This window comes from Solenopsis invicta, chromosome 5, assembly GCF_016802725.1.
Source record: "Solenopsis invicta isolate M01_SB chromosome 5, UNIL_Sinv_3.0, whole genome shotgun sequence".
Lineage (NCBI taxonomy): Eukaryota > Metazoa > Arthropoda > Insecta > Hymenoptera > Formicidae > Solenopsis > Solenopsis invicta.
Genome location: NC_052668.1, coordinates 27,540,689 through 27,829,046, shown reverse-complemented (window position 1 = coordinate 27,829,046; position 288,358 = coordinate 27,540,689). Strand labels below are relative to the sequence as shown.

Genomic DNA, 288,358 nt, shown 5'->3' with positions numbered 1-288,358 from the left:
TTTATTTAATAATTAGAGAATGAAAATATAATAGGATAATTAGTAATTGTGTTGAAAAAAGGCATTAAAATTAATCTGAGTCACGAGGAATCACAATAAACACATGTGTAGTAGCCGCATGAGATGTTTGTACATCTCAGATGAATTGGCCGAGTACATGTGTTGCATTTGATTGAATTATTTCAATTTAACACCTTCGGAATGGTATCTATACAAATAATACAAAAATTGTCTTCAGATGAGGTTGAAGAGGTATTAAGCACCAAAGTTGACTATTGAGGTTAGGATACCTGTCATATCGACGAGATATAGCGACTTGAGCTGCGCTGTGGTCACGCACGTGAGCATGCTCGTGACCTTTAGCTTTAATTGCGTGTCCCACTTTACCCCACAAAAAATCTCCCTCTTCACTCCAAATCCAATGTTTTGAAATTATGACGCGTATTATCGAAAATATGTTAGTTTCGTATAAAAACTCTTTGCAATCATAAAACTAAACAACAAACGAGAACTTTGCATATATTTACCTTCTTCAAATTGTGAGAAAGACTATTGAAAATAAAAACTTTGTAAATGTCGGAAAAAAACTTTTTTTAAAAAAAAATTATAGTTGTTATGACAGAGCAGCAAAATGTGCGTGTACGTTTACGAAAGACTAATCTAAAATGGTTTGGTTTTACGTACAATAAATGACTATTGGTTGCTTTGAAATTTCACTACGAATATTCTATAGTAGAATTGTCCCACTTCACCCCATGTCCCACTTCACCCCACATTCTCCTATGTATTGATACTCAAGAAAAAGCACGAAAATATAATTTCTTCAGGAAAATAAAAATTTATTTAATTGATGTACAATGTATTAATAGATATAAAGTGCAAAATAATGTAAATATTTAAATTAGAGCAATATAAAATTCTAATATTTTAATAATATCGTAATACATCCATCCACTTACAAAAAAATAATTTTACTTTCGTAATATTTTAAATTTGATCACTATCTTCTATTGTTTATATCTGCACGTTCTAAGCTTGATTAACTACTTTATTAATTAAGTATTAAATGCGATTAAAATCGATTAAATGTTAAAATAGATTTTACTTTAATAAATTAAATGCATTTAATTTGATAATATCGTGCTAAACTTATAAATGGCACGTAATTTAATGGTGCACAATAAGTAGAACGTTCTTCGTTGTTCATGAAACATCAGGGAAAATTCACGACGCGTGTGCTTCTCAGAGTGTTTCGTTTCTAGATAAGATTTACTATACTTTCTATAAAATATTTTGTATAACGAGGATTTTTAATATGTAATCAGCAGACATATTCTCGTTTGCAAAATAATAAGAGTCGACTAGCAAGATAATAAAAGGCAACAATGGAGCAGAAGGTCCCTGTGCAAGTGAAAGATAACTCACCGTCAATAGAGCGCATTTTACGTCCAATAACGTACACCTCCTGGCTCCTGGGTGTGGGTGTAGCACATCCGCAAAATTGTTCTAAAGCTGTAACAATAATCATACGTATAATTCACATAACTGTGTTGTCCTATGTTACGATACGCTACACAAAATATATCTTCGAAGATTTTTATTTATTTAATCAGAGCAGAATCGTTTATTTCGTACACTTACTATTTCTAAACTGTATGATGCGTTACATATCAACCATTTATTATATTTATTTTGGAATCAGGCAATACGACAAGTGGCCAGAATTGATGGATAGATTGAAAGATCTTGATCAGAAGATCAGGAAAGAAATATCCATGAATGACCAGTCTATAGAAATTGTCGAAGCGCTGGCAGTTTTTATGACGTTCACTTTGTGCTTTCTGTGGCCAACTGTTCAAATGTATAAATGTATCTTCTCATATCCAGTAAACAAAGATATTAATATAATATACATGCTGTTTTACTACATGGTAGCGCAGTCGTTGATCAACAGCTTCGTCTTCGACGTTGTCGTCTATGTGCTATATCGCAGATTTCAAACATTAAATAAATTGATTGGTCAGTTGGATAAGCTATCCGATGTGCAATGGATCGCGTTCAAGATTAGACGCATCAGAGAATTGCATGCCGGTGAGTTTTTGCGAATATTATATAACCTGATTATGTAGATTTTATATAGCTCGAAATGTAATTTAATACAATCTATGAAGAATTTGCGATGATATTACAATCAAATTGTAAAATCTGTTGTGCAGATATTTGTGATCTTGCCAGCATGGTAAACGATGTTCACAGTCTTCATCTCCTCTTCTGCTCCGGGAATTGCTTCACCGAGGCTATAATATCACTATACCTTCTTTTATCTATCATAAACTACAACAACTTTTTATTGCTGGCACCTCTTTTCTTTTACATTATATATTCCATGCAATTTTTCCTGATTTGTTGGATTTGCACACTCGCGTGTGAAGAATCCAATAGCACCGGAAGAATCATACACAAAATTATATTGAACTGCAATTCTGTGAGTCTTGATAAGCACGAAGCGAGTATCGATCAATCGAAACTAAAAGTGCAATTTGCATTGGAAGATTCGAATAGTGAGCAAAATCTTTATTGTAGCAGCAGTCACAATCTGTATGTCGTAGAAAATTTTTTGCGCAGAAATCTGGACGGAGAGTGTGTCACAAAAGAGGTCAATGATTTTTCGATTCAACTGCACCAGAATCGAGTAGCATTTTCGGCGTGCGATTTCTTCGAAATTAACAATGCTTTGTACGGTTGGGTGAGTATATAATTTAATTAGTTTATTACATTTTCCGTAGAAAAGAAGCTTCTTTCAAATTGCAATGTAAATAATATGAGTTATCAGAACAATTAAATAAAATTAACATGTTTTTCAGTTTGTTGGGATGATCATCACTTATTTAATTATAATCCTACGATTATATCAACTACCACTTTTTAATAATAATGAAACTGGAAGGGGTCCTCGTGGTTGAAGATCCGTCTGCGGTACACAGACACCAAACCATTGTGCTTCAATTTATCCACTTTTAAAAAATACTAAAAATGTAATTGAAGCGTTTGAAAATGTGTTGAAATCCAATTATCATATAGACAGCATTATTGTAAAAACGAGGTGGCGATACATGGCGTGCAACTAATTGCGGCTAAATTAGGTTCGCGTAGCGGCTCGTTCCCGATACAATATAAATTACTGATTTACATTAATTTAATTAGTAATTAAAACTTTATGAAAACATCAATTCGCGGAGAATACTGTACATATAGATGTACGCGTCTCGTGTTTTCAATCTCGTAGCAGTTACACAGCGCAGTCGATTATCCCAATCACTAGCCTGATGTAAAAGATGTAATTCTTACAGTAATAATTTCTAATAACAAGAGAAAAAATATTCTTGACGCACTTAATGTAGTTGCAATTTTATACAGTATTGGGATTTTAACTATGGCCGTCTAAATAAGGATATTCCACTGTTCATACTACACACTTATATTTGAGAGTGTAGTATAAACATAGACGTGAAATATCCTTATTGAGGCAGTTAAAATCCCAATAAAAGTAACGCAATATTAATTGGAAGTATACAATTCCTTTTCTCCCGTATCGAATCAAATAAGATTGATTTAATGTCTTGAGACTACAGTAATTTATATAAAATTTATTGTATATATTCTAACATTTAGAATAAAAATTTGCTGGAAGTTATAACGTACACGATGATTAACCGCAGGGGCACCGATATCGGACAAGCGTTCGTAAGAAAGATTCTCACCGCGTTGTTCGTTATTTATGGGACTTGTATTTTGATCTAGTTTGTTCTGGTTTTTGCGTTCCATTGTATCTCTGCATTAATAAAGGTTTTTTTGCAACGTTTTAAGCAACGAGAGAAAGAGAGAGAGAGAGAGAGAGAGAGAGAGAGAGAGAAAGAGAGAGGAGTGAATTCCTTCATTACGAGTGCGCCAGTGCCGCGAGCGCAACAATATATTATAAAAAAAATGAAACATAAAGTTAAAGCATATTATTTATATAAACACATATAATTAAAACATATTCTTTATATAAATATATATAATTAAAGCATGTTATTCATATGATATATAATAATACGTAATAAAATTATACTTATACCTATATCATTTTTACTGATTTTCATAAATGCAGTATAACATCTGATAACTTTTCTGTTATTCGTTTATATAAAAATACAACTAGAAAATATTAATATGATACAATAATTAAATAAAGTATGATCAAAATAGTTATTATTTAATTTTAATTTATTACCCCAAAAAATTAATCTAAAATAAATATTCAATAAACATTTTTTTCAAATTATTAAAGAAATAATTAATATAAAATAAATACTAAATTAACGTTAAATTAATGATAAAAATAAATATTTCTTTAAAACATTTTAAATAATTGAATGTAAAAAAATATAATTGTAATTATATTTTTTGAGGCAGTTAAAATCCCAATAAAAGTAACGCAATATTAATTGGAAGTATACAATTCCTTTTCTCCCGTATCGAATCAAATAAGATTGATTTAATGTCTTGAGACTACAGTAATTTATATAAAATTTATTGTATATATTCTAACATTTAGAATAAAAAACACTTTAAAAATGTAATTAATATAAAAAGAGTATTATTTTTATAATGAAGCTATATTGTTCCATATTTTAAATTAATATTTAGAAATGTTTTCTACTCTGGCCATCAGTTTTTTATTTTGGACTAAACAAAAAATTAGAAAAATTTACAAAGCTTTACAAACTTTACAAACTTAAATAGGCCATACAAGATACTATTTTATACTAAAATTATTTCAAACTGATTGACCGTGTAGTTTCTAACAAAATAAAAGTTTAAATTAGAGCTTTATGTTTGATATCTTATGACAGATGGCTCGAATGATTACGAGTTCTACTTAGTTTTTAATTAATACCTTCGCATGTTAAGCAGTGTCACATTTTAGCTTTTCATTTTGAAATTTTGCAAACGAGAGTCGCGTGAAGCAGTAATAAAAAAAATGTCCAACTTACCCAACATATTTTACTTGCTGTTTTTAAGCAATTACTTATTGATAAATTAAACAAATAACGCTAGTATGTTATATAGGCTGTCAACGTGACTTGTTTGCAACAAGTTGACTGCTCAGTTTATATATTTTATTGTAAACAGTGAGGTCAAAATTTTATAGAATTTTTACGATTGTACTTCTCATGATCTAATATTTTGTAGGAAAGTTGCTTTTTATAACTATCAAGTGATTGCTATTATCTCCGTAGTTCATATTATTGTATCTCAATATTTATAATTTACAAAGCGCTATATTTCTTTTTTATTTTCTGCTTATAATCAAAGAAAGAAAGCTTTGTAAGGTAGAACTAATATGACCTAGATCAATAATGAGTATACATACATTGATTGTAATGCAGTTTCAATATTTTTATTACTTCAGAACATGAATTTTGGTACATTTACTAAACTCTGATTCATAAGCAATGGTTTTAACAAAGGAAAAGGTAACAAAGGAAAAGATAAATCGATTGTTTACTAATAAATTGCTGACAAAAATAGTTCTTTGTATGAACAGGGGAGGTTACTACTTAATGAAATTGTGGGATAGTGTCTCCGAAATCATTATGAAATATTTACAAAAACCTCATGTAATCATTTTGCAATCAGATTTAATCATAAAATCAGATGAAATCACTAGAAATTATAATGAAATTACAAGAAATCATATGTAATCAGCAGGAGTCATTTTGGATTTCTGTCGTTTCTAAAAAAAAGGTTCAAAATGTTCATAATCTTTTTTTTAGAGAAAAGTCTTTTATCAACGATAATTCTAATAAAGTTTTAACAAAGTACTAACGTTAATAACATTTTAATTTTATAGAAAATATTTAATAATTTATATTTCAAAGTTATAGTATATATTAGGAAAGAAGAGAAAATTTTAAATTATTTTAATAATTTAAAGAAATATTTATTTAAATAAATTGAATAAAGTAATAATATTAGTAAAATGTTAGTAAATTATTAAATTTTTTAATATGAATAGATTTTATAGTACTGAAGTCAGCAGTCATTAAGAATGTCATATGTTAATAAACTTATATAAGTGTAATAATTTCATCACTTTATTATTCATTATTCTAACACTTTTTTGAAAAAGAAGAAACCATAATTAGTCCACGTTGAGTGCACATGTACTCAGTATGGCTTAAATAAAAATTTCTTAAAATTCTTCACTGAAAAATCTTCACAAAAATATGCAAGCGTCGAGCGTCGAGCGTTGAGCGTCGAACTGCGCAAAAAATATTGAACAGCTTCTTGCAGCTCTATTTACATTGAACTTATTTTTTGTTAATGTATTAACATACGTGTTGATCCCGGAAAAAAATGCTCATACAGAATAATATATGATTTTATATGATTATGAATAATCATGCCTGGATTACGAAATGGTCATGCAAGATTATGTATAATTAGGCATAGTTGTATATAATTATCAGTACAAAATTACCTTTTCAAAAAAAAGGTTAAAAAGGTGCTGACGTGTGAGTGTTAAATCTTTATTTTCTTTTTTTACAAAACTTATGTGGTACTATCATTGTATCCTCAATGAAAATATTTCCCATTTTAGCCCTTGTGGTATTCTTTTTAATTTCTATACGAAACCTAAGTGGTTCTATTTCTGTATTCTCATTAAAAAATCTTTTTATTCCTAACCCAAGTGGTATTTACTTAAAAATAAATATTTTAAATTTAATCCAACTTAAATGTATTTTTCCCAAAAAAATATATGAAATCTTTAAATTGCGCCAATTATAAAGAGAATATATTGCTCTTTGAAATAACTGCTGTATTACTTTCAACAAAATAAAATGCAAATGATAGTATCTTTACTTTTTAAATTAAACCCAAGTAAATGTACCTTTAATTTCTTTTTAAATAAAAATCAAGTGATACTATCTGTGTATTTCTATTGAAAAATTTTTCTATTCTAACGTAAGTGGATGTAATTAATTTAAAAAAGTTCCAATGAAATATATAACATTTTATCTTAAAAAATTAAAAAGGAAACAGAAATAAGAAAGTTTTAAGCCTGATCTACAATATGCTTTTTGCTTCCTATTTCTTGCTTTTTGCCTCTTGCTTTCTTGTCTCTTCGCGCACTGTTTTACCGACAATCGTGTTTTTTGTCACGTGTTTCTTGTCTTTTCTGAAGTTCGTCAAATTTTATCTCGGACAACAAAGACAAAGAAACATGTTGGTTAGGTTAAATACGACCACGGTATCGTGGTGAATCGAACATAGTCTGATAAAAAATATGTCTGATAAAAAAAATAAAGCTGAGGTACAAGTAAACGAAGCTTTTGGCAAATTGTTTGCTAATTTTGTGCAGAAAAATCCTTGCCTTTTGTGCATGACGATGTCTCTCGGCTTCGTGTGACAAAAATACACAAAACAAGGAAACAAAAAGCAGAAAGCACAAAACAAAAAGCAAAAAGTACAAGACAAAACGCAAAGAGCACATTGTAGATCAGGCTTTATTAAATAAAAAATTTTTAAACTACAAAAACTTAGCGCTCACTGTGTCAAAAAAATGTACTGGACAAGATTCGCTTGGCGACAATAATAATGACGTTTCTTAAATGTAAAACGTCTAGATTTGGACTTTGCGTTGCGATATCTCCGCACGTAGAGCACGGAGAGAAAAAATAAAAAGTCTTTTATTATACAATTCAACCCCAAGCTATCGCTTGAGACTACTTAGAACTTGATCGGTTCAGTCGTTATTAAGATATGATAATCTCGTATGTTTGGAGCTCGCTGATTTGCGTAAAAGGTTGGTCGCTGCGCAGCACTTTGGCGCGCAGTGCGACTGCGCCTCTTGATGTATCAACTGGTACGAGATGGTACATGATTGTACATGTAGTCATACATTGTCACATAAAATCATTTATGGTTTTGTATGAATGGGAAAATCTCTGTCTTGTTATCATATATAGTCATGCGTGAATGATTGCGTATGGAGGCATAGTCATATAAACATCATATATGATTTCGCATGACTGGAAAACCTCTGACTAGTTGTAATGTATGATCATGCACGATTATATATGATTGCACATGAAGATATGCATGGTGATATGAAATCATGTATAATTTTGTATGAATGAAAAAACTTTGTTTCGTTGCTATATATAATCATACGTGGTTATGTATGATTTCATATGCATGGTCATATAATCATGTAAATTATAAACAGACAAAATAGATCCATGAATAAAGAAATTTTGATCTACATCCTAATTACGAGCAAACAATATTTTTTAAACGTTTTTTTAATAAAAATATTTTCACATTTAATTTAATTATTCTATTATGTTCACATTTTTCTAGTTGCATTCTTATTTAAACAAATAACAGAAAAGTTATTCTAGATGTTATTCTACATTCGTAAAAATAGTAAAAAACTATAATTTTATATAAGTTTATATTAGTATATTATATAAGTTAAATCATATGCTTTAATTATACATGTTCCATTTTTTCGATAACACATTTTGATCTGATCAATTAGTTATATACACGTATCAGCACAAAGTGTTTACAGATCATCACGAGAGATCAATTCCAGCAGTCGCAGAGGTTAAAAGTCGTGAGTTGGATGGGTCGCCGCTTGACAATTTCCAAAAAAAAATTCCTGAGAAAGCAATTTTTTTTTTATTGCAAAAAATGTTTTTTAAAATGTTACAAAATTGTTTGCTCACGTAGATTCCATTTGGATAATCCACATACTTGTTTTCATCAAGTATACAATTATATATAATCATATCCAATCATGTATAATTATGCATGAACAGATGTGATTATTCAGAGGCAAAATCCATACATGATGATGCTTAATTGCATGTGGACCGTTCATGTATGATTATGCATGATCTTACATGTTCATAGATGACCATTTTTTCCTGAGGATACTCAAGAAAAAAAAAACAAAAAGATAGTGATTTCTTTAAAAGGAGAAAATCTATTTAATTAATATACAATATATTAATAAATATACAATATAAAATAATGTAAATACTTAAATTACAGCAAAATAAAAATTCCAATATTTTAATAATATCGTAATACAATAAATCTGTCCACTTACAGAAAAATAACTTTACTTTTATAATTTCTTTTAATTTGATCACTATCTTTTATGGTTTATATCTGAACGTTCTAAGCTTGATTAACTACTTTACTAATTAAGTATTAAAATGCGATTAAAATTAATTAAGTATTAAAATACGTTTTATTTTAATAAATTAAATGCATTTAATTTGCTAATATCGTGCTAAACTTATAAATGGCACGTAATTTAATGTTGTACAAATAGAATGTTTATCGTTTTGCACGAAGCATCAATAAAATTTTACGACGTGGAAGCTTCTCAGAGTGTTTCGCTGCTAGACAAGATTTACTATTTTTTCTATAAAATATTCTGTATCACAAGGATCTTTAATATGTAATCAGCAGCCATACTTTTGTTTGCAAAATAATAAAAATCGATTAGCAAGATAATAAAAGGCAAAAATAGAGGAGAAGGTTCATGTACAAGTGAAAGACAACTCGCCATCAATAGAGCGTATTTTACGTCCAATAACGTACACGCACTGATAGAAATGGTGTCCCACGCTCGGGTTGTCGCACACACGCGAAGCCGCGCACGTACATACGTGCTTCGTGACAGCGCGGCAGAGGTGAAGTGCGAGCAGAAAGTAATGGCGGGGGGGGGCATTTCAATAGCGCATCTTCCTCGCTCGACGCTGCGTCAAGAGAGAAGACACGAATAAACGTGCTACCATGGAGAAACTCAGTGTCCCCTGCTATGCGCCTATACGAGCAGTATACGGGATACCACGGTTAGTCGCGCGCTGTAATTTTTAATTGCATAAAGAAATTTACGATTTGTTTAAAAAATAATGTAAATAGAATTACAATTTTTAATAATAAATTAAAATTATATCGGCAATACAGCTTTAATTCATGAGACTGTTACTTTATGTTGAAACATAATGTTAATTAATTAATGAAAATTGTAAATCTTTTTAAACAATTACTTATTAAAATAATCTGTATTAGAAAATAATTTTAATTTGATTAATTTGCAAAACACGTACGCGCGTGGTTTCACGTGCATGCGGCAGCCGAGCGTTAGCGCGGAGGGACATCATTTATGCCGGTGCGTGTACACCGCACAAATGCATATTGGATGTACACAAAGTGGCTCTGACAAAATAGCCTGAACCAGTTGGTGTAATCGGCGTAGACGCACTGCACACCCTTGCACCAGCTCTATATAGGTGGCACACCGGTGCACCCCAGCTTAGAAACCACACTGTGCTAGAGATTCTCTAGGCTGCTTTCAAAAATTCTACTTGTCGGGTAGAGTAATTTTAAATGACCAATCAGGATGAAGAAATTTTAAGAAAATTCAAGATTTTTTTATCCTGATTGGTCACTCAAAACTACTCGACAAGTAGAATTTTCGAACACAGTCCTAATAAGAATTGCGATACTTTTGGGGGCCACTTTTGATTGATCCGAACGTCTATTAAGCTAGCACACCAACATGAGCCCAATCACATAAAACTTACAGAGGATTTAGTACTCTTTATGTTATGCTAATTTATTGCTCTATTTACGATTTTAGTGTTCCATCCGTTTAGCTAGAAATCATTTTTCTGCTAACTTTCAAGAAAGTTAGGATGTTCATTAAAAAAAAGAATTAAAAATAAAATACTTACGTTGTAATTTAGTGTTAATTATGTGCTTTCAGTATACATATCACGAAATTTTTGTGCTCATCCTTTTTGACCAAAAAACCGCCCCCGATGTGAAAACGCACAAGAGCAAAGTGCCAGTTAAAGTATGTATAGCGAATTGATTGTAAACTTAAAATATACTTTTATTTATGCGCTCTCGGAATATGCACATCGAGATTTTTGTGCTCAACCTCTATGATACGAAAACCGTCCCCTACAACCAATTCGCTATTCATACTTTAATTGGCATTTTATGTATAAATTGTATTCTATTCAATGCGAAGAGTAAAATGTGTGTGGTTCCAACTTCAAAAATAGACAAAAATTATTATAGTACAAGATAGAAAATGATTTGATATAGAGGTCTCACCTCTGATATCAATGAATTTAGGCTTAATCGACGCGTTCTTACACGAAACGAAAGAATCTGACAGAAACAAGCGTCGCTCTATCATGCGAAGTGAGATATTAAATCGTTAAAATTGATGATTATTCAAGTTAAAAAACTTGTCATACCGATTGAATTGCGACGCGAACGTGATCCGTGAGATCACAAACTAAAAATGTCTGCTTTAAAAACACACTTTCTGATTAAAAATAAATTCTCTGATTTAAAATTGATTAGATAATTAGTTTAATTCCCTAATAAGCCGATGAGAATGTGATATTATAATGATATTTTACAAAACTTTTTACATTTTATAAACTTGTTTTTTATTTTCCGTAGTTGAAATCACATACATTTTATTTCTTACATTCAATACAATTTATATGTAAAATTTCAAATTGATTGGGGAGGCAAAGGTGCATTCGGAAAAATACCTAATTGTTCAACTTAAGGAAAAGGATACACATAAAATTGATCAAATATAAATCTATTTTTTCTGAATTGTAAGGTAAAAATAATGACTTAAAAAAGTTGCTATTTGGTTAAAAATAAATACTATTAGGAGTATAAATAAGTTTCCGCCGTTTTTTATCAAAAATTGGGCATTTATTGTGAAAGAACGGTACCTAATGTTTTATTCAAAGTATTGTCCATCGCTAGCCATTACTTTTTCCCATTTTTCTGGCAGCATACGGATACCGCGTCGGAAGAATGATTCATCTTTTGAAGCTATCCACAAATCGACCCAATTTTTTGTATCTTTATATGATGTGAAATGTTGCTCAGACAGGCCATGCGCCATCGATCGAAACAGGTAGTAATCAGAAGGAGCAATGTCTGGTGTCTGGAGCAATGTCTACGGCGGGTGGGATAAAACTTCCCAATTGAGTGTTTCCAGATAGGTTTGACCGGCGCCGCAACATGTGGACGAGCATTATCATGCAGAAGAATAACTTTGTCGTGTCTGGAGTAGTAGTGGGCACGTTTTTCCTTAAGTACTCGGCTCAATCTCATCAATTGTGTTCGGTAGAGAGCCCCAGTAATGATTTCATTCGGTTTGAGCAACTCATAATACATGACACCAAGCTGATCCCACCAAATACACAACATGAGCTTTTTTCCATGAATGTTCGGCTTGGCTGTCGATGTTGAAGCATGGCCAGGTGGTCCCCATGATTTCTTCTTTTTTGGGTTATCGTAGTGGATCCATTTTTCATCACCAGTGACTATACGATGCAAAAAACCCTTTCGTTTATGCCTGGCAAGCAGCATTTCACATGTGAAAAATCGGCGTTCAACATTTCTCGGCTTCAGTTCATATGGAACCCAGTTTCCTTGTTTTTGAATCATTCCCAATGATTTTAAGCGATATGAAATTGCTGGTTGAGTCACTCCTAATGTAAGTGCAAATGCTTCTTGCGTTTGGCACGAATCTTCATCTAATAATGTTTCCAATTCCGCGTCTTCGTACACTTTCGGCCTTCCGCTACGTTCTTTGTCTTCAACGTCAAATTCACCGTTCTTAAACTTGTGAAACCACTCACGGCAACTTCTCTCACTTAAGGCAGCCTCACCATATGCTTCTACAAGCAATCGATGCGCCTCGGCTGCGGATTTCTTCAAATTAAAGAAGTAAATCAAAAGCTCCCGCAAATGACGCTTATTCGGCTCAAAACTCGACATTTTTGCACGAAAAAAGATATATGATGCTGATACAAAATCGCTAATATTTTAAGGTTATGTTGTTGCCAGATGTCCAACCTTACGATATAACGTTTTACAACAGACAATTTCAATCATAACATACTAGTGGCGCCATTTTTTGTGAAACGGCGGAAACTTATTTATACTCCTAATAAAATATTTATAACAAACTGATATTTATCAGTTAGTATAAGATTTACATTATCAATATAATAATAAATAAAAAAAAATTGTTTAAACATAAACAAAAAGTACCATTTTTGGTTAAGGCGATTTTATTAACTGATAATAATAATTTTGTAAGTCATAACAATTAATTTCTATTATTAATGATTAATCATATTAATTAAAGTATTAATTTTGCAAATAATAATATATTTTTAAAATAAATCTATGATATTGCAAAGTCGTTCAATATTGATAATTTGGTGGCGTCACTCAATTAGACATACACATGTTATAATCAACTGATAACAATTATCATCTTGATGTACATATTATGATTCTTATGCTCCCAGATAGTTAAATATGTCAAAAGTAAATTTTGCAATCAGTAGATTTTCTCGTTGCCTTAAGAGAAAATTACTGAAATTTAATGATTACAAAACCAAATAATTGATATTTCCTTATTTCAAGATATCTTTTAATTGACTTTACAATCCTAAATTTTTTTATACAACTCTGCTTAAAAACTGTAAGGAACCGGATAAGAAATAATAGAAATTTAATAGAAATCTTATATAATTTTATTTGAACCTATAGGTTTCTATTAAATTTTTATACGTTTCTATATTTCTTATTCGACTTTTTAAGCAGGGAATTAAAGCACTTACAAAAATAAAGAGAACAATGAACAATTTCATGTTAATAACAAAAAATACTTTAAACTGTAAAATATAGTGTTCCAAAAATCTCAGATTTCTTAAATACCTTAAAAAATACATATTTTTTAAAAAATATTTTATATAAAAGTTATTTTACTAATAGTGTGTTTAAAAAATTCGAGTAGCATAAAATTATCCTTTGTTCCCTTCATTTTGTACATCTTTTAATTGCGTAAAGGTACTCTGTAAAAGCAATTCAAAAACGTCTTATAACAAAAAAATGTCAGTAATTTACTTTAGAAAATCCCTCGTATCATCGTTTAAATAAAACTTTACTTCTGTTTTATTATCGCTGTTATAAAGAAAATGATGATATTATCAGTGCTGTACTTAAAGTTAAAATTATCTAGATAAAGATAAGATAAATTAAATATAAATGTATTTTAAATAAGATAAAAACGATTTAATCTTATTTTATCTAGGTAAAAATAAAATTATATATGGTTTTAGCTAAATAATTTTTAGATAATACTGCTATGACGCAAAACAATTTAAGATATGAAAATAATATGTTCATATTTTTATTCCTAAATCTTTCTTAAAAATAAAATAAAAACAAAAATTATTTCTTAAAAATAAATGTTCTTCAAATAATTTAACAAAAAATATTTTTTCTTGGATTTAATGCGTAAATAAAAATTAAAGTTAAAAAATAGAAGTCATATATATTTCATATTATACAGGGTGTAACAAAATTATCGCACCTGAAGTATACCATGGGATAAAGGACATGAATCTAAGTCAAAAAGTCTTAAATCATTTTTTGATCTGAGCTTTCTGTTACATGTCATACAATGTTAAAGTTAACTTATCACCGCCCGTCTATATAAGAAAAGCAGGGACGGATAATAGACGGGCGCGCGGACAGAGCGGAGCTGACAAATTACGCAGCGAAAGAACAACGAAACGGCTGCACACACACACACGCACACACACGCACACGCGCGCGCGTACGCATGCACGCACGCACGCACGCACGCACGCACGCACGCACGCACGCACGCACGCACGCACGCACGCACGCACACACACACACACACACACACACACACACACACTCTCTCTCTCTCTCTCTCTCTCTCTCTCTTTCTCTTTCTCTTTCTTCACTTTGCGTTTAAAAAAATCTTAAACATCCTAAAATGCACTAAAATAAACGTTTCGGCGTTTTTGTAATAATTTATCAATTTAGTGCGAATTAATTAATTGTTTATTTCATTATAGTTACAATACATGTTCGAAATGTGCTTCTTCTACTTCGATACATATTCTTGCTCTTTTTCGTACACATTTAACACTACATTGTCTAAATTATTTTCCATTGGGACTGGTAAACTTGGCAGATTGTTTTTTAAAAAATTAAGATATTTTTGAGAATTTAACCGTTTTGGTAGTATAACAGGCGAAAATAGACGAGCTACAATATTTATGCACAATGGCATACATGCCCATTCTGCACGTAAGATATTTTTTTTGTTATAAAAATGTTTATTACTAATAAAATTTAAAATCTATTGAAATTAGTTGAAGATCGCTTTCTCAGTTACGACACTACCGTACACCTTCAAAGATTAATTTTTATATTATAAAAATTTTACTAACAATAGTTATTATTACAATAGGAAAAAAATTTTCGCGATTCAAGTAAATATGTTATTAGAACTATTCAAGCGAATTATTTACTTCACGCAAGTAAATATTACTTCAAAAAAGTAAGTAATACTTCAAAGAAATAATATTTTCTACAAGTAAGATTTATTTATGTAAAGTAAATAATTTGCTTAAATTATTCTAATAACATATTTGCTTAAACCACAAAAATTTTTTTCACAGTGTACATACATAGAATAACTTGCTTTTATACAATAATTTCGCGTTAATTAGATTAATTAAAATTAATATTAAAAACATATTGTTTGTTTGAAACAAACTTTACATTCAAATGTAATTATGTATATTCAAACTAAACTACTTGTAATATCAACTTCAATAAATCTTATTTAAAAGCAGTTCGCCGTTATCTCGATGAAACTTTCACCCAATGGTTCGGAAGAGGTTTAATAACTCCATGGCCTACTCGATCTCCATGCAATTTTTTTTCTTTGGGGAGCAATAAAAAAAAACATTTATGCGCACCAATATCGAGACAGCTGACGAGATGACGGAATTAGTATTCCGCACTATTGAAAGAATTGACAATGATCAAGTTCGAAGAGCTACGCAAAATGTACGAAAAAGAGCAAGAATGTGTATCGAAGTAGAAGGAGCACACTTCGAACATGTATTGTAACTGTAATGAAATAAACAATTAATTAATTCACTAAATTGATAAATTATTACAAAAACGCCGAAACGTTTATTTTAATTACGCATTTTAGAATGTTTAAGATTTTTTTAAACAAGGTGGAGAGAGAGAGAGAGAGAGAGAGAGAGAGAGTGTGTGTGTGTGTGTGTGTGTGTGTGTGTGTGTGTGTGTGTGTGTGTGTGTACAGCCATTTCGCTGCTCATCATTGTTCTCCCGTCGCATAATTTGTCAGTTTCGTTCCGTCCGCGCGCCCGTCTATTGTCCGTCCCTGCTTTTCTTGTATAGACGGGCGGTGATACGTTAACTTTAACATCGTATGACATCTAACAGAAAGCTCAGATCAAAAAATGACTCAGGACTTTTTAACTTGGATTCATGTCCTCTATCTCATGGTATACTTCAAGTGCGATAGTTTTGTTACACCTTGTATAATGATTATCAAAATTCTTTGTAAAATTTTTAAGTTACCGTTTTAGGACAACATTTATATTGCATTACTGATTTGCATAAATTAGACTGTTCTGATGCCAATACGCTTCCAATATTAAAAATTTACAGTTCACGTTACGTATACTATACATTTTGAGTATTGACAGTGAATTTTAGAACGTAATTCTATTTTTTTTTTGTTATCTTATCGTTTTTCAGTTTTTATTCTCCTGTTAAGATAAATGGTAATTTAAAAATTGAAGCTAAGAACAATACTTTATTCTTGTTCATATTGTCTTTGATAATTTGAAAAAAATAACACTTCTTTTATTTTAAATAAAGATAAAGCTAATATACATTATAGTAAACTATAATAGATAAAGATAAGATGAAGCTATTTCGTTATTATCTGGATAATTTTATAGATAACAATAATTATTGCGTATTAATATAAAAGTCGAAGACAATTACCCGAATGATACTTTCATCGTGAAACTTTTTAAGGCTTCTGAGTACTCGCCACGGCCATATTAAAGTGACGTCAGAAGCGAGAAATTGCGTGAAATGACACGTAATATTGTCAAATATGCCATTTGTAAATAAAACCAATTTCGATAAAACAGACTAAGCAGATGGCTTTAAAACACTTCTAAATATCGGTCATGACTATCTTTTTTTCGCCTAGTAGTCAGTAAATAGTCGTAAAACGAACGTAAGTGACGCTTATTCAGACAGAAAAACACACGGATAACTACTGAAAGTAGTGAAAAATGTACTTTTATGTATAAAATTCAAAGAAACTTTACTTGCGGTCCATTTTTACGAATTTAATAAATACGAGACAAGTCATATTTTCACAATGAAACACATAATAACAAAATGACATGCACGATAACGTCTGATCGTCAATCTGTCACATTTCACGTGTATTAGTTCTAATTTTGTCCGCGACGGAATGTCGCTACCGTCAACGCGGAGTTCTCGGCTGAGGAGTCAGGAGCCTTAAACCTTTGCGCTCTAGTTAGAGAAACGCAATAGTATCAGACAAAGATCTCCGAACACAACCGTTCTCAAATTGCATGTGAACGTGATTGTTTTCAAAAGGAAACATTTATTACTTCCTGTTCACATTTATAGTGTAATTTTAGAATCACACGTATAAATATTTAACAGTGTAATTTATACAACGTCATTAAAAATCAAAATCTTAAAAAAAAATTATAATTATTGTAGAAAAACTAGAATTATTTTATTCTGAAAGTTATCGCTTTACAAAATATTAGCAAAATATTAATGTGTTATAAACATAGCTCACAAAAATTTAAATAGCATTAAGCTAAAGGTGTGTACATCAATCAGATATTTTTAATTCTAAATCGAACCAAATCGAATTAAATTAAATTAAATTAAATCATTGACTTTTAATTAACAAAGTAATTGGTCTGAATAATTAGGTTGATTAATATTTAGATAACAAAAGATTTCTATTTTGTAAAAAAAAATAGTAATGGTTATGTAATATAAAATCATTTTTTAAATATAATTTATAATTGTGATTGTCAATATACATGCGGTTCTTATATGAACTTTTTAGATTCAAAATTTTGCATTTTCGAATAATTCAGATTCGAATCATCTAATCTGATTAGATTTGTATTTGAATAGTTCGCATACCTTCACATTAAACAGTTTTACTATATTATTTTTGTATATATCTATATTACAGTTATTACATTGGAAAAATTAATTTGCTACTCATCATGAATGTAATGCTAAACTCGAACCGATCAATATGAAGAGTCGATCGTGTGTCATTTCAGATCAAATTTACTGAGAAATCGATTGTTATCGATCGAATAGTTTTTGCTGCTCAAGCCGTTAAGAGCACTTTAAACGATCTGTAATCCGTGACAGAAATACGTTATATAATTTTACGAAGAGAAGTTAAAAAAATATTTAATCTTGATGAAATTTTTCTCGCCTTACACATAAAAAAAATTGTTTTTCTTGCATGTCACAGCATTATTTATTATAATTGAGTACGTTAATATTTTTTTAAACTAAATTAAATTAAAGTTAATGGCTTATAAAATTAATTTATGTTAAAATAGTTGCAAGAACGAGAAACTAACTCAGTAAAGAGTTGGGTTAAAAAAAGTTAATCAGTTAAAGAACTTTATGTGTTTTAAAATCAACTTGTTGACAATGAATTTATTTAAAATTAGCCAAGTTAAATTAAATGTTATTAAATTCTTAATTTTATTATTTAAACATTTTAACTATAATTATTAACTAACTCTGAATTTAATATACTAGATTCATAAATGTATCGAAGATTTTCTCTGCAATTTGTGGATTAATAGCTGTAGAAACTTTAATCGATTATCATAAAATACATTTTATGATATTTAATAAATTAAAAACATTCTTTAAAAAATGTACTTTACCAATCATTAAACGAATAATATCCGAAGAAACTAATTTATTTCGCTACATGATACATGAAGAAATATTGCCTAAGGTTACAATTTGATATAAACGCAAGGGGCCGGGAGCTTTAATACGACGCAAAACTACGCGAGGCGCCGACAAGCGAGTTTCGCGTTACCTGCGATATTAGATAGCGAAATCGTAAACGCAGTATCGGGTTACCACTACAAAAATTGCTTAAGTTTTCGTTTTTTTTTTTACTGCATCATTATAGATCTGCGGAAACAAGCATCTCTTTCCAATTTCAAGGAAATGCAGCTTCAAACAAGCAATCGAGTATGTTAGTGCATTCCCGCGCGTAATTAATTTCAATGACCAAATAATTTCCACATTTACCAATCATTATTCCTACTTTGTTTCCTGCTCATGTTAAAGAACTTGTATGTGCATGTTTCAAGTGACTAATCTTAAAATGATTCACAAGAAAAATTTTAATGCTTTTAGAATATTACTTGCTTTTAGAATATTACTTGTATAGCTAATTATTTTTAAAAATAATTTTATGTTATATATATATAATTAGTTTTAATTATTTAATAGATTAGGCCACGTCCATGGGCGTACGTAAGGAAGTTATATATATATAATTAGTTTTAATTATTTAATAGATTAGGCCACGTCCATGGGCGTACGTAAGGAAGAGAAGGAGGGGCTGACAGGAAGGAGAGGGGAGGGTGCTTTCTCTTCCAAATTTTGCAAGAAGAAACAATTAAATTATGAAAATTATTTTTATTGTGGAAAATTGATGACTTATAAAAAATGAAAATGCTTATTAGACAATGCGTTGTTTATTTTCTAGAAGGAATAAAAAATAAAAATGGAACTTAAAAAGTTGGAACTGTTCGAAATGTTAGAAAGATGTTAAAAGGATCCGAAACTTGCCCTCCTCCTCTCTCTTCTAACTGAAATCCTGGATATACTCATGACATGTCTGAACATGACACGACAGAGTAAAGTTGACACTTTTGAATAAAAATACGATATAACAAGTCAATGTTTAAAAAATGATTATAGAGGGTGCGATTATGGAATTTGACGAGATATCCCGGCGAGAAATGAGGAGTAGGGGGAGGGGGGGGGGCTCTTAAAGCGTTCTAGCCAGACGAGGAGGTTGCTATAAGCGTTCTCGCCTCAAGGAGGGGCGAAAGGGACGAAGAGGGTATTGCCGGCCGAGGGAGTGGGAGAACCGGAGAACTCGCGACGCGGCTATCGCGCAACGTCATTCTTGTTCGAGTCTCTTCGCCGATCGCGGCCACGCCGGCGCGCCGTATTTCTCGGGATTCCAATTTGAACAGAAATTTCCTCGTAAATTGCACTAAAAATTTTGTTACGGACGCTCAACTCATATTTGCCATACCCTCGGCGAACGACAGGGAGCAGGGGTGGATCGTGCGCGCGCGTTTTTTCCAAAGATTTGGGCTCTTTTAGGGATTCCCTGGTATCACCGAACAACGCCGATTTCTTCCTCTCCTCTCCTTTGTATTCGCGAACCAACTGTCCCCACCCTCTGTGTTAACCGGCTGCTCCCACCGCAGGGCGACTTCCACGCAGCGCGTATACCGATCTCGCGGCACCCACGGAGGGAAGTTGAAAAGAGGACGAAAGATCAGTGCGACACCGCGCTCGTCCGAGAGGCGAGCCCTTGTATTATCGCGTATTATAGCACCCGGCGTAATCGCGCAACGTAGACGCGCCGCGATACAATTTCCACACTCGTGTGAACACATACACGTGCGTGATCAACTCGCACGCGGAAATACGCCGATAGCGCCGGACCGTCGTCCCCCGATTGGTTAGCGGGCTTGACGACGAATTTTCAAGCGGATCCACGATATTTCTGCCAGCTCATCTCGACGCCGGACGCCGCGGACGGAGCGGAAGGAATCGTATATACATAAGCATATACAGCTATACACGCATATTTATATACGTCTGTTTACATACTCGGAGCTAGATCTTCTGAGACCGGAATCGACTCGGCGCGCGCCTATTCAAATTCAAAAATGTCACACAACACGAAAGGCCTTGGTATACCGGTGCACGGCGGCAGAATTCAGGTAAGTGCTCGATGATAAATTATCGTTACTTATCGTGGCCCTAATACTTGGTTATCACCAAGTTTGTAATTTATTTTCTGTCAAAAATTTTATCCGAGACATGTGAAAGAATGATTTACGGAATAACGCCGCGATATCGACTAATTCCCCTGGTGGACAAAAATTTACTCTCGAAGATACCGCATATCGCGCGACGCGCTGAATTTATTGATTTTATAAGCGAAGATAGCGCAAAAAAGGCTATCTTTTTAGAGACGCTATATTTTCAGAAGTTTATTTATTGCTGAAGAAGAATTCACATGTCAAGATTGAGAACGTCATAAATTATTTTAAATATTCCGTACAAAAACGTTTGCAAAAAGTTTATGAGACAGAAATTGCATCTAAATAGAATATAATTTTTACAATGTCAATAAATAATATTTCTTAAATGTTTTTAGATATTTTAATTAATGGTTCATTTTTTGCACTTATACATAGCGGAAAACTTTCTATTTATTTTAAAACTGGTCTTTTGTTAAAATTTTTCTTGCAAATTTTTTAACCGATCATTAACTTAATATGATGTGATTATGGTATTTAAATGTTTTGTGTTAAAACGATATTTAACATTTGTTAAAATAACACACTTTATGGGTAAACGAATAATTAATGCAAAAATAATATAATTTTGAAACGTTAATTTTCTAAGGTAAATGAATAAAATGTGCTTGTTATATTACAAATGTTAATTTTACTGAAGAAATATGTTTCTAAATTGTATCAAAGTGTTACACTTTTTGCGTTCATCTTTTTAATATTATAGTATTGGTTTCTAACATATTTATCCTGTGTTAAATTAGCATAAAAATTTTAGTGGACCATTTGGGATGTGTAATAGATATTAAAATTAACACAAATTTTCCAACTGTATCCGATTCTTCTTGCGTCGAATCTTGGATCAGTTCTGTTAAATCACCGTTAAATTACGCGCCGCTCACAGATTTTAAATTTTATAACTGCTAACTACAAGAAACGGTACAAAAAGCGCTTAGTTATTTTGCGGTATTGACATGTACGCATTTTCTTATCGCACGTATGCAATCGCCACATGGCGGGTTTGCGCGTACATAGTCCCTGAAATGTCACCGACGCCTGCGATATCGATATTAAGTATATTCAACCTACTTCTATGCCTACACACTTTCGTACATTTTTTTTGTACTTAAAATAAACGTGCGTAATCAAAGAAAAAAATAGAGAAAAAGAATGTACAGTTACGACACCTATGAATTATTCAAAATATAATGAAAGAAAGAGTTTATCTTACTCAACATTTGGTAATAGTTACCAAACGTTGAATAAAGTAGCGCCAATTAAATATTCAGTTTATATAATAAAAAAATTTTATACTTTCTTAAAAAAAACATTTAAAAAAATACAAATATTGACAAACACTGGTATCGTTATATAATTTTAATTGATTAATAAGCTTAAATAATACCAATTAAATATTCGGTTAATAATTTTACTTTTCTAAATATTTAATTTCTAATTACCGAATATAATAATGTACCAACCGTTTGGTAATACATATTAAATATTTATAAGGAATTATTTTTTAAATAATACCTTGAAACTATTATTTTTTAAATATTTAGTAAGTATTTTTATTTGAAAAATTATTTTTTTGTTATAATAATTAAATCGTTAATTGTTATTCTACAATTGAGTAATTATCCAACTCTTTTCAGTATATTGTTACATCAGCGTTTAAATCGACTGTTATGTAGAATTGATAAAAACGAATCACGCTGGAAAATTTGATTCGGGTAATGCACTTCATTACGGATACGTGCAATTCAGGACGTCACGAACGATTACGCACATTCTGCATATGTAAACGGCAATTGTGTAATTAGGTGAACGCGAATCATCAGGGGTCTGACGGCATTGTTCCCTTCGATTGTTTCCCACATGTTTTTCTTCAATTCAATCGCATCCTATTAGATTTTATAAGAATTAATTTTAACGCTTTACGATTTATTGGAATTAACAAATGTGGCGATTATTTTTTAAATATTAATTTAATCCGAGAATATAAAATGATAAAACATTAAGTGTACCACATTTATAAACAAGTCCTAATTAATTATGATATATTTAGCCGCACGTCAGACGATTCTTCGTTTCTTTATTTTAAAATCAAAATTGCTTCAAGATGATTGCAACACTAATGGAATTTTAAGGCGGTTCTAATGTTCTCATATATCACCTTATCATCGTAAACTTCGTAATGCAAACTCCACGTTACGCAATACAGGTAAATCGATGACTTCGTTAACATCAAGAGATAAGAAGATATTCTCGAGAAACACGTAACGCAACATTGATCTTCACTTCGCGATAAGGATTAATTGCAAATATCTCGATATTTCAGATAGTCATCCTCCCAACTGAGTCATCGTGAAATAAAATGCATCATTAAAATTGCTATTCTGCGAGAAATCATTATCGCGGTCGTTCTCCTTGAATTAACGTTACATACGCTCAAAATGCGTATGCGGCAATACGATGCGTCACTCATTTTATTACCGTGAATCTTTTGGAACTAAAAAGCGCGTCTTGTCATTAATTTACTTATCTATCCGTTTCAACGAGGCTTTTAGATTTTTTAATTTGAATTGTGATCCATTACTGTTTATTTTTGGTTATACTGCGTCGAGTTACGTTTTATTATCGCAATGTGATAAGTGCACCGGATATTCTCATCGTCCTGAGGAAAGAAAAGAACTAGCACAATTTATGAGAAATCGTGCGATAACACGTAATATATTCTGGGAATCGTCGCCAGCAAACTCGTCTGTGCAAACATGTGTATAACCTTTACATTGGGACAAAATAATTTTATCACGTAGTAAAATCTTTTTAAAAAGATATATATGTACAGATATATAAAAAATGAATCTTAGTTAAAATTGAAGAAGGACAACAACGGTCGTGTCAGATCTTAGTGTTCAAATATCTCACATGTGACTTTATAAGCATTTTCTAGTTCTTCGAATTATGGGCCGTTACTTTCGAATTTGAAGCGCGACTTTTAAATTAAATCAGAATAATACTATTACAGTATTAAATTGATAAGCAATTTAATAATATTGATGCCAGAGTTGAGTAGTAACTAATTAAAAGTTAAATAATAAAGTTAAAAAATTAATAACTTTTAACTTAACTCAGTTAATCACAAATCATTTAATTTTTAATTTTAATTATTTATTTTTAGAACATACAAACTGTAGTTTATTTACTTTTTGCCAAGTTAAAAATTTATCTATGTAAAAAAACACATTATAAAGAAAAAAATATATTCCCACATAAAGAACAAGATTTCTTTACTTCGTGCAAACATTATTTACAAATAATTAATTAAATTTGTTTAACGATTCACATCATAACTGTAATTTAATCTAAAGTAATCTAATTTTAAAAACTTGTGAATTTCTAGTTTAACATAAATAATGCTTTTCAAAATTAAAGCTTTCGATGTAACTTAAATTTAATCTTAACTTTTATTATAAATTTAATCAGAACAATGTTACAATATTAAAATGATAATCAGTTGAATTAATATTGACGCAAATAAACATCTACAAGATCCCGTCCGACGCTCCATTCCGATCACCTGTAAAAAATCTGTTGCGAAAAAAGATTTCTTTGCCTGTTTTTCAAGTATGCGAAAGTCTTGGCGTAAAAACGTATTTTCGGTCGACCTTCGCATCTCGCACGTGGCTATTTAAAATTTCAATAATGTTTGGCTTTCCATAATTACGTGCCGGCACACGTAGACCTTCTGCGCGAACGTCACTTACATATTTTTAAGACGATTTTGACATAACAAAAGTGAAACTTTCCTTTTTAATTTTATTTTGGACTGTGTTAGTTGTCAGTCTAAAATAAAGATGACAAGGTGCACGCAGATGGTACAGTGCTTCTCATTTTGCTCATTGTAATTTAGAATAAATGAACGCTGCTTTTTATCGTCTGATCGGAAGTCTAGTTTCTACCGTGACCCCGATCGATTGACGACGAAGGTGGTTTTCCTCGAGACTCACTGGCCGTGCGTTGACTTTGTATCGGCGATCGATAGTACGCGGTGAACAAACCGTCTGCACAACTGCCGTCACGCGGGTTAAATTTAACTGGAGAGCGGAGTTCTAATTCTTGTTCTTACGCGCGCGGATAATAAACGGGATTTATGCGTTTCTGGGAATTTTCTTAAATTTCTTTCGCATTTCCCTTACAGAAATTCAATGCTGTCAGTATGTTTCTGTAAGGAATCTATAGGATTTCTGTAAGATTTTTATGCCGTGTGATTGGAGATTATCACATATTTGTTTTTTAATGTGATAATTTACATACATTTGTGCCGTTGATTCTGTATTACGAATAAGCAGTTACCAGTGAAAGATTGGATCGAGAAAATCCGCTACTTCTTATGAAAGATTTCTCCATGGTAACAGAATTTAAAAATGTCGTAAAAATCGACATTTGCACAAGCCTTTTTACGATCTTCTGGATCCTTTATTCCGATTGGCTCTTCATTCACTGTTTCGAAGCCGAAGATCGTTGAAATGGGTCATCTTTCTTTCGTAATCGAAACTAGTTGTTTAAAAACTGTTCACTCCCTCTCCCCCCTCCCAAATTTGTTTAGCTTGCGCGGTCAATCGCTTCGTGACATGTCTGGCGACAATGGCAAGTGGCACGGCGGCAGCGGCACGCAACGTCATGGAAATTTCCTGAACTGACACCTTTCCTCTTCCTATCTTTTTCTGTTTCTCTCTTTTTCTTCTCTGTCTTTTTTTCATGTCGCGTTTCCCCTTCTTCCTTCCGTTCTCTCCCTACTATTCTTTGCCATTCCCTCTTTCTAGTCCCGTTCTTCGCTTCTGCCACTATTCCAACGAATCTGATACGCCCCACGTTCCTGAACCGACCGCTTGACGATCTCGATGATTTTGGCCGGCGCTGCGTTCGGTCTGACGCCGTCTCTCTCGCTTTTTCCACAAAAGGCGATTACAAGATGTCATGAACGCAGACGCCGTTAATTGCCGTCACCGCAAAGAGATGTGCCGGTTCTGAGTGTGCATCAAGGCGTGACCTTGACTACAGCAGGCTCACATCTCCTTGATCCGCATTGAGTATAGCTTTTTCTTCCTCATTAAAACTTAATGGAACGCTCCAGTTAACTCGACTTTGCGTATTTAAACTTCCGCTCGCGGAACATATAATCGTAGTTTGTAGAAAAAAAAGTAGTATATCAGATCAATAATCGTCTCAGATCAGAGAAAAAAAAAACAATATGAAACATTAGTACCAAGTTAAAACTGATATATTCTCTCCAACAACCATTGGTTCACATATACGCAAGGAATTATATTCTTGCTTACATATGAAATAATGAGAATCTACATATAAATTTATCTTCTTCAAAAAATTTGATAATCTTGAATTTCAGTAGAATATTATATTTTTATTTTAATATTATAATAATCTTCTCTAAAGGGAATCATACGACTATTTTGATATTAATATTACAATAATAATACTTAAATCTCATTATCTTGAATATAATCTAACAGTAAACGTTTTCTAGAAATTGAAAGAAAAAATATTTGATTAAAAATTGTCTCTTCCTTCATTTTCGTAAATATTTCAATGAAGAAATTTGTTAACTTGACCGCAAGTAAATAAACTATTAGGACTCATCGTGTAAATAATTCTTTTGGGTTAAGTAAAATTTTTCCGTTCTTTTCTTTCTCTCTTAATACACGCATTTATAATTTATTCAGATCAGCGAGCTCCGCCAAGTGCAAATTATATAACTGTATAACACACTATACCGAGAATTCCAAGTAGGTATGATTCATGTGCCGGTACACGAATACGAATTCATCTATTTCGCGTTCGCAATTAAGTTTCTTGCGTGCACGTGTCGTAAGCATCGAGCTGCGAGAAGGACGAGCAAAACCGGCGTTCAGTTGCTGAAGCTCGCGGGAGTTCAGTGGTCTGCGAGGAATAGAAGTCACGCGAGTCGTCTCGAGACACTATATCGGGTGTCCCGGTGAAACTGGACGTCCTTCCGAAACGAGATGTAGCAGCGATAGCGATCAGCAGCGAATTATTGGTAGAGGAGAACTCGCCTGTCCGTGAAGGGCGACGCGAACTAGGCGCAGCCTTTTCGCTGGTTGTTATATAAGGACCAGACCAGTCGAGATTAGTTATTCAAACGAGGCAGAAATCTAAATATCGGACGACGGCAAAAAAAAGACGAAAATACTATTAACTTGTCGCGAATCGTCCCGAGTAAAATCATGTTTAAATCATGATGGCAGCGTTTATTATTCTTCCGCCGCTTTATTGTCTTGAGTGACAAGGCATAATTGCACGAATTTGATTCGTCCGGATCACGATTTGGCCGAACCACGCAATCAGATTAAGAAGGTCAATGCTGTTACCATCCAGTTCAATGTACATGCATGGTGCACGTGTGCGCTACGTGACAGCTGTAGAACAGCTTGTTCCTTAACCCTGCGTTGGTATGGTGGGGTATGATACACCCCGTGCATGCAAGTCAATTAATTTTAATGTTCAGTAGCTGTAGGTTAGGTTAGGTCTAGCATCATTCTATCGTGTAGCATTGTTATTTCAATAATTTTTTAAATATCATCTTACATAAACGTAGAAATATGCAGCAAAGGTATGTCATACCCCACCACACCAGGCACGTAAGTTTAAGGCACCACGCCAACGCAGGGTTTGGGTTAAATCTTTTTTATTAATAAAAACGTTTCCCTCGCTGTTGTTACTCATTTGAAGCTTTTCTAAAAGATTTATGCATATAAAGTTCCTGTGGTGAATAAAACTCGTACAGTTGTTTATGTTTTTTTTTTATTTTATTAAATAAAGTTTTTAAAAAAATTGAGTTCTAAAAACTCCAAGGCCGGCAATTCTTAGTCCGTTCTTATATTCTAGATCGTCTTAAGTATCATCTTAACTTCCGTGGTTCAATAATTTTTTCGCTACTTTCCCAGTCCAATTGGGTCACTGGTACCTGATAGTGTCTTTTTAGGCTCTAAAAGATCTGAAATAATTCTGGTACACTCTTCCAACATTTCAGAATACGATTTCACATTTGTTTGAAATCTGAGTCTTCATATCCCCGGTTGAATATCCTATGAAGAGTCATCGAGATGTCTTTAACCAATCAGAGAGCCGTGATAACATCTTAAAGACTGTTCTTGAAATGATCTTGAAAGACTTTTAAGAACGGACTATGAATAGCGATCTAATAGAATTAAAAATAACAATAAATTAAAATCTTATTCAGCCCAAGCACTTTATACACGTACCATCTGCTTTTAAATACAAATAAAGATATATTTTAATAAAAAATAAAATTTATTGTAATTTTATTTAGCGTATTGGATCTAAAGTTTTTTAGAAAATAATTATGGAGTGTAAGTCCATATTCTTCTCTCGTGTACCAATTTGAGAGGCACTGCCGTGTAATACATGCGCACATAATTCAGGGGCAATAGCAGGAACGAGAGTACGAGACTCCCACGCGGGTGCAGCCGTGCGTAACACACCGTTTGTCGGGATGAGGATGTGACGTTGCTGTCAGATTTGTCAATTCATTATTTCGCCGCCGCCGCCGCCGCCGCCGCCGCAGACGGTTAGTTGATTCGCATTAGAGCGTACATATATACATATCTATATGTATAGATGACACGCGGCGCGACGGGTTGGGAGAACAGCAATCATTCAGACTGGGTCTCGCAATTCGCCGTTATTGTGGCATTGAAGTCACATGCTTTGTGCCGAAAGAAACGCAAAAGCCGCGACCTTTAATATGTCGCAAGTTCAATAGAGAGCCCATTGCGCTGATTTACGATTCGGGACTCACTCGTTAAACAAGTCTATATTTGGACACGGCCATTTTTATTGACATTTGAACCGATTAAACCTTTTTCAATGGTAGCGGCGATCGAAATATCTATCGGAATCATACTGGCACGTTCCATCGCGGTCTAGACTTTGATCATTGAACGCGAAAGTCCATTATACTTATTAATTTCAATTTCGTGTGATGCGCGCAAACTTCTACACAGAAGAAACATTATCAAGTACTAGTATCAAATTTAAACTAATATATTTTATTTAACAATCATTATTTTATATATAAGCAAAAATTAAATTACATTCTCATCTAATGATCTTGCATATATATAATTCAATCTTCTTTAAAGTCATTGATAATCTTCAATTTTAGCAAAATATTTAATTTTTATTTCAATATTTTAACAATCATTTAAAGAACATAATTTGATTGTTTCAATAATATTATTAAAAAATTCTAATTCTTTTGTATGTGTGGTTTGAGAATATTATTTTCAGCTGATATTTTTTTCTCTTTGACTCATAAAACGTATTACTGACTAATGAGAACACACAATTTTTTTAAATAAAATTATACAAAATTTCTCCGTGTAAACAAATTGTATCATTTAACCGCTATATAATTTCAATGTTTAACATTTCGAAAAGATATTCTCAAAACAAGAATGTTCTTTTTTTCTATGTACTTATTACTGATTAAGAAGGGCAGACATCTTTTAATATAAAACTTTAGGTAAATAAATAATTTGATGATAACTTACATATATATAATTATTAATGTTAACAGTAGTACATTTACATTAAAAATAAATTATAAATTTATTTACACACACACAATAGAATTGAATAAATAACACTTAATTAAGTCTATTTTTACTCTGACATTTATTTGAACTTTTGCCAACTCAACAACTAATCACTTAATTTCTGTGGCTTTTAACATTTTTTGTTTTGAAGATTGGTGATTTACATCACGAAGCCATTAAGTTGTATATATATCTTTGTTAATATGTCACTGATACAACAATTTACTTAATTCACAAGAGAAGATTTTAAGGATTATCTGTATTTTAATTTTTTTTATTGTTTCTTCTTCTGATTGATTCATGCAAATTTAGATTGATCACAATATTTTGAGGACATTTCAGTTCAAATCAGTAACCAATTAATAAATAATAAGTTACTCCAATACATAAATTGTAAATCAAAATAGATAATAAAGTAAATAACAATTTTTATAAAAATAAATCAAATCAGTGCTCTTAAAGTTAAGAATAAATCTCAGCGCGCAATCTCAAGGATTTTTTGGGTTCCATCAAGAGGGGTTTTATTACGAAGGCGAACATCTCTTCTTGTACAAGCGGTAACATGCGGGATAAGCGAACGATATTTCTTATATCTTTTTCTTTAAGAATTAATTGTTCATAATATTGTTTGAAGATTATCGGCATTTACGGTCGAAACGTTTAATTGTTTATGTTGGCACAACAAACTAGCATTGCTCTTTTAACTTTTGACAAATGTCGTTTAATAATTTTTTTTCCTAAAATATAATATACAATAAGACAAAAACAGATTTATTTTTCTTGCCTTAAAAGATCTGAAAAGTTTACGATCTTTGCAATAATTTAATCTAAATAAATAAATTCCGATAAATAAATTTAACACTGTTAACTTTTCTCGTGCACTCTGTCAAGATGATTGAGCTGCATTTCTATATAAACGACGCAAAAGCTCTCTATCTCGTATCATTTATTATGTACACGTCAAACAATACCCGGAACAGTAATAAGTCGACCGACGGCAATTTACACGGTTGCTCAATATCAATATATATTTAACGACTGTCACGAATTTAGCTGCGTTATCTCGCGCCGGTGTTTGCTCGTGGAATTGTGTATGTATATTTTGCCGCTAATGACACAACGACCGTGCGCGATTAGCCTTCAAGGCCTCGGCCGCTTGGCTCCCCCATTTCGATATCGCTTTTATCCCTTCTTTCCACCGCTGATTAGGCTACCCTACGTCCGCGATTATATTTCCGAGGTTTCCGCTTATCGCGTGATTATGGATACGGCTATATTTCATTCATTCATTAACAGAGTGTCACGTGCGTTTCAGAGCCGTATGAATATATTGCCAGCTAGACGCGCGAAATAAAAGCTGAGAATTGGCTTCTAACTTTTGATGATGAAAATACTCAGTCTCGCATGACAAAATAATTGGCGCACTTTTATAATATTAATTTTTGTTTTGTGAAAAATTGTCTATGCTTTCGATTTTTTTAAGTAAACAATTTTTTTCCAAAATTTTTCTTGGTGCATTTAACAAAAGATTAAAAATAGAAATTTGTATGTAAATAGATATTAAAACTCTCGAAATTGTTAAAATTTGAAAATAAAAGGATTAATGAAAGTGTACTATTTATTGCGCATTGAGTGTCGCGCGTACATTTCCATTAGTCCTTTTATTTTTAAATTCAGTACGTAATTTTGTAGCATTGGAAAAAATTAAATATATAATATATATATATTGATCAAACCAAATATATTCTAATATATTGATTAAATTAAAGCTATCATATTGCCATTTTCATGATTGTTAACATTTTCGAGTTTTATAAAATTTTATAAAAGCGGTAAATCTATAGCTGTTTGATCCAAGACTCTTACTAAGAACTTGAGAGAAGGAACGACCGCAAGAGAGCACGGTGGGATAAAGTTTCTGCGCGGCGCAGAAATCTCTCCCTCTTTCACAAGAAGAATTCTACGCGTCGTTTCGTTTTCGCCTCGACAAGGCGCCGCGAGGCAAAAATAGACGCCGAATTCGTACACGAGGTCGATCCACACGAAGGTGTGTGTAATTGGAAAGAACGGATGGAACCAGGCCTCTCTCCTTCGTCGTTTGCGTGTGTGGTGGGTGCGTTAGCGTCGAGACGATCGGGTTTATAGGTGTTTACCGTGACCGGAATACTGGCGGGATATTACGCGTAGGCGCCGTTACGGATACGCGCCTCGATGCCTCGCAGCGACAATTCCCAAGTACCCAAAATAAGCACTGAGACGTGTGGGTTACGCGACACGGATAGCCGATGGACTTTCGACAGCACAAATGTGCGCGCTTTCGGATATATAATTTGATCATTTATATCTTCTTGATATTAATAATACTGTTTCGATACTTAATAATTATTTTTGTGGTCAGGCTGATGATGACTAACAAGTAAAGTCGAAACGTTTCTAATTTAAATTTTATTAATTTATACGTTTGACGTCCTTAACCCGTTGAGGTCACACTTCCAAATAATAATATAACGGTCACATGGAATTCATTGGATTCTCTGCACAAAATCAATCACCATTTGCCAGTTTTTTTATATTTTGTTGCAAAAATTTTACTGGATATACCTTGAGGTCTATTTTTTATCAATTAATAATTTTTTTTAATTACGATTTAACATAATGAAAAAATTCGAATAAAAAAACTGGAAAATTTGTTTTTTTACAAAAATATTCATAAGTTTTAATTTTTGAGAAAATTCAACAAAAATTTAGGAGTGCATTCTCAAGATAGTATACTTTTAGATAAAAATTAGTTTCATAGATGTTGTCCGATTTTGAATGGTCTGTGTATCCTTAAAGTTAGCGTGAGGTCTTTTGGATCACTCTTAGTGACCTCAACGGATTGAATATAGCACGTCTATGACCTTTCTTGGTTAATTAATTAACCTACAATAATATTATCAATAATATATCCACTACCGTTTAAATTTGCAAAAGAAATTTACGCAAAAGATTTTATTCTTGCTTTTCAAAATTTGTTTCTAGCAGATTTTATATAAAAAGACGTCATGAATGTATGGACTATAAGATTTTTATTTCTTTAATTATCTAATTTATTAGTAAATCACATTTTTATCAATATTAATATAGCGCAATAGTTAGTTCCCGAAAATACGGGGAGATGGCGCTTTAGGGAGGTATATGCCAGTGTTAACTTTTTTTTATCATTTCTGTGGTTCAAAGAAGTATTTTGTAAGTTTATAAAGAAATTGTTTTATACTTACTAATATTTATTTATATATGGAAAATAATACTAAAATAAATATATTTATTTAATTTAAATTTTTAAATTTATATAATATAAAAAAAATTTTTTTGGTCATTAACTAAAATCTGGAACACCTTGTATATTGATTTAAATGTGACGAATGTATTTGTTTATGTAATGGTTTGGTAGTTAACTCAGAGGCGTAAAAAGAATTCGTAAAGAATTGAGAGTATTTTTACTCAATCAACAATTTGCTCAAATTGATAGATTGCGTCTGTTGTATTACTGACGTTTTACGTACATTTTTAGATTCTACACAGTAAATTTTCAGCTGCATTCTAAATGATACTAGATTCGCGCTGTTTGCACGTGCGTTTGCTATATCGACACCTGTTCAAATCATCATATCGATCCTAACGTGAAACGACGAGAATTGCATATCATGCGAAAATATATCTTTCAGGAGCACATGAGCATTGGCAACTAAAAAATATTTCAATTTTATGAGACATGGAAGATTACCGGCGATTTAGATTTGGAATTTGATTATAAACCGAGAGACAACATTAAAAGAAAAATGTTTAATTTTAAGCAAGGATAGTAACTAGTTAAAAAAGTTAAAATTTAAATAAGTTACATAATTTAAATAATAAAGTTAAGAATTTAATAAATGTAACTAAATTTAGTTAATTTTAGATGAATTAACTTTAAGTTTTATTAGTTATTTTTAACACATAAACATTATCTTACTAACCTTTTTCTTAAGTTATAAAACTTTATCTATGTAAAAAAAATAATTATTATGAAAGAAAAAATGCATTGTGCCACGTAACAAATGATATGCTTCTAGCCTATGGACCAGATCTAGTAGGTCACGACGTCCAAGTTTTACTTGTAGAAAAATGAAAAGAAAACTGAATGATTAGCGCATAATGCAATTTTTTTTAACCGTTATGTATTATTTTTTATCGGAGTGTTTTCTCAAAAAACAAATGTGAAAAAATCTTTTTCTGTAGAAAGATTCATGATAACCTCAAATTTTACATTTGATCTACCTAAGAAATCTAATTGTATTTCCTTGCCATAAAATAAATATTTTTTTGGATAATTGATATAAACTTATATAATTTACAAATAAAATATTAAAATTATTCAATAATCCGTCTTGTAATTGTTTTGTCATTTAAAATAACTTTAAAACTCCTGAATAATCGGCTGAGAACTTCACGTTGACGGTGGCGACACAATATCGCGGAAGGAACTACAACTAATAGGCGTGAAAAATGACATATTCACGATGAAACTTTATATTGCGTGCCATTTTGCTATTATGTGCTTTATTGTGAAAATAAGACATCTTATTTTTTACCAAGTTCGTAAAAATAGGCTGTAAGTAAAGTTATCTTTGAGAATTTCATACATAAAAGAATATTTCTTTCAACAGCTGTCCGCGTATTTTCTTGTTTTAACAGTTTTAACAGGTTTCAGTTCACGTGCTTTTTACGACTATTTACGGACTGTCGGAGGGAGAGTTTAAACCATTTTTATAAGAGTTTAAAAACGATCTCATTATATTTTTTTATCCAAATTTTCTTTATTTACAAATGGCATACAAGAAACTGTAGCTCAACTATGTGTTTCTTGTCTGAATAGACTTCACTTTACGTCCCTTATACAATTATTTACTGACTTTCAAAAGAGAAAAGGATAATTTAGTCACATTTTTATAAGTATTGGAAAGCAATCTCATTACTTTTTTTATCTTAATTTTTTTTATTTACTAATGCTACGCAATAAATTTCAATATATCATTTTTGTCGCTTATGATGGACACGATTTCAATATAACCGCAACGACTACTCGGAAACCCTTTAAAAAAATTATGATATTTTAATTTAATATAAATATATAAAACGCTTTTGAAAATTAATTTTATTATTAAATTTTAATTTAATTTAAGTTTATTTAATGTTAAAGAAACTTTTAACCATAATTAACTTTATGTGTTATTAATTTTAAACTGATTTAATTTAAAAAATGTTAATTTATCTCTCTCTGATTTTTAGATATTATTTTATTTCTATCTAATATTTTTTTTATTTTTTGTTTTTTAAATATTTAAAATATATAAAAATACATTAAAATATTGAAATTTTTAACTGTTTTAAATAGTTTAAAATGAAAACATTAAAAATTGAAATATTTTTAAGTAGTTAAAAGACGGAGACAAAAATAAAAAATTTGAATATCTCCAAAGCATTTTCTAAATGCTTCATTTTTGAGTAAACAGATTTACGTGCAATTATCTTACAGTTATATAAAAAAAAACAAATATTTTTGTTTTGAGAATATTTTTATTTTTAAGCTATTAAATATTGAAATGAGATTATACAGCACATGAAATAATTTTCTCATGAAGAATTTTATAGAGTAATTTCATAAAAAGTGTGTTTTCAAACTTCAATAATTATTTTCATGATTTGAGATGAAAAGATATCAAATACGTCTTAGATATAAAAAAAGCTATCAAAGACGAAGGAACGTCTTAAAATCAAGAATTAAAGATTTTTAATATAATTATCATTATCAAAACGATCACATTGGGCTTTTTAAATAACTATTATAATATTGATAGTAAAAATATAATATTTTGTGTATGGGCTAAAATTTAAAATTATTAAATTTTTTTAAAGAAAATTAAATTATGTATAAGCAAGATTATTATAGCTTCGTTTATATGAAACAGCGATAATCTTGCTTATATATAATTTACTCTTGCTTATATAAGCATACAATTATATGCTTATATAAACAAGTAATACAGTGGCGCTTGAAAATAATTTATAGGAAACATTTCAGTTGGCAACATTAGCAAATGGTAAGCGATTTAGATTATAAAATTCTTCAAATGTTCGAAGTATGTCAAGTTTATGTTGTTATGAAAGGCTATTAAAATATTTGATTTTTAACTTACTAATGAGTTTCTCCTACTTGAAAAAGGAATCTTTAAATCTACAAAACATTTTAAAGCGCTATTGTATATTCGTGTTTATATGAGCAAGAATATCATTTTTTATTTAAACATATAATTATATGCTTTTATAATTATGCACTTACATAAACAAGAAATATATTTTAAAAAATTTGACTCAATCAGTGCAATCGCAATTCGTATCATAAGACTGTTAAAAAATGAGCAATGTTATATAATTATGTAAATGATTATAATTAATTAATTAGAACTATATTTAGTACTATAGGATTGACATGAGATGAACGTTTCGGGCTCACTTGCTTTTCTTCAGTATCTTAAAATTTTCAAAAAAACAATTTATGTGATAAAATGTCTTCCTATTAGTAAAACAGAAGTCAAACATATACAGAAGGCTTGTCTATTAAAATGGAAAAAAACCAAGTTTGACAATGATCAAGTTATTTACAAACAAACGTATTAAGACTCAATATCTCTTCAAATTGATTTTTCTACGTCCTCGTCCAGTTATTTGCAGTGTTGAAATGTATTCATATTTGTACAAGCAAGAACAATCTCTTTCTTATATGTGAATCAATGATTGTCAATTGAATATATTAGTTTTAACTTGATTTACTATTTTTTCCGCGCACATATATTTAGAAGCTGTATAAATGCGATGAAGCATAAAGTTTTCTGTCTTCGCTTATATTCTCGTCATGTTTGGCATGCATTGGATATGCGCTGCGAATTTTCCGTTTTTCCGCGCAACGACGAAGATGCGTCGTCGCGTACCCTCTAATTCGCGAGCTAAACCGCGGAGGCGGCAGACGATTCGGGGCTCCCCCCGGTCTGTCACGCGCCGTTCAAACAGAATCCTGTTAAAACCTGGTTAGCGTGGTCAGATGGCCGGCAGAGACGCACGGCTCACGTGAGCCCGCGATCGCGCGTCGGTTTGCTCTTCCTATTTTCGTAGTCGTCCGGTATATAAAGAGCACCGCGTGTCCTCGCGGCGGACGTCGCCGAGAGATTTGGCAGCGGTAACCGCGCTTTTCTGCGCCGCGCGCGGCGCCGTACATAGAGCGGGTCCCGGATAGCGGACGCTCTATCCCCCGCTTGCGGATAGAGCGTCTAGAACAACGCGCACAGGGAGGACGCGCAGAGCTTGGTCCATCCCGTCAGACATTCCGTGGGACATTCGGTCGTCGCGACGCCCGTTTTGCACACGCGTCGGCGCGCCGATCATCGCGTTCCGCTCCGCTCCTCGGACACCGCGCCGCGCCGCGCCGCGAGCGGAGAAGCGTCTCAAGATAGACTCATCCTCGTCAGTCGCCTCGTCTCGCGCAACCAACGTGTATGTGAACGTAGACCCGAATGTGGATGACGTGATGCTCTCGCGATTACTCGCGGAGGAACGTTCGCTCAAGAGGAAGGAAGTAATCCCTCTTTCAAAGTGGTACCGCACGAGCGCTCCGACGTTTCCGCTCCTCGCGGTCTGATTCTGTTCCTCTGTCGCGTGGCCCGCGTTATTCGGACCGGACATTTCGATCTATTAGGGCTAATGGCCGGGTGATTGACGCGAATTCCAAATAATGCCGTTGGATAACATGTGGTGCGAATGACGTTCGTTCTTCTGCGAGGTCCCGGCGGTGTTCATCAGGATTAATACGTTCCAAGGACATTACGCTGAAAAAAAAGGCGAAAACGAACATGGGGAACGCCGACAGCTCCCACGACGTGGAAATGAGCTCGCTGTCGGTGGCGACGACGAACGATCGCCCCCATATTATGGTGAATACAAATTATGCGAATTATGTTGCTTAATCAAACAGGTAATTTATTAAACGAGGAATAAAAGTATATCACATGTAGGCGCAAAGGAAATCCAAGAATGCATCAGTAATCGACCGAATGGACATAAATTTTCACGTGACTTACTACACTGAGAAAAAAACAAAGTGTTTAAAATGTTAAATAAGTTTTATTTTTGTCTCTATTTTTTTAAATACATTAACACGCTAATATACATTCCTACGAATGTAGATTTTACTTTATTTTTATCTATTTCTAAGAATTGGAAAAAGATAAAGAGCAAGTTAAACGGAGATTAAAGTTAATTTACGTTGGTAGAAATGTACGTAAAACATTTAAAACCGTTAAAGATTTTAGTATTGTTATAAACGTTACATAAATAGCGTTTAATTTTAAAGCACTAAAAGATTTAAAGCTGTTGAAGATGTCGGTTTTAAACGTTTCAGTATTTTAAATCTCACCGTTTATAACTAAAACTTCTTTTAACTACGTAAAAAAGGAAAAGAAATTACATAAAGTGAAACATTTCAATATTTTAAAATTAAACATTTCTTTTTGAGTGTAATTTACCACTGAAACTATTAAACCAACTTTTTACCATAATTTTATAACTTTTCTTTTTAATTTTCGTGTTACGAGTTAATTTCCTCGCAATGTATTGCAACGCGCGTCAAGAATCATTCCGATGATTTATGTATTGCGCTTAAATAACTTAAAATTACAGATAAACTACATGTAAATGTTTTTTCAGATAATATAAAGATGATTTAATTCTAATTTATCTAGGTAAAAGATAACATTACGTACAGTCTTGTGGATAATTTTTAAGTAACATTGCTGTTGAACAAAACAAAACAATTTCCAAATCTTTATTTCTTAAAAATAAGTGTTCTTCAAGCAACCTGACAAAAAATATTTCTTCTTGAATTTGAGTCAACACGCAAATAAAAATTCAAAATTAAGAAATAGAAATACGTGACTCACATATGAATCTATGGCGCAAGTTTTAATATAGATCTGTGCAATGTCGGTTGCGTTCGGATATAGTATTATAATACAGTATTAAAAATGTATAGTTCACGTTACGTACACTATAGATTTTCAGTACTGGCAGTGAATTTCGGAACGCAATCTTGTTATCATTAAAAGAATTCTCCTGTTGCGAGAGAAACGCTAACTTGGAGACTGAGACTAAGGACAATTCTCGTCATTCTCGTTATTATTCACATTACCTCAGATTTGAAAAAAAAATAACACATTTTTTATTTAAAATAAAGTTGAAGATAATATACATTGTAATAATCTAGGTAAAGTTATTTCTTTATCTTAATGATTATCCAGAAAATTATATTATATAGATAGATAGATAGCAACAAACACTCTTTACCGAATAGTTGCCACTAACATCTCTAGTCGACAACTTGAATGGATCGTAAAGCCCGCAAAAGCCTTGCGGTAAAATGCGCCAATGAACGGAGCGCGTGATTGATACATCGAACACACGCATAATCTGAGCGGTGAGGTCAAAACTGACCTGTCCCAATCTACCGCTCCCCTCCAAAGGGGACAATTACGAACGGGTCATCGTCGTCCCGGTGCATTCGAAAGTATTCATCGCGTTCGCCGATAACGCGCTCTTATTTCGACCCACTTGATTAATTCGCGCGCACGCACACGCAGCTTATCGCGCCTCACGCGCCGACGTTGTAATTCGTTTAATCTAACTCGACCCTCCCGTACTGTTACAGAGAACGCCAATGCGTCCGATGATAGCGGAATACGAGCCGAAGAAGCAGGGTGTGAAAACAGAACTCTCAGACGTGGTGCTTGTCAAGTAAGTTCTCAAAATTCCGCTAAAGAAATCAACACGAACGAACGGCTCGACCGATCGTTGAGCGCGTTCACTATCTGCTACCACGACCAATCATCACCATTGCTTTCTTGCCAAACCCAAATGCTCAAGCAAACGTGAGTGAGAACAAACCCGAGGATCATATACTGTGCATTTACGTTCTTTCCGTTAATCTGTGTACTCTACCCATTTTTCTTGTGCTATACTTTATATTACTATGGTTATATATTTCAATTGATACCTACTTATTCCTCCCCTGTTTTGGTTTTTTTTTTTGCTACGTTTTTATCGTTAAACTATTCTAATTGTTAGTACTACACACTAATCGTGCATACCGCCTGATCGCTGACGTAGAATTCGTAGCGTAGCTGGCACCAGGGATGCTTGACGGCCGCCTGCTGAATCTTGGACGACTGCGAAGTTGCTCGTTTGTGTTGCGTACGGATATGTACCTGCTTACTGTGTCATGTTCTTTCACGTCTTGTGCGAACGAGAAAATTATTTAATTGAGAACGTACGATGCCTCGTTAATCTTCAAGATGTAATGTCGGTTTGTGGCGCCAAGCAATTTCCAAAAATATCTTCTTTTCATATATGAATAGACATCTCTTGTTCTTGCGATTACATTATTAACATTTCTCGGTGTTAAATACTTCTTTTAAATCTTGCTTCATTTTCATTCTTTCAAAAGATTAAGGATGTATTACGTCTATTTTTACAAATGTGCAGTGTTGTGCTTAGATAATTGAAAATTATCTAGGTAAAGATAAGGTTTAATTACATGTAAATGTATCTTAGATAAAATAATAATGATTTAATTTTAATTTTGATGAAAGATAAAATTATGTGGTTATAGTTTTATCTATGATTTTTTATTAATATCGAACTTGAATAAAATAATTTAGAATATATAAACAATATATTCAAATTTCTATTTTTGAATCTTTATATTTCTTAAAAACTTGATATTTAATGTGACAAAAAACATTTTTTTTGGATTTGAATCAATACGCAAAAGAAAATTAAAGTTAAAAAATAAAAGAAACGTATAACTTACATTATGTAATAACTAACGAAATTCCTTGTAGAAGTTTACAAATTTATAATTGTAAGACAATTTTCATACTGCATTATTATTGATCTGAAAATCTTGACTGCGTTTTGATACATATTGCCAGGATGTTAAATTCATAGTTTATGTTACACGTACACTATAGATTTTCAATACTGACAGTGAATTTCGGCAAATGCAATCTTGGTATAATTTTGAAAAATTTTGTTAAAATAAATGGCAATTTAACGCTAAGAATACTTCTCATACAAAAGTTGTGTTTGTAACATTATGTTTCCATTGAACAAAACATTTTTATAGTTTATTTCATTTATTATATTCATTTATTTGATTTGTCGCTTTTTGTTTTTATAATACTAACATTTATAAAATAATGACAAGACTCTCAACTTTTTTTATAATGAGTACTTTAACTATTTAAGATAATTCATGAAAATTTTCATTACGATTCTAGGCTTAGTTGTAAATAAATAAACAAGTTTTGTTTATTTGAGACAGCTATTTAAGAACAACTAATTTTAGAACAACTTTGCATAACAATGATTGTACATAAATCATCTTGGACACTTAAAGTATTTATAAATTCAATTTTTTTATCATACTTCCATTAAAGTATATTTCTTCTTCTTATTAAAATAGCTTTTAATCTAGGTAGAAAACCGCTAAATCTTTTTTTGTACTGTTTTTAAGTGCAATACAAAAACCATCTGTAACTTTTTCAAAACTTCTTTATTATTCTGAAAATAGGTGTAATATATTCTCATAATCAAAATGTAAATCGTAATTTGTCGCTGTTAATTAATCAGCAACGAGAATAAATAATTTCATGGTTTGCTAAACCGATGTTATTTGCAACGAGGAAAAAGTGATGCTTTGAAGATCAAAACTAACGCCGAATTTACGATCTGCGAATCGTTTCATCACTGTCATCTTAATAATATAAAAAAAATTACTCTCTCATCTCATGAATAAGCAAGCGAGGTTGAACATTAGCAATATGTCTATAATAAGATCTTATCTCGACTTGGCAGATAAACAACGAACAATTAATCAAAAGGTTTCTCTCTCGTTGTTACGCACAAGGTTATAATATGCAAATAAAATGTGGTTACGATATAAAAAAACTTTATACATAAGCATTGCTTCTATTTTATCTAATTTATCGAATTACACTATCACAATTATAATTAAATTAATTTGATATTAGTTTAGAATTTGAATATATAAATATTCAATGCAAGGTTATTAAATATTGTTCTATTTACATTTCCTCACGTGCAGTAAGTTTTATATCCACAAATGTGGGACGATGGTCGTCGATAGCTTAACAGCTAAGTGATCTATCTTTTGCTTTTCCGCGTAAAGTGTGGTAATCGATAAAATAAGAAGAGCGGCGATAAAATCGCGGAAGTTGATGCAGACGGTTCACTTCCTTCGTCGACCGATTTAACGGCGCGGCCGCTACGAAATCTTTGGATCCTTTGCGCTCGAGACGAGATTCCTCTCTGCTGCCGTTTTACCCGTCACTCATCGAACCCGTTTACGCAATAACGTAACTTTTCACACGTGCGAATTCTCGCAACCTTGAAGTAGTTTATGCGAATTGCGCGCTCGGTTGAGCTTTGACACCTTCGCGGTCTTATGCATTTATGTATTATCCCGGATTTCCCGGCATTATTCTCGGTATCGCGACTCGTACCGTTCTAATTTCACTAAACGCAATATCCGTAACAGTCAATTGCTCCCCAAGGCCGACTGATTTCTAATTCCATTTAATTCCCGCACTCTCCTCGGGGTCACTTTTCAGCCATTTATGGCTTTCAAGCGCACGCTTGCAACGCGTGCAACTAACGTAATATAAGAATGCGTTACGCAGAATGATGATGAAATTATACTTCTTATAAGATGTGGCTAGAATAAAGCAGGGTTGGGCAGTAACGATTTAAAAATATAATTAATAAAGTTGATCATTTCAATGTAATTTTAAGTAAGTTAATATTTTTAACTAGTTATTTTTAAAACACATGAAAGTTAATTTATTAACTTTTTTTAGGTTAAAATTTTATATGTAAAGAAAAAAATGCATTTTCATATAGAAAACAATATTTCTTTGTTTATTTCATATAATTACTTAATTTACAAATAAAATATTAATTTATTTGATAATCCATAATTATGAGTTTTGTTATTTATAATAATCTAATTTTAAAAAGTTTTATGATATTATAATTTAATGTAAATGATACTTTTTAAAACTAATTATTAATTTAACTCTTAACTACAAACGTACTCCACACAATTTCGCAAAATTGTAGTTTAAAATTATAATTATTTCTTAAATTACTTCTTTAAAATTTAAATGACAAAGGGAAAAAAAGTACAATTTTTCTAATGTAACAAATTCAACTGTTTTATTTTTTTTTCATTTTTCCACATAGAATTCACAGAGTTAGATTTCATTTCTCTCATCAGACATCCTGCAAAAAATATTTTTTATATTTAATTATATACAAAACACGTCCATATATAAATATAATGTATATAAATATATATAATTATATATAGTTACATACAAAAATTTTTTCTCGAGTTATACGTGTCCATATAAAATTATACATAATTATATATAAACATATATATATTTTAATATTTAATATTTAATACATATTTGGTACATAATTATATATAACTATATATAATTATATATGAAAAAAATTTATCCGGAACTTTTAACTAGTGTGGTTAAGGATTAAATTAATTTAATCGTAACAACTTTTTAACTGATTTTTTTGTTCATGCAACTTTTAATGTAACTAAATTAATTTTATAAGCCATTAACTTTAACTTAAATTAATTTTAAAAAATATTAACTCTTACCCAACCCTGAAAATAAATAATTAAATTCTCGAGTTAAATCGCAACAAAGATCTCTCCAATTTCTCCGATAATTTCGACAGTCACGAAAATTATGACATTGAATAAAATATTAAATTGTCATGTGATATTATCTTAAGCGAGCGGTATATTCGCGTAAGGAATTGTCCAATAAGAAGAAATCCCATTACACCGAATTAACCAGATCAATTTGCATTGCATTATCGCGCGTATTCGTATTTCGTAATTTGCATCGATTAACACCGGCTTTGCTTGCGAAGAAACGGCAACAGAAGGAGTATCGTTAACAGTTCTCTTCCGTCGCTGATCGAGAATGCTTCGTGTAGAGGTCATGCGGTATGCAAAGCAGAATATGTTCCCAGAGGATAAAGGATTTGTCTTTACTGTATAATATGTGCATTTATATGATTCCAGACTAGCGTATAAACTCCGGGCATAGATTCGGGCTCTATGAAAGTGCTCTGCGAATAACGAAAGAGAACAAAAAAAAAAGATACGATCGTTGAGAAAAAAATAAGAAAATGCGGATCGACGCTTTTTTGATACTTTAGCTCGATCAAAACTTGCACGAAATGACGACGCGACGCGACGTCGACGCGATGCCGACTTGGACGCGACACGAAAATATCATCGGACGGTTGCAAAATCCGTGGCCGAGAGCCGAGACGTATTGGCATATCGGATTCGGTGATAGATCTATATCGACGTGTGTAAAAGCGAAAAAACGAAATAAAAAAAAGAAAAAAATAAACAAAACAAAAAAAATGCTCGGCCACGTGCGAAAGGCTCGGCAAGCAAAAAGGAGGCTTGTTAGTCGTCGTACTGCGTCGTGGCGCTGGGCGTCGCGGTGATGCAGTGCGGTGGTTGCGGCTGCCCCTCTGTATGTATTACGCCTGTAACGCGACGCGTTGAATCCCCACGGTCACGTTGTAACGCGTGACGACCGGGACACATACAGACTCTAATCCCGGGGCGTTTTCTCGACAGAAAGTTTCGCACGACTACGGGAGAGAAACTACCGCACCTAAAAGACGGGTACCTATAATACCTAGACACCTATACAGTCTTGTATTTTTTTTTTAACAATCCTAACATACATGAAAGTGCGCTACCCCCTTCTTCTCTCTTTCTACCTTATACACACGTGACACACACGCACATGTAGAAAGAATTTGCTTTTAAAACCATGGTAATCGCTGGACAACATGGAAGAATTTTGCTATAATTTTGTAATATTTATAGTTCAAAAAGACGAATTTTTTATATACACATATGTATATATATATATATATATATATATATATATATATATATATACACATACAGAGTGATTATTAATGAATGTCTCTACTTTTTACCATAAGTGCATGAATTACCGACGGATACGTATTTTTAACATATTATTATATTAGAAATTACAAATGCGTGCTCCTATGATAAAAAGTGGGGACATTCATTAATAATCATCCTGTATGTATATATATATATATATATTTTTTTATATTTTTTTTTATATATACATGGATATATTTTATACATAATTATATATAATTACGTATAAATATATATGAAACTTATATGCTAATTATATAGAATTATATTTAACAAATTTTTCCGGAGAGTAATCCGTATTGTTTTGAATTATTTGTATTTCAAAAGATTTAAAAGATATAAAAGAGAACAATGTTTATTTTTTGAAGCGCAAGTTTTGTTTCGCGTGCCATCCCTGTTTTATCAAGAGGCGCGGTCGCGTCTCGCGCCAAGTGAACGCGCAGCAAAGAGAGATATAATTACAGCATTTAATTATTTTTTTTATATGAAAGTTTTTTAATAAAAAATTCTTGGTAATTTGTTTCTATGGTAATATTTTTTTAAAAATATTTTATGAAACAAAAATTATGCATTATGAGAAGACTAAAAAAATGATGATACTAAATACTTCAGGAATTATTCAATTAAAATGGAATATTTTCTTATACATAAAATTCATGAAAGATCTTGATTTTGCATTTTAAAAATAACGTTACGTGATATTTCAACATATTGTCAGACAATGTCGGTTTACTTTATTCTAACTTAATTCTAAATTTATAATAATAATGTATTAATGCAGTTTGTATTTTCAATATAAACGACGATTTCATAATGACCTGTGATAAAGCTTGCCTAGTAAATCTAAGAAAAGGCTGTCTAGAAGTCCGAATAATATTTGCTGCATGCGTGCACTTATTACGTTATACATCTGTTTGCGCATTAGCAAGCGTTTGGCAAACTCAGATCAATATCTGTTTTACGTGTCTTATTTTCTCGGGATTTGAAACTCCGTTTCTGTGTGGAAAAGAAAAAAAAATACGAATAGATTATCGGCGAGACGACAGATTTAAATAACGATATTCACTTTTAAAATTTTACGTTGCTCCGGGGTGACGCGTTGAAGAACTTGAGTAACCAGCCACGTACATTTTCCATCTTCTATATCAGTACTGTCTTTACCCAAAACTTCGAAATTCCCAAAATTACCTAAATAATCATCTTGAAAGAAGGTAACTGTTTACAATAATATCTAACTTATTAATATATAACAAGAATCATATATGAACATAGCTATCAAGAGTAAATTTAAAAATTGTTTTAATTAAAAAAAGCGATTGTGTTTTATTATGAAATTTTATATTTATTAAAAATAATATAATATTGTAGAATGAAGACTTTGAAAAATAGACTACATAGGCTTATTGAGATATCGGTACACATAAAAGGTTCCATATTAGCAAAATTCTATGTTATTGTTTAACTTTGCTTAGCTCGAAATGTGTATAGACAAAAAAAGTTATATCACAAAAAATACTCGAATCTATAAATATTCATGTGATAATATGCTCATGTTTAAAAACAATGAGGAAGTACATGTGAAGAATTAAGATTATTAAACAAATGATCCCATAAGTAATTATTAGAATTCAAAGATAATACGAGTGGTCAATATACCCATAATATTAGTTTTCCCGCTACGCATAACGGCCCACTTTAGCAAAATTCCATGTTATTGTTTAACTTTGCATGAGTCGAAATGTGTACAACCGAAGAAAAAGTAAAATTTTTAAATAATAAGAAAGACACTCGAGTGTACATACATTCGTAAGATAATACGCTTAAGTTTAAAAAGAATGAGGAAATGTGTATAATTAAATGTTAAAATGTACCTTGAAACAATTTTTAAATGCTCGAAAGTAAAAATGTCTTATAACAAATGCTGCTTTGTATATTGGCATATTAGCGCTACTATGTAATGGTAGGCTACAATGATTCCACAAGTAATTACTAGAGTTCGTCATCTAATAACGCAGTACGAATGGCCATAATACTTACGGCTTATGTAATATCCACCTTAATAAGACAACATTTAAAAGTAAAAGTAGCAACCTTTTCCATATACTGATAATTAAACTAGCTGTCCAATTAATTTTGAGATAATTTTTTGATAAAAATATAACGATGTTGCATTTTAATTTTTCCCAAATTATAATGTAGAAATATTATACATTTGTCATGGGGAAATTTTTAAATAACAGGTAATATTGCTTTTGAAATAATTGAAAAATATTTTTGAAATTTGAATTTTTCTAATTTTTAACAGATTATTTAATATTATTCAGAAATTTTGTTCCAATAACACTGCAGCGTTATAGCGTATTATTATAAAATTTTCATGAATTTATAACGCCATTATTGTGCATTAGTTGCACAATAATGGCTGTCAGGGCACAAATCTTCTCTTCTAGTAAAATTCTTTTGCGTTCGTTTGGTCCCACGATTACCATTACTTTAAGGGTAAGTTCTAAGAGAAAGTTCTCTTTGTGCATACACAGTACCTCGCGATACACATGCGCATACATATATCATACATACAGAGCAAATTACTCGTACATCGTACGAATACTCGCGTTTTCGATCGACTGTAGGTCGAAGAAAGAAAATTCCCTGCGACTTGTGGGACGCCATTTACGAAAACGAGGATGTGTCTGCATGTTTCAAATAACCGTCAATTATTAATGTGCCGACGCGTCGTGCCTCCTCTCAGAATCCGTTCTATCTGTCATTCCACTTTTCAGGGTGTAATCGTGTGTTTGCAGTCGAGCGTGATGCAGAGAACGTGGGGAAAAGAGAACGGGTAACGCGAGCCGTCGTTTACACGTGTGGCCACGCGGAATGCGCGAATTCAGCGCATTCGGCGCTATTATCGTCGCGAAATTTCAACAACAAAACGATATTCTGCGATTCTTCGCTTTAAAATTCCGACCGCGATCTGAGTCATCTGATTCGGATTCACTGAAATTGTGCTAAATAAAAAAAAAAAGAAAAAATAAAGAAACAGTCGCGTGTAAATAATTTCGCTTTAGATTACGATCGGCGATTGCGGTTCGACAATGAGTCAGTGCTATTCGTTTCACACGCGTTTACGCTGGCGACAAAACGACGCGGGCTCGCGCTGCGCGCTTCCTTTCTCACGTGTATTTCAGAAAGGGCTGGCGGACGCGAGTAGACGCGCCGAGAGAATAGATATGATAATGTTGACCGACACGGTAATGAAATAAAGTATTGTGAACGAAGCACATGCCGTTTATGACGCGTTTTCTTGTTCTTGAAATATTCATATTTTCCCGATAACTCTCGATATAGTAACAAACATGTTTTTTCAATTCTTCGAATGCAAATCGACTCGTAAGAACGGATCTGAAAATACAGATTTCAATGGATTCGTAAAATTCTGGGTAACCAATTCGCAACCACTCAGCGTGTGTTTCATAAACGCGTAAACCGCTAAAACTTGCGATTATCGTTACTTACGTCCACGATCTTCTCTCGGTGCAAACGGACGGAGAGTCAGACGCAGAAGGAGAAGCAGCCGTTGAAAAATTCAACGAACAGTTTAAGTATTCGTAAAACGTTTACATTATTCAGGCATACGTGCGACGTGAGGTTTGTCCAATCTAGGAGATGAAATTCTAGATAGTTTCTGCTCTGCAATTTGCGCAATCACTTAATAACAGGCTTTTATTCCTTATCTTCACGCCTGCGGAAACTTGAAAAAATACAAAAGTATAACTCGTCTTCTCTAATCGTATCTAAAAGGTGAGTATTAATTTGAAAGTAAAATTTCAAAATTTACATAAGGATGAGACTAATATATTCTTTTCAACAATCACTGTTTCGCATATAAGAAAGAAATAATATATTTTTACCTGACAATTCTGCTTGTGTGTAATTTCATTTCTTATTTAAAGAATTTGATAATTTTAATTTCTCAGCAATTAATATACTTTTACTTTAATATTATGATAGCCATTTAAGGAGTACAATATGATTGTTTTGATAATAATGATATTAAAAAGTTCTAATTCTTAGTTTAAAAATGTTACTTTCAATTCAGCATTATTTTTCTTCTCAACTAATTAAAGTTATAAATTGAATAATGGTAATATATTTTTTTTTATGAACCTAAAAACAACATTTTTTCATGTAAGCAAATTACATCTACTTTAGTGTTATATCTCATGTCAATATTTTAACATTTTGAAAATAAAGATAATCTTAAAACAATTGAATGTTTTCTTTTGTGTATGCAAGTAATTATATTTTTGCTTATATGAAACAATAACTTAATCTTGCTTAGGTATATGTTAATTTTCTTTAAAGAATTTAATAATCTTCAAATAATATTTCAAAGAACATATTTTTATTTTGACATTATAAAAGTTGTCTAGAAAGCAAAGTATGATTGTTTTGATAATAATGTTTAAAAATTTGAACATTTTATTGGTTTAATTATTATTTTTCCTTTCAAATCACAAAAATTATTATCGAATCAGAATATATTGTTCTTAAAAAATACAATAAAACTATACAAAACCTCTTTATGTTAAATCATGTTTGAAATTTGTGACTTTTACAGATTTTTCTTATGAAGGTGTTGAAGGTGACCAGCAGAAGAGTTCACACATTTGTTTTATATGTTTAATGACGGTTTTTTTTAAAGTTTAATGAAAGTCTTGATATTTTAATTTTTGTATTTATAACCGCGCCATACCTTCATCAGCTTTATCCATTTAACGTTTTTATAATAATAATAATAATATTAAAAATTTCTAATTCTTAGTTTGAAGATATCATTACTTTCTTATCCGATATTTTTTCCTCTTGATTCATGAAGGTTATTATTCTAGAATAATAAGAATATATTTATCTTAATAAAAGCATTATTCATGTGAGCAATTTATTTATGTTTGCATAATCTCTTCAATATTTGAGATTTCGAAAATAAAGATATTTTCAAATAAAAATGTTCTCTTTTACTGTGCATAATTGGAAAAAACTCTTCTCTTTAAAAGCCAATATAAAAACGATGAGTGGAAGGAACGTCCCTCCATGCTAGCGCTCGGATAGCTTTCGGAAATTTTCGTGTTCTTAGATTGGACATATTTCGCCGTTTCGATACTTCCTTCGATGCGTCTTTTTTCCCGGCTTTGCGCATTAATATCGCATTCTGCGCGCGATGTATCGAATGTTCGGCTTGATCGAAGACGCTTAATTTTTCCTTTTTATGTAGGGGCTCGTAATAATGAGGTAATACGAAACTCCCATTAACTCGCGGATGAAATCACCGTCGTTAGAGATTGCCAAAATCCTTGCCGCGGCAGCGGATGCCCCGAATGCATGCTCCTCGCATGCGTCTCGCGTCCTGTCTGCGCCTCCACTCTCCGTCTCCCTCGGCATGCGAACGCGCGAGAAAGAGAATCCTCCTACCAACGGCACACTCTCTCATTATGCTCCCCCCTCGCATTAAGTCGTGATGGAAATCGCGGGCACGGGGAAAACGTCGTACCGTGTAGAACAGAACCAGGTCCTACGTAACACTTAATCCCACGCGCAAGATAAATATATATGTACAAATATAAATGTACGTGTGGACGTCGCAGAACTTCCCCCTCCTCCGCCGTTCTTCTTTCATCTGCGCGCTCTTCGAGATGTCAACCTGTCGACGGGAGCTCATTGAGATATATCTTTTTGTTTTCTCGACTCTCTATAATTATCGCGATTAGAGATGTCTCGAGTTTCTGACCGAACCGGTCGAACTCGTAGATGAAAGAAGCAGCGACGTTCGTCCTTGCGGGAACACCCTGTATATATATACAAATATATAAAATTTACGTCCCATTCACGGAAATCGTTTTCGCCAACGATTACATCGCGGTATGCTAACGCTGCCGGTTTTGCAGATACAAGTGCGAGAAAAATGACGTGCCCATTACGGTCACGAACGGCTCGACCTTGCCGCTCGTGGAACGACCGACCGACGAGGAGGCCGCCCTTTACGACCCGTTCGAGCACCGCAAGCTCGCCCATCCCACCTCGGACCTCGACACGCTCATACATTTGCTCAAGGGGAGTCTGGGTACGGGCATACTCGCGATGCCGATGGCCTTCCGCAACGCCGGTCTCGCCTTCGGCCTCTTCGCCACTTTCTTCATCGGCGCAGTCTGCACCTACTGCGTCCACATCTTGGTCAAGTCCGCCCATCTCCTCTGCAGGCGGTTGCAGACACCTAGTCTGGGTTTCGCTGATGTGGCCGAGGCGGCCTTCCTGGTGGGGCCCGAACCCGTTCAGAAATACGCCAGACTCGCCAAGTGAGTTCGCGGGAGACGTTACGTCTACCTTTTATCATCAGCATCATTTAAGAATATTAAGTCCAACAGAAGATTTCTTTCTTAACTTTCTTTTAATTTTTATTATACATATGAAAACTCGATATATAAAGAATAGGTAAATATAATGTAAACATTTGGGAAACACATCACTTATTTGACATACACTGAGAAAAAAATTTGGTTAATAAACTAAAATATTTACTCCGATATGATCAACTAAATATTGGATTAATTCAACAGTTTTTTTAATTACACAAAGAAAGTATAGTTCATATTAACGATTTAAATTTTTAATCAGGACTCAATTAAACTAACTCAATATTTAGTTGCACATATGGAACAAAATATTTTAATTTTTCAACAAATTTTCTTTCTTAATGCAAGAAAGGTACCATAATTTGTCATTGTAATTTTTTTAACAAACGTAATGTAGATTGATTTCATATTTTAAGAAAGACAATGTTTAAGTTAATGTCGACTAATTATAACAAAACTATAACAAACTTTCTTGTGAATTGACCAATTTGTCAAAATAAGATAAACTTAAAAAGACTCACACCTCAAAAAAATGCAATTAATCTCTAAATAAAAAAAAGTGTTGCAATCTTTATGTGCTATTTGTAGTAATTTAAAGAAAGACAGATATTGAAAACAATTTTAATGTTAAATTCCAATTACTTATAATGGAATTTGTTAAGTAGAATAAAATGATGTATGTATGAAATAACACTAACTTTTTACGAATGAATTATTATTTCTCGTATACCACATTTCGCAAAAAGTTGAAAATTGGGTGTAATAAAAAAGATCTAGTAACTATCATACAATACTTAATCTTCCGCAGACATCGTTGAATTGCAATTTTAATCAGATTCCCTTGTTAAGGAACCCTTATGTTTTTTTAAAGGGTTTTCAGATACCAAAAAATCTGGCATGGCTATACTTTTCCAACATTTAAGAGGAGAGTAATTTCAAAAAGTAATTTTTACCTTTTTCTATCTTTTTTCTATAAAATTACATTTTTTTCTTTTCCTCGTAAATATTGACCTTGGATATTTAAAGCTATAATGATTTTTTATATGCATATAAAACTGTTATAAAGTTTTTACTCCAACGATAAATTTTACCGATTTTGCCTCAAATTCTGATACGTAATAAAAGTAAAAAAAACGTTGAATTATATAATTGTATAAGTGTATAATCGTATTTTCTCTCTTTCTCTCTCTCTCTCTTTCTCCTTTTCAATGTTGGAAGAGTATATCCATGCCAGATTTTTTGATGTCTAGAAAATATTTTATTTTAGTATTTTATTTTAGATATGGTTACTTAAGACAAATATAATTTGAAGGAGAAAATGTGTTTATTAATAACTAAGACTGTGTTTTAATATTGACTGCCAGTACTGAAAAATTATGAGTAGTTAACGTTACATACTATATAGATTTTTAGTACTGACAGTGAATATTGGAACACGGCCTAAATATCTTGCAGTCGCTTGTGTAAAGTACACACAATTTTCTCAACAGAGTGCTCTCTCATCTTAAATACAAGTCTGTTTTGAATTGCTATATCTACTATGAATGATGTCAAGAAGTGATTCATCCTAGAAGTAGTAATATTTTAAGATACACATACATATATAAATAAATGCACACACACATAATAAAGAGAATTTGGAAGGTTTCATCAAATACTATGGGAGTGACGAATCATTATAAGGTCCTTATCTTGGTCATAACACATACAACACAAACACACACACACACACACACACACACACACACACACACGTGCGAGATATAAATCCTACTGCGTAATTTTTTTGTTATACACCAAAGTAATATTAGCAGCAGGATACTAGGTTTTAGAGAAGTCCTAAAAATACACTATTCACTTCAAATCATAACTCATTGGAAAAAATCATAGCGTAATGATTAAAATAAAATATTTTAAAGAGAAAATATTAAATTTTACGATTTAAGTACAGTTTAAAGAAAAAAATTTTATTTTTTTTTATACACGCCATCAAATTTGGTGTTTATTCTTCAACTCGGCAAAGTTTATTTTAAATTAGCACCATTTGTTTTTACGAAAATTTTTACACAGAAATATGTCTTGAAAAATTTGAAAGACAAGACTTTAATTTTAAAACACTTTTTCAAACTTCGTTCTGCGATCTTTTTTTATAAATACAACTGATTTTGAATTCGATCTTTTTTATCACTGAATTTAAGTAATCTTTTAAATTTATTGAGAATAATGTACATGCAGTTATGTATCGCAGTTAAGGTATATAATTCATTTACTTTTATCTCGAAGCCGAATTTTACGAGTTTATCTGCAAAAGGTATCATTTCTTTATCATTTCATTATATTTCAGAATATAGTTGATATCTTTTATTCTATTTTATGTAGTTTTCTAATTACTAGATGAAATAAAATGGAACATTGATCTCTATTGGTGATGTCGTATACTGCTTTGCTATATTGTAATATTTGTAGTATGCAGATATTGCAGTAGTAATGTATATTTCAAATATGTAACACTGCAATATAATACAAATATTACATTGTGACATTACGTTGCGTTGTAGTATTTTAGTAATATAACTGTAATATTACATTACAATATATTGTAACGTAATATTTCTGTAAAATATCCGTAATATTTTATTGTAATTTGAATAATATTACTATAATATTATTGACATAATACGTACTATATGGCTGATTATTTAAACATTGTATGACTTTATTTCAGCAAAGATAGAATTTACAAGGTGATTATTAATGAACGTCCCCATTTTTTACAATAGAAGCATGATTTACCAACAAATACGTATTTCTAACATATTATTATATTAGAAATTATAAATGCGTGTTCCTATGATAAAAAGTGGGGACATTCATTAATAATCACCCTGTATATTAAAGACAGATGATAAATTAATTTCTTATGAATAGAAACAAATGTTTACATTATTTGTTTTTCTTAACTTCTAGATGAGGATTGACTTATACTGGCTTTTGATATATTAATGTTTCTATAATTGTTCCTATAAAATATTTTTACAGCAAATGCTGTAAAATAGTTATTCTAAAAATATACATATAATAATTTAAGCTCAAAGAGGAAACAAAATACTTTATACTCTTCCAGATTGGAAATTGATAAATTGGTATTGGAGTGACGTTATCTTTTCAATAGATCAATGCAATGACACTAGCTGCGTTCGCGGAAAACGCTATCAGCACTATTGCGTCATTTTATCTTTATTTTACATTTAATGACCGATAAAAATACAATAACGGAATAATCCTAATAGCGCCCGCTCCGAACGTAGCTATTTTAGTCAACAAAATTCTAAAAGTTTAAAACTGTAAAAGTCATCTAAAGACATGCCGATCTTAGAACATATAATATGTTATATAATACAAGGTGTTTATTAATGGTTGTCCCCACGTTTTACCATAGGAGCACGCATTTGTTATTTCTAATATAATAATATGTTAGAAATATATATCCGTCGGTAAATCATGCTCTTATGGTAAAAAGTAGGTACAACCATTAATGAACACCCTGTATATTTTAAGATGCCGATTCTCGGGAGGTCAAAAAGATGTTTCTTAGATGATTACATTATTTGGTTACAATTACGTTCATTCGTAACGTTGCTCTTCCTATTTTTTGCATTATCTTACTCTTATTATGTTACCCTTTAGTTTAATCATTTAATATCGTTTCAGGGCGACAATTAATTCGTTCTTGGTGATCGATTTGATCGGTTGCTGCTGCGTGTACATTGTTTTCATCTCGACTAATCTTAAGGAGGTCGTGGACTATTACACGCAAACGGACAAGGATCTGCGAATGTACATGGCCGCGTTGCTGCCACTGCTCATCATCTTTTCCCTTGTGAGGAATCTCAAATTTCTCGCGCCATTCTCGATGGTGGCGAACGTGTTGATCGCCACCGGCATGGCTATCACTTTCTATTATATTTTCAACGACCTGCCCACCATCAGCGACGTACCGAATTTCTCCAGCTGGTCACAACTACCCCTTTTTTTCGGTACCGCCATCTTTGCTCTCGAGGGTATTGGTGTTGTAAGTATGCATATTCTTTATAAGTCTATACAACAAATTTTAAGTAATATTGGACGCGGATATAATATTGAAACTTGTCCTCTATAATTTATAACAAAACTCGTTATCAACCAATATAATATTATCAATTGTACAAAATTTTTATCTGGAGCTAAAGTAAAGTTTGATTTCGAATCTTGATTATGTGATTACTCGCAGTGCGATCACCGCGAAGATAGGTGTTACGACACTGCGCATCAGAAATAACTTTGCATTCAGTTGCTACACACGTCCGGACACTTAACGGTCATGTTCGATTGTTCCAAGTAACGACACGCGTAAATCAAATGGCACGCCCCGGACTGTGCGTCATGGAATGTTTCGGACATTCGTGACGCATCAACCTGATAACAAAAAGTCATGTTAACATTCCATAACTTGCGTAGCAGTGGCTATAAAAAACTTTTTACGCGGGACAAATTGATTACGATTATTAAAATTCATTAAAAAATTCATTGAATATGAAATATTCTCAGGAAATAGATTTATAGTCTTAAAATAAGAAATTAATTATTAATTTTTCATATAACCTGAAAAAAATTTGAAATGTTTAAAGCTATTTAAATTATATTTCTTCGTCTAAATTTAAAAGAAATTAAAATGTGTTTTATTTTCGTGACTCAGCTTCTATAAAACAAAACCTATTCATGAATTTTACGTGCATTTTTATGTATTTACGTTCTTTCACACGTGTATTTTTTGCTTTTAATTTTACATATATTTTAGAATTTCTCTTAAGACGATGCTGGAATCGTCTGTGTACGTGAATATTTAAGAGAAATATTGATTTGAAAATTTCATGTGTAAATTGCGGAATTAGTTTAACGAGTAACAGAATAGTAATTGTGTAACGTGGTAGTTGATAGATCTCACATTAGATGGCGTTGAAGTCGAAGACAAGAACAGATAATGTATTCCTGAGTGCGCCTGACACAGAGCACTAACCTACTCGCCTGGTCTTAACGCTATTCCCCTTTCACTCTGCGTGCGACCGCGAGTTGCCCGACTCTCCATCGAAGAAAAATCTGCAATACCAACGTCGGCTGAGTTCGACCGTCGCTCCAACTTTACTGATACACTTTACTGACAATTATAATGCGTATATCTTGCGTGCGCTATATTTTAAAATCTTTTAATTATTAGTTTTTTAGATGAATGTGTAATTATTGGTTTCAATGTTCCATAAATATTTTATATCTTCTAAAATTTCAGGAATTAATTTTTTCCGTTTGCGCAAAGGTCAATCATCTATAATTTGCTTTTAGGTAATGCCGTTGGAAAACAACATGAAAACACCGTCGCATTTTATCGGTTGCCCGGGTGTCCTCAACACTGGCATGTTCTGCGTCGTTTTGCTGTACAGTACCGTTGGTTTCTTCGGCTACTGGAGGTACGGCGAGAACACGAAGGCTTCTATCACGCTCAATCCTCCGCAAGATCAGGTGCTGGCACAATCCGCCAAGATAATGATTGCTATCGCGATCTTTCTCACCTACGGACTTCAGTTCTACGTGCCCATGGAGATTATTTGGAAGAACCTCAAGCAGTATTTCGGCTCCCGTCGACTACTCGGCGAGTATCTCTTGCGTATCCTATTGGTGATCTTCACCGTCTGCATAGCCATCGCGATCCCGAATTTGGGTCCATTCATCTCCCTCGTCGGGGCTGTGTGCCTGTCCACACTGGGTCTCATGTTCCCGTCGGCAATCGAGCTAGTGACTGTCTGGGAACAGGAGAACGGCCTCGGCAAATGGAACTGGCGACTGTGGAAGAATATCGCTATCATCGCCTTCGGTGTGTTGGGCTTCCTCACTGGCACGTATGTCAGTATCCAAGAAATCCTGGAAGCCCATTGAGGCGCCAGGTTCGGCGCGAGGAGCGGCCGTCGAAGCGGCCGCTCGTGAGTATCGCTCGCCATCCGACGCTTATCGGACGGCGAGTACCACGTATGACAGCGTGGACGTCTTTCGCGCAGATGACGCGACGCTGTCAGCAGCAGACAGGCCACCGGGTCCGGGACGAGGTTTCCCCGGAATCCCTATTCCCGCGTCCTTCCTGTCGGTAGCACAACTGTGACAATAATGACGATGACGACGACGATGACAACGAATGACGATAATAACGAAGACATCCGCAGAGTCTTCGCGTGATCGAACTTTCATTTAACATTTTTCTTAACAGTAGTCAAATTAGTATTACGCGCGTCGTGCACGAGGTTGACGAGGCGCGAAGTGTACGGTCGATCGGGAAATTCTAGAAATGAATGACTTTATATCGCACGCTAATCAATAACTTTTCATTATTTTCCCGCAAAAATCACGTAAGATTATTTATTTAGCAAGATTAACCATTATATTAAATTAACGCAAAAGTTACTACGTTCATTAAGTGAGATTGAAAATAAACGTTTTTTAGTATTTGAGACAAAAGTAATTTTGTCAATTAAGTAAGATAATCATATATTTGCTTTACAGTATACTTTTCTAATTCGGAAATATATTTTCCAAGAAACCTTGTTTTTGTTTTTTTTTTAAAAGCAGAATTTTATTTAAAACAGAATTTATGAAAAGAAGATGACAAGTCTTTAGCGCTAATTTGATGTTTCAATGATAGGAGCAGGATCTTTGCAGTCTTTGACAAACTTTTTTTTTAGGTTTCATCTTATATGTATATAGCGGAATAAGTCGGAATATTTATTGCGACACTGGTCTCTAGACGTTCCAATCTGAGCACTAACGTCGAACGGATAGTGCTTACATTATTCTTTTGCTCCGTTTTTTCTGATTATTATTATTTTTTTTAATTATTTAATCGCGCCGCATCGGCCGTACGCGCATAGTTTTTTTGCGGAGTTTACAACTGCAGGACGGTTTTCTAGAATAGCGTATGCGATTTCCTGTGATCGTACGCATATCTTGCATACTTTATATATGTATATTGTGTATATAAAATACACAAACCGTCGTGTTTTGTGAATGACGAATGGGAACCGTACGCCTCTCAGTTATTACGTGCTTATTCGCTCGATCGGATTATCGCTGTAAGTCGGTGGTTTCAATATGGTTACGCGGACCGCACAACAGACACAAGTTTTTGTCACCTATAAGGCTTCGTCCGTGAATAAGGAATTCCTCGGTAGGACAATATTTATTAAACTACAAGGTCTTACATAAAAATTATGTAATGTACAATTAAGGTAATGTTCTATTTACAAAAATAGAAATATTGATTTTTCCTAAAATATTGATAACTGTTTGCTCAATCAATTTCGAAATCGTATTTCATCAGTCACAATCTTTAGTCATGAAAGGACTAGAGAGAAAGATTTTGTCAAGATCATAATAGCAAATTGTGTTAATGATTTATTTGCAATTAAGTTTGGAAGGAATTGTTTGATAATTGAGAAAAATTTCGGCTGTATTAAACATTTAAAAACATTATTAATCCATGCTTACGAAAGTGCACTTAATATATACATATATAATAAAGTATTACATATACCCTGAGTTTGCACTTCAAATTTGTTTAATTTTTAACAAATATTATTCATAAATTGTAAAGCTGCTGCGTATTATAGAGCAATTATTGCAAAATTTTTATCAATTTAAGATGCCATTATTGTGACAATATTTGCACAATGTTTGCCTATCGAGGAAGTTGCGTTTATGCAATAAAGATTTTTATTTGATTAATGTACGTGTGTATGTGTGTTTGTGTGTGTGGTTACATGCTTCCCGCATATAACCGATGCGCTGAGTCAGCGCAAAATCGTCTCCCTGTTCTTTGAAATTTTACAAAGTTGATTATGCATCTTGATCCGTCATATGAGTCTACTTGCGGTCCGCACAAACTCGTGTCCGAGACCTCTGTTATAAGAAAACGATCTGTAAGATACTGTATATCGGATGAACGCCGATTGAGCATCTGGTCGGTTCTGTTTAAAATATCGGTATATTTTTAATTTTAGCAGGATTCAGTCAGATGCAAAACATTATTTGTAGAAGATAAAAAAATTTATATTTATCATCTATATAGCTTTGAGTGTTCAATTTGTCTTTTAGTATGTCATCATTGAATTTGCCAAGAAGAGTTACGTAAATTTAAAAAAAAAAGAGAAAAAATATTTAACTTTAAAGTCAATTTTCTTCCAAATGAGATTTTTTACAAAAATTTTTATTTTATATATTTGATTTATTTATTGAAAAATTATTATCTTCTTTATCAGGGTGTTTATTAATGGTTGTCCCCTTGTTTTACCATAGGAATACGCATTTGTTATTTCTAATATAATATGTTAGAAATACATATCCGTCGGTAAATTAAGCTCCTATGGTAAAAAGTGGGTCAAACCATTAATGAACACCATGTATATATATATGTATGTGGATACATGTAATTAATGTCTAAAACAATAGATTCACTTGGTAATATTAGTTATTGGTATTTGTATACTAACTTCTGAAATTATGACGGAAAAATCGATTCCTTTAGACCATGATGAGCAATCGGCGTGATTTCGCCGCAAACCACTGGTCTGTTCCTAGTGCATGATGCACGATGATGTACAAAGAAGATTAATCCATTAAAAGTAATAGGCAGAAAAGTGCGTAGGTGTAGTAATGTCGTGATGCACGCTTGCTAGTCTGTAAGTAAGATCGCGAGGCACCGTCGCGCGCTATTTCGTCAGCATGCGCGATAACGATGCTTGAATTGGTTATAATAGTGTCGAAAATGTCCGGGGAGCGACCCGGCACGATTAATCGTTAGCACATTAACTGAAGGGGAAGTAGAGCCGGAAGTAGAAGAATATTCAGGTGTTCATCGATCTCATCTATCGGCAGGAAGTGGTATAATAAAATTTATCAGAATCTTGTGTCACAAACAAAAGGCAATTAGAAAATCGAAATTTTATCAGCGGAAACAAAGCTGGAAGATACAGCGTAAAAATGTATTTTTAACGTTTTTTTTTAATTAACTTGTGCGTTTTACACATTCGATGATTAGCAATAACCTTGATATATCTTTAGCGAACATACATTTTTGTAAGATATGCAAACGACAAGACTGCAAATAATGTTTTTAGAAAAAGATTTACGTATATCACTTTTCATATTGGCCTACTTCAAAGTCAATCATTTTTTTAAAAGCAGTATTAAAGTTAGATTAAAACTGTATATTTAGATCTGAGCGGCATCGTCACTATCTTCAACTCTTTATAGTGACTTTAGCATAATGTATATACAATATTTTTTTCATATGAACTTTCAAAAAAGGAAAATATTCAAAACTGTTGAATAAATAAATTCTATAAATGTTTCCGTAATTCAGAAAATAAAGATTTAACGTGATAAATAATTTTTAAGTGTGATAGAAAATTATTCGAAGTAAATGAGGAAACTGTTTAATAGCTGGATAAATAAAAACTTCAGTTAAAACATATAGTGAAAAGGATTTTAATTAAATGAAAGTTTAATATAAATTTGAAATCTGATTTATATTTGAAATTATTTTAATTTTGGACAACACACTTTAAATCAATTGGAGTTAATGAATTTACGATTTGTGGCTAAAATACAAAAGCTATTTTTAAAAATTATGAATATATTGGATGAACTGAAATGTTAAGTGATTGGTATTTCTCTTTTAATTGTAACAATAATAATTAAAAATAATTTTCTCTATAAAGAGTACATGGAGACGATAGTCAAGATATCCTCTTCGAAACCCGATCTACGTCCTCTAATCGAGTTTTATTTTCTAAAAAAGAAACATGTTTTATAATAGTATACATATTAGACGAATCCTATTAAACACACGTAATTCATATTATTTTTTGATAAATGCGTCATCGTTTTTCAGAGTAGAAGGAACCGTATTTTCACGACCGTGAAAGAAAGAGAATAAAGTAGAACATCAATTTTATTAAACTTTGGATTACATTAGATCCTTTACAGTATACAATGGAATAACAAGCCCAAGATGAAATTAAGAAGACAATAAAAAGCTCCGTATTGTAGAAAAATAAAGAAAGAGAATAATATGAGTAATGTGCAGAGAGAAAGAGAGAATGAAAGAATGAAAAAGAAATACCAGATTTGGGCCATGGGTCCTATTTCCGGGTTCCTATCAGTAGAATGAAAATGGGCGCGCAATACGTAAGCCGTATCATTTTTGATAGGGTCGTATTATTTTCGTAATGATGCGCTCATTTTGATATTTTTTAGGATTTTATATGAGAACGTAGAAACGGAATGTAATTTTGTAAAGGCAAAAATTAGCGCACGGCGATTATTGTCAGTTTTATTTTATTTTATTTTATTTTTTTTTTTGTTTTTAGAAGAAAGAGGAATAGTATGTTAGAAACAGTATATGCTTATATTTGTTATTATACTTATTGTATATACATATTTACAGACTTTTTTCTCAATTAACAATGTAAATTTATAATGTGTAGAATTGTTTGTTAAATAAATCGACAAAGTAGATTTCTACCGAAATAATATTTCTTTTGTTTTTCGTTTGCACGAAACCCAATATTTTTACATTTCATTTATATTCATTTACACTTACATTTTAGATCTGCGATCACGTGCTATACGCACGCAATAATCACCGTGCATTCTTTTGTATGCACAAGCGTCTTGTGCATATTGTTAATTTATCTATCATTGTATTAGATTTTACAATATTTAATGTACGTATGTATAAAACGATGTTTTATACAATGACTATGTCTTTTTTAAATTGTTCAAAAAATTGAATAATAAAGAATTAAAATTTATATAAACTTGGTTTCTGTTTTTTGAATTACATAGCTCCATGTGCACATGTAATAATAAAACGCATATATAATAATGCAACGAGTGCAATGCATTTATACAATATTGCATAATAAGCGAATTCCGGAAAATCTTACTTGCTTATTTTGCTATTTAAAGTTCAAGATGTCTTCGATCTAACTGTCACGTAATAATGCAATAATGCAGAATTTATGCATGACGAAAACCTACTTGTGTAATATTTCCGCGGAAGAAAACGACAAAACGGCTTTAAAATTAATTTGCTCATTAATCGATAAACGTACGTGTAATTATGCAAATAAGTACATTCTGTAATAAAATAGAAAGATGTTTGCAATGTCGCAGGGACAAAACATTAAAACATTGAAATTACGTTTACAACTTACGTTATGTAATATCTCTGTGACATCTTTGACAGATTACAGCAACGTCTAAACGTCTACTTTGGTCCGCAAGAAACATTTTTGAAATGTCATAGAAATCTGTGAAAGGTTTCGGTGAGGTTGCTGCAAAATGTCTTTTTTGGTTTCATTTGCATTGCTGCAAAAATGACAAAAAAATATATATGTACATACCCGTATAGCACAGGAAATTGCAGCAACATTGCAGCAATGTTGCAATATTTCGGAAACATTGCAATATCATAATTTTTTAATAAAGTAGTGGCAATAAAGAGCTAAAGCAGAATATTTGCGTATAATAATATATTAATTTAACTCATCCATAATTATTCATCTGCATTTAGCAAACTAAGGTCGGGCGACGTTATTAAATTTTCCGCTGAATCTCTACATTCCCTAATAGTACAACCGTCCATATATCGACTGTAAGTTGACTCATCCAAGTCAGGCTTTCAAAGTTGACTGTAAACTTTGCATAGACGTCTACAGACATCTTTCAAATGTTGACTCGACGTCTAGAAAAAAGCATGTGGTCTCGTGGTGCTGTGTGCATCATAGTATTGTTAAAAAACATAAATATTTATATCAATAGACGAAATATATGAAGAAACCTCGATCTACAGCCCAATGAACAAACAATATTTTTTAGTTATTTTTTTAATAAAAATTTTTTCATATTCAATTTAATTATTGTATTATATTGATATATATTTTTTAATTGCATCTTATTTAAACAAATAACAGAAAAGTTATTTTAGATGCTATTCTGCATTTGCAAAATTAGTAAAAAATATTATAATTTTATATTTGTTTATATAAATATTGTGCTTTAATTATACATATTTCATTTTTTCAATAACGTATATCGACCTGATCTACCAGGTCATCATGAGGGATCAATTCGCAGCGATCACGGAGGTCAAGCAACGTTCACCGGAGTCGCGACTTGGATGGGTGACCGCTTGGAAATTTTCGAAAAAATATTCCCAAGAATTTTTTTTGCGAAAAACGTTTTTTAAAATGTTACACAAATATTGTTCATTGGAATTATGTGATGTAATAATATTTATGTGAATATTTTGGAAAAATGAGATGTTTCAATGCAATATTCAATTTCAAAAAGCGGACATTTTAATATTGTTGCAATATTCCAGCAATGTTGCAGCAATGTTTTGCAATCAAAATGCAATATTACAATGTTTCAATGAAATCATTCTGCAATGTTCCTGCAATTTTTGTATGCTGTATGGGTACGTGCGGTAATAAATATTGGCTACATTCAGCAAACAAAGCAGATCAGTGAGTCCTCGGTAATTTTTATAGATCTCAGTGATTGGTTTCTCCATTTAAATACAATGAAACACTATAAAGGTAAGAACCAATCACGTTAGGACGATGCTGGAGTCGTCAGTTTTACCGACAAACTCGACTAACTCGAACACGTACGATTTACGAAACATCAACAGATTGATACTTGTGTGTAAATTGCAACTGTGTAAACCTTTATACTGTATTTACAATAAACTTGTTTTATTTAATGTTCTGATAACAATTATAATCTTTACGAAGTTTTTCATCAATCAATGATCCTTTGTATAAGTACATCCGTCTTGATAATGTATCTACTAAAATAAATTATAATAAATTTTATTTGCTTTTCTTTATTTGTATTCAATGTATGAAGGAAGAGTACAATAAAATGAGGAATATGAGGATTTTATGAGGATATACAAGATAATACACACCATTATTTATTTAACTTTTTATTTTTATTTATTCTTTTAGTTAAACCAATTGTTCCATAAGGATACAAATTTTCACATCTTCAGTAATTGCTTCAAAATATAACATTTTCATAATTTAAAAACATTTTTACCTTTTCTTTCTAAACGGTATATTTTCGGAAACATTTAACTGTTTCTGAACTTTTGACATGCACCATATGATATCATATTTGTAGTATTATGTGTTTATATGAAAATTACAATACTTTTTTAGGCATTGTATCACGGTATATAAACATTCGCATTAATAGGAGACAAGGCATTTCTACTATCAAAGACAATGCGTAAGCGCAAAAATAACTGATTACAATGTATCCCACTGCTAAAACAATCTGGGCATAAAGATTAAATAAAGTTAATACATTTTTCTAATAATATTGAAGTTTTTATATTCGCATACTTACAGTCGGCAGAAGTTCAAAATGAATTGATGTTTCATTGTATAAACTAATCGATCGTATGATGAGAGGATGTAAAAGATATACGCAATACGTGAGTCTGCTAAAAGGGATCCAGCCTTTGAACGATAGTAATTTATTGACAATGCCTATAACAAAGACAACCACACGATAATAAGAATGAGAGATTTTTATACTATGACAAAAAATATAAAATATAATACATTACAATGTTTCTGAAATATCCTATATACATAAGCACACATATACGAGGTGTGTTCAAAAAGTATCGCGAATTTTGAATTTTCGCGGGTTACGTATATTCGAATTTCGATCTTTTTGTGGCGTTATGTTGGTACTCATGTCTCTCACTTATGCCGACAAGCTCGGCCATTTTGAATGTTCACTTAATTGTTGACAGCTGCTTTGCTTGCACGTGTTTTGTATCGTCTTCGATTTTTACCTATTCAAAAAAATGGATCAAAGAACCTGTATCAAATTTTGTGTGAAAAACGAAATTAAGTGCGCGGATGCATTCCGAATGTTGACTGTGGCATACGGAGAAGCTACCTTGGACCGAAGCAACGTTTATCGGTGGTACAAAATGTTCTCAGAAGGCCGAGAAGATGTGAACGACGAAGAGCGTTCCGGACGCCCGAGCACTTCAACAACAGACGAAAAAATTAATGAAGTGGAGAAAATGGTATTGGCCAATCGTCGAATCACCGTTAGAGAAGTTGCTGAGGACCTAAACATATCGATTGGCTCGTGCCATTCGATTTTTATCAATGATTTGGGCAGTGCCGGCGCAAGAAGAATTGACGCCCTAGGCGAATGAATAATATGTGTCCCCCCCCCCCTCTCAGAGCACGCAATACACATTTTAAATATAATTGTTATGTATATGGTAAATTCATAACAGAAGCGCGAAAGTATGAGCGCCACGCGTATGTTCATACTACGTGGCGCTGTGGTAAAGAGACACGACGTGCGCGCGTATGCGTGCGGATCGGAGCACTCTCCGTCTGAGGAATTGGAGCAGGAAGCACGCGGTCGAGATTTAGACTGTGTCCCCCCCGCGCTTGTAGAACGAGTATCGCCCCTAAAATACATCTCTGTACATCCTCACTACTAGGCATAATCTTTATATACCGATTCGGGTAATAATAATGTAACAATAATTAAGGAATAATTAAACACACGTACATGTACATACATATATGCAAAACACAAAAATATTAAATATACTTGACATAAAAACTAGCCAAACTTCTTTGCGTTTTACAAGATTTCTAAATTTCTTTCATGATTTGTATCACTGCGATAAATAAATCCTGTTAAATTTTATCTTAGAAATCTTAGGATATTACATAATTAATATATATAAAATCAACTTTTTAGACGTCACTGTTATCAATAACGACAATGTATTAATGTTCGATTGGTATTATATGGTATCATGTGACGCTTTCGAACCGGAACAATCACAAATGCCGCCCGCCCAAGTTTTTCCGCCCTAGGCGATCGCCTAGTTTGCCTATATTGTTGCGCCGTCCCTGGATTTGGGCATGAGACGGGTCGCCGCGAAATTCGTACCAAACGCCCCTGCTCACACATCGTTGCTTGTGCGCGACTTTTTGGCCAAAAACAACACACTAATGATGCCGCAGCCACCGTATTCCCCAGATCTGGCCCCCTGTGACTTTTTCTTGTTCCCTAAACTGAAGAGGCCCATGAAAGGACGACGTTACGCTACGCTTGACGAGATAAAGACGGCATCGAAGGAGGAGCTGAACAAGATAAAAAAAAATGATTTTTTGAAGTGCTTCGAAGATTGGAAAAACCGTTGGCACAAGTGTATAATATCTCATGGGGATTACTTTGAAGGGGACAAAATAGATATTCATGAATAAATAAATAATTTTTGAAAAAACACAAAATTCGCGATACTTTTTGAACACACCTCGTATGCACACATTCATATACATATATCTAGTAGCAGAAGATATCATATCTGTATTGTGAATATTGTAAAGCAGGAGTGCCCAACCAGTCGATCGCGACTTATCGGTCGATTGCAACATTTTTTTGGTAGATCTTTTTTTTCTGCTTTAATTAAGTACGTCTATTTAAAATCATTATTTTAGTTGATCGCAATCAAGTAAATTTAAAAAATTATAGCACTGCAAGAATTGTTAGAATAGTCAACGCAATGTCAAAGATCTCTTTAATATTTGCATTATTTTTTACTTTTTTAAAATTTTATTATACGTTCATACTTTGATTTTTATTTTATTTGAATTCTATTATAAAATTTATCATTTTTATATTAATCTTTTTTTTATTAATTTGTTTATAGTTTTAACACCTATCCCTATTAATATGTTTAATAAACGGTTAAATTATATATATATATATATATATATATATATATATGTGTGTGTACAATTTTGTATAATAAAAAGCTTAGGGGAACGCTCATATTGTGATTAGGCACATAATATAATAATAGACGGTCAGATTAACGAGCCAAATTAAATAAACAATTTAATTCAAGATTTTAATTTTTACAATAATATAGTAAACAATTATGTAGGAATGTTTCGGCTCTACTTAGCCTTCATCTACTTAGCCTTCATCGAATGTAATATTTACAAGTGCAGAAGAAGGTAACATCACTGTAGCAATGGACAGATTAGGTTATATCAACAATATGGAACAAATCCTCAATGACAAAGAAACATATTTGGTAGTCAAAAATAATCCCATAAAAAAAGTAGAAAAAGATCTAAATACTATAATAAAAAGGTGGTATGACAAAGATTATATATCAAAACAATCATATTTCTCTCTTCATCCAAGTGATTCCACAATTCCAAAAGCTTATGGCCTTTCTAAGGTACATAAGGAGAATTATCCCCTTAGAATCATTGTCTCCTCGGTAAACACGGCTCTTTATCCGATTGCAAAATTCTTACATAAGATCATTAACAACAGCTTAGCTCTTGATACTAGACAAGTTTATAACAGTTTCGATATTGCAAAGTCTCTGTCCGGAGTGAAAATTAGTAAAGAATATATCTCATTATCTTTAGATGCGACGTTTCTGTTTACAAATATTTCTTTAGATTTGACAATGGACAGTATTCGCAGGAGATGGTCGTTAATAGAGAACAATACAAAGATCCCACATGATGAATTTGTATCTGCTTTGAAATTTATACTGTCTTCCACGTTTTTCACCTTAAATAACGTTTTGTACAAACAGACTTTTGGTACACCAATGGGATCACCCTTATTATTCATTATAGCGAATATTGTGTTGCACAATTTAGAGGAAAAGGCTTTAAATTCAATAAATTTAAAAATACCATTTTACTACCGTTATGTTGACGACATTGTTATGGCAGCACCTGCGAATTTAATCAATTTTATTCTTAAGACGTTTAACAGTTTTCATAATAGACTACAATTCACCATTGAATTAGAACAGGACCGTAGTCTAAATTTGTTGGACCTTTTATTAAAAATAGTTAACAATACAATCATTATCGATTGGTTTCATAAAAAAACTTTTTCTGGTCGTTACTTATCATTTTTTTCTCATCACCCAATATGCCACAAAATTGGAACAGTTTATGGTATAGTGAATAGAGCGCTATTGTTATTTCACCCTACTTTCCAACAAATAAATTTGAAATTAATTATCGAACTACTTTTAAAAAATGGATATTCTCTGGAATTTATTTTCAAATATATCGGAATAAGAATAAAAAATTTATTAAATACAAAACTTGCACCCATCACTATCAGAGACAAAAATGATCAAGACCAAACAAAAAAAGATGAGAACACAAAGAAATTCCTTGTCGTCCCTTATATTCAAAATATTTCTGAAAGAACAGCATCTTTGTTAGATAAAAACACATTTACAATTGGCTACAGATGCATAAACAAAATTAACAATTTTATCAAAGTGCACAAAGACAAAATGGAGAGTGACTGCAGTTACAATGTCGTTTACAAGATTTTTTACAATAATTGCGATGCCACATATGTAGGGCAGACGAAGAGACAGTTGAGAACTAGAACAAAAGAGCATATTAATAATATTAAACTCAACCCTTCAAAACACTCATTGTCAGTTATAACAAACTATAGAATATTTTTTGACCACTCCTTCAATTGGAAGGAGATAAAAATTCTTGACACTGAAGAAAATTACCATAAAAGAATAATTTTGGAAATGATACATATGAAACAACAAACAAACGGACTAAACTCACAGAATAAAACAGAACTTTATGATTCTTATTTTTGTTTACTTGACTCGTTCAAAGACAACACAGATATACGTTACTGACTTTTGCTCAACGGTTCTGCCTCACTTGTGCTCCGTCTGTCTCGGCGATAATAAGATCGTCGACGATAGCGAACGTTCATATAATTATTGCCCGAATACCTTTTCAAGTAAGTTTTTTAATTTATCCACGGCAAAAATTTGTTATAATTCATGTAAAACAATAACTCTATCGTTAATATACAGATAACAAACGTGACTAATACTACGCTTGTCAAATAAACTTACATATGAAGCCGCGAGTGATTTTGTGAAATTCATCATATAAGAAAAATTTTGCTGCTTGGGTTATGACTCTTTTCATTAAAAGAAGGGACGGATCAACAACACTTGCACACACACACGCACACACGCAAATTTGCATCCGATGCACGAAGTTGCCCGTTTGCCATCAAAAAAATCACAGACGGTATGCGACACATGGGGACAATTTCACATAGTTTAGGGAAAATTTCTTATTTTTAGATATATAAAACAAAGGAAAAAAATTTTTTTTTTTAATATTAAACATTTTAATTGTATTTTAATTTAAAATGAATTTTATAGGATGATGAAGGCTAAGTACAGCCAGAACGTTCCTACATAATTGTTTACTGAATTAGTGTAAAAATTAAAAACTTAAATTAAATTGTTTATTTAATTTGGTTTGTTAATCTGATCGTCTATTATTATATTATATAATTTTGTACTTTTTCTCTTACACCTTACACATACATAGGTAGATTGCAAAGTTGCTCTATTAAAAAAAAGCAGCTCATAGATGTAAAGAGGTTGGGCACCCCTGTTCTAGGATATTTGTACGATAATATGTGTTGTAAGAATACATGTATATGCAGGGTGGGTCAAAAGTCTGGATAATTGAATATTTCGTTAAGAATTAGCATTTCTGAGAAATATATTTCATACAAAAATTGCAGGATATTAAATAGCATATTACAATATCAAATAATTATTTACTTTAGGCGACCCAGCTTCAATCATGTTGACCTTGATATATGTTAAACAGGCAAAGATACTGAACAACTTTTCCTTATAAATTAATTGGCGCTCTCGTATAGTTTTCGAGATATACTTAGAAAAAGAAGAAACAGTTTTTTTTAATTATTTCAAAACATTTATTTTACAAAAAAGGGTTAAACAAAAAATGAAGCTTAATAAGCTCTACAAAAAAGGTCATATACATATTTTATCTAATTTCAATACTTTAGTCGTCATAATAGAAAAACTGTTTTAAAATGAGTTCCTTTCATTTTCATTAATAATTCATTTTCTTTAATAACCACACATATACTCACACATTTAATGAGGAATTTGTTTTGCGTGGAAAGTTGAAAACTCATATGCCACAGAGAACGCGTTGGCGGGGGAGGGGGTCCGTCCGTACCCCACCCCGTATTTTTCCTAACCTAACCTAACCTAATCCTATTTTTGTTGTAATTTGGCCAAGGATATTCAATTGACCACGTTGCGATATTAGATTTGAAATTATGGCTAAATTGTAACTAAAATAGAGTTAGGTTCGGTTAAAAAAAATACGAGGTGGGGGTGTAGGGGGAGGAACGGAGACCCTCCCTTGCCCACGCGTTCTCTGTACGACATATGAAAATTTGAATTTTTCCAATTTTTTTTTAAATGGTTTTTTGATTATAACAACTGAAGTTATAATCAAAAAACTATTTTAAAAATCTCTGAAAAATTCAAATTTTGGAGTTAGTAAAATGTGTATAGAACCTTATTTGTAGAGTTTTTTATAAGCTTCATTTTTTGTTTAATATATTTTTTTCTAAAATGAATATTTTCTGAAATAATTAAGAAAAACTGTTTTTTTTCTCTAAGTATATCTCGAAATCTGTAGGAGAGCGCTAATTAATTTATACGGAAAAGTTGTTCAGTATCCTTGCCTCTATAACATATGTCAAGATCAACATGATTGGAACTGGGTCCCCTATAGTAAATAATTACCCAATATCAATGTGATCTCGAATAGTAATAGTAGTATATGGGCAGCTATGGGGCATCAATGGAATCGTCATTATGGAATCAGCAAAACAGGAATAAGCATGAATTTTGTTTTGTAGTTTTAGAAAATAAACTTTCTAAGATTTCTTTTAAATTAAATTTTGGAAACTACAAAAAGAGACTGATTTATGACAAAAACAATATGAAGTTTTTGTCGTTATGGAATCAACAAAACAGGAATGAACACAAGTTTCGTTTTCTAGTTTCTAAGAAAATAGTCCTTCAAATAATTTCTTTGTTTAATTTTGCTTGGATATTTCAAAAAAGTTTCTAATGCCCCGCACTACCTACGTATACTGAATACCTATTAGAACTTATTCAAACAATTCACATCCGGCTTTTTCAGGTAAACAGTACATTTAGAGTGAATTTCTAAAATGTTGGTACTGTGAAGAAAATATGATTTTGTATTCTAGAAAAGGGATCATTAATTTTGAATTTGTTTCTAGAAAAATAGTGGTATTATCTTTTGATGGACTACAGTCGGAAACAAATTTTTTGTATGTTGACTAGAAGGAAAGAGCGAGGATATAATGATTATACGAATAAATTTAAGACTAAAGAATATGGAGTCGAAGACAAAATAAATTTTAACTTTTAGACTCTTTTGAAAATTTCAAAAATCAGGTTGAGAGAAGGCGGAGTTATTGAGATAAGTTTTCCCTACCACATTTTTAAAAACAATAGAAACTACAAGGTATAAGTTAAGTTACACGAAAGCTAAGCGTTAGTTCGGCTTTCGTACTCTCCCGTTGCAAGTCGAAAGTTTTTCGTTTACTACGACAAGCGCAGGTGCGAGCGAACGTTACTGTGAGTGATTCTGCATAGGGTCAAGAAATTTCACATTGCGAAAATGTTGCGCGATGACATCGCCAAATTTTTTCTCGTCGCGTGTAATATGAACAAAACAATAGTGAAGGCTTATTATTTTGAGAAATTAACGGACGATAACGCATCGAACTATGCATTGTTCGACGAGTTCGCGAGCAAATGCTCCAGCACATTACTGTGTGCAATGCACAGGGTGGGACAATGCAACGGTAACGTGACGCTGGAGAATATAATTTGGCGTCACGTTGAAATGCGATGTCAGAACAATGCATTTTACGAAAATGATGCGGGGGGTCTCATAGCTAACTTCCTGCGACAACATGAAAATCGAGTGCAAAGAGAAGGTAAGTTAATGTAAATCGAGTAAAAAATCTAGTTAATGTAAACTTATTAATGCGAGTGCTTTTTAGACATTATTTAATATTTTTATTTTGCAGTTGTTAGACCCGTAGTTCGTGTTGAACCGATACGGCGTCGTCGCGTGGTGCGGACTTTCGGGCGAACCAACGTCATACGTGATGAGACGGCGACGCGCACAAGAGAAGCTCAAAGTCGCCGTAGTCACACGTAAGTAACTTTGCATTCACTAATAGCACAAAACGCAAACTGTCTCTTGTTGAAAATTGAATATTAGAAATTTTATCAAATTTTAAATATAAAAATTTTTTAGGGAGACCGCGAATTGAAGTCGTGGATTTGGACATGGATGTGCCAGCACTGCGCAATCAACGGAAGATCCCCGTTATCAAATTAACAGGTAAATATCATGAATTTTAGAATATGTTATAAAATTAGTGTAATAATGATAATGATAATGATAATGACAATGACAATGACAATGACAATGACAATGACAATGACAATGACAATGACAATGACAATGATAAATATAACGATAACGATAACGATAACGATAACGATAACGATAACGATAACGATAAGGATAACGATAACGATAACGATAACGATAACGATAAGGATAACGATAACGATAACGATAATGATAATAATAATGATAATAATTGTTATTATTATATTTCAGATGACGACGAAATCGTTCATATAATTTTGTCAAATTATTAATTCATAATCTAGTACATTTTTATATGTAATAAGAAACAATTGTGTATTGTTATATTCAATTATATGTATTTTCTAAGTAAGAATGTACGTAAAATTAATGTAACAATAAATACTTTTGCAACTTTCAAATCTATGTTAAGGTTGTATAAAAATTATTTTGAATATTTTAAAATGGGAATCACTTTTTCCACTGCTCACTTAAGCTCGTGCAGATTCGTAATACCAGCGGATTCAAGTGATTAGCATCAAAACATATCATCGCAATTGTTGATTCACGAAATAATACCGTCAAACAGTTTGATTTAAAATTTTTTAAGAAAGTGTGTAATTTAATTATATTAATATACTGTTTTGATTTAATATTATATTACATTTATCTACATTGAAATGTACAAATTATTTTACCTGCTCAATTTTCTAACCTTGGGCCTGAATGTGCCATATTTATGTATACGGTAATGTGGTAAAGCATTATGCTCTTCCTATTATGCTATACATTTGTTCGAGAAAATTAATTTTACCGTTATTTATTGTTTACCGTTTGCTATTTTTTAAGAGGATTAGACAGTTAAAAATAAAGCTTCTCTTTATGAGAAAATCTGTAACGACCCGTCTTTTTCCGCGCATGGGGCGGCGCGAGCGCGGCGGACTAGGACGTGGATTGGGGTCGCCAAGAGAACTAGACTTTTCGGTTTGGATGGTATAAAAGTAGCGAGTTTATTTCGCGTAAGATAGTTGTACAGTGGAGTAGCGGAGTGGCTTAGCCACGACGCGCGGACGGACGGATGGCGGTGACGCTCGGACAGACGCAACAGAACTTAAAGAATACGCGCGGACGGACAGACGAAAAACGGAGCGCGCGGACGGACGAACGGTATTTACAAACGTGTTGGACGCGGTATCGGATACGGAGCTATGTACACGGCTCGGTTCGTAGAATTCCTGCGCCGAGGTTTCCGGGAACTCGGAATCGTTTGTTGACGCACGCAGACCGTGGCCTTGCCGAAGGCCGCGGCCACGGCCGTAGATGACGCGCGCGCGGTGCGGCTGTACGCGGATCGCGATTCCCGACGCGAAGCGGTTAATACCGCGATGTTCGGCGGTGGTGATCGATTCACGCCAAGAGCTCTTGGTAGAGGCGCGGAACTCCACACCCCAGGTCGTGAGTCGATACCCAAGCGGGCACGGCGGATCGGGAATTGCCGACTACCAGGATCACCTGGTGGAGCCCAAGGTGGACTTGAGCCCGTTAACCGGCGGTTTCAGGAAGGCGGACGGCTCTTGTCAAGACTTCTTGACGGAAGCTAAGGCGCTTAACTCCCTGTGAGCACTAGGAGGACTTCTTCTACGGACAGGAGAGCGGACGGAGAAGAAGACCGCTCGACTCTCGGAGCGGCGGCGCTTATATACCCGAATCTCGTGGGCAGGGACGGTGCGGGGGTACGGAACGGTACGGAGTCGGTGGGGGTCTCCCCGCCGCTCGAGATCGGTCCGGCGGTCGCCACTCCGGTCGAGCGCGTGCGCGCGGAGATCTGCCACGGAGATCTCACGTGCGGATGCGTCAACGCGCGCTACGCCGGTGTTTGCGTGTCTTATTGGCTATGCGTTTTTGCTGTCCGGCGGTTGTTCGGCCGGACAGCCCGGAACGGTGAACGGTCCGAGGGGGAAGCGGAAAGGCGGTTTGTTACAAATCTATTGCAAAGAAATAAAAGCACATCCAAATTTATCCTTCTAAACAATGTTCATTGCTAGCATGTAGATAGAAAAAAAAGGTAGAGGAGAAAAGTGTATTATGGCTATTGTCGACAATATGGCTACTCCTATTATTTCCGTTATTAGGTGATGTATTCGAACAATTACTTATGCAGTTATTCGTTTAGTAACTCACCGGTTTTTAGTGATGCTAATATGCCAATGCATAATGACTGACAATTGTTATAAAGCATTTTTACTTTTGAGCACTTTTAAACTTTTTCAAGGTATACTTTTAACCTTTAATTAAATACACTTCATCATTATTCTTAAACGTGAGTGTATTATTACACGAAGGTACATACACTCTAGTGTTTTTTTGTTATTTAATTTTTTATTTGGCCATATACATTTTGAGTTATACAAAGTTAAAACAATAACATGGAATTTTGTTAGTATGATTTTTTAAGCAAAATTTTTATATCGAAATATTTCTTTGATCAATCGATTGTCATTCTAAAGAGCGGTGTTTAGAAACATTAAAGATATCATTTTATGTTTGTTTAATGTTAAACAGGGATAAAATAATATTTTTAATAAAATTTCTAATGGTAATTCCCAAGCTTCTGAACGCAGGAAAATTCTAAATCAGGAAAAATCTAAACAATGGAAAATTAAAAATATATAATTTTGTAACAAGGTACTGTGTTTCTTTTAAACTAAACTAATTTTTTAAAATTATTTTTATGGATATTACAACCACTTGTTTTCTTCCATCGATTATGCAGTGTATGAGATTTTTATAAATCACGTTCTAAATAATAAATATTTCATTACTTTAAGTCTAGAATCTGTCAAACAACACTGACGAATGTAATCGTTCAAGTTTCAATAGAAAATATTAATTCTAAACAAAGTTATTCAATAAAATAAAAATGGATGCCCTTTTTCCCTCTATTAAATTTGATTAAGACGGTTATTATACATGTGTGTAATAACAAGTTAATATGCATAATAACCGCTAGTTTTGGTAAATATGATTAATGAAAGCAAAAACGTTCAAATTAATCAAAGAAACCGGTCATGTATGCATAATGTCTACGGACAAGTGAACAATATAATTAGTGGATTAAAAGACTGAAAATATAAAAGAAAAAATAAGGTAGAATGTTTATTATAATCTCCACCTATTACTTAGTACAACTTACCATACATTTAAATACTTCTGTATTTATTTGATTATTTTACTTTTATGCCATTATCTAAGGAACTTTACAACGACAAAAATTATTTTATTTATTTATAACATTTGCATAAAGTATTTTGCTGTAAACATCATTTAACTGAAATCTTTTGCCTTACTAAATTAATGAGTCTACCATAAATACTAAAAATGAATACGTTATAAGATTAGTAAAGACCTCTAGGCAAGGTACTGTTGTGAAATAACATTTCATAAAATTATTGGTAAAATCTTTCGCCTTACTAAATTGACTAGTATAAAACAGATTAAATTGAAACAGGCAACAGATGTCTGCTTTACAACAAAAATAATTTTTACTAGCATCATATATGTTTCTTTTTTAGTATGTAGACTCATAAATTAGTAAGGCGAAAGATTCTAACGTTATTATATTTTAAATATAGTGTATTTTACATAAAATTTATGAGTCTGTCATATACTAAGAAGGTTAGTAAAAATTAATTCTGTTGTAAAGCAGACATCTGTTGCCTGCTAAGACTTCTGACTCCTCAGCCGAGAACTCCGCATTGACGGTAGTGACATTTCGTCGCGGACAAAATTAAAACTAATACACGTGAAACGTGACAGATTGATAATGAAATGTTGTCGTGCATGTCATTTTGTTATTATGTGTTTTATTGTGAAAATATGACTTGTCTCGTATTTACCAAATTCATAAAAATGGACCGCAAGTAAAGTTTCTTTGAATTTTATACATAAAAGTACATTTTTCACTTCTTTCAATAGCTATCTGTGTGTTTTCCTGTCTGAATAGGTGTCACTTTACGTGTTTTTTACGACTATTTACTGACTGCAAGACGAAAAAAGGATAGTTGTGACCGATATTTAGAAGTGTTTTAAAGCCATCTGCTTAGTCTGTTTTATCGAAATTGGTTTTATTTACAAATGGCATGTTTGATAAAATTACGTATGATTTCACGCAATTTCTCGCTTCTGACGTCACGACTTCAATATGGCCGCGGCAAGTACTTAGGAGCCTTAAGTTAATTTGTTTTATACTCATCATTTCAGTAAAGCAAAAGATTTTAGCAATAATTTTATAAAATGTTATTTCACAACGCTACTTTGCGTACTACTTGAGCTCATAGTATCAATATTACATTTTAACGATAAAATGTAACGTTGAAATTAAAAGTGAAGTAAAGAAGCTAAGTAGCACGTTACAAGTCAACACTATGTAACACTGTGTCATAGTGTTTGACTATTCCGTTGTTGGAAAACAACCTCAGACTATCGAGAAAATAAAATAAAATGATTGATTAAAATAACCGTTTAATTTTGGGAATTGTTTATAATATGCATTGGTATATTAACATCACTAAAAAACGGTAAATTTGATTAATTTCTTCTATTAATCATGTAGATAAGTAATCTCGAGGCATTATGTTTTTTAGTTTATGGCGTTGGCGTTGACAAATAGAGTTGTAGGTAGAAAAATTTGTAAAAGCTTAGTTACTTTCGGAACGCACACCTCCCGGTTAGTCAGTTAGTCGCCTTTTGTCAACCGTCAGTCACACATGTAATCTTTTGTTAAATACACTACTTTTCATCACAATCAGTTTCCCAATAGTTTTAACCTATTGCAATACCGCTGCAATATCCAACAAATCATATTAACCAAACAAATTGAGAATTATTCATGTTAACCGCTACGTATAATAACCAATTAATTAAATTAACAGTAACATATATATACGCATTTTTTTTTAAATTCTTTTTCTTTGTTTTACCCTGATTACAAATAGATGGAGGTTAAGATTTGAACAAATTCAAGGATATATAGAACATGTGTTATTTTTGGCCAAACTTCTGATACAGTACATAAAAATTTGAGTTCTTTCTAAACAAAATTTTTAAATCTCGTTTTTTTGCAATAAAAATTATTTTTAAATAAAAAATCACTATTCTTTGGCTGTCATTTTAATAATTTTGTTGGGATTTCTGTTTTCTTTAAGTTCAGCCAGAAACTACGAATCTGACGAACAACATTCCATAAAAAAATCTCACTTTTCTCACTTTTAAAATTCTGTTACAAAAGTTAGAAAACATTTCTTCAAATTCTTATGTGGTCATCCTTTGCCACACCATTTTTTAAATAGATATATATATATATATATATATATATATATATTTAATACCAATCTTTCTTTTATCTACAAATCTGGGTATGTTTTCCTTTCTTCGCAATTGACTCATAATAAAGAGCTTTATTTTTATGTAATTTGATTGTCTAAGCCTCTTGAACTATACAAATATCGTCTGAACTATTTTTTGTTATGATGCATACTTTCGAAAACAACAGCTTGTCACATTTTCCCTGAGTCACTCTGTATGTTTGTGCATGTATCTGTTTGTATGCATATTTGTATATACATATTAAACATGTAATATTTCGATAACATTTATATAATAATAAATAAACATACCTCCGTGTTTGGTTGAGCACGCTATTACAATCCATGCTATATTAATGCCCGAAAGAGTTTTATGCAAAGCCATATAAATAGCAATGATTGAAACGGATACATATCGCTTGTTGTAAATCATAAATAATATGAAAACGTTACAAACGTTAGCAAAACAAAAGAAGCACCAACACAGAATTATAATTTTCTGAAACATATATTAAATTGTTATATAGTGTTCTTATTTATGCATTATTATATTAGGTATTAATTAATTTATAAAAAAATAATAATTAACTAGTAGTTTATGTATACAATAATTACTTTAATGTTTATTTTTTTAATATGTTATATAAAAAATATACTTAACCTTCTTCCAGAATAAATTATTATTTAATTTTGTTAAAATATATCCTGTAATTATACCAATAATATACGAATTTATTCTCATCCATGTTGGAAAATATAAAACGTTTGTGAATCGATACAGTTCATGAATTCTACAACAATAAAAAGTTTTTGTGAGTAACTCCTCTCACTAAACAAAAATACTTTAGTAACTTACGCTGGAACATATGCATAAACATATGAAGTATAACCCGTAAAAATAATGGAACTTAATAAAAGTGCACCCAATATCATAACAGCGGCGTAGAAGTACCTGAAATTCGCAATATACACTTATTTAAATATATACATACATATGTAAGAAATACATGTAGTAATACATGTATGTTAAAGAAAACCAGAACTTATAATGTACGAATTAAATAAAATTTAGAGAAAAGTATGTCACCTTGAAAGTATGAAAACTTGTCTTAAAAAAGAAATACTTTGTAATTTTTTCTTTGTCCCTTTCACTTTTAAAGTTATGCATAAATGGAACGCAGTGCCAACTTGCCTCTTAAGCCCTAACCTCTTTTACACTATACTTGATTACTTACATAGTTGATAAAATTAATAGCATTGTAGCTATTATATAACATTGCATATCAATAGCTAGATACCAGCTCCAGTTCATACACTGTAAAAAAAATTTTAAATAAATGTATTATATTCAAACGTATTATTGTAACTGTATTATTTTAATTTAAAATGATTTTCAAATGTGTTCGTACTATTGCTTCGCGACCAAAAAGATTATTTATGTACAAAAGATTTCTCCACCAGTACTTTGCACAAGTTTCGTGCGGTCTCTCGTACATATAAATTTGCGATGTCTTGTCAAACCAATTCGAGATTAAGTACAGACTTCCCATCACCATCATATAAGTTGGTGTCAGCCTTAATAAAATTTCAATGGTTGATTAGTAAAAAAAATGCAATTAATTGTTCACATATTGCAAATAAAACATTAATTTTTAAGCTTTACTTATCATAAACATATGATTTTATTTCACTGATTACTGCAATAATTTTATTACGTTTATTATTATTTTCTTATTGTCCACCAAATAAATATAATGAAAGACAAACCGAAGAAATCTTCTTGTTATATAGTTAAAAAGTTCAGTTAATTTTTCTCTGTATTGAATTGGTTTGATCAGTATTTTGTTTGTTTTATTTTTTAAATACAAATAAGTTAAGACACATCCACTTGAAAAAAGAAAGTTATCGATTGTTACAGCTCCAATCATTGGATCAAATAAATAACCACCATAATTCTCACTTATTCTCCACATCCATACTTTATTATCTGTGAACAAAAAGAAATTTTTGTTATATGCAAAATATGAAAAACGATACATGAAAAAGTATTCATTTTGTAGATATATTTTTTAATTTTACTCGCCGATAGAATCTAGTGCAAAAGCTATAGTGTGTATTGCAATTACGATCAACGTGTTTAAAACTTTTATGCCGTGAATGACTGCTATTGCGTCAACATCTAATTTCGTACTAAATATTTTCTTCGTATTTGTGTAAGCGGAAAAACATATTAATACTTTGCTAATTACACTCTTCCAATGCGAAGACTTTAGTTTTGTTTCCATTTCTTTGGATACACCTTTGATACCTAAATGATAATTTGAAACCTTTAGTATACACAAATGTAAAAGTGAAAAAATATAGAAATAATGTTAAACAAAACAAAATTATATATGCGTACGAAGAAGTTGTATAGTGCGGTGCAATGATTCGAAAAGCCTAGTAGATGGCTGACTTATCGACGCCACAGTCTAACATTATATATGCGTCGGTAAGTCAGCCATCTACTAGGCTCTTCAAATTATTGCACCAAACTGTACATAAGATGTAGCAAAAACATTATTCTGTGAATTATTAATTATTTAAAATAATAATTGTGCAAAACGTAATGATTATAGATAACTAATTAAATAAATAAAAATTTAATATTTAGTTTAATAAAAAATTAAAAATTTAATTCAAGAACGTCAATCTATATTTAAAAGATAAAATGTGTAGTCAAAATTGTTAGTAACTTTTAAAGTAAAAACATGAGCGCATTTTTATATAACACGCATACTTACTGTCATCAATTATATTCATTTCATTTTCTTTAAAATATTTTTGATAGATGAATATGTCATATATCGTTCCAATTGTTGTCATGAAACAAAATCCTAAACATATGCTGTAAATAGAATATTTTTTTTTATTTTAAATAGAATATTCTTTTATTTATTTGTATTATAGACATATTAATCTTTAAGCAAACGCGTGACCAAACTGATCCAGACACACTAATAAGTTATTGTTTCTCTATTTCGCTTTTGTTTACAACATTACCGCTCTTAATATCTTTTTTCTACACTTTAGTCTTGGCTTCAGCCAAGTAGCATTAATAATGTTCGAATATCTTATCTACAAACAGCAATTCTTTTATCCATCGGATCAATTTGACCCTCGAACGACCACACACGTAACTTTCTGTGCAAGTTTAGAATATTGCATAAAAGTTTATTTTTAGTTTTCAGTTTTTTGTAATAAAATGCTTTAAAAAATTAATAAATAATGAAATAAACATGTACTTATAAAATATAAATACTACAATATTATGTTACATGCCGAATTATTATTGGTTTTTAATTATATTTAAGCAATACTCATAATATATTGTGTTTATATCTTAACTTGAAGTGTAATAATAATCAAAATTTATTTGATCATTTTACGTGTATTTATTAGCTTGGAAGCTTTAAATTTATTTGTCAAAACGTTAAAGAAATATTTTTAAACATATAAATTTGTTTAAATTACAAATATTTGTAAATTATTATTTCATGTAAACTTGTGTAAAATATGTATTAATTTATAATTACTTATAAATAAAAGTAAATAGTTTTGTTTGTATATAATATAGGGGAGAGTGGAGTAAGTCAAACCTATTTGCAGTTTTTGTTTTTTATAAAACATAAATCAAGTTCGATCGTAAAACTAAAGGTGTCGTTCAAAAAATAATTTCCTTCATTTTTGCTTTGGATCACTTTGATGTATTTCTCATCTGTGTTGAACTATAATGAAAAATGTAAAAATATTTTTTCCAGTCCGATTTGATACTGGTTCCAAGTCAAACCATCCCTTGATCCAAATTGGATATTTTTATTTTTACCAGTTTTTAGATAAAATTTTAATTGATTTTCGTGTATTGTTTTCTTAATATTGAGTAAAAACGAGCAATTTGATAGTCAAATATAAAAATGTTATTAAAAAAAAGAAAATTATAGTTACAGTTTATATGTATAATTAAACGTTTCTTGGTATCGTTATTATATAATTAAAGTTAAAATTAATAAAATTCAATTATTTCAAGTTTGATGGCTCATAATATTTTACTAATTTTTAGGACTATATTTGACCGGCCGATTATCGGTGCTACGATCAGGTTGTAATTCCGATGTAAAAGTCCGACAGTTTTTTCGAATTTTGGAAAAAATTTTACAATAAATCGCAAAAGTGATCACAAAATGCTCGATATTTTTAAATTCTATAGTTTTCAATTATCTTAAATCAATTATCTTTCAAAATTTTAACACCTTTTAAATAACAATTTACAGGATTTTCTTGTTTTAAAAAATTTTTTTAAGTAGTGGCTGAAAATACATATTTGCGTTTATTCTATAAATGTCACATTGTAAATGGCACTCAAATCTGCTTAATTTGATCGTTATTCATTTTAATTAAAAAGATCCTATTTGGTAAACGGATTTAGCCCACTCTGCCCTATAAATAAATTAAAATGTAGGTAATCAAATTGACTGGACCAGTTACGTTATAAAAATCACGCGTCCGCTTAAGAGTTAAATAATTGGTGCAAATTAAGCCATTATGTTAGACGTTTTTTTCCGGATACTTCTCGATCAGCTAAATCTTATAAATATCTTTAATAGGTTTTTAAAATAAACCTGATTGATAAATCAAGATTTTACTGTAGCCAGCAATAATTACGGATATTTAAAAAATGATGTTAAAATACGTTTCACTTAAACTTGCAATATCTATACATCTTGTTAAATGCGGATCTTGAAATAATGCAATATCTAGTAGGATATCTTGACAAGATTTCACAGTTTTTTTGTGTCGGATAATGTTATTATTGTGTCCGTATTGTGAAATAATAGTCATTTTTTTCCCCAAGACTTACCAGATAAAAAGTAACGTACCACCGGATAACCAGTTATCATCGCCTTTTAGATCTTTAACTCGAATCAGATAAATATTCGTGAAATAAAGATCATTCGTTAAGACTCTGTCATGTAATATTCTGTCCAAAATAAAACTTAGATCATTTGTAGAGCACGATGCTGGCAAACAGAGTCCTAGCATTATTACATCCTAAAATAAAACAATATCTGAAGGCATCATTTTATTTTGTTTATTAGATAACTATTTGATAAGCTTACCTCTTCATATAAATGTACGCGATATTGAAATGAACTATTGTGCCTAAAATAAGCAACAAAATAATTAATTTCAAAAGGTGGAATTTCTTGTTGCGGGTCACGATACTGCGTGTTATTTAATATTTCCCCTGATGTCATAGGAAGATTTATGTTCATCGTATCGAGACATTGACTACGACTGCCTAGCCAATAATTATTTCCGTAAAGAAAACCTGATTTAAATCCGCCACTGGAATCTAAAACTAATAAAAGCAAAAATTAGATTGTTATTTACTTAAAACAAATAAATATCAGGTAATTATTAGATTTATTATTAGATAGTTTGTTAATTTTCTGATTAATTATGTAAAAGAATCCCAAAGAGCATAGCCTAGCGGCATAACTTTAAATTGTGCAAATTTTTTGCTTAGATAACATTATGAAACGGAAAATTTGCTTTCTTGCTTTCGTTTACTAAGCAAGCAAAAATTTTTTAAAGTGTATAAAACTATTACGCAAATGAAACATTATCTTCTTATAAATATTATGTATTTATTTTATCAAATATTTTAGAAATCATATTTATATTTACTATATTAATCAGATTGCAAATAAATAAATAAATAAGAACTCAGAATTAAAACGCTAATTATATAGTATATAATTTTTATTATAACTTCTAATACTTATAAATCTTTGAATATAATAAATTAAAAATATTATTTCTGAAATACTTCAAATTTTTCTTATCCCAAATTACTGTTGTGCAAATTAATTTAAATTGAAGTATTAATATCAGTATGATTACAATTAAGAATTTTACTTACTTTTTAAACTCCACAATATCCGTTTATTAATAGCATCTCGGAAGTTCTGTAATTCTGTTCCACAGGTTGAATTAAGAATATCGGATTTCGAAGCAATGGCATAAGCGGACAACGTTTGAATATAAGTACCATTAAATTCCTGAGTATGTACAGACACACAAAATAACGCAACTAAGCTTGTACAAATGTACCAAGTAAATTGATGTTGGCGATACAACATTATAGGGCTTTTGCCTGTAGTAGTCCTCTTATTTCTTTTTTTTTGTTATTAAAATCGGATAAATACCTGTACAATAATAAAATCAATTTTCAGAAGAACGGGGTTATTATTGGGTTATAATAAAGATTATTGAAGTAAGCGTAAACGTTGTGTTAAGGCTCCTGACTCCTCAGCCGAGAACTCCGCGTTGACGGTAGCGACATTAGGTCGCGGACAAAACTAGAACTAATACACGTGAAACGTGACAGATTGACGATGAGATGTTGTCGTGCATGTCATTTTGTTGTTATGTGTTTTATTGTGAAAATATGACTTGTCTCGTATTTACCAAATCCGTAAAAGTGAACCGCGAGTAAAGTTTCTTTGAATTTTACATATAAAAGTACATTTTTCATTTCTTTCAATAGCTATCCGTGTGTTTTCCTGTCTAAATAGGCGTCACTTTACGTGTTTTTTACGACTATTTACTGATTGTTAGGCAAAAAAAGGATAGTCCTTACCGTGATTTACAAGTATTTTAAAACCATCTGATTAGTCTGTTTTATCCAAATTGGCTTTATTTACAAATAGCATAATTGACAAAATTACATGACCGTGTGTTTTCCTGTTTCAATAGCTTCACTTTACATGCTTTTTACGACTATTTACTGACTGAGGCGAAAAAAGTCGTGACCGATATTTAGAAGTGTTTTAAAGCCATCTGCTTAGTCAGTTTTATCGAAATTGGTTTTATTTATAAATGGCATGTTTGACAATATTACGTGTCATTTCACGCAATTTCTTGCTTCTGATGTCACGACCGTAGTATGACCGCGGCGAGTACTCAGGAGCCTTAATACAAAAAAGTAAATGTTTATTAAATTCACATTTTACAAAAAAAAGATACAATTTTAATAAGTAGGATATATATGAGAGTTCTAACTCATTGGCAATAAGGTAGGTCGGGTGTGTGGGAGGCAGCGGTGGTGATGAATGCTAGCGGGTGGCAGCGGCTGCGGGTGATGAATGGCAGCGGCGGACTCGCGTTAAGACCTGCACGTACCCTCTCTCCGCAATTATGAAATTTAGCCGCATTATCACTCACAAGTAGATTCCTATATAAAGAGAGAAGCGACATCGAACCCCCATCACAACCTTCAGTATCCAATTGATTGTGAGTCTTCCACCGCCATTTTGGGACCGCTCTAACGTCATCAAACACCATTCGTATCATTCTGCAAACAGCTGTGATCACAATATGGCTGCTCGCTTAGCCAATCAAGTATCAATCAGATTACCAATCAGAGCTTCGGACATCAATCTCTTTTTATATAGAACTCTACTCACAAGTATTCCAACGTATATTTCCTCCCCCTTCCCTCTGGCGGTAACGAGGGTGACACGAAAGATATAAACATGGTCCATGTTCTTTCCCGATGTATATATAAACAAAATACGCAACGCGCCGAGTCTCACTCCATGTTCCTTCCGATTATTTATGTAAACAGGATACATACCGTCGAATCACACGTGATGTCATACCCTTTCGCATACTCTCCGCGCCTACAAGCCCCCCCCCCCGCACACCCGACCTCCCTTAATCCCCCTGAGTTAGAACTCTCATACATACCCTACTTTAATAATAAATTAAAAATATAAATAAATCGTTTTACTGCGAACATTATTTAAAAATAACTTCAAATTTGGTAAATATACGGTTTTTACTCTACATTAAATTATTACGTAAATTTTCTTTACTGTGCTCTTATCTCCATATAGAATGAAAAGAATTTGTAATAATAAATAATTTCAGTAATTATCAATAATACGACATTTAGGCTTTGAATGTAAAACTTATTGGTTATTTTTATAAAAATATTTTACCTCTTTTATACTTCATACGTTTTTAGTCCGTTTTTAGCCGGTTCTATCATTTACATGTTTATTTCTAACACTCTCAAGCAATCTATTGCAAAGAAAATACAATGATTAGGTATATGTAAGTATATATATGAGTATTTTTTAGTAGAATAATTGTTTTCAATATTTATGTTTTAGTTGATGAGTGACAACCATTATCACATTCCTCTTTTACCCACGAAAAGTGGGTAGTCGGATACTCGCGGATTTCGCCTAACTTAACTATGTTTTAATAGTTACTCTTCATGGATGAATGGTATGATGTAATATTGAAGTATTCACGAGAAAGCATCGAAAGTTTCTAGTGTGCTGATTTTTTTGTTTTTTGTCCTTCAATTACATAATAATTATAATCTTTACTAAATCGTGCTATTTTAAAATATACAATGTAAATTTTTATTAGTGCAAAACAAATATCTTGTACTCATAGTTGAATATACGTTTTTACTTGTCAAATTTACACAGACTTTACTAGCATGTTTTTAACACTCAAAAATACTCAGACAAAATGATTTTTAAATTTAATTGATTTTGTTAAATTCAAAGAAAGGAAGATCTTAAAAGTAGTCGATTTTTCGTTCTGATGCAACGTCTAAATTAATTATTAGAAAAGATCCTCTAAAAGCAAAAAACAATAATTATTTGTACACCAGAGAAAGTTATGGGGTTTAAGAGGATGCTATAGTGACCGAAGAACTTCCTCGACGTCGGCATTGCAGATTATTTTTCGAGGGAGACCAGGCTATCGCTCTTTGTCCAACGCATAGATCTGTCTTTGTTTTTCGATTATTTCGCCATCTGCGAAAAGACCTATTAACTACAGCCACTGCTCTTCTTGCCATCGTTTACGTACGCTAAGCGAAATTTGGACACGTACAGCTGTTCACCTATTAAACTTTTTTGTTAGGTTGTTGACTGAAACGATACACAGTCAGTGTTGTTTGTTAGAGTTTTCTGAAGTCCGCCCTGGTCTCATTTTATACATACGAGCTACAGAACGTCAGTAAATAACAAAAATTAATCTTGGTTGACAGATCCACGAGTCGAAAATAAATGAATTTTTAACTTTTTGATCGATTTTCTCATAAAATTTACCAGAGCAGACTTTGTTTTGGTGCGTACTTTTATTTTGCAAAAGGATTTTGTGATCTGTAAAGCCAATTCAAAAATTAATGAACACTGTAATGGTTGGTAATTTCCGTCAGTATAGCATCCTCTTAATCGGGATTTATTATTGATTGCTGAAGCAGTCATATGAGTGTTTTCTACTCTTTATACTATTAACATAAAATGAATTGTTTACTTATGTACTAAAAAAATGTGAGCAATAAATGTAGAATATATTATTTTTTTGAGTTGTTTAACATATATCCGAAAATTTTCGGATCCCTTAAATATTTGAAGTATCTCAATAAGTATTTTTCAGGTTATGAAGTTTTGAAGTATACAGTAGGCTTTGGCATTACCCAAGGTGTACCGTACGGAAATTGTCTAATCGGTTCTCTTTTGTGTGTATGTGTGTGCGTACGTGCGTGCGCGCGCGCGCGTGTTGTGTGCGAGTGTGTGCGTGCATGCGTGTGTGTATGTGTGCGTCTATATGTGCGCACGCGTGCGTGAGTGTGCAATATTAGATTGTTAATTTGGACATATAATTTTTTTTGTGTTTTAATACATTTGCGGAAATTGTTTAAGTTTTGGTAGGTAATTCAAATATTAAATGATTTATTAAAAAAAATATTTAAATATAATATTTAATTATAATATTTAAATTTCAACATTTTAGAAATTCCAGGAATATACAGGAATACAAGAGTACTTCTGAAAAGGATGTTGTTTCTTGATTTTATCCGTAGATGATGTAGGTTAGACTTATTTACAAAATTATTGACAGGTCTATAGAAAATTTTCTTTAATCTTTGTTTAATAGTAGATAAAATTAATTTAAAAGTGTATTCATTATTAAGTAATATTAATAACGTGTTGACGTTTTCCTGGTGAAATGAAGGATGTAAGAGTTTAAATAACTTTCACATCCTTCGTGTGAAAGTTTTAGTATTACCTTTATACAGAGCCGTAGCTAGAACAAATTTTGTGACGGTGCTTGGAGAAAAAGTAGAAGGGGCTTGCAATTTAATCAAAATAACATTTTAGGACATTAATTTAAAACTTTTTTAAAAAACTGAAAAATAAAATATTTTAATATAAAAATTACAAAAACAAAATATTAACGTATTATATCTATGTATAAACAAAAAAAAGTTTTTTAGTGCATTTATGCATACAAATAAAATAATAAACTTTTAACATTAAAAATTACCAATGATGCCAGAAACTGCCCGGTATGCAATAGCATGGGAGGAGGTAACACAAACAAGCAAGAACCGTGCCCATATTTGTATGTGCACATTTACGCGATTCGCGCTGTCCTCTCCATATGCTACTGCATGCTATCGGATTTAATTTAAGGCATCACTCTAGATCTAGCGGATAAGACGAATTGTATATTTCATACACCAATCGTGTGCGATTGTGTAAAGATACATTTGTCGTTATTTGTTCTGTTTAGAGGATGCCAAAAAAATGTTAGAGGGTTCCAGCACTCCCCTGGCTACGGCCATGCCTTTATATCACTAGGAAATCTTTGAACACATTTTTACCCTTCTAACCGTGTTCGGGTTTTTTTTCGATCTGAACATTTTTGGGAAATTCTCGTGATATTAGAGTATTGTTACAATCTTGCATATTGTAATAATTATTCTATTTACTAAAATGTGTCAAAATATTACAAAAATTCAGAAAAATTTCAAAACTTAAATATAATTAATCTTTTGTTAATAATACTCTTATGTCACGAGAATTTTTTAAAGTATTCGGATCGAAAAAGATCCAAACACAGTTAGAAAATTAATATCCTGTAGATTTAATAATGGATATTCCCTTAAGCTAATTTTTTTTTCTAACTAATCTCTACTATTAATAAAAAATTTAAAAAAATTTTCCGTAGACTCGTAAATACATAATTTGGTAATAATCCTATAAATAACGCCAACAAAAAAATCAAGAGAAAAATTACCTTTTCATAATCCCGTTTCATAATTCCTAAAGTTTCTGAGAAGTTTCAATATCTTTTCAACGAATTATTTAATATCAGAATTGCCTGCAAAAGTTTTAACAAGCTCAACAAAAGATCCCGCACAATGGAAAACTTATGGAAAATGGCCTCTAGTTAAATTGACTGCAATTGTAAATATATACTTGGCTTTGAAGAAGCATGGTACAATCATTTCACACGTCTCTGGACGGAAAAGTACTAGATTTAGAGAGTTATGCTCGTTGAGACTTTTGTTCAGAATCTCGAGGACAACAACACTTCAGTTACAGTCAATTTAACCTGGGGCCATTTTCCATAAAGATTGTGCGAGGTCCTTTATTAAAATACAAAAGCTCTCGTAGGCAAATTTTCTGAATATTGTACAATAAGAGTATCCCAAAATGACGAATATTTTGAATAATTGCGCCAAGATGATACATTACATATGATTATATGTGAAAAACTTTTTCTCGGATAATCTTTTAAATTATTTGTATTCAAACAAAATACTGTTACTTTAGCTTAAGCAATATTGTTTCTGTGAAACAAATGTAAACCAAATAGAAATAAATGTAATCTTTTTCTCTGTGCATAAGTACACGTTATTTCTACTCGGATATATTCATATGCAATTTACTTTAACCATTTGTTTTTTAAGAAAATTTGCGATTTAAAAATAAAATTATATTATATTTATTATGTTGAATGAAGTTTTTACTAGATAGAATTAGTCGTTTTTGCTAAAAATGGTGAAGTATTTTTGTAAGAGAGTGCAAGAAAAGGGCAGAAAAATAATAGAAACGGCTAAAAACGTGTCCATGTGAGATATAAGAGCAATGAAACATTTTTGTATAATACATAGTGTAATATTAGTGCACTCAATATTGTAGAGCAAGAGTTTTTACAAAAATTACCCTTTTTTTATTTATAATTAACCATTTCATTCGTGTAACGCATTTTCTTATTGAATAAATACAAACCTCTTTTGTTGATATAAAAGAAATGCCTTTTTTCCTACTTTTTTAGGTAAAACTAAAAAAGTATTGTCACCGATAATTGAAAATATTTATATATTAAATTAAAAAAGATGTTTCTTTGAATTATTCGTGTTGTCTTCATCGATCAATTTCGTCGTACACGTTATTTCTACGTTCACGTTATTATAATATTTCGAGTATTTTGTTAAGAATATTTTGTTATATTGTTGCTATTATAAAGTATTGTTTGTTTACGGTATAAAATTAAATTGTATTATAAATTTGCGCAATGAAATATTTCCATCGACACGTCAATCTTTAACTCGTAATTACGACACCGAGACTAAGAAACGTTTCGACACGATTATTTAAAGTGTTTAAAACTGACTGACTTTGTAAGTATCTGGAGAAACGAGAGTCCCTCCCGCCGTTAGATAGTCTTTCTACGGGAAAAGCAGAATCAATTCACAAAGAAACCGTATCGGAATTGTATCTCGTTGATTTTAATGGGCTTTAAATATGTTATAGAATACTAAAATAATATTTGACCTTACTACACTAAGAAAAATGTCTGGTAACGTTTGGTTGAATAGTGATCAAATAAGTTTTATAGTTATAATTACTATAAATACATAGTTGTTTTTGACCAAATAATTTGTAGCCTTAACCAAATAACTATTTTCATACAACAAATTACAAAAAGTTTTGTTAAATGTAACTAAGTTTTTGGTACCAGTAACTATAAAATTCAATTAATCACTGTTCAATCAACGTTAGTTGATCTTATCAAAGATTTCTTTCAGTGTATCAGCGTATGTCAAAATTTAGAAATTAAAATACATCTTCAAAAATGAGATTTTTGTTTATTTTTACCAAATATCTTTAAAACTATAAGGTATGTAAAAAAATGTTTTGTATATAAGATTTTTGATACTTTATTGAAAAAAAAGGTAATGTGGTACTCATTTTTATTTTATTGAATAACTTTTTGCTCATAATCAATATTTTATATTGAAACTGGAACAATTATATTCAACAAAGTGTTGTTTAACAAATTCTAGACTCAAAGTAATGAAATATTTATTAGGACGTAATTTGAAAAAAAATGTAATGCACTGCATAATCGGTGGAAGAAAAAGTGGTGGTACTATGGCTAGCCCAAAAATAATTTTCTAAAAGTCAGACTAGTTTAAAAAACACAGTATTGAGTTATAAAATTATGTATTTTTAATTTTCCATTGTTTATAATTTTACTGATTAAAAATTTTCCAGCGTTTAAAGACTTTGGAGACATGAGAAATATTAAATTTATCTCCGTTTGACTTTATACTACAAATATAAAATAATATCGGTAATATTTTTGAACATCTCCCTTTAAAATAACAATCGACTTATCGAAGAAACATTTTGATATAAAAATAGTTCAAGTCTATGCTAAAATCATATGAAGAGAGTATAATATTGTTACCCCCACTATATGATTATCACAGGTTTATCTCTGACAGTATTCTTAGGCTGAAGTCTCATTGACTGATATTTTCCGCGTAACGCGTATCGCGTAATTAATCAGAAGCGTTCCGCGTTTTTTGTTGCACCTGTTTAAAAAGTTGATTGGCTACGCAATACGCGTTACGCGGAAAATATTAGTTCACGGGACTTCAGCCTTACTCACTCCAAAGCACTCCAATACGTTTACCGCAAACACGTTGGAGCGCGTTGGAGTGAATATAATAAGAATATGTAGGAGCGTGCGACGCGAGTAAACCTATCGTTTATTACAATGGATAATAGTGTCTGATTTATCGGCTTGATTTAAAAGTTTTCATGGAAATTTTTTAATTAAATTTATTATAAATTACTTTTAATTAAAATTTTGTGTTAAAATCTGTTTAATCTCAAATATTTTGAATATTTATAACATATTCAAATAATTATTATAAATATTTTGTAAATCTTTTACAAATATTGTGTGCTATCTGGATATGCCAACTTCAGTTTACGCTTCACCGAAGTCCAATGCTTCTTTTAGGCCTCTTTTTCCTACTTTCTCCTTTTAACCTGTCAAACCTCTTTTTCTTTCTTCCTAGTTGTTAAAATAAATCGCGATGTAACTCGGTCAATTATAATGATATAATGTTGCTGTTTACTGACCGCATGTATATTTTTAATTTAAAAATTCAAATAACGCCTATATTTGTAAAAACGGATCAACTTGCAGAGGCTCTCCATCATCCCCGCCAATTAAAATCGGCGGCCTTCTTCTTTTTTTTATTAAATGTTTTTCCTTTTTTTGTCATTTTCTACAATTAATATAATTAATTTCATGCGTTAAAAAAAAATATAATACAACATAAAATATAAAAAAAATTATAAAATGTATTGTGTTACGATCAAATTGCTTATATAATACATAATTTTACTTGTGTAATTATCTTAGTTGCTCTTATCATTGACCACTATATTTTTTTGTTTACATGTGCACAGTTTAATTAACTACTTCATTAAGTGAACTTAGTTTACTGCAACCGCGTTACGCTTATAAAGAGCATGCAATCTACTGTTCCACAAGTAAAATGTTCTTCATTCTGTGTGAAACACAAAAGAAAATGCACGACGTGCGTACTCGTCAAAGTGTTTTGCTTCCAGAAGTAATTTACAGTTTTTTTCTATAAAATATAATATATCACTAGAATATATGGCATATAATCAGCAGCTATACTATGCAAAACGTGGCATTTAACGATAAAATCAATAGAAAGCAAAAGAAAAGGTTCACGTACAAATAAAAGACAACTCGCCATCGATAGAAGCCATCGAAAATAAAAGAAGAGATCCACGTACAAGTGAAAGCCAATTCTTCGTCGATAGAGCGCATCTTACGCATCTAATATCGTACACATCCTGGCTCCTGGGCTGGACGTCGGTGTTGCACATCCACGAAAGTGTCCCAAGATTATAACGATAATCATACGTACAATTTATATGACTGTATGTTTTATTACCATGATATACAACGCAATAGATTTCTATTCTCACTTTGAATCATTCGACATGTACGATTACATGTGGTTCCTACATAGCATGATGACTTACGTATCAGCCTATTATAACATTTATCACGGGATCAGGCAGTACAACAAGTGGCTGGAGCTGATGGACAGATTGAAGAAACTCGATTAGAAGATCAAGAAGGAAATATCCATGAATGACCAGTCTGTAAAAATTGTCGAAGCGTTAGCAGTTTTTGCGGCCATTTTTTATTTGAGCATTCCCACTGTGTGTTATAACATTCGATATATTATACCAATAGATTTGCTCCTTTTTTTAACGTTTGTTGATGTAATATTAGTTCAGTCGTTGTTTAATAGTTTTGTCTTCGACGTTGTTGTCTATGTATTATATTGCAGATTTCAAACGATAAATAAATTGATCGGTCAGTTGAATAAGTTACCTGATGCACTTACATTCAAGATTAGACGCATCAGAGAATTGCATAACGGTAATTTCTTAAAAATGTTATCTTTGATATAATCTAATAATATAGGTATATGCCTTGAAAAATAATTTAATGTGATATATAAAAAGATCGCAATGATATCATTGCTACACTGAAAAAAATTTCAATCGGATATCGATTGGATTATCCCGTTAAAAAGTAACAAACGGACATTTTCGATTATTTAGATCGGAATATCCGGAAATAAACGGATAATCTGTCGGATAGTCACTTCCCATATAGCACAAAATCTAAAATCGAGACGTAAGACGACTTTAAGACATCTAAAAAGATGTCTTTAAGACACCTTTTCAAAAGTAGCCTTAAAAATATCTTTTAAACATCTTAAAGACGTCTTATGACCCGATTTTAGACTTTGTGCTGTATTTTTAAACAGATTTATCTGTTCATTTATGCACATTCCGATCTAAATAATCGGAAATATCCATTTGTTATTTTTTAACAGGATAATCCGATCGTTATTCTCCAGACATTTTTCTCGGTGCAGTGTAATATCATAGTTAAATTTTAAATCCTGTTCTACAGATATTTATGATCTCGTCAGTAAAGTAAATGATATTTACAGTCTTCATCTTCTCTTCTGCTCGGCGATTTCCTTCACCATGGCTATGGCTTCACTATTCTAATTGTACTTTTTCGGCACACAGGCGATTGACATGTTTACATTAATACAGACTTTCGTTTGCATTGTGTTCGTCGCGCAATTCTATTTGATTTGTTGGATTTGTACGCTCGCGCGTGAAGAATCCAATAAGACTGGGAGAATCACATACGAAATTATATTGAAATGCTAACCTATGAATCTTGATAAGCACGAGACGAGTTATATATCGAGTTTAGAAGTGCGATCTGCACCAGAAGATTTGAACGGCGAACAAAGTTTCAATCGGTGTAGCAGTCACAATTTGAATTACGTCGACATGGAAAATTTTTTGCTTAGATATTTGGATCGAGAGTGTGTCATAAAAGAGATCAACGATTTCTCGATTCAACTGCAGCAATATCGAGTAGTATTTACGGCCTCCATTTTCTTCGAAATAAATAACGTTTTGCTTAGAGGTGTAAGTACATTATTTACTTATCTTATTACTATTTTTGTGGAAATAGCTTGTTTTGAATTACAGTTTTAATAATAATTTTGAGAACAATTAAGTTGAGTAAACTTGTTTTTCAGTTTGTCGGGTTGTTCATCACTTATTTAATAATCGTCAGTCAATTTAATCAACAATCTGATGAAGATTTTTGCAAACTACGAAAGGATATTATAGACATGAAAAAGGGAATTTTTAGAGTGTTATTAAAAGAAAACCAAACAGACTCGAAGAATTAACAAGTAAAAATTCTGTTACGTTAAAACTTTAGAGATAAATTTTTGCGATATTAAGGAGAGCCATTTTAAAACGATTTGGAAATCAGATAGGTGGCGTATCGTACTATTTTAAATGTCATGAGATTTGCACAAATTTCATTGTTTGATCTATATAAAGTAAAATTGAAAGCACCATGGTTATTTTATTCTAGTCTTAAGATTTGTTCCGCTTAAGAATAAAATATTTTTCTCCCAACAATAATGGGGTTTCTACTTTCTTATAAATAACCTAGTTAAGCAAGACTCTAAGCCTTAAAAAATATTGAAGTTTCTCTACATTTTTACTTTAAATATATTGACAATATCGTGATTATAATTTTGACTAAACTGAATGATTTCACTCTAATAATGTTTAACCTTTTCCATTTTCTAGAATATATAGAAATAGGGATTGGCAAGATAAACTTTTTGTAGATCATCGTTATTAAAAATAACAGTTCTTACGTTTTTGACTGTTGTCTACATTTTTAAGCAAATTTCTTACTTTTTTTTGCTACATCTCTTATCACAAGAAAGAGGGACAATGATTGGGATGGTTGACAGTGCCGTCAGCTCCAAAATTCCATAAAAAGAATATTGAGTTTGTTACTGATATTCTTTTAACATATAACTACTCTGCTATACTCTGCTTATTTTTGAGACAGGAAATACTTGCCTTAAAAAAATTTTTAATTTATCGTAAACATACATTTAAACGAATAAATAGCAATATGAGAACATCTATTCACGTATGAAAAGTATAATTTTAATAATTTCAAAATAATGAATACTGCATTTCCGCTTAAAAGCGATTCTTAATGCTCAATAATATTTTTTAGTTAAATTTATAAACATTCACACGATTTCTCTAAATTGCACGCCTTATATTTGTCAGAACTTTTGAAAAAAATTTATTTAATTTCAATTTTGTTCTTCGGGATTTAAATATGAAATTCCATAACTAAAAAAATTTCAGATGTAGATTACTGCATATCCATCACGCTAAAGTGGCAACCTCTCTAGCAGAATCTGGATCTCCGTAGCATTTTTCTCCACTACGAACGCCATGCGTCGCGAGAAGCAAGGTCGTACGCGATAGTATACCGATTGCGAAGTAGGAAGCACACATTCTTGTATAATTGTATAATTGCATACACACATGAATAAAGAAATTGATTGGTCTACTTCCTTCCCTACTACCCCCATGTTCTACCACTCGGAGTGAGGGAAGATGCATTGTGAGGTCCGGACTCTGGCCAGTAGTTATACTTTGTATAATGCGTCGATTAGTTGCATAATAAGAAGCAAAAATGGAAGAAGAGATTAATGTACAAATAAAAGACAACTTGCCACCGATAGAAGCAAAAATAAAGGGAGAGATCCATGTACAAGTGAAAGATAACTCGCCGTCGATAGAGCGCATCTTACGTCCAATATCATACACTTCATGGTTTCTAGACGTCGGTGTTGTACATCCGCAAAAGTGTCCCAAAGCTATAACGATAATCATACGTATAATTCATATGACTGCGTGTTCCATTTGCATAATATACGCGAAACAACAGATATCTTCCATTACATTCATCACTTACAAGGAAACGTTCGGAAGTGTCCGCCTCAGATTTTAACGAGCTTTTATTATGTTGTAGTACAGATAAAAATAAGGGACACGTATTTTTTTATATGTATCCATTTGCACTTTTAGGGGGTAAAACACCTCTTTGAAGAAAATCGGGTTTTTTCTTTTGAAGCGTATATCGTCGAAACTATAAGAGATAGAGAAAAATGTTTTAAATGAAAGTTTAATGGCTCCAAGAGTACTTTATAACAACAAAAAAATTATTTTTTTAATTTTTTTTTTATTTTCTCCCACTACTTACCTACTTTTTTTAAAATTTTTATGTTTCTTTATAAGCAAAATAAAGCTTATTTTATTACAAATTCAACGGTATATGATAAAGTTATGATGTCATATTCCCATTTTCCAAAAATAATTAAAAACCTTTTTATACGCATGATAAACGCACTTGTCCATGCGCTCGATATTACACAAGAAAAAAAGACGAATTTTTTTAATATGGCGTTGATTAAGCAAAAGAGCATCGAAAACAAATCAATACAATACAATAAATGTTGAAATAAGAGTTTTATAATAATAGTAATAATAAAATAATAGTGACTTTTTTAAAGCATTCAAATTTTTTTGATAATATGTCACAGTATGTACGGAATATTTTGAACAATAAAAAACAAATTATGAATAAATTATTATATATTCATAACTTGTTTAATTGCAAAGGAAAGAAGTCATTCCTGTCAACAATGTACGTAGACAAAACAATGCATTAGCACTAAATTCCCGCATAGATTAATAAATAGTAGGACGTTACGACACGTTTTCATGAATAATCTCAGTCAATGAAATACATTGACCATTGTAATTAGTTGTTCTACAATCAAAATTGAACGTTAATTACAATGGTCAATGTATTTCAATAACCATTTAAAGATGCGCGCGCGCGTGTGTGTGTGTGTGTGTGTGTGTGTGTGCGCGCGCGCACACACACACACCCATACATTAATCATATTCAGTCCTCAGGTTCTAGCTTGCAAAAGCGAAGCTCAAATGAATAATGCAATGCGAATATAACCAACACATTCAAGTGTTACGTAAATGTGTAATTTTTTCGAATTGCATTATCGAGGAAAATATTTTCACGACTAAACATTTGAGTATGTAAGTAGGATCTGTAATGTGACATGCCAATGGTCTCAAAACGTGAAAGATTAAATTCCAAAATATAAATAATTTAAAGTAACGTAAACTTCTGTTGCATTATATAATTAAGGGGAATACTTTTTGCGTATCATTTATTATATTATTAAATTGTGCAAGATGATACCGTGTTCAAAATGTGGTACGCTTCATCGACCTAACGTTCCAGTAAGTTCTTTTATTATTTACATGAATAACATTAATTATTTGTACTTTTTATTATTATTGTTTTTATTTTGTTATCTACTATAGTGGCCTCCATCAAAATGTGTCAAATGTGTATGTATCCCGCCGATACGTGTTGTAGAACCGTTCAATTTGCCTAGTTCTTTTGATCCTTTGAGGGAAAAAGATCATGCAGCTATTGAAGCTTTCAATCGGCGCAGAAAGAGAAGCGTTATTACTAATGGTACGGGAGAGGGAAAGACAGATACAATTAGTTCGTTGTTAAAATCGTTAATAATTTATTGTTATAATTTTACATAATTTTGAATTTTGACTTTGCACTACCGTTAGAATATGTAACTATTTTTTGTTAATGATAAGATATTTATTATAGCGACTGATGAAGGCCTAGTAAGGTAAACACTAGTTCCGCGTTATTGTGTACATGCTTGCTTCTACTTGTACACAATAAAAATATATGTGATTTAGAATAACTTGATTATTATTGTTCGTCCTTACCTCAGTTTTATGTTAGAGTTTTATACGAGCAAAACAAAATATAATAAAAATTTTTTCTTGTGAAAAGGAAGGTGTCCTTTATGGCGCTACAGTAGAGCTGATTAAAGATAAAAATGTCAAAGGACGAGGAAAATAAGAAGAAAGGAAAAAAAGATTTAACATTTACACAAATTTATTCTATTAAATTAAAATAAACATTATATTAAATCTCTTTATTAGTTATAAGATGTAGTTTATTAGTTATAAGATGAATTTTGTAATAATACATTAATGTAATAAAATTACATAAATAAAGGTGAATTTTGTAACAATACATTAATGTATTAAAATTACATGAATAAGGATACATGTTTATACAATTTAGGGTTTAAAATTATAACAAAGGCGATGACCGTGAAAAAAGTGTTTCAAACACAGACTCTTTCTACACCACGCGCAAGTTATTACAGCAATCTCTCCGCAAATATCACATGTTGCTTTTGAATGTGTTTTGAAACAAAAATCTACTGGTGTCTCAAATTCATCTGGCCTTATTTCTATACATCCACTTTTATATCATGCGTATTTAAACAAATTCCTAAATATTGGCGATGAAAATTGGAAATGTCTACGTTTGTAAAGGTAGATTGCTCACAACCATTCCTGTTATGTATCTTTATGCTTTCTTAGTATTGTGATGTTATTTCATCAAGGAAGCGTGCTCTCTTCTCTCTAATTGTAATAAAAATAATTATATTGAACAACAGGCGTACAAAGGAATGTTAACAGCTGATGGTATTTCACCGAGAGCCTACGGTTTACCAAAGATTCACAAGCAGGATAACCCTCTCAGAATATACCCAGCAAACACCATGTTACATGTAACGTAAATATTAGTTGTAATTTCCTACTCAACAATGTAACTGTTATATAACACACTCGTTATATAACAGTTACATTGATAAGTGGGAAATTACAACTAACATTTACGTTACATGTAACGTTGTGTTTGGTGAGTAGTAATATCTTTAATTTATAGTTCTTTACATTTGTTAGCTTATTTTTTACACCAAATTATTTACAATAGCAAACCAGGAGCCGCTAGTTTCATAAAAAAAAAGCTACCGTTTGATCAACAAACTTAATGGTTTCAACTTGGAATCGAATCACGTATTATCGTCACTGGACGTCGTGTCTCTCTTCACCAATATTCCAAAAGACTTAGCGGTGGAAGGCGTCACGGCGAGATGGGATTTGATTTCAAAAAGGACTTTATCCCCCTTTATTCTCCTCAAGGCATTAAATTTGATATTAGAATCTACTTTTTTTTTTAATTGTTTGGTTTATAAACAGATCTTTGATTTACCGATGGGATTCCCGTTGTCTCCTATTTCAGCTGATTTGATCATGCAAAATTTGGAGTGTACTGCGATAAAAAACCCTTCCGTTCTATCTACCGTTTTATTATAGATACGTAGATGATATAATATTAGCGGCTCTCGAAAACTCATTATCTTGTATTTTTGATACTTTCAATTCTGTGCACTGTACATGATTGTTTACAATTCACAATGAAGATGGACAGAGAGGCTAAAATTAGTTTTCTTGATGTGTTATTAATAAAATGTAATAACGTGATTATTTTTGATCAGTATCGTAAACCCACCTTTTTGGGAAAATATCTCAATTTCTTTTTGCATGATCCGGTGAGTTATAAAAGGGATATTATTTTTTGGTATGGTGGATAGAATAATTTCATTATCACACCCGCAGTTTCATAAAAAAAATTTTACTCTTTTGATTAACATTTTATTTGATAATAATTATCCATTAAATTTTATTTTTTCCATGATTTATTTTAGTTTAAAATAACTTTTTTTTTATAAAAATAACACCGACGCGACGCGATGACGGAGCGAATAAGGTCGTGACATGATACTTCACGATTCCTTACATCAATTCGGTATCTGAGAAATTTTTGTTGTCCCCTAAGTGACTGTAATGTAGTTTACAATTCCCTATAAATTTAACAAATTTATTAATACGGAAAAAGATCATATTGATTAACTATCATGTAACGATGTAGTTTACAAAATCAATTGTAGGAACTGTGAATTTTCTTACGTGGGACACATAAAACGTCAATTAAAAACGAGTGTCACTGAACATAAAGCGGATATTAGAAAGTCTAATATCTCTCTTCTTCTGTTATTATGAAACATCGCATCGCAAAAAATCATGAGTTTGATTGGGAGAACGTAAAAATTTTACATGAAGAACTGTCTTTTGTAAAAAGATCTATGGCTGCGTTCAGCAGAAGAAGCAACTTTACAACTGTTATAAAATTCTTGGATGCAATTGGTTCTTGCTCTTAGTTCCTGCCAGATCTGAATGCACAAACCAATCATATTAAAGAATTTTATAACAATTATAAAGCTGCTTTCTCTGCTGAACGCAGCTTATATCTGAGATGTTACAAAAACAACAAAAAGGACTCAACAAACAAACTCAGATAGCAATCAATTCCTGGGGGGCACATAAAGAGAAATATTTATATACTACTACAAATTTTCCTTTGGTTTCAATCGCGTTGCTATAACGAAGATGCTAATCCCTTTGTGCAGGGCAACCTAAAGGCAACAGGAAGGAAACTGTGGTAAAAGTGCACATTAGGGGAGGGATCAATGGGAAGGTATTGAGTGACATATAAAAGGTTTTAAGTAATGCTCACTTTTTATTAAAAAAATATTACAGAAAGAAAAAACAGTTTTTCTTGCTTATTTTAGAAAATATTCATTTTACAAAAATATGTGTCAAACAAAAAATGAAGCTAGTAATAAACTCTATAAAAAAGGTCATACACATATTTTATTTATTTTCAATACTTTAGTCGTTATTGTAGAAAAACTGTTTTGCGTCGAAAATCCATACAGAGAACGCGTGGGCGGAGGAGGGGCTCCTCCGGGTTAGGTTAAGAAAAATACGGGGAGGGGTTGAAGGGGAGAGGCGGAGCCCCTCCCCCGCCTAAGCATCTACTTTTCACGCAAAACTACTAAAAATTAAAAAAAATTATTTTAAAACACTTTTTCTTTCTACTATAACGACTAAAGTATTGAAGTTAGATAAAAAATGTATATAACATTTTTTATAAAGTTTATTGCGAGCTTCATTTTTTGTTTGGCACATTTTTTTGTAAAATGAATATTTTCTGAAATAATTAAGAAAAACTTCTTTTTTGTAATATATTTTAATAGGAAAAAAAGAGCATTACTTAAAACCTTTTGTAAGTCACTTAGTACCTTCCCCTTGATAACATATGTCAAGGTCAAGGTCGTTAGAGGCTGCTCCCCTAATGTGTACTTTTACCAAAACTGTTTCCCAGGCCATTGAAGAGCAACAGCGTACAAAACTTATTAATAAAAAATTTCCAATAACTTGTTATAAAGTCGCATACGCAGCATGCATTGCTGGCAATATTTTAAGCAGAATCGGAAGCCGTTTTCCTAAAAAAAGATGACAACTTAGCAACGCATTTTCATCAAATTGATAGCAACATGCGGGAAACTTCCTATCTGGGAAGTGATACCGAACTTTTTCCTGACGCGTATCTTCCTATTCTTGAACGTATTTTCCCTCTGTAACGTCCTATCTCTTCCTCTTTCCATTCTTATCGCCCTGGCGATTCTCTCTCATTCGTTCGTTATTATTCTATTCTAAACACTCTGTGATGTGACATTCGTACTTTTGTCTAAGATAAAATTTTCGGAACTCATAGGTATGTTCAACAGTTTTATCTTTTCACAATTCCTTTTTAAGCTATTTATTTCTTTTTTTAGAATTTTATAACTTTGACTTGTACAGCATTCAAATAACGAAGACTGTTTATCAAAAGTTGAAACATTTGCTTTATATATTTTGGTTAATAGTTTTTGTTTTAGCGCACAACATCCAGCACGGCTCTTAAGCACGTCCTACCTGCTTTGAATTATATAATTTTACTTGTTTAATTACCTTAATTGGTTCTTATTATTGATTATTATATTTCCTTGATTCAAGTGGACAGTTTAATTTAACTACTTTTAATAATTAATTTAATTAATGAATCGTTAAAATGATATTTTATTGTTGTAAATTAAGTGCATTTACGCACGCAAGCTAACGTTGCACAAATAAAACGTTCTTCATTCTGTGTTCTTCAAGCACCAGAGAAAATTCACTACTTACGCGTTTGTCAAAGTGTTTTATTTCCAGAAAAAAAATTTACTACTTCTACAAAATATTTTATGTCACAAGGACCTTATAATACATAATCAGCAGCCATATTTTGCAAAACGTGTCAATTAGCAAGAAAATAAGAAGCGAAAATGGAAGGAGAGATCCATGTACAAGTGAAAGACAATTCTCCGTCGATAGAGCGCATCTTACGTCCAATATCGTATACCTCGTGGCTCTTGGGCGTCGGCATTGCACATCCACGAAAGTGTCCCAAGGCTACAACGATACTCATACGTATAATTTATATGACTGTATGTTTCATTAGCATGACATACAGCATGACATACGACGCAATAGATTTTTATTCTTGCTTTCAAAAATTTGACATGTACGGTTACATGCGGTGCGTAAAAGGAGCGATGATTTACGTATCAGCCTATTATTACATTTATCACGGAATCAGACAGTACAACAAGTGGCCGGAGCTGATGGACAGATTGAAAGAAATAGATCGGAAGATCAAGAAGGAAATATCCATAAATGACAAGTCTATGAAAATTGTCGTGGCGCTAGCAGTTTTTGCGACCATTTTCTATATGAGCATTCCCGTTGTGTATTATATCATTGAATATCGTAAATTGATAGATTTCCTGTTCTTCTTAACGTTTCATGATGTGATATTAGTTCAATTGTTGTTTAATAATTTTGTCTTCGTCATTGTCGTCTATGTGTTATATTGCAGATTTAAAACGATAAATAAATTATTAAGCCAATTGGATAAGTTATCCGATGCATTCAAGATTAGACACATAAGGAAATTGCATAACGGTAAGTTTGTGAGAATATCTATTATTGTATAAACTGATAATATTGACATATGACTTGAAAAATAATTTAATATGATGTATAAAAAGGTTGCAATAATATCATAGTTAAATTTTAAATTCTGTTTTACAGATATTTATGATCTCGTCAGCAAAGTGAACGATATTTACAGTCTTCATCTCCTCTTCTACACGGCGAATTCTTTCACCATGGCTGTAGCTTCACTATTCCAATTTTACTACTTTTTCAACAGAGAGATGACCGATTACCTGGATTTAATGCTACAGAATTTCCTTTGCATTGTGTTCGTCACGCAATTCTATTTGATTTGTTGGACATGCACACTCGTGCATAAAGAATACAATAGAACCGAGAGAATCGTATACGAAATGATTTTGAAATGCAAATCTGCGAATCTTGATAAGCACGAGGCAAGTAATCTATCGAGTCTAGAAGTGCAACCTCCACTCGAAGATGTGGACGACGAGCAAAGTTTCAATCAAAGCATCAGTCACAATCCGAGTTTTGTCGATGTGGAAAATTCTTTGCGTAGAAATCTGAATCGAGAGCTCGTCATAGAAGAGATCAGTGTTTTCTCGCTTCATCTGCAGCAGTATCGAGTAGCATTTACGGCCTGCAATCTCTTCGAAATAAATAATGCCTTGTTCAAACGTGTAAGTGTATTATTTATTTATCTTATTACTATTTTCGTGGATCTATCTCCTTTCAAATTACAGTTTCAATAATGGTTATGAGAATAATTAAATTATATAAACTTGTTTTTCAGTTAGTCGAGTTGTTCATCACTTATCTAATAATCCTCAGTGAAACTAACCAACAATCTGATGAAGATTTTCGCGAACAATTTGATGAAGATCTTTGCGAACTACGAAAGGATATTATGGAAATAAAAAAGGAAATTGGAATGTTTTTGAATGAAAACCAAACAGACTCGCAGAATTAACAGGTAAAGATTCTGTTACGTTAAAACCTTAGAAATCAGTTTTCGGGATATTAGGAAGAGGTACGGCAGGACGATTCGGAAACCAGGCTAGTAGGTCAACTCTTCGTTGCGTACAGTATTAGTCTAATTGTAAATCTTATAAGATTTGTACAAATTTCCATTGTCTAATCTATATAAAAAAATTAATGAGACAGCACCAAGCTTATTTTAGTCTACTCAAGAATTTTTTTATTTAGGAATCAAATAATCTTCTCTCACTAATAATGAAATGACTTCTTTCACGTATAAATAACCTAGTTAGGTAAAACATAAAGCATTATAAATTATTGAAATTTCTTTACCTTGTTATTTTAGATACGTTGACAAGATTGATGTGGCAATTCCGATTAAATTGATTGATATGAAGTAAATTGATTCTAATGAAGTTTAACTTTTTCAACCCTAGAATGCAATTTACGATAGAAATACAGGTTGACAAGATAGACTTTTTAAATATTACCATCAATTATCAAAAATAACATTTTTTTAAATTTTTGTTTGTTATAAGCAGTTAAAAACTTACATGTTTACTCAGATATCTTAATTTTCTATTATCTCATCTCTGTCACAAGAAAAAGGTCACAGTAAAATGGATGGTTGACAGAGTATTATTACCATCAACTTCGAAATTTTGTAAAAAGATTATAAGAACATTGCGTTTATTATTGATATTCTTTTAACTAATGACTACTTTGCCAAATTTATTTTTGAGATCATAAATACTCGCCTGAAAAAATCGTTAATTTATAAGCACACACTTAAATGAATAAATAGCAGTATGAGTAATACTAAAGAAGGGTTGCCTTGGTTTTTGTTATCATACATTCCCATAATTTCTAACAAATTTAAGACCATTAAAAATAATTTGAATGTGAAGTAGACCTTTTCTTAATAAGTTAAGCAAAGTTATTAAAACAAAGTTATTAAAATTATTAGAAGGACGGTCTCCTAAGAAAGTTGAAGGAAAATGTGGTTTACAAAATTACATGTAAAAATAACAATATCATATGTAGATTACAAACCTGTTGGAAATTAAAAACGAGAATTACCAAACATGCAACCGTATTAATTGCAATACCGCTAATCATTCTGTAATTATTCAACACAGAATAAAAAATGTAATGAGACAGCATCCAAGTTATATTATTCTAGTCTTAAGAGTTTTTTCTATTTAAAAATAAAATATTCTTTTTTTAAGATTAATGGGATCTCCTATAAATAACCTAGTTAAGCAAGACTCCGAGCCTTAAAAAATATTGGAGTTTCTCTACCTTTTTACTTTAAAGGGATTCTAAAGTCGTCTTTTTTTACCGACCGAACATTAATTTTCGGGCATGCCGTTCTTCTAATTGCATTTACAGATTTAAAAATCCTTTTCCACAATTAAAGTATAGACAGTAATGTACAATGGACGCTATATAAGGATAATGAAAACGAAAAAAATTGGAAAATTATTCTCAATTTTTTTTGTTTTCCTTATCCTTATATAGCGTCCATTATACATTACTGTCTATACTTTAATTGTGGTAAAGAATTTTTAAAACTGTAAATGCAATTAGAAGAACGGCTTGCCCGAAAATTAACGTTCGGTCGGTAAAAAAGGACGACTTTAGCATTACCTTAAACACGTTGACAATATCGTGATAGTAATTTTGACTAAATTGATTGATTTCACTCTAATAATGTTTAACCCTTTCCACTCTAGGATGCAATTTATGATCGAAATAAGGGTTGACAATGTAAACTTTTGGATAACATCGTTATTAAAAATAACAGTTCTTAAGTTTTTGACCGTTGCCTACATTTTAGGCAAACGCTTTACTTTTTTTCTGCATATCTCTTATCATAAAGAAAAGAGACAATTATGGAAATGGTTGAAAAAGTATTTCTAACAGCTCTGAAACTCTATAAAAAGAATATTGAGTTTATTATTGATATTCTTTCAACAAATAACTGCTCTGCTAAACTTATTTCTGAGACGTAAATACTTGCTTAAAAAAAAAAAAAGTCCTTAATTCAATATAAACACCCACTTAAACAAATAAATAGTAATATGAGGACATATATCCACTAACGAAACATATATATCTTAATTTTACTTCTATAATTGTTTTAATTGCTTTTATTATTGATACCACTATATTTCTTTGTTTGCACGTGCACAGCTTAATTAACTAATTCATTTTATGCACTTAATTTACTGAAATCGCGATTACGCTTATAAAGGGCACGCAGTCTAATGTTGCACAAGTAAAACGTTCTTCATTCTGTGTCAAACATCAAAGAAAGTTCATGTCGTGCGTGCTCGTCAAAGTGTTTTGCTTCTAAACTTATTACGTTTCTTTAAGATATTCTGTATCATAAGGATTTATAATGTGTAATTTGCAGCCATAATTTGCAAAATGCATCGATTAGCAACATAATACGCAAAAATGATGGAGGAGATGCATGTACAAGTGAAAGACAACTCGCCGTCGATAAAGCGCGTTTTACGTCCAATATTGTTTGCGAACCAAGCGAACGAATCGAGCCGAGTCTCGTGCGACACTCATATTTGCCAACAGAGACCGATATCTCTTTCATTGCATAATACGTTCGTGTAACGAGTCTGAAACCTTTTTGTAATTCATCTGGAGATAATAAACATTTTTACTTAAACGTAATCAGTGTATTGAATGATAGTTCGTATATGTCAAAACATGGGCAATACGTTGTGTGCAATATTGTCGTGTGTGCAATGCACTGTGTATGTACAATAGTACCCTCACGAAGTTGTAGGAAATCGTTTTGTAGACAAATGGGATGCTCTCCCCCACAAAATAATATCTCGTCGTTCTCTCCCCCACAAAATGACAAATGCTATATCCTTCTGATTTTATATTATATTGTATATCGTATCATTTTATTACTACTTCCTCTATATAATAGTGTATAAAGCATATCAGTAAAAAGTTTTGCACGAATTTGATCAAATTGCCATCTGTTACGCAATAATGCTATCGCACGAAAGTTTATTGTATTTGATATTTTCGCTATTTTTGAAGTGTTTCGATCACGTTGTGATTGATCGCCATGCAGCCACTCACGGTGCTAGAGTAGTAAAAAATTCTAAACATTGGCCGTTGAGTGGCTGTGGCATTTTTGTAAAATATTCTATATTTTTAGTATCAAAACTTATGATGCATCACACTTTATTCCACGGATAAGTGTAGTGTAGTAATGATTATAACACTTCGTGTTTTTCAAATTAAAACGTAACTATTTTTGTGCTGCTGTCATGTAACATAAAGTATCATAGGCTCTTTTGTCTTAAAAATTATTAAAAAAGAACATCTAATTTATTTTATGTAAAAAAAACAGTAAAAGTAGGCTCTTTCGTAAATTATTCTACATGTATTATTGAAAAAAGCAATATAAATAGAAAAGAGGGTAATATAGCACCCATTTTTATTTTATTGAATAATTTTGTTTATAATTAATATTTTCTATTGAAACTTGAACAGTTACATTTGTCAAAGTGTTGTTTGACAGATTCTAGGTTTAAAGTAATGAGATATTTATTACTTAGGACGTGATTTATAAAAATCTAATGTACTGCATAATCAGTGGAAGAAAAAAAGTGGTTGTAATATGACTATCTAAGAAAACAATTAAAAAAATTAGTTTAGTTTAAAAGAAGCACAGTACCTTGTTACAAAATTATATATTTTTAATTTTCCATTGTTTAGAATTTTCCTGATTTAGAATTTTCCTGCATTCAGAAGCTTTAGAAATATCATTAAAAATTTATTATAAATATGATTTTATCACTGTTTAACATTAAACAACAAGCATAAAATAATGTCTCTAATGTTTCTAAACACTACTCTTTAGAATGACAATCGATTTATTGAAGAGACATTTCGATATAAAAATTTTGCTTAGAAAACCGTATTAACAAAATTCCATGTCATTGTTTTAACTTCATATAACTTGAAATGTATACGGCCGAATAAAATGTTAAATAACAAAAAAACACTCGAGTGCATGTACCTTCGTGTAATAATATACTCAAGTTTAAGAATAATGAGGAGGTATGAGTAATTAAAGGTTAAAGTGTACCTTGACAAAGTTTAGAAGTGATAAAAAGTAAAAATGCCTTATAAAAATTGTCAGTCATTATGTATTGGCATATTAGCATCACTAAAAAACGGCAGGCTACTAAATGAATAACTCCATAAGCAACTATTAGAATGCTAATAACGGAAATAATAAGGGTAGCCATATTGTCGACAGTAGCCATAATACTCTTTTCTCCTTTACTAATATGGGCTTCTTATCACCATGCTGGATACATTGTTATTAATTATTCAAATATCATATTTACGTAATTGACACATATAATTAGTTACGACGTTTTAAGACTGTAGAATCAATGAATAACGGCCGTTAACCTTTTCCGTATTGCTTAAAATATGAAAAGTTATTAAATTAAATATTGATTTCATTCCTTACGTAAGAAATGAATAAAAATTATCTGATTTCGTAGGTTCATCTGAAAATAAATATTAAAAAGAAACAAAGAACTTGTTCAAAATTATTAATTTTTTAATGTTATAATTATTACATAATTACATAAAATTAGTAATAGTAACAGAATCGTATCAGCATCTTAAGACATCACTTACAACTACTAGCTAACGACTAGGTACAAGTGAGTGAGGAGCGCGCGCTCCGACCTGAGCGCCGCAAAGCCAAGAACGCTTATTTGTTAACTTTAACGTGCTCTCTTGCAAAAACTACTTGTCGCACGCAATTTTGCTAAAGGAAAAAGTTGCTTCTTTTATTGTAAAGTATCACGTCTTGTACTCCGAATGCGTGAATTTTGGGACACCCTATATTTATATTTCCGTTGCTAACATTATTTAAATTACAAACAAAGACATCGATCTTTCAAATGTGGACTTTCTTAGTGTTATAAACAATACGCAAATATAAATTATTTTTAATCTTATTAATGAATTATTGGAAATATTGTTTTCTTATTGGAATTATATTGTTTGATTTCTAATTTTTCTATATTATAACACATTTGCAATGTTTTGTGTTTTTCGATATCAATTTTTATGATAACTCTTAAAACCAAAAAAATATATGTGTTGTAGCGTAAAATATATGTTATTAACATGCGGTTGTGTTTTCAAGTTATAATTTTTTAAAAATTTGAAAAATTGGACGACAATTACCTCAGCAAATCGAGTCCTTATTTGCAGTTTGGCATTTTTATTTATTTTTTTTATACGTGTTTTATACCTTTTTTCCGTAAAAACTTTTTAATACAATGATATAATAAATATATTTTACAACATTATAATAGATATATGTAATAATATATATTTATAAACCTTCTAAAATTAAAATAATCTTATAACATTATAAACCTTCCAAATCTGCTACAATCCAACATCAAAATCTGTTTGCAAATAATTTTGTATCATAATTTTTTATTTATTGATTTTTCGTGTGGAGCAATGGTTCTGATGATACATGTCGTAAAAGCACGAAAAACATAAAAATTTGTGACATTTTGCACATCGAATAAATGATATCATATTTATAGCTCTCTTCAAACGTTTTCAAAAACGTAATTGAATATGCACGATATGAGTTAAAATTAATTCCAAAAAAGCACGTTTTTTTAAATGTGAACCAAAGGTTTTCCGCAAGAAATCAGAAACAACAAATGTGTATGCGATATGATATTATTTATTCAATGTGCAAATTATCGCAAATTTTTATGACTACCAAGCTTTTATAACGTGTATTATCCGAGCTATTACAAAAAAATCTATAAATAAAGAAATATCAAATTCTTTGCAAACAGATTTTGTTGTTGAGGCCGTGCAGAATAGTAAGGTATGACACATTTTATAAGATTATTTGAATTTTTGAAAATTTGTAGATATATATTGTAATATAGGCAATTATATTATTGTTATATCATTGTGTTGTAGTGTTTAAACGGATTAAAAAAGTACAAAACAGGAATTAAAAAAAAAAATGCGAAACTGCAAATGCCAACTTGATTCGCTGGAACGATTGTCCAATTCTTCAAATTTTTAAAAGAGTATAACGGAATAAGAAAAGTAATTTTGGGCCCCGCGCGTAATCAATCGTTATATAGGGCAAAATATTTACCAAGATAAAATAACATTTTGTGCCAAGTTTCATTTCAAAAGACCTCCACAACTTTGAAATACAGCAAAAAATATGATTTTTTATTAATATTTTTTTCTCTGCTAAATATAAAAAACTTTTACAAAAAAATTCATGATTATAAAGGGTATCTATATACATAAATTCTAATTTCTTTTAACGTTTTTTACTGAAAATTCTGTTTTTAAAAAATCTAGAATTTTTTAAATTGCATTTTTTTATCTAAAATATTGGCTATTTTTGAAAAAAAAAATCACTGGATAAATCATATACGAATATTATATTTAATATTTTTTTCAATTTTTTTAATTTGGTGAAACGTGTTGAAAAAAAAATAAAAACCGATTTTTTAAATTTTTCAGTTTTAATCCGATTAGCATATATTGAGCTGTTTTTAAATACAATTACTTCCTATTACACATTTGCAAACGGTAGTATAAAATTATAGATTTCACGTAATTTGAACTATAAGATTTCAATTTTTTTTGGTCAGAAAAATTAAATATTTTTATTTAATAAATGTATTAAAAAATACTAAAAATAAATAAAACTAATTTGAAGCTAAATACAAGAGCTAAATTAAAAGTAGTAAGCTTAAGATTATGAAAAAATTCAAAGAGTAAATGTTACACCAAATATGCTATATCATAATTTAATTGCGTATTGTTAATGCCGGATTTTAAAGAATGAATCTCGTTTAATTACAAAATTGCGTTGGATGATTCAGGCTGTGCACGAGACAAAAATTCAAGCTTCTTCATCATCAGTTAGATAACAAATTAATGTATAATACTGCTTCAAAATAACCTACTTTCTCATTAATACTTTTGGTAAGCGTTTACATTCAGATGTAGACATTTATATAGAAGTTATAAAGCAAATGCCTTTAAAAAGAAGCATTGATTATTTGTTAGCAATAGAACCAGAAACAAGAAGATGGAGTCGATGAAAATTGCCTTTTCACAAACTGTCTTCAACTGATTGTGAGTTAATAGATTTTCCGGAAATGACAGCGAATGATCTAAAAGTTTTATTTACAGACTCTTATTAGTTATCGCAAGCAGTTCCTTGCTTGGCAGAGATTATGAACAATAACAGAATCATAAATGCTAATTTTTTAAAAAGAAAATAAAGGCAAAGTTAAGTTTAAAGTTAAATCGCGACGCATTAACCGGAAAATTTATAAGTGTTATAACATATATCTAGATATAGTCTATATATAGGATATGCGATAAATACAATTGGAAAAGCTGGTATCTTATGTTACACATGCGAATATATTAATAGACTGAGAACAGTTGTTCACATATTGCAGCAATTATATATTACTTGACACATGCAAGATGTTTTGTCTCGTATTGTAAGACCAGCAGAAGCGTTAATCAAACTTTTTAATGTTGAAAAAGTTAATTCTGTGATAAGTAAACGACGACAGTGCTGAAGACTGACATATTTCTATTTATATAATAACGATGAAATAAATACACTATGTGCCAAGGATTTTATTTCTTTATTTGCATAAGTATAATTTTAAGCAGTGAATTAATAAAAACTTATCAATATGAAGTAAATGTAAGGTTTTTTATCTACAAAGGTCAAACAACTTTGTAGATGAAAAACCTTAACTCTTTTGTCGTTATGTTAATACAGGACAAATTTATTATATGTATTATGTGCTTAATAAAGTTAAAAATTGATATATATTTGAAGAAAATGTGAAAACTGCTAAAATTAGTTAAATTAATTATTCTGACTGAAAAAACTGAAATCTTATAATTTTAATTACGTGAACTCTAAAATTTTATACTACTGTTTGCAGATGTGTAATCGAAGATAATTGTATTTAAAAACAACATAATATATGTCAATTGCATGCATATAAGATTGAAAAACAATTTAAAATATTGGTTTTTATTTTATTTTTTGACACGTTTTACTAAATTAAAAAATATGAAAAAAAAATATTGAATATAATGTGTCATATGACTTATCTAGTGTTTTTCTTTTTTTTTTTTTTAATAGCCAATATTTGAAATCAAGAAGTAATGCGATTTTAAGAATTTTAGATTTTTTAAAAACAGAATTTGTAACAAAAACGACAAAAAAATGAGAATTTATGTATACGGATACTTTTTATAATTGTGATTTTTTTTACAGTTAATGTAGATTTAGCAAAGAAAAAAAATATTAATAAAAAATTACATTTTTTGCGATATTTCAAAGTTGTAGGGATCTTTTGAAATAAAACTTAGCACAAAATATTCTTTTATCTGGGTGGATATTTTGCCCTATGTGTATAACGATTGATTACGCGCGAAGCCAAAAATTACTCTTCTTAATCCGCTATTTCCTTTGTTTTTTTTTAAAACAAAATCACATGTTGATAAACGCTAAGACACATATATTTTTTGGCCTTCAAAATTACCAAACAGATTTCTATTCGGGAAAAACGCAATAACTTCTAAAGTTTTCCTTGCAAGTATGATTAATTATAGTCATAAATTTACCGATCAAGTTATAAATATTATAATAATTCAAATTACAACTATCCTAATGTACAGTTTCTAATGTACAAGATAAATTAATACTCACAAGTTACCTAATTATCTTTTTACATTATGATATTTTTGAAGCTCGAAATAGTATTGCTGAGTTAAACGAGAAAAACGTGATATGGAAAAATATAAATCAGTAATTAAATTCATAAAAAAAAAATATTATTTATGGTCTAGTGGACAAAATTATTCTATTCCGACACAGGTAAGCGTAAGAGTAAATGCCCGCGTTGGACGCTGAGTTGCGCCGCCTTTGTCTACGATGTGTATCCGACTCGTGATTCGCTAACTTTATCTCCTTATAAATCAAAAAGTAAGCGTCGGATAAAATTTTCGTACAGGAAAAATTGTCTCAGAATTGATCCAAGAACACGTCTTTACAAAAACACATAGGTTGTTCTGAATCACCCTGTATAATAAAAGTTGTAACGTTCTTCCAACTCTTCTTTGTGCAACGCAATTCTTTCTTTAAATAAAAGAAATATATTTTTAAAACGACTAAATTCTTACACTTCTGTCACTACAATAATGTATGATATATCAAAATTATTTTACAAATTATACATGTTACGTCGGTTTCTTGGGCAAATAGTACCATTTCAGTTTTGTCCCTGCGGTGTGGATAACTTCCAACTCCCGTTTTGACGATTGACGTGTAACATGTTGACATCTGATTATAATATTTTACGAAAATCTACAGATTTATGAAATTATTAAAATATTTAACAAGATTATGATGATTTTAGCATTTTGTGTAATAAAAATAATAATTCATATTAATAATTCACTGAGAGTAAAATTATGTATACCTTGATGAAATAGTTTTCTTAACTTGGTATTTTAAATAAATAAATTCTTATTTTGTAAAAAACATATTGATATGTACACTGAGAAAAAGATTTCTTTGAGTCAAAAAATATTTATTTACCACTGTATATTATAACCACTGTACAAGGTGTTGCGTTTACATACATGTCGGTATAACTAGTTGCTTTTTCGTACAGGCACGCATGGTGGTACACAACTGCATACGCTTCGGCACGTCGTCGGTAAAATATTGGCGACATGCAGAAGTGTACGCAGTTGTGTACCACCATGCGCGCCGGTAAGAATAGGCAACCAGTTATACCGACATGTATGTGAACGCAACACCCTATACTCACAATAAAGTTGTGTTTACCTCGAGCCATTAAATTTGATATTACATTTATTAAAACTATCTCTGTTACGAGATAAAAGAAGCCATTTATACGGGGATACACTATATACAAATAGTCTACAAAATACTATATCATTTTGCAAATAAACAATCTGTCTAAATGGCGATATCTTCTATTTCTTTTCAAAATGTCACTTACGGTTATTACATCAATCGTTATTCATTACAGAAGCAGACATAATGACAAATTAACAGATGGCATTGATTAAAATTGCATAAAGCCTCAGACGCTGTGACGTTTTTATCATATATAAACAATGTAAATACTGTATATATACCAGTGGTTTAAGAAAACCACATTATTTTATTTTTTTTGTTTCATCGAACAGTAACGATCTTGTCAAGCAACCATGTTGTTACCGATTCTTCTTATCTCTTGTCTGATATCCACGAACACTGGATTGATAAATGATGTAATAAATCAAATACCGGAATTGGACCCATTAGAACTGATACCAGAAATCCCGCGTTTGTCACCTAAAGTTCCTGAGGATGCAAAACTTACTACGGTGAGTGCAATCATTTCTTTACTTTCAATTAACACAAATTTGCGTATTGAATTGAAATCAAATTTAAGAAATAAATAAATTTAGAAACTATATAAAAACCATTTTTATTATTATGTTTAAAACACAATTATTTTCTAAATAATTTTTAAATATCTATTTAATAAGAGTCATAATAAAGCAAATTAAACACAAACATTGCACAAGCTTAACTTATGCAATGTTCAAGTGATTTCCTACTCTACTACCCAATCAACAAACAATATTTCTTTAATATTTTTTAAATATTTATTTAATATTAATTTTTCATTGTACAATTCATTATAACAAAAATATTTATTAAACATTTATTGAATATTTATTTAATATTTATTTAACGCTTATTTAACATTAATTAAATATTTAAATTAATGATTTGGTAAAATATTTATTTAACGTTTATTTAACATTTATTTAATATTTATTTTACATTAATTTTTTATTTGAAAAAGCATTTCTCAAAAACATTAATTTAACATTAATTTAAAATTTATTTTACATTAATTTTTCATTTAAAAAACATTTTTTAAAAACATTAATTTAACATTTATTCAACAATTTAATATTTATTTTACATTAACTTTTTATTTGAAAAAACATTTTTTAAAAACATTAATTTAACATTTATTCAATTTTAATTTAATATTTATTTTACATTAATTTTTTATTAGAAACAACAATTTCAAAAACACTAATTTAACATTTATTAAACATTAATTTAATATTTATTTTACATTTAATTTTATTCTTTTTAAATAAAAATTTTGGTAGTTGTGCACAGTAGGAGACCCAGTTCCAATCATGTTGACCTTGACATATGTTATAGAGGCAAGGATACTGAACAACTTTTCCTTATAAACTAATTAGCGCTCTTGTCTAGTTTTCAAGATATGCTTAGAGAAAGAAAAAAGTTTTTCTTAATTATTTCATAAAATATTCATTTTACAAAAATATGTATCAAACAAAAAATGAAGCTTGTAATAAGCTCTATAAAAAAGGTTATATACATTTTTTACCTAACTTTATTACTATAGTTGTTATAGTAAAAAAACTCTTTTAAAATAATTTTTCTTTTATTTTGAGTAGTTTTGCGTGAAATGTAGATGCTTGGGCGGGGGAAGGGTTCCGTCCCCCCAACTCCCGCACCCCGTTTCCGTGTTTTTTTAACCTAACCTAATACTATTTTAGTTGTAAATTGGCCAAGGATATCTAATTGATCATGTGGCGATATTAGATTTGAAATTATAGCCCACCTTCTCCCGCACCCACCACGTCATTAGTAGACCAACTGAGACGGTCCCACGGGGTGAGTTAGATTAGAAAAATTACGGTGAAGAGGTGCAGGGGGAGGGGTTCCGCCCTTCCTCCGCTCACGTGTTCTCGGTACGATATGTAAAAATTTGAATTTGTCAGAGCTTTTTTAAAATGGTTTTTTGATTATAACTTCTAAAATTGGAGTTAGGTAAAATATGTAAAAAATCTTATTTGTAAAACTTATCACAAGCTTCATTTTTTGTTTAACACATTTTTTTGTAAAATAAATATTTTCTGAAATAATTAAGAAAAATTGTTTCTTCTTTCTCTAAGTATATCTCAAAAAGTAGACAAGAGCGCCAATTAGTTTATAAGGAAAAGTTGTTCAGTATCCTTGCCTCTATAACATATGTCAAGGTCAATATGATTGGAGCTGAGCCCCCTATTGTGCACAATTACCAGTTTTTTTAAACGTTAATTTAATATTGTTTAAGTATTTATTTTTCGTGAATTATTTAATTGAAAAAATAATTTTAGTAAACATTTTTAAATATTTATTTAATATTTATTTAATGTTTATTCAATATTAATATTTTAATTTATTTTTCATCTCTATAAAACTATGTTTATTTATTATTTATTTAACATTTAAGTTATTTATTTTTCAATTATTATTAATTTCAAAATTTGTTAAACAAATGTTTTAATAACATCAGTAAAAAATTAACTTAATTATATATATTTATATAAATAATATATATTAATTATATATTCCCAGCAAGCACAGAAAATAATAGTTATATAACTTGTGCGTGTCACGTTACATAACAAATTTTTACATTCTAGCAATATTATAGTTATGTAAAATTGAATTCTTGATATTACATCATAACTTATAACAGTCATATAACTACCGTTTATTAGGTTTATATAACAAACATTTTATTTTAATAATATAACTGTTATAAAACTGAATTATTAATATGACTCCTGTATAACAAATATAATATAACTGTTATGTAACTGTTATTTTTTTTGTGAGTGAGGAAATTATAACTAACATGGACATTACATGTAACGCGCATGTTATATTGTATGTTACTTCCGATTTTATTCTATTAACATTGCTGTTATGCAACTGTGTTTGCTGGGTTTTTTGTCTTTTCGATAACATGTATTGACCTGATCTATCAGTGATGTACATATCTTAGCACAAAGTGTTTACAGATCATCACGAGGGATCAGTTTGCAACGATCATAGAGATCAAGTAACGTTCATCGGGGTCGCAACTTGGATGGATGACCGCGTGGAAATTTCCGAAAAAAAATTCTTAAAATAAAATCTCAATATTAAAAAAAAATTTTATTTAATGTAAAAAAGGCATGAATTCACTAATTTTAACGTTTTTAAAAAATTTTTTTATTGCAAAAGTTTTTAAAATATTTTTTTTTTAAATATTGTTTTGCTCATTTATGCTTTGTTAAAAGAAACATTTCTTTAACGTTTAACAAACATTTTCTTTAAATGTTTAAAAAACGTTTTTATAATATTTTAAAAACATTCTTTTAGACGTTAAAATAAACATTTTTGTAATGAAAAAGAGTTAGTCCTGTATTATTTACATTTTTAACTTTTTTATAAATGTTTTTAAAAATGTTTTTTAAATGTTTTTAGAAACATTTTTTAAATATTGTGTGCTGATTGGGTAAGAGTTAAAATTCACTGCTGTAAAATTATTTTGCAATAAAATGTCAATCCTTAGTTTGGATTTAGGTTTTATTTAGATTTCTGTAATTTGCCACGATATCCAAGATGTCACTCTAAACATTAAATATTTTCATTGTAAAAAGTATTTTTTTTTTTTTTACTTTTTCGTCATTTAAATGATACTGCTTATGAAAGCTTTGTGCAGCATGAAAAGCGTTCAAAAATTGGTTCAAGTGATCATCGATCGTTGATCCTGGGAGGTTTGCGATGATGCTACTTATCCTACTTATCCTAATTATCCTTCATCCCTCAATGATCACGGGGTTTTCTTATTGCCGATGGACATGCTCGTCCCCTTTCGTACGATGGTCGGTGCGGAACATTCTTTTAGACGTTAAAATAAACATTTTTGTAATGAAAAAGAGTTAGTCCTGTATTATTTACATTTTTAACTTTTTTATAAATGTTTTTAAAAATGTTTTTTAAATGTTTTTAGAAACATTTTTTAAATATTGTGTGCTGATTGGGTAAGAGTTAAAATTCACTGCTGTAAAATTATTTTGCAATAAAATGTCAATCCTTAGTTTGGATTTAGGTTTTATTTAGATTTCTGTAATTTGCCACGATATCCAAGATGTCACTCTAAACATTAAATATTTTCATTGTAAAAAGTATTTTTTTTTTTTTTACTTTTTCGTCATTTAAATGATACTGCTTATGAAAGCTTTGTGCAGCATGAAAAGCGTTCAAAAATTGGTTCAAGTGATCATCGATCGTTGATCCTGGGAGGTTTGCGATGATGCTACTTATCCTACTTATCCTAATTATCCTTCATCCCTCAATGATCACGGGGTTTTCTTATTGCCGATGGACATGCTCGTCCCCTTTCGTACGATGGTCGGTGCGGCACTTTTCTTATATTGCTTTTAAAGGACCGATATTTTTGCTGTTCCTGCAAACAAATTTTCTGATAAAAGGGTGCATTTGTTTCGCGGAAAACGATAAAGCAATTAGGGCGAGTCCATCGCGTTCTAAGCATCCTGCTTCGTTGATCCCTCAGCGGGTAGTTTTCGTCTTCTTGTTTCCGAGCAGAGTCAAGACGTCAAAATTGTACAGCAAAGTGATCATCGCGGCCGTCGACTCTTTTTTCCGCTCGTTTCTGGCGCTCTTTTCGTAACTTTAGTACACAAAAAGAAAAGCAAAATGACACACATAAAAATCACGCCGAAGGAATCGTGCCTGCATTAAAAAAAAGTCTGGTTATAACTACCAAATATATAGTGAAATAGTATCAGTTAAATATTTTGTAAATATAACTAAAAATAATTTTTTTTTTTTAATATTTAGTATTATCAAATCTGGTATAAGTTAATAAATATTCAGAAAAGTATAATCATTTTTTGTTACAATAATCAAATATTTAATTGATACTACTTCACTACATATTTTGGTAGTTATTACCAGTCTTGTTTTTTCAGTGTTCTTCCAAGAGAGCTGGAAGGGCGCAATGTCTGTGTCGCGCCTCCGCGGTCGAGCCATGCGGCTCTTTTGACGGATGACAAACGCAAGTCGTCACGTGACAACTAATAAATTATTATAAGTTTAATATTAATCACATTGATAATAGATTTTTTTTTATTTTTTGCCAATCATATTTAATTCTACAATGCAATATAAACGAATTTGAATTTAAAGCAGTCGTTCTATTCTACAGATGCAACTAATAAGCAAATATGGATATAAAGGTGAGCTGCACAAAGTGATAACTTCTGATGGTTACATTTTGGAACTCCATCGAATAACAGGACCAATAAAGTGTACCGATTCGAATAAACCTGTTGCGTTTGTAGTGCCCGGCATTCTGTGCGACTCGTCTTGTTATACTATTACTGGCAACCGAAGTTTAGGTAAAGGAACAATGACTTATTGTTAAATAGTTTAAACATTAAAGGAGTATGCCAAAGTAGCGGAATTTGTCACAGTTAAAATTAAAGCTTTAAACTTTCAGAATATACTCTTTTAACATAAGTCCAAGAATTATAATAGATAATGTATGAATTTAAGTGTTCAAGTTTTCCGAAGGTACTAAAATGGCAGATGCGTCATTGGGCTACAGTGTCCAATCAATTTCAGGAAGAAAATTTTTATATATAATAATATATGGAATAAGCATAATTATATATAAAATATGTATAATTATATATCCTTTAATATAAAGAATTTTCTATTTTAAAGGATCCACTTAGAAATCTCAAAAACCCTACGTTAAATCGAAAAATGTTTCAGGCAAAAGTTTTATGACTCTAAGAGGTATATAAAATGTCATTGATATCACCTTGAGTGGCGTTGTTAAAATCATGATAAGGTTACTTTGCATTTTTTAATAAAACTTCCCATGCTTTTTATATATTCTAGTTTACCTTGAGATAAATATTTTCCAAATTATGAGATTTGATATTTACAGCATATACAATATACATATATTGTAACTTTCCTCCTCAAAGTTATAAAATTTTTGTCTGAAACGTAATTCGATTTAACGCAGTATTTCTGAGATATTTGAGTTGGTACTTTAAAATGGACACCATGTGTATTATAATTGTACATATTTTTTATATAGTTATATATAATTATGCTTATTTTATTGTATAATTATATGTAATTATATGTATAAAAATATTTTTTCCAAGGTTCGTTAAGCATTGCAGCTCAATGTTGCAATTCACCAATTGGTACTTTCAAAACACTTCAACACTTAAATTTACACATTATTATAATCTTTGGACACACAATCAGTAGAACCGTCCAACTTTCTTTTAATGAATACTAACAGTATTACATACAGTATTCATTAAAAGAAAGTTGGACGGTTTGAAAGGTTGAATCTTTCCCTTTATAATGCCGTTATAGATAGAACATGGAAATGTACTTACTTTGAACTACATATAAAAATGTCGAACAGTGTCAAATATTTTGAATATCCCTTAGTCGGAGGTAATTTGAATTTAGCCCAGGAATATTCTAGAATTTGTGTTTTAATTTAAAAAATGTAAAAAAGCTGTTGTTAAGACTTTATTGTATTACAAAAAAAAATTTATAGTATTATTTAAAAAAGTTACATACAATAAAAAAGAAAACAAACGTACAGTAGAAAATTTTATTGTTTCAGTGTTTTCGAAACAAGTCAGAGACTATTTGTATTTTGTGTAATTACATCTGTTGAGTATTAAATTTTGTTTTTTTGTTCATAGAATGTAAATAGAAGAAAAAATCATTAGATCGACGATTCGACGTTCAGTGTTTCAAGTAGCTTCGTCGTCAACCTTGCGCTTTATAGCGTATGGTCTACAAAAATAAACATCACACAGCAAAAAGTAGACACAAATTGTTTAAAATACATTCAAATGACATGATATATTCAAACATGTGTTTCGAATAGCCCCGGTCTCTCTTACTCCTTTTCAAATGAGGAGAAATATTGGTGAATGAACATACAATCATATTCATACAATTATATTTAAGTGTCAAGTTGCTTTTTTAAGATAAAGAATCAAGAAACTTTTTTTGTTTTAATAATCATTAGTCATGAATTAATAATTTCGTGCGTATGCATAAATTTATTTTTATTCCAAATCAAACATTAAAAGATATTGAAACACTTTTTTTATATATATGTTTTATTGATTGCATTAAAATGATTCTTATATTATTTTAGAATTCAAATTTGAATTTTTTTATATTGTATTTGGATTAACCCTTAGCGCTCCTCACGTTTACGAAACAAATGACGGATGGCTCTATAACGGAATCCACGGAGCGTTAAAGGTTAATTCAGAAAAAAGATATAATTGTGTGAAATGTAGATGTTTATCAAATGTTTATCAACTTTCATTTGCTTCAGCGTCAGTATTGAATAATATTTATCTTTGTTATTTGTACATTCTGATATTGCTTTTTAGCGTTTATTCTGGCGGATGCAGGGTACGATGTGTGGATCGCTAACCCGCGTGGCACTACGTATTCTCGTAAACACATAAATAAATCAATCTCGAAAAAGAAATACTGGAATTTCAGGTAAAAATTGATATATGTATACCTCTACGTGTATATGTGTGTTCTTTTCTTATACTTGAAAAAGAAATTTAAAAAAAACTCTTACATTTTTGTCATATAAAAAAAGTGACGGGATTTACGACTACTCATATGTAAGGTACACGGCGCATCGATAATTTACAAATAACATTTACAAATATAATATAAAGTAACATAATGACTAACAAAATGTGTTTACAAAGATTATTATGGAATAACAACAGTGTGTGTGTGTGTGTGTGTGTGTGTGTGTGTGTATGTGTGTGTGTGTATACACATAAAGTAATAATAATGCAATATTGAAAAAATTAGTATACACAGACATCAACAAAGTGCAGATATATACACATTGTATTCTCAATATAGAGGCAAGTGCTGCTTTTCAATTACGCAGCGTCTGTATTACGGCATAAATCCGGCTCGCTGCAAGTGCCGTATATCTTAAACAAGTGGGATATACTCGTATAAGATATCAAACTAAATAAGAAATACAAGAGATATGCACTTGTATCTTGTTTATAATCCATCTTTTACTATCGCACTACATTTACATATCATGAAATAATCATGCCTTTTATATTTCCTACAGTAATTATTTTACGTAGATGGTAATACACAATGGCGCTACTTCTACATAAAAAAATAAATTCAATTCACGATATTTTCGTCAATATTACTAAAGAAATTTAATTACAACATAATATTAATATAACATAAAGGAACATAACAAAGTAGATATGAGAAAACTGTCTTCATTCTTTATATTTTTTCTGACTGCTGCGGCGTACATACCAACTTTACGCTATGTTATATCAAACTGACTAAATTAAAATATAAGACCAGAAGATTTATATTAAGCACAACGGTTTGTGCTGCCAAATAATAACTTTTAATTTTTACAATTTTTACAATTTTCAACTCAAAATGTTTCTTTATTAGCTTTCATGTTTTTGAATAAATAAATAAAAAGACTAATTCGAGAGAAAAACTTTGATCTTTTAAATTTTGATCAGTATTTATATTGAAATAACAATTGTTTTAACAATCTGTCATATCTCATTAGAAAAAAGGTTTAATTAATTATCTTCGATTACTTGACTGTGATAAATACTCAAGCCTCTGTGAGCAGATTAATATCTCTATCTTTACAGATAAAAATATAATAAATAAAGAATTAAAAGATCGTTATGCGTAAAAGCACGTTATATGTTTAAAAACTGTATACAATAAAAATGTTCTTCGAGTTTCATTGCTTTGCCTTTTTTTTAGTTAAACATAATTTATGTATATTCTGGTTGCTTATATAGTTGGCACGAGATCGGTACGCTTGATCTTCCAGCGAACATAGACTATATTGTGAAAACCACTGGCCGTAAAAAAATGTTCTACATAGGACATAGCCAAGGTACCACCACTTTCTTCGTCATGTCAACGCAACGCCCCGAATATCAAAAGTATATCCTAGAGATGTACGCTATGGCTCCGATCGCTTACTGCGGCAGGATGAAGAGCCCTCTTTTACAACTGCTGGCACAGATCACCGATGTTGGAGAGGTACGTCACTTTTATGTTAAAAAAACATTGATTTTTCGATCTCAAATAATTCTTCGGAATTTAATAATTTAAATTTTGAATGTACTATTGCAGATTGCGAACCACTTTGGCGTGTACGAATTCAATCTTAAGAGCAAATTAAGTAATCAAATTGCACAATCGGTATGCGCCAGTAAAGTTATTACCCAACCGATATGCAAGAATACGTTATTCCTGTTCGCTGGATTCAGTCCTGAGCAATTTGATTCGGTATGCCTTTAATGCATATTTATTTATAAGCACATATAATTCTTTACACATACTTTTAAGGGAATGCTGGCGACAGCTTTGCTCTACCAATTGAATTTGATGTTTTTCACATAAAGTAATCTTTATATTAATCACTCAAAATTATAAATTTTTTTCCATAGTTAAAGTATAAACAATAACGCATGGTAGAATTAAATTGATACAAAAAAATGAAGAAAATAGAAAAATTAAAAAATTTTTAATAACAATTGTTATTGATAGTTTTGTTATCAACATCTCATATCACCTCGTGGTAACACAACTGCTTTATATAAAAGTTTTATACTTTATACATATAAAACAAGTATAATTCCCACTGAAAAGCAAAAAGGAACAATAGTGTGTTTTTAGAAACGAATTGTGAACTTCAGTATAAGAGAAAACTTTGTTTGAAAATTTGTGCACATACGAGTATGTGCGTAGGGAAAAGTAGGATTATTGTACGCACTGGGTAATTGTATGCTTCGTGATTTGGTATCTTCCCGATGAATAGAGATTATATCACGACGATATTTGTAGGCTGAAGGTATTTTTTAAATGTAGAACCATACGTTATCATTTAAAAACATAGTTAATTGAAAAGATAAGAAGAAGTAAAATCATGATTTTTGTTGCGATTTCGGCGTTCAGAAAATAAGGCAATAAGTCCGTATTTTTATTTTATTCATTTCATCTTCTTATGCCTAATAAAAGTTTTTTCCTGCGTTCTCTGAGCTATTGTTTATTAAATTTAATTAAATAGTCATCGAGTAATTGTTTTTCTATTAAATCAAGTCCGCCGTGGACAATTTTACGCATCCATCTTGAAAGGCGTGACCATGTGAGACTACAACCATAGTGTCACTAGTACAGTGTAGTGCAGTGTAGTGCAGCTAAAAGAATGGACTATAACCTCATTTTTCCTCTACGTCCAACCGTGCGTACAATTACCTAAAACGCGAGAAATTTTTTTTTATCCACTTGCCTCTTTTTGCTGAATATAGCATTACCAAATAAAAAATTGTTCAATATGACAATACATAATGATAAAAAAATGTTTAAAGTTTCTATTTCTGTACTCGTATTTTCTATTTCTTTACTCGATTTCAACTTTAAAAATTACTTCACTGCGGTAAATTTCCTTTAGGTGCGTGCAATTTACCTACTTTTCCCTCTACGTGCATTGATATAGAAATTTTTAGAGATATGTTGATGTTTGCTACTATAGTAATATTAATATCGCACGCATACATAAATTATTTCAATCGGTAAAACTAATGTCGCCAACATCCTTTTAAGGCGATGCTGGATTGACGGTGAAACTCACTCGACATCGGTACTGCAGATTGCTATAGATTTTTCTTTGACGAACTTTGGGTCGCGCGCGAAGCAAAGAGTAAGGGAAATAGGCTAGCACACTTTGTCAAACACACTCATCTGTTTTTGTCTTTTTGACTTCAGCGCCTCTAATGCAAAATCTCTGAACTAAAATAAACCCAATTTCTGCTTTTTGCACCAATACACGTGACAATTACATAAACAATTTTCATGCACTTATATCTTTTATATTAAAGCATCAAGGATTATTCTGCAAGCGCCGTATTGTTCTTCGATTTAACTTACACCTCGTTAGCTACTTATTTCATACACACAATGTCTTCTTCTCTAAAGCTTCTATAAAGCTTCTAACAAGGAAAGGTCTCGAGGTGTCTCTCTCCGATTTTGACGAATTTTTAAGATGTTGTAGTACAAATAAAAATAAGTAATATTTTTATTATTTTTTTTATATGCGTGCCCGTTTTCACTTTTAAGGGGTGAATCACCCCTTTGAAAAAGATCGGTTTTTTTTCCGAAGTGTAATATCATCAAAACTATAAGAGATAGAGAAAAATGTTCTAATTAAAAGTTAAATGGCTTGAAGAGTATTTTATAACAGTGATTAAAAAACTTTTTAAAAATTTTTTTTATACTGTTTCCCACCACCTACTTTTTTTTAAAAAATCTTTATTTTTTTATAAGCAAAATAAGCTTATTTTATTACGAATTCAATGGTATATGATAAAGTTATGTTGCGACATTTTCATTTTCCAAATTAATTCAAAAATCTTCCCCATAAGTGCATGGTACGACGTCTATTAAGCTGACACAGCCAATGCAGCACAATTGAATGAAACACAAATAGAAATTTGTTGTTTCTTTGTTGTTAATTTGTTGTTCAATTTCGGATTTTGTTGCTCCAGCCGATTCGGAGAAAAAAGTGACTGTGCTGACTTAAGATTAAAGCTAGCACAACTATTTAAAAAAATTAAAAAAATAAATCTTTAAATGATATAAATTCTTTTTCTACTAATTTGTTGCTAATTAGTTGCTCAATTTCCAATTTTGTTGCTCCACTCTCAACCCCTGAAAAATGACCCCAAACAGTCATACATTAGCACAATACAATAAAATTGATAATTAATGAGATATCTCGACTGATTACGATTCCCCGAATATGTTGCTCGCGATTTTCATCAAATTCAATTTTGGTGCTTCACCCTCGATTTTTCAAAAGCTACCCCTAGCTGCCCTACGTCAGTACAACATTTGAAAATTGCAAGTAGTTAAGATATCTCGACTGATTACATTTTCTTGATTTTGTTGCTCGTGATTTTCAACAAATCCAATTTTGTTATTTATTTGGAGGATTGAGGGAGCAAAAATATCGGATTTGTTGAAAATCATGAAAAACAAATTCGGGAAATCGTAATCAATTAATATCTCATTATTTATCAATTTTATTATATTTTGCTAAACGTATGTCTGTTAGGAATCATTTTTCAAGAGTTGGGGGTGGAGCACCACAATTGGAAATTGAGCAACAAATTAGTGACAAATAACTAATTAACAACTAATTAGCAACAAATTAGTAAAAAAAAATCTGTATAAATTTTTTATTCTTTTTTATTTCTTTAAATGGCTGTGTAAGCTTTAATCTTAAGTCAGCACAACCACTATTTTCTTCGAATCGGCTGGAGCAACAAAATCTGGAATTGAGCAACATATTAACAACAAATTTTTATTTGTGTTTTATTCGATTGTGTTTCATTGTCTATGTCAGCTTAAGAGACGTCGTATTATATGCTTATAGAGAGATTGTTAATTGAGGCTCCTGAGTACTCGCCGCGGCCATATTGAAGTCGTGACGTCAGAAGCGAGAAATTCCGTGAAATGACACGTAATTTTATCAAACATGCCATTTGTAAATAAAACCAACTTCGATAAAACAGAATAAGCAGATGGCTTTAAAACACTTCTAAATATCGGTCACGACTATTCTTTTTTGCCTAGCAGTCAGTAAATAGTCGTGAAAAGTATGTAAAGTGAAGCTATTGAAACAGGAAAACACATAATTTTGTCAATCATGCCATTTGTAAATAAGGCCAATTTGGATAAAACAGACTAATTATACGGTTTTAAAACACTTCTAAATATCAGTTACGACTATCTTTTTTTTGCCTAGCAGTCAGTAAATAGTCGTAAAAAGGACGTAAAGTGATATTTAGACAGGAAAACACACAGATAGTTATTGAAAAGAGTGAAAAATGTATTTTTATGTATAAAATTCAAAGAAACTTTACTCGCGGTCCATTTTTACGAATTTGTTAAATACGAAACAAGTCATATTTTCACAATGAAACACATAATAATGACATACACAACATCTCATCGTCAATCTGTCACGTTTCACGTCTATTAGTTCTAATTTTGTCCGCGACGGAATGTCGCTACAGTCAACGCGGAGTTTTCGGCCTGAGGAGTCACGAGCCCTAAGAGATATCTGAAAATAAATACGTATCGTGACCAATTCAGCATTCACCTTAAGGGAATGATGAAGTCGTGAGTTTTATCAACTAAACAACGACACACATACGACTTATAATACATACATATAATTTATGAAATATCAGTATATCATTACTACACCAATATTACACGCACACATACGGTTAAATTTTAGTATAAACTTTTCATATTAAATTAGGTGTGTAAGGCCGGTCATCCTTATTTCAAGACCATCTTAAGTAATGACTTAATAAGATGCTAATACTTTGATATTATCTTAAAATGGTACTTAAGATAATCTTAAATAAGACTCAAATATCCCATGTGGAAATTGCATCATGGGCCAATCTAGGCACTAAATCGCCTTCTTTCTTTCTATTCGGGAGCGAGAAGGGAAAACTAAATAGCGCCCAAAGACAGGGAGACGACGTTTCGCCAGATTTGGCGCTAAATATGTGTATTTAGACGCGATGTAGCTATTTTTAATTTAGCTATAAAATTATTATGGCATTAAATTGGGGCTGTATAACCCCAAAATATAACTGAGACAGACAAATGTCAGCATATTGTCTGCATATTGACGAAATTTTAAGATTGAAAATAGTTGTATAAATATCTTAAGATGCGTCCTCATAAATAAGATAAATGTAATCAGCATATAAAAAAAGTTTTCTGATGCTCCAAAAATGACGGCAGAATGCTACTCATATCAGAAATAAAATATGATTAATCCCTAAGTTAAAAGTTTTTATTTTTTTATTTTTTAACAGATCTTATTATTCTTATTAACTTAATCTGTATTAAAGCTGTAAAAATTTTATTTTACTACGATTTAAGATTTACTACACCTATTGTAGACCAAGACTTACAGTACTTTCAACTATATGAATAAAATAATTGTACAATAGATATTATATCGTCATATTCAGGCATTAACTAAAAATTAGTAATTTTAATTAAATACTTATTTGTAATATTATTATCTTAACTGTTATTATTTATTATATTTATGTTTACATTGTTATTAGGAACGTTTACCGGCAATCTTAGGACATTATCCTACTAGTGCATCTGTGAAGCAATTACTACACTATGGACAACTCGTCAAGTCTGGTAAGTTTATATTAATAAACTTATACTAACACTTAACAGTTACTGGAGTCTATTTGATGCCAACAAAAGTTTTGGCTAAGTTTTTTCTAGGTTATTATTTAAATATTCGATTTCTCTCTCTGCTATACAGGGCGATTCAGAACGACCCATGTGTCCCGATAAAGACATATTCTTGAATAAATTCTGAGACGATTTTTCCTGTACGAAAATTTTGTCCGACGCTTACTTTTTGAATAATAAAAGGATAAAGTTAGCGAATCACGGGCCGTGTACACATGGTAGACAAAGGCGCCGCAACTCACCGTCCGACGCGGGCGCTTACTCGTGTCGGACGGTGAGTTGCGGCGCCTTTGTCTACCATGTGTACACGGCCCGTGATTCGCTAACTTTATCCTTTTATTATTCAAAAAGTAAGCGTCGGACAAAATTTTCGTACAGGAAAAATCGTCTCAGAATTTATTCAAGAATATGTCTTTACTGGGACACATGGGTCGTTCTGAATCACCCTGTATATCGACAGTTTTAAGTTTTGCCTAGGCGAAGGCGCTGCTTAGTGTCAATCTATTTTCTCGAAAATTACTTTTTTATACTTTAAAATAAATATTTTTTTTTTAAATATGCCCTATGACACAAATAATTTTTTTTTTAAATACTATATCTGAAAAGTATACCCTAAAAATTTTCTTAAAACAACATTAAAAATAAAAAAAATTATGATTTTTTAAGTAAAAAGAGTTATTTTTTACGTTTCTTTTAGTTGAATAACGTTTTGCTATGTTCGATTTAAGATTTAATGTACCATGAAACTAATTTACATTTTACATTATTTGAAAAACGTTTAATAATTATTTTACTTTAATTAATCAATAGTTAAGGCAGGACAAACGTTTAAAGTCAATTGGCGTCATTTTGACCTTATATGATTGTTATGACACTTTACTGATATGTGACCGTAAATTAGACAGACGTGTTATAGTGTCATAAATAATACTACTATAAAGATATCAAACAAGAGGAGAACTGTGTGTAACCCAATAAAATTAGGCCAACGAAATAAGTTTTTGACGAAATAAGTTTTTGACAAAATAAGTGAAATAATTGCTGAAAAGCTGAATTTTTGTATAAAGGCTTGTAATATTTACAAACATGTATACCAAATGACCCCATTTGTAGAGTCATGGCGGATTGCGCTATTTTTAAAAAGTTAATTTTTTGTTTATCTTTTAAATTTATTTTATAAAAATTAACATTTAAATAAAAAATAAAGCTAATAAAGTTCTTCATAATTTAGTTTTTTTTTTACAAATCTTGTACGACCAATATAGTTACTGATTGTGAATTAGATTTTTACAAAAATTCCTTATTTTTGTTACAATTTGTTCTTTTTTTGAGTATATTTCATTTGGCTACTTCTACGTACAAAACGTATAAAAAGAAATCAAAAGAGTGTACAAATTATCTGCAAAATGATTTTTTATTTAAAATTACACGATTAATAGTTTCGGTGATATTTTTAAAAACATTTGAATTTGCATTGAATGAAATATTTCATCGCAAATATATTGGAAATATCTTATATACGACTACTCCTGTGCCTAAAATAGCTATTATCAAAACAAAAAGTTATTAAATTTTCACCATTTTGGTTATTGATTTGATATACGGCTAATAATTACTGATATACAGTTGAAAAACTTTTACTATATGTTTCTAAGTACGTATTTATAAGAGTATTATTTCTTATTTGTCTAAGGCAAAAAATGTAGGAACAGTTAAAACTTATAAAATTGTCTTTAAGACGATTTTTTTAGCCTTGTCCGATGAATAGTTTCCGAGATATAGTCGTTGAAAGATTTCGTAATGTGTTGACTTTATAAAAAAATATTTATATAAATTATGTATAAATAAACGCATGTAATGACGATAGAAAACAATAGTTTGCACATTTTTTTGTTAGTTTATATGCATACATGTACAATCCTAATACATTTTTTGTGTTCATGAAAAATTTTAATTTTATTAATAATAGAAGAGAAAAGAATTTAAAATTTCTTATAATTTTTACAAAAATAACGTTTGTAGTAAATAATTAAAAATACTGCAACTTACGGCTTTACTGTAGTAAATACTACACACTTATAAAATGTTATGAAAATTAGTGATGACTACAAGATTCTGTTTATAAATGACGCATATAAAAATTTAAAAGCAACTATTTAAAAAATGAAACTAACACATTTTACAACCATGATCGATCAGTAATATTATCTTCGTGTTCAAGATTAAAACTTATTGAATAACCCACATATTTGGACGTCCAATCAATTTAATTAAATATTAAATATTTTTATTACATAACCAGTATTTAGTCAATTTTTTTATTTAGAACAATATTATCTTAAAATCTAATTAATCAATCACAAAGCTGTATTAGCATCTTAAGGCATTATTTAAGATGGTATTGAAATAAGAATAGACTGAATACCAGCCATAAACAATTTTTAGCGTCCACCAGCAAAGTAATTGTAAATGTTCGATCTTTGTCATATGCATTATAAAAATCTACCTGCGATATACATTATATTTTAAATTCTCAAACCATGTTCCATAATAACACCACCAAACTCTATTAATAGGAATGATGATCTCAGCGGGAAGGTTCCAACAATATGATTATGAGCTTGACAATTTAGAAAAATACCACTCACTTGTTCCACCAAAATATGATTTGCCCAAGATCACAGCACCAGTTCATCTATATTACAGTGCAAACGATTGGTTAGCAAATACTAAGGTTCGTGTTTTTTTCTATATGGAGCGACTTATTTATATCTTAAATATATTTCTTAATTTTTGATATTTGAATCATTTATCTTCCTTTAGGACAATTAAAGTTTTTTTATTTAATGTTCTAATACTAAGCATCAAAATGCTACTAGTTTGATGCTCAATTGTGACAAGTTATAAAAAAATCTAGAGTTTCTTCTATTGATCTTAGCATAAAAGTATCTAATGTAATTAGAGATTTACATTTTTGTAAACATTTTTCTTTATATTATAATTTTTTTAGGATGTGGATAAGTTGAGCAGGGAGCTGGGTAATCTCGCCAGTAAAATTTTAATAGCGGACAAGAAATTTAATCATCTTGACTTTCTATGGGGTAAGAATGTGAAGAAGAATTGTTACGACCTTATACTCAATCAAATGAATAAGACACGTCATCGAAATGTCGGCAACTCTTCCTCGGAATTCCTGTGATGATTTCCTGTGATCCACAGAATTTGCTTTTCTTGTTGATAAATGTATTTTACCTTTAGATCAACAGTTGCGTTTAATATAATTCACTGCATATTAATTTGAGTTATTAATTCTTTGTTAACGTTTTATGTCCTTATAAAATATTTTATCTATTTGCAATGTAATATATATTTTGCCTTTTGTACTTATCCTTATAAATTTCTATCCCCTCATTTTATTATACGATTTATTTCCGTATTCTTGCTTAAAATTCTCATTTATGACTTATTATTATTTCTTCTTTGCGTCATCATATAATATATTTCAATAATAAATAAGAAACACATTTCATTAAATTTTAAACAATATTGTAAGTAAAAATTAATCAAAAATGTAAAACGTAAATGTAAATGTAATAGAAAAGAAAGCGTCTACATGTGACTTTGATGCTATATGAAAATTCACATCAGAAACAGTTATACTACAATGGTAAATACGGAAAAATCTATATTTGAACCTCTCTATATTTGAAAAATCTATATTTATACATATGTCACATATGGTCATATATTCATGAGTAACTGGATTCCACTTTTGAAATATAGCAAAAATGCAAGGTTTTTAAAGTTTTTTTTCCAAAAATAAGAAATATTATAAATTTTTAATTTTTATATAATAGTAGACAGTAAAATTTTTATTGTGACAGTTCATTTTTTTCAAATATAATAAATTGACTTGAATTAATTAAGTTTTTGTTAGATGCGGCGAAAATACTGGAGTTACTTTCTCCTTGTCAAAACTCTTTTAACGCTATGCCTTTTATTGTATATTGTATGGTTTTTATTTACAAAAAATTTTGCGGCGTTTATCTGTTAACAGTGCATACTGCTCGCGGGTGACAGTTTGTTATTGCCAACACTTTGTGAACAACAAACTATAAATAAAAACTTTCATAATTTGAAGACGTATACACAGCAATATACATAAATCATTATGCAGATTTTGTTACCGTCATGTTTTTATTACGTTCCTTAAGAGGATCAACGAATTATTTTTGCTATCATATTGCTATCATATTGTTGTCATATTGTTGTCATATTGTCATATGATCATACTAATGATGCTAACTGTTTACCCTTGTACCATCCTCCTACATGTATAAGCAATCACATGTCTGCAAATTCGTAACGTATTTTTCTTTGATTCAATAAATGCGTAGCAAATATATAGCAAAACGTGTAGTTAACATTAATTTTTTCAACATGATATTATACATAGAGGGTAAAGTCGATATTTACGCCGCGCTGGGATGTACATATTGCGCTGCAAAAGAAAAAAAGTAGAAGATGTAAAGATAGTTTGCTCACAACTATTCTGTTATGTGCCTTCATGCTATATTAGTATTATGTTGTGATTTCAGTTTTTTATTGTTAATATTAACAAAAATGTCGTGAGTTATATTAATTTTTTTATGTAAAAGTAGCTCGTTCGTGTATCACGATCTACGTAAAATGATTACTGTAGAAAATATAAGGCGTAATGATTATTTCATGAAGTGTAAATGTAGAGAAAAAGTAAAGGATGGATAACAAGCAAGATACAAGTGCATAGCTCTTGCATTCTTTACTTAGTTTGATATTTTGTATAACCTACTTGTTTAGGATAAAAGATGTTTTCAGCGAGCGGAATTTATGCCCTAATACAAACGCTGATTGGAAAGCAGCATCTGGGGTCAATTCTGCAACTTAGGTGAGATTGTTCACTTCATCTCACAAGAAAATTCGCGATTCTGTAACTATGAAGTGAAAATACGATATCACTTGAATACAAATATGGAGAATATAGTTTGGTCCGAGACTGGACTATTTTTTCAAATGGTATCTGTGACTCATTTAACATATCTTACTGTAATAATCATTCTCCTTAAAAACTAATTAAAACTTGTATTTAATGTTATATAAAATAATCACACAGTCTGTATCATGAACGAATAAGGTTAGCCTTTATTCCGTCTTTATTCTACATATAATACATAAATATATTGTTATACTCGCTTTTCGGCTGAGCTTGAGAAGCTGGCCGAAGGAAGATCGATCGATTTGATAAAAGAAGCGCGGCCGGCTTTTGTTCTGTTTCGAGACGCGGAGCTGTCACGAGATATTCTGATTATTCCGCTACGGTTTTATTGTACAAAGTTATTAGATTAAAGTCAGTGTTCTTTTATATAAAAGAGTGTTTAATTATTTCGTGTCGTGCGTTTGTTCTTCCTTTTGCGAGTGTTTTGTGTGCTCGTCTTGTCGAGTACAGCAATATATACACATCATGGAATTAATAATTAATACCCTTGTTTGATTCATTCCAAGGCAGAAATAGTTCGAAATAGTTCGAGTTTCTCGAAACAATGTCGCTAAGATGTAGAAAATAAAAGTAAAATATTATCGAAATTTTCGTTAATTTTGATGAATTTTTGATTCCAATTTCGAGAAATTTTTGACTTTCATTCGACATCAAAACGACATCGTTTCAAGGAGCTATTTTTGTTTTCCGAGAACATCCCGTCCAGAACAAAAATATAATTTACCTTTTCCCTTTATAAAGAATTATTTCTGACTAGGTAAAATGATTTAGAAATCAAGGTCGTTTTGGTATTGGTTTGATTTAGGTTTGTTGAAGGTATTTTTATATTTTTGTACATTTAAAATAATAACGTTATCGATTAAATTTACTTTTACAAAAATCGATTTATTTTGATGTTTAAAAAAGAACCCAAACAACACAGTGACGTTTTAAAAACATACTTAAAATGTTTATATTGGACGTTTTGGACAGATTAAAAACATCCAGTTTAGATCTGTGGATATCTTGAAAACGTTTTAAAAACATCCAGTGTTACATTATGGATTTCTTAAAGCGATGCTGGACCGGTTTTTATACATGCTTATTTTTGTGCATAGATAACTTTTAATTGGTTTTGCAGATCGCAAAATCCTTTTACATAATTAAAATAGTAACAAAAACACGTTTTGCTAGCTATATTTTAATACGAAAAACAAAAGTTAATTAAAAAATTAAAGTTTAATTATCGATGTTTTGCCCCGGTCTCTCCTATATGATACTATTATATGCTAATATATATCCTACACAATGCAAATATGAATACTATACTCTCTAATAAAGATTAAAGTATATGTTATTTAAATTAAATATTTGTATCTGGTCGGACAAATTGCATTAATGCAGGACTATCTTCTGATTAAAGGTTTTTAAATTGTGCAAGTCGCTTAGGAGAGTCGTGAATGAAGTTTATCATCTCTTTTACACTATCGATGAAATTTTTTGCAATAGATACTTGCTCCATCCCATCTTGGACTACTAGATTTAGGATGCTTTCCAGCTACGACACAAGTCGACACTGTGTAACACAGTGTCCATTAGTGTGAGTAAGACAACTAAAATTTTCTCTCTTACACTAATGGACACTGTGTTACACAGTGTCGACTTGTGTCGTAGCTGGAAAGCACCCTGCAAGTATGGGTATTGCAATGTACATACACTGCTCGAGGCTCTACGTCATGAAAGAAGCGTTTATAAAAACAAGTGCAGTCGGTAAAACATGCTTTTATGTAAAACGTGAGGACAACCATTAAGAGGATGCTATACTGACGGAAATTACCGACCATTACAGTGTTCATTAATTTTTGAATTGGCTTTACAGATCACAAAATCCTTTTGCAAAATAAAAGTACGCACCAAAACAAAGTCTGCTCTGGTAAATTTTATGATCGATCAAAAAGTTAAAAATTCATTTATTTTCGACTCGTGGATCTGTCAACCAAGGTTAATTTTTGTTATTTACTGACGTTCTGTAGCTCGTATGTATAAAAGAGACCAGGGCGAACTTCAGAAAACTCTAACAAACAACACTGACTGTGTATCGTTTCAGTCGACAACCTAACAAAAAAGTTTAATAGGTGAACAGCTGTACGTGTCCAAATTTCGCTTAACGCACGTAAACGATGGCAAGAAGAGCAGTGGCTGTAGTTGATAGGTCTTTTCGCAGATGGCGAAATAATCGAAAAACAAAGACAGATCTATGCGTTGGACAAAGAGCGATAGCCTGGTCTCCCTCGAAAAATAATCTGCAATGCCGACGTCGAGGAAGTTCTTCGGTCACTATAGCATCCTCTTAAGGTGATGCTAAAGTCGTCCTTTTTTACCGACCGAACGTTAATTTTTGGACATGCCGTTCTTCTAATTGCATTTACAGATTTAAAAATCCTTTTCCACAATTAAAGTATAGACAGTAATGTGTAATGGACGCTATATAAGGATAAAGAAAACAAAAAAAATTGAGAATAATTTTCTAATTTTTTTTGTTTTCATTATCTTTATATAGCGTCCATTATACATTACTGTCTATACTTTAATTATGGAAAAGGATTTTTAAATCTGTAAATGCAATTAGAAGAACGGCATACCCGAAAATTAACGTTCGGTCGGTAAAAAAGGACGACTTTAGCATCCCCTTAACAAACACCCTGTATACATATAATTCAGAAAAAAATTTATTTAATTTTGTTTTTTTTTCGGGATTCCAAGTGTGGAATTTCATACCTGGAAAAAACTCGAATGTGGAGTATTCCATACTCACCACACTAAAGTCGCCGTCCTTCTCCAGCAGAGTCTGGATTTCCGTAGCGTTTTTCCCCACTACGAATACCGTGCGTCGCGAGAGGCAAGGCCACGCGCGTTAGTATGCCGTGAAGCAGGAAGCACATATTCTTGTATAGTTCTATAGTTTCATAACCAGATTTATAAGAAAATTGGTCTATTTCCTTAAGCATGTTCTACTACTCGGAGTGGGCGAAAGCGCTAACTAACTAAGATCCAGACTCTGGTAGTCAGTAGTTATACTTTGTAAAACGCGTTTCTTTGTTATACAGTTGCTTTCGCTTAAGAAGCGAAAATGGAGAAGGAAATTCATGTACAAGTAAAAGATAACTCGCCGTCGATGGAGCGCATCTTACGTCCAATATCATACGCATCATGGTTCCTAGGTGTCGGTGTTGCTCATCCGCGAAAGTGTCCCAAAGCTATAACAATAATCATACGTATAATTCATATGACTGTGTGTTTCATTAGCGTAATATACGAAGCATCAGATATCTTCCCTTACATTCATGAGTTAGACATATTTGAATACGTATACTGCCTAAATAAAGTGATGTGTTACGTATCAGCCTATTATTACATTTATCACGGAATTAGACAGTACAACAAGTGGCTGGAACTGATGGATAGATTAAAGGAACTCGATCAGAAGATGAAGAAAGAAATATCAATGAATGACCGATCTATAAAAATTGTCGTAGCGCTAGCAGTATTCGCGACGTTCACACCCTATCCTTTAATACTGATCTTTACCTCTTTATATTATTATTGCTTTCAAACACATATAAGATACCTTGTCGTGATTGGAGGGTCAGATTTGCGTCTTTACTACATGTTATGCCAGTCGTTGATTAATAGCTTCGTCTTCGACGTTATCGTTTATGTGTTATATTGCAGATTTCAAACAGTAAATAAATTAATCGGTCAGGTAGACAAGTCATCTGATGTATTATGGATCGCGTTGAAGATTAGAAACATCAGAAAATTACATACTGGTAAGCTTTGCGCATATTAAGTTAAATAATCTGATAATATAAATGTATATTGCTCTTAATACGTATAATTTAATACAATCTATGAAGAGACTGTGATGATATCATAGTCGAATTGTAAATTCTGTTGTACAGATATTTGTGATCTCGTCAACATGGTGCACGACATTCATAGTCTTCATCTCCTTTTCTGCTTAGCGAATTGTTTTACCGTGGCTTTGGATGTGCTATTCAAGGTTTACATTTATGACATGGACCACAAAGACTACGAGTTTACACTGTTACAGAATTTCTGTTTCATTGCATATGTCACGCAATTCTATTTGATTTGCTGGGTTTGTACGCTTGCATGTCAAGAATCTAACAGGACTGGAAAAATTATATATATAATTATATTAAATTACAAATCTGCGAATCTTGATAATCATGAGGCGAGTAATCTATCGAATCTAGAAATGCGACCTCTACTGGAAGATTTAGGTGGCCAACAAGAGTTCAGTCGGAATCACAATTTGAGGTACAACATCAAGGAAAATTTATTGCGTGGAAACCTGGATCAAGAGTGTGTTACAAAAGAGATCAATGATTTTTCGATTCAACTGCAACAGAATCGAATAGCATTTACAGCCTGCAATTTTTTTGAAATAAACAATGCTTTGTTCACAACGGTAAATATATTATTTATTTATTTTATTACAATTTTCGTAGAATCAGCTCTTTTTGAATTTTAATGAAAATAATAGTTATTAAAAAAATTAAATGAAGTAAATTTGTTTTTCAGTTTGTCGAGGTGATTATCACTTATCTAGTAGTCGTCAGTCAACTTTATAAACAACCTAAAGATGTAAGCATGCTGAAGAAGCTTATTTTGAAAATGACAAAGAAAAACCAAACATACTCACAGAATTAACAGATTCCGTTATGTTAAAACCTTAGCGATTAATTGTCGGGAACCAACTAGCCTGGTTTCCGAATTGTTCTAGCATCTCCCTGATGTATGCTAGGACAATTTGGAAACCAGGCTTGTTAGTTAACTCTTCGTGGTGTATCGTACTAGTCTAAATGTTATAAAATTTGCATAAATTTCCATTGTCTAACCTAAATGAAGAAATTAATGAGACAACACGAAAGTTATTTTATTCTAGTCTTAAGAGTTTTCCCATTTAAGAATAAATTATTCTTCTCCTAACAATAATGGGATCTCCACTATCCTATAAATAACCTAGTTAAGCAAGAGTCTTATAAAATATTGGAGTTTCTCTATCTTTTTACTTTAGATACATTGACGATGTCGTGATTACAATTTCGAGTAAATTGATTGACTTCATTCTAATAATGTTTAACGCTTTTCTTCCTAAAATGCAATTTATGACAGAAATAGAAGTTGACAAGATAAACTTCTTGGATATCATCGTTATTAAAAATAATAGTTTTTAAGTTTTTGACTGTTGCCTACATTTTTAGGCGGATGCCTTACTTTTTTCGGGATATCTCTTATCACAAAAAAAGAGGAACAACGATGGGGATGGTTGACAGTTCATTTTTATCAGCTCCAAAATTCCATGAAAAAAATATAGAGTTTATTACTGATATTCTTTTAACAAATAACTACTCTGCTAAATTTATTTGTGAAACCGTAAATACTTGCTTTAAAAAAATCCTTAATGTATCATAAACACACACTTAAACAAATAAATAGCAATATAAAAGCATCTATCCACTTACGAAAAATATAATTTTATTTTTTTAATTGTATTAATTACTCTTATCATTGACCACTGTATTTCTTCGTTTGCACGTGCACAGCTTAATTAACTACTTTATTAAATACACTTAATTTACTGAAACGGTGTTACGTTTATAAAGGGAACGCAATCTAATGCGTTGCAAGTAAAATGTTCTTCATTCTGTATGAAACATCAAAGAAAATTTACGACGTGTGTGCTTGTCAAAACGTTTTTCTTATAGACTTATTACGTTTCTCTAAAATATTCTATATCATAAGAATCTATAATGTGTAATTTGCAGCCATACTTTGCAAAACGCATCAAATAGCAACATAATAAGCAAAAATGAAAAAGAGGATGCATGTACAAGTGAAAGATAACTCGCCGTCAATACAACGCATCTCACGTCCAATATCATACAGTTTGTAGCTCCTAAGCGTTGCTGTAGCACATCCGTGAACGCAATATTGTCATGTGTGCAATATTGTCGTATATGCAAAGCGCTGTACGCAATATTGTCACGTGTATAGTACTGTCGTGAGTGCAAAGCACTGTGAGCAATGTTGTCACGTGTTCAATGCGCTTTGTGCAATATTTTCATGTGCGTAATACATTGTGCAATATTGTCGTGTGTGCAATGACTATGTACAATAGTGTCCACACGAAGCTGTAGGAAATCGTTTTGTAGATAAATGAGATTCCCTCCTCCACAAAATGATATCTCGTCATTGATAACTGCATAAAGCTATTTACTTCTAATTTTGAATTACATATTGTGTGATTTTATTACTACTTTTTCTATATAATAGTGTATAAAGCATGTCAGTAAAAATTTTTGCACGAATATGATCAAATCGCCTTCCTTTACGGAACAATGCTATCGCACGAAAATTTATTGGGTTTGATATTTTTGTTATTAAAGGTAGAAGTCTTGATTACGTTGTGATTGATCACAATGCAGCCACTTACAGTGTTATAGCAGTAACAAATTCTAAACATTGGCCGTTGAGTGGCTGTGGTCAGTCGCAATGTAGTCAAATGGAACGCTTCAGTTATTAAATATACTATTTTTGTAAGATATTCTATATTTTTATTATCAAAACTTATGATGCATCACACTTTATTCCACCGATAAATGTAGTGCAGCAATGATTGCAACACTACGTGTTTTCCAAATTTAAACTTAACTATTTTTGTGTTGCTGTCATGTAACATAAAGTATCATAAGCTTTTTTGATTTAAAAATTATAAAAAAACATCTAATTTATTTTATGTGAAAAAACAGCAAAAGAAGGCCTTTTCATAAATTATTTTACATGTGTTATTGAAAGAAGCAATATGTATATTTAAATTAATTTGTGTAATAGTTTCACATATGTGAGTATTAGTAAAAACTGTAACTTTGTATTTATTTATAAAAAGAATATTTTAAGTGCATAGTGAAGAACAAGCAGTGTTTCTTTTTGACAACTATTGAACTAATCTATCACAAATAATTATTTATAAACATCACATGTTCATAAATGATCAAGAAGTGTTAGCGTCATGAATGATTTTTTGGCTTGTACGTGTCCTATTCAATGTTTATCTAAGAGTATATCTGCCATTTTTTGATTAGAATAATACACTGACATTTTTAGCATAATATTTTATTACTTTATAATCACCAAATTATGTATAGATCCGCAATAACCGCCTGTTGTCATCAACCGACTGATTATCGGTGCGCGTAATAAACACTAAGGTAAATATTGCATGCAGCACGTAAAAGCCAGGATAAGTCATTTATGATGCTAATGTGCAAAAATGTTTATATCTTAGAAACGGTTGAGTTTTCGACTTATATTTATTAAGGACTTTTTACTCAGTATGGTGTGTACGATATAAATGCTGAATGGCTTTTGTTAACACCCTGTATATATAGAAAGTTAGTATTTTAATCGCTTTATGCGGATATTTCGAAAAATTCGCAAAATACAAAGAAATGTTTCAGACAGTAATTGTAGGATTTAAATATGTCTATTTACTGATTTTATCAGTTTAACCTTAGATGGCTTTATCGAGGTCAGAGCAAGGTCGCTTTGAAACTTTTGAACAAAGTAATTTTTCATACATTAAGTTTTTTTTTAATTATAAAACTTGAATGTTACCGTCTGGCATTAGGATTACCCAAGGTTACCACGTGGAAATTTATAACTCAAAATGTACTTAAAGAAAAATATACTTTATTAGAGTAAAAATATATTTTGAAAATGTCTCAATTTGAATTACAAAAATATGCTGTAAAAACATATGTTGTTTTGTTTAACAATTTCACAGTGATCTTGTTCTGCTCTCAGAAACGTGTGTCACCCAAGGTCAAATTCATAAAATTAGTAAATATACATATTTAAACCCTACAACTACTCTCTGAAATATTTTTTCGTATCTTGCGTATTTTTCGAGATATATTCATAAGGGGTTTATAATGCTCATCTTATATATATATATATATATATATATATATATATATATATATATTTATTTATTTATTTATTTTTGTGGATCTTCCTGGTAGTTCATTCTTACAGTATTTAATGGTCCAACATGTATTACGTACAATTACACTATTAGTTTTGAATCTATCGTTTATTAGAAACAGATTTAACTTTTTACAAAGCGTTCAAACTTATTTTATTATTTTTGAAAGGTTTTCCGATGGTTTCTTGATAAATAAGCTTTCTTTCATTTATTTGCGGCCTCTCAACATGATAACTGCATAGGTTTCAAATGTGTCCGTTTTGGGGCAGATTTTGATCGTTTGTAGACTCTTTTCTTTTGATGGTCACAATATTTCCAACTCTGTCAGCCATCTCCTCCTACCGACTATTTCGTTATAAGTTGCCTATCACTTCTTCCCACGTCAGTCATTTATACGCTTGCCGCTGACGAGCATACATGTCAATCTTTGAACAACTTCGCCATTTCAACATTTTTATACAAGTATGTACTTCTAGATTTTTTAATTATTTTATAAATGCGTTTCTCTCTCTCTCTCTCTCTCTCTCTTTCTCTTTCTATTATTCTAAATTTATTATTTACATCTATTCAAAAATTTTTTACTGCAGTTTCCATACGTACGTTTATAGTTCACACATACTTTCCTGTTCTTTAAATAATGTTAAATCAACAAATAAAATTTTGTTTACTTTTATTTTTGGTCTTAATTACGTCAAGTGATTGCGAACTGATACTTTACACGCAGCGATGCTTTCAAGTGGCTTGACATATACAGGTTTGCAAAGTTTATTTAAAAAAGTTCAATTCCATTATATTTAAAAATTTTGTTATTGACTCGTAGATCGAGACAAATCGAGTCACTTTTTCATCATAAGTAAAAAAATAAAATTTAAAATATAATAAAATAATACACAACTATGATATCTCTTGAAATAATTAATACAGCAGTAATTGAAATAATTAATACCAGTCAAAAATAGTTCTTAGTGCTTAATAATTTTTTAAGTAAATTTTATAAACATTTATAAGATTTTCCCCGAACTATGATATTTCTTATTGCACAACAAAAAAAATCAAGAAAAAGTAATTGTGTGATTTGCTTTAACATTGGAGGCGAAGCGAATCATCAGTTTAAAAGAAAATTTAACAGAAATAAAAATATTATAAATAAATGAATTATTTGTAAAAAAAACCTATTAAGCCTTTACGTTACAAACTTACAAAATTGGAATCGTGATTTTATATAAAAGATAAAATTTTATTGCGTACTTTCAATTTCTGCGCGTATTATTGATCCCAAATAGCAATGTATTTCTCGCACAAAAAGAGAAATATTTACTACTACAAATTTTCCTTTGTTTGCAATCATGTTGCTATGGAACTGCTAATGGAAATGCTAATCTCTTTAATACAGAAGAACATAAAGGCAACAGGAAGGAAACTCTTTCCCAGGCAATTGAAAAACAATAGCTTACAAAACTTATTAATATAAAATTTCCAATAACTTGTTATAAAGTCGCATACGCGGCATACATTGCCAGCAATATTTTTATCAGAATTGAAGGCCATTTTTCTAAAAAAAGATGACAACTTAGCAACGTATTGTTATCAAATTGCAACATGCGGGAAACTTCCTATCTGGGACTTACATCACAGGCAATGCAGAATTGTTTTTTATCGTTTCCGCTGTAGATGGTACGTGGAAGTAATTAGCATGATGAAACAGATTGTATGAAATAAAAGACTAATAACAACTATATTTATCTCAACACTTATAAGATTTGTCTTGATCTATATTATGAACTATCTATATTATGAACTATCGCATAAGAAACAATAATATGGAAAATGTTTATAATATTATTCTTTGATTTTTTCTTAAACTGTGGAAATCTTTTCGAAATTTCGAAAGCACTTCCATCTCGAAAAATAATCAAAGTTATTGATCTCAGTTAAGTAAATTTAATACAATACTAATATGGGCTTCTTAGCACCATGCTGGATACGTTGTTATTAATTATTCAAATATTATATTTACGTAATTGACACATATATTTATATTTTTGTTGTTGACATTATTTAAATTACGAATAAATATAGCGATTTTTTAAATGTGGACTTTTTTAGTGTTATAAACGATTCGTAAATATAAATTATTTTTCGTAAATATAAATATAACTTTCTTAATAAATTATTGGATTGGAAATATCATTCTCTTATTGGAATTATACTGTTCGATTTCTAATTTTCCTATATTATATTCGCAATATTTCATGTTTTTCGATACCAATTTTTATGATGATTTTTGAAACCAAAAAAATATATGTGTTGTAGCGTTTATTAACATGCGGTTGTGTTTTCAAGTTATATAGGGCAAAATATCCACCCAGATAAAATAACAATTGTGCCAAGCTTTATTTCAAAAGACTCCCACAACTTCGAGATATCGCAAGAAATGTGATTTTTCATTAATATATTTTTTCTCTGTTACATCTAAATTAACTGTTACAAAAAAGATTTATGATTATAAAGTGTATCCATATACATAAATTTTAATTTTTTTTAAATTTTTTTTGCTGAAAATTCTGTTTTTAAAAAATCTAGAATTTTTTAAATTGCATTTTTTCTTGATTTAAAATATTGACTATTAAAAAAAAATTAGTGAATAAGTCATATGACATATTATATTCACTATTTTTTTCAGATTTTTTAATTTGGTGGAATGTATAAAAAAAAATAAAAACCAATTTTTTAAATTATACTCTTCGAGTAAATGTTACACTAAATATACTATACTATAATTAAATTGCATATTGTTAATGCCAAATTTTGAAGAACGAATCTCGTTTAATTGATAAATCAAACGAACTTGGCAAGTGAAGTTCGATTTGAATTATGCCGGGTGTCTCGTCCGGATGGACAATAATGTAGTGATGTCTCTGCGTGCGCTACGCCCAACAGTTTTAGATTTGCCTAAAAATTTCAAAAAAGGCAGAGAGGTCACGTGACTCTGCGCCGTGCACCGATACCGGCGCCGTTCCTGGCGCTAACTTCATTAGTTCAGAATTGCAAATCACCTGAAAAAAATCTATCGGGTGGGAGAAAGGCTCCTAGTTGCAGCGTGGGAAGTCCATCCGGACGAGATACCCGGCATAATTCAAATAGAACTTCACTTGCCAAGTTTGTTTGATTTATCAATTATGCCTAGGGTGTCTCGTCCGGATGGACAATAATGTAGTTGTTTAGATCCCGGTGATTTGCACTTTATTAAATTGTAATATTGTGTTTTTGTTATAAAAAACCGTAATATTATGTTCTTGATATAAACCTTAATTTATGAAAAGACTTAAATAACATGTAAGCTCTTACAATAATATAATGCAACGCATAGGAAACAATGGGGTGATTTTATCGGGCTAACACTGTTTTTGAAAACTCTTCGGGGTCTATTAGAGGACGGTTGTAAAAGGAGGCGAACACTCGCGATTGACCTGTCCATCCTGTCGCGTGTTTAATAGTCTCTAAAGATACCCCTTTCTGTGCCGCAGATGAGGTGGAAGCATGACGTGTGCGGAAAAGAAATCAGACCTCACTCCACACTCTTCTAGGCTCGATCTTATCCATCGACTAACCGTTTGATGGCCTACTGCTTTATGTGGCCTTGACCAGGAGATAAATAACTTGTCACAGGAAGATGCTTGAAAGCTTTTTGTAGCTTCTAAATAGGTTTTCATTAGAGTAAAAATGCACAAGGCTTCGTTATCTCTAAATGGAGAAAAAATGAATAGGGGTTGAGATCGACCTGGTGCAGATGTTTTTATTTTATCTGGCACCCTGATTATGAGTTTATCTGCAATAGAGATTTGTGAAACTTTGATTGACGTGAGCGTCTGTACTCTGTGGCCTGTACCCAAAGCGAGGAGGAGGGCTAACTTCTTTGTGATTACGTCTAGAAGTAATGTGTCATACGGGTATATAGTCGCAAGTTTTTCTAGGACTGGGGCCGGGTCCCACACTTAATCATATCGAGGACGAGGGGGTTTAAGAACCCCTACTCCCTTACAGAATCGCTTAATTAACTTATGGTTTCCAATCTCGTTGTCTGAGATTAAAGATATTGCGGATCGGGTGTTATTAATTAGCGAGTAAGAGTTCGCTTGGTTTAATTCCTGCGCTAGGAATTGGAGGAGCTGTGTCGGGGTTGGTGACCATATAGAGGCAGATGCCGCTTTACAAAACAGCCACCAACTGCGAAGAGGTTTAGTATATTGTTTGATAGTTGTCTCTGATAAAGATGCCATAGTGGTATCTATTGCTCCCGGTGGCACTCCTCGGGTCGTGAATGCCTGCCTGATAAGAGCCCCGCTGCCAGGGAAAGTGTCCTCCATGCTGGGTGGAACTGCCTGAAAGGTGAAGAGAGGAGTTTATAAGCTGGATTGAGAATTAGAGGGTCTCCTATCAGGAGGCGGCGGAATAATGGAAACCACGCTTGAGAAGGCCACCAGGGAACGACAACAACTCCTGCTTGATCGTTCAGAATTTTCCTGAGTACACGAGGCAAAAGAATGAACGGGGGAAAAGCGAAAAACTTTACATTTGACCATGATAATGTAAATGCATCAATTGCAATAGCGCCTGGATCCGGAAACCAAGATACGTAATTTGTACATTTTGCGTTGATGATTGAGGCAAAGAGGTCAATATCGAAAGGGCCAAACTCGGAAAATATCCGAAGGAAGGCATCCGCTGAAAGGGACCATTCTGTGTCTATACTAATTAATCTGGATTCTCGATCAGCTATGACGTTATCAACGGAAGCAATGTATGAGGCAAAAATCATGATATTCCGACTTTCGCACCAGGACCAGATCTGTCTCGCCATTGATAAAAAATGCGGGTACTGGATGGATCCAAAACGATTTATATTTGCGATAGCTGTCGTGTTATCTACCCTGAGGAGAATTTGGCAATCTCGCTGATCCGATGCGAAACACTGAAGGGCATAATAAACGGCTTTAAGTTCTAGAAAGTTTATGTGAAAAGTTTTGTCCTCTTCTGACCACCATCCATGGGTACGACTAGTACCACAAGAAGCTTCCCATCCTGATAGGGATGCATCGGAGAATATTTCTAAGATCGCTACATCTGATCGGATAAAGTTCGCCTGTTCTGGATCTGAGAATATCTTCATCCACCAATCAAAGTCTTCTTTTAGATGATCTGGAATGTGCATCTTGGCTGAGTAGTTGTCATTAGAGTTAGATAAAGCTAGAAACTTGGTTCTCTCAAATGCTCTGGTATGAAAGGGGCCATATTGGACCGCCGGACAAACCGAAATTAGTGATCCGAGCATGCGTGCGAAATCTCGAATTGTGCATTCTTTTTTCTTTGAAAAATCTAATATCAAATTATATAAATTTCTGCGGCGCTCTGGGGGAATCGTCACAGATTGATGCACTGAGTCAAAGATGAAGCCTAGATATTTGCACTTTTGTGTGGGTGACAGTTACGACTAGAGTAATTAATAAGGAGTCCCAGCGAAGATAGCAATTCAATTGAGGCGTCTAGATTGTCTATACAGTCTTTCCTTGAGGCGTCTGTGATCAGGAGATCATTCAAATAAATAACTGAACAGTATCCTCTTGCCCTTAAATAAGCAACTACCGGACGTAGAATTTTTGTAAAAATGAAAGGGGCTGTAGATAAGCCAAAAGGAAGACACGTAAATTCGTAGATTGTCTTCCGCCATTTGAAACGGAGAAAATGACGATATTCCTGAGCTACAGGGACTAGCAGATAAGCGTCTTCTAGATCAATTGTACTCATCCAGGACTCCTGGATCATAAGTTGGACTACTGTACGCCAGTCTTCTAGCTGAAAATGCTGTGGACAAAGGAAGGTATTGAGATCCTTAAAATTTAGTATAAATCTCATTTCTCCTGACGATTTTTTGATTAGGAAAAAACTGGATAAAAATTGATTTTCAGATGGAGACGTAGCCACTATAGCTCCTTTATCTATTAGTCGCGAAATTTCCTTGTCGTATGATTCCGCCATAGCAGGTAAGAAGTTAGGTTCTTGCAAATACGCGCGGGGCGGTGGGGGGTAAGCAAACGGAATGTGGTAACCTTTAATGGCTCGAAGAACCTCGGGGTCTTTTGTTATCTCCTTCCATTTATGAAGGAACAAGGACAAACGTCCTGCCGATCTTACTTGTACTAACGGCGCGTTCGGGACCGGGATCTGGAATGGCGAGTTCGGCTGTGGCTCGTTGGTCGCTTCGCCCCTGTCCGGCGAGCCGAAGATGAGGTCCGTTGCACAGGGGCTTTGTAGTTTGACGGCTTCTGCTGGGGAGCGTGTTGCCGTATTGGTTGATTGTTAGCTTTAACTGTCATTGGCTGGGCAAAGGTAGACCTTGATATTAACCGGCCTGTCTTCTCACATGTTTGAAGTGCCTTCAAGTCTTCTGCAAAATTAGCTCCAAAGAGCCAGTCGTCGACCTTGGATGAATCGGCTGCCGATTTACCAACAAAAGTCAGACACGGTTTTATATACGCCTGTCTGGCTAGGGATAAACGGAACTGTAAATCCGCCATAAGGTGAAGTCCCTCTGCTAACCTAGAAATTACATTTTTCAACTGATCGTCGTGGAAAGCAGCTTGATGAAGTTTCAGAAGGTCGGTTATACTGGAACCTAGAGCATTCAAGCAGGCTCCAAGCTGGACTTGCCTGTTGATCTGATACTCGTCTCTTTTTAAAAGAGACTGTTGCTTGCCGATGGCTGCCTTTAGCTCGTTGTTGATTTTTGGCGGGCCTAGACTCAGAAGGTCGCCCTTAAGCTCAAATTTTGACAGCAAGCGTTGACGCAGCTCTTCTTTGAGCCCTAAGCGAGTCTCAGATTTTGTAGACGTAAGGATGATAGGATCCCGTTCTGAATTACCTGTCGAGTCCTGTTCCTCGCCAAACAATTCACTAACCAGGGAGGTTATTTCACCTTCCTCCAGATTGGCTGCCCTCTGAGGCTCCTCCGGGATGGAAAAGACAACTCAGTGCCTGTCCGGCACCTGAGCTTCTAGAAAGAGGAAAGAAAAGCGAATGAGGTTTAGATGAGACAATCGGCTATATTTTCTCTTTGCCTTGATGAGAAAATATACCTGGTCCAACGCCCCGGCTTCCGCAAGCCGTTTGCTCATCTATTGCATACTCAAGCTCTTGAGGAATGCTTTCCTCTGAGGGGGGAAAAACCTCGCCTACAGGTTGTGGCACCGGGGGACCTGTTTCCTTCGTGCCTGTCTCGTCCTGCGTGGTATGGCGTTTCATAAAATCCAGGATCTCTCTTAGGGTTTCAGTCAGGATTTTACCGGATGTTTCCTGCCGAAGGGGTGTGTACCTCGAAGATCCGGACGAAAATGATCGCTGACAAGAATGTCGCGTACTGTCTCGCAAACGCGGCGTGGGCGAACTAACCTCCATTTCTCGAGCTCGCGACTTTTCCCTATCCCTATGCTTTTTCTTATAGGGGGGATAGTCTGAGTGACTCCTGCGACGATAAAGATGCTTCTCCTTCGGCATCCTGTGCCGGGAAGTGTAACTCTATTAACTAGGATTGAAAAAACTTGGTGCTCGTACTGTTGGTTGTTGCGCAACAGAAACAGAATGAAGTTAGCGCCAGGAGCGGCGCCGGTATCGGTGCACGGCGCAGAGTCACGAGTCACGTGACCTCTCTGCCTTTTTTGAAATTTTTAGGCAGATATAAAACTGTTGGGCGTAGCGCACGCAGAGACATGACTACATTATTGTCCATCCGGACGAGACACCCTAGGCATAATTACAAAATTGCGTTGGCTGATTGAGACTGTGCACGGGATAATAAGACAAAAATTCAACCTTCTTCGTCACTAGTTAAATAACAAATTATTGAATAATGCTGCTTCTTGTTGCAAAATAGCCTATTTTTTCATTAATACTCTTGATAAGAATTTAAATTGAGATGTGGGTATTTATGAAAAAGTTATGGAGCAAATATTTTTAAAAAGAAACATTGACAATTCGTTAGCAACAGAAACAAAAACAAAAAGATGGAGTCAATAAAAATTGCTTTTTCAGAAACTGTCTTCAATCGAGTTAATGGCAATGAATAACCTAAAGTTTTATTTACGGGCTCTTATCAGTTATCACAAGCAGTTTCTTACTTGGTACAGATTATGGACGATAACGGTATCATAAATGCTAATTCTTTAAAAGAAAACAAAAGCATAGTTAAGTTCGAAGTCAGATTACGATACATTAATCGGAAAACCTGTAAGTATTATAACATATATCTAGATAATCTACATATATATAGAATACGCGTCAAATACAATTAGAAAAGCTGCTATCAAGAGGCGCGGTCGCGCCACGCGCCAAGTGAAGTCTTACTTTACACGTGTGAAAAGGACTAATGGACTAAAAACAGTTGTTCATATATGCAGCATTTATATATTACTTGACACATGCGAGATATTTGTCCCGCATTGTAAGAACAGCTGAAGCGTTAATCAAATTTTTTAATGTTGAAGAAGTTATTCCTGTGATAAGTAAACGATGACAGTAATGAAGACTGACATATTTCTATTTATATAATAACGATGAAATAAATACATTATGTGCCGTGGATTTCCGCTTTTATTTCTTTATTTGCATAAGTATAATTTTAGGAAATGAATTAATAGAGACTTATCAATATGAAGCAAATTTAAAGTTTTTTATATACGAAGGTCAAACAACTTTCTAGATAAAAAACCTTATGTTGTCGTTATGTTAATACAAGATAAGTTTATTAAAGGTATTATATGTTTGATAAAGTGATTAAAAATTGATATATGTATATTTAAAGAATACGACAAAACTGCTAAAATCAATAAAATTAATTTTTCTGACTGAAAAAATTGAAATCTCATAGTTTAAATTACGTAAACTCTATGCTTTTATACTACTGTTTGCAGATGTGTAATCGGAGGTAATTGTATTTAAAAACAACTTAATATATGTCAATTGGATACACTTTAGATCGAAAGATAATTTTAAAAATCGGTTTTTATTTTTTATTTTCTTTTTTTTTGACACGTTCCAAATTGAAAAAATATTGAATATAATATGTCATATAATTTATCTAAAAAATTTTTTCAAAATTAGCCAATATTTTATATCAAGAGATAACGCAATTTTTCAAACTTTAGATTTTTTAAAAACAGAATTTGTAGCAAAGGACGACAAAAAAAAGTTAGAGCTTACGTATATGGATACCTTTTATAATCATGAATTTTTTTGTAAAGGTTAATTTAGATTTAGCGGAAAAAAAAATGTAAATAAAAAATCACATTTCTTGCAATATTTCGAAATAGTGGGGATCTTTTAATAAAACTTTTAGTCTTTTAATAACTTAATAAAAGTTTTTAATAAAACTTGGTAAAAATTTTCTTTTATCTAGGTGAATATTTATTATTTTGTCCTATATAAGGTTGATTACACGCGGGGCCCAAAATCATCCTTTGTATTTCGGTATACACTTTGTAATTCAAAAACAATATCACATGTTGATAAACGATAATTGTAAGACACGTATATATTTTTGGTATAAAAAATTACCAAAAGAATTTACATTCGGAAAAGACGCGATAACTTCTAATGTTCTTCTTTAAGTACGATTAATTAAAGTCATAAATTTACCAATCAAGTTATAAATATTATAACAATTCAAATTACAACTATCCCAATGTACGGTTCCTAATGTACAAGACAAATTAATATTTACCTAATCATTTTTTATAATATGATATTTTTAAAGTTCAAGTGAGTAGGTACGTGCAAAGAATTAAAAATGTACTGATAATAACATTATTTTTGTTTCCGAAACCTTAGTTGATGTTTTGAAAGGAAAGAGGGGAGGGATGCTAAGTTAAACGGGAGAAACAAGAAATGGAAAAATATAAATCAGTAATTAAATTCATAAGAAAATGTATTATTTATGGTCTAGTGGACAAAACTATCCACCTATCTTACTCTATGTTCTTTAACAGAAAAATTTCCAAAACATAATTAACATTCTTTCAAAGAATGACTGTCTAATAAGATTTATATTCCAGATAAAAAGGAGATTAAAATACCTCACAATAAACAATACTTCTAATTTAGAAACTTATTCCACAGTATCAAAAAAACAATCTTTTTTTCACAGTACCGTATGTCATTTCAGTTACTGAGGCATTTATCTTTTTCGTATTTAAGTATAACTGCCAAGTAACATGTTCTATTAATAAGACTTTAAAAATATTTATAACCACGGAAGAAGATAACAGTGACCGGATGTCGTGCAGTGGCGTGGTATATAAAATCAAATGTGAAGAGTCCGCGAACGTTGGACAAACAAAGAGGCAGCTGAAAACCTGAGTTAACAAACATGCCTTACACATAAAAAAGAGTAGCTTAATCCGTCGATTATCACAAACTACCAAATATTAAAGCACATGATTTTAATTAGAATTGGGAACATCCTACTATGGGGTGTCTCCGCATAAATGGCCATCTCCTTTTGTCTCATAAACTAACAGAGATAGACCCAATAAATGTAATATCAAATTAAATAGTTTGAGCTAAACTTTATTGTAAGTACAATGATTACTTAAAGAAATTATCTATATTAAAGAACGGAGAGACATGCGTAACTTTCGAACGGTAAAGTGAATATTTTTAAGTGATAAAAGTTGTAGCGTTCTTTTTAGCGAGTACAATGATGTATAATATATCAAAATTATTGTACAAATTATACTATATGGCTTATATTATATGGCCTGGAATTGCTGATTAGAATGACGCATAAGTACTAAAAATATACGAGTAAATTGTACTCAAAACTTTAAACTCATTTTTCTCGAAACAAGGTTTTTCAAACTGACCACGATTTCAAGCAAACTAATGAACCAATTGAATTTGCCTTTTAACTGTATATTAGAAACACTTTTTTCTATTGTTGGAACCGAAACAGCGAAATTGAATTATATTACTGCATTAATATTCTTTTTACGTTAAACTTTTAACATTTTTAGTGATTTTTTTAAATTTATTCTTACAAGCGTAATAATTATTTCAGAAATAGTTTGATTTTAATAATTCTGGTTCCGACGATAAACAAACATCTGTAGATTAAGAATCTTTTTGGATTTTTTGTTTCACATAACTGAGTGTCGAGATTTTATGGTCACCATGAGACGTTGCACGCTCGGACACGTCGCGCGAAAAATGTTATAATTATGACAAATTTTGTTATTTTTATTTGTGAAAAATCCTAATTAACAATCAAATACAGATAAATATGTACGCAAAATTTCAAATTATTTGTTCATATAGTTTCCGTTAAAAAAATTCATAAAAATAGACTTTTTTTGACCCTCTAAAGGGTCCTGCCCCCTTAAAGGATACCTTGAAAAGTTTAGAAGTACTCAAATGTAAAAATGCCTTATGACAATTGTCAGTTATGTATTGGCATATTAGCATCACTAAAAAACGGCGGGCTACTAAACGATTAACTCCATAAGCAATTGTTAGAATACTCCACCTAATAACGGAAATAATAGGGGTAGTCATATTGACGACAGTAGCCATAATACCCTCTTCTCCTTCAACAGTCATACGTTTTAATCCACTTTACTTTTTTCTGTTTCATCAAACAGTAACGATCGTGTCGAGCAACCATGTTGTTACCGATTCTTCTCATCTCTTGTCTGACATCCACGAACGCTGGAATGATAGATGATGTGATAAATCTAATACCGAAATTGGACCCATCAGAACTGATACCAGAAATTCCGGATTTATCACCTGAAGTTCCTGAGGATGCAAACCTTACCACAGTGAGTGCAATCATTTCTTTATTTTCAATTAACACAAATTTGCGTATTCAATTGAAATCAAATTTAAGAAATGAATACATTAAAAACTGAATAAAAATCATTTTCATTATTATATTCAAAACATGATTACTTTCTAAATAATTTTTAAATATCTATTTGATAAGAGTCAAAATAAAGTGGCAAATTAAACATAAACATTGCACAAGCTTAATTTATGCAATGTTTGGGTGATTTGTCACTCTACTAAGAGTCAAAACTCACTACTGTAAAACTAAACAAAAATTCTGTCGAAATTCTATAAATAAATAGAACTTTCGACGAGAAAATTAAAAATAATAGAAAATTAATAAACATTTATTCCAAAAGGAGAAACTAAATTGAGTGACAAATTTGAAATTGTTTGAAATTGTTTAAATAATAAAAAATTAAAAATAATTATTTTACAACAAAAACGTCAATTTTTGATTTGTATTTAGGTTTTAATTTAGATTTCTGTAATTTGTCATGATACTCAAGATGCCACTCCAAACGTTAGATATTTTCATTGAACAAATATTTTTTTTTTTTTACTTTTTTGTTATTTAAATGATACTACTTATAAAGGCTCTGTGCAGCACGAAACGTGTCCAAAAATTGATTCAAGGGACCATCGATCGTCAATCCTGCGGGAGGCCCGCGGTGACACGTCCCACTTATCCTAATTGTCGCTTCCGTATTGGTCGCGGCCACGTGGTTCGATCTTTGCGAGGTGCAAATCGCACGACCGTTAAGCGCCAGTCTTGAATTTGGCATGACTCGCAAAGTGGCAGCGTTGATCCTGCGCCTCCGGAAATCGATAGAGAGTAGCCGCATACCTCGACCTGAAGATGGCCTTCATCCCTCAATAATCCTGTCAAAGAATTTTCCTCTTGCCGATGGACATGTTTGCATCCCCTTTCGTACAATGGTTGGTGCGGCGCTTTTCTTATGTTACTTTCAAAAGGCCGATATTTTTGTCTGCAAACAGATTTCCTGACAGAAGGGTGCATTTGTTCCACGAAAAACAATAAAGCAGTAAGGGCGAGTCCATCGCATTTGAGCATCCTGCTCCTTAATCCTTCGGCGGTAGTCCTCGTCTTCTCGCTTCCTTTTGGGCAGGCGAGATGTACCCGTCGAAATTGTACAACAAAGTGATTATCGCGGTCGCTAACTCTTCCTTCCGCTCGTTCTCTGGCGATCATTTTGCAACTTTAATACACGAAAAAAAAACGGTAGAATAATACATACATAAAAATTACAACGATGGAATCGCGCTTGTACTAAAAAAAGTCTAGTTATAACCACCAAATGTATAATAAAATAATATTAATAAATATATTGTTAATATAAAAATAATTTTATTGTTCTAAATAATTAGTAAGTATTATCAAATCTGGTATAAGTTACTAAATATTCAGAAAAAAAAAATTATTTTTTGTTACATTGACCAAATATTTAATTGATACTATTTCATTATACATTTGATAGTTATTATCAACTTTTTTTTTAATGTGCTTCCGAGAGAGCTAGAAAGACGCAATGTCCGTGTCACGCCTTCGTGATCGAGCGGCTCTTTTGACGGACGGCGAACGCAAGTCGGCACGTGACAACTAATAAATTATTATAAGTTTAATATTAATCACATTGATAATAGATTTTTTTTATTTCCTGCTGATCATATTTAATTCTACGATATAAACAAATTTGAATTCAAAGCAGTCGTTCTGTTGTATAGATGCAACTAATAAGCAAATACGGATATAATGGTGAGGAGCATAATGTGACAACTTCTGATGGTTACATTTTGGCACTCCATCGGATAACAGGACCAATAAATTCTACCGATTCGAATAAACCTGTTGCGTTTGTGGTGCCCGGCATTCTGTGCGACTCGTCTTGTTATACTATTACTGGCAACCGAAGTTTAGGTAAAGGAACCATGACTTAAATTGTTAAAACATTAAGGGGGTGTGCCAGAATAGTGGAATTTGTCACAGTTAAAATTATAGCTTTAAACTTTCAGGACATAATCAACTAAATTTAAGAATTATTTTAGGTAATGTGTGAATTTAAATGTTCAGGTGTTCCGAAGGTACCAAAATGGCGGATGCGCCGTTGGGCTGCAACGTCTAACCAATTCCAAAAAAAAATTTTTATATATGATATATAGAATAAACTTAATTATATAAAATTATATATAAAAAATGTATAATTATATATTTTTTAATATCAAAAATTTTATAGGATCCACTCAAAAATCTCAAAAATACTACGTTAAATCAAAAAATGTTTCACAATCGTACAGGGAGAAACCTCATTTATCGGGTCAAAAAAATCGATTTTTTGGAAATAGTCTTAATCGATTGTTAAACTATTCAAGAATATTCCCTGAAAATTTCAAGTCGATATCTGCAGTATTTACGAAGTTACGAAGTTAAAGCGGACGGGTCGGATGACGAGTTCAGACAGGCCTAGGCGACCCTCGGGCGGTCGCGTTTATACCTGCGTTCTCGGACCCTGTTTATACCTGCGTTTGAAAAGTTCGTTGGTAGAAATTTTATCCGTCTTCCCTTTCAAACTTGTTTTGACCTACGATCAGTTCGCTTTCGTCTCTTGTCGAGTGAATACGTTGTTGAATGCAGCATGACTTCGTATCCAAAAGCGACACACGGGCAGTCCAGACGTTCAACGAGGCCTCGAAAAAGAAAATCTCCTTGGAGTAAAGCTCAAGAAGAAGAAGCCAAAGAAGAAGAAATTAATAATACGAGTGCTTCGAGTAAAAAATTAAGCAGTGCTAATGTTTTTGACGCAGAAGTGAATAGGTCTCATGCGTATAAAATTATAGATTTTCTAAGCGTTTTTCAAACACTCGCGCAACTGCTTATATGTCGAAAGTGCCTGAAAAATGTCGAATTTAGAGAATCAGGAATTCGTGGTTTCGGTTTTAAGATAGTTGTGTTGTGTTCTTGTGGCTCTACACAGATTGAGTCTGGTCCACTTATAAATACCGGTTATGAAATTAACAGAAGAATAGTTTTTGTTATGAGACTTTTAGGCATCGGACAAGAAGGCATCAATATTTTTGCTGGACTTATGGATCTCGGTACAGGTTTGAGTAACAGTGCGTACGAGAACATTGTGAAACACGTGTATGATGCAGTAAAGTTTGTCTTTGATGCTACATGTCTGAAAGCAGTTGATGAAGAAAAAAAATTAAATGAAGAAAATGGAAGACCAAAATCAAAATTTTATGTGTCTGGAGATGGATCGTGGAAGAAAAGAGGTTTTACGTCGCTGTTAGGTGTTGTAATTCTAATTGGTAATTTAACCGGAAAAGTAATCGATCTTGTTATTAAAAGTTCAATATGTAAGAGTTGCATGTCGTGGAAACCAAAAGAAGGTACTGATGAATATACTGAGTGGTATGAAAAACACGAAGATGAATGCCTACTAAATCATTCCGGTTCATCAGGGAAAATGGAAGTCGATTCCATGAAAGAAATGTTTTCCAGATCACAAGAAAAATATGGCGTTCAGTACGTGAATTATATAGGCGATGGCGACTCAAAAACCTTCAAAGCCATCTTAGATTTGAATCCGTACGGCAATGACTGTCCTGTAAAAAAAAGTGAATGCGTTGGGCATGTCGAGAAACGAATGGGCACAAGACTTCGAAATGTAAAAAAAGATAAGAAGCTCGGAGGACGTGGAATGTTGACCGATGTACTGATAAACAAAATAACTCGATACTACGGATTAGCCATACGTCGAAATACTGATTCGGTCCAGGGCATGAAAAAAGCCATTCAAGCAACACTCGATCATCTAACATCCACCGACGAGACACCGAAACATGGAAATTGTCCGGCTGGAGCTGATAGCTGGTGTAAGTGGCGCAAGGCTGAGGCAGCAGGTTGTGCAGCGTCATTTAAACATCCCCCTCCTCTTCACCCAAATGTTGAGAAACATTTGCAACCAATCTTCGACGATCTTTCGAATGACAATCTTTTGGAAAGGTGTTTAGGCGGTTACACACAAAATGCAAATGAATGTTTTAATTCGACTGTTTGGCGTTTATCGCCTAAACACATTCACAGTGGAGCAAAAATCGTCTGCATTGCTGCGTATATTGCTGCATCAATATTTAACGAAGGCTACAATGCAGTATTAATGATCATGAACAAATTGGACATAGAAATTGGGATACAGGCACACAATTTTGCCATAGCGAAGGACGAGAAACGAATAACCACACAGAACCGCCGAAGCTATAACAGCTCAAAAGAGGCAAGAACGGCTCATAGGATGGAGATGATGGCACAAAACGAGTTCTACGAGGAAGCGGAGGGGCTACTTTATGCACCTGGAATCGTTGATTAGCCTGAGACTGCCGTAAGTTGTGAATATGTAGTATTTTTATGCATCTAAAACTTTAAACGCGTTTTTCTCGAAACACGTTTTTTCGATTTTGTGTACACGATTAAGAGAAATTTACTGAACCGATTTGGTTTCACGACCTCTTATTTTAAAGATAATTAAATTCTCTTCGATGTGACATTAATTGTTTTTTGAAAAAAGAATTTTTTCATATTTTTTTTGTATTTTAAAGTCGATTTTTTAACGAAAAACGCATTTTCAATTTTAAACTGTGTAAAAACATGCAATTTTGACTTTTTCTTTAAAAAATCGAAATGTCACATAGAAACTAGTATCATAAACATTACAAAAAATTTTGGTTTTTTTGTTTCAGATCAAAATTAAGGACGCTACAGTGTACACAGCGGAGACACACCATAAGCGAAGCAATATTATTATGGCGTCCGTTTATATAGTAAACATCTTTTTTTTTTATGAAAAAATTCCTGTGTACTCTTTGATTGCGTACTAAATTGTCATAAAAATTTCAAAACGTTTCAGTTTATTACACCCCAGAAAAAAATTCGTGAAAATCATGTATTTTTCGACCGTGTAAATGAGGTTTCCCCCTTAACGTACCTCGCGGCGAATGCCAAACTTTACATGCAAATTTCTCTGAAACGAAGGCCCATGCACGCAAACGCTCTGATATTTTTTATACCCTCGACCCCCCCTTTTGAATGAACTAAGGCTCGTCTCATTTCGTATTTCGCAATTGAAATTCATCTCCTTGTCAGTCAAAGTTTTATGCCTTTTGAGGTACATAAGATGTCATTGAGTGGTATTGTTAAGGTCAGGATAAGGTTACTTTGCGTTTTTTAAATAAAACTCGCCATTTTTTCTTGCATATTCTAGCTTACTTTGAATTAAATATTTTCGAAGTTATGACACTTAAAAGCTACAGTATATACTATATTGTAACTTTTTTCCTCAAAGTTATAAAACTTCTGTCTGAAACATATTTTGATTTAATGCAGTGTTTCTGAAATATTTGAAAGGGTCCTTTAAAATGGACACCCTATATATATATTAAAATATAAATAATTGTACATATTTTGTATATAGTTATATATAATTATGCTTATTTTATATATAATTGTGCTATTAATATATAGTTATGCTTATTTTATATATAATTATATGTAATAATATGTATAAAAAAATTTTTTCCGGGGTTGGTTGAGCGTTGCAACTCAATGTCGCAATTCATCATTTTGCTATTTTTGGAACACTGAAACTTATATATGATTATGATAGACTCACAATTAGTAGAGCCTATTCTTAAAGTTTCAAGCTTTAATTTTAATTTTTAAAAATTTCACTATTTTTGGTATGGGGAAAACTGGGGCTATTCGAAACATTTTTATTTTTTTTGCGTCTCCTCAGTCCCGTATACATTAAAAAAAAAAGATAAACGGTTGAAAGGTTGAAATTTTCCTTTCACAATGCCGTTATACATAAAACGCGGAAATATACCTGTCTTGAGCTACATATAAAAATGTCGACTAGTGTCAAGTGTTTTGAATAGCCCTGAGCCTGCGATAATTTGAATCCAGTCTGGGAATATTCTAAAATTTGTGTTTTAAGTTAAAAAAAATGTAAAAAAGGTCTTGTTAAGAATTTATTTTATTACAAAAAAGATTTATAGTATTATTTAGGGTAAGGCCCAGTTGTGTACAGACCCGATCGGACACCACCAATGACGTAATCTAATCTAACCCAACCAAGGGAAATACTCTAAGCATTGGCCGCTATAATTGGTGGTGTCCAATCGAATCTGTGCGCAATTGGGACACTCTCATTATTTAGAATAGTTACATATAATATAAAAACAAACATGCAATAAAAAATTTTATTGTTTCGGCGTTTTTGGAAAAAGTCAGAGACTATTCGTGTTTTGTGTAATTACATCTGTTGAGTATTAAATTGTGTATTTTGGTTCATAGAACGCAGATGTGGAAGAAAAAAATCATCCGAACAACGATTCGACGATGTTTTAAATAGCTCCGGCGTCAATCCTATGCATTATTGCGTATGGTCTACAAAAATAGATATAGCAAAAAGTAGACACAAATTGTTTCAAATACATTCAAATGACACAATATATTCAAAGTTTTCGAAAAGAATTTTATTTTCCTTACTTAAATTTCGAAGAAATACTGACTGTCAGAAATTACTTTGACTGTCGCAAAACACATTTTTCACTGTCACGGCTTCAATATGGCGCCGTCGCCGACAAAACTTTATTTGCAGCATTGTTACTTTATAGGACGCGTTTACAATATTCAAAGTAAATTTTTAACATGTATCCACAAAAAAAGTTTTCATTTTTTTTAATTGTTCCGGGTTTTGAATAGCCCCGGTCTCTCCTACTCCTTTTCAAATGAGGAGAAATATTGTTACATGAACTTACAATCATATCCATACAATTATATTTAAGTGTCAAGTTGCTTTTTTAAGTTAAAGAATCAAGAAAACTTTTTTGTTCTAATCGTTATTATGAATTAATAATTTTGTGTGTATGCATAAATTTATTTTTATTTTAAATCAAACATTGAAATAAGATATTGAAACACTTTTTGTATACACGTTTTATTAATTGCATTAAAATGATTTCTATATTATTTCGGAATTTAAATATGAATTTTTTTGTATTTAAATTAATTCCGAAAAAAGATATAATCGTGTAAAATGTAGATATTTATCAAATATTTATGAACTTTTATTTGCTTCAGCGCCAGTATTAACTAATATTTGTTTTTGTTATTACATTCTGATATCACTCTTTTAGCGTTTGTTCTGGCGGATGCAGAGTACGATGTGTGGATCGCTAACCCGCGTGGCACTACATATTCTCGTGAACATACAAATGAAACAATCTCGGAGAAGGACTACTGGAATTTCAGGTGAAAATTGATATATGTATATCTCTACGTGCACATGTGTGTTCAAGTAATTGGATTTATTAGTTTTAAGTAAATAATTTTACACTGATCATGAAATGTGTTTCTGTTCCATTGGAATATTTTCATTGAAATGATAAATTATTTGTTTTTAATACAATATTTTGTGGAGACAAATAAATATTTATTTTAATTCTTTCTTTCTATTTGGATGTTATATAATAATTCAAGAAAGTATACATATTTTAATTTAAAAAGAATAAATTTCTTTCCATATAGATAATTGTTGATAATATCAACAATAAATCAAAATAGACTAAGGACCTTTATGTATAATGAATCGAGATTTCTTTTGTTTTGTAATCAAATTGGAATTAAGTTCATTCAAATGATAATTTTGAAGTTTATTTTTGAGCGACTAAGTATTATAAAAATTAAAAAGAGTGTATTGATGAAATGTTACTCAATTCCATGGTTTTAGATAGGATTGTGCATTTTTCTTATGAAAATTGCGCTGATCAAAAGTTATCATCGACTTCATTTACACGTCAGCATTACTCGAATTTAATTAATATCCATAGTTATGAATCTGGCCAATCACATTATACTATGTTTACAAGTCACCATTTATAAAGTTTAGTAATATTCGTAGTTATTAAACTGGCCCATTACAATCATTCCATTTTTCAGAGGAATACTTGTGATTGATCAGTTTTATAACTACCGATATTATTAAACCCAATTAATTGTGACGTGTAAAACATTGCCGCAAGTTGATCCTATAAGCTGTTTTTGATATCCGGTTTATTTGTCGAAAACAAATCCATTACAAGGAAAAAAGTTGTCTTAAAATTTTTAAGAAAACGTTTTTTTATTAATCAATAATATGTTATAAGGGATTGACGAAATTAAAACACAAGACTGGAAGGTTTATGTCAATCAGCGGTTCTTGGTGCCAAATAATAACTTTTAATTTTTACAATTTTTATAATTTTCAACTCAAAACGTTTTTTTTTTTTTTTATTATTATTCTTTATCTTTTTGAACAAATAAATAAAAAGACTAATTTGAAAAAAAAACTTTGACTTTTTAAATTAGTATTTATATTCAAATAAGAGTTGTTTTAATAATTTGTAATATGTCATTAGCAAAAAAATTTAATGAATTACCTTCGATTACTTGACTATAATAAATACTCAAGACACCTGAGCAGATTACTTAAGAATTAATACCTCTATCTTTTCAGATAAAAAAATTATAAGTAAAAAATAAAAAAATAGTTATGCATAAAGCACAATATAGATATAAAAACCGTATACAATAAAAATAATATTTTTCGAGTTTTAATGCTTTGCCTTTTTTTTAATTAAATATAATTTATGTTTATTCTGGTTGCATACTATAGTTGGCACGAGATTGGTACGATTGATCTTCCAGCGAACATAGACTATATTGTGAAGACCACCGGTTGTGAAAAAATGTTCTACCTAGGACATAGCCAAGGTACCACCACTTTCTTCGTCATGTCAACGCAACGCCCCGAATATCAGAAGTATATCCTGGAAATGTACGCTATGGCTCCGATCGCTTACTGCGGCAGGATGAAGAGTCCCCTTTTACAACTGCTGTCACAGATTACCGAAGTTGGGGAGGTATGTGACTTTTATGTTAAGAAAAATTGATTTTTCTCTCTCTTTCTTTCCCGTTCTCTCGGTCTCAAATAATTCTTCGGAATCCGATAATTTAAATTTTGAATGTACTGTTGCAGATTGCGCAGCACTTTGGCGTGAACGAATTCAATCTTGACAATGAATTAATAAATACAGGTGCACAATTGGTATGCGCCAGTGAAGCTATTACCCAACCGATATGCGAGAATGCGTTGTTCCTAATGGCTGGATTCAATCCCGAGCAATTTGATTCGGTATGTCTTTAATGTATAAAGAAGAAAAGAGTATTATGGCTACTGTCGACAATATGGTTGTCGACCCCTATTATTTCCGTTATTAGGTATTCTAACAATTGCTTATGGAGTTATTCATTTAGTAGCCCGCCGTTTTTTAGTGATGCTAATATGATAATACATAATAAGTGACAATTGTTATAAGACATTTTATTTTTGAGCACTTCTAAACTTTTTCAAGGTACATCTTTAACCTTTAATTACTCATACTTCTTCATTATTCTTAAACTTGAGTGTATTATTACACGATTGTACATACACTCGAGTGTTTTCTTGTTATTTACCTTTTTATTTGGCTATACATATTTCGGAAATAATATAAGTAGCCATATTGCCGATAGTAGTAGGAGTAATACCTTCTTATCCTCTACTATTTAGGCGCGATACCTATTTTTAATTTAACTATAAAATTATTCTGGCGCTAAATTGGGGCTGTATGTCTCCAAAATATAACCCAGATAGACAAATGTCAGCATATTGTCTGCGTATTGTCGAAATTTTAAAGTTCAAAATGGTTGCATAAGTACCTTAAAATGTGGTACCTCACATATAAGATAAATGTAATCATTATATAAAAAAGATTTTTTGATGCTGCAAAAATTACAACATGCTGCTTAAATATTAATCAGAAATAAAGTATGATTAATTTTTTCAGTGTTTCAACAGATTTTATTATTCTTATTAACTTAATCTATATTAAAGCTGTAAAGATTTTATTTTACTTCGACTCAAGGTTTACTACATCTATTGTAGACCGAGACTTACAGTACTCTCAATTATATTAATTATCTCTAAATACAGGAAAAATATACATGACGCAATTAGAAACCGATCTGTATCCATCCTGGAGGGCCTGTTCCGCAGAGACCGTTCGCGAAATATTAATGACCAGCTAATTAAAGACTGGTTACGAACCACGAGTAGATTTGTTAGGGAGCATCCTAACATTTTGTTTACCAGGGCAGACAAGGGTAACATAACTGTTGCCCTTGACAGAAATGACTACATCTTGAGGATGGAAGGCATGCTCTCAGACGATTCTACTTACGTCAAATTATCCAAAAATCCGATTGTTATATTAACAAAAGAAGCGCGCTCCCTCCTCTCTAATTGGAAGGAGAAAGGTTTCATCGAACAACATTTATATAGGAGTATGTTAACAACGGACGGCATCTTACCGAGAGCCTATGGTCTGCCGAAGATCCATAAACCTAATATTCCATTAAGAATCATAATTTCTTCTATAAACAGTCCACTATACTCATTAGCTTATCATTTACATGAAATAATTTATAACAGTTTACCAGAAGCGGATAGTTTCATAAAAAACAGTGTCCATTTAGTTAATAAACTAAATGGCCTTTCCTTGAGATCAGATCACGTCTTATTGTCTTTGGACGTCGTGTCACTTTTCACCAATGTTCCAAAAGACTTAGCGGTGGAAAGCGTCACGTCCAGATGGGATTTGATTTCTAAAAATACTACTATTCCGCTCGTTGAATTTCTCAAAGCTCTTAATTTAATAATAGATTCTACATTTTTCAAATTTAATAATGTGTGCTACAAACAGATCTTCGGTTTGCCGATGGGTTCCCCGTTGTCTCCTATCTTGGCGGATTTAGTCTTGCAAGATTTGGAGTGCAAGGCGATTAAATCTCTCTCCTTTCATCTGCCATTTTACTATAGATATGTAGATGACATATTATTAGCAGCTCCTGTAAGCTTGTTACCGGACATTCTTGACACGTTCAATTCTATGCATGAACGTTTACAATTTACTATGGAGAGAGAGAGCGAGGGAAAAATCAGTTTTCTTGATGTCATGCTATTGAGGGTGAATGATAGAATTATTTTCGATCAGTATCGCAAACCAACGTTCTCGGGAAGATACTTGAATTTCTTCTCACATCATCCCTTGTGTCACAAAAAGGGTGTCATCTTCGGTATGGTTGACAAATTAATTTCTTTATCACATCCGCAATTTCATCGTAAGAACTTCATAATTTTAATCAATATCTTATTAGAAAATAATTATCCATTAAATTTTATTTTTGCCATGATTCATTGTAGACTCAAACACCTTTTTTATAGAGATGACAGTTGTGTTATGGATAAACATGTGAGAAGATTTTTTACGATCCCTTACATTGAGTCGGTATCAGAGAAATTCTCGTCTTTCTCATGTCAGTTTGATTGCAGTGTGGCGTTCACGATCCCTTCTAAATTGAATAAATTTATAACCACCGGTAAAGACCACATAGAGCGTCTTTCTTGTAATGACGTGGTCTATAAAATCAATTGTAAAGACTGCGATTCTTCTTACGTGGGACAGACTAAGCGTCAGCTAAAAACAAGAGTAAACGAACATAAAGCGGATATTAGAAAGGCCAGTTCTCCTTCGGTTATTTCGTCACATCGTATTTCTGAAAACCACGATTTTGATTGGGAGAACGTCGAAATTTTAGACAAAGAGCCTTCTTACGTAAAAAGATCTATATCCGAGATGTTACACATCAAAAATCAATCGCATGGACTCAACAAACAAAGTGATACCGAACTCCTCTCGGATGCGTATCTTCCTATTCTCGAACGTATTCCCCCTTCTTAGGTTTATCATCCCTCCTCTTTGTACTCTTTTCGTGCGGTCCGCCGAGGCCATCCCACTCGTTCGGTTCTTATTATTTGTATCTATTCCTTCCAAGATGTAACATCTTTCCTCATATTACTGTGACACGAGTTTTGGTGCCTAGAGGTATTTAGTATACAATTCTTTGTTTCGAGTATTATTTCTTATTTACTATTTTACATCTCTTGACTTGTACAGTTTTCTACTTTTTTTCCACATTTACTTAATTATTTAATTACAATATTTATTTTATTATTTATTTCTTAATTTTAATCTCCTGTTAATTATTTTTAATTACTAAATTCGTATTGTTGTTTGTTACAAGTTTAATATTCATTCCTTAATATTATTCTTTATTTTAATCAGCAAATCAAGTCATGTTGATTTTTCGAAGCTCTTGTCTCGGCACATGCTCCTTGAGGTTGTTTATTATGTTACGAGGATAGAGGATGTACATCGCGGCTCATCACAATTTCTAATTTTTTGGTAACTAGATTTAATTGTGTCTTCTTTTTTTCGTTTGTTTCGGGAAAAAATTTGTAACATTATTATAATTATTGCGATTATTTTGTTCTCATAGACTTTTATACTGAGGATGACCGACATTAAAGGTCGAAACGTTTATCATTGGATTTATGCTGTTATTTATTTATTCGCACCTGACATCTTGCGTGGCTCTCAAGCTCAATTTTCCTCATCATTAATTTATTTAAGCGAGCCTTAATCTTTGACTAATTGTTTTATATTAATTATATTAACTAATAAATTAATTGTACAATAGATATTATTTCACAATATCAACTTTAGGCATTAACTAGGAATTAGTAAATTTAATTAAATTTTTATTTGTAATATTATCTTAACTATTGTTATTTATTATATTTCTGTTTACATTACCGTCATTAGGAACGTTTACCAGCAATCTTAGGACATTATCCTACTAGTGCATCTGTAAAGCAATTTCTACACTATGGACAAATCATCAAATCTGGTAAATTTGTATTAATAAACTTGTACTAACCCTTAACAGTTACTGAAATCTATTTGATGCCAACAAAAGTTTTGGTTGAGTTTATTCTACGTTATTATTTAAATATTCGATTTTTCTCTCTGTTACTATATATCGACAGTTTCAAGTTTTGCCTAAGCGAAGGCGTTGCCTAGTGTCAATTCATTTTCTCGAAAATTATTTTTTTATACTTCAAAATAAATATTTTTTTAAACGTATTCTATGACACTGATTTTTTTATTATAATATTATATCTGAAAAGTATACTCAAAAATTTTTTTAAAACAACATTAAAAATCTAAAAGATTATGATTTTTTAAGTAAAAAAGTTATTTTTTACATTGTTTTAGTTGAATAACTTTTGCTATGTTCAATTTAAGGTTTAATAATAAAATTAAGAAACTTTTATTATATGTGTTTCTAAGTAAGTTTATGTAAATGTAATATTTCTGATTTGTCTAAGGCAAAAAATGTAGGAACAGTTAAAGCTTATAAAATTATTTTTAAGATGATTTATTTTAGCCTTGTCCGATAAATAGTTTCTGAAATAGTCGTTGAAAGATTTTGTAATGTACCTTATAAAAAATGTTTATATAAAGAAACGCATGTAATGACGATAGAAAAAAAAACGTCCACATTTTTTGTTAGTTCATATGCATATACATACAATCCTAATATATTTTTTGTGTTCGTAAGAAATTTTAATTTAATTAATAATAGAAGTACACTTAAAAATTCCTCATAATTTTTACAAAAATAACATTTATATTAAATAATTAAGAATGGATTAAAAATTTTATATGACAATTTAAAAGTATAATATTTAAATGGAAGAAAGTCTTATCCTTGAGAGTCCAACCTGAAACCAAAAGTGTAAGTCAACATCTTTAGCATTAGTCGCTAATTTTTTTTTACTTTTTTATTTTTGTTTTCTTTAATACTTTTTTTCTCAAGAATGTCTGAATAGTGCAATATACAGTTTTACTGTAATAAATGTTTGAGTAAATACTACATACTTATATAATTTTATGAAAATAGTGATGACCGACTACGGTACTTTTTATAATCGTTACATATAAAAATTTGAAAGTTACTATCTAAAAATGCAACTTTTACATTTTACAACAGTGATCGTAATATTATTTTCATGTTCAGGATTGAAACTTATTAAATAACGCACTTACATGGTCGCCCAATCAATTTAATTTAATATTAAATATTTTTATTACATAACCAGTATTTAGTCGGTTTTTTATTTAAGACCGTTTTAAGTACAATATTATTTTAAAATCTAATTAATCACAAAGCTATAGTAGCATTTTAAGGCATTATTTAAAATGGTTTTGAAATAAGAATAAACTGAATACCAGCCATAAGCAATTTTTAGCGTCCACCAGCAAAGTAATTGCAAATGATTAATCTGACTATGGCATATGCATTATAAAAATCTACCTGTGATATACATTATATTTTAAATTCTCAAACATTTTCCATAATAACACTAGCAATTCTATTAATAGGAATGATGATCACATCGGGAAGGTTCCAACAATATGATTATGAGCTTGACAATTTAGAAAAATACCACTCACTTGTTCCACCAAAATATGATTTGAGCAAGATCACAGCACCGGTTCATTTATATTACAGTAAAAACGATTGGTTAGCTAATACTAAGGTTTGTATTATTCTATAATTTTTATTTAATGTTCTAATACTAAGCATCAAAATGATCCATGTTTGATGCTCAATTATAACAAGTTGTAAAAAAATCTAGAGTTTCTTCTATTGTCGTTAGCATTAAATATTAAATGAAATTATATATTAATTATATATAATTAAATGACATTTTTGTGAACACTTTTATTTGTATTATAATTTTTTAGGATGTGGATAAGCTTAGCGATGAAGTGGGCAATCTCGCCAGCAAAATTTTAGTAGCGGACGAGAAATTTAATCATCTTGACTTTCTATGGGCTAAGGATGTGATGAAGTATTTATACGACCCGATACTCAATGAAATGAATAAGAAACGTCAATGAAATGTCAGCAGCTATTCCTCGGAATTCCTGCGATTAATCTACAGAATTTGCCTTTTTCGTTGACAAATATATTTTATCTTTAGATCAACGTTTGCGTTTAATGTAATTCAGTATACATTGATTTGAGTTATTAATCCTTTGTTAATGTTTTATATCCCTATTAAATATTTTTTCTATTTGCAATGTAATATTTTGCATTTTGTATTTATCCTTATAAATTTTTATTCCTTTATTTTATCATACAATTTATTTCCGCATTCCAACTTAAAAATCTCATTTATCACTTAATTTATTATTTTCTTTTTGCGTCATCATATAAAATATTTTAGTAATAAATAAGAAACACATTTCATTAAATTTTAAACAATATTAAGTGAAAATTGATTGAAAATGGAATTATAACACAATGGATATATAACATAATGGAAAAGGGTGCGTCTACGTATGATTTCGATGTTATATAGAAATTCATGTCACACCATGGCAAAAATAGCTGTATTACAATGACAAATACGGTAAAATCTATGATATTTGAACAATTATATATCACATATGGTTATATATTCATGAGTAACTGGATTCCATTTTGAAATATAGCAAAAATGCAAGGGTTTTTAAAATGTTTCTCTAAAAATAAAAAATATTATGCATTTCTAATTTTTTTTATAATAGACAGTAAAGTTTTCATTTATACAGTTTATTTTCCTCAAATATAATAGACTTAAATTAATTAAGTTTTTGTTAAGTGCGACGAAAATACTAGAGTAACCTTATTTTTTTCAAAACTCTCTTAACGCTATGCCTTTATTGTATATTGTATGCTTTTTACTTACGAGAACATCTGCGGCGTTTATCTGTTAACAGTGCATACTGCTCGCGGGTGACAGTTTGTTATTGCCAACACTTTGTGAACAACAAACTATAATTAAAAACTTTCATAATTTGAAGACGTATACGCAGCAATATACATAAATCATTATGCAGATTTTGTTACCGTAATGTTTTTATTATGTTCCTCAAGAGGAGCAACGAATTATTTTTGCTATCATATTGCTGTCATATTGTTGTCATATTGTTAATAACATGAAATACTAGTGATGCTAACCGTTTACTCTTGTTTCATTCTTGATTGCATGTATAAACATGTCTGCAAATTCGTAACGTATTTTTTTTTATTCAGCAAATGCATGGCAAATATATAGCCAAACGTGTAATACATTAATTTCCTCAATATAATATTATACATAGGGTAAAGTCGGTATTTACGCCGCGCTGGGATGTACATATTGCGCTGCAAAAAAAAATAATAAGAGTAAAGATAGTTTGCTCGCAACCATTCTGTTATGTGCCTTCATGCTATATTAGTATTATGTTGTGACTTCAATTTTTTATTGTTAATATTAACAAGAATGTCGTGAGTTAAATTAATTTTTTCATGTAAAAGTAGCTTGTTTGTGTATCAGAATCTACGTAAAATGATTACTGTAGGAAATGTAAAAGGCATAATGGTAATGTCATGATTATGTAAATGTAGAGCGAAAGTAAAGGATGGAGTACAAGCAAGATACAAGTGCATAGCTCTTGTGTTCTTTATTTAGTTTGATATTTTGTATACCTTACTTGTTTAGAATAAATAGCATTTTCAGCAAGCGGAATTTATGTCGTAATACAAACGTTGCGTGATTGGAAAGCAGCATCTGAGAATCGATTCTGTAACTTAGGTGAGATTGTTCATTTGTCACACTTTCATCTCATGTGAAAATATTTACCCGATTCTGTAACTGTAAAGTGAAAATACAACATCATTAGAATACAAATATGGGGAACATAGCTTTGCCCAAGACTGGACTATTTTTTCACGTGATGTTCATAACTCATTTAATATATTTTATTGTAATAACTTTCTTTTTAAAAACCAATTAGAACTCACTATTATATAAAATAATCACACATTCTGTATCATAAACTAATTAGGTTAACATTTATTCCATCTTTATTCTACATATAATACATAAATATATACACACGTACAAAATTAATAACCTTGTTTAATTTCTTTCCAGTCAAAAATAGTTCCTCAAAACGATTTCGATGTCGAAAATGTAAGTTGAAAATTTTTGAAATTTTCGTTAATTTTGATGGAAATTTTACTCCAATTCCGAGTAATTTTAAACTTTTAATCGACATGGAAATTGTTTCAAGGAGTTATTTTTGTTTTCCAAAAATATCCGATAAAGCACAAAAATAATTTATACTTTCTCTTTTTAAAGAATTATTTCTGACTAAGCAAAATGATTTAAAAATCGAGATTGTTTCGATATTGATTCGAATTAGGATTATTGTTGAAAGTATCATTTTATTTGAGATAATAACGTTATCGGTGGAATGTAATTTTTCAAAAAATCGATTTATTTTTGTGTTTAAAAATAAAAACAATATTCGCTTCTTAAAATAAGTATGAAAAATTATTTTTTTAACAAACAAAGAATGATTAAAAAAAACTTTTCTTGGAATTTTTCCGATTTCCTGTATAACGTATTTTTAGAACAATCTCAGATTTTTTAATGTAAACATTTGAATTTTAATGTAAACATTAGATATTTTGAAATACACATATATAAAAAATTATGAAAAAAAATATAAGTTTCTCTACATTTTTTAAGGTTTCCAATTTTTAAGGTTTCCAAATTTGTATAAAAATTCTGAATAATTTTTTGAGGTAATCAACAATTATTGTTTAAATTGATGTCAAATTTTTAAATGATTACATGCAGATATCATTTTACTTGTTAATAAACGATAAAAATAAACGATGCAAAAGTAGAAATGCAATTAGTTAATTTGCTTTTCAGATCATCGCATCGTCGAATCAATGTTGAATCGATATTAAATCGATCTTTAAACGAAATTTTTAAGAATATAAAATTATTTATGACATAATATACAGAGTGATTATTAATGAATGTTTCCACTTTTTACCATACGAGCATGATTTACCGACGAAAACGTATTTCTAACATGTTATTATATTAAAAATTACAAATGCGTGCTCCTATGACAAAAAGTGGGGACATTCATTAATAATCACCCTGTATAATGCATATGACAAAAATATTAAAAAATGTATAAAACTTTCTTTATACTCTTTACATACAAATCTTTTCGTTCCTTGAAAATATTATAATGACAACATAAGTTTCGAATTGATCTTAACGATATTAAAACGACATTGCATCGAGGAATCGTTACTGACTCAGAAATTTCAGTGTTGCAGAGCGTAGAGCGAGATAATTCGCAGCGCGAAAGAGCGTTAAAATTTGCCACGATTGACGATCGGAATCGTGACAGAGCGCCACGATTTGCCACAATTGAAGTTTGGAATCATGGCGCTTATTTATGATAGTTTTGGCCGACGATTCTTGAAGCTGTACGCACCGATTTTATTTATTGAAATGCCTACGCGCTTTTCCAAGAGTTTCAGTTTAATAATGCTGTTTGTCTCTAACAGCCAACGGAACACGTGTCAGGTGTCAGAGAAGAACGCCGTCTACTTAAAGAATCTTATAATTTCTTTTTAACGGTAGGCTTCTCTAAGGAGCGTGGGCGACCCATTAGCGAACTGCAGAAAACGACAATTGTTAAAGCGATTTATTACGGTGTAGGTGCTAAATTTTTGAAAGCCGAAAGTGTTGGGATACACGTGCCTATCGACTTACTGGCTTTAACGTTTGCTAACGAAACTTATGCTCATCTTTCTATCGAACAACGGCGTATTCGCTTTCGAAAGAAAAGAATTGTTACTACGCAGAACAATAACATATATCTATATATAGATTATTGATATATTCTACATATAGAATACGCGCCAAATACAATTGGAAAAGCTGGTCTTACCTTACACGTGCAAATGTGCTAATGGACTAAGAACAGTTGTTCACATATTGCAGCAATTATATATTACTTGACACATGTAAGATAATTGTCTCGCATTGTAAGGGGGAGCGTTAATCAAACTTTATAATGTTGAAAAAGTTAATCCTGTGATAAGTAAACGACGACAGTGATGAAGACTGCCATATTTCTATTTATATAATAACAATGAAATAAATACACTATGTGTCATGGATTTTTGCTTTTATTTCTTTATTTGCATAAGTATAATTTTAAGTAAATCAATATAAACTTATTGATATGAAACGAATTTCAGGTTTTTTATCTACAAAGGTCAAACAACTTTCTAGATGAAAAACCTTATCTTGTCGTTATGTTAGTACAAGGTAAGTTTATTATATGTATTATGTGCTTGATAAAGTTAAAAATTAATATATATTTGAAGAAAATGAAAAAACTATTAAAATCAGTTAAATTAATTTTTCTGACTGAGAAAAATTGAAATCTCATAGTTTAAATTGAGTGAACTCTATAATTTTATACTACGCTTTGCAGATGTATAGTCGGAGGTAATTGTATTTAAAAACAATTTAATATATGTTAATCGGATACATTTAATATCGAAAAATAATTTAAAAAACCAGTTTTTATTTATTTATTTTTTTTTTTTTTGACATGTTTCACTAAATTGAAAAATCTGGAAAAAATATCGAATATAATATGTCATATGACTTATCTAATAAGTTTTTTTAAAAAATAGCCAATATTTTGTATGAAGAGATAATGCGATTTAAAAAAAAATATGTAAAAAAGGGCAAATGAGAGTCCAGCGCTGTCAGTTGCGCAAAAAAATTGTATTTTTTAACCATAACATTTTCTACATTCGATACAATTTGAACGTTTTGACTCTTTTTTGAATCATCATTGGCAAAAAATTACAATAAAAAACGCTTCTTTCTAACAAGTTAATAGTTTAGTCATCGTCGATCCAATATGGTTGACACTTCCGGTTTGCCAAATACAAAGTGCAACTTTCCAAACGTGATATGAGGAAAGATTTGATCACCCATCAGACATCAATTGACGAAGCCCTGGATAAGAATTTAACGCTTGTAAATATCAGAAACGGTATTGAGAGTGCCGCAGTCAGTAACAGATGTTTCTAATAAAGCGGTTAACAAGCGGCAAAGTCGGAACGTGGATCGATAGGAAAATTGAAGAAAAAAGACGTTAAAATGATCGCAAATTTGTTTTCGCGGAATCCTGGCCTAATTCTGCGTCAAGGAAAAAGCAAAATTGAAGCAACAAGGTTTAGATATATCATATGTAACTATTCAAACTCATATCCGTGCTCATGGCATGAAATGCCGCAGTTACAATAAAAGAAACTTCTGTTGAGTGAAAAACGTGTAAAAAAGTGATTTGCTTGGCTGCACGAACTAGAACACAATCGAGATTTTAGTGACGTAATTTTTACTGACGAATGTTCCATACGAGAATATAATAGCTTCAAACAAATTTGGTCAATCTCAACAAGCATATAATATCTCGAGACATTTTCGAACTTTTCGGATGGCTGCACAGAAACACAGCCTCGTAGCGCGTTGCGTATTTAGCACTCATGGCGCTTGTGTTTTTCTTATAAAAGAGAACGAATCTTTCTCCAAATTGCATCGAAGACAAAGGTTTCCTCTATCGGCTCACAAAAAATGGAGAGCAATACTTTTACCAGTTGTGAATAAGATCGACCACGATCTTATTTAACAGACTGTATATATATGGATACCCTTTATAATCATGAATGTATTAGGTAAGTGTTAATTTAGATTTAGCAGAGAAAAAAAATATTAATAAAAAATCACATTTCTTGCGATATCTCAAAATTGTGGGGGTCTTTTGCAATGAAACTTGACACAAAACGTTCTTTTATCTGAATGGATATTTGGCCCTATATAACAATTAATTACGCGAGGGGCCCAAAATCACTTTTTTTATTCCGCTATACCCTTTGTAATTTGGAAACAAAATCACATGTTGATAAACGCTAAGAGGCCTCAAAAATCACCAAAAAATTTACATTTGGAAAAGACGCGATCACTTATAAAGTACCCCTTGTACCTAAGTATAATTATTAGGTGCGCAACTAAGTTCTCGCTATTTTTTTTTTTTTTTTTTATGAAAATGCAACTTTATTATGAAAAAATGGTTACAAATAAATTATTCAAAGTATTGCCCATCGCTAGCTACAACTTTTGCCTATCTTTCTGGCAGAGCTCGAATACCGTTACAATAAAAGTGTTCATCTTTTTAGGCTGAATCAAGCTATGAATCAAGCTATGACATTTGACATGTTTTTATATGAGCGGAACTGCTGATCAGCCAGACCATGTGCCATCAAACGGAACAAGTAATAATCGGACGTTTCCACGTAGGTTTTAACGGGTTTGACAACATGAAATCGAGCGTTGTCATGCAGTAGAATCACTTTGTCGTGCCTCTACTCGTGTTCTGACCGTTTTTCGCGCAGTGCTCGGCTCAGTTGCATCAATTGAAGTCGATACCGTTCCCCAATGATGGTTTCGTTCGGTTTCAACAGCTCATAATAAATAACATCGACTTCGTCCCACCAAATACACAGCATAACCTTCGCAGCGATATTTGGCCGAGCCGACGACGTAGAAGCATGACCAGGAAGTCCCGATGACTTTCTTTTCTTTGTAATGAATCCATTTTTCATCACCCGTCACGATGCGATGAAGAAAACCTTTCCTTTTTTGCCACTGGAGCAGTTGTTCACAGGTGAAAAAACGACGCTCAAATCCCTTGGCTTCAAATCATAAAAAACCCAAGTTCCTTGCTTTTGAATCTTATTCCCAACGCATGCAATCGCTTGGAAATGGCTTGGCGGGTTTTCCTAAGAGGGACCTAATGCTGAAGCTCCTAATGCTGAAACAAGCTGTTCTTGTGTTTGGCACAGATCCTCATCAAGCAATGCTTCTAATTTAGCGTCTTCGAATGTTTTTGGCCTTCCTTCACGCGGATGGTCGTCAACATCGAAATCACCGTTTTTGAAGCGACGGAACCAATCACGGCACGTTGTTTCACTTAGAGCAGCTTCTCCGTAAACTTTTTGGAGCTCTCGATGCGCTTCAACCGCCGTTTTCTTCGAATGAAATAAGAAAATCAACACTTCCCGCAAATGACGATTATTTGGCACAAATTCAGACATTTTCACACAATCAAAAGTATATGACGCCAAAACAAAATCACTAACGTGTCAACGCGGTTTGTTTATCATATGTCTAAGCTTGGTTCATGACGATTTGGATATGTCTAAATCTTTTTTTTTATTAGGAAAAAAAAGTAAGGCCTGGCAAAGCCATCTAGCCGGTCCAAACATCAGAAATGTCCAAACATTAGAAATGTACATCAGGAGGGGAGTGTAGAGGGTTCCCACTCCATAACGCTACTTTATCAAAAATGTGTAAATGTGTATGTATGTAGTGTAAATGTGTGTGAATGTCCGCAGTTCATGAGCTCGGGTCCGTGGGTTCGTTAAACCCAAACGACTGTGCGGATTAGCCGTCCCTGCAGGAATATGTCTAAATCGACCAGCACTTACTGCTGGAGCCATCTATTGACAAACAGCGGGAACTTAGTTGCGCACCTAATAATTAAAGTCAAAAACTTACCAATCAAATTATAAATATTATAATAATTCAAATTACAACTACTCTAATGTAGAGTTCCTAGTGTACAAGACAAATTAATACTCACAAATTACCTAATCATTTTTTTTACAATATAATATTTTCAAAGCTTAAGTGAATTGGTACGTGCGAAGAATTAAAAATGTACTGAAATAATAACATTGTTTCTATTTCCAAAACCTTAGTTGATGTTTTGAAAGGGAAAGGGGATGCTGAGTTAAACGGGAAGAACGAGATATAGAAAAATATAAATCAGTAATTAAATTCATAAAAAAATGTATTATTTTTGGTCTAGTGGACAAAACTATCCACCTATTTCACTCTGTTTTCTAACAAAAAAATTTCCAAAATATAATTAATATTCTTTCAAAGAATGACTATCTAATAAAATTTATATTCCAGACGATAAAAAAGATTAAAATATCTCACAATAAACAATACCTTTAATTTAGAAACTAATTCCACAGTATTGAAGAAAACAATTAATTTTTACCGTACGTCATTTCAGTTTCTGAGGCATTTTTCTTTTTCGATAATTAGAGGAGAAGAAAGTATTATGGCTACTGTCGACAATATGGTTGTCGACCCCTATTATTTCCGTTATGAGTTGATGTATTCTAACAATTGCTTAGGGAGTTATTCGTTTAGTAGCCTACCGTTTTTTAGTGATGCTAATATGCCAATACATAATGACTGACAATTGTTATAAAGTATTTTTACTTTTGAGCATTTCTAAACTTTTACAAGGTACACATTTAATTACATACACTTCCTCATTATTCCTAAACTTGAGTGTATTATCACACGAAGGTACTTACACTCGAGTGTTTTTTTGTTATTTAACTTTTTATTTGGCCGTATACATTTTGAGTTATATAAAGTTAAAACAATAACATGGAATTATGTTAATATGATTTTTTAAGCAAAATTTTCATATTGAAATATTTCTTCGATTAATTGATTGTCATTCTAAAAAGCGGTGTTTAGAAACATTAAAGACATCACTTTATGCGTATTGCTTAATGTTAAACAAAAATAAAATGATATTTTTAATTTTCTAATGATATTTTTAAAGCTTTTGAACGCAAAATAATTTTAAATCAGGAAAATTCTAAAAAATGGAAAATTAAAAATATAAAACTTTGTAACGAGGTACTATGTTTCTTTTAAACTAAACTAATTTTTTTTAAGCAGTAGAGAGAGATATTTTGACCGTTTTTGTATCAATACAAATTGAACCAGAATGCCTTTTACGAAATGACTAAGACACCCGTACCGGAGATTCGGGAGAACCGCGCCCCAAGTTTGAACCCTAGCTGAGGTGATATTTTTCGCAATAATTTCTTTACAGTTTTTTTCAGGGGGAAAAGGGTTAATATTTAATAATACGTGATATTACTTAATCTTGTTCAATTTATAATTGTGTTATGACTGAAAATTAATTCGGCGCCCAGTTCATTGAACTTGAGAGAAGTATATAAAACCACACAAATAATACAAGCCCGAAGACCTAGCTGCGACCGTAGGAGGCATTCTGGTTCAATTTGTATTAATTTTTTAAATGTATTTTTATGGATAGCCATATTAAAATCACTTATTTTTTTCCATCGATTATGCAGTGCATTAGATTTTTATAAATCACGTTCTAAATAATAATATTTCATTACTTTGAGTCTAGGATCTACCAAACAACACTCTGACGAATGTAATAGTTCAAGTTTTAATAGAAAATATTAATTATAAACAAAGTTATTCAATAAAATGAAAATATTACCCTCTTCTTCTCTATAACTGCTAAGTAAAGTTTAGTATTAATAATACTTTAAAAATATTTATAACCACGAAAGAAGATGACATTGACCGGATGTCGTGCAGTGGAGTGATATATAAAATCAAATGTAAAGATTGTGAGTCCACGTTTAATATTACATTTGTTGGCTCTATCTCTGTTAATTTACAAGATAAAAGGAGTGGCCACTTATACGGGGATACTTTGTATACCTACGCGTGGAATAGTCTACAAAATACTATATCATTTCCTAAGTAAACATTTGATCCATCTGGATGGCGATATCATTATTTCTCTTCAAAATGTTTCTTGCGTTTATTACATTAATCGTTATTCATTACTGAAACAGACATAATGAAAAATTAACAGATGGTATTGACTAAAGTTGCATAAAGCCTCAGATGTTGCTATCATATATATAAACAATGTAAACACCGTATATATAACAGTCGTACGTTTAAGAAATTCACTTTACTTTTTTCTGTTTTGTCGAATAGTAAGGATCTTGTCGAGCAACCATGTTGTTACCGATTCTTCTCATCTCTATTCTGACATCCACAAACGCTGGATTGATAGATGATATAATAAATAAAATACCGAAATTGGATCCATCAGAAATGATACCAGAAATCCCGAATTTGTCACCTGATGTTCCTGAGGATGCAAAACTTACCACGGTGAGTGCAATCATTTCTTTATTTTCAATTAACACAAATTTACGTATTCAATTGAAATCAAATTTAAGAAATAAATAAATTGGAAACTGAATAAAAACCATTTTCATTATTATATTCAAAACGTGATTATTTTCTAAATAATTTTGAAATATCTATATGATAAGAGTCCTAATAAATTTGCAAATTAAACACAAACATTGCACAAGCTTAACTTATGCAGTGTTTGAGTGATTTGCCAGTCTACTAAAAGTAGACTGACTGCTATAAAATTAAATAGGAATTTTGCCGAAATTCAATAAGTAAATAAGTCTTTCGACGAGCAAATTAAAAATAATATAAAGTAAATATTTATTTTTAAAGAAGCAACTAAATTGAGTAACAAATTTGAAATTCTTAAGAATGTTGATTTGATATGTATGATATTATAAAAATTAATTTTTTAACAAGTGTTGGACGCACAGGGACTTCATCAGCGGTATCGTTTAAATGATAAAAAATAAAAAAAATTATTTTGCAATAAAAATGTCAATCTTTAATTTGGATTTAAGTTTTATTTAGATTTCTGTAATTTGCCATGATACTCAAGATGCCACTCCAAACGTTAAATATTTTCATTGCACAAATATTTTTTTTTTTACTTTTTCATTATTTAAATGATATCGCTTATGAAGGCTCTATACAGCACGAAACGCGTCTAAAAATTGATTCAAGTGATCATCGATTTTCGGCGATCCTGCGGGAAGCTTGCGGTGCCGCGCCCACTTATCCTAATTGTCGCTTCCGCATTAGTCGCGGACAGGTGGTTCGATCTTTGCGAGGTGCGAATTGCACGGCCGTTAAGTCTCGAATTTGGCATAATTTGCAGAGCGGCAGCGTTGCGCCTGCGGAAATCGATAGAGAGTGGCCGCTTACCTCCACCTCAAAATGGCTTCCATCCCTTAATGATCCTGTCATAGAATTTTCTTATTGCCGATGGACATATTCGTGTCCCCTTTCATACAATGGTTGGTGCGGCACTTTTCTTATGTTGCTTTTAAAAGGCCGATATTTTTGCTGTTCCTGCAAACAGATTTCCTGAGAACGGTGCATCTGTTCCATGGAAAATGAATAAAGCAGTAAGGGCAAGTCTATCGCATCCTGCTTTGTTAATTCTTCGGCGATAGTCCTCGTCTTCTCGCTTACTTTTGAGCAGGCGAGACGTCGAAATTGTTTAGCAAAGTGATCATCGCGATCGCCGACTCTTTTTTCCACTCGTTCTCTGGCGCTCATTTCGTAACTTTAATACACGAGAAAAAAAACGGTAGAGTGACACACACATAAAAATCACGCCGAGGGAATCACGGTTGCATTGAAAGAAAAATCTGCTTATAACTACCAAAGGTATAGTAAAATAGTATCAATTAAATATTTTGACAATCTAATGAAAAATGATTTTATTTTTCTAAGTATTTAGTATTATCAAATATAGTATAAATTATCAAAAACATATCAAAGACATATATTAGCTATATATACATGTGAAGTTGACAGAACGGAGCGAGAGGCAAAATGCAAGGAAGTCTTTCTTTGTCTGATTCTCTACTTAGTTATCTTTTAGTTTTGAGAATTTCTGTCAATGATGTGCGCGCATTATTGACAGAAAAGGACAGAAAAAGACAGCATTTCCCGCATTTTGCCTCTCACTCCGTTCTGTCAACTTCATCTTTAGATGTATCGGAATGGGTGAATGCTGGGTCTATCTTAGATGTCTATGTAAGTTACTAAATATTTGGAAAAGTATAACTATTTCTGGTTACATTGACCAAATATTTAATTGATACTACTTTATTATACATTTGGTAGTTATTATCAGTTTTTTTTTAGCGTGCTTTCGAGAGAGTCGGAAAGACGCAATGTCCGTGTCGCGGTTGAGCCATGCGGTTCTTTTAACGGACGGCAAACACAAGTCGTTACGTGACAACTAATAAATTATTATAAGTTTATTCATCGCATTGATAACATTTTTTTTTATTTTTTGCTAATCATATTCAATTCTATGATATAAACAAATTTGAATTCAAAGCAGTCATTCTGTTGTACAGATGCAACTAATAAGCAAATACGGATATAATGGTGAGGAGCATAATGTGACAACTTCTGATGGTTACATTTTGGCAATTCATCGGATAACAGGACCAGTAAATTCTACCGATTCGAATAAACCTGTTGCGTTTGTAGTGCCCGGCATTTTGTGCGACTCGTCTTGTTATACTATTACTGGCAACCGAAGTTTAGGTAAAGGAACCATGACGTAAATTGTTAAAACATTAAAGGGGTATGCCAAAGTAGCGGGATTTGTCACAGTTAAAATTAAAGCTTTAAACTTTCAGGATTTACTCTACTAAATCCAAGAATCATAATAAGTAATGTGTAAATTTAAATGTTTAGGTGTTCCGAAGGTACCAAAATGGCGGGTGCGCCATTGAGCTACAGCGTCCAACCAATTCCAGGAAGAAAATTTTTATATATGATATGTAGAATAAGCATAACTATATAAAATTATATATAAAATATGTATAATTATATATTTTTTAATATAAAGAAATTTTTATTTTAAAGGACCCACTCAGAAATCTTAGAAAAACTACGTTAAATCGAAAAATGCTTTAGACAAAAGTTTTATGGCTTTGAGAGGTATATAAAATATCATTGAATAACGTTGTTAAGGTCGGGATAAGGTTACTTTGCATTTTTTAAATAAAACTCGCCATTTTTTCTTGCATACACTAGCTTACTTCGAGTTAAATATTTTCCAAGTTATGAGACTTAAAAATTACATTATTTACAATATTGTAACTTTTCTTTTCAAAGTTATCAAACTTTTGTCTGAAACATATTTCGATTTAACGTAATGTTTCCGAGATATTTTAGTGGGTCCTTTAAAATTGACACCCTATATATGTATATTAAAATATATATAATTGTACATTTGTACATATTTTGTACATAGTTAAATATAATTATGCTTATTTTATATATAATTACACGTAATTAAATGTATAAAATTTTTTTTTGCGGTTGGTTGAGCGTTGTAGCCCAATGTCGTAATTTACCATTTTGGTACTTTCGGAACACTGAAACTTGCACATGATTATGATCCTTGGACTCACAATCAGTAGAGCCTATCATGAAAGTTTCAAGTTTAATTTTAATTTTTAAAAATTCTGCTATTTTTGGTATGGGGAAAACCGGGGCTATTCGGAACACTTTTCTTTCTTTTGCGTCTCCTGATTTCCGTATCTACTAAAAAAAAAGTAACCGATTTGAAAGGTTGAATCTTCCCCTTCACAATGCTGTCATGGATAAAACACAGAAATGTACCTGCTTTAAACTACATATAAGAATCGACCAGTGACAAGTGTTTCGAATAGTTCTCAGTCCGGGATAATTCGAATCCAATCCGGGAATATTCTTAAATTTGTATTTTTAGTTAAAAAAAATGTAAAGAAGCTGATGTTAAGACTTTATTTTATTACGAAAAGAATATATAGTATTATTTAGAAAAGTTACATATAATAAAAAAAAACAAACATACAATAGAGAATTTTATTGTTTTAGTGTTTTCGAAACAAGTCAAAGACTATTCGTATTTTGTGTAATTACATCTGTTGAATACTAAATTGTGTATTTTGGTTCATAGAACGCGAATGTGGAAGAAAAAAATCATCCGAATGACGGTTCGATGTTTGTTGTTTCAAACAGCTCCGGCGTAAATCCTGCGCATTATTACGTATGGTACAAAAATAGATACAAAAAGTAGATTCAAATTGTTGCAAATACATTTAAATGACACTAAATATTCAAAGTTTTGAAAAAAAATTTTATTTTTTTTACTTAAATTTCGAAGAAATGTTAACTGTCAAAAATTACTTCGACTGTCGCAAAACACATTTTTTCACTATCACGACTTCAATATGACGCCGACGCCGACACCGTCGCCAACAAAACTTTATTTAACAGTGTTGTTACATTAGGACGTGTTTACAATATTTAAAGTGAATTTTTAACATGTATCCACAAAAAAATGTTTTCATTTTTTTGAATTGCTCTGTATTTCGAATAGCCCTGGTCTTCCCTACTCCTTTTCAAATGAGGAAAAATATTGTTGCATGAACATGCAATCATATTCATGCAATTATATTTAAATATTAAATTGTTTTTTATTAAAAACCAAAAAAACTTTTTTGTTCCAATCATAATCATGAATTAATAATTTCGCGTGTATGCATAAATTCATTTTTATTTTAAATCAAACATTAAAATAAGATATCAAAACACTTTTTATATTCACGTTTTATTGATTGCATTAAAATAATTGTTATATTATTTCGGAATTCAAATTTGAATTTTTTTATATTGTATTTGGATTAATTCAGAAAAAGGATATAATCGTGTAAAATGTAGATGTTTATCAAATGTTTATCAACTTTTATTTGTTTCAGCGTCGGTATTGACTATATTTGTCTTTGTTATTACATTCTGATATTGCTCTTTTAGGGTTTGTTCTGGCGGATGCAGGGTACGATGTGTGGATCGCTAACCCGCGTGGCACTACGTATTCTCGTGAACACACAGATAAAACAATCTCGGATAGGGACTACTGGAATTTCAGGTAAAAATTGATATACAGGGTGTTCATTTAAAAAGTTTCCAGCTGATTACTTCGAAAAAGTTGAAAGGTACAAGAAACAGTTAAAATATTTTTCTGTAATTTTGAGGGGGAAAGAAAGCGGCATTCTCAATTTTTTTTATTTGGAGGGCGTTTTTCAATATAATTTGAAAGTCAAATTTGTTTTTTTAAATGTATATTTTTTATTACAAGATCTTATTTTACATAAAAAAACAAGTAATTTTTGTAAGAAACATTTCTTTGTTCGATCACTATTTTAGGAGATACTTATAAAAGAAAATAGCAAGGCAGAGTTACTGCATAAAATTTCGTTATTTATTGTAACAAATGGTCAAAATGTTCTCCGTTATTTGCTAAACAATAATAAAAGCGATTCGGAAATTCTGAATGAACATTTTGAACATTTGTTATAATAAATGACGAAATTTTATGCAGTAACTATGCCTTGCCATTTTCTTTTATATTTCCTAAAATTGTGATTGAACAAAAAAATGTTTTCTACAAAAGTTACTTGTTTTTTTTTACGTAAAATAAAATTCTGTAATAAAAAATATACATTTTCATTAAAAAAAAAAAAACAAATTTGACCTTTAAATTAGATTAAAAACGCCTTACAAATAAAAAATTGAGAGTGCCGTTTTTTTTCCCCCTCAAAATCATGGAAAAATGTTTCTTGTACCTTTCAAATTTTTTGATATAATCAGCTGGAAACTTTTTAAATAAACATCCAGTATGTATACCTCTACATAAATGTTTATGTAATTAGATTTATTAGTTTTAAGGAAATAACTTTTTTAATTAAACATAATTTATGTATATATTGGTTGCATACTATAGTTGGCACGAGATTGGTACGATTGATCTTCCAGCGAACATAGACTATATTGTGAAGAACACTGGCCGTGAAAAAATGTTTTACATAGGACATAGTCAAGGTACCACTTCTTTCTTCGTCATGGCAACGGATCGTCCTGAATATCAGGAGCATATCCTGGAGATGTACGCTATGGCTCCGATCGCTTATTGCGGCAGGATGAAGAGTCCCCTTTTACAACTGCTGTCACAGATTACCGAACTTGGGGAGGTACGTGACTTTTATGTTAAAAAAGTTGATCTCTCTCTCTTTCTCTCTCGATGCCAAATAATTCTTCAGAATCCGATAATTTAAATTTTGAATGTACTATTGCAGATTGCGCAGTTTATTGGCGTGAACGAATTCAATCTTAACAACAAATTAACGAATATAGGTGCACAATTAGTATGCTCCAATAAAGCTATTACCCAACCGATATGCGAGAATGCGTTGTTCCTAACAGCTGGATTCAATTCTGAGCAATTTGATTCGGTATGCCTTTAATATTTATTCATAAATACGTTTTATTCTTCAAACATACTTTTAAGGGACTGCTGGCGACAGCTTTGCTTTACCAATTGAACTTAATATTTTTCACCTAAAGTTATCTTTTTATTGATCACTCAAAATTATAAATTCTTTTCCATAATTAAAGTATAGACAATAACGCATGGTGAAATCAAATTTATACAAAAAACAAAAAAAAAATAAAAAAATTTAAAAATTTTTTAATAATAATTGTTATTGATAGTTTTGTTATCAACGTCTCACATCAACTTGTAGTAACACAACAACTTTGTATAAAAATTTTATACTTTATACATATAAAACAAGTATAATTCCCACTGAAAAGCAAATAGGAACAATTTTGTGTTTTTAGAAATGAATTAAGAACTTCAGTATAAGAAAAAACTTTGAAACTTTGTGCACATATGAGCGTGCGTGCATCGACATAGAAGTTTGTAGAGATATGTTGATGTTTGATACAAATATTAATATCGCACGCATACATAAATCATTTCAGCCGGTAAAGCTAATGTCGCCAACAACCCCTTAACGGGATAATGAAGTCATGAGTTTCACCAATTGAACAACGATACGTATACGACCTATAATACATACGTGCAATTTACGAAATATCGGTACATCATTATATACTACTACATCAATATTGGACGTACAGATAAATTTTTGTATAAACTTTTGATATTGAATTAGGTATGTAAGGCCGGTCGATTCTTATTTCAAGACCATCTTAAGTAATGACTTAATAAGATGCTACTACGAATCTCTGATGACATCTTAAAATGGTACTTAAGATAATCTTAAATAAGAATCGAATATCCCATGTGAAAATTACATCATAAGCCAGTCTAGGCACTTAATCTTTTTTTCTATTCGGGGGCAAGAGTGGAAAACTAAATAGCGCCCAAAGACAGGGAGGCGACGCTTCGTCCGATTTGGCGTTAAATACGTGTACTATTCAGGCTTGATATAGCTATTCTTAATTCAGTTATAAAATTATTATGGCGCTAAATTGGGGCTGTATATTCCCGAAATATAACTCAAATAAACAAATGTCAGCATATTGTCTGCGTATTGACGAAATTTCAAGATTGAAAATAGTTACATAAATATCTTAAGATGCGTCTTCGTATATAAGATAAATGTAATTATTATATAAAAGAGGTTTTCTGATGCTACAAGAATTACGGCAGTATGCTGCTCATACAATTAAAAATAAAACATGATTAATCCTTAAGTTTAAAAAAAATTTTTTTTAGTTTTTTAACAGATGTTATTATTCTTATTAGCTTAATCTGTATTAAAACTGTAAAGATTTTATTTTACTGCGACTTAAGGTTTACTATGTCTATTGTAGACCGAGACTTACAGTACTCTCAACTATATTAATAAATTAATTGTACAATAGATATTATTTTGCAATATCAACTGTAGGCATTAACTAGAAATTAGTAATTTTAATTAAATATTTATTTGTAATATTGTCTTAACTATTGTTATTTATTATATTTATGTTTACTGTCATTAGGAACGTTTACCGGCAATCTTAGGACATTATCCTACTAGTGCATCTGTGAAGCAATTTCTACACTATGGACAACTCATCAAGTCTGGTAACTTTATATTAATAAACTAATCCTTAATTATTACTAGAATTTATTTGATGCTAACAAAAGTTTCAGCTAAGTTTTTCTATGTTATTATATAAATATTCGATAAATTACAATAGGCTCGTGTGTGTTACCAATCAAAAATTTTACATGACAATTGAAAAATATAAGATTTAAATGGAAAAAATCTTATCTAAGTCTTATCCTGAAATTCTAAGTGTAACAGTTAATATCTTTAGTACTGACCGCAAACTTTTTTAATTTTTTTTTTTTTATATATTTTTTCGAGAATGTCTGAATACTGCAACTTACGGCTTTACTGTAGTAAATGTTTAAGTAAATACTACATACTTATAAAATTTTATGAAAATTAGTGATGACCGACTACAAAATTCTCTTTATAAATAACGCATATAAAAATTTGAAAGCAACTATTTAAAAAATGTAACTATCACATTTGACAACTGTGATTGACCAGTAATATTATCTTCATGTTCAGGATTAAAACTTATTAAATAACTCACATATATGGTCGCCCAATCAATTTAATTAAATATTAAATATTTTTATTACATAACCAGTATTTAGTCGGTTTTTTATTTAAGACCGCTTTAAGTACAATATTATCTTAAAATCTAATTAATCAATCATAAAACTGTATTAGCATCTTAAGACATTATTTAAGACGGTCTTGAAATAAGAATAGAAAGAATACCAGACAAACAATTTTTAGCATTCACCAGCAAAGTAATTGCAAATGATCGATCTGATTATGGCATATACATTTATAAAAATCTACCTGTGATATACATTATATTTTAAGGGGTTACACTACTCTGCAAATTTTTTTTTTTTCGATTTTTGTTTTATTGGCTTAAATGATGTATAAACTATCTAAAAATAATATCCAAAAGCAATTTTGGGTGAAAACCGACTATAAATAATTTTTTTATCTTATTTTCGTAAGCGCCTTGGAGCGCTCTGAAACGTTTCAAACGGCCGCTCGGCTGCGCGCTGCATTTTAAGTGTATTACAACTCTGTTGGTAATTTTTTCCGATAAAAGTCAGTTATACTTCTTCGAAGCGTTAACAGATGGCGTTAGAAATATTTTCGAAAAGCCATATGACGTCATTGTAACCGTTAAGCTAACGGTAAACACGCAGCAAGCAATTCCACGTGCTACTCCGAGTTACGCGCTTATGTGCTTTACTTCAGTGTTATTAAGTAGTTTTTGATAACAAAATGAGTGAGAAAGTGTACAGTGGCAAGAAAGGAACCAGATCATCATCAACTCGTGCCAGTATAAACAGAATTTCCAACAGGAAGCCGCCCGGCCGCCGTAGCTTCGAAGGCGACACCGAGGCAGTTTCTAGGCTCGCGAAAAAACTGAAATCTGCAACATCCAAAGATGATATTGAAGTCGATAGTGCATTTGGCTACCGCATTGTAAATTTTATTCATGTTTTTACCATGTTGTCGCAAATTCTAGTGTGTCAAAATTGCGCAGGTAATGTTACTTTTTCGGAGTCGTGCATACGCGGTCTTGGATTTAAGATCGTTGTACAATGTGAAAAGTGCGGAAGTACTACTATTGACAGTAGCCCTCTAATTAACGGCAATGCTTTTGATATAAATAGACGCTTCATCTTTGCTATGAGACTAATTGGTATTGGGATGCAAGGAATACATAAATTTTGCGCGTTCATGTGTCTCCCAAAACCAGTGACTCAAAATTCATACGATAAAATTGTGAAATGTATAGCAATAGCTACGGACGCTGTGAAATGTAAAGTCTTACGTGAAGCTGTCGAAGAGGAAAAGAAGATTTCTGTAGAAAAAGGACAACATGAAGGACTGTCAGTGTCGGGGGACGGCTCCTGGAGAAAGCGTGGCTTTTCTTCTCTTTTTGGATTTTCAACTTTGATTGGATGGTTTACAGGAAAAGTAATTGATATTTTTGTAAAATCGAAATACTGCAAGGGGTGCGAACATTGGGAGAAGCAAAAAAACACCGCTGAATACGAAGAATGGAAAAATGTACACGAAAACAACTGTCAAGTAAATCATAGTGGAAGTGCAGGAAAAATGGAGTCCGACGCTATAGTTGAAATGTTCTCGCGTTCTGAGTCTACATGCAATGTTCGATACGCTTACTACATCGGAGATGGTGATAGCAAGACATACAAGAGTATCCAAGATGCCAAGCCGTACGGTGATTTTCCTGTGACTAAAAAAGAATGCATAGGACATGTGCAAAAAAGGATCGGAACAAGATTGCGCAATTTGAAGAAAGAAGCTAAACATCTTGGTGGTCGAGGAAAGTTGACTGGAAAGTTGATTGACGAAATGAGTATTTATTACGGACTGGCTATACGTCGAAATATAGATTCGATAGATAATATGCGCAAGGAAATATATGCTACGTTGTACCATAAAATATCGACGGATGAAAATCCTCAACACGACAGATGTCCCGAAGGCGAAGATTCTTGGTGTTCTTGGCAAAGAGCTAAAGCCTCGCATACTCTCGAACTATATACTCATAAACCAGCTATGCCAATGCAAGTATTCGATGCTGTTCAACCAATTTATAAAGATCTAACGAGAGAAGATCTTCTCTCCCGTTGCCTCGGAGGATTCACTCAGAATGCGAATGAAAGTTTAAATTCCATCGTTTGGTCGATAGCGCCGAAAACGATATCCAGCGGCAAAACCGTGGTTGATATTGCAACTGACATCGCTGTAATTACATTTAATTGTGGTTTTCAAGGACTATTAGATGTTATGAGCACATTTCAATTGAAGATTAATATACAATTATACAACTTTGTCATGGAAGTCGATCGACGTCGAGTTACAGCCGCCAACCGCTCAGCATCGAATAATCTAAAAAACACTCGAAAAGACCTTGCATCATTAAGAAAAGAGGCTCAAGAGCAAAATGAATGCTTGGAAGGGCAGTTATACGGTGCTGGGATAGCAGAATAAAGGTAAAAAAATTTGCAAGCCAATAGTTTAAATATTTCATATCGTAAATGTGTCATGAAACTTTAAACGCGTTTTTCTCGAAACTAAGTTTTTCAAACTTGCGTTGTCAGAAACTCAGTCAATTTTCATCGGATTTACTTGAAATTTTAACTGTAGCTTCTAAAATAGATTGTCTATGGAAGTACACAGGGTTTTTAAGATTGATAAAAAATTACATTTTTTATGAACAATTTAAAGTCGATTTTTTCCCCAAAAAATGAAAAAAAAATTAAAATTGATGCCAATTTGTGAATTTTCACAAAAAAATTAAAATCCTGTGTACTTCCACAGAAAAACTAATGTAGTTTAAGAAAAAATTTTTTTTTTTGCTCTAGGTGGCGTACGAGTGCTGAAACCGACTACGCCGTTTACCGCTTCAGAAAAAACATATTTTCCAATAATATAGTGCCATGGCGCCATTTTGTATTATAAATTAAAATAAAAAATATTTTTGTACACCTTAATACATGTGTAATTAAGCCATAAAATTTCATTTTAATCCATTCGTTAGTAATCGAGAAAACAATTCCCAAAAAAAGGTTTATTTTTCAGTGCGCCAGAGTAGTGTAACCCCTTAAATTCTTAAACATTTTTGTAATAACATCACCAAATCTATTAACAGGAATAATGATCACATCGGGAAGGTTTCAACATTATGATTATAGGCTTGGTAATATAAAAAAATATCACTCACTTTTTCCACCAAAATATGATGTGAGCAAGATCACAGCACCGGTTCATCTGTATTACAGTGAAAATGATTGGTTAGCGAATACTAAGGTTCGTATTTTTCTGTATGTAAAAATTTATTTATATTTTAAATATATTTCTTAATTTTAGATGTTTGATCATTTATCTTCCTTTAGGACAATTAAAGTTTTTTTATTTAATGTTCTAATACTAAGCATCAAAATGATCCTTGTTTGATGCTCACTTGTTACAAGTTGTAAAAAATCTCGAGTTTTTTCTATTGACGTTAGCATTCAAGTATCTAATGAAATTATAGATTCACATTTTTGTAAACATTTTTAATTATATTATAATTTTTCTAGGATGTGGATAAGTTGAGCAACGAGCTGGGCAATCTTGCCAGTAAAACCTTAGTAGCGGACAAGAAATTTAATCATATCGACTATATGTGGGCTAAGGATGTGATGAAGTATGTATACGAACCGATACTCAATCAAATGAGTAAGGCACGTCAATGAAATGTCGGCAGCTTTTCCTCGGAATTCCTGCAATGATTAATCCACAGAATTTGCCTTTCTCGTTGACAAATGTATTTTATCTTTAGATCAATGTTTGTGTTTAATGTAATTCAACGTATACTGATTTGAGTTATTAATCCCTTGTTAATGTTTTATGTCATTATAAAATATTTTATCTGTTTGCAATGTAATATCTATTTTGCATTTTGTACTTATCCTTATAAATTCCTATTCCCTTATTTTATTATACGATTTATTTCAGCACTCTCGCTTAAAATTCTCATTTATCACTTATTATTATTTTTTCTTTGCGTCATCATATAACATATTTCAATAATAAATAAAAAATAATTCTTGAAATTTAAAAAATTATTAGGTAAAAATAGATCGAATATGTAAATCATAATAAAAAAAGAAGCGTCTACATATGATTTCGATGATACATATATAAAAATTCATGTCACATCATGGCAAAAATAGCTATATTACAATGATAAATACGATAAATATCTATGATATTTAAACAATTATATATCACATATGGTGATATATTTATAAGTAACTAGATTCCACAAATTTTAAAATATAGCAACAATGTAAGGGTTTTTAAAGTTTTTTTTTTCCCCCAAAAATAAGAAATATTATGCATTTCTAATTTTTTTTATAGTAGACAGTAAAGTTTTCATTCATACAGTTTATTTTCCTCAAATATAATAGACTTAAATTAATTAAGTTTTCGTTAAGTGCGGCGAAAATATTGAAGTTACCTTATTTTTTTCAAAACTCTCTTAACGCTATGCCTTTATTGTATATTGTATGGTTTTTTATTTAAGAAATTCTTCGTCGTTTATCTGTTGACAGTGCATGCTGCTCGCGGGTGACAGTTTCTTATTGCCAACACTTTGTGAACAACAAATTATAATTAAAAACTTTTATAATTTGAAGACGTATACGCAGCAATATACATAAATTATTATGCAGATTTTGTTGCATGTTTTTATTATGTTGCTCAAGAGGAACAACGAATTATTTTTTCTATCATATTGCTGTCATATTGTTGATAATATAAAATACCAATGATACTACTCTTTTACTCGTTTACTCGTTTACTCTTTCATCATTGATTGCATGTATAAGCAATCACGTGTCTACAAATTCATAACGTATTTTTCTTCAATTCAGCAAATGCATAGCAAATATATAGCCAAACGTGTAGTACATTAATTTTCTCAACATGATGTTATACATAGAGGGTAAAGTTGGTATTTATGCTGCGCTGGGATGTACTACGCTGCAGAAGTAAGAAAGAAATAGAAGGATTAAAGATAGTTCGCTCACAACCATTCTAGATGTTATGTGCCTTCATGCTATATTAGTATTGTATTGTGATTTCAGTTCTTTACTGTTAATATTAACGAAAATGTCGTGAGTTAAATTAATTTTTTTATGTAAAAGTAGCTTGTTCGTGTATCAGAATCTACGTAAAATGATTACTGTAGGAAATGTAAAAGGCATAATGGTAATGTCATGATTATGTAAATGTAGAGTGAAAGTAAAAGATGGAGTACAAGCAAGATACAAATGCATAGCTCTTGTGTTCTTTATTTAGTTTGATATTTTTTATACCTTACTTGTTTAGAATAAATAGCATTTTCAGCAAGCGGGATTTATGTCGTAATACAAACGCTGCGTGATTGGAAAGCAGCATCTGGGAATCGATTCTGTAACTTAGGTGAGATTGTTCACTTGTCACACTTTCATCTCATGTGAAAATATTCACCCGATTCTGTAACTATAAAGTGAAAATACGACATCACTAGAATACAGATATGGGGAGTGTTGTCCAAGACTGGACTATTTTTTCACGTGGTACTGTAATGTCTGTGACTCATTTAATATATTTTATTGTAGAGGAGAGGAGGGTAATATGGTACCCACTTTTATTTTATAATAATTTTGTTTATAATTAATATTTTTTATGAAAACTTGAACGATTACGTTCGTCAAAGTGCTATTTGACAGATTTTAGATTCAAAGTAATGAGATATTTATTATTTAGGATGTAATTTATAAAAATTGAATGCTCTGCATAATCGGTGGCAGAAAAAAAGTGGTTGTAATATTGTGCTATTTATAAAAATAATTTAAAATAATTTGTTTAATATAAAAGTAACACAGTATCTTGTTATAAAATTATGTATATTTAATTTTCTATTGTTTAGAATTTTTCTGATTTAGAATTTTCCTGCGTTCAGAAACTTTAGAAATACCATTAGAAATTTAATTAAAAATATTATTTTCTTGTTTAACATGAAACAATAAGCGTAAAATGATCTTTAATGTTTCTAGACAGCTTTCTAGAATGACAATCGATTTATCGAAGAAATATTACAATATAAAAATTTTGCTTAAGAAACCATATTAATGACATTCTATGTTATTGTTTTAACTGTGTATAACCAAATAAAAAGATGAATAACAAAAAAAAACTCAAGTAAATGTACATTCGTATGATAATAAACTCAAATTTAAGAATAATGAAGAAGTATGAGTTAAAGAAGAATTAAAAGTTAAAGATGTACCTTGAAAAAGTTTAGAAGTGCTCAAAAGTAAAACTGCCTTATAACAATTGTCATTTATTACGTATTGTTATATTAGCATCACTAAATAACGGCGGGCTACTAAATAAATAACTTCATAAGCAATTGTTAGATAACGTCACCTAATAATGGAAATAATAGGGGTAACCATATTGTCGACAATAGCCACAATACCCTCTTTTCCTCTAATAACTTACTCCTTAAAAACCAATTAAAATTTATATTTAGTGTTATATAAAATAATCACACATTTTGTATCATAAACTAATTAGGTTAGTATTCATTCCATCTTTATTCTACATATAATACATAAATATATACACACATATAGAATTAACAATTAATATTCTTGTTTAATTCCGTCCCAGTCGGAAATAGTTCATGGATACGATGTCGTTTCGATGTCGAAAATGTAAGTCAAAAAATTTCAAAATTTTTGTTAATTTTGATGGATTTTTGACTCCAATTTTGAGTAATTTTAAATTTTTATTCGACCTCAAAACGACATCGTTTCGAGGAGTTATTTTTGTTTTTCGAAAATATCCGGTAAAGCACGAAAAAATAATTTATACTTTCTCTTTTTAAAGAATTATTTCTGACTAAGCAAAATAGTTTAAAAATGAAGATTGTTTCGATATTTATTCGAATTAGAACTATTGTTGAAAGTATCATCTTATTTTTGTAAATTTAAGGTAATAACGTTATTGATTACATTTAATTTTTCAAAAATCGATTTATTTTTATGTTTAAAAATGAAAACAATATTCACTTCTTAAAATAAATATTGAGAACTATATTTTTAACAAACAAAGAATGACTTAAGAAAACTTTTCTTGGAATTTTTTCGATTTCCTACATAACATATTTTTAAGAACATTTCTTAGATTTTTTTATATAATGTAAACCTTAGAATATTTTAGAATACACATATATAAAAAATTCTAAAAAAAATACATGTTTCTCAACATTTTTTTAAAGATTCTAGGTTTAGAGTCGCTATTTGTCCTTAACGCTTCGCCAACGGGACACGTGTCAGGCGTCAGAGAAGAACGCCGTCTACTTAAAGAGTCTTATAATTTCTTTTTGACAGTAGGCTTCTCGGTAAGGAGCGTGGGCGACCTATTAGAACTGCAGTGAATGACAATTGTTAAAGCGATTTATTGTGGTGTAGGTGCCGAGTTCTTGAAAGCCGAAAAGGTTGGAGTACCCGTGCCTATCAACTTCCTGGCTTTTACGTTTGCTGTAGAGTCCTATATAAAGAGAGAAGCGACATTGATGTCCGTAGCTCTGATTGGTAATCTGATTGATACTTGATTGGCTAAGCGAGCAGCCATATTGTAACCACAGCTAGTTGCAGAATGATACAAATGGTGTTTGATGACGTTAGAGCGGTCCCAAAATGGCGGTGGAGGACTCAATTGGATACTGAAGGTTGTGCTGGGGGTTCGATGTCGCTTCTCTCTTTATATAGGACTCTAGTTTGCTGACGAAACTTATGCGTATCTTTCGTCGAACAATGGCGTATTCGCTTTCGAAAGAAAAGAATTGTTACTACGCAGAATCTAACAATAACATATATTTATATATAAGCTATTGATATAGTTTATATATAGAATACGCGCTAAATACAATTAGAAAAGCTGGTATCTTACCTTACATGTGCGAATGTGCTAATGGACTAAGGACAGTTGTTCACATATTGCAGCAATTATATATTACTTGATACATGCGAGATATTTGTCTCGCATTGTAAGACTAGCGGAAGCGTTAATCAAACATTTTAATGTTGGAAAAGTTAAATCTTGTGATAAGTAAACGACGACAGTAATGAAGACTGTCATATTTCTATTTATTTAATAATAGTAAAATAATAATAATAATAATAATAATAATAATAATAAATACACTATGTTCCATGAATTTTCGCTTCTATTTCTTTATTTGCATAAGTATAATTTTAGGAAGTAAATAAATAGAAATTTATCGATATAAAGTGAATTTAAGGTTTTTCATTTACAAAGGTCAAACAAAGGTTTGTAGATGACCTAAACTGTTGTCGTTATGTTAGTACAAGATAAGGAAATTATATGTATTATGTGCTTAATAAAGTTAAAAATTAATATATATTTGAAGAAAATGAAAGAACTACTACAATCTGTTAAATTAATTTTTCTGACTGAAAAAATCTCATACAAATTGAACAAGAATGCCTTTTACGGTCGCAGCTAGGTCTTCGTGCTTGTATTGTTTGTGTGATTTTATATATTTTCCTCAAGTTCAACAACTGCGCACCGAATTAGTTTTCAGTTATAACACAATTCTAAATTGAACAAAATTAGTAATATCATGTATTATTAAATATTAACCCTTTTCTTCCCTAAAAAAACTGTAAAAGTAATTATTGCGAAAAATATCACCTGAAATCTCATAGTTTAAATTATGTGAAATCTATAATTTTATACTACTGTTTGCACAGATGTGTAATTGGAGGTAATTGTATTTAAAAACAATTTGATATATGTCAATTGGATACATTTTAAAAAATCAATTTTTATTTTTTTTTTACATGTTCCACCAAATTAAAAAATCTGAAAAAGATATTGAATATAATATGTCATACGACTTATCCATTAAATTTTTTCAAAAATGGCCAATGTTTCAGATCAAGAGATAATACGATTATAAAAATTTTAGATTTTTTAAAAACAGAATTTGTAGCAAAGGACGACAAAAAAATTAGAGCTTGTGTATATGGATATCCTTTATAATCATGAATTTTTTTTTAATGATGAGAAAGATTAATTTAGATTTAACGGAGAAAAAAAGTATTAATAAAAATTACATTTCTTGCTCTTGATATCTCGAAATTGTGGAGGTTTTTTGAAATAAAATTTGGCACAAAATTTTTTTTTTATCTAGGTGGATATTTTGCCCTATACAGGATGATTCAAAATGACTCATGTGTCCCTGTAGAGACGTATTCTTGGATAAATTCTGAGACAATTTTTACTGTACAAAAATTTTGTCCGACGCTTACTTTTTGAATAATAAGACGATAAACTTAGCGAATCACGAGCCGTGTACACATGGTAGACAAAGGCGGCACAACTCACCGTCCGACGCGGGCGTTTACCCGTAAATTAAGGACTCCAACGACGTCTCATCGCAACGAACAACGCTAGACGAAATCCGACAATACGGTCGTGTTTCTTGATTTACAAAATGCCGCTTGGTAAAGCTCGCTCCGACGCTCAGTTTCGGCACAGCAGCTGTTCGCGATGAAAGGGACGCTAGCCGCTCCTGCCAAGTGCAAACTTCGTTCCGTCATCAGATTTTTGAACTTTAAGGGCACCACCCCGGTTAAAATTCATCACCAATTGACAGCCACATATGGAGTAAAGCCGATCTTGAAGCAGTAGCTCCTTCGCCACCGTTTCGTCCGAGATCGAGGGCCTTCCTCTATCGGGCTCGTCGTGGACATTCGTACGGCCTCCAGAGAACTCTCTACACCACTTCCTCACAATTTTGGTGTCCATGCACTTTTCTCCATATGTGGCGATGAATTTCAACCGGAGTGGTGCCCTTAAAGTTCAAAAATTTGATGGAACAAAGTCCGTTCATGGTGAACGACGCGTACAATAGAAAATACTATATCATTTTGTGAGTAAGCAGTCTATCCATCTGGATGGCGATATCTTTTATTTCTTTTCAAAATGTCTCTTGTGTTTATTACATCAATCGTTATTTATTACTGAAGCAGACATAATGACAAATTAACAGATGGTATTGACTAAAGTTGCATAAAGCCTTCGACGTTTCAATCATAAACAAACAATGTAAACACGTATATATATATAATAAGACTCGTGCGTTTAACCTTTTAAGTACGGCGCGCTTGTCCGCAACACTGTATCCGTGGGACGGCGCGGCTGGCCGCGGATGTCACAAAAACCGTTTATGACAGTTTCCATTACGACATTATATGGGAATAGAGTTATAAATAAATGAATTATGATCTCTTTATACATATTCATGTAACAACATTGAAAAACGTTATTATTAATTAATTACTTATTATTATATGCTACATTTTAATTAATAATTTATTTGTGTATGATATATTTTAAAGCAAGGTACAACGCAAAGTCCAGCATCACAGTTCTCACATTGGTAGCGTGATCTTCGTCTTTTATCATTCTTTGCGCACACTACACAATTTCGCAACGTTTTTTTGGTTTTAACAGTTTTACAATATGATGGAAAATGTGGTTCTGTTAATCTTAATGGATGGTCGGCAGTAGAATTATTGCGATTGCTGCTATTTTGGTCTAACTTCTTATATTTTTTTATTATTTCTTTTAATAATCGTAGATGAAATTCGCGCATTGAATATTTCTCATTTTTTTTCATTTTGAACAAACAAAACGCATTCCAAATAGAGACATCGAGCAAATGAAAAAAATATTTCTTATACCACTTAACACTTTTTCTGATGGATTCTACGTTTGTTATCACTTTATCGCGGTTATCGACAGCGCCCATATTTACGGTATAGTCCACTATGCAGGATGGTTTTTGAATAACTTGCTGTGTTTGGTAATTAATTTTTTTGGTATTTATGAAATCCGCAGTGTGGCAGGTGGACAGCATATATACATCGCGTTTGTCTTTCCATTTCAATGCTAACATATTAGATGAACTCCGAAAACACATTTCACCTGCATTTAACTTTTCCGTCATTTTAGGCATATCCTTCCTTCGACGTTTCACAGTACCGCACGCATTCGTTTCATTGTCGTGGAGATAACTAAACAAAACCGGACTGGTATACCAGTTATCAACAAACAATGTGTGTTTTTTTTTTAAATATGGCTCTAGTAGTGTAACAACAATTTCACCTGCTTTCCCGAGAGACTTTTCTGTTATGGTTTTTATCGCGGATTCGCTGCCTGCATATACAATAAAATTTAAAACGTATCCAGTTTTACAGTCACAAAGTACAAAAGATTTGATGCCGTATCTATTCCGTTTTGATGGAATGTATTGCTTAAATGATAACCTGCCTTTATATAATAATAAACTTTCATCAATACATAAGTTACCAAACGGCCTAAAAGTATTTTTAAACGAAAGGCGAAGCATATTATAAAATTCTCTTATATTTGCTAACCTATCGGAACTAGCTGTCGTTATCTCACTAAAATGTAATATGCGTAGTAGAAAAACATATCTATCTCTACTCATTATGCGTCCAAAAATGGCAGTATGCAGAAATTTATCTTTTGACCAGTATTCGTTGTAATGTAACTTTTTGACTCGCGTCATTAGTAATCTAATTGCAAGAAAACAATACATCTCATTCAGAGTTGTTGCTTGTTCGTGAGGTTTTACAAACGAGCACATAAAATTTTTCATTTTATGTGTACGATACTCATTAGTTCTTTTTACGACAAATGCTACTAATTTTTCGGAAAAAAATAGCTGAAAATAGTCTAACGTAGTAGCACGTCGATTAATTTGTGTTGTTATTCCAGAGTTACGTGGGTTAAATTTATGTATTTTTGGCTTCAAATTTTTATGCATCCAGACAATATCCTTGAACGTCGCCTGTAAAGGGCTATCAGAATCAGAAGATTTTGGTGAACTCACTATTCTTCGTTGCAATTTTCTAGACAGAGAAAACAATTTCTTTAAACTTAATAAATTTTATTGTATCCAAACAAATTTGTTATTTGGAATGATCCAAATAAACCAATGTTTGAATCAATAAGTACGATTATTTGAATTTGAAACAATACGTATCTTTATCTTAAATAAATCATTTATTTGAAACGAAAGATATATTTTCAATATATTTTGCCATTTTCATATAAATAAATTATTTGTTTCATTGTTTGTATACTTATTGTATTCAAATAATATATTATTTGGTTGAAAGATATTACTTTAAATGATAGGGTTATTTCTATCAAATAATAGAGATTGTTTAAACGAAACAACGAAATTTTTATTCAAACAAATAATGTTTCGTATAAGCACATGTTATTTCAATGAAACAAATTTCAATCAAATAAATAGGAATACTAAATCTAAAGAAACCTTTTTTTCTGTGTACGACTTGCATTTTTGTTTAGTGCGTTTTCAATTTCAGAGTCCACTTCCGACTCATCAAAAATTGATCTCTGCCTTCTGTTTTGGATTGACATATTAGGGTCAAGAATTCTACAAAGTTGTAAATATATAAAGTGTAATGGTAAAAAAACAATACAATAAGAGTATTTATACATGGTGATTCTCGCGCCATGCGCAACAAAAGGCATTTAGAGACTAAATGTCGAGGCCCTAGACCCATTCACGTATAGGTTAGACATGCCTTTTGTTTCGCATACCGCGAGAATCATCCTGTATTGAAATATAATGCAACAATATCTGACATTGGTGTACCAAACAGTAAAAGATTGTCTCGGAGATTTCTTTGCTGAAGTGGTGCACGTCAAGTGAAACAGAATTCGTTTATTCTCTGATTAACAATTAGTAATTTGCGATAACTAGTCGTCGAATAGAATTAACAGAACTTTCCAAAGCGTATGAATAGTAATGTCGAGCGGCGCGGCGGTAAATACAGCCGATAAAGACTGCATTAATGTTATCCACTATAGTGGCGTACCGTTCAAATTGGTGGTATCCGCGGAAAGCTACTGTAGTGGCGTACCGTACCTAAAAGATTCATTAATTTACATTTTCTTACACAAATGATTATAGAACAACTCGAAAAGGTCATTACTTACGTGATGAGAGAATGACAGAACCAGAAGGCTGAAGAAATATAAGAATCTCAACGCCATTATGTGATCAGTGACTGGAGCTTGGTTTGAAATTATATCGATACCAATTTATATGTTTTTAATTGTGTTACCCCATTTCCATATAAATAATCAAGATGCACGGTTGCGCTCGCGCCAAGTGAACGCGTTGACGAGAAACCGCGTCTCTTTATATAAGTCAACAAAATTACCAATTTCAATAATGGCTGAATCGATAGTAAGTAATTTTGAGTGATAACTTGAGAAAAAATGCATAATAAAAGTATTTTCCTTTTTTTTCTCGTAAATTTTATGTAAGAAACGCTATCGTCATCAAGCAAATCTTGTCGAGTGGTGCTTGCATATGAATGTCATGGCCGTAACCTCTCCCAAGATAACGAATCAAGTTTCCTTATTTGAAAATGTCGAAGAGAATTAATATTCTAGTCGAATCATGTAGACCAGTAAATAAGTGTTCAACTTACATATATTAATTACATTTATTATTTTGTACATAAAAAGTTAATGTCTTACAACACCGTAATTGTTATTATTCTTTAATGTACACAGAAAAAAAATAGTATTAAATTAACAATTTATTGTTTCATATATAAGCAAGAATATAAAATTTTTCTGGTAGAATTTATAATCTTAAACAGACATAATTTGCTTACACGAAGAAAAGAATTTTCTTTATGTAAACAAAATTATGTCTGTTTAAGATTATAAATTCTTCCAAGAAGATTTTATATTCTTGCTTATATATAAAACAATGAATTGTTGATTTAATCATAATTTTCTTCTGTGTAGTGTTGTTTTATTTTGAAATAACCAAGAGAAATGTAATCGCAAGAAAATTAAATGTTAGAGGATCAGAAGATGTAAAGAATGTTAGAAGTAAAGTTAGTAAATAATGAAAACATATATCTTTAGAACAGTAATACAAAATGCTGTTGCTTTGCGAGCATCAGTATAATATACTTGCAACATTTATTATTAAATTGTGCAAGATGAAACCGTATGCAAAATGTAATGAGCTTCATCCACCTAATATTCCAGTGAGTTCTTTTATTATTTACATGAATATGTCCTTTATAACGTTAGAATAGCTGATTAAAGATAAAAATATCAAATGGACAAGAAAAGTAATAAGAAAAGAAAAAAATTTAACATTTACGCAAATTTATTCTATTAAATCAAGATAAATGTTATATTAAGTCTCTTTATTAGTTATAAGATGAATTTTGTAATAATATGTTAATGTAATAAACTTACATGAATAAAAATACATGTTCATACAATTTATGGTTCATAGTTATAAAAAAGATAATGATTGTAAAAAAAAATGTTGCAAACAGAGAGACTTTTTATCGCGAATAAGTAATTATAGCAATATTTCATGTTGCTATTGAATATTTTTTTGAAATAAAAATCTACGGTTGTTTCAAATTCTTCTGGCCTAATTTCTGTATATCCACTTTCGTACCATGTGTTTTTGAACAAATTTCTAAATCTTGGTAATGAAAATTGAAAATGTGTTAATGATTGCAACTTTAAAATAGAATCTTCTGAATGTAATTTGACTTCTAAATCTAGAAGCATGACAACATCCAAAAAAATTTATAAAATTCTTCCATAAGCGGAAACCATACACGTCTAATAGTTGTCTCTATTTTCATGTTAAGGAACATCATTATCATCGTCGTCCTTCCTTTTACATTTTTGACAAAGAGTATCGCTGGCAATGCTAGCATACATTAGTCAGCCATACTAATCTGCATACCTACCCATATGCACAAGCTGTTTTTTACATTTATTGTATTCTTTCTTATTCAATTTTTCTTATTGTATTTCTTATCTAGCAGTGTCAAGATTTTGTACATTAAACATTTTTTATTTTAATAAATTTTTTAAATTTTCTATTGTTTTCTCTTTAATTCTTTGAGATAAAATATTATATTCTATTAAAATTTTTTTTAATTTAATACATCCACTTGGGTTAAAATAGAAAGTGATAAATAATAGACATGCTCGTATTGATGTTAAAAAACGTAAATTTAAAAATTAGGTCAGAGAAACGAGCTAAATAATTTGGATGTCAATTGAAAACTTTTATTACATTAGTACGCAAAAACACAATTAATTCGGAACGTTTCTGCTATACTTACAATTAGTCTTTATCAGCCGGAATAAATAACTTAAGGGGTTAGGCCAGTCTAGAGTTCTCAAAAAAGGCCTAACTTTGACAATTTATTCTTGAAGTAAGGAAAAAGGAATCGAATTTCTCTCTTTCAGGCTTTATTAAGCATGTATTTAAGTGTATAAAAAAATTTTTATATTGACATTTTGATAATGGCGGCTACTGGGCCAATCTTCGGAATCACCTTTTTCAAGAGGGCCTCTACGGGCGACGGTGATTCTAGGAACTCGTGCTATCTGAAACAAAATAAAGAACGGGATTTAAATTTACATAAGACTTGCTAGTAAAGTACGTATGTTTTTAGCTTTATATCAATTTTTCGCAAAATGGCGGACTTGTAAAGAAAAGGTTCAATTTTTGACCGAAAAAATGAGCAGTAAATTGTTTATAAAAAAAAAAGTTGCAATGATAACAAAAAAATCGTACGTAGTTTACTAGATAATGTTACTGTGAAGCTACAGTTAAAATTTCAAGTGGATACGTGCGATAGTCTCCGAATACCATCGTCGCCCGATTTGAAAAATGCAGTTTCGAGAAAAACGCGTTTAAAGTTTTACGTGCTGAAAATTTTGTTATACCTTCAGTCTGCGATGCCTGCGCCGTACATTTCACCTTCCATGGACAAGTGGAACTCATCTTCTTCCTTTCTGGATGCCTTCTGTTCGATTCGAGACCTTTTTGCAGCATCTGAGAGCGAACGGTCGGATAATTTGATGCGGTTTTGATCAGTCTCTTGACAGTAATTGTAGCAGTTTGGCCCAATTTTGATGCCTATGTTCTGCATGACTCTCATGGCACTTGTGAGGCCATCATTATAAATACCTGCAGCAATATATACAGCTGTGTCAAGTACATTTTTGCCACTGGATGTCACTTTCGGGGCCATCGACCATACTGTAGCGTTGAAACTCTCATTACTGTTTTGAGTGAAGTCGCCTATGCAACGAGTGAGTAGGTCATCTGGTTAATTTTTCATAAATTGGAGTTATAGCCTTGTATACTTCTTCATGTAAAGGTGGTTTATGTGTATATTCGTCCAAAGTTTCAGTGGCCTTGGCCCTTTGCCACGAGCACCACGAATTTTCTCCGCTCGGGCAGTGATCGTGCTTGGGCTTGGCATCTGTTGATAATTTGTGATCTAGCGTTGCGTAGATCGCAGTCCTCATTTTCTGTACAGAATCATGATTTCTGCGTATCGCTAGACCACAATAAATTGACAGTTCATCGATCAATTTGCCAGTTAGTTTACCTTTTCACATACAGCTTGATGAACTAGCACTTTCTAACGACCTTTTGGGGAACCATTAGAGCCCTCAGGCCCCATTGGTACATTAGTGCAGAAGGTAAGAGTGGTAAAAAGGGGACAAAAGGAAGCCGCGGCAGGTAGAAAATGCGCTCGTCGCCCGCTCCGAACGCTTCGACACTACAGCGGATTGGACAAGGAAAAAATGTTTTTTTCACTATTCTACCAATTGAATAATGTTTTTAGGACCCTAAAGTGTACTTTAAGTAAAAAAAAAAAATTTTGATTTTTTGAAAATCCTAGACTGGCCTAACCCCTTAAACAAACATCTTACAAGTTTTCCCAACGAAAGATCAGTTTGTAGTTTCGATCGATCCATCATTTCAAAATATTGAAAATGTGTTCTCCGAGAAATAAATGAAAGATTGAATCTATGATATCTAAACGGTAATTTACGAGAACGCAATGAGTTGATGAGTTCAGCGGTTACTGATATGTGATAATCTCGTATGCTTGGAAGTCGCTGACTCGGGTAAAAGAGACTCGGTCTCTCTTTGCATTTTACGCAAAACGCGACTGCGCCTCTTGACCAATACGACCGGGAGAATCATACATAAAATTATATTGAATTGTAAATCTTGTGAAAATTGTGAATCTTGATAATCACAAGGCGAGTAATTAATTGATTCTAGAAACGCGAGTTTTAATGGAAGATTTTAACGAGCGAGCAAAATTCTAATTGTAGCAGTAGTCACAATCAATATGTCGTGGAAAATTTTTTGCGTAGTAATTTGGACCTAAAATGTGTTACAAAAAAAGTCAATGATTTTTTTATTCAACTGCAACAGAATCGAATAGCATTTACGGTCTGCAATTTTTTCGAAATAAATAAAACTTTGTTCAGTGGTGTGAGTATATAATTTAATTAATTCATTACAATTTCTATAGAAGAGAAACTCTTTTCGAATTGTAATGTAAATAATAGTTATTAAAACAATTAAATGAAGTAAATTTGTTTTTCAGTTTGTCGGGGTGATCTTCACTTATAAATTTATCTTTGTTCAATTTGATTAACAACCAAAATCCTCTCTTCTTTTTTTTCTGAAAAAAAGCATATAAAGAATATATCGAAATTATTGTTGTCGCTTTTCCGCAGTGCCGATTGATGCTCTCGTTGCGCTAACTTCGTGAACGGCTGTCATCGCGGAGATCGTGTATTTTGACTTTGTGTATTGAGGGATTAATAGGGTAATATTAAATTTCTAACTTGTGTGAAATTATGTAACATTAAAAGCTCTGTAGCGCGCGCCTGATAGCAATTCAGTGAAATCTTTTTAATCCACGCACACACATAACAATTAAGATTCCGTTTCACTGTAACGTGATATTTCTTACAGCGTTACTTTTAAGTAACTGATCGTTAAGCATGAAATCCGAACGGTTGTATCATACAAATACAGAAAGCCCACAAGTCAGAAAGAAATCATAACGGCTCGAGTGAGAAGGAAAAACAAATTAATGTGTTCTTCACCGCTGAGTAAATAACACTAAATAAATAAATAACAATAATGAATCTGGATTTTCACAATTAAATAAGTCATAAAATATAAATAATTTACATACAAAAACTATTACAATTTTATAAATAAATTATATAGGTTAAGTCCAACGTATAAAAACTGATTATGAATAAATTATATAAATTAAATCAAACATATAGACACTTGTAACGCTGGTATTTTCTCGGTGCGGTTACGGGATTGTGTTCAGGATCGGTTGCTCGGATGTGCTCGCCGAATGTCCGGGTTCGTGTAAATGATAACGCCGTGGTTTGGTGGTGAAAACAAAACAGCTTAAATGTATTTTGAAACGTGAGTTTCGTACAAAATAATAATGTCCCGATATCTTTATCGGATAGGATTGAAATACACAAGTAGTGTTGCGGCACCAGAGTGCTCGGTTACGCAATAGTCGGATCCGCGCAAACTAAAAGAACGGACAAATATAATTCGCGGCGTAACTTAATACAAAAAAAAAGAACGGATTCGGATGACTAATGAAACGGACGGACTGGTATTATGCGCTATGCGCTCGGAGGTAGCAATCGGAGTTGCTCGGTTAAATAATAATCGGTCCCGCGCAAAATAAAAGAACGGACAAAATATATTAAATAATAATCGGAGTCGCCGTGAAGAGGCTAACTTAACGTGCGGTTTAACGGGCCGTGATTAGCCCGCGCGACGGACGGTCGCGATCGCGGAATCGGCGGCGTGTGGTGCAGCGGACGGCTCCGCGATACGCGAGAGTGGTCGACGTTGGAGACCTAAGTGGTCTCACCCCGTGGGGAGTAGGTTTACGGATTGAGCCGGAGGAAGGCGTCGAGAATCCCCGAGAACGGACTTGCGGGACGGACGGTTCCTATTGGCCGAGAATACCCAGCCGCGGAAACGACGAGTATTCCCGTCGCGGACGGAGGATGGGATCGGCCGAGTATTCCCAGCCGTTAGGACCGACGAGTATGCCCGTCGCGAGAAAGTTAGAACGAGAATACCCTAGCTAAGGAGCGTCGAGGATACCCGGCGCAGGAGCGGAGTAGGTGCGAGATCGGTGGCTCGGAGCGATCTGATTTCGGCTACCCGCTGCCGGCTTATATAGCGGTCCGCGTGGTCGCATGTACCAATCAGCGTGCGCGGTTGGGCCGGCCGGAGTAGGAACGCTTGCCGAACGCGGTGCGCGGCACGCACGGCAGCGCGTGATCGCGGTAAGCTTAGCCGAGCGCGTGCACGTGCTCGGTCTTACGCGTTGTGTTCGGCGTTTGGACCGGAGTGGCGGTGCGGCGGAGGGACGTAACGTTGCACACTGAGTCAAAACGCTAAAAACAAATAAATTAAACATAAATGTAAAGATTAGGTCAGAGAAACGAGCTAAATGATTTGGATGTCAATTAAAAACATATATTATATTAATACGCAAATTGCAATTAAAAAGGAACGTTTTGGCTATACTTAGCCTTCATCAGCCGAATAAACAAGTTACAAGTTTTTCCAACGAAAGAACAAAAGAAATAACGAAGGAAACAAGTTACAGACGCTCATTTCGCAGATCTATGTTTGTTACGTCGCAGCTCACAAGTGCTCTTGTAGATGGAAAGTCGGTGACAACTCCAAGCGAAGCTTTTCATAATATACAAAATCGCCAATTAATGAAGTGACGGAACTGGTGAATTTTGTATATTATGAAAAGCTTCGCTTGGAGTTGTCACCGACTTTCCATCTACAAGAGCACTTGTGAGCTGCGACGTAACAAACATAGATCTGCGAAATGAGCGTCTGTAACTTGTTTCCTTCGTTATTTCTTTTGTTCTTTCGTTGGAAAAACTTGTAACTTGTTTATTCGGCTGATGAAGGCTAAGTATAGCCAAAACGTTCCTTTTTAATTGCAATTTGCGTATTAATATAATATATGTTTTTAATTGACATCCAAATCATTTAGCTCGTTTCTCTGACCTAATCTTTACATTTATGTTTAATTTATTTGTTTTTAGCGTTTTGACTCAGTGTGCAACGTTACGTCCCTCCGCCGCACCGCCACTCCGGTCCAAACGCCGAACACAACGCGTAAGACCGAGCACGTGCACGCGCTCGGCTAAGCTTACCGCGATCACGCGCTGCCGTGCGTGCCGCGCACCGCGTTCGGCAAGCGTTCCTACTCCGGCCGGCCCAACCGCGCACGCTGATTGGTACATGCGACCACGCGGACCGCTATATAAGCCGGCAGCGGGTAGCCGAAATCAGATCGCTCCGAGCCACCGATCTCGCACCTACTCCGCTCCTGCGCCGGGTATCCTCGACGCTCCTTAGCTAGGGTATTCTCGTTCTAACTTTCTCGCGACGGGCATACTCGTCGGTCCTAACGACTGGGAATACTCGGCCGATCCCATCCTCCGTCCGCGACGGAAATACTCGTCGTTTCCGCGGCTGGGTATTCTCGGCCAATAGGAACCGTCCGTCCCGCAAGTCCGTTCTCGGGGATTCTCGACGCCTTCCTCCGGCTCAATCCGTAAACCTACTCCCCACGGGGTGAGACCACTTAGGTCTCCAACGTCGACCACTCTCGCGTATCGCGGAGCCGTCCGCTGCACCACACGCCGCCGATTCCGCGATCGCGACCGTCCGTCGCGCGGGCTAATCACGGCCCGTTAAACCGCACGTTAAGTTAGCCTCTTCACGGCGACTCCGATTATTATTTAATATATTTTGTCCGTTCTTTTATTTTGCGCGGGACCGATTATTATTTAACCGAGCAACTCCGATTGCTACCTCCGAGCGCATAGCGCATAATACCAGTCCGTCCGTTTCATTAGTCATCCGAATCCGTTCTTTTTTTTTGTATTAAGTTACGCCGCGAATTATATTTGTCCGTTCTTTTAGTTTGCGCGGATCCGACTATTGCGTAACCGAGCACTCTGGTGCCGCAACACTACTTGTGTATTTCAATCCTATCCGATAAAGATATCGGGACATTATTATTTTGTACGAAACTCACGTTTCAAAATACATTTAAGCTGTTTTGTTTTCACCACCAAACCACGGCGTTATCATTTACACGAACCCGGACATTCGGCGAGCACATCCGAGCAACCGATCCTGAACACAATCCCGTAACCGCACCGAGAAAATACCAGCGTTACAAGTGTCTATATGTTTGATTTAATTTATATAATTTATTCATAATCAGTTTTTATACGTTGGACTTAACCTATATAATTTATTTATAAAATTGTAATAGTTTTTGTATGTAAATTATTTATATTTTATGACTTATTTAATTGTGAAAATCCAGATTCATTATTGTTATTTATTTATTTAGTGTTATTTACTCAGCGGTGAAGAACACATTAATTTGTTTTTCCTTCTCACTCGAGCCGTTATGATTTCTTTCTGACTTGTGGGCTTTCTGTATTTGTATGATACAACCGTTCGGATTTCATGCTTAACGATCAGTTACTTAAAAGTAACGCTGTAAGAAATATCACGTTACAGTGAAACGGAATCTTAATTGTTATGTGTGTGCGTGGATTAAAAAGATTTCACTGAATTGCTATCAGGCGCGCGCTACAGAGCTTTTAATGTTACATAATTTCACACAAGTTAGAAATTTAATATTACCCTATTAATCCCTCAATACACAAAGTCAAAATACACGATCTCCGCGATGACAGCCGTTCACGAAGTTAGCGCAACGAGAGCATCAATCGGCACTGCGGAAAAGCGACAACAATAATTTCGATATATTCTTTATATGCTTTTTTTCAGAAAAAAAAGAAGAGAGGATTTTGGTTGTTAATCAAATTGAACAAAGATAAATTTATAAGTGAAGATCACCCCGACAAACTGAAAAACAAATTTACTTCATTTAATTGTTTTAATAACTATTATTTACATTACAATTCGAAAAGAGTTTCTCTTCTATAGAAATTGTAATGAATTAATTAAATTATATACTCACACCACTGAACAAAGTTTTATTTATTTCGAAAAAATTGCAGACCGTAAATGCTATTCGATTCTGTTGCAGTTGAATAAAAAAATCATTGACTTTTTTTGTAACACATTTTAGGTCCAAATTACTACGCAAAAAATTTTCCACGACATATTGATTGTGACTACTGCTACAATTAGAATTTTGCTCGCTCGTTAAAATCTTCCATTAAAACTCGCGTTTCTAGAATCAATTAATTACTCGCCTTGTGATTATCAAGATTCACAATTTTCACAAGATTTACAATTCAATATAATTTTATGTATGATTCTCCCGGTCGTATTGGTCAAGAGGCGCAGTCGCGTTTTGCGTAAAATGCAAAGAGAGACCGAGTCTCTTTTACCCGAGTCAGCGACTTCCAAGCATACGAGATTATCACATATCAGTAACCGCTGAACTCATCAACTCATTGCGTTCTCGTAAATTACCGTTTAGATATCATAGATTCAATCTTTCATTTATTTCTCGGAGAACACATTTTCAATATTTTGAAATGATGGATCGATCGAAACTACAAACTGATCTTTCGTTGGGAAAACTTGTAAGATTTTTGTTTAAGTTATTTATTCCGGCTGATAAAGGCTAAGTATAGCAGAAACGTTCCGAATTAATTGTGTTTTTGCGTACTAATGTAATAAAAGTTTTCGTGAAACTCGCGTAACGTCTCATACGAGGGCGGTTCGGTCGCGCTCCGCAGCTGATGCTCCCACTCGCGACGCGAGTCGGGGTCAAGTCGATCTGTAGCGAGGATGACGAAGAGATCCTTACTGCTTGTGATGGGTCGTCCGATGCTAGCGAGTGCCTCAGCGGTGTTGGTCACGCAGTGGTACGCTTCATCTCTTTTGCCGATTCTTCCTTGAGTTTTGCGATGTTGATGAACGTGGAGTAATGGCCTCGGACCAATAAGTGCTTGTTCTCGTAGTGGTGCGTCAACAGTTCCCATGTTCGGTCAAAGTTCGGCCCTGCAGTGGGCAGACTTTTCAACATTTCCTCGGCCTCGCCTTCCAACTCCGTTTTCAGGTAGTGTAGTTTGGTCACGTCCTTCACTGCGGCGTTGTCTCAATGATAGGAAGAGATCTCTACCCTGCCTGCACCAAACGTAACAAGCACGTCGCTGTGACGTGCTAACTCGTCGCATGTTACGTCTCAGCGACGTCTCAACTGGTGTTTGAAACGTAATTGAGACGTCGCTGAGACGTAACTAACATCCCCATTTCTGGTGACAGCGACGTTGTAATGACGTGTATTTTGTGACTTATTCACTAATTGTGACCTGAAAATTATCGACGAATTTTGAAAAATTAAGATTGGTTTTTACTGCATTATGTACGTAAAATACTTGCTAGATAAAATGTATAATAGTTTTATACTGAGAGAAGAGAATGATTGCAATTACCATAATTCAACTGTAATTTGTAGTGGTTTTGGGTGCGATCTATAAATTATAGTAATTCTGAATTATAATATTCTACTTTTTATGTATGGTTACATCTATTATGTTTATAATGGTTCCAAATATTGGAAATTTAAAAATGTTAGTTTTAATCACATAGTAAATTAAAACATCTTCCACTTGATTTCATTTTCAAGGGAATTCATCAGAAAAATTATTCTACTCTAATAGAACATCGGTGAAAAATCTTATAATGCTCCGCCTTTTATACCATTTACATGTTTTCTTTCTTACGAGAAAACGCCATAATAACCATCTAGTGACGGTTTCGAGTACTACTATATGCAGAGAAAAAAGTATTTGTGACTATAATTGCATGGTTAAGGAAATTATTATGAGAGATGCATCGAATAGTGATTTTTACCGGATAGCCGGATACCGCGATCATAGTATTTTCCAACTGTACATTACTCTACGTAACGTTTTCACAATTACGTATTAAATTTAATTACATTAAATGAAAAACATCATTTTTAAAAAGTGAAATGTTATTTATCTTTAAAATATAAGTCATAATACAAAAGAAAATTCAACAAACAGCTAATTAATTAAAACATTCAAATTATTTAGTTACGTCGCAGCGACGTGCACAAGACGTATCATATTTTCTGCGACTTTGTGATCAAAACAGCACGTCTCTGTTACGTCCGGTGCAGGCAGGGTAAAGGGGGGCCAGTCCGCATACTCGCCGGAGAACTTTGGGATTGAGATCTTTGACAAGGACGCTTTCACGGTGGGGTGTGATTCCGTAGGTTGAGCTCTCTCCGCATCTTGCACCATCTGTAACTCCTCTCGTAGCTCCAGTAGCTCAGATCTCAGTCTGGCGAATATGTCCTCGGCTTGTTGATAGAAATCGGTCGTCTGATATTCGTGCTTCTTGAACTACTCCGCGTACTTCGTGCGGACGTGCTCGTGTACAGAAGAGAACCTTTCCCACTTAGATTTAAGAAGCTTGATTGCAGTCGCGACTGCGATCTTGGTCATTTTTGTCGCGCCAGAAGATTTTCCATTGCACGATCCATTCTCATCGCTAATTCATGCTGTTCATCAATCAATGTTTCCATCCTGTTCTCAGATTCAGCCAGCTTGGAGCGATTCGCAAGGCGATCGTGTCAAACGAGAGTAAAGTCAGCCGGCCTTGAGATCCGGCTCGAAGGACCAAAATGTTTTGGCACGCGCTCTTCGCGATGGAATGAAGAAGCAGGAAAGCTAAGTATTATATTTTACTGCCATACTCAACTTTATTTATCTACAAGTATTTACAATATTCACGTATTAACACAGTGCGTCTATTGTTTCAGGTGCTAGGAGCAAGCGACTCCTTGATTCGCGAAAGTTATCGAGACACGTGCACAGTATGCGACTAAGCTCAAGCAGGCACCTTCGAGAAGCGAGCGGCCCGCGCAAATTCGGCACTTATATAGTGTCGGTGCTTCTGGATCTCTCTAGAAGCTTCGAGAAGCTTTTCGAACGCTTTCGCTCTTCCAGAGCGGAAGTGAGCCTGCAAAGATGAGACGAATCCAGAAGCATAGACCGTTAAAAGCCTCGTTTTTTATTTAATTGGCCTTTTGCTCCTTGATCGCCTTGCGTAGGCAAATCGCGGGCTTCAAGTTTTAAGGCGATGCTGGACCGATCTCTATATGTGCTTATTTTTGTGCACAGATAACTCTTAATTGGCTTTACATCACAAAATCCTTTTACACAATTAAAGTAGTGACACAAACACACCTCGCTAGCTATAATTAAATATAGCAAAAACGAAAGTTGATTAAAAAATTATAGTTTAATTATCGGCTTCTGCAGCCGACTCGTGACAATACATACCCATATAAAAGTTTTAGACATTGTGTGTATGAAATAAGTAGCTAGCGAGGTGTGAATTAAATCAAAGAACAATACCCCTAGTAGCACAATACATTGGCTTTACATTGGTTAACATTGGCGAAACATTGGTTATGTTGGGAGTACATTGGCCAATATTTCCTAATAAAGAGCCAATATTGGTCATAGAATCAATTGCACATGTACTTGTAATATTGCTCGCCAATTAATAAACAATATTGCATTTACATTGGAGGTGCATTGGCCAAGATTTGCCAATGTAAAGCGAATATTGTTTATTAAAGAAATGGCAATGTTTTGCCAATATTACGAGTCAACAATTTTACAATATTGCTCTTACATTGGAGGTGCATTGGCCAAGATTTGCCAATGTAAAGCGAATATTGTTTATTAAAGAAATGGCAATGTTTTGCCAATATTACGAGTCAACAATTTTACAATATTGCTCTTACATTGGAGGTGCATTGGCCAAGATTTGCCAATGTAAAGCGAATATTGTTTATTAAAGAAATAGGGTCTGGGGGCGATGCTGGACTGATGGTGGAACTCACTTGACGTCGATACTGCAGATTGCTGTAGATTTCTTTTCGACGAACTGTGGATTGCGCGTGAGGCGAAGAGTAAGGGGAATAGGCTAGCGCACTTTGTCAAACGCACTCATCTGTCCTTGTTTTTTTTATTTTAGCGCCTCTAATGCAAGATCTCTGAACTACAATGAACCCAATTTCTGCTCTTTGCACCAATACACGTGCAAATTACATAAACAATTTTCAGACATCCATTTCTCTCATACTAGAGCTTCTAGGACCATTCTGCAAGCGTCGTATTGTTCTTTTATTTAATTCATACGCAGTAAACTACTTATTTTATACATACAAAGTCTAAAACTTTTATATAGGGCACATGTTGTCACGAGTCGGCTGCAGAAGCCGATAATTAAACTATAATTTTTTAATTTACTTTCGTTTTTCGTACTAAATTATAGTTTCCCGTGTATGTTTTTGTTACTACTTTAATTGTGGAGAAGGATTTTACGATCTATAAAGCCAATTAAGAGAAATGCCTGTCCAAAAATATGCACGTATACAGACCGGTTCAGCATCGCCTTAAGAGGATGCTATAGTGACGGGAATTACCGACACATTACAGTGTTCATTAATTTTTGAATTGGCTTTACAGATCACAACATCCTTTTACAGAATAAAAGTACGCACTAAAACAAAGTGCGGGCTGGTAAATTTTACGAGAAAATCAAACAAAAAGTTAAAAATTTATTTATTTTCAGCTCGTGGATCTGTCAACCAAGGTTAACTTTTGTCATTTACTAACGTTCTGTAGCTCATATGTATGAAATGAGACCAGCCCGCACTTTAGAAAACTCTAACGAACAACACTGACTGTGTGTCATTCCAGTCAAAAATCCAACAAAAAAGTTTAACATGTAAACAGCTGTACGTGTACAAATTTTGCTTAGCGCACGTAAACAATGGCAAGCAGAGTAGTAACTGCCTTAATAGCATAGGGACGTCCATGGGACGTCCTAAGGACGTCCTGTCGGGACGAGCGGGATATCCTGGGGACTACCTGTTATAGTCCCGAAACATCCTGTGGACATCCTGTGGACTGCCAAATGAGCGCCTCATTCTTGCCTATGGACATCCTGTGGACGTCCCATCGAGAATCCTAAGGACGTCCATTCGCAATCCTCGGGATATACATACGCATTTCAGGATCATTTTAGGATATTTAAGGAATATCCGCATAAATATATTATATTATTACACTACATAATTCCAATGAGCAAAACAATATTTTAATAACATTTTAAAAAATATTTTTTGCAAAAAAAAAATCGGGAATTTTTTCTCGAAAATTTCCAAACGGTCACCCATCCAAGTCGCGACTTCGGTTAACGTTGCTTGACCTCCGTGATCGCTGCGAACTGGATCCCTCGTGATGATCTGTGAACACTTTATTCTAATATGTGTATATAACTGATAGATTAAGTAAATTTATATTATTGAAAAGATGAACTATGTATAATTAAACCATATTATTTATATAAACATATATAAAATTATAGTTTTTCTATTGATATTTACAAATGCGGATTAGCATCTGGAATAACTTTTTTGTTATTATTTGTTTAAGAATGCAACTAGAAAATATTATATGTCAATATAATACAATAACTAAATTAAGTATGAAAAAATTTTTATTAAAAAAAACATTTAAAAAACATTTAAAAAATATTGTCTGCTCATTGAGATGTAGATTGAGGTTTCTTCATTCATAGATCTATTTTGTCTATTGATACCGTTGTAACATTCTTTGATATAATTAATATTTGCCCTTACTTTTTGTATCTGAATGTATAACCATTTATATTAAAGAATTTTACAACAATTGCAAAACTGTATTTTCCGCTAAACGTAGCCAATTTTTGATGATATATGAACAGCGGCTCTAAATCTTTATATATTTGAAATTGTGAAATTAACATTTAATTATTATATATCAAAGAAATTTTTTTATTTTTTATTTTTTTTTTCATTAAGGATTAAATATGTGATTAATTATTTAAAAACAATGTATAATTTTAAGTTGATCTTTATGATTCAGAGTAGCTGTCATATGTATCATAGGCCTGCTTTTTATTACTGAAGTAGTGCACATTCTGCGTTAAAAATAATATTTAGGTATATGTTTAAAATTTGATGAAAGCAAAAAGAAAAAGCTAGTGCAGTCCAATGCAGCAATAAAAAACAAATCCTACTTGTATACTTAATTTTCTGATACAATACAAACGTTTTTTTTTTATTAAAATAGTTTTATATGTTTAAGTGTGATTTATAATAAAAACATTTTTAAATTTTTTATATACATACTTAGATATTATGTATAGTCTGGATTAACCCTCCGTAGGCAGTCTTGGTCTTTTTTGTTTAAAACGAAATTCTTAATCTCAAATTTCTTTGCTCAAATTCAAATCTTTATTAAATAAAAGTTTTAACATTAAAGGAGTTAGTTATTTGATAATGTAGGAATGCGGAAAAGTATTATAACCGTGAATTTTTCTATTTTTCCTTAGCTTTTCTAGTTTGTGTCATATGACACAGAGAGACGGTCAAAGGACGTCCTTAGGATCGACTTAGGATTTGAATGACCTACGGACGTCCTTAGGCTCGGCTTAGGACTTAGATGTTCCAAGAACGTCGTTTGAATACAGTGTACTGTGTGGACAACTTAAAATTACGTCTAGTGGATATAATGTAGGCTGTATATAGAATTCCTTTAGTTTATTTAACATTGCTCGGGAAGTCCTGAAATTTTCATCCTAGTATAATATCCTAAGTCCGTCCCATTATTGTCCCGGGACATTCAGGACGAATTTAAGATCATCCCGAGGACGTCTTGTGCTATTAAGGTGTAGTTGATAGGTCTTTTCGCAAATGGCGAAATAATCGAAAAACAAAGACAGATCTATGCGTTGAACAAAGAGCGATAGCCTGGTCTCCCTCAAAAAATAATCTGCAATGCCGACGTCGAGGAAGTTCTTTGGTCACTATAGCATCCTCTTAACGATGTGATTTGCTCACGCGCGCGAGATATCGACGCTCGCGGTCAATTCGGGCGTGTGTCGACACACATCGATTGTGTGTACCAGCATCGCACTTCGTATTCGCTGCTTGATTGATTGCGAGACGGGCGCGATGTTCGAACGATGCTTTCGCTGCCTCGTGACTTAGCCGAATTCCGAACAATCATAATATTGATTTTAGAATTGCTCATAATTTTTTTAAGAGAATTACGTTATATTATATAGTTATAATATAATTTTTTTTTAATAAAATATGAATTCTTATAGCTGAAGAAGCAGAAATACTTACGTCAGATGCAGAAATATCTTCTTCTAGGAAAAGAATTAGCGAAGGGTACCAACAGGTATGATTATCTATAATATAAAGATGTAATTTACTACGGTAGATTAAATATAGTTCATAGTTATGATTAAGATCTAATTTTATTTTATATTTTTACAGATGTATCTTCTATAAAAAAAAAGATCCCTATGATATCTCGATCGACTTCAGTTTCTCCGGAGCAAATATTTAATTTGCCTACAAAAAGTCTATGGCAATACTTTGAAAAGTTACATGAATATCAAGAAACAAAAGGAATGCATCTCGGGAACAAATTGCAAGGAACTCATATTAAATATTTCCGACAGAAAATGAAAGTATGTTTAACCACGCAACTATTTAGTAAATCTGTTGCCGACTCTTTAAAATTATGTAAACATGAATTGCATTTAAGCGAATTTGAAGATTGCGATGCTGTAATTACGTTTATTAATATCTTTAATGATTTATTTCATATTTTTAATTCGCATAGTATTAAGAGTTATTAAAAAAGCTTTAAACGTTGAAAATGCACACAATGTTTTCGAAAAACTAATTAAATTTGCTAATTACATAAGTGGATTTAAATTGTACAATTCTAAAACTAATACCTATGAGAGTGTGCTCGCATATCGTCGGAAAACTAGTTTTATTGGTTTTCTAATTTGTATACATAATTTGAAAGATATGTATCATAATATTTGTACAAAACAAAAATTATTAGTGTACATACCTACATATAAATTTAGTCAGGATCATTTGGAAACCTTTTTTGCTTGTATTAGAGCACACGGTGGACATAATAACAATCCAACAATTATTCAATTTAAGTCAGCCTTTAAAAAATTATTACTTTATACAGAAATAAAAGATATACAATCAGGTAATTGTATTTTTTTGGAAAATATTTTTATTTTGCATATTTCATCAAGAAAGTCTATTGATGTCATCAATGATTCTACTCCAATATACCGATTACAAGACATCGAAAATGATTGTAATGATGTTAGCGAAAGTCATTCATATATTAGTGATATACGAATAATCACAGAATTCTCTGAAAGAATAATTGCTTACATTGCAGGATTTGTTGTAAAATATTTGTGTAATAAGATTACACAAATGTGAGAGTTGGTTATCTTCTTTACAATCTACTAATAATAATAATGGAATTTTTAGTTTAATTAACATTAAAAATATATGTAATTTAATTTTTTCATTAATTAATGTCTGTATGGTGTGCAAAAAGTGCGAAATTATATTAAGATTTGCATTAAAAGGAAATGACGGATGTCTGCAGAGCAAGAAATTTTCAATAAATTATTTGACTTCTTAAGTATTAACATGTTTTCTCAATGACGACAATATATTTTCTGAATTAATTAATCATAGCACTGAACAAAATCCTTTATCAAATCATAGAGTCTATTTGATTAAATGCATATGCGAAAAGTATTTTAGCGTCAGATTGTTTTACATTGGTAAACAATTTAAGAAAGTAACTTTAAGACAGCATTACAATAAGCTCACTCTGTTCTCAGGTTGGTATTATTACTAATAGACGCTAATATATTTTATATTTCTCTTATTTTACATGTATTGTTATGTGTAAATAAAAGATATTTTGTTCTTATCTTCTGCTCGAGTTCTGTAATATATTCTTTGTTTGCGTTCCAGCGAGGAGACAAAGTGATACAAAATTAATTTATTTGCTAAATATATATTTTAAGACTATTTTAAGATTATATATAGCCAACGAAACGAGTGTCTCTTTGTATTCCTTGCTAGAAAGTAACCATAGATATACATACTCGTATGTATTGTACATATATATTTATTGTAGAAGATATATTATTAATTTTCTAACGGTTTTATTTCTGATTATTTCTCGTTTTATATTTGAATGCATTAGTGTTATTAAGCAACTACCGCTTTTCTAGTAATAACCAATTAATGAGTGTTCCTAACCAAGATGGCGACTAATGATTTCCCTTCCGTATTTGGAATCATGACCCTCGCCTATGGTTCTCCTTACATGCTCCCTCCAGATATTTTTACCTCCATGATGCGTTGGTGAGAGTTTGTCTCTCTTTGGCTCATGCCGGACACTCCTCCAGCATGTGCTGTGCCGTGTTCCTTTCCGCATCCCCTACAAAACCTCTAATCATCGAGGTTCGACCAAGTTTGATTTTCAAACGTATCGCGGACGTCACTAATATCAGTACAAAATTACCTTTTCAAAAAAAGCGCCTGTTTTTGTGCGCGCGCGCCTAAAGGTCTTTATTCTTTTAAACAAAATGATATGTTTTAATATTTTCTACAAAATCTCTTATTCAAACCTAATTGTATGTTCCTCATTTCGCATCTACATTTATTGAGATTTGTCATGTCTGTCATTTTTTTAAAATGATTTATCCCGATTCGAAATGAATCAGAAATCTTCCGATTCATTCCGATTCGGAAATCATCCGACTCATCCCGATTCGAAATAAATCGGAAATCATCCGATTCACTTTGGAAATTTCCGATGCACTAATCCGATTAAAACCGATTTCAATTAATAACCGATTGACTCCCATTGGATTCGACGTTGCACAATCCTATAAGAACCTATTAAATCCTATTCAAAGGAAATGTGAAATATTAATTCCTATTCGGCATTTTCTTATTATCATACCTGGGTATATTCCATTTGAATCCCATTGCATTTATTCCGATTCATTCCGATTTGAAATGAATCGGAAATCATCCTATTCACTTTGGAAATATCCGATGCACTAATCCGATTAAAACCGATTCAAATAATGTTCATTGAGAGATGTGTCTGTGATTCTTTTCAACTCTTTACGGATATGCGTACGTCTTTGGCTGCTATTGAGTGAAATTGTTAATTAATTTTTTAAATAAACAATAAGGGCCGTCATCGCTTCGGTCGCTACTCCGTCGTTTTATCCTCATTGAGAGATGTGTCTGTGATTTTTTTCAACTCTCTACGGATATGCGTACGTCTTTGGCTGCTACTTGAGTGATATTGTTAAATAATTTTTTAAATAAACAATAAGGGCCGTCATCGCTTCGGTCGCTACTCCGTCGTTTATGCTCATTGAGAGATGTGTCTGTGATTTTTTTCAACTCTCTACGGATATGCGTACGTCTTTGGCTGCTATTGAATGAAATTGTTAATTAATTTTTTAAATAAACAATGAGGGCCGTCATCGCTACGGTCGCTACTCCGTCGTTTTATGCTCATTGAGAGATGTGTCTGTGATTTTTTTCAACTCTCTACGGATATGCGTACGTCTTTGGCTGCTATTGAGTGAAATTGTTAATTAATTTTTTAAATAAACAATAAGGGCCGTCATCGCTTCGGTCGCTACTCCGTCGTTTTATGCTCATTGAGAGATGTGTCTGTGATTTTTTTGACCTCTCTACGGATATGCGTACGCCTTGGCTGCTACTTGAGTGATATTGTTAAATAATTTTTAAAATAAACAATAAGGGCCGTCATCGCTTCGGTCGCTACTCCGTCGTTTTATGCACATTGAGAGATGTGTCTGTGATTTTTTTCAACTCTCTACGGATATGCGTACGTCTTTGGCTGCTATTGAGTGAAATTGTTAATTAATTTTTTAAATAAACAATAAGGGCCGTCATCGCTTCGGTCGCTACTCCGTCGTTTTATGCTCATTGAGAGATGTGTCTGTGATTTTTTTCAACTCTCTACGGATATACGTACGTCTTTGGCTGCTACTTGAGTGATATTGTTAAATAATTTTTTAAATAAACAATAAGGGCCGTCATCGCTTCGGTCGCTACTCCGTCGTTTTATGCTCATTGAGAGATGTGTCTGTGATTTTTTTCAACTCTCTACGGGTATGCGTTTGTCTTTGGTATTTACTGTAATCATATCTAACTGTTAAATAATTAGTTTATTTTATTTTATTACTAATACAATGATTTGTCTTTGAAATAATGGCGTATCTGTTATTACTTTGAGCGTAATATTGGCTAACAATTGTTTTTTTGTAATTCTAATCACTTTTTATTTACGGGGCCCCGGCTCCCTGGCTGGCTGCTAGGTCTGGCTGCCAGCTTCACGCTCATGAAAATGAGAATGGGAGAATTCCTTTGGGCGACGGACGATGACGAACAAGAAGACGTATCTTACAGAAAAATGTAGAGGAATTAAAAACTTTGCATCGCGATATCTCCGCTCGTAGGAGCGAAATAAATAATTTTTTCTCTCTGCACTTCTGATAATCTCCTTATGCTTAAACTTGCTGACTCGGGTAAAAGAAGCTCGGTAGGTCTTGCTTTTCTTTCATTCAGAAAAAAAAATCTCCTTATGCTTAAACTTGCTGACTCGGGTAAAAGAAGCTCGGTAGGTCTTGCTTTTCTTTCATTCAGAAAAAAAAAAACAGGCCGCGTCGCGCCTCTTGATCGTAATAAACCTATAAATTGCACGCAACATAATGTTGCAAAGTAGAACGTTTTTCGTTGTTCATGAAGCATCAAGGAAAATTCACGACGTGTGCGTTTCTCGAAGTGTTTTGCTTCCAAACAAGATTTACTATTTTTCCTATACAATATTCTGTATTGCAAGGATCTATAATACGTAATCAGCAGTCATACTCTCGTTTGCAAAATAATAAGAGTCGATTAGCAAAATAATAAGAAACAAAAATGGGGGAGACGCAAGTACATGTGCAAGTAAAAGACAACTCGATAGAGCGTATCTTACGTCCAATATCGTACACTTCCTGGTTCCTAGGTGTCGGTGTAGCACGTCCGCGAAAGAATCTTAAAAATATAACGATAATTATACGTATAATTCATATAGCTATGTGTTCCTTTGTCACGATATACGACGCAAAATATTTCTACACTCATTCTTGCTTTGATGACAGAAAAATGATCATGTACAAGGACTTTCTAAGCTTGATGATGTATTACATATCGGCTTATTATTATATTTATCACGGAATTAGACAGTACGACGACTGGCAGAAACTGATGGATAAATTGAAAATACTCGATCAAAACATCAGGAAAGAAACAGCCATAAATGACCGATCTATAAAAATTGTTGTAGCTCTAGCAATTTTCATGACGTTCACTTTCCCTTCTTTGTGGCTGATTGTTCAAATTCTTCTTGATTATATCTTATCATATCGAGAACACGAGTATTTTATAACACAAATGTTGTCTTACTGCATATTAGCGCAGTCGTTGATCAACAACTTTGTATTCGACATTGTCGTCTATGTGTTGTATTGCAGAGCTCAAACATTAAATGAATTAATTGGCACGTTGGATAAATTTGATGTGCAGAAGATCGCGTCCAAGATTAGATTCATCAGAAAATTGCATGGCGGTAAGTTTTTACGAATATTATATAATCCGGTAATGTAGATTTATATGGTTTAAAATATAATTTAATACAATCTATGAAAAAATTGTGATGATAGTATAATCGAATTGTAAATTCTGTTATGCAGATATTTGTAAACTTGCTAAGATGGTAAATGATATGCACGGTCTTCATCTCCTCTTCTGCTCTGGGAATTGCTTCACCATGGCTGTGACTACACTATTCAATCTTTACCTTATCGTAAACCGTGAAGACACATTGTTACTGCTGATGCACCCAGTCTTACGAATTGTATATGTCATAATACAATTCTACCTGATTTGTTGGATTTGCACACTCGCGTGTAAAGAATTCAATAGGACCGGCAGCATCATACATGAAATTCCATTGAATTGCCAACCTGTAAATCTTGATAATCACGAGGCGAGTAATCAATTGAGTCTAGAAGTGCGAGTTTCCATAGAAGATTCGAACGGCGAGCAAAATTCTAATTGTAGCAGCAGTCACAATCAGTATGACAAAAATGAGGATCTAAGGTGTGTCAGAAATGAGGTCAGAGATTTTTCAAATCAACTGCAGAATCGAATATCATTTACGGCCTGCGATTTCTTTGAAATAAACAAAACTTTATTCATTCGTGTGAGTATATAATTTATTTAATTCATTACAATTTCTGTAGTTGAGAAACTCTTGTTGAATTGTAATGTAAATAATAGTTATCGAATCAATTAAATGTAGTAAATTTGTTTTTCAGTTTGTCGAGGTGATCTCTTTACTTATCTATTCATCTGTGTTCGATATTATCAATAACTGAAATTCTCTCCTTACTGAAAAAAGGCATGTAAAAAATATATCGAATGTACCGAAATTATTGTTGTCGCTTTTCCGTGATACCGATTGGTTTTCTCGCTGCGCTAACTTCGTGAACGGCTGTCATCGCGGAGATTGCGTATTTTGACTTTATGTATTGAGGGATTAATAGGGTAATATTAAATTTCTAATTTGTGTGAAATTATGTATCATCAAAAGTTCTATAGCGCGCGCCTGTTTCGTCTAGTGTTAAACAAAATACTAAAAATGTATTTAAAGCGTTTCAAAATGTGTTAAAATCTAACGTCATGTTTTTTCTGCATTATAGTATATATAGTAAACGTTTCGTCTTTTTCTAAAAATTTCTATACTGTTACATTATATAATAATATTGTCTCACTATGTTCTATGTGTTCTTATATCTTGCTTGTAAAAATAAATTAAGAGAGTAATCCTATCTAAAAAATGTAAAACTAATGTTCCATTATTATTTAGACAGAATTATTGTAAAAGTAAATTGGCGATACATGACGCGCAATTGTGGCTGAATTAGGTTTGCGTAGCGGCTCCCGATACAATATAACTCACTGATTTACATTGATTTAATTAACAATTAAAATTTGACAAAAACATCAATTGTCTTGTGCTTTCAATCTCGTAAATGTTATACAGCGCTGTCGATTATCCCAATCACTATCCTGATGTAACCCTTACAAAAATAATTTCTGATAATAAGAATAAAAATATTCTTGACGTACTTAATGTAGTTGCAACTTTATACAGTATAAAAATAACGCAATATTAAGATGAAGATTGCAATTCCTTTCTTCCCCCATCGAATTAAATAAAATTGATTTATTTGTCTTGAAACAAGACTAATATATATAAATTTTAATGTATATATTCTTACATTTAGAATAAAAATTTGCTCAATGTTATAACATACGATGATTAATCGTTACGCAGTTCTGGATACCACCGATATGGAACCGTGCGGACAAGCGTTCTTTGCATAAGAAAGATTCGCACTTTTGTTCGTTGTTTATGGGACTTGGGTCTTCGTATGGTTTGATTTGGTTTACGCATTCCATTGCATCTCCGTATTAATGAAGTTTTTTTTGTAAGCAACGAGAGAGAGAGAGAGAGAGAGTTTCTTCTTTACAAGTTTGCGAATATCGCGAGTAAATTCTAGTTTCCGCGAAGGCAACAGTATACAGTACATGTTATCGAAAAGATGAAACATATATAATTAAAGAATATTATTTATATAATATAAATAAAATTGGTTTTTTTTATTTATTTCCACAAATGCAGGCCTACAGGTGTTGAATATCTCAACCACGCCATCACTCCCTCATTTCGAGCGATCATGCTTAAGATGATCTTCGGAACAACAAGCGGAAGTCTCGCTATCTCAGGCGGGAACAAAACAGAGAGTGGCGCAAGAGAGAGAGAGAGAGAGAGAGAGAGAGAGAGAGAGAGAGTAAATAATCCTCTTCTGTATTATCCCTATGGGTTTTTGGAAATCGCCTTTAACCTTTTAGGAATGGCGCGCTTGTCCGCAACACTATATCCTTAAGACGGTGCAAACGTCATAAAAACTTTTTTTCTTGTTAATATCTGGAGAAGTTGTTTCATTGTTTGTATACTTATTGTTTTCAAATAACATATTATTTGGTTAAAAAATATTACTTCAAATGATAGGGTTATTTCTATTAAATAATAGAGATTGTTTTAACGAAACAACGAAATTTTTATTCAAACAAGTAATGTTTGGTATAAGCACATGTTATTTCAATAAAATAAATTTCAATCAAATAAATAAGAATACTGAATCTGAAGAAACCTGTCTCTGTGTACGACTTTCTAAGTCTAACGATAGGTTAGACATGCCTTTTGTTTCGCATACCGCGAGAATCATCCTGTATTGAAATATAAAGCAACAATACCTGACACTGATATACCAAATAGTAAAAGATTGTTTCGGAGATTTCTCTGCTGAAGTGCATGTCAAGTGAAACAGAATTCGTTTATTCTCTATTTAACAATTAGTAATTTGCGATAACTAGTCATAAAAAACTAAAAATTAAAAAAAATTAATCATTTCAGTGCCTGACATGCTTATATGCTTGCTTCTCACTTCCTTCTCTGTTACAAGTGGTGGTCTATTCAAAAATCCATTTATATAATAATCAAAAGTTTTTATTCTTTCATTAAGTTGTTGAATTGCAAAATGTTTTTCTTTAAATATAAAAAAGTATAACAAAGGACTCATTCCATATCGTAGACAATGTACCTTTTGCCATCTCATGTAACAAAGGGCCTAAAACAAAATTTTCATAAACATGAAATCCATTAACTTCAGTCCAAATTGAATATTCATTTAAACCAGAATTGGACAGACCATCATGAACATTGTTTAAGTATCTTTCTGTCCTTTTCAAATTTTCTTTTCGCACAAAGCAATCTTTTTCACAATCTTCCTTTCGTGTAGTGCAAAAGCGGCAATAATAAGTGGTGGCATTAAAACTGAATTGAATAACCTAATATCGTATTGAGTTCAAGATTATCCCCAGTCAATAAACCTTGAGCAAAATATACCTTTCGGTCACCCTGTGGCAAATGTAAGACAATACCATGGTCCTGAAGGAAATTGATTTCATCTACTAATATGCGAAACATAGCTGCGTTTTTAAATTGGGCTCTATCAGATGTATGAAACAATAAAGCAACAAAAATTTCATTCAATGTGGAACAATATTCTGGTGGAACGTATGAAATAGTGATATAGGTTCCATCTATCTTTTGAATCGCTTTATGACTCTCCAAAGGATTATTTACTTCAAAGTCATCGTAATAAACGAAAAGAAGGAAAACAATTTTATCAGAAAAATAATCAGTTTTCTTTTTTCTCCTTAATTTACCCTGAACAAAATTGGACAATACAGCTGTCTCCTGCATTAAATTTACCATATAATTGTAAACGGTGTCAAACACACCTGGAAGACTAAACAAAGCTTTCAAAATTGTACGAAGCGGTAGAAACTGATCATATACGGGAACTATGTCTTTAATGATTCGTCCATTAATTCTTTTTTCACTTACAACATTGCCAATAATATATAGCTTAGGTTTAATAAAATAATCTGTTGTCTGTAAAACTTTCATACAGTTATAGTCAGAATTGAAATTTGTAAATAATTTAAGAACTATATAAATAAATTAAATAAATCGAATATATTTGATAATATATTCTTAACTGATTGAGCTTCATTACACATAAAACATATAGCAGGCTTCAGAAGTGATATAACATTAAAGAACAAGGCAGCTGTATCATCCATTACAATTTGAACATAGCTTTGGGGCAAAATTGGATCTGCGTACAATTTTGCAATATAATGTAACAAGCAGTTATGAAGTTTATTATTGATAGATTCTTTGGAAACTGTTATTTTATTAACAAAATCATTAGAAAAATTAACGTCTTTAATGTCAGAGTCTGAGTCAAATACTTGTAAGTTAGTTTTATTACTTCTATTATCACAAGTTTGATTAAGATTCTTAATGGCACAATTAGCTAGAAACTTATGATAGAATATGAGATATTTTCGGAATTTTCTCCATAAATCATAATCCGATAAACATTGGGACACTTGACATTTATATACGGTAATTTCATCAAATTTATGAACAGTACTTAAATGCAACTGTAAAGCATTGACAGAAGTCAAAGATAAGGTACAATTTTGTCCTATACACTTTATCATTTTCATATTTTTTTATGACCTAAATTATCTACCCATTAATTAAAGTTGAATGTAAAATAAGGTTATTTCTTATAATTTAAGAAATATTTTTAAGTATACGTTAGAATTTTAAATTATAAGTTTAAGAATTAAACTTATAATTTAAAATTATATGTAAATTATATGTAATTTTATAATTTTCGTAAATTGCTTTTAACAAAATTGTTAACTTGTTAATTTAATCATCTGTTAACTGCATATAATCATTTACCAATGTTGCGACAGATGGTACATGTTCATCCCATTGAGTTTTAAATTGATAAATAGCTTGCTGAAGGAAAAGGCATGGCTGACTACTTTGAAAGGGATAGAACGCATGCAATGCGTGATACACTTTGAAGCACACATCTATTGCACATAAAGGGCTCTCTACCTTATACGGAAAGTTGTTAATGTAAACATAGGATTCAGTTATATTTGCTGGATTTTTACCAATGATGATAGGGAACGGCTGAAGTTGCTTCTTAACAGCAAAGAGTTTCTGTTTCATACGTTCCACTTGCACCTCCAAGTCTTGTAAAGCCTAAAGAAAGAAATTTGTGAAATTTTTAATATTTTTATAAATATTTACAAATATAAATAAAATATAAATATTTTACAAATATTTTTATAAATATTTTTTAGACCGCTTTTTCTTTTATCTTATAATATTATCAATGTGTTAATGAGGATGTTGAAGTGATTGCTGAATTCTAACATGAAAGCGCTTTTATTCACTTGCAAAAAAGTACAGTATCGAATTTTATATTGTTTGCATCTGATATTACACGCTTTCATTTTTATGTAATTTAAAGCATTTTTAATTCTGTGTAATTAATACGACGTAAACATTACAGAGAAGTCTATATACGTGTACATAAAACATACATGATTTTGTTAGTAAAATTTTTAATTTTAATATCCCCATAGGCAAAATCTATGTATGTACCTTGATGTGCAACGGGAAACCAGTACTTAAGTCTGCAGCTGTAAGACGCCACTTTCTAACATTTGTTGGAGAGAAAAATGTTGGAATTGCTAGTAGTACCTTCACAGTTTCCTCTGAAAATAAGCTGATTCTTGCAAAACTCTCTATTGATAAAAGGCAGCAAACCAAAAAATATTTAGATATATTACCTTCAACACTTGCGGATTTTATATTTCTCAAAAGTTTTTTTAATTTGTGAACAATTTTCTCCCAATTAGATAGAAGTTGCATCGAGTTATTTGGATATAGGTAATTGAAATCTTGTTCTAACTAAAATTGAAAAAATACACAATATTTAAAAATAATATTTTAAAAATAAAATAATATAATTGGGAAGGTTCCGATAGCGCACAGTACTATTGCACACAGCCAATCACAGCGGCTGGTGCCTAGTGATATTCTTCTGTTCAAGCGCTATGAGTGGTTGTGAGTGGCTTGTGTGCAATAGTATTGTGCGCTATCGGAACCTTCCCCTGCACGAACAGTCCCAATGGACTTCTTTCTTCTTGGGATGTACACTGCCCGTCATTGATTCGACGGGTCATAGTAGATGGTTGACTTACCGACGCCATAGTCTAGCATATATTGTATATGTTAGACTATGACGTCGGTAAGTCAGCCATCTACTAAGACTCGTCAAATCAATGACGGGCAGTGTCCCAAGTATCCTATATCAATTAAAGTAAAATGCATAAATAAAAAGAACATATAATTATATTATTAGAGGAGAAGAGGGTAATATGGCACCCATTTTCATTTTATTAAATCATTTTGTTTATAATTAATATTTTCTATTGAAACTTGAACGATTACATTCGTCAAAATATTGTTTGACAGATTCTAGGCTTAAAGTAATGAGATATTTATTATTTAGGACGTGATTTATAAAAATCTAATGCTCTGCATAATCGGTGGCAGAAAAAAAGTGGTTGTAACATGGCTATCTATAAGAATAATTTAAAAAAGTTAGTTTAGTTTAGCAGAAACACAGTATCTTGTTACAAAATTATGTATTTTTAATTTTTCATTGTTTAGAATTTTCCTAATATAGAATTTTCTTGCGTTCAGTAACTTTAAAAATACCATTAGAAATTTAGTTAGAAATGTCATTCTATCTCTGTTTAACATTAAACAACAAGCATAAAATAATGTTTTTAATGTTTTTAAACACCGCTCTCTAGAATGACGATTGATTTATACGAAGAAATATTTCAATATAAAAATTTTGCTTAAAAGGCCATATTAATGAAATTCCATGTTATTGTTTTAACTTTGTATAACTCAAAATGTGTATAGCTGAATAAGAAGGTAAATAATAAAAAAAAACACTCAAGTGTATGTACATTCGTGTGATAATATACTCAAGTTTAAGAATAATGAGAAAGTATGAGTAATTAAAGGTTAAAGGTGAACCTTGAAAAAGTTTAGAAGTGCTCAAAAGTAAAAATGCCTTATAACAATTGTCACTTATTATGTATTGTCATATTAACATCACTAAAAAACGGTGGGCTACTAAATGAATAACTCCATAAGCAATTGTTAGAATACGTCATCTAATAACGGAGATAATAGGAGTAACCATATTGTCGACAGTAGCCATAATACCCGCTTCTCCTCTATAAAAAATTAAAATAAAAATTATATTAAACTAACCACAATTTCCATAGGAAAAAGTTGTACAATTTGTTGACTAAGTCGCCTAAAATCGTCTGGAGTAATTCTATAAAAAAATTACATCATTAATTTTGTTTATATCATAGTTATAACAATAATTGTGAAATAATTAACATAACAAATTATTGCATCACACTTACCGTTTATTCGGATCGTTTGCTAACTCAGCTGATATAATATATTTCGCTATATCAGTCCTCAGAGCATTATCAAAACCTTGCTTGTTGTACAAACCAAAGTAACTTTTTCCTTCACTTGTTCGTTCAAGATAAAGCCTTACATCCTATGATAAAATTTAATTTATAATTTTTTATTATTTAAAATAATGGCAATGCTAAATAAAAACTGACATTTAAAATACAAGTATGTTTCCGGTTTCCATGAAAAGAATTTTCCCTGTAACGTTTTGTTTGCTGTGACCGTGACTCCTCAATCATTGACACATCAGTAGATTTATCTGGTTCTTTTTCTTCAGATATATTTTCTATATCGTTTTGAACATCTATTATTATACAAGTATTATCGATAACAATATCGACATCATCAATAATTTCTTCTATGTTTTCTGCATTTTTAATCTAAAATATAAAAAAATAAAAGGAAGAAGATTAAATGATGTAAACAAATAACAAAGGATATATTGTTCATTTTATGCAACAATAACTTTTTTACAATATGAAATTTTGGCTTGTTTTAAGTTATTAATATAGGAAGAATGATCCTTGCTTGTACTTTGTATTACTAAACATTTTATAGAAAAATCTTTTGAATTGTTATTATTGTAGCAAATAAATGATATATTTTACCTTTTGTGGTGAAGATATTAAATCTTTCCATAAATTTAAGAATTTAGCTTGTGTGCCAAATCAAGAAATCAATAAACATATGTGCTCTTCACTTAATTTTAAAAAACTATCCTTATCTATTTCTTGCTCTAAGAGAAAGACAACAACAGCAAAAGTGTAAATTGTAAAATAACAATAACAATACAAACACTATAATTCCAAATTATTTAAAATATTTTGCACTAATTTTATAAAGACAAGAAGTACAAACACTTTATATTACACAAATAATACAATAACAAAACAACCTCGATGAAAAATAAAATTACCTTGGAATATTGCTTTGCACGAAGAAAATTTCCACTTGTCTAATATATCGATAGTCCACTGGTCCATGATTTGCGCACAGGTAAAGAATTTGAATCGAGTTCTCTAAATTATAACAATAAAAAGTGTATATGTGAGAACTGCAGATAACCTTATATCAACAGCAACTTTCAATGTAATATCTATCAGTACAAAATTACCTTTTCAAAAAAAAGGTAAAAAAAGGCACCAAGTATGTGTGCATACTTCTCAAATCTTTATTTTTCTTTCTACAAAACTCAAGTGATTTTTTATATCCTCATTGAAAAATTTTTCAATGAGGATGTAAAGAAAGTACTACTTGGGTTTTATAAAAAAAAATAAAGATTTGAGAAGTATGCACACATACTTGGCGCCTTTTTTACCTTTTTTTGAAAAACTAATTTTGTACTGATATCACGCGTTTTTGTAGTGTTAAACAATAACGTCGCCGTCCCCGACGTCGCCGTCCCCGTCGTCATCCCCGTCGTCGTCCCCGTCACCGTCGTCGTTCCCGTCCCCGTCTCTCCTCCCCACCCCCCATTGTCGACCATCACTCGCACGTAGATATCAAACTTTTTTCACTTTCCTTCAAGCAATGCAATCAGCGACTTCATAATTCCGGTAATGGACACGTTCAAATACGTTGAAGGCTCCAAACGGACTTCATGACATAAAGCGAGTGAAAAACGTGTGATTCCAGAAATCAGTAAGCGTTGCGAAACAAATTCCTATCGCGCGCTGATCGCTGACCGCACGGCAAACTGAGTTAGCTAGTTCAGCCAATTGTCTCATCAACTTAGTCGATAAAGAAGCGATCTTTTGCGACTAAGAAGTTGCCTACGGCAACCAATTATTTACTATCTTTAAAAGTTGGTTACCTTAGCCTAGTCAAAATCATATACTGGCATTGCGATTTGCTATCTTAATAATGTAAATGATTGTAGCAGCAAATTTTTATGCAGTTACAATAAAAATTGGCCATTGCGGCAAATCTTTTTTTTCAGTGCAGTAATGTCGAGCGGCGCGGCGGTAAATACATTAAAGGCGGCATTGATGTTATCCACAAAGCCACTATAGTGGCGTACCGTTCAAATTGATAGTATTCGCGGAAAGCCACTATAGTGGTGTACCGTTCAAATTGATGGTATCCACGGAAGCCACTATAGTGGCGTACCGTACCTAAAAGGTTAAGAAATCCACTTTACTTTTTCTGTTTCATCGACAAGTAACGATCTTATCGAGCAACCATGTTGTTACTGATTCTTCTCATCTCTATTCTGACATCCACGAACGCTGGATTGATAGATGATGCGATAAATCAAATATCAAAATTGGACCCATCAGAACAGATACCAGAAATCCCGAATTTATCACCTGAAGTTCCTGAGGATGCAAAACTTACCACGGTGAGTGCAATCATTTCTTTATTTTCAATTAACACACATTTGCACATTCAATTGAAATCAAATTTAAAAAATAAATAAATTAGAAACTGAATAAAAACCATTTTCATTATTATATTCAAAGCATGATTATTTTCTAAATAATTTTTAAATATCTATTTGATAAGAGTCATAATAAAGTGTCAAATTAAACACAAATATTGCACAAGCTTAAATGTTTAAGTGATTTCCCACTCTACTAAGAGTCAAAACTCATTGCTGTAAAACTAAACAGGAATTCTATAAATAAATAAGTCTTTCGACGAGAGAGTTAAAAATAATAGAAAATAAATATTTATTCTTAAAGAAGAAACTAAATTGAGTGACAAATTTGAAATCGTTTAAATGATAAAAAATTTTAAAAATTATTTTACAATAAAAATGTGTCAATCTTCGATTTGGATTTAGGTTTTATTTAGATTTCTGTAATTCACCATGATACCCAAGATGACACTCTAAACGTTAGATATTTTTATTGTAACAAATATCTTTTTTTTTTGTCATTTAAATGATACCGCTTATGAAGGCTCTGTGCAGTACGAAACGCGTCCAAAAATTGATTCAAGTGATCATCGATTGCCGATCCTGCGGGAGGCTTGCGATGACGTACCCACTTATCTTAATTGTCGCTTCCGTATTAGTCGCGGCCAGGTGGTTCGATTTTTGCGAAGTGCAAATCGCACGGCCGTTAAGCGCCAGTCTCGAATTTGGCATGATTTGCAGAGCGGCAGCGTTGCGCCTGCGGAAATCGATAGAGAGTGACCGCGTACCTCCACCTGAAGATGGCCTCCATCCCCTAATGATCCTGTCATAAAATTTTTTTATTGCTGATGGACATGCTCGCATCCTCTTTCGTACGATGGTCGGTGCGGCACTTTTTTTATGTTGCTTTCAAATGCCGATACTTTCGCCTTCCCTGCAAACAGATTTCCTGACAAAAGGGTGCATCTGTTCTGCAGAAAACGATAAAGCAGTGAAGGAGTCCATTACGTTCTGAGAATCTTGCTCCGTTAATCTTTCAGCGGTAGTCCTCGTCTTCTCGCTTACTTTTGGGCAGGCGAGACGTCAAAATTGTACAGCAAAATGATCATCGCGGTTGCCAATCGACTCTTTCTTCCGTTTGTTCTCCGGCGCTCATTTCGTAACTTTAACACGAGAAAAAAAACGGTAGAATGACACACACATAAAAATTACGCTGACGGAATCGTGCCTGCACTGAAAAAAAAGTCGGGTTTTAACTACCAAATGTATAGTAAAATAGTATCAATTAAATATTGTGTCAATTTAATCAAAAATAATTTTATTTTTTTAAATATTTAGTATTATCGAATCTGGTATAAGTTACTAAATATTCAGAATAAACTACAAAAAAGTATAATTATTTTTAGTTATATTGACAAAACATTTAATTGATACTAAATATATTTAGTATCAATAATCAATAAGATAAACAAATTTAAATTCAAAGTAGTCGTTCTGTTGTACAGATGCAACTAATAAGCAAATACGGATATAATGGTGAGGAGCATAATGTGACAACTTCTGATGGTTACATTTTGGCACTCCATCGGATAACAGGACCAGTAGATTCTACCGATTCAAATAAACCTGTTTGACTTTGTGGTGCCCGGCATTCTGTGCGATTCGTCTTGTTATACTATTACTGGCAACCGAAGTTTAGGTAAAGGAACAATGACTTAATTAAATTGTTAAAACATTAAAAGGGTATACCAAAGTAGCGGGATTTGTCACAGTTAAAATTAAAGTTTTAAACTTTCAGGATATACTCAACTAAATTCAAGAATCATAATAGGTAATGTGTGAATTTAAATGTTCAGGTGTTTCGAAGGTACCAAAATGGCGGATGCGCCATTGAGCTGCAGCGTCCAACTAATTCCAGGAAGAAAATTTTTATATATAATATATAGAATAAACATAATTATATAAAATTATACGTAAAATATGTATAATTATATATTTTTTAATATAAAGAATTTTTTATTTAAAAAGATTCACTCAGAAATCTTAAAAATTGACGTTAAATTGAAAAATGTTTTAGACAAAAGTTTTATGGCTTTGAGAGGTACATAAGATGTCATTAAATAACATTGTTAAGGTCATCAGGATAAGGTTACTTTGCATTTTTAAAATAAAACTCCCCATTTTTTCTTGCATACACTAACTTACTTTTGAGTTAAATATTTTCCAAGTTATGAGACTTAAAAGTTACATTATATACAATATTGTAATTTTCCTCCTCAAAGTTATCAAACTTTTGTCTGAAACATATTTCAATTTAACGCAGTGTTTCTAAGATATTTGAGTGGGTCCTTTAAAATGGACAACCTATATGTATATTGAAATATTTATAAATGTACGTATTTTATATATAGTTATATATAATTATGCTTATTTTATATATAATTATATGTAATAATATGTATAAAAAAGTTTTTTTCGGGGTTGATTGAGCGTTGCAGCCACAGATATCTATACTAAATCTAGATCGCTAACCTGTGCCATTAGCACATGACAGTATTGAAGCAAGAAGGATTTCCGGTTTCAACCGTGTTACCTACAACAAAATGGCCACTTATAGATATGAATGCATGAGCAGGAATCTTAAAAAATATATCAAGCACATCGTTTGTGCTTGGTCTGTCCATATAGTTCTCAACTTTAAATTTAAATTACGTAATTTAAATTACGCACTACAAATAAGATGATTTTTGGTTGATTGAAAATCTTCTCTTCCAATTGCGTTAATCCACATTTGCAATATTTCAGGCCGATTTAAAGGAAATCTAAAACGTGTATGTAATGCTTATTTGAAATATAACCTTAGAATGTCATAAAACTCGTATGTTACAAACATGTACATTTATTTTTTTTTTTCAACCGGCTCAACTGACAACACATACGCACTAACATACACGTCGGAGCCATTTTCTTTTTGAGTAAAATGGCCGAATCCAGAAATTCTGCCAGACACAGCTATTCAGCCAAACTTAGCAGTTTAGGTTTAATATAGATATCTGTGGTTGCAACCCAATGTTGCAATTCACCATTTTGATACATGCGGAACACTGAAACTTACATATGATTATAATCCTTGGATTCACAATCAGTAGACCCTATTGTAAAAGTTTCAAGCTTTAATTTTAATTTGAAAAAATTCCCCTATTTTTGGTATAGGGGAAACCGGGGCTATTTGGAACACTTTTCTTTTTTTGCGTCTGCTGAGTCCTGTATCCATTAAAAAAAAAGTTAAACGGTTTGAAAGGTTAAATCTTCTCCTTCACAATGCCGTTATAGATAGAACACGAAAATGTACCTGCCTTGAACTACATATAAAAATGTCGACCAGTGTCAAGTGTTTCAAATAGTCTTCAGTCCGGAGTAATTCAAATCCATCCCGGGAATATTCTGAAATTTATGTTTTAAGTTTAAAAAAAAGTGTAAAAAAGCTGTGGTTAAGACTTTATTTTATTACAAAAAGGATTTATAGTATTATTTAGAAAAGTTACATATAATAAAGAAAACAAACATACAATAGAGAATTTGATTGTTTTAGTGTTGTTTTCGGAACAAGTCAGAGAATATTCATGTTTTGTGTAATTACATCTGTTGAGTATTACATTGTCTATTTTAATTCATTTAATTCAAAAAACGCGAATGTGGAAGAAAAAATTATCCGAACGACGTTCAGTGTTTCAAATAGCTCCGGCGTAAACCCTGCGCATTATTGAGTATGGTCTACAAAAATAGACACAGCAAAAAGTATAGACACAAATTGTTTCAAATACATTTAAGTAACACGATATATTCAAAACTTTTAAAAAGAATTTTATCTTTCTTATTTAAATTTCGAAGAAATGCTGACTGTCAGAAATTACTTTGTTTGTTGCAAAACACGTTTCTTACTGTCACGACTTCAATATACATATACGCCGTCGCTGACAAAACTTTATTAGCAACGTTGTTACATTAGGACATGTTTACAGTATTTAAAGTAAATTTTTAACATGTATCCATAAAAAGATATGTTACATTAGGACATGTTTACAGTATTTAAAGTAAATTTTTAACATGTATCCATAAAAAGATATTTCCATTATTTTGAATTGCTCCGTGTTTCGAATAGCTCCGGTCTCTCCTACTCCTTTTCAAATAAGGCGAAATATTGTTGCATAAACATACAATCATATCCATACAATTATATTTAAGTATTAAGTTGTTTTTTTAAGATAAAGAATCAAGAAATTTTTTTTTGTTCTAATCATAATCATGAATTAATAATTTCGTGTGTATGCATAAATTCATTTTTATTTAAATTAAAAATTAAAATAAGATATTGAAACACTTTTTATATACATGTTTTATTGACGACATTAATGCGTGGTTTCTATTTTATTTCGAAATTGGAATTGGAATTTTTTTATATTATATTTGGATTAATTCAGAAATAGGATATAATTGTGTCAAATGTAGATATGTATCAAATACTATATTTATCAACTTTGATTTGCTTTCGTCAGAATTGACTAATATTTGTCTTTGTTATTACATTCTGATATTGCTCTTTTAGCATTTGTTCTGGCGGATGCAGGGTACGATGTATGGATCGCTAACCCGCGTGGCACTACGCATTCTCGTGAACACACAAATAAAACAATCTCAGAGAAGGAGTACTGGAATTTTAGGTTAAAATTGATATATGTATACCTCTACGTGTACATGTATTCACGTAATTAGATTTATTAGTTTTAAGTAAATAATTTTTCATTGACAGTGAAATGTGTTTCTGTTTCAATGGAACATTTTCATTTGAACGATAAAGTACTTGTTTCCAATACAATATTTTGTGGAGACAAATAAATATTTATTTCAATTATTTCTTTCAATTTGGAAATTATAATTCAAGAAAATATACATATCTTAACTTAAAATGAGTAAATTTCTTTCCATATAAAAAACTGTTGATAGTATCAACAATGAATCAAAATAGACTAAGGACCTTTATGTATAATGAATGGAGATTTCTTTTGTTTTGTAATAAAATTGGAATTAAGTTCATTCAAATGATATTGTCGAAGTTTATTTTTGAGCAACTAATTATTATAAAAATTAAAAAGGGTATATTGATGAACTATTTGTCACACATGGTTTTATCAGATAGGATTCCGCACTTTTCTTATAAAAATTTAGTTTTTTACTTTTAGTTTTTTACTTTTTTACTTTTAGGTGAATTTAAACTTTGGCAAATGATTTGTGTGATGCTGATCCAAAATTATCACCGACTACATTTACACATCACCATTACTCGAATTTAATTACTAACCATAGATATGAATCTGGCCAATCACATTATACTGCGTGTACAACTCACCATTAATCAGGTTTAGTAATATTCGTAGTTATTGAACTGACCTATTACAGTCATTCTTCAGAGGAATACTTGTAATTAATCAGTTTTATAACTACCGATGTTGTTAAACTCGATTAATGTTGACGTGTAAATGTAGTCATCGACGCAAGTTAATCCTATAAGTAAGTTGTTTTAAGTGTCCGGTCAATTTATCGAAAATATTCCATTACAAGAAAAAAAATTGTCTTAAAATTTGTAACAAAATATTTTTTTAATAATCAATAATATGTTATATTGCACAGACGAAATTAAATCATGAGACCGCTGTCAATCACAGCGGTTTTTGATGCCAAATAATTTTTAATTTTTACAATGTTTACGATTTTGAAACGATTTTTAATTATTTTTTATGTTCTTTGAAAAAATAAATAAGAAGACTAATTTCATATAAAAGCTTTGATCTTTTAAATTAGCATTTCTATTGAAATAAGAGTTGTTTTAATTTTCTGTTATATCTCATTAGAGAAAATATTTAATGAATTATCTTCGATTACTTGACCATAATAAATACTCAAAACACTTAAGCATATTATAATACATAAAAGTTAATATCTCCATCATTACGGATAAAAAATATTATAAATTAAGAATAAAAAGATCGTTATGCATAAAAGCATATTATAGGTATACAAACAGTATACAACAAAAATAATACTTTTTGAGTTTTGATGCTTTGCCTCTTTTTCAATTAAACATAATTTATTTATATTTATTATTCTGGTTGCATATTATAGTTGGCACGAAATTGGTCGATTGATCTTCCAGCGAACATAGACTATATTGTGAAGACCACCGGTCGTGAAAAAATGTTCTACCTAGGACATAGTCAAGGTACCACCACTTTCTTCGTCATGGCAACGGAACGCCCTGAATATCAGGAGCATATCCTGGAGATGTACGCTACGGCTCCGATCGCTTACTGCGGCAGGATGAAAAGTCCCCTTTTACAACTGCTGTCACAGATCACCGAAGTTGGGGAGGTACATGACTTTTATGTTAAAAAAAATTGATCTTTCTCTCTCTCTCTCTCTCTCTCTCTCAATGTCAAATAATTCTTCGGAATTTGATAATTTAAATTTTGAATGTACTGTTGCAGATTGCGCAGCACATTGGCGTGTACGAATTCAGTCTTGACAATGAATTAATGAATACAGGTGCACAATTAGTTTGCTCCAATAAAGCTAATATCCAACCGATATGCAAGAATTCGTTATTCCTAGTAGCTGGATTCAATTCTGAGCAATTTGATTTGGTATGCCTTTAATATTTATTCATAAACACGTTTTATTCTTCAAGCATACTTTTAAGGGACTGCTAGCGACAGTTTTGCTCTACCAATTGAACATGATATTTTTCACATAAAGTTATCTTTTTATTGATCACTCAAAATTATAAATTCTTTTCCATAATTAAAGTATAGACAATAACATATTGTGAAATCAAATTCATACAAAAAAAAATGAAAAAAATAGAAAAATTAAAAAATTTGTTAATAACATTTTAATGTTATTGATTATTTTGTTATCAATCTCTCACATCAACTCGTGGTAACAACTTTATATAAAAATTTTATATAAAACAAGTATAATTTTCATTGAAAAGCAAAAAAGAACAATACTGTGTTCAGAAACAAATAAGAACTTTAGTATAAAAGAAAACTCTGTTTGAAAATTTAAGCACATATGCGCGTGCCTGCATCGATATAGAAGTTGTAGAGATATGTTGATGTTTGCTACTAATATTAATATCGCACGCATACATAAATCATTTCAGTCGCTAAAACTAATGTCGCCATCATCCCCTTAAGGGGACAATGAAGTCGTGAGTTTTATCAACTGAACAACGACACACATACGATCTATCAAGGTTCGTCTACAATGACGGTAGTAATAATGGATTATAATAGGATTAAGAGGATGCTAAAGTAACAGAAGAACTTCCTCGACGTCGGTCCTACAGATCACTGTAGATTATTTTTCGAGCAAGACCAGGCTATTGCTCTTTGTCCATTGCATAGATCTGTCTTTGTTTTTTGATTATTTCGCCATCTGCGAAAAGTCCTATCAACTACTGTTGGGCTCCATATTGCTCTGTTTATGACAGTTCAGCTTCGCTGAGCGAAATATGCGCGTGGTAAAAGCACATTAGCGTATCTTTTTTGTTAGGCGTTCAATCGTAATTTTGCAAGGTCAGTGTTATTCGTGCATGTTTTCTGAAGGGTGCTCTACTATCATTTTGTACGCACGAGCTACACAACTTCTGTATTAAGGTAAAGTTAACCTCAGGTGACGGCTATACGAGTGAATTTTTAATGATTTATTAAATTTTTGTTCGATTTTCTTATAAAATTGACCTGAGCACCCTTTCTTTTTACGCGTATTTCAATTCTAAAAAAAGTTTTTGTGATTCTGTAAAGCCAATCCAAAGATATTTAATGCACTGTAAATGTCGGTAATTCGTGGTACTTTAGCATCCTGGATTAAGGAGTAATGTCAGAATAAGTGAAATGCGTGAAAGCTAGAGATTCTTTATTAGAGGGTCTCTAGGTGAAAGCCATTTCCTACGATCTATTCTTACTCTCAGCTAATGAGAGCTCAGTAATAATAAGAAAACTAATGCGATTGACTCATTATAATTTTTATCACACGTCGTTAAGGACATTCGGACATAAGAACGCTTTAATTTTATAGTCTACGTCTAATGCTTATTCCTTAATCCACTACTACTATTGCCATTGTAAAATGACCTTAATACATACGTACGATTTACGAAATATCGGTACATCATTATATACTTCTACATCAATATTGCACGTATACATACAGATAAATTTTCGTATAAAATTTTCATATAGAATTAGGTGTGTGCCGGTCGGTTCTTATTTCAAGACCATCTTAGATAACTTAATAGGCTTATGATGCTAATACGACATTCTGATGACATCTTAAGATGGTACTTAAGATAATCTTAAATAAGACGAATATCTCATGTGGAAATTACATCATGGGCCAGTCTAGGCACTGAATCGGCTTCTTTCTTTCTATTTGGGGGCGAGAGTGGAAAACTAAAAAGCGCCCAAAGACAGAGAGGCGACGCTTCGCCTGATTTGGTGCTAAATATGTGTACTATTTAAGCGCGATGTAGCTATTTTTAATTTAACTATAAAATTATTATGGCGCTAAATTGGGGCTGTATAACCCCAAAATATAACCCAGATAGACAAATGTCAGCATATTGTCTGCATATTGACGAAATTTTAAGATTGAAAATGGTTGCATAAATATCTTAAGATGCGTCCTCATATATAAGATAAACGTAATCATTATATAAAAAAGGTTTTCTGATGTTGCAAAAATTACGGCAGTATACTGCTTATATAATCAGAAAGAAAGTATGATTAATCCTTAGTGTTAATAAAAGTTTTTTTTTCATTTTTTTAACAAATTTTATTATTCTTATTAGCTTAATCTATATTAAAGCTGTAAAGATTTTATTTTACTACGACTTAAGGTTTACTACATCTATTGTAGACCGAGACTTACAGTACTCTCAATTATATTAATAAATTAATTGTGCAATATATATTGTTTCGCAATATCAACTTTAGGCATTAACTAGGAATTAGTATTTTAATTAAATATTTATTTTTAATATTATCTTAACTATTGTTATTTATTACATTTATGTTTACAATACTGTCATTAGGAACGTTTACCAGCAATCTTAGGACATTATCCTACTAGTGCGTCTGGGAAGCAATTTCTACACTATGGACAACTCATCAAGTCTGGTAACTTTATATTAATAAACTTATATTAACCCTTAACAGTTACTGGAATCTATTTGATGCTAACAAAAGTTTCGGCTAAGTTTATTGTATGTTATTATTTTAATATTCGACTTCTCTCTTCTAAAATGTTATGACTTTTTAACTAAAAAAATTATTTTTTACGTTTCTATTAGTTGAATAACTTTTTGCTATGATCAGTTTAAGATTTAATATGCCATGAAATTAATTAACATTTTACACTATTTAAACAACGTTTAATAATTATTTTTATTTTGACCCTATATTTTTTGACCCTATATGACTATTATGACACTTTACTGACATGTGACCGTAAGTTAGACAGACGTGTTACAGTGTCATAAATAATACTATAAAGATATCTAACAAGAGAAGAACTGTGTTTAACCCAATAAAATTAGGCATTTTTAACGAAATAAATGAAATAATTGCTGAAAAGCTAAATTTTTGTATAAAGGCTTGTAATATCTTTAAATATACCAAATGATCTTATTTGTAGAATCATGGCGAACTGCGCTATTTTGAAAAATTTGGTTTTTTGTTTATTTCTCAAAAACTAGTTATTTTATAAAAATTAACGTTTAGATAAAAAATAAAGCTAATACAATTCTCCACAGTTTAATTTTTTTTTACGAATCTCGTACGAACAATTAGTTACCGAGATAGATTTGTTCAAAAACTTCTTACTTTAGTTACAATTTGTTTTTTTCCGTGTATATTCCATTTGGCTGCTTCTACGTACAAAACGTACAGAACGTACAGAAAGAAATCGAAAGAGTATACAAATTATCTGCAAAATGGTTTTTTTTATTTAATGTTATATATGATTAATAGTTTTGAAGATATATTTTAAAAGCATTTAAATTTACATTGAATTTCATTTCATCGTAAATATATTGGAAATATCTTATATATTACTCCTGTGCCAAAAATAACTATTATCAAAATAAAAAGTTATTAAATTTTCAGCATTTTGATTATTGATTTGATTTCTATACGGCTAATAATTACTGAGTTAACATTGAAAAAACTTTTACTATATGTGTTTCTGAGTACGTTTATATAAATATATTATTTCTGATTTGTCTAAAGCAAAAAATGTAGGAACAATTAAAGCTTATAAAATTATCTTTAAGATGACTTTAGCTCCTGACTCCTCAGCCGAGAACTCCGCGTTGATGGTAGCGACATTTCGTCGCGGACAAAATTAGAACTAATACACGTGAAACGTAACAGATTGACGATTAAATGTTATCGTGCATGTCATTTTGTTATTATGTGTTTCATTGTAAAAACATGACTTGTCTCGTATTTACCAAATTCGTAAAAATGGACCGCGACTAAAATTTCTTTGAATTTTATACATAAAAGTACATTTTTCACTCCTTTTAATAGCTATCCGTGTGTTTTCCTGTCTGAATAGACGTCACTTTACGTGCTTTTTACGACTATTTACTGACTGCTAGGCGAAAAAAAGATAGTCGTGACCGATATTTAGAAGTGTTTTAAAGCCATCTGATTAGTCTGTTTTATCCAAATTATTTAGAAATGGCACTTCGGACAAAATTATGTGCCCATGTATTTTCCTGTTTCAATTGCTTCACTTTGCATGCTTTTTACAACTATTTACTGATTGTTAGGCGGAAAAAGGATAGCCGTGACCGATATTTAGAAGTGTTTTAAAGTCATCTGCTTAGTTTGTTTTATCCAAATTGGCTTTATTTACAAATGGCATGTCGGACAAAATTACGTGTCATTTCAGTACGTTTATATAAATATATTATTTCTGATTTGTCTAAAGCAAAAAATGTAGGAACAATTAAAGCTTATAAAATTATCTTTAAGATGATTTCTTTTTAGCCTTATCCGATGAATAGTTGCTAAGATATAGTCGTTGAAATATTTCGTAATGTGTTGATTTTACAAAAAAGTGTTTACCTAAATAAACGCATGTAATGACGATAGAAAAAAATAACCTCCACATTTTTTTGTTAGTCCATATGCACATACATACATATATGACCATAATATATTTTTTGTGTTCATGAAAAATTTTAATTTAATTAATAATAGAAAAGCGTTTTAAAATTCCTTATAATTTTTACAAAAATAACATTTTATATTAAATAATTAAAAACGAATTAAAAATTCTACATGACAATTCAAAAATACAAGATTTAAATGGAAAAAAGTCTTATCCTTGTGAAACGAACCTGAAACCCCAAGTGTAACAATTAACGTGTTTAGCGCTAGCCGCTAACATTTTTTTACTCTTTTCATTTCTGTTTTTTTATACTTTTTTTATCCTTTTTTTCTTGAGAATAAATATTGCAATTTACTGCTTTACTGTAATAAATGTTTGAATAAATAATACATACTTATATATTATAATTTTATGAAAATTAGTGATGACCGACTACAAGATTCTTTTTATAAACGTCGCACATAAAAATTTGAAAGCAACTATTTAAAAAATGCAACTTTACATTTTACAACAGTGATCGTAATATCTTCATGTTCAGGATTGAAACTTATTAAATAACCCACATATATGGTCGTCCAATTAATTTAATTAAATATTAAATATTTTTTATTACATAACTAGTATTTAGTCGGTTTTTTATTTAAGAGCATTTTAAGTACAATATTATCTTAAAATCTAATTAATTAAAAACTGTATTAGCATCTTTAGGCATTATTTAAGATGGTCTTAAAATAAGAATAGGCTGAATACCAGACATAAACAATTTTTAGCGTCAAAGTAATTGCAAAAGATCTGACTATGGCATATGCATTGTAAAAATCTACCTGTGATATATATTATATTTTAATTTCTCAAACATTTTCGTAATAACACTATCAAATCTATTAACAGGAATGATGATCTCATCGGGAAGGTTTCAACATTATGATTATGAACTTGATAATATAAAAAAATACAACTCACTTGCTCCACCAAATTATGATTTGCCCAAGATCACAGTACCGGTTCATCTATATTACAGTGAAAACGATTGGTTAGCAAATACTGAGGTTTGTATTTTTCTATATGTAACGATTTATTTATATCTTAAATATCTTTTTCAATCTTTGATGTTTGACTATTTATCCTCCTTTTGAGCTATTAAAGTCTTTTTATTTAATGTTCTAATACTAAATTTAAGCATCAAAATGATCTTTGTTTGACGCCTTGTCACGCTTTGTATAAAATCTAGAGTTTCTTTTATTGACGTTAGCATTAAAGTATCAAATAAAATTGTAGATTTACATTTTTGTGAACATTTTTATTTATATTATAATTTTTCTAGGATGTGGATAAGTTGAGCAACGAGCTGGGCAATCTTGCCAGTAAAACCTTAGTAGCGGACAAGAAATTTAATCATCTCGACTATATATGGGCTAAGGATGTGATGAAGTATTTATACGATCCGATACTCAATCAAATGAATAAAAAACGTTAAAATGAAATGTCAGCAGCTGTTCCTCGGAATTCCTGCGATGATTAATCCACAGAATTTGCCTTTCTCGTTGACAAATGTATTTTATCTTTAGATCAACGTTTGCGTTTAATGTAATTCAATGTACATTGATTTTAGTTATTAATCCCTTGTTAATGTTTTATGTCCTTATAAAGTATTTTATCTGTTTGCAATGTAATATCTATTTTGGTTTTTGTACTTATCCTTATAAATTCCTATTCCTTCATTTTATCATACGATTTATTTCCGCATTCTACCTTAAAATTCTTATTTATCACTTATTATTAGCTTTTTTTGCGTCATCATATAACATATTTAATAATAAAAAGAAAATAAGTTTCTTTAAATTTGAAAAATTATTAAGTAAAAATGGATTGAAAATGTAAATCATAATAGAAAAGAAAGCGTCTACGTATAATTTCGATGCTATATCAAAATTTATATTACATTATGGCAAAAATAGCTATACTAATAGTAAATATGGAAAACTCTATGATATTTGCACCATTATGTATTACATATGGTCATATAATCATAAGTAACTGGATTCCACCACTTTTGAAATATGGCAAAATGCAAGGGTTTTTAAAGTTCTTTTCCAAAAATAAGAAATATTATGCATTTCTAATTTCTTTTATAGTAGACAGTAAAGTTTTTATTGATACAGTTTATTTTCCTCAAATATAATAGACTTAAATTAATTAAGTTTTTGTTAGATGTGGCGAAAATACTGGAGTTACCTTATCCTTGTCAAAACTCTCTTAACGCTATGCCTTTTATTGTATATTGTATGGTTTTCATTTATAAGAAATTCTGCAGCGTTTATCTGTTGACAGTGCATACTGCTCGTAGGTGACAGTTTCTTATTGTTAACAATTTGTGAACAACAAACTATAATTAAAAACCTTTATAATTTGAAGACGTATACGCAGCAATATACATAAATCATTATACAGATTTTGTTGCCGTTATGTTTTTATTATGTTGCTCAAGAGGAATAATGGATTATTTTTGCTATCATATTTCTGTCATATTGTTGATATCATAACATACTAATGATGCTAACCGTTTACTTTTGTTTTGTCCTTGATTGCATGTATAAGCAATCACGTGTCTGCAAATTGGTAACGTAATTTTTTTTCGATTCAGCACATGCATAGCAAATATGTAACCAAACATGTAATACATTAATTTTTTCAATATAATATTATACATAAGGTAAAGTTGGTATTTACGCTGCGCTGGGATGTACTACGTTACAGAAGTAAAGAAGAAATAGAAGGATTAAAGATAGTTCGCTCACAACCATTCTAGATGTTATGTGCCTTCATGCTATATTAGTATTGTGTTGTGATTTCAGTTGTTTATTGTTTATATTAACGGAAATATCGTGAGTTAAATTGATTTTTTCATGTAAAAGTAGCTCGATCGTGTATCACGATCTACGTAAAATGATTACTGTAGGAAATGTAAAAGGCATAATGATAATTTCATGATAATTTCATTGATTATGTAAATGTAGAGCGAAAGTAAAGGATGGAGTACAAGCAAGATACAAGTGCATAGCTCTTGTATTCTTTATTTTTTGATATTTTGTACATCCTATTTGTTTAGGATAAACAGCATTTTCAGAGAGATTTATGTCGTAATACAAACGCTGCCTGATTGGAAGGCAACACCCGGGGATCAATTCTGTAACTTAGGTGAGATGGTTCACTTCTCACGGCTTAATGATGATTGTGACATGCACGTCAAAAATTCTGGGCCAATTCTTGATAGAATCCTGCTGCAAAGAAATTTAATTGTGCCAGTATCTAAATAAAATAACATATTAAATTGAGGAATCATTTGGAATTTAATGGCATTAAAAAAAATTAAAAATTGAAAGTATATTGTAATTTATTGTAATTTATGAGATATTGCAATTCTTCGTAATATCTGATGTGTAAATAGAGTTAATTCTTGAATCAGCATTTGAGTTGTACCCTTTGTCAGTCTAAAATTTATAAAAAGCATATAGAATTATGCTGTAATATAAATTTTTACCATTATTAAGGATTTTAAATACAAAATTTACCTGCACATCTTTCGAAATTCATTATCAAAGTTAAAAAGAGAGTCTGATACATTTTGAAGTATTCTTCGGGTAAGTCTCATTAGTTGATTATGCGGCTCCAAAACCTTATGCTCTTCATAATAAAGTAATAAAATTGCAGCCATGTGCATTGTCATTTCTATCAGCTTTTACCTAGTGGAAAATAAATTTACAAAATTTTACGTACACAAATTTAAGAAATGTTACAAAAATCTACATGAAAATGCTAAAATTGAAACATTGTTCAAAACTTTTGTAAATTTTTGTATATTTGTAGTAGAATTTTTTGATGAAATTACATCAAACTACAATAAACAAGCTACAAATTATATCATTCTACACATTTCTAAATTCCTTACTTTGACGAAAAAAAATATCTATGAATAAGTACAAAATTCTAGTAAAATAGAAATTTAACATTAATATTAATTACTATTTTTTTCGTAGAAATGTATATTTTCTTATAGAAATAATTATTTTTTTGTAAAACATTTTTTTCTTAGTCATATAAATTTAATTACTAAAATTAAGAAATGGTCCAGTACTAGGATTTTGGTATAGAATTTTGTATAATTTTTTATCAGGAACTTTACGTTCGGATTTTTAAAAATTTGTGCGAAACAATAGTACTTAACCTAAAATTCGAACTATCACACGAATCGTCACAAAGATCGTTTCTCTATTTTTCAGCCTTTCTTTCTCGGGGCCGGATCTCACCATTCAACAAAAAACTTTCTTTTGAACGAACTCCCAGAAAGATGACTCCCAGTGAGATGGCTCCAAAATGAATAGATCAAATTCGGATATTTTTCTATTTATTCAGCATGAAAATACGCAGTTTTTTTTATAATGATTTTTTTAAGATCTTAGTTTTTTTTCAACAACTAAGAAGCCGTTTCAATTTTTGATGATCATTCGGACTTTTAAATATAGATAAGCGCCATTCTGCAATAAACGTGAATTTTTAAAATCAGCTACGACAAAAACTAGATTAAACAATATATTTTAAGAATATACTGCAGTTTTGTTATTTGTATAAACCATATAGATTTTACAATGGGTACCGCAAACTACAGCAACTAATATATCTGATGCCAACGGCGATATCTCTTCAATTTTTTGATATTTTTGATATTTTTGATATTTTTTAACAATAAAAAATTACATTTTACAAATAAAACTATATATAAACTATTAGTACAAATCCTGATTTGATACTCCGTTCGTAGAAAAAATTTCATGAATATAGGATTTTGGTACCTCTAGGTGTACATAATTCCTTAAACAATCTCATTCAAAAATAATAAAACGTGTAATACAAACTTAAAATTAAGATATTGCCATCTATGTGTTGAATCTTTCACAATCACTTTCTTTTTATCTCCGGCGCTGACATTAATTGCAGTAAATAAATGTAAATAAATACGTACTAAATTAAAAACTTGTGTGTTTGTACGGACAATTTTACACATAAAGATCATGCTAAAATAATCGAATGTTTTCAATCGAGTTTGTTTGCTCAATTTTGAGTTAATTTTTCCTCAACGATAACATTGAAGCATTTGTAAGAGTGACTACAATTATAAAATTATAAAATTATAAAATTATATATGACCACAGCTAATCTCAAATAAGTTGTATTTCATTATAATTGGAAGTTGAGATTTCGATAAAAAAATATGCGATGTAAAATATTTACACTGATGTAAGATGAAATCGTTTTTCACATTTTTTAATATGATGCACTCATATTTTACGTGATATTTTAGCAAAAAAAGTTTAATTGCATCATCAATTACGTTCGAAAACAAACATGCATGACACAGCAATTATATGTTATTAGAACTAGTATCTAGATATTCTTAAAATTAATAAATGATTAATTATTGCATAAAAACAGCATTCGATAAAAATTATTACTAATTGTAAGGTCATACATACTGAGATATTTATACAAGTGTAAAAAAAACTTTTGAAATTAAAACATTTGTTGGGCGTTTATTTCTTTTTTATCATTACTTTTTGATTGCGTTCTACGATTATACGATCTTTTATGTTTTTTTATATTTTTGGTTTAAAATTTACTAAAATATATTAAATTGATTTAAAATTTACATAAAATATATTGTATCAATAAATATAAATATTCGTGCATTAGGTGTTTCAGATTATTTATGAATTTTCATTATTACAGTTTATTAATTTTAGACAATCTTAGATCAGGATCTCAATCAGTTCGATTTTTGATATTGCAGATTTGTTTTGGCAATTTTCAGGTCGGCAAGGATTGCAAATAATTTTACTCATCGCAATTTATTTTGAACATTAAAAGGTAACTCTTACTTTTGATGTTAAATTCTTCCGTTGGATTTTTGTCCAATGAATTATAAATGTGCGCACATACCCAGCTGACATTTATCGTCATTTTGACGTCAAAATTGGACCTTTGACGATATTTTAATGCCAAAATGATGACAAATAAAGTCAACTGATTACCTGAGTATACTGTACAAGTGCGAATGGTGTACGAAATATTGTATCACTTCGTAAGTAAACAGTCGGTCCATTTGGAAAGCAATATCTGTTATTTCTTTTCAAAATGTTTCTTACAGCTTACTACATCAGTCGTTATTCATTACTGAAGCAGACATAATGAGAAATTAACAGATGGTATTGACTAAAGTTGTATAAAGCCTCAGACACTCTGACATTTTTATCATATATAAACAATGTAAACACCGTATATATATAACAGTTGTACGTTTAAGAAACTCATTTTATTTCTCTTTGTTTCATCGACCAGCAACGATCTTGTCGACCAACCATGTTGCTACCGATACTTCTCATATCTATCCTGACATCCACGAACGCTCAATCATTGGAGAGTGTGTTAGAAGAAATACCGAAATTGGATCCATCAGATCAGATATTAGAAATCCCGAAATTGTTACCTGAAACTCCTGAGGATGCAAAGCTTAATACGGTGAGTGAAATCATTCTTTATTTTTAATCAATCATTTCTTTGATTTTCAATTAACACCATTTTGTGTATTTAATAAAAAGCAAATTTAACAGAAATAAATTTTGATTCCTATAGTGGCAAATCGCTTTAACACTGCAAGCTCAATTTTCACTTTTTTAAAGTGATGCTTCGCTCTACAAGATTTAGAGAGTAGTCAATTTAATGAGAAAAATATTATTTTTTTAATAATTTCATATCTATAAACTTATTTTTATTGTGTATTATATATTAGTTGGTTAAATTGGATGTTCTCCATACTAATAAATTAAGTTTAATATTAATTATACTTTATCGCATAGATAAGTATAAGCTTTTTGTCATTTTTCGCATTGAACAAAATTGAATTACAAAGCAGTCGTCTTATAACAGATGCAACTAATAAGCAAATACGGATATAACGGTGAACTGCACAAAGTGACAACTGAGGATGGTTACATTTTGGAACTTCATCGGATAACAGGACCAGCAACTTCTGCCGATTCGAATGAACAAAAACCTGTTGCGTTTGTGATGCACGGCATTTTATGCGATTCATCGGTTTTTGTTACTTCCGGCCGTGAGAATAGTTTAGGTAAAGAAAAAATTGTTAAAATATTAAAGTTTTTAAATAAGGAAAAACATTATTGCATAAGCATTATTCAATCGTATCTATTATTCAATTTAAACATTGTACAATCATATTTAAGTATTAAGTTGCCTCTTTAATGATAAAAAGTTAACAAAAACTTTTTTTGCGTTTTAATTGTAATATAAATTAACAGTATACATAAATTTATTTTTATTTCAAGTCACATATTAACTTTCTTAAAATAAGATATTGAAATATTTTTCTATACATAATGTTTAATTGATTACATAAAAATTTTTATACTATATCAGAATTCAAATTTGACTTTTTTTTATATTGTATTTGGACTAATTTAAAGAAAACATAATTGTCTAGAATATAGATCCTTATTAAATGATAATCAATTTTTATTTGTTTTATTGTCTATATTGATTAATATTTATTTTTGTCATTGTATTCTCATATTAAACAAATAATCAAGAAACAGGCTAATAAAAGTTTGCGCGGGTTTTGGAGCGCAATAAACAATTAATATTCAATTAATTATTTATTCATTAAAGAATCAATCAAAACAACAAACGTTTCAGCTCTCTTTAGAGCCTTCTTCAGCGTAGATTACGATTAAAAAATGATTCTAGTCGTCATCAGTCAGTTTACGGGGTATAATCGAGTCACGAACGGTCGTATTGATGTGTGTTTGTACTTATTATTGTACACTCTCGATCGTTTGACTTTCTTCGTTGCCGGTTAGGTAAGATGTACGAAGACTTAGTCAGTATACATTACTGCGTTAGACAGTAAACACGCGGCATTATAGAGCGTTTAAATGTATACTGTAACAGGCGAATTTCGTTTCGAATGGACAAATTTATCCAAGACTTCGCTAGTCTTCGTCAGTTTTTATGGGTGAGTCACACAAATAAATTATGGACTATAATAATGGTCACTTTTTATAAAAAGAAAAACGCGATGGTTGTTTAGAAATGTGTCGATTTCTTCAACACTACCACGAGCAATGCTTCCACTGGGGATTTGGCAACCGTTCGTGACCCGATTACACCCCGTAAACTGACTGATGACAACTAAAATCATTTTTTAATCGTAATCTACGCTGAAGAGGGCTCCAAAGAAAGCCGAAACTTTCGTTGTTTTGATTGATTCTTTAATAAATAAATAATTACTTAAATATTAATTGTTTATTGCGCTCCAATACCCATGCAGACTCTCGTTAGCCTGTTTATTGATTATTTGTTTAAATTTTGAGAGTCCTCAAACATATTCTAATATTGTTCTTTAGGGTTTATTCTGGCGGATGCGGGGTACGATGTGTGGCTCGGTAACGTGCGTGGCAGTACGTATTCTCGTGAACATACAAATAGCAAAATGTCGAAGAAGGACTATTGGGACTTCAGGTGAGAATCGATATATCTATAATCTATGTATATGTGTATGTGTGTGTTCAACTAATAAAATTTATTAGTTTTAAATAAATAATTTTCTACTAAAAAAAGAGACGTATTCCTGTTACAATGAAACATTCTCATTGAAATAATAAATTATTTGTTTTTTAGACAATATTTCAGACAATAGAATTTTTGTTGTTGAAAGTAATTATTTCTTTCAATTTGGGATTTGTAACTTCCAAATTAAAAGAAAGTATATTAAATTAAAACAAATAAATTTTTTCCATTTAAATAATTGTTGATAAGATCAACAACAAATCGAAATAGTTTAACGACCTTTTTGTACAGGGTGAGCTATTTGAATCTATCACCCTAAATATTTCCGTTTCCTTGCATTTTAGAAGAAAATGTTTCAGACAAAAGTTGTATGGTTTCAAGGGGTTCATAAGATAGTGTCATTAATTTGATCTTGAATAGTTGCTTGAAGGTCACGTGAAGGACACCTCCAATTTTTTTAATTGGACTACCTACTTTTTATTACATATTCTTGTAGTTTATCTTGAGACCTTTCCAAAACATTACAAGAAAGTTTATTTTTGTTGAGTACTTTTTGAGTTGTGAGTCTTGAAAGCTACGGTGTACTGTAACTTTTAAGCGTCACAACTCGGAAAGTACTTAACAAAAATAAACTTTTTTGTAGTGCTTTGGAAAAAACTCGAAATAAACTACAAAAATATGCAATAAGAGATACAATGTTAGAGTATCAATAGTTCCCTAATTAAAGGGTATCAGTACTTCCGTAACATTCTATATTTTTGTATTGCATTTTCTTGTAGTCAATTTCGAGAGCTTTCCAAAACACTATAAATAAGTTTATTTTTGTTAAAAATTTGTCCAGTTATGACGCTTGAAAGTTACAGTACAACGTAACTTTGAAGCCTCACAACTCAGAAAGTACTCAACGAAAATGACCTTTCTTATAGTGTTTTGGAAAGGTTTCGAGATATACTACAAGAATATGTAATAAAAAGTAGGTAGTCCCATTAAAAAAATTGGAGGTGTCCTTCACGTGATCTTCAAGCAACTATTCAAGATCAAATTAATGACACCATCTTATGACCCCCTTGAAACCATACAACTTTTGTTTGAAACATTTTCTTGTAAAATGCAAGGAAACGGAAATATTTGGAGTGATAGATTCAAATGGCTCACTCTGTATAATTATTTAAAATTTCTTTTGTTTTGTATTTAAATTAAAATTAATTTTTTTTAAATGAGAATGTTGAAGTCTATTTTTAAGCGATTAATCATTATAAAAATTAAAAAAGATGTATGTGTGAGTATATGAATATGTATAATTATATTAATATAATATTGTTTTAATTAACTTCCAGATTTTATCAGAAATTTTATTTAAAGCTTGATTTAAAAAATAAATTGGTACAATATTTTTCTTCCCACCATATTTTATAAACAAATAATTACGAAGACTAAATCGAGAGAAAAACTCTGAACTTATTTATATTTATATATATAGATATACTTTAAATCTATATTTATATTGAAATAAGAGTTGTTTTAATAATCTGTTATCTCATCAGAGAAAAAATTTAATCAATTATCTTGGACCACTCGACTAAATGATAAAAATTTAAGATACCAAAACAGATTACATAAATTAAAATTAATGTCTCCATCTTTAAGGATAAAAGTATTACAAATAAAAAAAAAAGCGCATTATGCATAAACAAACATTATACGTATAAAAACTGTATATAAATATAAAAATAATGTTTTCTGAGCTTTAATGCTTCACCTTTTTTTTAACTAAACGTAATTTATTTGTATTTTGATTGCACACTACAGTTGGCATGAGATGGGTACGATTGATCTTCCAGCAATGATAGATCATATTGTGAAAACCACCGGCCGTGAAAAAATGTTCTACATAGGACACAGCCAAGGCACCACCACTTTCTTCGTCATGGCAGCGGATCGCCCTGAATATCAGGAGCATATCGAGGAGATGTATGCTTTGGCTCCGATCGCTTATTCTGGCAGGATGAAGAGTCCCCTTTTACAATTCACATCACAGTTCTGTCATTTTGGAGAAGTACGTGACTTCTAGTTAAAAAAAAAAAAAATGATAGAGAGACCTCAATTTCAAATAATTCTTTCGTTTCTGACAGTTTAAATATGCTATTGCAGTTTTTCTGGAAATTAGTTGGCTTCCACGAATTCAATCTCGACAACAAAATAATAAAACGATTTGGACAAATTTTATGTGGGGAGAAAGCTGCTACGCAACCGATTTGCTCGAATGCGCTGTTTCTGATGATTGGATTCAATCCTGATCAACTTGATCCAGTAAGCATTGAATACATATTTATTTATAAGAACATTTAATTTTTCGAGCATAATCTTAAAGTGATTCTGCCAACAGGTCTGTTTACCAATTGAACGTAATATTTTTCATACAAAGTAACTTTTTGTTGATTAGAAAGAGTTATAAATCCTTTTCCATAATTAAAGTAAGGTACTTGAGTCGAATAAAGCCCCGTACTAAATAAGGCCCACTTTTAAATTTACCATTTAAAAATTCGTTTTATGTTTAAAATATATGCTTAAAAGATATGTCATAGGAAATAGATAAAGAGGGACTAGGGAATTAATATCGGTAGCAACACGTTTATTCAATGCAACAAACGCTTTTAATAAAGATGGGAAATCAGCTATTTTATAAAAATTTGTTGTAAATTTAATAAGTATACATTATTTTATTATTTATTACGACATATTATAATGTTATTTAACTTTCTAACTGTAGAAAAGAAATAAATATATATATCAATTTTTTGGAATAAGTATACTTTGTTATAAATAATGTATTATTAATTAAGGCCCACTTATACATTTATTGTTATAGTGATTGCCATTTGTTTATTATGTATGTGGCTTGCAACAGAGAATAATGATTTTCAATAACGCTAACTTTCCACAAGCTAAAATTCCACTAAAATAGCCTGAATTTCTTAAAATTAAAATGTTAATTATAGACAAAATTAAAAATAATTATGATGTTTTACAGTAAAATAGATCTTAAAGGATTTCGTATTTGTAATTAATAATCATTTTAACAGTGAGTTGGGAAATATGTTTAATTCCTTTGTTATTTTTAAATTATTTTTAATTCGGGCCTTATTAAAAACACAAGAAATTAATAAAATCCAATGTCAGAGTTAAAAAAAATTCCTTTTTTACTTATTATATATATACATAAAATGTTTTATATAGATGATAATTTTATTTTTGCAAGTGGATGAAATAAACATTTTACTTTCATTTAGTTCATTTCAACATCTTTGTAAATAAAATTTATAAAAAATAAAATAAGTTAGGTGGGCCTTATTCGGCTCGGGTACCTTACAGACAATAACGCAAGACAAAGTCAAAATTCATACAAAAAACAAAAAAATTTGAAAAATTTTATTATTGGCAGTTTTGACATCAACACATAGTCTCAATTCATGATAATACACACAACTGCTTTATATAAAAATTTTATTCATTATATGTATAAAGTAAGCATAAATCCCACTCAAAAACAGAAAGGTCCAATAGTGTGGATTTCAGAAGTGAGTTAAGAGCTTTAGAGCATAAAAAACACTTTATCCCAAAATTTGTACACATATGTGCTTGAGTAGGTATATCGATGTAGAAATTTGTAGAGATATTAGGATGTTTACTACTAAACTTAATATCGAACATCTACATAAATAAATTTAGTCGACAAAATTAACGTTGCCAATGTCCCGTTAAAGGGATGCTGAAATCGTTAGTTTTACAGATTGAACGCCTTACACACAATTTACAATAGGTGCGATTTACGAAATACCAGTTCGTCATTACATACTACTACATATTGCACGCACATGTATACACAAATAATTTTTCCTAATAAACTTTCAGTATTAAATTAGATGTCTAAGAAGGGAAGACACAAAAATGTCGTCTTTCGATTTTGACGAGCGTTTAATGTGTAGTACGAATTAAAATAAGGGATACGTATTCTTCTGTACGTGCCCGTTTTCACTTTTAAGGAATAAAATACCCCTTTGAAGAAAATTAGTATTTTTCTTTTGAAGCAAATATCGACGAAACTATAATGGACAAAAAATGTTCTAAATAAAAGTTGAATAGCTTGAAAAGTACTTTATAACAGTGATAACATTTTTTTTAAATTTGAAATTAAAAAAATTTTCTTTAAATAAAAATAAACGTTTTTTTTATCACATTTTTTCAAAATTATTTTTTATATTGTCTGTAGGTTCTTCTACCGGTAATCTTAGGACATATTCCAGCTAGTGCATCCTCGAAGCAACTTATGCACTTTGCGCAAATCATCAATTCTGGTAAACTTATATTAATAAACTAATATTCATAAATTAAAGTTATTACTGTTACAGTATCATAAATAATACTGCTATACATAAAGATACTTAATCAGAGGAGAACTGCCTATATCTTGCGGATTTTTGAGAGTTAAATATTAAGACAGTTTGATGTCGTAAAAATAATATGTAACATTCAGTTGCCAATCAAAGGGTTAGATACAAGATTATAAAGTTTGGAATACTACACTTAAAAGATATTACAGCGAATGTTAGAAATTTCATAAAATTAGTTTAGCCATAATGTCCAAATAATCGGACAGCTCGCGGCAAAATTGGATTGTTAAATACAAAAAATAATAATGTCCAAATGGTAATTCTCTTGAGTTCAAAGTTTTTATTAAACACTACATATTTAAGAAAAAATTTAATACATTCTAATGTGTTTGAATAATTAATTTAACTTTAATTTTTACTTTACAAATAAATTTTGAAAAGTACGTTTTGTAGAATCATAAAACAACTTCAAAATGCACAAAATAAATAAATAAGAAAAAATTATTAGTCAATCTCAAATTAAAGAAACCCTACCTTGTAATTTCAACTCTATGACTCATCAACACCTGAATGTTACATGTTAGTTTTACATCATCAAATTCTACATCTTAATATCGAATTTTCCAAAGTCCGTAAGATGCATACATAAATCTCCTCTTTTATATACAAAATATAAGCATAACAAAAAGATAAATTTATATCAAGTAAACAAAATAAAAAGGGTAAATTATCGACATCGCAACTTTGATGGATTTTAACGTTTATTGCTAATAACTCCATAACAATAACAAATCTTTAAATGCTCTGAGACATGTTTCGATCTCACTTAGTCTTCTTCAACCGCCACATATAAAGTGATTAATATAAAATTAAAGTTTCGTTACTATCCTTACACTTTTGAGTTCAATTTCGCATAATGTTGAAATAAAAATACAATGTTCAATATGGCAAGGCATCAACAACGATAATAATAATGAGATCGTAAAATGATAAAATATAATATTTAATATAATTACGTAAATATAGAAATGGCTGCGTTATCCAGATCATTTTCTTCTCTTAATTGACACAATTATCATACAATTCACATTGAATTTCACATGTAATGATGCAGTCTCAAGCACGACCATAAAAATCCTGTTCTCTAAATTTGCTATACACCTCTTCTCAGTCATTCCGTAATAATTATGAATACCGGCCATATATAATTTTTAGTGTACACTAGTGCAAAATAATTGCAGATGATCGAACAAGCTATAGCATATGCATAATGTATAAAGATTTATTTGTGATATTCATTATATTCAAATCTCTCAAATATTTTCCATAATAACACTACCAAATCTGTCAACAGGAAAAGTGATCACAGCAGGGAGATTTCAACAATACGATTACGGACTTCGCAATAAACAAGTGCACGGTTCGTTAACTCCACCGGAATATATGTTGAGCAAAATCACGACACCGATGCACGTATATTACAGTGAAAACGATTGGTTAGCAAATGTTAAGGTTTGTATTTTTTTTATATATAACAATTTATTTATTTCTTAAATATCTTTCTTAATCGTCGTATTTGGTCGTTTGTCTTTGGTTAACGTATCTTTTTCTTTGATGTTTTAATACTAAATTTAAGCATTAAAATGATCCTTGTTTGATTGTAACAAGTTGTAAAAAGTTCTAGAGTGTTTTTATTGACATTAGCATTGAAATATCAGATGAAATTATAGGTTCATATTTTTTAGAACTTTTTTATTTACATTACGATTTGTCTAGGATGTGGAAAAGTTGACCAGCGAAGTGAGCAATCTCGCCAGTAAAACTTTAATAGGAGACAAGAAATTTAATCATCTCGACTTTCTATGGGCTAAGAATGTGAAAAAGTATTTATACGACCCGATGCTGAATCAAATGAATAAGAAACGTCAATGAAATGTCAGCAGCTATTCCTCGGAATTTCTGAGATGATTAATCCACAGAATTTGCTCTTTCTCGTTGACAAATATATTTTATTCTTAGATCAATGTTTGCGTTTAATATAATTAAATGTATATTGTTTTGAGTTATTAATCTCTTGTTAATGTGTTATGTCTTTATAAACCATTTTTATATGTTTGCAATTTTATATCTACTTTGCATTTTGTACTTATCCTTATAAATTTCTATTCCTTTATTTTATCATACTGTTACGCCCGGTATAGGCGTGTATTATGTTTTAAACGTCTTTTGTCTATTAGTAGCGATGTTCGTGTTGTTGAGGTCTGAAGCTTTGTTTTGGTGACAGTCGTGTAGAATAAACGTTGGAGTTTTTCAAAGATTCTGCTTTATTATTTATCGCACGCGAGTGCCCTTAGTGTGAGAGCGCGCGAGAGTGTTTGTGTAACCGACGGACGTAACATTTTTGGGGGCTCGTCCGGGATAGGACGAACAAGAGATAGGACGAGCTTTAAACGATTTTTGAACTATGGCTTTCGTGCATACTCCGAGGAAGGGGATGTGCACGCGCTCCTCAGGAGCGATTTCACAATCTCCGGGAGTCGACGAACGATCGAGTGTGCGTTCTACGGGAGATTTCGTCGAGAGGACGACGGAAGATAACATCGAGCGTACAACAGGAGATGCTGAGATTCCGGGCTCCGCGGAGTTGTTGCGAGCTGCGTTGGAGGAGCTTCGTACGATGAAGGAGGAGCGTCTTCGCTTTCAGCAGCGTGAGGACGAACTTAATGAACAACTACGTCGAATACAAGGCCAGTCGTTTACCAATTTAAATTCTGCTTCAGAGAATAATATCGGTTTTAAATTAAAGCCGGATACTTATGATGGAAATTCTTCATTGCGCGAATTTCTTTCTCAATTCCGTTTACTCGCTCAAGTAAATAGTTGGACTGAAACCGTTAAAGTAGCGGTTTTAGCTTCATGTCGTAGAGGGAAAGCGCGTTCAATTTTAGACGGGATTTCGGAATTGGAGAATTTACAATTTTCTGAATTAGAGTCACGCTTAGAATTGCGTTTCGGAGAAAGTCACTTGTTTCAGTCTTTTTATACACAATTTACTAATAGAAAGCAACGTATAGGGAAAGATATTCCCACTCTTGGAGCAGATCTTGAACGTCTGTCTCGTCTAGTCTATCCGGAATGCTCTACGGAAGTACGAGATAAAATCGCATGCTCACAATTTGTTGCTGCGCTTGCGGACGGTTTTGTTAAACAAACCCTTCAATTGGAGGGAGTGATTTCCCTGCGTGCAGCGGTAGAAAGGGCTATGGCCATTAAGGCTATAAGGGAAAATAGTTTTTCTAAATTTTCGGAAAAATCAAAATTTTTGCGGAAAAACACAGGGAGAAAAGATTTTAAAAATAGATACTCGGAAATTGGGAATTTCAAGGAAAAAGTGGGATTTTCACGGAAGGATGTTGAATGTTGGCAATGTGGTTCTAAGGGACATTTTCGTTCAGAATGTCCTTCACTCTCACTTACTGGGAAAGAGGGAAACTTGGAATAGCCGAGTTTTGCAGAGAAATTTTGCAAAGCTCGGCGAAGAAATTAGAGGTTAAAAAAAAGAATTTTCCTGTAAAGTCTTTTTGCGTGCAAAACAATAATTTTTGTTTTCGCGGCTTCGTGGATGATCAGCCTTGTATTTTTAAAATAGATACAGGTTCTGATGTTTCCATTCTTAGTAGAAGGTTTGTTAAGAAAAATAAGCAACAGATTTTCGTTAGAGATTGCAATTTAAAGTATCCTACTGGGGAGGAAGTTCCCGTAGATTTTAAACTCGAAGTAAAAGTTGTTTTAGGAAAGCATTCTTTGGAATTTCCAATGTTTGTAGCAGAGATCAAGGATGATTGTATTTTGGGAGCTGATTTCTTAATTAAAACTGGTTACGGGGAAATTTTTGTCTCAAGTTTCGGACAAACTTTACCAGAATTAAAAAATTCTTTTTGTACTCGAATCAGTAATTTTAACGTTCCAGCTTTTCTTCTAGATTGTTTCGAAAGAAATTCTTCTGAATTAGATTCTTCTCAAAAAAAACATTTTGCAGAATTTCTGAGGGAATTTCAGGATGTCTTTTCGGAAGAGGTAATTGCAGGAAATTGTTCAATCGTTGAACATTCTATTAACTTAGAAAAGAGTGATCCCATTAAACAGACACCTAGACGAATTCCATTCCATTTGCGTGATGAAGTAGAAAAAAATTTAGAAGAGATAAAACGCGAGGGAATTATTGAGGAGTCTTATAGTCCTTGGGTTTCTCCTGCTGTTTTAGTTAAAAAAAAGGACGGAACTCTTAGATTTTGTGTGGATTATAGGAAACTAAATGCTATTACAAAAAAAGATTCTTTTCCTTTGCCTAGGATTGATAGTCTTTTCGATCGTTTATCCGGAAGTTCTTGGTTTTCGACCCTGGACTTGAAGAGTGGTTATTGGCAAGTAAAATTGCGTTCTCAAGATAGAGAAAAGACAGCTTTTTCAGTTGGAAATGGGCTGTGGCAATTTACTGTTATGCCTTTTGGTTTATGCAATGCTCCGGCGACTTTTGAGCGTTTAATGGAAAAGGTTCTTCATCAAATCATAAATAAAATGTGTTTAGTTTATCTTGATGACGTGATTATTTTCAGTAACACTTTTGAAGGTTCATTAGCTAATCTAAAGGAAGTCTTTCTTCGTTTTCGAAAAGCGAATTTAAAATTAAATCCTAAGAAGTGTTCTTTCTTCGGAAGAAAGGTTAAGTACTTGGGTCATGTTATTACGGAGAATGGAATTTCTACTGATCCTGAGAAGGTTGAATGTATTCGGAATTGGCCTGTACCTCGTAATAAAAAACAGTTACGCAGTTTTCTTGGTTTTTGTTCTTATTACAGAAAGTTGGTTAAAGAATTCTCCATTGTTGCTAAACCTTTATTTGTTTTGACCGAAAATCAAAATAAATTTATTTGGAATGAGGAATGTCAATCGGCTTTTCTTAAACTTAAACAGTTCTTAATGTCTTCGCAAATCTTATCTTTTCCCTCTGAAACAGGAGAATTTATTCTTGACACAGATGCTTCCAATCATGGCATTGGTGCAGTTTTATCTCAAAAACAAGAGGATGGGGAAAAGGTAATCGCTTTTTATAGTCGAGTATTGAGTAAGACGGAAAGGAATTATTGTGTTACTCGTCGTGAGCTTTTAGCAATCATCGATTCTTTTAAAAATTTTCATCATTACCTGTATGGACAAAAGTTTTTAGTTAGAACAGATCATATTTCTTTATGGTGGTTATTATCGTTTAGAGAGCTTGACGGTCAGTTAGCGCGTTGGCTGGAACGTCTTCAACAGTATGATTTTGAAGTAATTCATCGTGCAGGGAGATTACATGGTAATGCTGATGCGTTGTCCAGGCGTCCTTGTGCTGAATTTTCTTGCAAATATTGTGAAAGAATAGAGTTGAGAGGGAACGAGGTAAAGAATAATTCTTTAGGGAGAATTGTTTTTGAGAAAGGGGAGTCTATAGATTGGAAGGAGGCTCAATTGGAAGACCACTCTATCGTCAATATTTATCATGGCAAGGAAATTGGTATTCGTCCTTCTCGACAGGAAATAGCTGCTAATGATTCATCTTCAAAAGTTTATTGGACTCAGTGGGATTCTTTGATTATCAAAGATGGAATGTTATTTAGAAGATGGATTTCTCCGGATTTACATACAGAAATTCTTCAAACAATAGTCCCAAGAAAATTTATTCAACGAGTGTTAAAGGAAGCTCATGATTCTCCTTCTGGAGGTCATTTTGGGGTGAATAAGACCTTGGCAAAGATCCGAAAACGATTTTATTGGGCTACTTGTAAGCAAGATGTCGAACATTGGTGTAAAACTTGTAAGGTTTGTTTTGCTAAAAAGGGGCCTTCTGAAAAAGGAAAATCTCCTTTTCAAATTTATAATGTCGGTATTCCTTTTGAAAGAGTTCAGATGGATATTCTAAGTCCTTTTCCAATCTCTTCATCTGGAAAAAAGTATTTATTAGTCATAACTGACTGTTTTTTTAAATGGGTTGAAGCCTTTCCTACTGGAAATATTAAGGCGAGTACCATTGCAGAAATTTTTGTTAACCAAGTGGTTTCTAGATTTGGCGTTCCTTTGGAAATTCATACAGATCAAGGCAGAAATTTTGAATCTCGATTATTTCAAGAATTATCTAGTTTATTGGGAATCAGAAAGACTCGTACTACTCCACTTCATCCTCAATCTAATGGTCGGGTAGAACGTCAGCATCGAATACTTAAATTTCTTAGCCAAGTTTGTTTCTGAAAATCAGAGAGATTGGGATCGTTGGATTTTTCTTTGATTGTTAGCTTATAGATCGTCGAAACATGAAGTTACTGGCTTCACTCCTTCTGAGTTATGTCAGGGTAGAGAATTAAGATTACCTTTAGATCTTCTTCGTGGACTTCCTCCAGGAGAGGATTCGGAGTTAGAAAGAAGATATCTCTCTAGACTAAGGAAAAAATTGGTTTCAATTCATGACGTTGTTAGGCAACGGTTGGAATTGAAATCTCAAAAGTTGAAGTGGTGGTATGATCAAAGGGATAGGCGGTTAACTTTCGATCCTGGTCAGAAAGTTTGGTTATATAATCCTCGAAGAATTCTTGGCAGAGCCCCTAAATTGCAAAATAATTGGGAAGGAAGACCTTATGAGGTCATTAAGAAAATCAATGAGGTAGTTTATTGTGTACGAAAATCGAATAGGCATAAGAATAAAATCGTTCACTTGGATAGGCTAGCTTTGTTCGTAGATAGGAAATCTTTGTAAAAGGGGAGAGAGAGAGAGAGAGAGAGAGAGAGAAGGAGGGAGAGAGAGAGAGAGAGAGAGAGAGAGAGAGTTGTGCTTCCCTGGAAGTCCACGCCTGGGAGGACGGGTTCGGGGAATCGTTCTTTCTTTGGAAATTGGGAAAAAAGTTTCGATTTTTAGGGCAAAAAGTTGTCGAACTTGTGTCTTCGTAGGAATTTTATTGTAAACTTGTGACTAAAAAAGTTTTTCTTTTGCAGGTTTATTTTTATTTTAAGTGAGATACTCGTTGGAGTTTGTTTAATTTCAGTTTTGGGATTTGTGCGAAGTGAAGTTTTTCTTGAGAAGAATCGTCGAAACTTTGTGTTAAGAAGACCGCCTTGCCCCGTTTTTTTTGAATCGAGGTTTTCCCGAGGGCCTGAGGGCAAATGCCGAGGCGGGGACATAGGGAGCCCTTAAGGCGTTGGGTCCTCGAGAGTTAATTTCCCCCCCTTGTCCGAAGAATGAAGGAAGAAGTGCTCAAAACTCAAGCTAAAGAGTAAGAACGAGCTACAGCTAAAACAGGAAGATGACGTCTTGTGGACGAAGTCACGCAGCTCCGAATCCCTTTGCAGCAGCTAGGGGAAGAGCAAGAAGTCGTGAAGATTTTAGAAGTCCTTAATTGGTTGTCGGGACGACAACCTAAAGAAAGGGGGCAGTGTTACGCCCGGTATAGGCGTGTATTATGTTTTAAACGTCTTTTGTCTATTAGTGGCGATGTTCGTGTTGTTGAGGTCTGAAGCCTTGTTTTGGTGACAGTCGTGTAGAATAAACGTTGGAGTTTTTCAAAGATTCTGCTTTATTATTTATCGCACGCGAGTGCCCTTAGTGTGAGAGCGCGCGAGAGTGTTTGTGTAACCGACGGACGTAACAATACGATTTAATTCCGCATTCTTGCTTAAAATTCTCATTTATCACTTATTATTATTTCTTCATTGGGTCATCATATAATATATTTAAAAAAATAGAAAACAAATTTCTTTAATTTTAAATTATATTAACTAAAAATTGATAAAAAAATATAGACACGCTCGTATTGATGTGAAAAACATAAATTTAAGAATTAGGTCAAGGGGACAAGTTAAATAATTCTGGATGTCAATTAAAACTTTTATCGCGATAGTACGCATAAACGCCATTATTCCGGAACGTTTCGGCTCTAATTAGCCTTTATTAGCCGCAATAAATAATTTAAAACAAAAATGTTACAAAATTTCCCCGACAAAAGGTAAATGAAAAAACGAAAAAAATACAAAACATACAGACATTTATTAACGCAGATCTAAGCTTGTTACGTCGCTGCTCAAATAGTGCTGTTATAGCTGAAGGATCGGTGACAGCTGCGGGCGATGCTTTCCATTGTGTACAAAATTCACAATTCCGTCACTTGATTTACTGCTGATGTAAGAAGAACGTCGAGATCCGAATTTGTATATGATTACATGATGAACAGCCGCAAACAGACATGAATTCATATGCAATACGCGATGCCTGTAATTAACAAAAGTTATTGTGTTGTACGTTGTGAAAACAAAAATACGTGAGCGAATGTAAACGGCTATCAATCTTACTGCCGTGATAGACCAAGCACCAAAACGTTTCGGAAGAATTGCGTTTATGCGTACTATCGCAATAAAAGTTTTAATTAACATCCAGAATTATTTAGCTTGTCTCCTTGACCCAATTCTTAAATTTATATTTTTAAATAAAAATTGTTTGAAAAAGTAAAATGTTATAGAAAAGAAAGCATCTATATGTGATTTTGATGCTATATGAAAATTCACATTAGAAATAGCTATAGTACAATGATAAATACGGAAAAATCTATATTTGAACCTTTCTATATTTGAAAACTCTTTATTTATATATATGTCACATAAGATCATATATTCTTGAGCAACCAGATCCCATCACTTTCGATATACGGCAAAAATTAGGATTTAAAGTTTTTTATTTAACATAAGAATAATTTTGCATTTCTAATTTTTTTATAGTAGTAGACAGTAAAGTTTTTATTGATACAGTTCATTTTCCTTGAGTATAATAAATTGATTCGAAAGCTTGCGTCAGTTGTAAGCCGAACGCGTATGTTATTGCAACGGAAGAATGTTTCAGATGTATTACCGTTCTCCGTACAGGATTCGACGGCGGGTATTCACGCGTCAAACAAATAAAGAAGTACTCCGCTTCTTATTACCAGGATTTATTCGGTGGTCGCCTAGCGGAGGCCTCGGTCAAAATTACAAGTCGTTGTAGCTCTTTATTTTTTGGACTGATCTCTTGCGAACGGGAGGATGTTCAGTTTGCGATATGTAAAACGGATTGTTTCGGAAGATGTGAAAAGAAGTCTGTTAATTAAACGCTTGCTCGTTAATTTACACTCTTGCTTATCCCCACGCTTTTATAACAACAAATCAAAGGAGACAATGCTCTGCGCGAGACTATTTCTTTTCTAATTGGTTGTCGATAAACCGCCTTTATGAATACGTAACATAAATAGATTTGAATTAAGTCTTCGCTGGGTGCGGCGAATATACCGGAATTACATTATTCTTGTCAAAACTTTCTTAATCTTTTTGAGACTCCAGGAACACATGTGTACCATCTATTTAATAAGACCGTCTGGAAAAGTTATTAAAGCCATGCCTTTTATTCTACATGGTTTTTGACAAGAAATTCTGTTCCGCGGCGTCCGTCTGTTGACAGTGCATATAATTAAAAACCTTCATAATTTGAAAGAATATACGCAGCAATATACAAATGTAAATCATTATACAGGTTTTGTTGTCCTCGTGTTTTTATTATGGTGCTCAGAAAGGAACGACGAATTATTTTTGCTATCATATTGCTGTCATATTGTGGATAACATAACATACTAATGACGCTAATCGTTTACCCTTGTTTCATCCTTGATTGCATGTATAAGCAATCACGTTGCTGCACTTGTAACGTATTTTTTTCCGAATCAGCAAATGCATAGCAACACATATGCAATACATTAATTTCCTCAACATGTTATATATTTTGGTTATATAGATGGTTGATCGGGATTTACCCAGAATTTTCTACATTTAGGGTTGCCATGCACTACTCATTTTTTATCATTATTTATATTGATTTTGTATAAAAAATTTTTTTTATAAATCAGCAAAGACATAAACGTGTAAACTTTTCGCTCTTTGTTTTACAAATTAAAGTTGTGCAGTACCCGTCTACTCCTTTCTGAATTTTTCCAAAATAGTATAAATACGATGTACATAGTAATGTAACTCCGAGTTGTAATGCATGCTCCTGTTGAACGTAGTTTTCATTTAATAATTGCTCGAGTTTCTCGTTGTCAAACTTTTGCCGACGACTTAAACGTTCTCAATCCAAAACATTAAAATCTCCATTCCAAAATTTCTGAATAAGTTATATCTTTGGTTCAATTAATATTTTTTAAGAAAAATTTTTTTCTTTTAATTAAAAATCAAAGTTTTAGGAATGTAACTAAATAGACGGCATTGCCGAAAAATAATTTATTGTAAAGTTATTTAGGGAAAACCATATTAAGCAAAAATAAAAATATGTGATACGTTTAAACATTAATACTAGTTACAGGTAGTAAAACATGTAATAATTGCCATTAAGGGATTACATACGCTTAGAGGCGCCAAAAATAATCCTATATTCATAAATTTTTTCTCCGAACCTATTGGTGGATATCAAATCGAGGTTTGTAATAATGTTTTATATATAGTTTTGTTAAAGCAATTTTTTATTTAAAAAAATATTAAGAAATTAATGAGACATCGTTTTTTCTCGAAACCATCTCGAAGACATCGTGTTTTCTTAAATCAGTATCCAAAATATTTCTAAAACGAATGAATAGATCAGATTTGGATATTTTTCTATTTATTCAGCATGAAAATACGCAGTTTTTGTTATAGTGATTTTTTTAAGATCTTAGTTTTTTTCAACAACCAAGAAACCGTTTTAATGTTTGATGATTACTTGGACTTTTAAATATAGATAAGCGCTATTCTGCAATAAACGTAAATTTTTAAAATTAGCTACGACAAAAACTTGATTAAACAGTATATTTTAAGAATATAATGCATTTTTGTTTTTTGGATAAACCATATAGATTTTACAATGGGTACCGCAAACTACAGCAACTAATATATTTAATGTCAACCGCGATATTTCTTCAATTTTTTGATATTTTTTAACAATAAAAAATTACAATTTACAAATGAAACTATATAGGGTAAAGATGCCTATTATGGGATCCTAATATGAGATAGCGAGGTTTTCGTTAAACTAATAAGCGCATATGATTGATTTTATTATGAACGTATTACTCTTGGAGTGAAAGCTATTTAGTAGAAAATTTATTATTAGATCATATGTGCAGTCGTTAAGAAAAAAAATTTATGAAATTGGATACTGTCAAGTTTTTTGGAAGTGAGTTTTTAAACTTTGTTTATTATATAATAAATAAATATTTGGTAACAAATTCTACATGCAGTAATAGTGTAAGGTCATATTAATAGGAAAATATGGGAGATAATGATTTGCTTAATTGTAAAGATTAGATTTGGTGATCGTGAAACCGCAAGGCGTGGAACTCATAATATGAGATACTCAAAGTATTCCTAATATGAGGTATAACCTACACTCGCGCCGCGAGCGGCGCAGTTGTAGCTTGTATCTCATATTAAGAGTACTCTGGTATACGCGCGGAGATGGAAGATAATAATCGTGATTCGAAGGTATCTATTTAATACTTATATCATAGTTTTATTGTTTTTTTGTTGCTTTAATGTACTCATGTGTTATAAATGATTTATTGCGTTGTTTTGTAAATTTATTGCATATTTTACCGGTTGCATATTTTATAACCTCAAAATGTCAAGTTCTGTATTCTGTCGATGTAAGAATGCCAGACTGCGGCTCCTATTAGCACGGGCTCATGTCGCACACAAGCGTATGTGCCGTGTGTTCGTATATGTTCATCTTCTACTATTAGCCAATGTTGCGAGTACACTTAAGCACACACGTACATGGCACGCACGCTTGTGTGTGGCATGCGACCGTGCTACCAGGAACTGTAATCTGGTATTCTTGATGTATTAGTAAGTTTTCAGTTTTAAATAATTGTATGTAATCATATTTTTAGATGGAAGTAAATAAAAGACAATCATGGTCTCTTAATCAATTAAAGGCTGCAGTTAAGGCAGTACAAAACAAAAAGATGGGATATTTAAAAGCATCTAAACAATTCAATGTCCCAAAGCGTACAATTGAACGGTATGTTAAGAATAATATTTCTCTACTTATTAAGACTCCTCTGGGAAGAAAACCAGCGCTGCCTTTATCTTTAGAAGAAGAACTCGTGAAATCTTGTATTATTTTGGATGAAAAATATTTCAGATTACGGCTTCAAGACATTCGTTACCTAAGTTTTGAGCTAGCATTGAGAAACAATCTTAGCCATCCTTTTAGCAAGACAAAGAAGGTAGCTGGTAAAAAATGGTTAAAAGGTTTTCTCCGTAGATATCCTATATTGTCAATAAGAACGCCTCAATTTGTATCATCGGCACGAGTTAAGGGCTTCACAAAAGAAAACGTAGCTAAGTTTTTTAACATCTACGAATCTCAATTACTTAAAATAAAATATTCTCCAAATTGTCTGTACAATGTCGATGAGACAGGGATCACTGTGGTGCAACACAAGCACTCAAAAGTTATAAGTATGAAAGGAAAGAAGCAAGTATATGCTCTTACATCCTTAGAGCGAGGTAAACTTATAACTATAGTCACTTGTATGAATGCTAGTGGGCATTATGTACCACCGTTAATAATTTTTCCTCGGAAAAACCGATCACCAGAATTAATGAATGGTACTCCTTCTGGGTCTATAAAACGATACCATCCATCTGGATGGATACAGACAGATCTTTTTACGATGTAGTTAAAACATTTTATTCAGCACACAAAACCCACCGAAGATGATCCAATTGTTTTGGTTTTGGATGGACATTACACTCATACAAGAAATATTGAAGTCATCAATATAGCACGTGAAAATCATATATTTATATATGCCCTAGTAGCACAAAATATTGGTTCAATATTGGGAAATAATGTAAACCCAATATTCTATATTGGGTGTGAATTGATTTTCAGTATTGGTCCAATATTGCAGAGTATGATATCGACTCTTATTTAACCAATCTTGAAGTTGCAATATTGGTCCAATATTGAAAAATCATGTCAACCCAATATTATCTATTGGATGTGAATTGATTTTTAATATTGGTCCAATATTGCAAAGTATGATATCGACCCTTATTTAACCAATATTAAAAAAATAAATAAATACGATATTATATATTGGTTGTGCATTGGGTTTTCAACATTGGTCCAATATTAGAAGGTTGACACTTTAACCAATATTAGTCCAATTTTTTTTTTAACCCAAGCGGTCACCCATCCAAGTCGCGACTCCGGTGAACGTTATTTGACCTGTGTGATCGCTGCGAACTGATCCTTCGTGATGACCTGTGAAAGCTTTGTGCTGATACTTGTATATAACTGGTAGATCAAGTCAATATACGTTATCAAAAAAATGGAATATGTATAATTAAAGCACATTATTTACATAAACAAATATAAAATTATAGTTTTTTTACTAATTTCACAAATGCGGAATAGTATCTGGAATAACTTTTCTGTTATTTGTTTGAGTAAGAATGCAATTAGAAAATATATGTCAATATAATACAAATTAAATATAAAAAATTTTTATAATAAATTTTTATAAAAAAATGTTTATAAACAATTGAAAAATATTGTTTGCTTATTGGAATGTAGATTGAGGTTTCTTCATTTATGGACCTATTTCGTTTATTGATAATATTTACAATACAATTATTGACTCGTAACATTGGCAGCACATTAATATTTCTTTTATAACCAATATTCGCTTTAGATTTGGAAATCTTGACCAATAATGCGCTTCCAATATAAGTGCAATATTGTACCATTGTTAACTCGTAACATTGGCAGCACATTACCGTTTCTTTAAAAAACAATATTCGCTTTTGATTGGCAAATATTGGCCAATGCACTTGTAATGTAAGTGCAATATTGTACAATTATTGACTCGTAATATTGGCAGTACATTACCGTTTCTTCAATAAACAATATTCGCTTTACATTGGCAAATCTTGGCCAATGCACCTCCAATGTAAGAGCAATATTATAAAATTGTTGACTTGTAATATTGGCAGTACATTACTATTTCTTTAATAAACAATATTCGCTTTACATTGGCAAATCTTGGCCAATGCACCTCCAATGTAAGAGCAATATTGTAAAATTGTTGACTCGTAATATTGGCAAAACATTGTCATTTCTTTAATAAACAATATTCGCTTTACATTGGCAAATCTTGGCCAATGCATCTCCAATGTAAATGCAATATTGTTTATTAATTGGCGAGCAATATTACAAGTACATGTGCAATTGATTCTATGACCAATATTGGCTCTTTATTGGGAAATATTGGCCAATGTACTCCCAACATAACCAATGTTTCGCCAATGTTAACCAATGTAAAGCCAATATACTGTGCTACTAGGGTGCTTACCACCACATTCAACGCATAAAATGCAGCCATTAAATGTGGGATTTATGTTCCCACTGAAAACTTATTATGCGCAAGCTATTGAATCATGGTTGCGACACAATCCTGGACGAGTGGTTACAAATCGTCAAGTAGGAATGCTCTTTGGAGAAGCTTACCAAAAAGCTGCTACTATGAACAACTCCATCAACGCTTTTAAAAAGACTGGTCTATTTCCTTGTAACCGCCACGTCTTTGGGGAGGAACATTTCAGAATTTATGACGGCTCTGAAACTCCTTTTCCAATCATAAACTGCCCTAGTGCTATTAACGATGATGAAATTTTATCTATGGAAGCAAATAAAGAAAATCAAAATCTCTGGCAATCTTAGCCCTATTCCAGGTTGTTCTCAAAACATACAAGGACCAAGTCAAGATACAGAAGTTATAATGTCACCATTTCAAATAAGACCTGTTCCAACAATCACACAAAAGCAGAATAAATCTACACGTGCACAATCTGCCCATTTAGTTACATCTTCTTCCCATAAAAAACAGGTAGAAGATTCTTTAAAAAGAAAAAAAGAAAAAGAGCCAAAAATTACTGCAAAAAATAAAGGTCGAGGCAAAAATAAAACTAAAAAGATTAAAAAAAAACTTGAATCCTCAAGCAAAGATGATAATGATGTAATTCCACATCAATCTAGTGAATTATCTTCTGAAAATGATGATGCACAGTCCATTTTGTTCAGGACTATTTTCAGAAGATTCACATGGAGAGAAGTGGAAAATTTGTCAAGTTTGTTTTAAATGGACTCATGAACAATGTGGTGAAGTAAAATCTGAGAGGTTTATCTGCGCTATTTGTGCTCACATTTAACTGTTTTACTATTTATAGTTTATGGCCAGATTTTTCTTATGATTAAAAAGTTCAAATTTTATTTAATTTCCGAAAATTAAAGAATTTAAGTTTTCCTTTATTTTTAAAAATTGAAAAGTTTAACAGCGAATTCACACCTTGACAGAAAAGCAGAAAACAGAAAAGCAGTAGCCGATCAGAATTCACGCTGGTAGTTGAAGTACAGAAAAACAAAAAAATATAGAATGTAGTACTTACTACCAGCGCGAGTTCTGATTGAGCTTTTACTTTTCTGTTTTCTGCTTTGCTGTCAAAGTGCAAATTCTCCCCAAGTTTTATTTAATTTATGAAAATTGAGAAATTTAAGTTTCGTTTAATTTCTGTTTTATTTTATAATAAGTATATAAGTTTGATACACTAATTGTGATTGCTTCCTAGTCTTAGGATTATTATGTTTTGATTAAAACCATCGAAAAATTATAATTACTAAGTATAACTAAAATTAAAACTTATTATGTCTCTATTTTTATATAATAAAAGTGTTTATATACAAATAAATTCTTCTTTTTTTTTTTATTTCCTATTATGAGATACTATCTCATATAAGGAAATCCTTATGTCTCATATTAGGAACCCTTTTTTTGAAATGGCAAAATTGGCACTTTTGATAAAAATATTCATATAAAACAAAGTATAGCTATTATCGATTACTGACTTTTGGTGATGAAACTTAAATATATTTCCTATAATTTTAACATAAAAATAGAAGTTAATGTTATAAATTTAAAAAGTTACACGCATTCAAAAAAAGGTATCTCATAATAGGCAACCTTTACCCTATAAAACATTAGTACAAATCCTGATTTGATACCCCGTTCGTAGAGAAAATTTCATGAATACAGGGCTCTATTTTGGTATCTCTAGGTGCATATAACTCTTTAAACTTTTAAACCGTTCCATTTGAAACTAATAAAACGTGTAATACAAGCTTAAAATTAAAATATTGCCATTTATGTGTTGAATCTTTCACAATCACTTTCTTTTTATCTCGGGCGCTGACATTATTTGCAGCAAATAAATGTAAATAAATGCGTACTAAATTAAAAACTTGTGTGTTTGTATAAACAATCTTACACATAACGATCGTGCTAAAATAATCGAATGTTTTCAATCAAATTTGTTAGCTCAATTTTGAGTTAATTTTTTTCCAACAATTACATTGAAGCATTTGTAAGAGTGACTACAATTATATAATTATAAAATTATATATGACCACAACTAAGTTCAAATAAGTTGTATTTTATTATAATTGGAAGTTGAGATTTTGATATAAGAATATGCGATATAAAATATTTACACCGATGTAAAATAAAATCGTTTTTCACATTTTTTAACATGATGCACTCATATTTTACGTGATATTTTAGCAAAAAGAATTTAATCGCATCATCAATTATACGTTTGAATACAAGCATGCATGACACAGCAACTAGGTATTAATAGAACTAGTATCAAGATCATTTTTAGAACTAATAAATTATTAATTCTTGCATAAAAACAGCATTGGATAAAAATTATTACTAATTGTAAGATTATACACACTGAGATATTTATACAAGTGTAAAAAAAACTTGTAAAATTAAAACATTTGTTCAGTGTTTATATCTTTTTTATCATCACTTTTCGATCGCATGGCAATTATAGGATTTTTTATCACTTTCTTTATCTTTGGTTTAAAATTTAGTAAAATATATTAAATCGGTTTAAAATTTACGTAAAATATATTGTATCGATAAATATAAATATTCGTGCTTTACATGTTTCAGATTATTTATGAATTTATATTTTTACACTTTATTAATTTTAGACAATCTTAGATTAGAATCTCGATCAGTTTGATTTTTGATATCGCAGATTTGTTTTGGCAATTTTTAGGTGAAGGATTGCAAATGATATTATACTCATCGCAATTTATTTTGAACATTAAAAGGTAACTCTTACTTTTGATGTTAGATTCTTCCGTTGGTTTTTATAAATAATAAATTGTAAATGTGCGCACATATCCAACTGACATTTATCGTCATTTTAATCAAAATTGCACCTTTGACGATATTTTAAATGATGATATATAAAGTCAACTGATTATCTAAATATACTGTACAAGTGCGAATGGTGTACGAAATATTGCATCATTTCGTAAGTAAACAGTCGGTCTATCTGGATAGCAATATCTGTTATTTCTTTTCAAATCTTACAGCTTACTACATCGTTATTCATTACTGAAACAGACATAATGACAAATTAACAAGTGATTAAACAAGCGAACACTGAATATTGCCAATATTTGATTCTCGACAGATTATAACGGTTTGACTTAATATTTGTATTTTCAAATGTTTGCTCGTCGACACTGCTTACGAACGGAGAGCAGTAAGTATCGCCTTGACAGTGTCACAGGCGAGATGTGTCGTCTTTACGCTGTTACATAATTGTCATCTTACTTATAATTGCATTAATTTATATTTATTCACGGTCTTGTGCGTATCCGCTCCTTGCTTCACATGGTAAGTTTTGGAAGTTTTATTTAACATATCAGCTAATTTGTCATGGTACTTTTATACATTATTAGTTGGTCACCCTTTAGAATTTCAATTTCACTCGGATGACCACCCGATTGTGACTCAATAAGATCTAGGACCACGCCGTGTAAAGTGGAGGCTTTTTGATTATTTTGCTGAAGATGACCCAAAACAGGGTCAAAACGTCCTTGAATTTATTTCGAATAAACTCAGAAATATACGCACCAACATCAGCGTCTTTCAATTCTATTAACTTTCGAAAGTCCTTCCATTTTTGTATCGATTAAAGTTGCATAAAGCCTCAGACACTCTGACGTTCCTATCATATATAAACAATGTAAACACCGTATATATAATAGTCGTACGTTTAAGAAACCCACTTTATTTCTGTTTGTTTCATCGGCCAGCAACGAGCTTGTCGACCAACCATGTTGCTACCGATACTTCTCATATCTATCCTGACATCCACAAACGCTCAATCATTGGAGAGTGTGATAGAAGAAATACTGAAGTTGGACCCATATCAGATATTAAAAATCCCGAAATTATTACCTGAAACTCCTGAGGATGCAAAGCTTAATACGGTGAAATCATTCTTTATTTTTAATCAATCATTTCTTTGATTTTCAATTAACACCATTTTGTGTATTTAATAAAAAGCAAATTTAACAGAAATAAATTTTGATTCCTATAGTGGAAAATCGCTTTAACACTGTAAACTCAATTTTCACTCTTTTAAAGTGATGCTTCGCTCTACAAGATTTAAAGAGTAGATAATTTAATAAGAAAAATATTATTCTTTTAATAATTCATATTCATAAACTTATTTTTATTATATATTAGTTGGTTAAATTGGATGTTCTGCATATTAATAAATTAAATTTAATTTAGAGACGCGATAGCGTCTCGCGTTAAGTATATATTTTTTTTTAATTTTCTTTTAACTAAGTAAATAAAAGACTCTACCGTGTATCATTTACAGGAAGGAACTCAGTTTTTTACATATAAATGGTTGTCCTTTTTAAACAAATTAATGTTATTAAAAAATGATTGTGGCGGGGGGGGGGGTAAGTGTTGATTTTTTCGAGCACAATGACACAAAAATGATGCCCATACGTGAGGCATTTGATTCTGAGATATGAATTATGCATGTATTTTTTAGCCCGATTTATGTCATTCAGATACGTTGTCGTCATCGTTGTCGTCGTCGTCATCTTCCTCTTCGCAAAATTTCAGAATTGTCCCTTTTGGCGGTAATTTTGAAAAGCTATATGAATATATATAAAAAATATTTCAAAAACTTGGTCTCTTTCTCTCTCTGTTTCTCACTCTCTCCTTTGCTTGCTCTAGTCCTCCGTCTCTCTCTCTCTCTCTCTCTCTCTCTCTCTCTCTCTCTCTCTCTCTCTCTCTCTCTCTCTCTCTCTCTCTCTCTCTCCCCCCCTCTCCCTTTTCCATTCTCTCAATCTGTACCGTTCTTCTTTGCTCTCTACTGTTCTTCTACGCTTTTTCTCTCGCTCTCCCATGCTTTCTCTCGTTGTCTATTGTTTTTTCTTACTCTCTCTCGCTCTTCTTCGTTCGTTTTTACCATTCTTTCTCTCATTCTCTATCGCTCTCCCTTGTTCTGTACCGCTCTCTTTCGCCGTCTACCGCTGTCCTTCGACCTCTACTGCTCTCTCTCTCTCTCCCTCTCTCTCTCTCTCTCTCTCTCTCTCTCTCTCTCTCTCTCTCTCTCACTTTCTACTACTCTCCCTCGCTTTCTACCGTTCGCCCTTGCTTTCTTTTGCGCTCCGTCGCTCTCTCTTCTCCTCTACCGCTCTCCTTCTCACTCCCTCCCTCTCTATCGCTTTCCTACGCTCTCCTACGCTTTTTACCGCTCTTTCTCGCTCTCTACGGCTCTTCTTCTCTCTCTTCCACTCTCTCTCGCCCTCTATTGCTCTCCTTCGCTTTCTACCGTTCGTCTTTGCTTTCTTTCGCTCTTCCCTGCTCTCTCTCGTTATCTACCGCTTTCCTTTGCCTTCCCTCACTTTTCCTCTCTCTCTATCGTTTTCCTACGCTCTCTACCGCTGTTCTTTGCCCTCTATCGCTCTCTCTTTTGCCCTCTACTGCTCTCCTTCGCTTTCTACCGTTCGCCCTTGCTTTCTTTTGCTCTCCCTCGCTCTTTCTTTGCCCGTTCTTCTTCCCCCGCCCTCGCTCTCCTTCACTCTCCCTCCCTTTCTATCGCTTTCCTACGCTCTCTACCGCTTTTCTTCGCTCTTTTTTATTCTTCATCGTTCTCCGCTCTTCCGAGCCCTCATCCCTTGCTCTTTATCACTCTCCCTTGCTTTCTTTTTCGCCGTCTGCTCTCCTTTGCTTTCTATTGCTCTCCCTCGCTCTCTACCGCACTCTTTTGTTCTTTCTTTTTCCTTGTGTCTAGATACTTTTGCGACTGTTTACAAAACATATACATTTTTTTTTGTATCTATGTAACCTTACTATGTCTATGATATATTATTACTGTAACAAAATATTTAGCAAAAATTCGTAAAATGTCACATACCGTTTTGTGATTAGTTCATGATTTCTTAAAATAGACCAGTGGAGATATCTCTACTACATGATTTTAGCATAGACTTCTAAGCATGTAAGATTATTAGATTTCAATAACAACTAAACCGATCAAGTAATCTGAAACATAGCTTGGATAAAATGGCATTATAAAAGTGCTCTTATTTTTTCTTTTTGTACTGTACGTGTAGTTTTTATTTATACAGATAGAAAAACTCACTTAAAGAAATATTAAAAATGTAGAAAGAACCTTAAGTATATTTTTTTGTAATATTATTAATGTAACAACATTTTTAGCAAAAATTCATGAAATCCACCTAAAAAAACATTAAAAATTAAAAAAAAACGTTAAATATATTTTTTGCAATATATTATTGAGATAACAAAATTCTTTGCAAAAGTTCGTGAAATCCGCCTAAAAAAACATTAAAAATGTAAAAAAAAAGCGTCAAGTATATTTTTTTAAATAAAAAACCAAACTAAACCAAACTAAAATTGCAATGAATGAAATCAAATATAATACCATCAAAAAGAAGTGAAATCAAAAATATTGAAAGTATATTTATTACCGATGGGGTGGGAATCTTTTGACCACGTTGCGATTGACCACCAGTCACTTACAGTGTTAAACAGTGGAAAAACTCTAAGCACCGGTCGCTCTAAATGACTGTGATCAATCGCAACGTGGTCTAACCGGACACTTCCGTACCAATGAGCAGCAAATTATGTGACAGATAAAATCAAAGATGGGAAAAATCTCTAGCAGCATACTTAACGCGCCCGTTTTTTTTATATAACTAATACCGTTAAAGTTATCTTTTATAACGATTTAGTAATAACGTTCTACGACAAGTAATAATTTTTCACTACAATAATAATAATTATAAAATAACAATAATCTTTACTAAGATTATTAGTGCAGAAAATGTTATTAAAAGTTCATTTAAATGCACTAGCAAACTTATTAAATATTTATTCAAATTAAGATTCATTGTAACCCTAAAATTTATTTAACAAAATCTTTTTGAAATATTATGCTTATACTTGTAATAAAATTTATTTTATAAAAGAAGAAATTTTATAGTAAGCAAATTGTTCACACATTGCTTCTTCACGCTTTATTCAGTAAAATCTATATTATTTAAACTTTGTATTCAATACGAAGTTTTGTATTAAGTATTATAATCCACTTAAAAAATAGAAATGTTATGTCAAATAATAACTTCTATTGTTACCATAATAAAGTTTAGGAATGAATATCTTTTCAATTTAGACATAAAATAATGATCATTCTGTTTTCCTTGTTATTTAAGGAGTAACAATAGTAAAATGAGCTGTGTGTGTATGTGTGCGTATATGTTGACTTACATCACACGCATGTGCACATACATATATACATATTAATTTAAAATATAACCTACACTTTAATCATCATTTACAAGACTTGTTAAATAATGATTAAATCAATTTTCAGTACTGGCATTGATTGGAACATAGTTCTAATAATAATATTAATATTTAACAAAATTAATCTAAATTCCGGTAAAAATGATGTTATAAAATGCAGTATGCTAAAAAATTATTAGAAAAATTATTAGGTAAGTTTAACATAAAGATAAGCTTGTTGAATGTACAGAATAGTTTAGTTTAAATTTTTACAATATTTATCATTTAATATTAATCGTCAAATAATGTAATTTAAAAATCTCATGATTTACTAGAGCATTACAAAAAATAATAAAACAGTACTTGTTACGTTCTAAATAATTATTATTGTTATAAAAAATTATAACATTATTACTAAATCGTTATAAAAGATAACTTTAACGGTATTAGTTATATAAAAAAAACGGGCGCGTTAAGTATGCTGCTGCTAGAGATTTTGCCCATCTTTGATTTTATCTGTCACATAATTTGCTGCTCATTGGTACGGGAGTGTCCCATTAGACCACGTTGCAATTGATCACAGTCATTTAGAGCGATCGGTGCCTAGAGTTTTTCCACTGTTTAACACTGTAAGTCGCTGGTGGTCAATCGCAACGTGGTCAAAAGATTCCCACCCCATCGGTAATAAATATACTTTCAATATTTTTGATTTCACTTCTTTTTGATGGTATTATATTTGATTTCATTCATTGCAATTTTGGTTTGGTTTAGTTTGGTTATTTATTTAAAAAAATATACTTGACTGTTTTTTTTTACATTTTTAATGTTTTTTTAGGCAGATTTCACGAATTTTTACAAAGAATTTTGTTACCTTAATAATATATTGCAAAAAAATATACTTAACGCTTTTTTTACATTTTTATATTAATTATACCTAATCGCATTGATAAGTATAAGCTATTTGTCATTTCTCCCATTGAACAAAATTGAATTAAAAAGCAGTCGTCTTATTGTACAGATGCAATTAATAAGCAAGTACGGATATAACGGTGAGCTGCATAAAGTGACAACTGAAGATGGTTACATTTTGGAACTTCATCGGATAACAGGACCAGCAACTTCTACCGATGCAAATGAACAAAAACCTGTTGCGTTTGTAATGCATGGCCTTACGTGCAATTCGGCAGTTTTTGTTACTTCTGGCCGTGAGAATAGTTTAGGTAAAGAAAAAATAACTTAAATTGTTAAAATATTAAAGTTTTTAAATGAGGAAAAACATTATTGCATAAGCATTATTCAATCGTATCTATTATTCAATTTAAACATTGTACAATCACAATTAAGTATTAAGTTGCTTCTTTAAAGATAAAAAGTTAACAAAAACTTTTTTTTGTGTTTTAATCGTAATATAAATTAACGGTATGCATAAATTCATTTTTATTTTAAATCATATTTTTAAAAATGTTTTCTTTTTTAACTCTTAAACACACCGATTCTGTAAAATACGGAAACACATTTTTGGGTCTGGGAGACTTTTTCAACTTTGAGAAGCTAAAACTTTGATTACAATCAATATTTTTCTACGATTTTTTTTTAAAACAAAAATTTAAAATCTCAGGAGTGTGACTACACAATTGGCATTGCCAAAAAATAATTTATTGTGAAGTTATAAAAGAAAAACCATTAAGCAAAAATGAGAAATTGGTCAAAAATCCACTTATCTTTCAAAAAGTCATATCTTTGCAACAAAAAACGTTTAAGGACTTTCAAATACGGCGTTTTAAAGCTAAAGAGTCACACTTTCAAAATAAGTTTTGGCAAAATTATTCTTTTTAAAAAGTATAATTATGTAACATTATGGAAAATATGAGGTATTTTTGGGCATCTAAAAATCCACTTAAAAAAAAATCATATCTTTGCAACAAAAAACTTTAAAGAACTTTACAATACGGCGTTTTAAAGCTAAATATTCATACTTTCAAAAAAAATTATATTATTGTCATTTCTATTAAATAATGTAATTATGTAACACGGCGAATAGGAGGTATTTTTAATTAAGTCGTGTCTAAAATTGAAAATTGATGTGTCTCATGATACATTTCGGGAAAACTCCCTTTTCTACAGCATTTTATAGTATTCCAACTTTAGACAGAGTATATGCGAGTAACATCCGCAAACAGTTTAAACGTATTTTGTCCAGCTTTTATGTAAAATACTCACAAAAATAGTTTCACTTACACACTATATGGGTCGCATTGACTCAAACAAAACTTTGCTGCCGTGCCGTTCAAATTCTAGTTGACCAAAAAAGTTGATCAATCATATCAATCGAAAGAGGAGATTTCAAACTTTTTTTCCGTTTTGACTCGAATTTCCTATCTCATTCCATCTTCATATAGCAAGCGTTCAAAGCTTCATATGGGGTCTCTCAGACCCACTTACGTGTTAAAAGGGTTAAAATAAGATATTGAAATTGTAGTGTTTTCTTTCTATGAAGGAACAACTCAGGGGTTTACTCTGATAATAATTGGTATATTTTAGACTTCTAAATACAAAGGAATAAACTGTTAGCTGTTAGGCGTGTGCGTGTGTCCCAAGAATCTCCTGTCTCTCACCTGACATGTGTGTGTATCTCGATATCACGATATCGAGATCTTTCGATCCAGTGACGTGCTAGGTCCCTAGATACTACAGAAATATTTTTCTATACACAATATTTAATTGATTACATAAAAATCCTTATATTTTCAGAATTCAAATTTGACTTTTTCTATATTGTATTTGGACTAATGTAAAGAAAGCATAATTATATAGAATATAAATCTTTATTAAATGTTAATTAATTTTTATTTGCTTTATTGTCTATATTAATTAATATTTATCTTTGTTATTGTATTCTAATATTGTTTTTTTAGGGTTTATTCTGGCAGATGCAGGGTACGATGTATGGCTCGGTAACGTGCGTGGCAGTACGTATTCTCGTGAACATACAAATAGCAAAATCTCGAAGAAGGACTATTGGGACTTCAGGTGAGAATCGATATATCTATGTATATATATATATATATATATATATATATATATATATATATGTATGTGTGTGTTCAACTAATTAAATTGATTAGTTTTAAGTAAATAATTTTCTACTGATACAAGAAACCAGTTTCTATACCAATAAAACATTCTCATTGGAATAATAAATTATTTGTTTTTTAGACAATATTTCAGACAATAAAATTTTTATTGTTGAAAGTAATTATTTCTTTCAATTTGGGATTTGTAACTTCCAAATTAAAAGAAAGTATATTAAATTAAAACAAATTTTTTCCATTTAGATAATCGTTGATAAAATCAATAATAAATCTAAATAATTTAAAGACCTTTTTGTATAACTAATTAAAATTTTTTTCGTTTTGTAATTGAATTGAAATTAATTTTTTTTAAAAGATAATGCTAAAGTCTATTTTTAAGCAACTAATCATTATGAAAATTAAAAAGGATGTATATGTATATGTATATGTAAATATTAATAAAATATTTTTTTAACTAACTTCCAGGTTTTATCAGAAATTTTATTTAAATCTTGATTTAAGAAATAAATTTGTACAATATTCTTTTTCCGACCATATTTTGTGAACAAATAATTACGAAGACTAAATCGCGAAAAAAACTCTCATCTTTTAAATCTATATTTATATTGAAATAAGAGTTGTTTTAATAATCTGTTATCTCATCAGAGAAAAAATTTAATCAATTATCTTGGACCACTCGACTAAATGATAAAAATTTGAGACACCAAAACAGATACGTAAATTAAAATTAATGTCTCCATCTTAAGGATAAAAGTATTACAAATAAAGAATAAAAAGCGCATTATGCATAAACAAACATTATACGTATAAAAACTGTATATAAATATAAAAATAATGTTTTCTGATCTTTAATGCTTCACCTTTTTTTTAACTAAACGTAATTTATTTGTATTCTGATTGCACACTACAGTTGGCACGAGATGGGTACGATTGATCTTCCAACGATGATCGACTATATTGTGAAGACCACCGGCCGTGAAACAATGTTCTACATAGGACACAGCCAAGGCACCACCACTTTCTTCGTCATGGCAACGGAACGCCCTGAATATCAGGAGCATATCGAAGAGATGTATGCTTTAGCTCCGATCGCTTACTGCGGCAGGATGAAGAATCTCCTTTTCCAATTCATGTCACAGTTCTGTTATCTTGAAGAAGTACGTGACTTCTAGATTTTAAAAAATGATACAGAGATCTCGATTTCAAATAATTCTTTCATATCTGACATTTTAAATATGCTATTGCAGTTTTTCCGGAAATTAATTGGCGTCTACGAAGTCAATCTTGACAACAAAATAATAAAAAGATTTGGACAAGTTTTATGTGGGGAGAAAGCTGCTACGCAACCGATATGCTCAAATATGATGTTCCTGATGTATGGATTCAATCCTGATCAACTTGATCCGGTAAGCATTGAATACATATTTATAAGAACGTTTAATTTTTCGAGCATAATCTTAAAGTGATTCTGCAAACAGGTCTGCTTACCAATTGAACGTAAAATTTTTTATACAAAGTAATCTTTTTGTTGATTACAAAGAGTTATAAATTCTTTTCCATAATTAAAGTTCAAACAATAACGCAGGACAAAGTTAAAATTCATACAAAAAACAGAAAAATTTGAAAAATTTTATTATTGGCAGTTTTGACATCAACATCTAGTATCAATTCATGATAATACACACAACTGCTTTATATAAAAATTTTATTTATTGTATGTATAAAATAAGCATAAATCCCACTCAAAAGCAGAAAGGACCAATAGTGTGAATTTTAGAAATGAGTTAATAGCTTTAGAGCAAAAAAAAAACCTTTTCTCAAATTTTGTGCGAATATGTGCTTGAGTGCATCGATGTAGAAGTTTGTGGAGATATGATGATCTATACTACAAAATTAATATCAAACATCTACATAAATCAATTTAGTCGAATTAACGTTGCTAATGTCCCGTTAAGGGGATGCTGAAATCGTCAGTTTTACAGATTGAACGCCTTATACACAATTTACAATAGGTGCGATTTACAAAACATCAGTCCGTCATTACATACTACTACATATTGCACGCACGCACGCACGCACGCACGCACGCACGCACGCACGCACGCACGCACGCACGCACGCACGCACGCACACACACACACACACACACACACACACATATACATACATATATACAGGGTGATTCAAAATAACCTATTGGTCCCGAAGCTGGCATATTCGTAATCGAATTCTGAGACGATTTTTCCTTTTGCAAAAATTTGTCCGGAGCTTAGTTTTCAAGTTACAATAAGAATTAGTTAGCGTATGACGGGTCAGGTACAAGTGGTAGACAGGGGCGGCGCGACTCACTGTTACACGTGGGTGTTTCCGTGGGGCACCTCCTGCGCTCAAATGACTGACAAAAGTACATGGACAGCACATTCCTATTTAAACTTTCTCTCTCTCTCTCTCTCTCTCTGTCACTTTAATTATGCTACATTTAACTTGTCAAATTTCGATCTGTCATCCGGCCGTCAAATATCGGGATAACCGTCAAATCTTCAAATAAGTTTACATTATTATAATAAATGTACGCCCGCGAATAATAAAAATTAATGCAAATTAGATTACTTAAATGTGCACTTGCAAGTTAAAAGTAGCACTTTTAAAAGGCACAAAAAGGGATAGAAAGAAGAGAGAGAGAGAGAGACGGGGGGGGCTTTGAACAAGTTTAAGCACGTTTACTTACGCACACGGCGATCAGCTTATTGTTTCCACGATGCGACAGTTCAATTTAAATTTGTCCTTCATCCAGATCTATCCCTCGAAGTTGTTTCATCACATTTACACTATTTACTCTGCATTTGATTGATAAACGCGGAGCTACGCGACGAACCGATCGATCGACTTTATTAATAACTATTAATCACTACTGTAAACACTACAATTATTTGATGTGTTAAAATTACTCGAAGAAACACATATTTACGTTACAATCACACAACACGTGTTCACTCGACGATATGAAGCAGTCGACTGAGTGTTATTGGTTATTTCGTTATAAGAGTGTCGAACGATTGGTTAAAGCCATAAGTCAAAACGCGGTAATTCAAAATGAAAATATTGATTAATACGATTTACATCGATACAATTTATTAGAAAAATGTGGCAAATGCATGTTTATTATTACTTGTTAAAAATTGTAAGTGACTTTATCAAGATAATTATTTAGAATATTTATTATAAAAAAAACTTCAAGGATTAAATTCTTGAAATCTCCTTGCAGCAACGGATAATCTGTCCTTTTCAGGGCAACCAAATATTTTATTTTGAGAAATATTTTCACAGTTTTCGCAAATATTCAAAAATAAGAAATAAAAAAAATGTTTAGAAAAAATTGATTTTGATAAAATTATTTCTTGAATATTTAGAATGAAAAATAATTATCTTGATAAAGTCACTATCATACAATTTTTAACAAATATTGATAAACATGCATTTGCAACATTTTTCTAATAAATTGTATTGATGTAAATTGTATTAACCAATATTTTTATTTTAAATTGCCGCGTTTTGACTTCTGGCTTTAACCAATCGTTCGACACTCTTATAACAACATAACCAATAACATCCATTCGACTGCTTCATATCGTCGAGTACACACGTGTTGTGTGATCGTAACGTAAACACGTGTTTTTTCGAGTAATTTTTACGCATCGAATGATTGTAGTGAGTAGAGTAGTAATTAATAAAGTTGATCGATCGGTTCGTCGCGTAGTTCCGCGTTTATCGATCAAGTGCAGAGTAAATAGTGTAAATGTGATGAAACAACTTCGAGGGATAGATCTGGATGAAGGACAAATTTAAATTGAACTGTCGCATCGTGGAAACAATAAGCTGATCGCCGTGTGCGTAAGTAAACGTGCTTAAACTTGTTCAAAGCCCCCCCCGTCTCTCTCTCTCTCTTCTTTCTATCCCTTTTTGTGCGTTTTAAAAGTGCTACTTTTAACTTGCAAGTGCACATTTAAGTAATCTAATTTGCATTAATTTTTATTATTCGCGGGCGTACATTTATTATAATAATGTAAACTTATTTGAAGATTTCACGGTTATCCCGATATTTGACGGCCGGATGACAGATCGAAATTTGACAAGTTAAATGTAGCATAATTAAAGTGACAGAGAGAGAGAGAGAGAGAGAAAGTTTAAATAGGAATGTGCTGTCCATGTACTTTTGTCAGTCATTTGAGCGCAGGAGGTGCCCCACGGAAACACCCACGTGTAACAGTGAGTCGCGCCGCCCCTGTCTACCACTTGTACCTGACCCGTCATACGCTAATTCTTATTGTAACTTGAAAACTAAGCTCCGGACAAATTTTTGCAAAAGGAAAAATCGTCTCAGAATTCGATTACGAATATGCCAGCTTCGGGACCAATAGGTTATTTTGAATCACCCTGTATATATATATATATATATATATATATATATATACCCTGTATATATATATATATATATACGAATAAATTTTCATAATAAACTTTCAATATTGAATTAGCTGTCTAACAAAGGAAGATACAAAAATGTCGGCCTTCGACTTCGTTGAGCCTTTAATTTTGTAGTACAAATCAAAATAAGGGATACGGATTCTTTTATGCGAGCTCGTTTTCATTTTTAGGGGATGAAATATCCCTTTAAAGAAAATCAATATTTTTCTTTTGAAGCAAATATCGTCGAAACTATAACAGATGAACAAAAAATGTTCTGAATAAAAGTTTAATGGCTTGAAGAGTATTTTATAACAGTGATTTTTAGTTAAAAAATTTTTTTTAATTAAAAGAAGTGTTTTTTTATCACATTTTCTTCAAAATTGTTTTTTATTTTGTCTTTAGACTCTTCTACCGGTAATCTTAGGACTTATAGCTAGTGCATCCACGAAGCAATTTATGCACTATGCGCAACTCATTAATTCTGGTAAACTTATATTAATAAACTATTAATAAATTAGAATTATATGTACTGTTATAGTATCATAAATAATACTGCTATATATAAAGATACCTAATCAAAGGAGAACTGCCTATATCTTGCGGATTTTTGAGAATTAAATATTAAGACAGTTTGATGTCATAAAAATAACATGTAACATTCAATTGCCAACCAAAGTGCTAGATACAAGATTGTAAAGTTTGGAATAATACACGTGATAGATATTACAGCGAATGTTAGAAATTTCATAAAATTAGTTTAGCCATAAAGTCCAAATAATTGGACAGCTCGCGGCGGAAATGGATTGTTAAATACAAAAAATAATAATATCCAAATGGTAATTCTCTTGAGTTCAAAGTTTTTATTAAACACTACATATTTAAGAAAGAATTCAATATATTTTAATATGTTTAAATAATTAATTTGACTTTAATTTTTACTTTACAAATAAGTTTTAAAAAGTAGGTTTTGCAGAATCATAAAACAATTTAAAAATGCACAAGAATATATAAATACAAAAAAATTATTAGTCAATTTCGAATATTAAAAAAAGCCTACCTTGTAACTTCAACTCTATGACTCATCAACACCTGAATGTTACATGTTTGTTTTACATCATCAAATTCTACATCTTAATATAGAGTTTACCAAAGTCCGTAAGATGCATACATAAACCTCCTCTTTTAAATATAAAATATAAGCATAACAAAAAGATAAATTTATGTTAAATGAACAAAATAAAAAGGGTATTAGGTCAAATTATCGACATCGTAACTTTGATGGATCTTAACGTTTATTGCTAATAACTCCATAACAATAACAAATTTTTAAATGCGAGACATGTTTCGATCTCACTTAAACTTCTTCAACCGCCACATGTAAAGTGATCAATATAAAATTAGAGTTCCGTTACTATCCTTATACTTGTGATTCGCATAATGTTGAAATAAAAAGACAATGTTTAATATGGCAAAGCATCAACAATTATAATAATAGTGATATCGTAAAATGTTAAAGTACAATATTTAATATAATTACGTAAATATAGAAATTACAGCGTTATCCAGATCATTTTCTTCTGTTAATTGACACAATGATCATACAATTTACATTGAATTTCACATGTAATGATGCAGTCTCAAGTACGAACATAAAAATCTTGTTCTCTAAATGTGCTATACACCTCTTCTTAGTCATTCCGTAATAATTATGAATACCGGCCATATATAATTTTTAATGTATACCAGTGCAAAGTAATTGCGATCGAACAAGCTATAGCATATGCATTATGTATAAAGATCTATTTGTGATAATCATCATATTCAAATCTTTCAAATATTTTCCTTAATAACACCAGCAAATCTATCAACAGGAAAGATGATCACAGCAGGGAGATTTCAACAATACGACTATGGACTTCGCAATAAAGAAGTACACGGCTCCTTAACTCCACCGGAATATAAGTTGAACAAGATCACTGCACCGATGCACGTATATTACAGTGAAAACGATTGGTTAGCAAATATTAAGGTTTGTATTTTTCTGTATATAACAATTCATTTATTCTTAAATATAATATATTTTTTTTAATCTTTGGTATTTGGTCGTTTATCTTTGGTTAATGTGTCTTTTTATTTGATGTTTTAATACTAAATTTAAGCATCAAAATGATTCTTGTTTGATGCTTAATTGTAACAAGTTGTGAAAAATTTTAGAGTTTTTTTTTATTGACATTAGCATTGAAATATTAAATAAAATTATATTTTTACATTTTATAGAACATTTTTATTTACATTACAATTTGTCTAGGATGTGGAAAAGTTGACCAGCGAAGTGAGCAATCTCGCCAGTAAAACCTTAATAGCAGACAAGAAATTTAATCATCTCGACTTTGTATGGGCTAAGAATGTCAAGAAGTATTTATACGACCCGATGCTGAATCAAATGGATAAGAAACGTCAATGAAATGTTAGCAGCTATTTCTCGGAATTTCTGAGATGATTAATCCACAGAATTTGCTCATTCTCGTTGACAAATGTATTTTATTCTTAGATCAATGTTTGCGTTTAATATAATTAAATGTATATTGTTTTAAGTTATTAATCCTTTGTTAATGTGTTATGTTTTTATAAACCATTTTATATGTTTGCAATTTTATATCTATTTTGCATTTTGTACTTATCCTTATAAATTTCTATTCCCTCATTTTATTATACAATTTATTTCCGCATTTTTGCTTAAAATTCTCATTTATTATTTATTATTATTTTTTCATTGTTTCATTATATAATATATTTTAATAAATAAGAAACAAATTTCTTTAAATTTTAAACTATATTAAGTAAAAATTGATTGAAAAAGTAAAACGTAATAAATAGAAAAGAAAGCGTCTACATGTGATTTCGATGCTCTATGAAAATTTACATCAGAAACAGCTAT

The 288,358-nt window shown here is 31.7% G+C and overlaps 14 protein-coding genes, 2 long non-coding RNA genes and 1 pseudogene across 20 annotated transcripts; 13 read left to right on the top strand and 4 right to left on the bottom strand.

Moving 5' to 3' along the window:
* Positions 1–20,237: 20,237 nt before the first annotated feature.
* LOC105193245 (proton-coupled amino acid transporter-like protein pathetic) lies at positions 20,238–62,298 on the top strand. 3 transcript variants are annotated; one of them, XM_026139408.2, is made up of 5 exons: positions 20,238–21,077; positions 39,594–39,679; positions 50,942–51,349; positions 55,118–55,478; positions 56,783–62,298. In XM_026139408.2, the coding sequence occupies exons 1-5, from the start codon at positions 21,024–21,026 to the stop codon at positions 57,371–57,373; spliced, it is 1,500 nt and encodes a 499-aa protein (XP_025995193.1). In that variant the 5' UTR covers positions 20,238–21,023; the 3' UTR covers positions 57,374–62,298. The 3 variants fall into 3 exon arrangements, with proteins under 3 accessions (XP_025995193.1, XP_039306072.1, XP_039306073.1); XM_039450138.1 differs by lacking the exon at positions 20,238–21,077 and adding an exon at positions 37,581–37,824 and having other exon boundaries at positions 56,783–62,295; XM_039450139.1 differs by lacking the exon at positions 20,238–21,077 and adding an exon at positions 37,733–37,865.
* Positions 24,302–34,950, top strand: LOC120357980. The gene is made up of 2 exons (XR_005574955.1): positions 24,302–27,838; positions 28,643–34,950. It is a non-coding gene; the product is annotated as an uncharacterized LOC120357980 (long non-coding RNA).
* Positions 62,299–64,549: 2,251 nt separating the features above from the next.
* LOC105192925 (nose resistant to fluoxetine protein 6-like) lies at positions 64,550–84,557 on the bottom strand. Its single transcript, XM_039449272.1, has 13 exons — positions 84,226–84,557; positions 83,420–83,661; positions 83,161–83,351; positions 81,047–81,150; positions 80,390–80,571; positions 80,031–80,287; positions 79,673–79,838; positions 79,499–79,578; positions 79,120–79,215; positions 78,925–79,054; positions 78,576–78,762; positions 64,907–65,049; positions 64,550–64,834 (listed from the first exon to the last, which is right to left on the bottom strand). Exons 1-13 carry the CDS (start codon positions 84,443–84,445, stop codon positions 64,700–64,702), a joined length of 2,133 nt encoding a protein of 710 aa, XP_039305206.1. The 5' UTR covers positions 84,446–84,557; the 3' UTR covers positions 64,550–64,699.
* Positions 84,558–103,272: 18,715 nt separating this feature from the next.
* Positions 103,273–107,422, top strand: LOC120356766. Of its 2 annotated transcripts, none has more exons than XM_026139405.2 (4): positions 103,273–103,759; positions 103,889–104,430; positions 104,544–104,723; positions 107,148–107,422. In XM_026139405.2, exons 1-3 carry the CDS (start codon positions 103,318–103,320, stop codon positions 104,718–104,720), a joined length of 1,161 nt encoding a protein of 386 aa, XP_025995190.2. In that variant the 5' UTR covers positions 103,273–103,317; the 3' UTR covers positions 104,721–104,723; positions 107,148–107,422. The 2 variants fall into 2 exon arrangements, with proteins under 2 accessions (XP_025995190.2, XP_011155917.2); XM_011157615.3 differs by lacking the exon at positions 107,148–107,422 and adding an exon at positions 105,075–106,147.
* A 3,154-nt stretch (positions 107,423–110,576) lies between these two features.
* On the top strand, positions 110,577–132,529 carry LOC105193251 (lipase 3). Of its 2 annotated transcripts, XM_026139406.2 has the most exons (10): positions 110,606–110,654; positions 114,898–114,987; positions 115,058–115,237; positions 119,950–120,142; positions 122,195–122,309; positions 123,635–123,881; positions 123,975–124,130; positions 129,002–129,086; positions 131,723–131,880; positions 132,157–132,529. In XM_026139406.2, exons 3-10 carry the CDS (start codon positions 115,079–115,081, stop codon positions 132,343–132,345), a joined length of 1,302 nt encoding a protein of 433 aa, XP_025995191.1. In that variant the 5' UTR covers positions 110,606–110,654; positions 114,898–114,987; positions 115,058–115,078; the 3' UTR covers positions 132,346–132,529. The 2 variants fall into 2 exon arrangements, with proteins under 2 accessions (XP_039305114.1, XP_025995191.1); XM_039449180.1 differs by lacking the exon at positions 114,898–114,987 and having other exon boundaries at positions 110,577–110,654.
* Positions 132,530–136,906: 4,377 nt separating this feature from the next.
* LOC105193243 lies at positions 136,907–139,110 on the top strand. The gene is made up of 3 exons (XM_011157613.3): positions 136,907–137,990; positions 138,123–138,655; positions 138,769–139,110. The coding sequence occupies exons 1-3, from the start codon at positions 137,291–137,293 to the stop codon at positions 138,895–138,897; spliced, it is 1,362 nt and encodes a 453-aa protein (XP_011155915.3). The 5' UTR covers positions 136,907–137,290; the 3' UTR covers positions 138,898–139,110.
* A 3,460-nt stretch (positions 139,111–142,570) lies between these two features.
* Positions 142,571–169,266, top strand: LOC105193242 (lipase 3-like). The gene is made up of 9 exons (XM_039449179.1): positions 142,571–142,696; positions 153,922–154,101; positions 155,855–156,047; positions 161,327–161,441; positions 162,844–163,090; positions 163,207–163,362; positions 166,934–167,018; positions 168,557–168,714; positions 168,923–169,266. The coding sequence occupies exons 2-9, from the start codon at positions 153,943–153,945 to the stop codon at positions 169,076–169,078; spliced, it is 1,269 nt and encodes a 422-aa protein (XP_039305113.1). The 5' UTR covers positions 142,571–142,696; positions 153,922–153,942; the 3' UTR covers positions 169,079–169,266.
* On the bottom strand, positions 145,735–147,446 carry LOC105203721. Its single transcript, XM_011172598.3, has 3 exons — positions 146,808–147,446; positions 146,277–146,616; positions 145,735–146,162 (listed from the first exon to the last, which is right to left on the bottom strand). Exons 1-3 carry the CDS (start codon positions 147,444–147,446, stop codon positions 145,735–145,737), a joined length of 1,407 nt encoding a protein of 468 aa, XP_011170900.3.
* On the top strand, positions 156,055–159,542 carry LOC120357736. The gene is made up of 2 exons (XM_039449178.1): positions 156,055–158,511; positions 158,870–159,542. Exon 1 carries the CDS (start codon positions 156,763–156,765, stop codon positions 158,497–158,499), a length of 1,737 nt encoding a protein of 578 aa, XP_039305112.1. The 5' UTR covers positions 156,055–156,762; the 3' UTR covers positions 158,500–158,511; positions 158,870–159,542.
* Positions 169,267–178,962: 9,696 nt separating the features above from the next.
* On the top strand, positions 178,963–191,162 carry LOC105193250 (lipase 3). The gene is made up of 8 exons (XM_039449177.1): positions 178,963–179,145; positions 181,227–181,419; positions 183,682–183,796; positions 184,652–184,898; positions 185,004–185,159; positions 186,721–186,805; positions 190,453–190,610; positions 190,883–191,162. The coding sequence occupies exons 1-8, from the start codon at positions 178,987–178,989 to the stop codon at positions 191,036–191,038; spliced, it is 1,269 nt and encodes a 422-aa protein (XP_039305111.1). The 5' UTR covers positions 178,963–178,986; the 3' UTR covers positions 191,039–191,162.
* A 6,508-nt stretch (positions 191,163–197,670) lies between these two features.
* LOC105193241 (piggyBac transposable element-derived protein 4) lies at positions 197,671–200,940 on the bottom strand. The gene is made up of 3 exons (XM_039449825.1): positions 200,427–200,940; positions 199,738–200,355; positions 197,671–199,306 (listed from the first exon to the last, which is right to left on the bottom strand). The coding sequence occupies exons 2-3, from the start codon at positions 199,956–199,958 to the stop codon at positions 197,734–197,736; spliced, it is 1,794 nt and encodes a 597-aa protein (XP_039305759.1). The 5' UTR covers positions 199,959–200,355; positions 200,427–200,940; the 3' UTR covers positions 197,671–197,733.
* Positions 200,941–209,381: 8,441 nt separating this feature from the next.
* LOC105206769 lies at positions 209,382–212,918 on the top strand. The gene is made up of 4 exons (XM_039449826.1): positions 209,382–210,251; positions 210,348–210,445; positions 211,954–212,091; positions 212,180–212,918. The coding sequence occupies exons 1-4, from the start codon at positions 210,175–210,177 to the stop codon at positions 212,389–212,391; spliced, it is 525 nt and encodes a 174-aa protein (XP_039305760.1). The 5' UTR covers positions 209,382–210,174; the 3' UTR covers positions 212,392–212,918.
* Positions 212,919–215,221: 2,303 nt separating this feature from the next.
* On the top strand, positions 215,222–218,255 carry LOC113005004. Its single transcript, XR_005574917.1, has 2 exons — positions 215,222–216,665; positions 216,764–218,255. It is a non-coding gene; the product is annotated as an uncharacterized LOC113005004 (long non-coding RNA).
* An 8,468-nt stretch (positions 218,256–226,723) lies between these two features.
* LOC105194111 lies at positions 226,724–230,848 on the bottom strand. Its single transcript, XM_026139832.2, has 8 exons — positions 230,770–230,848; positions 230,368–230,470; positions 229,604–229,831; positions 229,394–229,536; positions 229,233–229,299; positions 227,729–227,849; positions 227,541–227,653; positions 226,724–227,135 (listed from the first exon to the last, which is right to left on the bottom strand). The coding sequence occupies exons 3-8, from the start codon at positions 229,688–229,690 to the stop codon at positions 226,791–226,793; spliced, it is 876 nt and encodes a 291-aa protein (XP_025995617.2). The 5' UTR covers positions 229,691–229,831; positions 230,368–230,470; positions 230,770–230,848; the 3' UTR covers positions 226,724–226,790.
* Positions 230,849–231,633: 785 nt separating this feature from the next.
* Positions 231,634–244,525, top strand: LOC105193248 (annotated as a pseudogene).
* A 4,868-nt stretch (positions 244,526–249,393) lies between these two features.
* LOC105198380 (lipase 3) lies at positions 249,394–258,204 on the top strand. The gene is made up of 8 exons (XM_026139836.2): positions 249,394–249,621; positions 250,030–250,231; positions 251,526–251,640; positions 253,498–253,744; positions 253,840–253,998; positions 255,959–256,043; positions 257,434–257,591; positions 257,856–258,204. Exons 1-8 carry the CDS (start codon positions 249,463–249,465, stop codon positions 258,009–258,011), a joined length of 1,281 nt encoding a protein of 426 aa, XP_025995621.1. The 5' UTR covers positions 249,394–249,462; the 3' UTR covers positions 258,012–258,204.
* A 15,534-nt stretch (positions 258,205–273,738) lies between these two features.
* LOC105193239 (lipase 3) lies at positions 273,739–288,076 on the top strand. The gene is made up of 9 exons (XM_039449592.1): positions 273,739–273,916; positions 274,339–274,515; positions 278,880–279,081; positions 280,777–280,891; positions 281,864–282,110; positions 282,201–282,359; positions 285,823–285,904; positions 287,292–287,449; positions 287,729–288,076. The coding sequence occupies exons 1-9, from the start codon at positions 273,914–273,916 to the stop codon at positions 287,882–287,884; spliced, it is 1,299 nt and encodes a 432-aa protein (XP_039305526.1). The 5' UTR covers positions 273,739–273,913; the 3' UTR covers positions 287,885–288,076.
* Positions 288,077–288,358: the final 282 nt, after the last annotated feature.

What these genes read in the sequence shown, in the direction of transcription:
- LOC105193245 (XM_039450138.1), top strand. Translation starts at nt 37,744, where the DNA reads ATGGGGAACGCCGACAGCTCCCACGACGTGGAAATGAGCTCGCTGTCG. An exon ending in AAATACGCCAGACTCGCCAA is followed by an intron (nt 51,350 to 55,117) that starts GTGAGTTCGCGG and finishes ATATCGTTTCAG; the next exon opens with GGCGACAATTAATTCGTTCT. An exon ending in CTCTCGAGGGTATTGGTGTT is followed by an intron (nt 55,479 to 56,782) that starts GTAAGTATGCAT and finishes ATTTGCTTTTAG; the next exon opens with GTAATGCCGTTGGAAAACAA.
- LOC105192925 (XM_039449272.1), bottom strand. Translation starts at nt 84,445, where the DNA reads ATGTTGTATCGCCAACATCAATTTACTTGGTACATTTGTACAAGCTTA. An exon ending in GTTTATGCATATGTTCCAGC is followed by an intron (nt 79,055 to 79,119) that starts GTAAGTTACTAA and finishes TTATTGTTGTAG; the next exon opens with AATTCATGAACTGTATCGAT. An exon ending in GTGCTCAACCAAACACGGAG is followed by an intron (nt 65,050 to 78,575) that starts GTATGTTTATTT and finishes TCTTTGTTATAG; the next exon opens with GCATTGTCAATAAATTACTA.
- LOC120356766 (XM_026139405.2), top strand. Translation starts at nt 103,318, where the DNA reads ATGTACGGTTACATGCGGTGCGTAAAAGGAGCGATGATTTACGTATCA. An exon ending in CATAAGGAAATTGCATAACG is followed by an intron (nt 103,760 to 103,888) that starts GTAAGTTTGTGA and finishes TCTGTTTTACAG; the next exon opens with ATATTTATGATCTCGTCAGC. An exon ending in ATAATGCCTTGTTCAAACGT is followed by an intron (nt 104,431 to 104,543) that starts GTAAGTGTATTA and finishes CTTGTTTTTCAG; the next exon opens with TTAGTCGAGTTGTTCATCAC.
- LOC105193251 (XM_039449180.1), top strand. Translation starts at nt 115,079, where the DNA reads ATGTTGTTACCGATTCTTCTTATCTCTTGTCTGATATCCACGAACACT. An exon ending in AAGAAATACTGGAATTTCAG is followed by an intron (nt 122,310 to 123,634) that starts GTAAAAATTGAT and finishes TTGCTTATATAG; the next exon opens with TTGGCACGAGATCGGTACGC. An exon ending in GTCCTGAGCAATTTGATTCG is followed by an intron (nt 124,131 to 129,001) that starts GTATGCCTTTAA and finishes CATTGTTATTAG; the next exon opens with GAACGTTTACCGGCAATCTT.
- LOC105193243 (XM_011157613.3), top strand. Translation starts at nt 137,291, where the DNA reads ATGGAGAAGGAAATTCATGTACAAGTAAAAGATAACTCGCCGTCGATG. An exon ending in CATCAGAAAATTACATACTG is followed by an intron (nt 137,991 to 138,122) that starts GTAAGCTTTGCG and finishes TCTGTTGTACAG; the next exon opens with ATATTTGTGATCTCGTCAAC. An exon ending in ACAATGCTTTGTTCACAACG is followed by an intron (nt 138,656 to 138,768) that starts GTAAATATATTA and finishes TTTGTTTTTCAG; the next exon opens with TTTGTCGAGGTGATTATCAC.
- LOC105203721 (XM_011172598.3), bottom strand. Translation starts at nt 147,446, where the DNA reads ATGCACATTCCAGATCATCTAAAAGAAGACTTTGATTGGTGGATGAAG. An exon ending in TTACATTATCATGGTCAAAT is followed by an intron (nt 146,617 to 146,807) that starts GTAAAGTTTTTC and finishes TTCACCTTTCAG; the next exon opens with GCAGTTCCACCCAGCATGGA. An exon ending in TAAGTTAATTAAGCGATTCT is followed by an intron (nt 146,163 to 146,276) that starts GTAAGGGAGTAG and finishes CATTACTTCTAG; the next exon opens with ACGTAATCACAAAGAAGTTA.
- LOC105193242 (XM_039449179.1), top strand. Translation starts at nt 153,943, where the DNA reads ATGTTGTTACCGATTCTTCTCATCTCTTGTCTGACATCCACGAACGCT. An exon ending in AAGGACTACTGGAATTTCAG is followed by an intron (nt 161,442 to 162,843) that starts GTGAAAATTGAT and finishes TGCATACTATAG; the next exon opens with TTGGCACGAGATTGGTACGA. An exon ending in ATCCCGAGCAATTTGATTCG is followed by an intron (nt 163,363 to 166,933) that starts GTATGTCTTTAA and finishes TACCGTCATTAG; the next exon opens with GAACGTTTACCAGCAATCTT.
- LOC120357736 (XM_039449178.1), top strand. Translation starts at nt 156,763, where the DNA reads ATGACTTCGTATCCAAAAGCGACACACGGGCAGTCCAGACGTTCAACG.
- LOC105193250 (XM_039449177.1), top strand. Translation starts at nt 178,987, where the DNA reads ATGTTGTTACCGATTCTTCTCATCTCTATTCTGACATCCACAAACGCT. An exon ending in ATTCTGAGCAATTTGATTCG is followed by an intron (nt 185,160 to 186,720) that starts GTATGCCTTTAA and finishes TACTGTCATTAG; the next exon opens with GAACGTTTACCGGCAATCTT. An exon ending in TGGACAACTCATCAAGTCTG is followed by an intron (nt 186,806 to 190,452) that starts GTAACTTTATAT and finishes ATCTATTAACAG; the next exon opens with GAATAATGATCACATCGGGA.
- LOC105193241 (XM_039449825.1), bottom strand. Translation starts at nt 199,958, where the DNA reads ATGCCTTTTGTTGCGCATGGCGCGAGAATCACCATGTATAAATACTCT. An exon ending in AGTCGTACACAGAAAAAAAG is followed by an intron (nt 199,307 to 199,737) that starts GTTTCTTTAGAT and finishes TTCTCTGTCTAG; the next exon opens with AAAATTGCAACGAAGAATAG.
- LOC105206769 (XM_039449826.1), top strand. Translation starts at nt 210,175, where the DNA reads ATGACGAAGAGATCCTTACTGCTTGTGATGGGTCGTCCGATGCTAGCG. An exon ending in GCGGTGTTGGTCACGCAGTG is followed by an intron (nt 210,252 to 210,347) that starts GTACGCTTCATC and finishes TTGTTCTCGTAG; the next exon opens with TGGTGCGTCAACAGTTCCCA. An exon ending in TGAAGAAGCAGGAAAGCTAA is followed by an intron (nt 212,092 to 212,179) that starts GTATTATATTTT and finishes CTATTGTTTCAG; the next exon opens with GTGCTAGGAGCAAGCGACTC.
- LOC105194111 (XM_026139832.2), bottom strand. Translation starts at nt 229,690, where the DNA reads ATGATTGAGGAGTCACGGTCACAGCAAACAAAACGTTACAGGGAAAAT. An exon ending in GCAAACGATCCGAATAAACG is followed by an intron (nt 229,300 to 229,393) that starts GTAAGTGTGATG and finishes ATTTTTTTATAG; the next exon opens with AATTACTCCAGACGATTTTA. An exon ending in GTTTCCCGTTGCACATCAAG is followed by an intron (nt 227,136 to 227,540) that starts GTACATACATAG and finishes TTCTTTCTTTAG; the next exon opens with GCTTTACAAGACTTGGAGGT.
- LOC105198380 (XM_026139836.2), top strand. Translation starts at nt 249,463, where the DNA reads ATGTTGCTACCGATACTTCTCATATCTATCCTGACATCCACGAACGCT. An exon ending in CGGCCGTGAGAATAGTTTAG is followed by an intron (nt 250,232 to 251,525) that starts GTAAAGAAAAAA and finishes ATTGTTCTTTAG; the next exon opens with GGTTTATTCTGGCGGATGCG. An exon ending in ATCCTGATCAACTTGATCCA is followed by an intron (nt 253,999 to 255,958) that starts GTAAGCATTGAA and finishes TATTGTCTGTAG; the next exon opens with GTTCTTCTACCGGTAATCTT.
- LOC105193239 (XM_039449592.1), top strand. An exon ending in TGGCCGTGAGAATAGTTTAG is followed by an intron (nt 279,082 to 280,776) that starts GTAAAGAAAAAA and finishes TTGTTTTTTTAG; the next exon opens with GGTTTATTCTGGCAGATGCA. An exon ending in ATTGGTTAGCAAATATTAAG is followed by an intron (nt 287,450 to 287,728) that starts GTTTGTATTTTT and finishes CAATTTGTCTAG; the next exon opens with GATGTGGAAAAGTTGACCAG.